The sequence below is a fragment of the Cervus canadensis genome, chromosome 1 (assembly GCF_019320065.1).
Source record: "Cervus canadensis isolate Bull #8, Minnesota chromosome 1, ASM1932006v1, whole genome shotgun sequence".
NCBI classification, from domain to species: Eukaryota; Metazoa; Chordata; class Mammalia; order Artiodactyla; family Cervidae; genus Cervus; species Cervus canadensis.
In genome coordinates, this window is record NC_057386.1 from 122,593,992 (window position 1) to 122,882,349 (window position 288,358).

The 288,358-nt window shown below is 43.1% G+C and overlaps 2 protein-coding genes, 1 long non-coding RNA gene and 1 pseudogene across 13 annotated transcripts; 2 read left to right on the forward strand and 2 right to left on the reverse strand.

Annotated features, from left to right (window-relative positions):
- The first annotated feature begins 1,108 nt into the window (after nt 1-1,108).
- Nucleotides 1,109-10,458, forward strand: PRKAB1 (protein kinase AMP-activated non-catalytic subunit beta 1). The gene is made up of 7 exons (XM_043440361.1): nt 1,109-1,621; nt 3,875-4,038; nt 4,890-4,983; nt 5,266-5,380; nt 7,307-7,440; nt 8,831-8,899; nt 9,130-10,458. Exons 1-7 carry the CDS (start codon nt 1,463-1,465, stop codon nt 9,205-9,207), a joined length of 813 nt encoding a protein of 270 aa, XP_043296296.1. The 5' UTR covers nt 1,109-1,462; the 3' UTR covers nt 9,208-10,458.
- A 2,338-nt stretch (nt 10,459-12,796) lies between these two features.
- On the forward strand, nt 12,797-24,804 carry LOC122423414. Of its 4 annotated transcripts, none has more exons than XR_006264147.1 (8): nt 12,797-13,653; nt 14,398-14,655; nt 14,833-19,635; nt 19,850-20,022; nt 20,821-21,082; nt 22,725-22,946; nt 23,893-23,977; nt 24,493-24,804. It is a non-coding gene; the product is annotated as an uncharacterized LOC122423414 (long non-coding RNA). The 4 variants fall into 4 exon arrangements; XR_006264150.1 differs by having other exon boundaries at nt 12,798-13,653; nt 21,004-21,082; XR_006264149.1 differs by having other exon boundaries at nt 12,799-13,653; nt 15,198-19,635.
- CIT (citron rho-interacting serine/threonine kinase) lies at nt 17,029-188,755 on the reverse strand. Of its 8 annotated transcripts, none has more exons than XM_043440386.1 (49): nt 188,696-188,755; nt 186,652-186,754; nt 180,051-180,192; nt 171,059-171,234; nt 167,660-167,761; nt 150,141-150,283; nt 149,172-149,265; nt 139,887-140,090; nt 138,262-138,415; nt 118,572-118,755; nt 97,793-97,898; nt 96,754-96,897; nt 95,418-95,537; nt 89,390-89,560; nt 89,068-89,118; nt 88,246-88,299; nt 85,779-85,919; nt 83,780-83,905; nt 80,428-80,523; nt 76,123-76,239; nt 75,061-75,170; nt 73,876-74,050; nt 70,813-71,010; nt 61,269-61,322; nt 54,907-55,104; nt 54,041-54,234; nt 50,820-50,955; nt 48,837-48,941; nt 43,260-43,400; nt 42,179-42,286; nt 40,129-40,246; nt 39,732-39,896; nt 36,675-36,812; nt 35,627-35,807; nt 34,900-34,991; nt 34,304-34,408; nt 33,915-34,084; nt 33,191-33,235; nt 32,661-32,741; nt 32,392-32,527; nt 30,729-30,868; nt 30,292-30,384; nt 28,685-28,793; nt 28,456-28,584; nt 27,909-27,989; nt 26,263-26,341; nt 25,610-25,789; nt 20,460-20,760; nt 17,029-19,395 (listed from the first exon to the last, which is right to left on the reverse strand). In XM_043440386.1, the coding sequence occupies exons 2-49, from the start codon at nt 186,745-186,747 to the stop codon at nt 19,372-19,374; spliced, it is 6,207 nt and encodes a 2,068-aa protein (XP_043296321.1). In that variant the 5' UTR covers nt 186,748-186,754; nt 188,696-188,755; the 3' UTR covers nt 17,029-19,371. The 8 variants fall into 8 exon arrangements, with proteins under 8 accessions (XP_043296321.1, XP_043296310.1, XP_043296328.1 ...); XM_043440375.1 differs by having other exon boundaries at nt 40,129-40,291; XM_043440393.1 differs by lacking the exon at nt 61,269-61,322 and having other exon boundaries at nt 40,129-40,291.
- Nucleotides 125,431-125,574, reverse strand: LOC122425872 (annotated as a pseudogene).
- Nucleotides 188,756-288,358: the final 99,603 nt, after the last annotated feature.

Genomic DNA, 288,358 nt, shown 5'->3' on the forward strand with positions numbered 1-288,358 from the left:
TGTGCACAGGCTCCAAGGTGAGCAAGTTCAATAGTTGCTCCATGGCATGTGGGATCTTAGTTCCCAGACCCAGGGATTGAACCCTAGTCTCCTGCATTGCAAGGCACATTCTTAACTACTGGACCACCAGGGAAGTCCCTTTATTTTTTTTTAGATACTGCCAAATTCCCCATATCTTAGTCATCTGTGTTTCCTATTTACTTCATACAATGTCCGGCACTATGTAGGTACTACATGTTCAATGGGAAAAGTGCATGCTCAGGCCCAGCAAATGCAAAGCACTTTGAGATACTCACATGCAAAAACAATACAACACACACACACACCTACCACCACCACCACCACAAATCCTAACAGTGACTAACAAGCGAGAAGATTAGAATATTTTAGTCCCACATATGTACATTCTTCTTGCTGAAGCACCTGCCATAGTAAAAGACAAACATTAATAAATAAATGCATTTTATGCAGAATGATGTTCAAAGTGATTTTAAAATAGCTTGCAGAATTACCTGTCAAAAGGCTGTGCACTCAATTATTTGAAAACACACTAATAATTCCAAAATTTTACAACTCCCAAGCTACTGGACGTGAAAATTTTCCAGGGAGCTTAACGGTCTGTGATTTTCTCAAACACCTACAAGACTACCTGCATCAGAATCACCTAGAGTGCTTATTGAAATGCAGACCCCACGCCAGAGCTTCCCAATCATAATTTTAGGAGATTAGGGACATGTGAATATGCATTTTGAACAGGCACTCCACATGATTCTAAGGCACTCAGAGGCATGAGAGCTAGCGCATTAAAGGGCTTTAAGGAGTCTTTTAATTAGATTTACCCTTTAGGACGATCCTTTGGCTGTAAAGTGTAGAATCAACTGGAAGTAAGCAAAGATAACCAAGATAACACTGTCACTCATGCCAGCGCGGGACCGAAGCCCAGATAGCCTGCGCGCTTCTGCGCCCCCTGCCGGCCGTCAGCAGCTTCGTCCAGTGCTGGCCTGAGCGGCCGATTGCGACTGCGCTCTCCGAACCCCGCGGGACTGTTTGGGGAGCTTGCCCGTTCGCAGACCTGGACCGGAAGCGGAAGTGAGGTCGAGTTGGCCTCGCGCGCTTCTCCAGCCTCAGCCAGCCCCGACTCTGTGGGTCGGGTCCCTTTGAGGAAGTGCCGGAAGCGGAAGTTTCTAAGAGGTTGGGGAGTTGTTTGGGGACTGTGGGATTATCTTAGTTGTAGGTGGGTTCGCGTCGCCGGCTGTCTGAGCAGGTGAAGCGCCTTTGTGAGACCTCTTCAATCTTGCCGTCCCGGCTCAGTCAGGATCCCGACCCCGAACCTTAGCCTGCGGGCTCTGGTACCTAGTGATCTGACTCTTCCCTAGGGTCCTGGTGAAGATCCTGGGTGTCCCTTGTCTCTCCCCTGGAGTGAGGCCCCTTCGGCTTCCCAGTGTCCCCGTAGACCCTCGCCATGGGCAACACGAGCAGCGAGCGCGCTGCGCTGGACCGGCAGGGCGGCCACAAGACACCCCGAAGGGACAGCTCGGGGGGCTCCAAGGATGGAGACAGGCCCAAGATCCTGATGGACAGTCCCGAGGACGCCGACCTCTTTCACTCTGAGGAAATCAAGGTAATGGCGAGTGGGACAATCTGATTCCCCTTAACTGTTGTTGAAATCTACTAGATTCCCCCTCCCCCCGCCCTATTCCTTCTAATTAAGAAGTGGAAGAGCCCTCTTAGCTCAGTAACTTATGTCTAATTACTGATATGAGAAAGTCTCCCCCAGGGGGAAGGAATTCACTTCGTTTAACATCATTAAGGAAAAGGCAGCGCTGAGACAGGCTCAAATTCTTGATTAATTAAGATCGTGGCACTAGCAGTAATTGAGCCCCAGTCTCTGCTTTTCTCTTAGGTATAATTAATTTCACAGCTCTCAGGAATCTTCCACCACTTTTAAGTAGGCTGATGGAGCCTTTTGTTGTAGTTTTACAGTTTATTTTCAGTTTTGGAGAACACGTGTAAAGTGAACATAAGAGTTGAATAGCTGACTATGGCTGCCAGAGGTCTTTAGTTATGCAGAAGATTTGTGGTTCACTCTTGAGAGCAGGCACAGAAGAGTAATTTGACTTCTGGAGGTCAGTAAGTGAAACATCAGTCTAAAGGAGTCAGCCAACTGCTACTCAGCTTCTCTCTCCTGTTGTTTATAAATGATTTAATATTTTAAACAGGCCAAAGCAAACATTTTTGCAGGCCAAACTTAGATGTCCTGCTCCTATCTGCTTTAACTCATAATAAACTGAAGATAATTCTCGATTCTTGCTCTAGCTGCTCTCCTGCTAACCACCTCTTGTGGTCTGTTTCTAGGGACAGAGCCCAGTCCAAGAATACTCTGATTCTGGCAACTGATATGTATGTGGTATAGCCTAAAGAAATGAACTAAATGCTTAAGGGACAGTCAGTTAAGGAAAGATGACAAATACCCCCTCCTCCCACCAAAGTCCTGTTAGTTTCTAGCTGCCTGTTAATCATCACTGTCCATTAGGCTAATTGTCTGGCAGGTCATTCCGGTTGTGCTCGTGTTTCCTCAGATGTTGGAGTGGGTGACCACGTTATTATCTTATTTCCTCACCTGAAGCTTAGCTTTGAGGCTGACTATGAAGAGTCTGCTTTCCTTGGCCCTCCAGCCTGTCATTTCAACTTCCTTTCTGAGTTTGTTGCATTCCCGAGGGTGTGTGCAAAGTGAACTTTGGAATCCTTTTCCCAGCAGTTTGATATCTCTTCCCCAGGAAATAATTTTGACCCAAAGGTGCCTATTTAAGACTCCATAAGAATCAAACTATCAAACTACTTTCTTTAAGAAGTATCTGTTCTTTTGCCGAATTAAAACTCTTTACAAGAAGTGTTTAACATAACAAGTGATCTGTACAGAGTTATTTTAAATAACTCCCCCTGTCATTTCCATAGAAGTCACTGAAAGATATAGCAGACACATTGGATTAAATGCCTAGATACAAAAAAAAAGTCATGGATTCTTTTTAACTGTACGAGGTCAACGTTTTGACAGTGGTTAGTTATCACACCCTCAGTGGAAAGTGATACCAGTCTCTTATTCTTTAATCTGTAGCAAAGAATGCAATATTTGAAATGAAGGTGCTAGAAGCTTGCTCTAGACCTTTTAAGAGTCTGTCACAGCCTAGAACTCCTACTCTGGCTCCTGACTAGGAAAAACTGTAAGAGATCCAAAACTACCTATCTTTCACTGAGAGTTAATGTGGTTATTTCTCTCATCCCAGAATACCTCCCTTACACAGTGCCGCCCACACAGGAAGTTATCGTTTCATGAGGGTCAGTCTGTGTCTTTTCTCACCTTTTCCTCTGTGGTGCCTGGATGGCACTCAGTGGATAGCTTTTCCCTCCCTCAGCGCCTGGATCTGCCAGTTGTCAAGCTGAAAGCTCTGGAATTGTCCCTGATAAATTTTCATGTATTTTAAATCTTGCTTAATTAAGAGAAGAAAATGACACTTATTAAGCTAGTCTCAAATTCGTTGCTGCCTTCTTCCAAGTGAGTTTTAGCATTTCTCAAGTTTTGATGTAAACCCTTGAATAACAGCAATAACAATAGCTATTAATTATGAAGCACCTACCCTGGATCAGACCCTATGCAGAGCATTTTACATGAACTCTGTCAGCCTTCACAACCTTAAGAATTACTTTTATTCTCTCCATTTTGCAAGTGGGAAAACTGAGGTACAGCTGGTGAGTTAATGGGCTGGAATATAAACCTGGGTAGTAACAGCTGCCTCTTCAGAACGAACTGTCAGTATTAAGGTGACGGTCTCTTACTAATGGCTCCCTGTTCCTGAGTAAACTGCTCTGTTTCTAGGCTCCAGAGAAGGAAGAGTTCCTGGCCTGGCAGCACGATCTGGAAGTGAACGACAAAGCTCCCGCCCAGGCTCGGCCAACTGTTTTTCGATGGACGGGTGGTGGAAAGGAAGTTTACTTGTCTGGGTCCTTTAACAACTGGAGTAAACTTCCCCTCACAAGAAGGTATTCGCCTGGACATGTTCACATATTTGTCTTAACCCAGGGATACTCTGGTTTCCGAATGATCCCTGTGGGTGAACAGAAGAGGATGTTTTTATAAAGTAGATGCTGAATGGAAAAATAGTCATGCTTAATAATTCACAGGGTTAAAATCTCACACCCAAAAAACACACTTAGAAGAAAACATCACTTGGTTATGAGGGTTTCTGTTTCACAGACACCTTTCTGTTTCACACGGAACCAGGCTGGGCCTGATTCTTGACAGGGAACTGCCTGCTTTTCCAGGAGTCCAGATGGTGTAGGAGGGAGCCACTCAGCCCAGTTATAAGTCATGCCCGTCAAGGGAAGAAAACAATCAAATGAGAGAGGTTTTCCTAGAACCTTTTTTTTGTTAGTAGTTGTACAAGTTTCTGTAGGGAACTTTGTACCTCCTGTGAAATTGATCCCCCTGTCCTGCGCTAGGCAAACTGACAAAGGGTAAAACTTGGCAGGCAGCCTGCTGCTTATCTTGTGTTTCTGTCCTCCTCGGCATCCAGACTGCCAGGTGTTACTTTGCACATAGCAGGAGGACAAATGCCTGTTTGTTGAGTTTTTGATGGTAGGAATGTAGATTCCTGTTATTTGGGCAAAGCGAGTTTTCCAGGAAACCTCTTATGTTGCTACTTCGTGGTAGCTTTTCTGTACTGAGATCATTATAATGAATTGTCTGAGTTGGTTAAAAAATGTTTATTTCTTCTGTGGCTGAACTCTTGATTTTACCTGGAAGCTTTGTTTTGTTCCATGGCTGGTTTTGCAAGTCAGCTCAGAGTGCAGCTCACCCTATTGGCACCCTCTGCTTCCTTTTTCTCTTGCAGCCACAATAACTTTGTAGCCATCCTGGATCTGCCGGAAGGAGAGCATCAGTACAAGTTCTTTGTGGATGGTCAGTGGACACACGACCCTTCCGAGGTACTCTTCCTCCCGCCCTTGGTCCTCTGGCTGCCCACACAATTCAAGCTCATGGCCTACCCTCAGAGACAGTTGCCAGGTCCCTCTGTCTTGCTGGTAGAAGTCCCGTGTGTGACTGAGCTAGATAGCAGTACTCATTGTCAGCCTGTTGGCATCCTTGACTTGGATGAGCCGGTCGGCAGGCCAGGAGATGAAGCCTTCCCGCCAGGAATGCTAAATCCTCTAAGGAATACTTTTGGAGACCTTCTGCGTTATGATTTCTACCTGTCTGTCTCTTCCCAGCCAGTCGTCACCAGCCAGCTTGGCACAGTCAACAACATCATTCAAGTGAAGAAAACTGACTTTGAAGTGTTTGATGCTTTAATGGTGGATTCCCAAAAGTGCTCCGACGTTTCTGGTATGAACAGTTATTTTATACCACGTGTGTGCAGGTGGGGGCTGTATCGTTTTGAATTACGCTTGTTTTCCTTGCCTCTCCCTCTTGAGCGGGAGCCACCCAATCAGTGGATGTGAATATCTCCCCAAAGAGCCACAAAACTAATTTCTAACTCTGTGTTTGGCCAACTTGCTGAAATCTTATCTCTGAGGGAGCAGTAAGTCATTTGGGGGTGGGGCAGGGGGGGTGGTCATCTCTAGGATTTAGCAGGCCTGCTTGGCCACAGAAAGCAGACACTGGAAATGGAACCAGAGTTTGCTCTTGTGCCAGTGGCAGGCCCATAAGGCCCTAGAGAGTAGCATTGGGTTGGTGAGGGGCCGGCACTGGGGGGCGCCTGTCCACTTGGGGCTCCTAGAGTTTTAGCCTGCCAGGTGATAAATAGACCCCTCAGTGACCTTGGCTGTCACTCGCATATTCCATTCGCACCTTGTCAGAATCCCTTCAGAGGAGGAGGCTCACCACAAAATAGGCCGCACCGCACAGCCTGCTGGGTCAGGGTCCTCGTAAAACGTGCCCTTCTTCCAAGAGTCCTCCAGTCATCAGTCATTCAGTAAGTTGCTTTCCATCCAGACCCACAGGAGGAAACTACTCGGAAACGGCACGTGAAGGCAGGGAGAAGGACGTGTCGGCATGTGCGGTGTCATCCCCAGAGCTCTGCCCCCTCCAGCAGGGCTTTACACAGCTCCAGGACCCCTGTGGGAGGTGGGGCAGAGATCCCCCAGGAGTGTGCCTGACTGTCTAGGAAAACAGGTTCAGTTCAGTTTGAAGGTTGAGTCTTCCCTTACCTGCCTGGGCCCAGAGATTTGCCCCCAGGATCTCTTACTGTTTATCAGCTCAGAACTCTCACCAGCAGGTGGACCACGTGGCTGACAAGTCAGGTCATTGAACAGGACTCAGACATCAAAAAATAGCATCCTCCACTATCCATAGCTAAGTGATCTTTGAGAGAAGTCATTTCTTACTCAGATAAGTGGGAATTGGGGGAATGCCCAGATACCTTTACCTGCTGATAAGTGAAATTTTAGGCCACATACCAAAGGTTTTAGTCAAGGTTCTGCAGCAGAGGTCACCTGGGGGGTGGAAAGCTGGTAAACCAGCTTCACACTCTCCATGCTCTTCTCATACTCAGATACTCCCTTACTCAAAATACATATTAATTCCCAATGGCTCAGTTTCCTGCCCTCAGTGCCTTTCTGTTTCCTGCTGTGGTGGGGCTGGGTTGTGTGAAGGGAGTCTGTCCCCTGGAAAGCGACGAGGAAGGAGTTTGCGGAGCCAGGCCATCTCAGCTTTACGTGAACAGCACAAGTCCCAGGTGGCCACGTGCATCCCCAGTGTCCTTTGGATCACAGCTCAGTGCCTGCAAGCTGGCCAGAGATCACTGAGTGAGCGGCTTCTGTTTTCAAAATACCACACTGCTAGAAGCTTAATATATCTGTATAAGTGATATACTCAAGCATGAGTTTGAAAAGAACCTGAGGCTGGTTCATGTCCATGTATGGCAAAAACCACTACAATAAAAAAAAAAAATACTAGCTGGAATGCAAAAAAAAAAAAAAAAAAGAACCTGAGAGCGGTAGAAGCAGAGAGCCTTTAGAGGTCAGGTTTTCACCTTCTTGTTTTAGTTTTGAAATGTGCCCTTGCCCCTGTGTCAACAGGTTGCCTGTCTTTGTTTTTATTCTGGCTGGCAGTGCTCCTAACTTGGTCCTAGCCACGTAAGCCTCACTAGAAGCCTTGAGCTTCTTGGAGGTGTTTGCTGGCCCCACCTGCAGCGAGGAGGAAGTGTTACCCTGTGTGGCTGTCGGGTCGGGTCACTGTGACCAGCTTCCTGTGACTCTGACCCAGAACTCCAGTTTCTCAAGTAAATGTCCTGTGGCCATCTCCCCCCAGAGTTGTCCAGTTCCCCGCCGGGACCCTACCATCAGGAGCCCTACGTCTCGAAACCAGAGGAGCGGTTTAAAGCGCCTCCCATCCTCCCACCACATCTCCTCCAAGTCATCCTAAACAAGGACACGGGCATTTCTGTGAGTATTACCCAGACGTTTCCAGACCATCCTCCATGGTTACGTTCTGCCGCTCCTTTCTGGCCACCTCTGGCAAAGCAGCTGGTGAAAATGTTCAGTGTCGCCCATCAGTGTTCATGCCAGGTCCACCTCTGATACGGGAAAGGGCTGCTCACAAAATGCTCCCAGAGCGGACGCCGCCTCCCCGTCCCACGCTGCCTTTCTGAGCTCTTCCTCTTGTGTTCCACCCCCATCTAGCCTGAGCCTCGTTCCTTTTTAATTTCATGACAAAATATGTAACCCCCTCTTCTCAGTAAGCTACGTGATGATGGAATTCTTCCTCTGGCCCTTAAATTTTAGAATCTTGTTTTAATCACCGAATTGCTTCCAGAAGCGTCATTGCTCCTGGATCAAAATTTGGGGTCTGTGGGTAATGCATATGGCCCCTGGTAATTGATGTTACTGCTGAAAAGAAGCATGCCTTCTCCTGGATCCTGAAGAGCACTTTGTTAAAGTTAAGAGCACCCTAACTTTCCATCCCATTTAACCTGAACTGCCTGGTTTCCCCTCTCTGGACTGAGCAGCGTAGCCATAATTCTTGGGAATCCAGATGTTCTGCTTGGTCCAAGCCGCCACCTAAAACACACACGCCTGTTAGGTGAGAAGGTAATCATGCTGCTGTTCTGGGTGCCACACAGAAGAGGGTGCACGTGTGCTAAGGTGCGGGCCTTGGAGGCCTACATGTGCTGGCATCTGCTGCAGCGATCACGGGTATTCCGTGGGGGCTCACTGTCCTTGGGCACCAGGTCCCACCCCACCCCTGTGTGGAGAGCAGTCCCATGCACACATCTGATAGCTGAGCCAGCTTTTGTCAGGTACTTTAGCATTTATAAAACTGGGGAGTGTACGTTGAAAATACTCTGGATTCTGACTTCTCTTTAAAAATAGGAAGATGTGGCAACATTTTGGGTCCAGTATATGAGCTTGTGTGAAGCAACAGCACATCTTCCCCGCCCCCAGTCATCCAGTGCTTTCTTCAGGCTCACCGTCTGAGTCTCAGAGACTTGCAACCCAGTGCTCAGGAGCCTGGAGTGTAGTTTTTATTTTCCAGCTTTCTTTAAAAGCACCTGCAGTGCAGTTTTCTTTCTGCTCCTCCAACAAGAGGGCAGAGCCATGGCCCACGCTCTGGAGACCCAGATGAAGCCTGATCAGAGACGCACACTGGTGTGCCCAGCAGGCACCCCAAGAGCTCCGCTTAGTCTCCCCTCACTCCCCTTTCACTGCCTGACTTAGGAAGAAAGGGGCCTGAGAGCCTACCTCCTTCCCTTTGAAATCCAGTCTCGTGAAACACGGGCGAATCTTCGTGATTTCTAGATCCTAGGTGCACATGTCTGCTTTTGCTCCCCCGCAGTGTGATCCAGCTTTGCTGCCTGAGCCCAACCACGTCATGTTGAACCACCTCTATGCACTCTCCATCAAGGTAAGGACCCGTTTGTTACTATTGTCACTATCTGAGCCGCTGTGTTTCTTGCCCTGAGGGCCCGCTGCCCCCAGTGACGGAATGGCCTGAACTCCTTACCTGGAGGGCAGCTTTTGGGCCCAGGCCCAGGAACTTGTATTTGTGCTGCCCTCTTGATTATTCCCATGTTCCCTAAAATCTGAGCATCCTGACTTAGCCCTGCCTTTGATGATTTCTACCATCTTCCTCAGGATGGAGTGATGGTGCTCAGCGCGACCCACCGGTACAAGAAAAAATACGTCACCACCTTGTTATACAAACCCATATGAAGAGGTGGGAGCCGCCAGGGGCCCAGGCGCAGCGTGCACCTCCAGGCTCCACGTATGCATGCTCTTCGCTAGACGGAACGGACTGTAAATTTCCCATTTCACACTCTTTATAAGGCATTTCATACCCGCCCTACACCTGCCTGAAGGTTTGTTCCAGACACAGCAGCTCCTGAAGCGCCTCGGTCTGTAACAGTGCCCTCAGCACCCAGTGGCTGTGAGCCCCGGGGCTCCTCGAGGCTGAGGGTGGAGTAGGGGGAGCAGAGGTCTGCAGCTCCCACCCTGCAGTGTGAAGGATGGTGCAGGCCTAAATTTAAACCCCATGAATGTGGAGATTTTTCTTAAGCCAAAAATGAACACTAGCTGATGAAAGCTGTGCTAGTGAAAATCTGGGGAGCAGGTCCCGAGGCTGCAGAGAGTCTCTCATCAGTGGTGTGTTGGTGTTGACGCGTCCCTGCCAGGGCCTGGCCGCAGACCCGCCAGCAAGTGGGTGCTGGTCCTGCCTCTCCTGAAATCAAGCAATAGGTCGTCCTCCACTCCCTGCTGCAGGGAGGTGTATTTCTGTAGAAATTAGATCTTGTCTGATTTCCAGATGAAGTTTTACAATTGTTTCTTACGCTTATGTGCATCAAGTGGTTTTTGTTTTTTTTAAACCAGCAGTGGCTGACTATACAGCCTTAGGGCAATTTTTAAATCACCCCAACTAGACTCAATCATGTGACCTGTGCTGAGCAATAATCTGTTCTCAGAACAGACTCAGAAAACCATGGCCGGATTCCTCCTTTAAGCTGGGTGATCCTGCGGACTGACCACTGCTAGCCAGAAGGGTGTCTGGCTTTTTCGGCGAACCGTAACGAGGTGGCACCGTCACCCAGAAAATTGTGGAGAGGCACCCTGCCCTACCCTGTGCCACCTTGCTTGGGACCCCTGATGCCTACTCAGCAAAGAGGGCTGCAGCAACTGGTGTTGCTTATTCTGGAAGGAAGTTAGCAGTCGTGGCCGCCTTGTGATTTTGTATCAGGAAGACATCCTTTGGACCAAAGCAAACCTCTCTACACAGCCGGAGATGTGCCTGTGACCGAGGCTCCCGTCCCCGGGTCAGCAGAAGCTGTCGTCCGTCTGTGTCCCTGCTGGGAGACGGAGGAGCCAGCTCCCTGGTGTTCAGGACTCGTGCCCTTCTTTGTCACTGTTTTCAAAGCACTGGACAACTGTCACCCTGATGTACAGGTTCCAATAAAGCTTTGTAAAGATAAAGGACGTGCACTTAAGGGAAGCTCTGATTTCACGCTGTCATCTGGAGGAGACTGGTGCTCTCCCCGAGGTCTATTCAGTGCAGTGCTCTTCAGTCTTTTTCCCACCTTGGCACACATTGAAAATGGTGCCGTCATTTTGGCATTCTGGGATGAGAAGCCAGGGCAGCTCGGCTCTCTGCAGTGCTGGGGGCCTTTCCCTGACCCACCTGTTCTGCACACAGGTTAGAAGTCTATTAAGAGGCTATAAAATTGAGCCCCTTGGAGCTGCTCGCAGCAGGAGCTGAGGAGAGGCAGTAGTGAAAGTCCCTGGCTTGCCCAAGTTGGCAGCATCCTCAGGTCAGAGGTCTTGCTCATTAGCAAGCACCACGGGGGAGCCTGGGATCGTGACCCTCTGCTTGGAAGACCACAGGATGTTCTGGAGTCGGCTACTCTCACCAGCTAAAAGGGCCTCTGTCCTTCTCCCAAAAAGATGGAAGGTTACAGTGTCTCTTTAATGAGGCTTTTCTTCCCAGCCTCAGGAAACATGGAAGTAAATTTAGGAGATAAGGGAATCCCCGAGGTCACCTGGTCACTTGAGGTGGACAGTAGCTTACAAAACATCCCTACCTGTGTACTTAGCCATCTTACCCTGAATATCCAAGTGATGTGGGAACCCTAGATTTAGGGAATGGAGGGGTTATATAAGTAGACTGAGGAAATAATGCAAAAATCCTCTTTCCAAAACTGGATTTATTTTTTTAATTATTGAAAGTGATAGTTACTCAGTTGTGTCTGACTCTTTGTGACCCCATGGACTGTATATTCCATGGAATTCTCCAGGCCAGAATACTGCAGTGGGTAGCCATTCCCTTCAGGGGATCTTCCCAACCCAGGGATTGAACCCAGGTCTTCTGCATTATGGGCAGATTCTTTACCAGCTGAGCCACAAGAGAAGCCCAAGAATACTGGAGTGGGTAGCCTATCCCTTCTTCAGCAGATCCTCCCGACCCAGGTATCAAACCAGGGTCTCCTGCATTGCACGCGGATTCTTTACCAACTGAGCTATCAGGGAAGCCCCATTTAAGGATTTTATAGGCTTCCCAAGTGGCTCAGCAGTAAAGAATCCTCCTGCCAATATAGGTGACACAAGAGATTTGGGTTCGATCCCTGGGTCGGGAAGATCCCCTGGAATAGGAAAAGGCAACCCACTCCAGTATTCTTCCTGGAGAATCTCATAGAGGAGCCTGGCTAGTTACAGTCCATAGGGTCGCAAAGAGTTGGGCATGACTGAGCACGCATGCACAGTTGCTTTTATAGTGTTGTGTTAATTTTCAGGCATGGTGATTCAGTATTTTTGTGGATTGTGTTTTATTGTATATTATTATAAGACACTGGGTATAGTTCCCTATCCTATGCAGTAAATACCTGTTGCTTATCTATTTTCTGTGCAGTAGTTTGTATCTGTTAATTCTATACCCCTAATTGGTTTGCCCCCTTTCTTTGGTGACCGTAATTTTGTTTTCCGTGTCTGAGTCTGTTTCTGTTGTGTCTATGCATTCATTTGTATTGATTTTAGATTCCACATAGCCTATAGTACTTGTGTTTCTGACTCATTTCACTAAGCATAAGAATCTCTAGGTCCATCCATGTTGCTGCAAATTACTGTTTCATTTGTTTTTATGTTTTAGTATGTTCCACTGGGGACACACACACACCCCTCGTCTTAAGTCAGTCATCTGTTGGTGGACACTTGGGTTGCTTCCATGTCGTGGCTATTTTAAGTAGTGCTAGTATGAACACAGGTACATGTTCTTTTCTAATTAGTGTTTTCGTCTTTTTCTGGATATATACCCAGGAGTGGAATTGCTGGATCATGTGGTAGCTCTATTTTTTATTTTTTTTTTATGAACCCCCCCATTCTGTTCTCCATACTGGCTGCACCAATTTACATTCCCATCAGCAGTGTTGGAAGGTTCCCATTTCTGCACACCCTCTGGAGCATTTGTTATTTTTACTGATGATGGCCATTCTGACTTGTGCGAGGTGATACCTCGTTATGGTTTGGACTTGCATTTCTCTGATAATTAGCAATGTTGAGCATCTTTGCATATGTCATCTTTGGAAAAAAAACATCTATTCAAGTCATCTGCCTGTTTTTTGACTGGGTTGTTTGTTTTTTTGATATATGTTTTATGGGCTGTTTGTATATTTTGGAAATTAACTCATTGGTTATGTCATTTGCAGATATTTTCTCCCATTCTGCCAGCTGTCTTTTTGTTTTGTTGATGGTTTCCTTTGCTGGGCAAAAAGCTTAAGTTTAATTAGGTCCCATTGGTCTATATTTGCTTTTATTTATTTTGCCTTGGGAGACTGACCTAAGGAAATATTGCTATGATTTATGTCAGGATGTTTCCCCTGTGTTCTCTTCTAGTTTTATGGTGTTATGGCTTACATTTGGGTCTTTGAGCCATTTTGAGTTTATTTGTATGGATCACATATCTTCAAAATATAATTGAAAATACATAACTAAGCTTATAGGTATAAAAGGGATATACTGAAGCACCAGAACTGAAGAAACCGTTGCTGTGTTGGTGTGCTGTTGGTGGTGACTGGGGAAGGTGGGTGGCGGGAGGCAGGACCCAGCCACGGGCTTCCAGGCCACCTGGAAAGGAAGCTCACTGCCTGAGATGGACCAGAAAAGCACTGCCTTTTCCGTAAGAAGGGTTAGAGCATCTGGTTGCTACCCTGAGTTAGGGCTCAGAGGGAGCCATCAGCTCCAGGCTGCAGGAGGAAACATCATGTTGAAAAATCTAGCCCACAATCAGCTCTACTCACAAAGTTCAGAAGACGCCAACCTGGAAATCCAATGGAAAAACTAATTCGGAGTCAGTAAACCCAGTAAGACTCCCCTGCAGCCCCAGGGGACCCCCAGAGGAGTTGACTCTTCAGGTTGGGGGAATGGAGGCAAAACTGCAGAACAGTGGGAGATGGGTGTCAGCATTCCCCAGAGCCGCTTGTCTAAAACATTCCATTTTCTTTAAAAAGCAACACAAAACGAAGTTCCCCGTGGTCCAGAAGACTGCCCACAGACCTGGATGAAAGTTTGTACACCCAAGAAGCTAAAAGTAATGGAGACTGTTTAATGGAGATGGAACAGGAGACCCTGCTTTATCCAAATCACAGGAGCAAAGCCATATTGAGGTGTCCTATGACCCAGGTAACACTTTCTCTGTTAGGGGTGAGGACTGGTTACATGGTTAAAATTAAAGCGTAACTCCAGTTGCTTTAGAATGAGATACATTTTTCCCACCAGAAATGTATATACAGAGGAAGTTACAGAGCCCAGGGTAAGGTCTTTAAATTCCTAATGTGTTAATGGGTATTTCAAGGTAAACAGAACCAGCCATATGTCAACATACTGAAACCAAAGATCAAAGGATCCAGGCTTGCCTTTTCCTTCCCTCTGGTTCCACTTAAAGGTGTAGATGATAGCTGTAAGACCAGGTCACAGCCTGGCTTCACCTTGGAGTCGGCCATTCCTCCACTGTCCCCTCCCAGAGTGTGGACACTAGACTGAGAATAGGGATGTCGATCCAGTTCACTGCCTGACTAGCTGTGTGACCTTGGGCGATCATATGACCTCTCTCAACCCAGTTTCCTCTCCTGAAAAATGGAAGGAGTTGGACAGACACTAGGTGATCCCTAGGGCTCCTTTCATTTCACACTGGGAGCCACAAAGCCTTTTACAACATAAATGGGTTATGGCCACAAACAGGAAAGAAGTCAGGGGGTCAGAAAAAAAGTACCAGCACCATGAGCTCAATTAGGAAGCCTCCAAGATGCCAAGGGCCAAATTGCAAAACCCAGAACATCAAAGTGATTCCATACATGGCTGAGGTCAGAGGCTAAACCATTTTGGAGAAAAGCACAATTTCATTTTGTTTAACTCAATTACTTCTAGATGAGCATGATTTCATTTCTGAGCATGAACTCAGTTCTCCTGAATCATGACCCTCCTCCAGTGTTTACAAACGGTTTGAATGAATTGATGAAGACCCAAGTCTCTGGACCACTCAGCCCTCCATCCAGCTCTACAGCACCTCACTTGATCAGCAGATTAGTGAAGAAAAGAAGCTAGAGCCATCTGCTCTGGAATGCTAGTTATAATTGTCTTCAGGAGGAAATAGGAAGCTCTGAATATATGTACAAGTCATCCCAGGTAATGGTGAAAACATCCAGAAGGGCCCTTCTAAGAGTTGTCACCATTGGCTAATCTTCCTTAACCATGGCACTAATTGATATGTTAGGCCTGATCAGTCTTTGTGGAAGGTGGGCATGTGGGCCACCTTGTGCAGTTGTAGGATATTTAGCAGTATCTCTGGCCTCTGCCCACAAGGTCGCCAGAAGTAACCCCAGTTTGCGACAATCAAAAGTCTACAGATCCTGTGAGTCAGAGCCTCGGGGAACCAGTGCCCTGTCTCTGGGATCAGCCGCTGAGCTCAGCTCCCACAGCCACCTCATCTTTTTCTGTCCTGAAGACAGAGGGGGCCCAAGACTGGGTGAGGAAGCCAGCCATCTCTACCTGCTGGGAGTGAATTCACCCATGTCATCTGTGAGACTCAACAGCAAGTGAGAACAAGAGATAGCTCCAGTTGTGTGTACCCCGGATCAACTGTGTATTCCCTTTTTGTGATTCTCTGAAAGCACACGCTGAGTTGTATACAGCAGTAAAGTCATTTCCAGAGTTCTTCCCTCTCACAGTCCCTCCAGGGCCAACAGGAGTTCCATTAATCATTGACAGCCTGGAGAGAAAGTCAAGCCATATGTGCGGTTCCAGATTCCTACTGCTCAGCCCTCCCCCAGCCTCGGAAGATGAAAGCCTTGGCATTTGACTAGGCAAGTGATAAAACATTTTCTCATGTAAACACTGTGCCTAGGGCCACAGTCTCTATGCTTTAGACATCACGAGCAATATTTAAACTGCCAAGAAAGAAATCGGGCCAGAATAGGCTAATCTTCCTCAACCATGGCACTAATTGATATGTTAGGCCTGATCAGTCTTTGTGGAAGGTGGGCATGTGGGCCACCTTGTGCGTTGTAGGATATTTAGCAGCATCTCTGGCCTCTGCCCACAAGGTTGCCAGAAGTAACCCCAGTTGTGACAAAAGTCTACAGATACTGTCATGTGTCCTTGAGGGAAGGGAGCTAAGTCACCCCTAGTTTAGAACTGCTGGAACAGGCTAGTTTGTAAAGCTTAGCCAGTCCCACCCCCGTAGACCTAGCATTATTGCTTTAGACTTAAATCTGCATGAATGTTTGCTAAAGCAAGTCACATTCATGAGGCCCAATTCTAAAGACAAACGCTCGTCTGTCCTGGTAAGTGTATCATTCTCTTTTTCTTTTTTTGGTATCATTCTCTTTTTGGCCTAAGTCTCCAGAGCCTTAAAATTTCATAGAAAATTTGCTTTGCAGGCAGCTTCTTTATTCTCATAAAAATTAAGTTGTAAGAGCAGAAAATATGACGTCCAATTTTGTTTAAGCAGGAACCGCAACATGGACAGTTGGGCCTCAGTTCGTGGCGTGGCTGAGTAATTTGTTGGTTGTTTCTTTGAGGTCCTTGCTTAGGGTCCAGAGAACCTTTATGGCACATTTCTTTTGGAACTACACCACATTTACCTTATGTTTCTGAAGTGGTATGTGGCTGCCAAGAATCCTCAGGACAGTGACTAAAATGGCTGTTTGGTATTCAGTGGACTTCTTCTCATTTTATAAGGGAGGATAGGTTCCAACATTTTACTTGTTCATCTTCTGAATTTTCATTCTTAGAAGTGCCAGATTTTTATCCCCAGTGGTAAAACAGAAAGGAGGAATAGAATAGAATTGCAAGTCCAATTCCTGTTGCAGGGCATGTCAGCCACAACCCTGCAAGTCAGAATTTGACTGTGGTCAGATTACCTCATTGGAAAATAAAAGTTGAAGACCAAAAGTAACAGGAACCATGAGAAAAGTACCATTTGCCAAAAGCAATGCTTGTCTAGCTCAACAAATTTTATACCAACAAATTAAAGCATCTTAGAAAAATTTACCTTGCAGACTGTAGAACTTCACAGTTAAAAGAATTTACATTTTAAATTACCTAGATCCGAATTCCTCCCTCCAAGGAAATCCCTGTGACTTTATCGTAATGGATAAGAAGAAATGAAAGGTGACCTGTTGTTGTTGTTTGTTTTTATTAACTGCATTATAGGAGAGCTGGGTAATCCATTCCCCAGTAATCCTTTCAAAGTGGCCTGACTGCCTTAAGGAGCTTTCCAGTTCTGCAGTCCTATACTGTGACCTTAATAGCCAGTTCATGATTCATTGGAAGTAATGCCCAAACACCACCCTTCTGGAAGAGAACTTCGCCTGCGTGTCAATTCCAGGAGTGCGGCCTGCTTTGACCTTGTGTGGCTCTCCACAAACACCACCCCCCAGCCCCTGAAGCATCATCCTCGAAAGACGGCGCCATGCCATGCTCACAAGCTCAGGCTGATAGCGGCGATGCTTCGGAGTTTTACACACTGTCTTTAAGAAGAGGTCGTGCACTAAAGCAAACATTTTAGATCATTGCTTTATTTGACTATTTATTCAACAGAGTTCATTCCTTTCAAGGTGGATCTTGTGATCTTTTCCTCTTTCTGAATAAAAAAGGTAATGAAGAAAAAGCCTGTACTTTTGGAGACCTAGAATCTTACTTATGCTAATAAGCTTTTGACTGCAGTTTTGTTTTAACGATATTTCCTGCTGGCATCGCGGTGGCCACACGGAGCTCCCCACCCTCCAGTGAAGATGGCTGTCCATACCCACCGCCGTTGAAACCGAAAGTAAGAGTTGAAAAATGCACCTTTTACAATAAAAAAGTAGAAACCAATTCAATTTCCTTTTTTTTTTTTTTACGAATATAAAGTTTCTTGTAAATATGTACAGTCTTTGAGCTAGTTCTATAGCAGGAAGCATTTCACAAATGAGACACACGATATACACTTTGAGGGCTAAGAAGCCCATTTCTCATGGAGATCCTAAATGAAATGCCAAGACTGAACACCATTTCCAGTGACCTCTCCAAATACTTGTGGACCAAGAGACAAAAAATCTTCAGCAAACATTCAGTCAGATCTGCCCTGGAAAAGGGAAGGGATGCCATCTGACCCCGAAGACTGAGCGACACACAAAACACGACAGTGTGACACTGGCCGAGGATGCGACGACATGGAGGAAGGGCCGTGGGCATTTCAGACGAGAAAGCACTTCGGTTAAGGGACGAGCAGGAAGGAGCCGGGACTCGGGCCAGGTTGCAATCTGGAAAGTGAGCTGAACCATGGACGGGGGATTGAAACGCGGTCATGTTCACTGGCTGCAGTGGGAACAGGTCTATCTGTCAGCCTACCTAGGATGTGCCTTGGTAGTTCGAGGCGTGGAGAAGCGAGAGGCCTGGTGGGAGATTAAAGGCAGAAATAAGGCCGCTAGTTAGCTTGCCAACAGCGAAGCCTCTGGTTGGTTCTTTAACCAGTTGCCAGGAACCTCACACCGCCAGAGGAGAGAAAGGGGGCACCTAAGGGAGGGTTTCCCCGCCCAGTCGGGGTGGGCGAGTTGAGGGCGGTTTCTTTCTCCAACTTCCTGGTTTTAGTCTAGCCCTAGGGAGAGGCTTGTCTGGGGAGTCACAGTTTTCGTGGGGTAGAACCTGCTGGGTTGTGTGTGAACAGAGTCATCCGCGAGGGAGTCGGCAGGGAGACGTGGAAGTGTGAGGTGTGGTTTGCTGAAATCCTTCTCTGGTCGTAAGGCTTGAGCGTTTGGTTTTCGTTTGTTCAGTGCTACAGACTGCAGCTTGTGGCCGGTGAGTTGGCAAGTCCCAGAGGGTCTCAGTTCGGCGGGAGCTATGGGATGGACCTAGTGCATCGGCAGAGCAATCCAAGGTGGGCAGCCAGGTCGGGGCTGGGGGCAGCGCATGCAGTGAACCGCCATGCAGAGCTCCGGCATCTCTTCCCACCCCAGGGAGGCGGGAACAGCACACCGTCATGGACAGGATGTGAGTGCCCCTGGACCCAGGGCCCTCTTGGGGCTGGGCTCAGAGCAAGTCCAGTACATGCTTTCCTGGCCAAAAAGACATGGAAAGCAGGGATAGCAGGCCAGGGGTGATGCTGAGGGGCAGGGAGGGAAAACTCCTCGAGGTCCCTTGGCCCCAAGTCACTGCCTCCAAGCAAGGCCTGATGACCTCTGTACATTCTCAGCTGGTGGGAGGGCAGGGGGGAAGTCGTCAAGGCCATAAAAGGCAATGAGGACAGTAAACATTTGGCTAAGATGTCGCTCCAGGTGAGACAGGGCCACCTGTGAGGACGGACTGGACGAGGGTGGACTGAGGTGAGCACAGGAGGTTAGCCGACAGCAGGGGCTCGTCTACGTACATTTCAGTAGCAGAGACCTGATGGTGTGACCTCGCTACAAATGACTACAACAGGAAATACGGTGCTATTCAAATCTATTAAGAAGTCTGTTGTCTTAAAAAAAAAAAAAAAAGAAAAGAAACAAAAATAACCAACCCTAAGATCTTAAAGTAGCTATTAATTAGGATTCTAACCACGCTGTAGTTGTAGTTAGCCCCAGGTTGGTTTCCTGTGATGAACTGGTACAGGCTAGAGCTAGGTACAAAAGTTTATGAACGCTCTGAAAGAGTAACAAAGTGCAAAGAGGGCAGCTACAGGGAGGTGCCGGCAGCTCCCAGGAGCCCCAGCCCCCTGCCCCTCCTGGCTGCAGGGAGTCCGTGCTGAGGCGGGCCTGGGTCCAGCTGCGCCAGGGGCTGGCTGAGCAGATGGGCGCTGGGGTCCCCTTCAGCAGAGTTCCATAGTGTTTGGTGTTTTCCTGCAGATCAACATGAGGAGTTGGTTTTTCTGGCTGAGATTTATACTGAAGACTGGTCCCAGACCTGAGAACAAGAGGAGGAGGGGATTTAGCCATCAGAAGCCGGAAATCGCCATGCTCACTTTGTAAACAGGAGGCCCACACTGGGATACTGCAGGAGGACGCAGTCTCTCCTTCCTGTGGTTAACAGTGAGGGACAGGCAGAGCCTCCCCTCAGAGCTTGGGAAACTCACTGAGAAGTCCCCAGTGCTGTAGAAGTACTTCTGTGGTTTACACGTACCATTTTATCCAGATATCAGAGGAGGTAAGGCTTCCCTGGTGGCTTAGCTGGTAAAGAATCTGCCTGCAATGCAGGAGACCTGGACTCGATCCCTGGGTTGGGAAGAGTCCCTTGGAGAAGGGAACGGCCACCCACTCCAGCATTCTGTACAGTCCATGGGATGGCAAAGAGTTGGACATGACTAAGCAACTTTCATTTTCAAGGAAAACAGTTAAACAGCATTTCCTCCTCTCTCTAGTGGCTGGGGTGCCAACAGATGGCATTAGGAGAGCGTGGTCCAGAAAGCCAGCACCTGGAACTGGTTGGCCTGCCAAGGCATCCGCAAGCTTTCGCGCCCCGCCCCCACTTGAGGGCCCCTGGTTATCAGCACACCCCTCCAGCGCTTCAGTTGGTAACATGAAAGCTACACAGGTAATAAATGCACATGATTTTAGAATTTCAAAAGGTGCAGAGTTCTTCTAGAAGGCAACCACTGTTACCAGATTTCAATGTAGCCTTGCAGAGAAATTCTTGATGTTTGTATCTTTGTACACATATATATGTTTGAAAAAAGTAAAGCATGGAACCTTCTGAATGGCTGGCATGTTTTGTGTGTTTAAGAATTTGCTTGTCTGCACAGAAACTGCGAACACTGGTTGCGTTTGGGGAAGGGAATGCTGTATACCCTTGGTGGCTCTTACAGTTTGAGGGCCACACATGATCCATTTGTAGAGGAGGCCCCTTCTCAAGCTATTTTCTTCCTAAACTTCTTACATATCCCACAAAACCCTAATTACAGTTGTGGAGCCTCTTCCCTACGGCCGTGGGGGCTGAGGCGGGTGAGGGGCTGAGAAGGGCACCTCCCTTACCTTGTTGACCTGGGACAGCGGGGTCCTCACGGCCCCCACGGGCAGCCGGCCCCTGCTGCTGTCCTCAAACAGCCGCCCGGGGGAGCGCTCCCTCCGCGTGCTCAGCATCCGGCCGGGGGACTTCTCGCGCTCCAGGGGGCGGCCGGGAGACTTGTCCCTGCGCAGCTCGGTCCGCCCCTCGCGGTAGCGGTGGGGTGTGCTTGGCTCTCGAGGGTGGCTGGGGCCTTCGGGAGGCGCTGGGCTTGAGGCCACGCGCTTGGTGATGTGCTCGTTGTATGTCGGCGGTCCGCGCTTGTTGGGGCTGTGACAACAGGGGAGGGAGGTGAGGAGCTGAGTCACCCCCATGCCCATCTCACCACAGGTTATTAGAAACAGATCCCAGCTGGAGTCCTTCAGGCTTCATGTTTACCTCGAGAGTGAGGACAGAAAGAAGGCAGAGGTAACAGCACAGAAAAATCAAGCTTCCTAGTCTCAGGGCAGGCTTTCTGCTGAGCACCTACCATGTGTCAGGCGCTGTGCTAAGCTCGTCAAATCATCCTAACAGCTCTGTACGCTAGGAACAGATGACCCTCATCGTACAGACAAGAGGATGGAGATGCAGAGAGGCCAGGATTCCAGTACAGGTCAGTTTGACATCATAATTCCCATACGCCACCCCACTGACTTCACAGGAAGTCTTCCTTTAGGGGTAAGCCTGTACTCATTACTGTCAGTTGCCAAATCTGTCCCACTTTCGGGCCTCTGTTGGTCACCTCTCTGGGTGGCTTTCCAAGAGCCTTTGTGCCAGAGGTGTAGAAATCAAACCTGATCCAATTAGGAGACAGAGCAGGGCCAATGCAAACAGCAGACCAGGCTCAAAAAACATATATATGAGCCATTGAAAGTAGTGGGACCTTTTCTTACAAATGATCTACCCCTCCATCCAGCCCTGGCCTGCCTTGCAGAGAAATTTTCATGTTTCAAATGAAGATTTCACCAGGCATGGCCCTTACCACCCCTCTGAAGAAGCAAGATCCAGAAACACAGAACTGACACACAGCCTTCAAAGTCAGTTCCTTCCCACCCTCGAGCAGAAAAGGTACTGGGGCCCTCGTTATCTGAGCATAATTAGTGCTGGGAAAAGGCAGCCTACTTAAAATGGGAATGCCATTTCACAGAGAATATTACTTGAAGACATATTTTGATTGATTGGGGCTTTATCTTAGAAAAAATAAAAGTAGAAATCAGGAAAATATATTTTATCCTAGATATTTAAAAAATCTAAATTACAATTATAATTACATGCTAAGAATGAACCAAGTATGAATCACTTACTGATTTATTATGCTCTAATTTTCTCAAGAAAATTGTATCCTAACATGCTGGGTGACATCCTCCACCAGTGATGTTGGATTTTGTGCAGTGAAATCGTAAAGTCATTTAAATATTTGACAGTGTCACCAGAGGCCTCTCTTAACCCTTTGATATTTAAATCTTTCCCTTTGGAAGGGATCAAACTTGATTTTCTTTAATTATTGGCCTAACTCTAGGGAACCTCTTCTGTCAATGCCCATTACAGAAAGCAACTGAGCAGCAAAGACACTGACCGGTCCGGGAGAGGAAACTCTCTAGAGCAAGCTTGAGGGCCAAACCCAGACAGACGCCTGTTTTAATAAAGTTTCACTGGAGCATGGCCACGCCCATCTGGTGATGCACTGAGGTTGCTTTCATGGTCTAACAACAAAGTTGAGCAGTTGAGACAGGGACTGTATGGCCTGCAAATCCCAAAATACTATCTAAACAGATTGGTGAACAGAACAGAAATAACTCTAAAGTGGTCAGTCAGTCTATTGTAGTTTCATATTTTCTTCCCTGTGCAGCTCAGACTGTGGCAATTCTAACCACCAGTGCTCAGAAAGCCACACTTTCTTGTGCTGTGTTTGCAGCAGTAAAATTTGGGGTAACTTTTGATTTCAACATCTTGAATTCAAGGTTTCATCTCCAGTCATGTGGCTTTGTGACATGGAAGACAAAAAAATTCAGGAGAATTATATTAAGCCTATTTGTGATGGAAGAAAAATTATAAAATGTGCCCATCATAAAGCAAGTGAGAGGGTGCTCACTGCCCAGAGGAAGAAAAGTGGTTCAAGGAAGGCCATTTGAGAAGTCAGCTGAGATTAATGGGATGAAGAACACACTCATTATTGTAGGCCAAGCTGGCCATCTTCCATCTCCATATCTGTTAATAACCAATGATCTACCACATCAATTTTATGTTTCTTGCAGAGTTACATTTCTTGCTCTGCTGAAGAGACCAGGGTGGTGTGGCCTGCGGTGAATCAGTCTCCCAGGCTGGCCTTCTACATTCTGGACCTGCCCAAAGCAGTCCAGCAGCAAAAAGATGGTTTTATAAGCCAAGAGACAAAGGCTAGCTGCTGGCTTTCCCGAGAGGCCTGGTGGCAGCAGGCAAGAACAGCAGGAACTGGAACCATTTTTTTTCACCACAGAGTAAGTCACTTCTCACAGACACACCACATCATCTCAAAAGGAAGGTGCCTGACCATCTAACTAGTGAGGCAGTGGAGAAAAAAATTACCTAGTTACAGAACTTGGGTTTTTTCTTGCATGACCTAGAGGCTAAATAAAATCTAGACATTTTCAGGAGGGGACGGACTACAGCCCTTTGAGCAGTCACCCCTGAAGCAGAGGCCAAAAGAGTAAAGAGCAGCTGACTATTTAGCACTTCCAGTTTTCTAGCAAGTTCTGGAATTGAAATCACACAGACAGACATTTCTGACCAACACTTGTATTTTAACAAAAGAGAGACTCTTCATTAGGACATAGCCTCAGAATATTAAGTTGACAACTTTCTTTTCTAAGTATTTTGTAACCTTAGAGGTGTCCACCAAACTGAGTCCCTTGAGGATAAAAACTGTCTTCGTCTGTGTATCCCCAACACCAGGTCCGGCACATGGTAGGGGGCCCACATAACTGTATAGGGTAGTATGTGGGCTTTGTAAACCAGTCCACAAAGTCAAGTCCTCGGTCAATTAGATATTCTTCTAGGTTGAGAAAACTCATCTTCTTTGTGGGCCAACATCTTAAAATTATACGTCTCAAATCCCCACATGGAACTGAATCTGGCTCCTCGCCCTGGGGGTCAAGACAAAGCCAATCCCCCTTCCACCCACTGCTGGTGGGATAACAAAAGAGTACAGCCTCCAGGGAGGAAAACTCAGGGACATCTATCAGAATCACCAATTCCTTTTCTAGGAATTCAGCCTCCAGGTAGATTCTAAGCATTCTAAGTGAAGATACACCAAGTCCTTTACTACAGCAAGAAACTGGAAACACCCAAACATCCACTGATAAAGGAGCAGTTAAATAAGGTATAGTCATATGAAGGAATGCTATGCAGGCATTAAAAAAAGAGAAATACTTTGTGTACCCACAGGAAGCAGTTTCCAAGATACAGATGAGTGTGCACGGTGTGCTGTCACCTGTATGAAGAAGGGGACGCATGCTTGGGGACCAGCAGGGTAAGAACGCCCAAAGACGGGTTTCTCCCTTAAAAACAAGCACAGTGGTGTCACTATCTGATCTGTCTTGGTCCTCCTGGGAAAAGACGAGAGTTTAAATACTTAGCTTTATTTCATAATAATTTGGGGGGACGGGCCCACAGAGGACCTAAGATTCTTTATTAGTGTCTGAAGAAGAGGTGGCCCCAGCCTTCAAGACAAGGAGAGAAGTGTCTTCCCCAGACTCAATACCAGTAGACTTTCTTGTGTCTCTGAGTCCCCTGTATCCCCAACCATATGTACTTCACTTAGGCAAAAATCCGATAAGGAACTAACAACGTAACTTCCTTTGTGTTGAGAGGTTGTGGGTGTCCAGTTCAGTCTGCTTTCATGGAGGGAACTGACAGCAATCATAACCAGTATGAGCATCCTATCTGTACTGTAGGAAGAAGGGCCAAGAGTCAAATAGGAATCCTCATCCAACCCCGTTGCTTTCCTTTCATTTTCTCTCTCTCCTGCTCTTCCTCTCTTCTCAGGGTTTGTTTTTAATTGACCTGATGCAGGTCTTGCACAACAGAAGTGCCCTATCTCTGGACGGTTACTGAAAAACAAACAGTGCTGACTGTTTCACATGGCAAGTGTCTGAGGCAGTGAAACTAAGTTGGGAAAAACAAGAGGCTAGCCAGAACATTCAGAAGGACGTCCTCCTGCATGTTCCTAGGGATCTGTAAGGCCACACACACAAGTAAGCCTGTACCCAAACCCAGAAAACCCAGAAAAAACCTAGGAAGGCCTCAGTCTCAGCAGCTGACTCGAGTGCTGAAGGTGTGCCCTAAACCACACACACACACACATTCCAGTCTCAGCAGCTGACTCGAGTGCTGAAGGTGTGCCCTAAACCACACACACACCACCCCCCCACCCCCCCACCCCATTTAAGGAAATCCTCTCTAGTTATTTATCTGCCCACTACCCTAACCAAGCAGAAACTTCAGTGGCCACACATAACAAAGAATGCAGACTATGTAATTAGTCCAGAGAGTCACTCAACAAATAGCAACAGCAGCAACATACCCTGGGAGGGGAAGGGGGATCTGATTTTCAGAGTCATCACGTGGTATTAATTGAAATGTTTGGTTTTCAAGAATAAAGTATAGCCTGTCCTCAAGGCCTCATTTCTTCTGGGAAATCCCTCTTAGCCCCCAAGTCCAAGCTGGGGACCCCCCTCTGAGCTCCCGCAGTGCTTTAAACCACACAAGTATGAGCCCCATTCTCCTTGGCTGTGCTGTTATCACAGGAGTGCTTGTCTTGCCCTCCGGGCCTCCTCAGGGAGGGGCAAGATTCCAACTTACTCACACTTGGTCTCCCTCAGCAAGCCCAGTGAGAGTAGCACACTATTACACTAATGTAATGAATGCATTACAAACACAGCCACGGGAAACGGCCACCAGAGAAAAGGCCAGACATTTCCTTCCACCTTTTCCAAGGAGGCACTAAAAAATTCTCCTATCGCTTATAAAGGACTGTCATTTAAATGCTGTTGTTTTCAAAGAAATAAGTGGCTTGAGCTTGAAGACTGGCAAACTGTCGACCAGTTTAGCAAGATGTCCTGCTTTGCCCCACGTTGATGAGGAACCGGAGAAGGCGCGTTACCTGCGGGAGGTGGACGGGCCGCGGTGGTGGTCAGTGCCGGTCTCCTTCACCAGGTTTCCTTTGCAGCAGATGACCCTTAACTTATCCTGGTATGAGGATGCCAGGTAGATGGCTCCTGAGGAGATGGCAGGGCCCAGGTAGCGTGGGTTGGGGATTTCCAGATATGCACGGGCGGGGGTCCTGTGGGGTTCCAGAGGAGAGTCTGCACAGCTGGTCACCTCCACTGTCAGGACCCGGCCCCGACACCCAGCCGCTGAACTTTTCACAGTTGTTTAGTCGCTAAGTCATGTCCAACTCTGCAACCCCATGGACTATAGCCCACCAGGCTCCTCTGTCCATCCAGGCAAGAACACTAGAGTGGGTTGCCATGCCCTCCTTCCAGGGGATCTTCCCACCGCAGGGATCAAACCCAGGTCTCCCGCATTGCAGGTGGATTCTTTACCAGCTGAGCCACCAGGGAAGCCCACCAGGATGGAGTGGGTATCCTGTCCCTTCTCCAGGGGGTCTTCCCAACCCAGGGATCAAACCCATGGATGGAGTGGGTATCCTATCCCTTCTCCAGGGGGTCTTCCCAACCCAGGGATCAAACCCACGTTTCCTGCATTGACAGAGAGTTCTTTACTGCTGAGCCACCAAGGAAACCCATTTCTTACCCCAGAGAGGAGCGGGCCTGGATCTCAATTACTTCGAGTGAGTTGAAGTGAGTCACAAACAGATAGGGTTCTCTGTAGGCTGTGTGGCCACCACGGAGGAAAAGCATGGGGCAGGGAAGGGTTAAAAGACAGAAAATCAAAGCCTGGCTGCAGTGCAGCCTTGGACCCAGCAGTCCCACCTCAGTGTATCCTCCACATGCACCCACGTGCCTGCATAACGAGGCATGTTTAAGTTTATCCCCTGCCACTGCTGCTGGGGCAGACGCTGGGAGCCCACTCAGGGAACATCGTGCGGGATCAGTTATATAAATCATGGCGCAACTCTGGGAGCCTGCAGAGCCGTGAGAATGCACGAAGCAGTTCTCTCTACATGCTGACGTGGAAAACACCCAAGGTGCAAAGCTTCAGAATACTGTGTCCGCTGTGCTGCCACACTGGTTTTTTAAAAAGGGAGAGGGATGAGAATAAATTTCTATGTGCCCGTGTCTGCATAAGGCACTGGAAGGATAAGAAATGCAGAACTAAGTTTTTTTTTTTTTTCCCTGAGGGGAGTGGGGATGGAGAAGTTTGGGAGATGAGTAACATGGGTAAGACTTTGATTGTAACCTTTTAGAACCGCTTAATCTGACAGATTGTCCAAAACGTTTAATAGAAAATGACTGGCTTCATAGACAGTCAAGTATTTGTGGTCCTAATACTGTATATTTCTCTATCACAGTGTCAAACTCTAGGATATAATGTGAGCTGGTTTTGGTCTTCAAGGGAAACAGATTATCATTGTTATTCCTTGTGCTGAACTGTTATTTCAGTATTAGTCACACCTCCTACTACTCAGGCCCCCGTGGACTCCCTCCGCCTGAAATCCCAGCTAAGCCGGTAGGATGGGGTAGAAGCAAGAAGGCCTGGGCGCCTCGGCTTTTGCACTCGTAGAGGCAGCCCTGCTGCGAAGGGTGAGACCTCCAGCCGCTGGCCCCTGCTAAGCCCCTGCCCGACAGCCGCTCTAACTGACGGCCACTCTGTGAAGCCACTTTGAACTTTCTGGATGTCCCGGTGCCTCTGTTGACACCACATGAAGCAAAGCTGTCCAGTCAAGCCCCAGAGTCTCAGGCAATAATAAGCAGTTGTTCTAAGTCACTAGATTTTGGAATGTGTTATGGAGCAACAGATAAATGAAATAGCCTTGAAGGGTATTTCAGCCGTAACACTATTTCAGAACATTCACACAGTCATCGTGTATGTGTGTTTACCCTTGACACAGCAGCTCCACTTTTAGAATTTCTGAGCTGGGGATATTACTTAACCAGTGTGCAAATACCGTAAGTTGATCACAGCGTTGTTCACACTTGAGCCTGTTTAGAACTGGTTAAATTGATGGGTGATCAGCTGTGTCGTGAGATGCTATGCAGCCTGGTGACATGATTTAAACAAACTCACAAGGAATGATCTTTCTGTCATGAGAGGCTGGTGGGTTTGGCTTATGCATCACACCCCAGGAGCTCTGCCCTGGACACTTACATGGGAGATGCTACATGTGGCGCCTGGTGTCTAAGGGAGCCCCCAGTCACAGTGCATAAGCCAAAAGGAATTCCACCAGCAGTTCCTACCAGGGACACCAAGTACTGACCCCCACACCTTGCCTCACCTACCAAAGGCCAGAGGTAAGCGACTCCACTTGAGATCATCTGTGCGGCTGCGTCTTCCGTAAGAATCCACGAACACCCCGAATTCTGGAAGGAGGCAGAGTCCAGGGGTTGAGCATGGCCAAAGACAGGGAGTATCAAAGACACACACTGACAGCAGAGTGAGGAATCCAGCCCGGGGGACCTGGGTCGTGAAAACCCTCAGGAGCTCTGCTGAGCCACATTTCTTGGGGTTTACTAAAGAGGGTTCTAGTGAAAGGGGAGAGACAGGAAGGGGGTGATGGAGGAAGAGTCAGGGAGGAAGGGGAGAAACAGACCCAGAGATTTAGGGAGAGGAAAGGGGGAAAGAGAGGAGTGAGAGACAAAGGACAGAGCGGACCGGTCTGGAAGAAACTATGAATGGACCTGGCTAGAGCCTCGTGGGAGCACCAAGGGCGCTGGTGGAGCAAGACCAATGTCCCCTGTCCTCCAAGAGCAGCACCCCCCCCCCCCAAGGCCCCTGTCTGGGGCTGTGGGTGCCCTGAGCACCCCCATCAGCCACCGGTGGACTCACCGTGGAAACACAGCAGGAACTCCTCCCGCTGCCCCGCGCCGTTCACCTGCATGATGGACACGGGGAAACTGTTGGAAGAGGAGGCAAACACAGCAGGCGCCAAGGAATGGTCGTTCTTATCCAGGAATTCTGTAAAGGCAGGCGAGACGCGGGGCCTCAGGACCAAGGAGGAGCCCGACGTGGCGGCAGGGCCAGAAACACACCAGCAGGGGATGCACCCAGGCCCTACCCTCCAGCGTGTACTGCTTCATGTCGATTTCGTAGAATTTATTGGTTCCAATGAGGATACTGTAGTTGGTGAAGTGGATACAGCTGCAGGGCTCCGAGGTCTCGATCTCCTGGGACGGGGGTGCGGGAGGCAGCAGAGAGGAGGATGTGAGCGCTGACTTGGAGCAGCCCCTGCTCTCCAACCAGGCCATGCAGGGTTCGCCACCCAACTTTCCCTGTGGTCTTCACACCAAGCAAGTCCCTTCACATTCCTCATAAGGACCCATGGTCCCTTTGCTACCTTTGGGTTCTTTGCAACCACAGACTAAAAAGGTCAAATTGCAACTGAAAAAGTCAGACACCATTTTAAGGAAAAGGAGTAGCATTCAAAGAGAGCTTAAAAATACAACATTCTAATCAGAAGGAAAAGCCTGGAGAAATACACCATCAGTGGTGGCTGGAGGAAGTGGTTTTAGTTTCCTTCCTTTCCCAAGCTTCTCAGTTTCTATCTTGAATCTGCATTATGTATTTGATTAATATCATCACTGCTGTTCTCATTGTCTGAATTACCTGCTTCCTAATTACTTCCACTTGTTTATGGGCCAATCCTAAGGAAGGGCTGCAAAAAACCTAGTTATGTTTACTCCAAATGGTGGCCAGGAATTATAAATAAACAATGATTTCTGAGACTCTTCCTGAAGCTAACAGTGCAAACTTTAATCAGCATTATCCTCACCATTAAATATTTACTGATCACTGACTAAGTATGAGGAAACTACACAGCAGGGGAAATGTAGTGAGGTGGTAGGAAAGTCAGACTTCAGTTTTGGTCTCAACTCTGTAACCTAGGATCTTGGCCAGCCTCAGTCATCTTACCTGAGAAGTGGGGATGGCATTTTTTCTGCTTCTCACAACTGTTGTGAAAAGTGTGTGAAACAGCCAGTTCAATCTGTTCAGAACACGTGCTCAATTGAAACACTAACAACAGCCCACCCCAGATAAGACAGTTTCTCTAACAGGTGTTGACCCTTATATATTCATCCCTCCTCCTACTTTTTGGACCAACACTAAAAGCACCTGCAATGCATCAGGCTCACAATGGGTGGGACATTCCTGTCTAGGGACATGAGATGGCCTTCTTGGGAAGGAAAGCAAATGCACTGATCCAGCAGATGCCTGTCTGCACCCCAGGCAACATCACAATACACACTGCTCCAAGGAGAACCAGTTCTCAAAACGGGTACCAAAACACAGCCAGCACTGGCTTTTCTAAAGGTTATTATTAGAAACTTCTATGATCTGAGAAGGATTCTGGTAGGGGCCTCCAGGGCTGCTTGCTCCTCAGAGCTTCCTATTTTCTACTGTTTCAGAAGGGGAGTCTCCTCCATCAACCACCTCCCTCTCTCCCTTCACAAAAAGCTGAATTTGCAGGGCTGGCAGGAGAGGCTGCTCACCCCTGGGAGGAGGAAAGGCAGGGAGAAAACTGAAGGCCACTCTGGAGCATCCTCTAGGGAGCAGGGCACCCTCTTGTTCCCTCTCTAAGGAGGTCACCCAGGATGAAGGGGACAGACAGAGGCACCTTCCCACCAGCTCGTCAGGAAAGCAGGGCCAGCGAGGCCCAGGACTTACTTTCCGAATGCAGTACTTGCTGAGGTTTTCATTGTAGCGGAGAATGACAACTTTGCTGGGCATGGCTGCACAGATGCAGAGCCCGCTGTCAATCTGAAAAACAGTTGGGGTGGAGGGTGGGAAAAGAAGAGCATCACCAGTGAGTGTACCAGCTCCATGGCAAAGCTGGTTAGGAGCAGGGTCTCTCAAGCTGCCACCATGGACACAAGACCAGGTTGTCCCCCATGGGGAGGGGCCGTGCTGGGCACCGCTGGGTGTTTAGGAACAACCCTGGCTCTGCTCACGTGATGCCAGTGGTACCACTACCAGCTGTGTTGGAAAGAAGCAACAGAAATTTAACCCAGTTTAAGGAGAGGGTTTTCAAGGTCAAATTATTACGCAGGGAGCCACAACAACTCCCAGAAGAGTCGTCAGCTGGGGCCCAGAGGACCACTTACCTTGCCAGCAGCAAACAAGTGGCAGCCCTTGACCGCTTCAAAGATGTTGGGCGAGATGTCCGGCTGGGCGGGGAGGTGAGACTGCGCGAGGGACTGCTTCACCTTCTTCACATCCACGAGACACAGGGCCCGCTCCTCTCCTGAGGGGACGGGACAGCAGAGCATAATGGCGGGTCTCATTCTAACCTTGAGTAAAAGCTACTCCAGGCCACACAGATGCATTAATTTCCACAAATCCCCATTAATGCAGTTTAGGTCCAAGTCTTAGATCTAAAAGGAAAACATCTAGCCTCTTGGTCAAGACTGTGGGAGGAAACAAAAATTCCGCAGACAAAAAAATCGGAGAATGTGAACTGAACATTCAAACGTGTTCCCCACCAAAGTCAAGAACATTTGTGCTGGGGACAGTGAGGGGACTTTTATAATATAAAACAGTGGACATGGGAGTTCCGTGGCAGTCCAGTAGTTAGGACTCCGCACTACAACTGCAGAGACAAAGGTTCAATCACTGGTCAGGGAACTAAGATCCCACATGCCATGTGACAAAAGAAAAGAAAAAAGAAATTACAGTTTTTACTGGGTGCTGTGACACAATTTTATATATATATACAGTTAGAGGAGGCAAGAAAGAGAGCTGAGTGAATCAAGTGCATGGTCCTGGACTGGATCACGAGCCAGGAGAAAAATAAGGGACATTTTTGGAGCCATAGGTAAAAGCCAACTATGAACAGACAGTACATTAGAAAACAAGAGAAGCAACAATCAAATTCCTGGAAATTAAAAAAATGTACTATGTGACACTTTTCTGTATGATGTTACAGTGGCAGATATATTGAATGTATAGGAGTGAACCCGAATGTGAACTGTGGACTTGGGGTGACAGACATATCAGTTCAGGGTCGCTGCACGTCCCACTCGGGTGCCGATGATGGAGGCGGCCGCGCGTGTGTGACGGCAGAAGTATACAGGGATTCTCTCCACCTTCTGCTATGAACCTAAAACTGCACCCAGGGAAAATGTCAAGATAGAAGTGGGGAAAAAGAAAGGAAAGCAAGCGAGGAGACAAGCCAACCGAGGAAAAGCACCGAGGGGTCAAGGAAAGCTAGTTCCTGACCACATGGACCCAGCTGGCCAAGCCTGAGCTAAGATTTGACTGTGAATGTTTTGAACATGGAGCCAATGCATTATTGTTTTCCTTTAAAAAAAAACTACTACCAATAAAGAGAATAAAGCCTTTCTGCCCTGGGTATGTAAGAGAATGCCCTTGTTCTTAGCTGACTGGCTGAAGAATCTGGAGTCAGAGCTGCAACTGACTGTCATGTGGTTCAGAATAAGTGAGAAAGAGAGAGAGAGAGAGAGTGTGTGTGAGTGTGTGTGTGTGTGTGTGTGTGTGTGTGTGTGTGTGCAAGAGAGAAATAAATATGTGTCAAACTGTTAGTGAGTGCTGTATGCAAAGGAAGGGTCTGAGACCAGGGAGAATGGGCAATGCACACAGCAGGGTGGGCAGGCTGTCAGCGCGCAGGGGCTCGGGCCCCTTCAGAGACCCAGGGGGAAGAGCCACTCCTGCTCCAGCCTGCCCCCGGAGTTTGACAAACATGACATGTGAGTTTCAAATCGTTTCCCTTACAAGTGAAGGCAAAGTGCCATGTCCTTGGCCTCCCACCTGCGATCATGAGGAGCTTCTCCAGGTCCTTGATGATGTAAATCTGGAAGACTGCTCCGATTCCTGGGACGTGGGTGAGGGAGTTCTTCAAGACATTCAGCGCGTACAGCCCTTCCTCGGTGCCCACCAACACCACCTGCCAGGGCGCAAGTCCCCAGGAAGAGCGTGAGCGGGCCATGTCCCCATTACCACCCCTTGACATGGTCCTATAACGCATGCACGGCTATGGCCAGATCCTGGCAGATGTTGCCCAAAAAAAGCATCGTCACCTGGTCGCTGAAGGGCAGCGTGCAGTTCATGTCCAGACGGTCATCACCTTCCAGTTTCAGCAGGGAGTTTCCGAGCAATTTCTTTTCACATGTGAAAGAGAAGAGAGAGAGAAAAGGAGGCCACAGTGAGGCTGAACTGTTCATGACTGGACTGTCCAGAAAGAGAAAGCAAGAACAGAGGAAAGTTTAATGCCAAGGAGAAGGGCAAGTTACTCCTGCAGACACTCAAAAGCACACACCTGCTCCTGACTTGCCCCCTACTTTGATGTGAGCTCAAAAGGCGGGACCTGAATGTTATTGGTGTCTCTGGGTGGTGGTTAATTAGCGTCAGGGCCATAACTTGGTTTAGATGCAGAACTAAACAAGCACAGGAGACATAGAAAGATTCTGTCACACAAAACAAGCCAAAGCTGAAGGGTGTCACTGCAAAGAGTTAGTAAGCCACGTGGATGCTCCTGCCCCTCCAGGCGGCGGCACAAGTGCAAAGCCCAGTATCAGCGGCGAACCAACCCGCTCCTGAGTCTCTTTACCTGAGCCCACGCGGACAGTGGCTCGTAGGAGGTACAGTCACGGCCCTATTGTACACACATGGATGGGGCGTTCAGTTAAAGGCTCACGTGGGAGATGGGTCATCAACACAGGGCTTTCTCGTGAGAGGGAGGCTGGTGGCTAAGGACTTCCGACTGCTAACACTTAAAGTGTTTATTAGGAGCTAAGTGTTTAAAAAGAGCTGTTGGGGCTTTGGTGGTGGAAATGCCAGTGCGTGATGAGCACTGTTTGTATCCTGGAATGTTCCAGGAGGAGTGATGCCAATCAAGGCCCACCCACGTCTCTAACATCTTCAGGAGAAGTAGGATTTCAGACCTGCCTTCAGAAGAGCAGATCACGTAAAAGCAATTGAGCAGGTTATGAAAAAGCTTCCTGAGAGAGACATGGCTTTCGGCAGCCCTTTGTGCTGCTTGTAACACAAGCCTTTGAAACACATAAACGCATCCGGGTAAAGAAGAGCGAGCGTTTCCTGGCAGCTGTGCTGCCAGAACTGAGACCTAGTATGCCCTAAAGATCCAGCTAACGGTGCCGACTCCCTCATTCTAGAGGGTTCAGGCGGGGGTACCTGTGAGGCCAGAGCCTGCCTGGAAGCCTGGATCTCTAGGGGCACACAATCCCAGCACCCTTCAGAGGGGGAGGCTGAGGGGACCCCCACCCAGTCAGCCCCCTCTACAAACACACGCTCTGGCCTGCGTGCATACTCACAGCGTCGGCTTCCGCCTTTTCCCTAGACACTCTCCCACCTGCCACAACTGACTCTAAGGCGGTGACCCAGCGCTGCTTGTCGGGAAAGCTGGGAGCCAGCAAGTAGAGGGTCCTCCCGGGCCAGCAGGTGGTGTGGGGGTGAGACTCCATCTTCAGGACATAGGGGACATCTAGGAGATAGGGCAGAGAGCGCAGGGTGGAGTTCGCCCACCCCCACCAGGAGGGAGGGCCAAGCCACCCGAGTCCCAGTTACTTAGCAGAAGCGGAGGCGGGGGCTGGGGGAGCCTCCTTTGCAGGCTGATCCTGCACAGGCCCCCCTCCCACCCGCGCTGAAGGCTGCAGCCCAGCCCACCTCCTCGGGGGGTGGGGAAGGGCCCACCGCCCCTCACCTGCTTTGGCTGTGTTTGCAAGTTCAGAAGCACCAACGGCGCCATGAATAGACACGTCCCCGTCGGGAAGGCACAGCTCAAATTCTTCCACCGGCCTCTGTCCAGCTTGGTGCAAAGAGGAAGGGCAGAAAGAAAAACAAAAGAACAGGAACAAGAACAAGGGGAGACGAGAGGAAGAGAGAGAGACGAAGTATGCGTGGAAAGAGAGGCGCACGAGAACAGAGAAGGGAGAAGATGTGCGGAGAAGGCAGAGAGGGAAGATAAAAACAAAAGTAAAGTGTGTCAGATGAAGAGCACAGTCAAATTTCGGATGACGATGCAGATTTAGGGGTTAGTTGACTGAGGCGGAAGTTCTCGGAAGGTGTATTAGCAGGTGGAATCTTCAGGGCAGCACCCTGCAGGGTCTTCAGAGGGGAGACCTATAGACGTGAGTATCGTACCAATAACCTTTAACGGAGTCATTTGGGTTTTAATTTTCAAAAATGGAAAATTCGTAGAAGGCTTGCAACGCAGTCCGGAAAACAAGAGCCTTCACGCCAAGACTGGGAGACCTGGGCCAACCGCGTGCAATGAGATTCCCCAACTCATTAATTTACCTTCTCTGGCTTCATTGTCATAAATGAGGACTTTGGAGCCCTCCAGGACGATGTACTTCCTATCCCAGCCTTGCTGTCCTCGCTTGTTATTCCTGGGAAGACAGACGTGGGAAAGAACTGTTTGAACTTGGAAGAATCGGATGGGAGGCAAGAGTGGGGAGGAGAGGAAATCCCAGTAAAGATGCTTCCCTGGAAAACAACAGGAATGACATGCCAGGGTGGGGAGGGAAAGCTTCCTTCTACCCTCTGGCTTGTGGGGCTGGCCCTGAATTCAACTGATGTAAGACACGTGAGCAGGAGAGACGCGCACACACGTTTAATTTTGTTTGTACGTGGGAGTCTCCAACAAGCAAATAAAGCCCCCAAAGCAGATGGGCCCAAGTGCTTATATCCTAAGTCAAACGAAGAACAGTTTACTGTGGAAAAGTAACACGGTCTGTGCGCTTAGGTTTCTCCCTGCCGGCTTTGCCCCTGATCTGAAGATAAGAATGCTTCTTTCATCCTGATGTAGGAAGAACAGCTTTGACATGGGAGTTTTACATCCTACTTTCCAGGAGAAATTGGGGAGGTCAGAGCGTCCCTCTTGCACCCGCCGTTTTCTAAGCGGCTTTAGCTCAAAACAATCCTTTACCCCAAAGTGGCCTTTTCCAGACCGGCACATCCTGCCGCCCTTCATCAGCCACAGCTTCCCCACCCACTGCCAGGCCAAACCTCCCTGCAGCAATACCTGGGCACCTTCATCCACCCTTCCAGGTGCAAGCTGCTGCTGGGTTCCTTGGACTGAAGACCTGGGGAGTTCATCTTGTCACGGCAGAAGGCCTCGGTGAAGTGTGTGGCATATTCGGCTGGCAGGCCACAGGTAGCTGGCAAGCACGTGGAGCACTTGGGATGGCACATGACCTGACATTCTAGGGAAAAGCAGTGAACAACCTGAAAACACACCTGACTGATGCTGGACCATTCCCTGACTCCGCCAGCCAACCCCCAACCCACACCCTGCCTGGCCCTGCCACCCAGGGCCTCCCTAAGCCTTCCCTGGAGCCAGGCCCCGACGGAGACCGCCCAGCTCTCTCAATCCAGTCTTCCTGGCTTCTCCCAGGCTGCCACAGACAGGTGTGCAAAGGACACATCTGCATGTCCTTTGGACACATCTGCACATCTCTCTCGAAGCCAGGACACAGCTTAAAGGCAAGGAGAGACCAGCCTGAGGGAAAGGAGGCTGGAAGTTTACAAAGCCCAAGGCATTTTACACAGGAGATTGGAGACATGGGCTGAAAATACATATAAATTCCCTCCTTGAACATGGGGAAAACAGTGTCCTCCCCCTAAGACTAAACATGTGAAAATGAATGCACTATATGATGGGCTTCCCTGATAGCTCAGTTGGTAAAGAATCCACCTGCAAAGCAGGAGACCTGGGTTTGATTCCTGGGTTGGGAAGATCCCCTGGAGAAGGGATAGGCTACCCACTCCAGTATTCTTGGGCTTCCCTTATGGTTCAGCTGGTAAAGAAATCACCTGCAATGCAGGAGACCTGGGTTCAATCCCTGGGTTGGGAAGATCCTCCTGGAGAAGGGCAAGGCTACCCACTCCAGTATTCTGGCCTAGAGAATTCCATGGACTGTATAGTCCATGGAGTTGCAAAGAGTCAGACATGACTGAGTGACTATATGATGAGGAATGTTTAAATTAAAAAAAAAAAAAAACACTGTTGGACAGAACTTTAGTGGACATACACAGGTGGCCCACCACAAATGCACAGCGGCTACTCTTACCAAGACACTTGGATGCCTGGCGTCCGAAGTGCACGGTATCCAGACACACGGCACACTTCGTGGCTCGCATGTTCAGTCCCACGTTGAACCGGTGAGGGATGTTGTGGTGCATGCGCTCCTTAAGACGCCGGCTGAATTCTGGAGGGAAATTTTATTTTAAAAAATCAGAGTGCTGCAAAATAATACCATCAAGAAAGTGAAAAGACACCCACAGGATGGGAGAAATATTTGCAAATCATCTCTCTGGCAAGGAGCCTGTAGATAGGATGTAGAAAGAACTCTTATGATGCAATAATAAAAAGACAAAGCAATTAAAAAGTGGGCAAAGAATGTGAACAAATGTCTCTCTGAAGAAGACAAATAAATGGCCAAGATGCACAGGAAAAGATGCTTGACATCATTCTTCATTAGGGAAACGCAGATGAACACCACAGTGAGATGTTAGTTCATGGTCACTGGATTATCTAGACTCAAAAATATGGGAAATGGGTATTGATGAAGATGTGGAGAAATGAAGGTCCTCATACACTGCTGGTGGAAAAGCAAATGGTACAGCCACTGTGGAGTCCAGAATTACCAGATGACCCAGCAATTCTACTCCTAGGTCTATACCCAAGAGAACTAAAAACACATGTAGCCACAAAATTTGTGCACAGACGTTCACGGCAGTTTTATTTATGATAGCCATAAATGGAAACAACCCAAATGACCATCAACGGATTAATACATAAACAAGATGTGATAATCACACCATAGAATGTTATTCTGCCATAAAAAAAGGGAAGAACTGATAAATCCTACAAGATGGATGAATCGGGAAAACATTATGCTCCATGCAAGAAGCCAGACACAGAAAGTTATACAAGGTGCTTCCTTTACGGGAAATGTCCAGGACAGCAAATCCATGGAGACAGAAAGCAGACTGGTGGCTGTCAGAGGTTCCATGAAGGGGGAAATGGCAAGTAACTGCCAATGAGTTTAGGGGGGTTTTTTTTGGTGGTCGAGTGGAGGGACCAAAAATGTTTTAAAAATTCAAATGTGATGATTACACAACCTTGTGAACTTACTTTAAAAAAAAAAAATCACTGAATTATACATTTCAAACATGGATTGTATGGTATGTGAATTATATCTCAATAAAGCTGTTAAAAAAAAATAGAGCATCTTAGTGACAGACTGTGAAACTATTTTAACACTAACAGATGTGTCTAGATTTATATGAATCAAATTAAGATCGCCATTATGTGGTTATTAGGAATTAGGTTTTATTTAAAAACGCATTCCCAGTAGGAGATGGTTAATACGATGGCATAGCTGTTTGTGAGCATAAAGAAACATATGCTTCTAAATCAGTTGTTTTTAAATATTTTAGTCATGAAAGGTATGTTTTCCAGATGAGATCATGGAGAGCTTTCCAGAATCCAATTTAAAAATCACCATTGTTGAACATAGTTAAATAATTTTAAAGACTTCATTTTAGCTTCTTGCTTCAGATTATTTCACAGAGAATTTCTGTTCAATACAAGACCAATAATGTGTTATAATATTTTCATAACCAAAGTGTGAGTAAACAAACACGGCAAATGAACTGAAGTAAGTTCCAGATGTACCAACCATGGTTTTGCATTAATTATTAATATAAAACATGAAATCTGCAAGCTTGTAACTGATGAGAATTAAAGTATGTTTATACTATGGTTAAAAAAAAATTACTATTCTGAAATACAGACTTTCTGACTATTAAATACATAGACTGACTGAAGAAGTCCCCCTTCATGCCCAGTTCTTCCATGAATAACATTCTTTTTTAAAAATCCAAGTTTTAAGTCTCAAAGAACTGATTCTTGCATTTAAATTCCAATCAGTTAAAACTAACAAGATTGATTTTTTTCTGTTTAGAAGGCTCCCTTCTCAATAGTGACCTAACTAGGTAAAGGCAACTTTAAATAGAAAAGCTCAGGATCCAAATTTCTAAACCAAACTGAATTCTGCAAACAATATTGTCTTCTTCCTTTAACAGAAAAGTCGTGAGGAATAAATAACATAAATGCACTCTGAACATGCCATGCACACAAAGGAGATATTTGGAGTGTTACAGACTACTCAGGGAGCCGCTCTGTGCAACCTCATGCAAGAACACAGGGGCCAAATGATTTTCCTCTGTGTTACCAGCACCACTTTGATGACTTTAAGAGTGAAACTCTTTGATTCAAGGTGTTATGTAAACATGGGAAACAAGATGACATCATTACTAAAGAAGAAAGAAATGACAACAAAATTCATTGAGACTGGCAGCTGAAGTGGGTTGATGGTGATACCCTGATATTAAACCACAGCTACTCTGCTCTCCCTGTGACTTTCCAAACCAATTTCCTTGGCTTTTTTTAAAGTCCATCCCATCTCTAGGTAAACAGAGTACATTTGAAACCACAAAGAAAACTCCTCACACCACGGGTATAAACTGGCACAACCAACCTTCAGAATACACACAACCTTTAACCCAGTGATTCATTTCTCAACAACTTATCTAGAAGTCATAGCACCCATCACTGTGCAGAGTGTTCACTGCAGGGTGCGTATGGAAACAAGCACCTGGAAATAACCTAAGTGCTTGTCAGCTGGGGTCTGGATTCACAGGTGAATTATAAACCCCCACCATGGAATACCACGCAGTCCTCTAAAAAGATGGGGTCAATCCATATGGGTTAATATGAAACCTGCTAAGATGACGTTTTAATTAAAGAAGAAAGATGTTCTGCAGTGTAGAGTACTGTGGGCTGATATTTATGAAAGCAAAGAGGATTATTATTTTCTCATATCCCTTAAATATGATTATATGACACGTAAATAATAGGGACATGCAATTAGTTCATGAGCTATGCCTGGCAGAATACAATGGTTGACTGTGGGTAAGGGAACTGGGGTGGGGAGAAGGCTCACTGCTTATTCTTTAGCCCTCCACATTATGACTTGTCATTTTCACCCTAGGTCTGTATTTCTCAGTTCATTTTTTTAAAAAAATGTCAATGCAGGTCCAGTGGCCCCTTGAGAACGTACCCTCTGGAGTGGAAGACTCCTTCCTGCGGCTGGATGGCGGGGCGAGCAGGCTCAGGGCGCTGGGCTGGTGCTCGGGTGACCGCACAATGGCGGACATGGCGATCTGCTGCCTGGCGGTAGCCGGCGTAGATGGGTGTGGGTGGTCCGCGGCTTTCCGGTGGGCAGCTGGGGAGAGACCAGTCCAGCGCCTTTAGGTTAGTGGGGTCCCCGAGAGGCCCCAACCAAGTGGACTGCCCAGCGGCTGGCTCTCAAAGGCCTGAGACCACAAGGACACTCGGGGTGCCATATGGGCCACGCCGAGGGTGCTGTCACCACCAGGCTGAGCTAGTCTCCGCTCATCTCCTTGAGACGCGCCCTCGGCCTGGCGCACCGCCCTCACTGTCCAGAGCGCCCGTACCTTCCTCCCGGGCGGAGCGGAGCTCGATGCGCGTCTTCTGCAGGGCTTCCTCGAGCTCCGCGCAGCGAGCTTTCTCCTTCTCCAGAGCCACCTTCAGCTCATTGTACTGCAGAGGAACCTGTGTGGGCAAAGCAGGGTCCTCTTTCCGTCGACTAAATAAACCCTAGCAATGGAAACAGAGATATCTCCTAACTCCTGGAAACTGGCACTGGGAACTAACTAAAGGAACTCTGCCTCGGGAAGAGCAGACCATGAGAGCCGGGCGCATACTCACTGCAAGCGGGTTTAGTAAAAATGGCATGTGAAGGGGTGGGGGGACTGAGCCACGGCCCCTCCCAGCTGGCTGGAAAAAAATGGGGCTGCGGAAGTTTTCACCGAGAGGGTTAAAGATGCTTGAATTGCCACCACCTCTTCCTTTAGCAATCCCAAGGAGAGCCATTTCCTGAGACTTTACCCTCAAAAAAAATGGAAGTGGAGGATGGAATCAGGAGAGATGGTTCAGAAATCTTGACTAGAATTTGTCTCATGATGCTTAGTTATATGACACAGAGATGAGTGGTTGCTTTAAAAAAAAAAAAAAGGATACTAAAATGATGTCAACACAAGGGGCTTATGCCAAGAAAAAAAATGCAAATGGAATATGTATTGTGTATGGGGGAAAAAAGTAAAACATAGGATAATGAGACTGAAAACAAAATTAACAACCAAAAAACACATGGGAACACCCTGACTACATCAAATGACATAATCAGATAACAGTCCACTGCTAAAATAAAAAAGATTCAACATCCTCAGCACATACAAGCACAGTCACACAGCACACGAGGCCGTCCTCGGCCCACAGCCTCCGCTGCTGTTCTTCCCTCCTGCTGCTCTGTTCTCCGGGAGGAAAGCACCTGCCTCGTAGGACACCCTTCAGCCCATCTCCCGGTAGCCTGTCTTCAGAGGCCTTCCTGTACCATCACCAATGCTATGCTGACATCTGAGTGCCTCGGGAAGTTTCTAGCTCCTTAGAGACCTTCTTGAACTGAGAACACCTGGCCAAAATTACCGTGAAGGCTGCAGTGGTTCAGGGAAGCATGCTTTGGGCTTATTAAAAATCTTCCCATGTGTATCTATCAGCCTGTCCATCTGTGTTTCCTGGTCATTGTTTTAAATTGTTACCATTTTAAAGGGAGGGATGGGGCCAGCACCCCATGCAGGGGCCAGCTATCCAGTCCAACACTTTAGGCAGGTCACAGCAGTACTCTGGGCCCCAGTCTCCTACTGACCCAGTCAGAGGGACTGAGTAGATGATGTCTAGTTTTTCTGGAGTCCCTTGTGCATGACCTGAGGTTCCTTCTCAGGCCCCACACAGATGACCTATGAACACCTCTGGAGTCCCATCCCTGTGACCTAAGAGCCCCTCTCTGTCTAGATCCCATGTGTGTGTGTGCTCAGTCTCTCCAGTCGTGTCTGACTCTGTGTGACCCTGTGGACTGTAGCCTGCCAGGCTCCTCTGTCCATGGGATTCTCCAGGCAAGAATCCTGGAGTGGGTCGCTGTGCCCTCCTCCAGGGGATCTTCCCAATCCAGGGATCAAACCCGCTTCTCTGACATCTACCTGCATTGGCAGGTGGGTTCTTAACCACTAGCACCACCTGGGAAGTCCCAGAATGGCACACAAGTGACCTCTAATCTCTAGAGTCCCTTACACACGAGCAGAGAACCCCCTCTGGAATCTGGGATGCCAACCTGAACACTTGGCCTTCCTCTCTGCTGCCTCCTCCTCCCCACCTGCTTGGGGGAAAAAATCTCACTCCTTCACAGAGGAAGGCAGCACAACTTTAAAGGCCATGAACACAGGTAGTGTGTCACAGATTCCAGAGTGACAGCCTCTCTTAAAGAGCCTTTCTGAGGATCTCAAAGCCTCTTTTTTCAACCCAAAACAAAGAAACTGTGCATTTTGTTTCCTCCGATGTTCCTAGGATTATCTACCCCAATGACCTTCACGGAATCATCATGACTAAGCAAAACCGTCCACTCCCTGCTTTACAAACCCTCTGACCCACCTTTTTCTTTTTGGCGGGTTGGTCCATTTTGGCTTGCAGAAAATCGATGAGTTTGGTTTGTTGGGAAATAGTGCCTTCCATTTTCACCTTCTCATGAGAATAGAGAACCTAAGATTTATGAAAACAAAAAGCACCTCAGATGCCGAAAGAAGTATACTTAAATTTTATACTTTAATAAGAAATAAGGTCATTACCACACTAACAAATGAAAAATTCAACAAAAGCCACACTGAGCCAATTGTTTTTTTTTTTCACACAAAATATCTTCTTTTATTATTATTGTAAATATTATTAATATCATTCTCTTATTTTTTTCTTGTTTTATCAAATATTTTACTTTTTTTCCTTTTTTTTTATTAGTTGGAGGCTAATTACTTTACAATATTGTAGTGGTTTTTGCCATACATTGACATAAGTCAGCCATGGATTTACATGTGTTCCCCATCCCGATCCCCCCTCCTGCCTCCCTCTCCATCCCATCCCTCTGGGTCTTCCCAGCGCACCAGCCCTGAGCACTTGTCTCATGTATCCAACCTGGGCTGGTGATCTGTCTCACCATTGATAGAATACTTGTTTCAATGCTGTTCTCTCTAAACATCCCACCCTCGCCTTCTCCCACAGAGTCTAAAAGTCTCTTCTGTACTTCTGTGTCTTTTTTTGTTTCGCATATAGGGTTATTGTTACCATCTTTCTAAATTCCATATATATGCGTTAGTATACTGTATTGGTGTTTATCTTTCTGACTTACTTCACTCTGTATAATGGGCACACTGAGCCAATTGTTATTTACTTAGTCCTGATCTTACTGCCCACCATCTCCCCCCCCGCCCCCGCAACAAAGATAGACTCAAGTACAAAGATACGTGAAAAAGCAAAAATAGCAAATGGTGAGTAGAAGAATCTAGAGGGTGGTCATGATAGAAATTTCCCAGCTTCTCTTAACATTTGAAAAGTTATTGTAATAAAATACTGGTGAAAATACACAACACAAAGAGACTGCTCATCTTGCCAGATGGCTTTGAGCCATCACACTTTGCCTCTGTAGACAGTTTTTCAGTAAGCTCCCAGTGCTGGTTCTCACCTGAATATTTTCCAGCTGATATTCCAGGTCACTCCTTTCTGTCTTCAGCAGATCAGCCCGATCCAGAGCTTCTTGCAGCCCTTGAGTCAGACGGAAAATATGATTCTTCTGCAGGTCCATCTGCTGCTGTAACTTGGCTTGCTGGTGGGGGGAGAGGCCGGAGAGAGAAGCTTCAGACCACACACAATGCAACACGCTCCCTCACTGTCCCCACTCAGACTCATTTCAGATGTGGCACCAAAATTTCAGCTCATTCCAGGATGACCAATGGTCTGATATTCCACAACGATGCATGAGCAGTTATCTCAACCACTGTTGAGAGAACTCACTTTGTGATTCTCCATGTGGCATACACAAAAGGGAGTCATAGCACCTTTAACTCAAAGGGCACGGCATCAGTGTGAGAGACCAACAAGCGTACCAACAGCCACGGTGGAAGGAGAGGGTGCTCCCATGAGGGGAGGGGGATGATCCCAGGGTCAGTATGAGTGTCAGTAAAACCCATAGAGAACAAAATTCTGTTTAGAATATTGCAAATAGTTCTGTGCGAGAACTCTCTCTCCAATTCTTTTCTACAGTGGAAGTCAACCAGAAAATAGGGCAGGCGATAAAGATACTGGCTTTATGGCTCTCTTACCTAAAATGCTTCTGTTTCTAAAAAGCAGAAGAGAACAGCTATCCTGACAGGATACTGCTTGGTTTCACCCAACCCCTGGCGTCCAGTCTAACCATACTAGCAGTGGCCCAAACACTCCCTTCCCCAGGGGCCTAGACCATCTGCAGACGGAAGGACAGAGAGCGGTAAACAGCTGCTCCCCATCACCATGGGGCTTTCCCAACAGGCAAGGGCAAACCTCAGTGCTCTCTGCCCCAGCAGGATGAGAGCTACAGATGACCTCAGAAATCACAGAAACCTCACCACCATATTTCTCTTCCCTCCACTGACATTTGCGTATCCATTCCTACTCCTCAATGCCCTTCCTCTTTTTTTTTTCATTTATTTTTATTAGTTGGAGGCTAATTACTTTACAATATTGTAGTGGTTTTTGCCATACATTGACATGAATCACCCATGGATTTACATGTGCTCCCCATCCTGAACCCCCCTCCCACCTCCCTCCGAGCACTTGTCTCATGCATCCAACCTGGACTGGCAATCTGTTTCACACTTGATAATATACATGTTTCGATGCTATTCTCTCAGATCATCCCACCCTCGCCTTCTCCCATAGAGTCCAAGTCTGTTCTATACATCTGTGTCTCTTTTTCTGTCTTGCATATAGGGTTATCGTTACCATCTTTCTAAATTCCATATATATGCGTTAGTATACTGTATTGGTGTTTATCTTTCTGGCTTACTTCACTCTGTATAATGGGCTCCAGTTTCATTCATCTCATTAGAACTGATTCAAATGTATTCTTTTTAATGGCTGAGTAATATTCCATTGTGTATATGTACCACAGCTTTCTTATCCATTCATCTGCTGATGGGCATCTAGGTTGCTTCCATGTCCTGGCTATTAAACAGTGCTGTGATGAACATTGGGGTACATGTGTCTCTTTCATTTCTGGTTTCCTCGGTGTGTGTGCCCAGGAGTGGGATTGCTGAATGCCCTTCCTCTTGAGAGGCAGCTGATTCTGAGGCATCATGGTGTCATGGAAAAGAACCTAGACTTTAGAACATTCCAGACCCTGGTTCAAATCCTGACTTCTTAAAAAAGTATTTATTTGGCTATGCCAGGTCTTAGCTGTGGCAAGTAGGATCCAGTTCTCTGACCAAGGATCAAACTCAAGCCCAGTATTGGGAGCATGGAGTCTTGGCCACTGGACCAACTGGGAAGTCCCCTGACTTTAACTCTTATCAGCCCTATGACCAGGGGTGGCTCACTGCCTCTCAGACCCTCAGTCTCTTCATCTGCAAGTGGGGGTAATAACCCCCTTCTCTGGGTCACACACCAAGCCCAGTGCCCAGCATACAGTAGATGCTTGATGAATTTCAGCGCTGCCTCCTTCATCCTTCTTTCTTCTCTCAATCCAGTCCAGGTGTGCCCCTATCACTTTTCCATCTGCCCTTCCTACCCCAACCTACTCTACCAGCCCCTCTCCATCCATCCTCTGTAAAGCAAGAGGTACTGATACTAACTCAGAATCACCTGCCCTGGGTGCATGACCTAGAATTTCTGAATCAAACCACAGAACACCCTAAAATACAGAGAAAGAAAAGAGAGAAAACAGCTAAGATAATCTCTTCCAGGGAGCTATCCGTCCCCTGTAGCACAAATGATTACTTCTGCAAATTACCCTCTTTAGTTTCCTTCCGCTATTTTAGGACAACACTAATTACTAGGCAGGAAGCAGAGAAACAAGTACTAGGGACAAGAATCTGTTTGGTGACAACCAGGTCCAAAATATTTCTCTAGAATCAACACATCAACTGTCCATTAGCTTTCCAAGAAATAGGCTGCTTATTTACTACAATAGAAAACAAGTAGGAGTGACATTTGTGCTCAATGAAATGTTTTCCAAAACCATTTACCTGCTTCCCAGAGAGCAGTAAATGGAGACTATTCCTGGTTGGTGTTAGACTGAAAGCAGGGCTCCAGCCACGTGATTAGATCTGTCCACCAATTTTATGATGGTGACAGGAAACTGGGAGGAAGCACAGAAGAACTAGACAACAGAACTAGAGTGTGAAACAACCCTGGTAACTGGAAGAATGGACCAAACCAACAAGACAAGGTTTAACAGGATGGTATTTAAAAAAAAAAAAAAATTCAAATAAATAAAGATATATTTTAAAAAAACAAAACAAAAACATGTAGAAGGGCTGGTGGTGATCTAACAGATCAATGGGTGTCAGTGGTGTGATAAGCCACCCCAAGAGCCCAGGATGGTGGTGGGGCCAGCCCACTACTCCGTGTTGTTCGAACCCCAAGGACTTCTAGAAACTGTTCGGAAAGATAAACCTACCAGAAAAGGACATCCCAATCATGGTGCAACTTGAAATGTTTCAGTTAGAAAAGAAAAGGTGATATGGAGTCAGGAGAGCTGAAGAGATATCGAATCCACTGTCACAGGGATAATAAAATAAAAAGTAGCTCTCTCACAGAAGTATCACATGGAGTGTATGAGCTAATTCATGGAAAGTACTCAGACATCTGGCACGTGGTATGTGCTAAATTAAACAGGAGTTATTTTTTTAAATAATAAAAAAAAAGAAAAACGAGTTATTTTTATTATTAATCAAGTAATATGTTCATTAATCAATATCAACTTCCTACTTTGGTTGGAAATATGAGACTACTCTCTGTTTTCAAATGTTTTACTGTAATAGAACCAATGGTTGGAAGTTACAGGCTTTAGTTCAAAACCAGAAAGGACTTTCCAAGAGTTAGAGTTGCCAGAAAAATGAGTTGGGCAATCTTGAGTCACTTTAAGTCTTGAGGCCCAGGTGCCCCAAGGCCCACCTGTGAGGGAGGCTGGGGAAGGGATTCTCTACCCCGGAAGGGGGATTATTTGACAGGATTAGCAAACGGACTTGGAGCTCTGGCATTACTTTCAAGTCGGGACTAGTCATGCCTGTAAACAGCAGTGTCAGAAAAGTTTCGGAGGCCACTTTGGGCCCGAGAGAAAAGATTTGAGAGAAAGCTCTGTCAGTGAAGTCTGCCGGGGAAAGGGTAAAAGAAACAGTGGCGCAAGTGCTAGGAATGTGCACCAAGTGACACACAAGAACACTCTCCGACTCTGAGGCTCTGATTCCGGCCCCGCTCACAAGAGTCTGCACCTGATGGACAGGACGGGCAAGCTGAGCCCTGACCACCTGCCAACACAGGGCCCACCCCAGGCCAGGATGCCAGCCGCATCCTTGGTGGTAGAGATCACTGTGTTTCCTAGTGCTCTCCGCTCTCAATGAGATCTGCCTCCAATCCAGTGCAGCCAGATGTCTGTGTTCAAAAAGCCCTCTGTGAGGTGCAGACGGGGGAACTGGAAATGTTCCCCAGTAGTTTTAGAAGTGAGAACAGGGGACTGAATCAGGATGCCAGCCTTCTATTCCTAGTCTTGCCACTGACTCACCACGTAACCTTGGACCAAAGCAGTGAGTTGTTGGGGCCAACGCTCTTTCCTCGGAAGGAAAAGAGGACAGGCGAGATCACTGATTATTTCTGTGCTTCCTGTTTCCAATGTGTGTCCACAGTGGGGACACTGCCTAGTCATTCCAGATAAAGACCATTCTTTTATCACTCTCTTTTGTCATTCTCTATTTGACAATCAGAGAGATTTAAAAATTTCTATTATAATATTCTGAGAGCCACCTTTGGTGAACTTTCCACCCATGTGTGTGTAATATTGATTTTATTTAAAAACTTTTTTGTTGTGGTAAAATATACATAAAATTTACCATGTTAATCATTTGTGTTATTTTCAGTCACACCATACAGCATGCAGGATCTTAGTTCCCTAACCAGGGATCAAACCCACATCCTCTGCATTGGGGGCATGGAATCTTAACCACTGGACTGCCAGGAAGTCCCCACATCAATCATTTTTAATCCTACAGTTTGGTGGCATTAAGTAGAGTCACATGGTTGTGCATCATCATGGATCCATCTCCAGAACTTTCCCAGCTATATTTTTAAAAGTCATTCTAGAAAACATTTTATGCTCCCCTGCAAAATGTGCACCACATTTTTCAAACTTAATACCATAGTTACAATAGTTCTACCAGCAGAGCCCCTCAGGGGCTACAGGAAGCACACAGTAAAACCTCAATTTACCAGAACAGATAACCTGGTTGATTCAACTGTCAGGCTCATTGTGGCTTAAACAGAACACTCCTGAGTCTAACTTCTCGTGAAGTACCTTTATAAAGTGCATTTGTCCTGACAGGTCAATTCTAATGAACGAAGACAAATTATCAGTGATTCAACCAAACCAAGGCTTTGGTTGGGGGAGTTGTCCTCAATTTAAACAGAGATTTTCAGAATTCTATTCAAAGGTACAGGAAATAACATAAGGATTGGACTGGTTTAGGAGATCAATTTGAGCTTTTTTTTCTGTCTCTCAAAAGCAGGGTGTCATTTTTTTTGCATTGAATTAATTGGATGTTCAAAAGTTTTCATGAGATTGGGCATTCAGCATTACCTGATCAGGTCTCTGTCCCGTGCACGAAGCTAATCAAGCTGCAAACTTAATATACTCTGGATATTAACTCTAAAGAACAATTTAACTCAATATCTATTCGCCCTCATATTTAATAAACTTCCGGTTAGCACATACTCACTATGTGCTTGACACTCCATTAAGCACTATTTGGATCGCTTCTCGGCCTTTTGCCTAAGATCAAGTGCATTAAGCACTATTTGGGAGGACACAATGACAAAGAGGGCCCCAGGGCTTCTTGACATGTTCTTTTAATGTGTTAAACACCTTCCAGAAAATACCCAGTGACCATCTTACTCTTCCTTGAGAATTTCAACCTTGAAATCTGAATTTCTTAATTTGGACCTGCCCAGCTGAGGACAAGTGTTCACTTCTGAGAGTACGCCCAGCTCTATTTACCAGGCATCTTACACCCACCTCTTCCAGAAGCCTTTGTTTGAGCTCTCGTTCCGTCTCCAGCTTCTGTTGTAAACTTCGGGCATTCATTTCAAGCATGGCGTGCTTCTTCTCCAGGTCATTGAGCTGGACATTTGGAAAAATTGGCCGTGTAACCACATTTAGGAACGTTATATGCTAACAACTTTTGCCAATATCCACAAACCTTCACAGCCAAAGAAAAATCAAGTTCTAAGGGTCAGAACATAAACACTGGTTTTTAAAAGTACCACAAACATCCATGTCAGACATAAGCCTTATGTAGGTTATTCTGTTGGGAGAAGATGTTATTTCTAAGGGATGGGTCAAACGTGTAGCTAGCTGTGACTAGCTCTAGAAAGATTACTTCTCTAAAATTTATTTATCTGACATGCTTTGGCTGAATTAAATCATCATATTCCAAATGCTTGCTTACTTGCATGGGATAATATCAGGGACTCTGGGATGAAAAGGGCAGACAAGCTCTCTCAAGGATCTTGTATCAAGTCACAAAGGCAGAGGGTGGCCCTTAAGTAGACATGTACACAAACAGTGACTACTCTGTCAAGTGATGATTTTGATAAGAGGTATGCAGGAGAGAAATTCATCCTGAATGGTCTGTCACTGAGAGAAGATGGGGTCAGAAAGTCTGGAGTCTTAAAGGATGGGTAGGACTTTGCTATAGAATACTTTAGGAACAGTCAGGTAGAAAAAAATGTCCTTCAAGCTAAACACCAAAAATTTCATTTACCTCTAAATAATACATTTACTTTTTTCATGGTTAAATAACATATTTACTTTCCTCATGGTTAAAAAAATTAGTAAGCCAATACCAAGGAACTCAGGAATATTCCTGAGTAGCAAGCTCTAGCTTGAATCTGGTCATTTCTACGAAATTCCGGTAAGAAAATAACCGTGGATGCCCATAAAGATTTACATTCATCACAATGTTATTTATGACAGCAAAAAAAAAAAAAAAAACTGGAAGAAGTTCAAATTTCTAACACAAGCAGAATGATTAAAATAGGTGTTGCTGTGTAACTGATGTTTCTAGAACTACATGTTCAAAAAATATTCACTAATTCAGGAAAAGCCCCTATTAATGTGATTTCTTTTAAAAAATGATGTAATTCTGTTTATATAAGAACCTAAATTTATCAATATAAATAAATGAATATAAATTCACCAACATAACAGTGGTGACAGATTACCAGCTATTTTTTCTTTACTTTTCTGTGGTTTCTATATCTTCCACAGTGACACCAAATAATCACTTCTATAATCAGGAAATTACAGTTACCCAAAATTCAGAGGTCAGATTATGTGTGTGTGTTTGTGTGTGGGCGCACACGCACACAAAACAGTGTGTATGTGTATATATGAAACAGTCTGTGTATATATATGAAATTTCTCTGACCTTCACTCTTCTTATCTATAACACAGAAGCACCTATTCTAAATCTCTTTTAAGACTATTAAAAATTTTCAAACACCAGTATGTCACTTTGTAAATACAGAGTGCTGTCATGGACAGGACGTGTGTATTTCCAAAGTGGAATATGAGGACCTGCACTGTCCTCAGATCCTGCAGTGTCCTTGGACTCAGAACCCAGAGATGCTGAAGCTTCCTGCCATTGTAGCAATGGAATGAGCAGGAGTCCTAGCCACCCCACACTTCCCAAGTATGTTCAACATTAGATCCATGAAGGCTTTCAGAAATCAAATATCAGAAAAGAGTGCTGTGCACCCAGGTCAAAATCTGGACCTCAGGGGCCCTGATGGGCAGATGTTAGGAAGTCATTGACCAACTCTGATACCCAAGTACCCACCACCCCCACTACTGCCAACCAAGGGTATCCCTCAGGGCAGCACAACAGTGAGACTTGGTTTACGAAACACGCCGACCATGGATCAAGCGCATGTGAATACCTGTTGAAAGAAGGAAGTGTACGTATGTATCTAGAAGGCAGGAGGGACGGGGGCTGACCTTGTCGGAGAGGCTCTCGGCCTTTAGCTTCTGCTCCTTGAGAGCCTGCTGCAAGGCCAGGATCTCGGCCTTGTGCTCCTTCACTGCCAGCTCGACCACCTGGCGCGACTCAGTGATCCGCTGGTCGGCCCTCGCCCTGCGGGGAGACACAGGCACGTTCAGAAACCCCGTCACTGCCACCCTGCAGGGAGGAAGCTGGCCCAGCTTGGACCCGGATAAGCAACCAAACAGGCTGCGGGCTGGAGAGAGCCCAGCCGGATCCCTTGTTCCAAATTACGTGGAGTGAGGATGTGACCCACTTTAGGCCCTGGGTAAAAATACTCTTAGCAGGTAAGGTTCCTGTGAATATAAATGCACTTGGAAGGGCTGAAGGGGACGAGGCATTTTTCCAAATGCAACTGGGCTGAAAATGGCAAGACTGTTACACCCTCCTGCAGAAGCAGGAAGGAATGAGGTCCCACTGAAGGAGCACAGTGCAGAGGACCATGTGGGGCCCCATTCGAGCAAACACTGCCTCTCCTTAAAGCAAGAGCTGAAGTGTTCTGGAAACTGAACCTTGAATCTGCCGGGTATGCCTGTAAATAAGGTGACAGAAGAAAAAAACTTGAAGCACACTAGAAAACATCACTTCCCCTCCCCAACTCAGGTTTTCTGTTTTGCTGCTTCCACACCTGGACTTGCACAGCCTCCTTCACCAGCAGCTCTCCTTCTCGACCCAACAAACCCAGGTCTTACTCAGACTCCTAGGGTAAACTTGCAGGCCCTGTCCTCCACAAAGCCCTTCCCAGTCTTCCTCTCAGAAGTAACCTCTTCTTGTTCTGGACCCAAAGCATAAATGTCCTACTGGCCTGGCACAACCCACTCTCTATTTTAGGTGATAAATAGTTCAACGAGTGGGAGGGGGGATCGGGATGGGGAATACATGTAACTCCATGGCTGATTCATGTCAATGTATGACAAAACCCACTACAATACTGTAAAGTAATTAGCCTCCAACTAATAAAAATAAATGGAAAAAAAAAATAGTTCAACGCATAGTTTATCTCCTGCACTAGACTCTTAGCCTCTAGAAGACAAGAATTAAGAATTATATTTTAGGGACTTCCCTGGTGGTCCAGTGGCTAAGACTTCTCACTCCCAATGCAGGGAGCCAAGGTCAATCCCTGATTAGGGAACTAGATCCCACATGCCAAAACTAACAACAGGCACATCCAAATATATAAATAAATATTTTTTTAAAAATAAGAATTATATTTTACTCATCTCAGATCCCACATAACACCAAAATAGAGGAAGGAGGGAAAAAAATGGGGGGTGGGGGGGGGAAAGAGAGCCAAGATCTCTCACAATTGCTCCTGAAAGAAATATATGAAAGATCTCCCTATGTGTGCGCTAAGTTGCTTCAGTGCTGTCCAACTCTTTGAGACCTTACGGACTGTAGCCCACCAGGCTCCTCTGTCCATGGGATTCTCCAGGCAAGAATATTGGAGTGAGCTGCCATGCCCTCCTCCATGGGATCTTCCCCACCCAGGAATGGAACCCAAGTCTCTTAAGTCACCTGCATTGGCAAGTGGGTTCTTTACCACTAGCGCCACCAGAGAACACTTTCACGCATGGTTGTGCATTCTTGATGCTATGGTCAGACTCTGACCCCGAAACGGTCTACAAAGGACTCTAGAAACAGCTAAGCTAGGAGCTGGACCTGCGAGTGGGAGGGAGGGGTGTGTGTGAGAACAGTCAGAACATACAGTGAGGACATGGGAACTCAAGAGTTCAGGGGGAAACAGTAACAGGAAGTCTTAAACCAGCAGCCCTCTCACATTAACAAATACCCTGAAAGGGAAGATGTCCAACAGGAGAATATTTCTACCAGTTTCTCTTGAAACTTATGGGTTCCCTTTGCTTCCAGTCTTTAGCACAAATTATACATCTAAGACAGCCGTTGAGTCTACCATGGTCTACCAAATGTGGGAAATACTGAGACAAGTCTGACAGAATCCAGATAAATGATAAATACTTCCACAAACAGTTAGCTTGCTCAGGGAGTTCAGAGTATTATGGGACAGTAATTTCAGTGAAAGGTGCTATGAGTGAGGCTACGCAGGATGAATAGGATTCTGTTGGGCAGACATGAAGCACAAGGTGGATACCAGCCCACAGGGTACCTCTCTGCAAACTAGGAAAGGCATGTGTTCTTTAAGACCGCGCGCTTCTGCCTGTTGGTAAACTGTCATAATATACTGGTTTTGTTAGAACGAACACTTTCCCACCATGAGCTGGTAGAATGTCATGGTAGATCTTCAAGTCTATTCCCAGCAGCACGCAGTGCAATAACCTGCACACCTGCGGCCCTGGCAGGAGGGAATCCTACGCTGGGAGAACTGGGGAAGTAAAAGAAAGATACTACCTGAACTCAGGATTACTACTGCCTACCAGGAAAGGAAAAAAAATAAAAAATTGTTAACTATTCTTGTAGAGCAGTTGTTCTTAACTGGGGGCAGCTGCCCACCCCCCAGGGGACACCAGGCAATGTCTGGAGACGTTTCTCATGGTCACAACTTGAAGAGGGAGCAGCTACTGGGACTTAGTGGGGCAGGTCCAGAGAAGCTGCTCAGCACCTTACCATGTACAGGACACGCCCCCATCACGAAGGACTGTCCGGCCCCAGCTGTCCATAGTGCCAAAGCTGGTGTAGAGGGTTGATTTGCATCACACATGACAAGGATCAAAACAGTGACGGTCTTGTGACTTCCCTGGAGGTCCAGGGGCTAAGACTCTGTGCTCCCAATGCAGGGGGTCCAGGTTCAGTGCCTGGTCAGGAAACTATTAATAGATCCCACATGCCACAATCAAGACCTGGTGCAGCCAAATAAATATTCAAAAAAAAAAAAGCAGAGTGACAGTCTCGCTACACAGTCACAGTGACACAAAATCCGAGGAGAGTTTCTACAAAGGAAGCACTGAGACGTTTTGCCCTGCCGATTCCTAGGGCCCTGTACTACTGGCTGACTGGCCATCATCTCCTGCCACTGGCACCGTCCGTATTTACCTCGAGGATGACTGACCGATCCTGGTTGGGCTGAGTCTCCCAGCTTTAACACTTAAGTCTTATGTCCCAGCACCTGCTCAGTCCTGGTCAAGCGGGGGCACTTGCTGGGAGGTCTCAGGGTGACCCTGCCGCTGCCACCTGCTGCTGGCTCTCTACCCACATGAAGTCCCACCTGCTCTGCTTCTCGGTGTCCAGCATCCTCTGCAACTCTCGAACCCGACACTCAAACTGGGACTTCTCGTCACCAAGGACGCTCCTCCAGGCCTCCCACTGCCGCTCCTTCTCCAGCAGCTCGTCGTTCAGGGCCTCCAGGTCCATGACCTGCTCCTCCAGCATTGTGCAGGTGGTCTTCAGCGCCTCCATCGTCTGCAAATCAGCACCATTGAGTTGTGCCTCACAGCAAATGAGGATTTCCCAGGTAGTACTTTTGTCGGGTCAGTTTCAGAAAAGCATGAGCTTCTAACTACAGTCTGAAAGTCACTATCTTTTTCTCCTACAGGCCAAGGGGATTAGACAAGAACAGATGAAGGGCCATTTCTACCGAGATATTATAGAAAGAACTCAGAGGAGGGCCAGGACTCCCAGCTCTCCCTGCCTAAAGTCCAGGTTCAATCCCTGGGTGAGGAACAAAGATTCCACAAGCCTCACAGCTCGGCCAAAAAAGGTTTTAAAAAAATAAAGTGGCTCACAAAAGCATTCTATTCTATTTTTAATGGCTTTAAAGCAAAATTAAGAACAACTATACATGGAACGTCCCTGATGGTTCAGTGGTTAAGACTGTGATTCCACTGCAAGGGGTACAGGTTTGATCCCTGGTCAGGGAACTAAGATCTTGCAAACCATGTGGGGTGGCCAAAAAAAATGAAACAAAAAAACCCAAACTACACACTTCTAAAAGCTGTTGTTAAAACTCACAAATCTCCAAAGCACTAACATGATTACTTTTACTGACAGGCTCAGTCTGAGAACACTGGGAGAGATGTAACTGGCACTCGCCCCAGAATCTAAAGGGGCTCCAGGTTTACTCCTGGTCCTTACTTGCTTCTGGCTAGTGAGCTGCATCTCCCTCTCGGTGATCTCGCGGCGGAGGTGGTCCACTTCACTTCGCAGCTGCACGATCTCATCGTTGGCACCAGAGGCCTCATCGAGTTGTTTAGACAAGTAGAAGTTTTGGTTGTTGAGCTCGGCGTTGTCCTCTGTCAGCTGGTTTAGCTGCTCCTCCAAGTCTGTGATCACCTAAAAGAGGAAAAAATCCGGTTACACATAGAGCAAGTTGGTTGGAAATGAGAAATTGCTTCTAAAGGCACATATACTCGAACCTACGTGGTAATGACGACCAGTGTGTGCCCGTCCAGCCCCCGAGAGCCAGCCTCCCCAGCTGCCATGACCGCCTCCTTAGCGCCCAAACCCACATATGCTGTGGGAGAACAAGAAATGTCTCGGATACCTTCTGACTCAGGATTCATCAGGAAAACATGGCAAGAGCAAATCAATCAAAAGCGACTGCCATATGGAAGGGGCAGCTTTAAATGAGATCAAGTTCATAATAGAATGTGGAGGATGCAAACTGAGGAAGGAGGAATAGTAGAGAGAGTAGTATCAGAATCAGCTAATTAAGCTGAAATGCCCAAGACATCATCGACAGAACATTATCATGGGAGATGGTCTTAGAAAGCAAAATACAGTTCTTATCAAGGAAGACTGAGTGAAGGACACTTAGAGTTATTTTAATAATATCTCAGGTAATAAATTTAATTTCATGCAACAAAAGAAAAAAAGGAAAACTTAAGGGACGTTCAGAATAATCCCGAAAATATAAGACCGTATGGATGGCATGACTTTAAATGGGTTCTTCTCACACAGCTGGCCATCAGAAAATGGGAAAGCACGCACATGAAATTGTCATTTTACTGAAAGAGATCTAATCTGATTTTGCTAAATTATTTCCCTGCTCAATGGTGGAATGACTTCAATTTCAGCACATTTAGCTGTCCTATTCTCTTTGCTGAAGTTTAGTACCAGTGCTTGCAAAGAGCTTTTACATATAATACTTTCAAAATTTAAGGGCAATTTTCTAATAATAGTTGGAATGAGGCACACAGGCAGTAAATTAAATTTTATATAACAGAAAGGAGTAAATTAAAAGGAAATGCCTCTGGGCCTACAGTTAATTGTTTCCCATTTTCAAACCTAAAGCAGATTTAGTTTCTGAAATGTTGCCACTGTTTTCGTGACTAACTCCCTGTCTTAACCCCTTTTGATTATCAATTAAAAAAAAAAAAAAATCTTCCCAGGCACATAGAATTAAAGAATGTCAATTAGGTAGAATTGTTCAGTGTGGTTCAGAAAACACAGCTTTTCATTTTGTTCACTGAGCTGATGAGCTTTTAATGCAGTAAGCGGTCTACTAATTTGTACTTTAATATCAAAAGCCTTGTTAATTCCTACTGTACCGGTTTGAGTAACGCTATCAGCTACAAGAAGGGGAATAAAGGTTATCTGGTCCAATTCTTGGCTAAACCTCCTTCTTTATCAGGATGAGAAAAAAACAGGAAAAAACTGCAAGTCTGTCAGTCCAAGCAGGCATTTGTGCTTCACAAGAATGCTTGTACCACCCTTTGAGTAATATGGTTAAATCTCCCTAAAGCAGAAACAATGAGTAAATGGTGCCTAACAGTTCAACAGGTCTCCTTCCTATACCCAGTAAATCCATTCCTTAAGATGGTTTTTCTCCTAGACTCCAAATGACTTCACTGTGCTTCCTTTTACCTCTGCCCCAAAGGGAAAACAACAAGACTGATGAGGCAAACCGCCCAGAAGTCCCAGATAAGCCATCTTGAGCTTGGTCGTGTTGGTTTCTCCACCTACGATGTGGAGGTAAATACTATATAGACAACCTTCTCTGCTGCTCTGGTTTTAACATTTTGGATTTTTATTGTATGATATTCTCCCTTAACGTATCATGTAAAATACAAGAGACAAAAATGAGTGACCAAGGTGTTAGTGAGGCATCAACGGTGGCCCAGAGGGAGCAAACAGACTACAGAAAATCTACCCATATAAGAATACATATGCTGCCAAAATAATTTGCCATTCAAAGACATATTTAAGCCTTTAGGCACCTATTTGCTTTCTTTGATTTGTTTATTAAAAAAAAGCCATTTATTATATGCCCATTTCTGCCACCTCTTCTCCTCCCCAAATTAGATTATAAAGTGCTGAAGAAAAAATCACTCATATAAATTCAGGGAAGTGCCAAGATTATTACTCTCACTTCAAGTGAAATGGACCCACTGAGTAGGAGGAAGGGGCCTTCTATTTGCTTGTCATCATCCCGTTTTCAAAGGGTCTCCTGTTTCTGATTTCTAGTTACAGTTTGTGGTGGCTGGCTTTGTATTTTGTCATTATCTGTACTGCCTATTTGACAAAAGGAGGATTAAGTGTTTGCAGGAAGCATTCAAGAACTCGTTAGAGTGCGTTAACTGATCAGACGTTGTATGTATTCTTTCTGCCTCGGCCATAATACACTTAACTGCTGGAGTTGCCCACTTAGCTGCTGGTGGTATTAAGGGTTTGACGTTACTTCCACACAGAGATATTGAGCTGATCTGAGACACAGGCAGTAAATTAATGATCTCTATGATTTGGGGAAAAAAATAAAAAAAGGATAATAGGCAATCTGCAATTCTGAACCAGGTTATTTTATATAGGCAAGGAGAATTCTTAGGTCTACTTTGTGGGTATATTCTCTCTACACCAAGGGCAAATGATCTGTGTCCTGTATCAATAAACTGTAAACCGTTCAACCTCAAGGATACAACGCAGGAAAGATAAACTACACAGCTGATTCCATCTCAGTGGTAAAAAAAGATGAGGGAGATAGCTACACAATGTAGGGGCCAGCAGAGCTTTCTGATATGCTGTTTGTATAGATAAGAGATCTGGGTAAAACTCCCAACAGAAAACAGGAATACAAAAAAATGTATCTACTCTCAATACCCCCCAAAAAAATTTTTTAAGGTCTCTATTTGGGGTTATCTGTTGCTTTTCAAGCAAACCTCGTGGTTCTGCAATATATAGGTTACCTTTCACACCTCTGCTGGGCGACCAGTAGAGAGAATGTTACCTGGTAAACGTCCAAGAACACACCAGGGGTGAAGACACCAGCCAGACAATGAACATCAGGCTGAAAAGACACAGGGCTGACGTCCTATTTTAATGCCTCATTCCTTCTTGAGGGTGGCTATTTGCATATTATTTATTTTTAATCTTATAGCTGACAGATTGATTCATAATTAAAACCATGTCATATGTTTGCCCACCAACTCCTCTCCAAAACAGACTTAGGTAGGGTTTTAGGTGCCAGATTGAATCAAATTCTTTTTTTAAATCTCTTCAAAATATAGAAATGGCCTGAGCCTGAAAAATCTTACTGCTCATGAGCTTTTTAAAAGCTGTTAACTGGGAGCTCCTATCGATCGAGCTATTATAGGAGTTCCCACTGATAATGAAGATGACATTTCCCAGCAGAGATGGTCTTGGACAGCGCCGCCGAGAAAGGAGAATCTGTGTGCTCAAGTGTCTGCAGAGCAGCCTTTGAACTTGTGGAAGGATAACTAAGATCCACTAGTGCTGCCAAGTATTGTTCTAAAGTGGTGGTTTTCAACCTTTTTTTTTTTTTTTTTTAAGGAGCAGAGCTGTTTTCTAAATAAGATTCTGTTCTAAACCCAGTATGAGCAAATAATAATAGTTATCACTGATTAGCACATTCTATGGACCATGCCCTGTACAAATGCTGATGCATCATCTAACTTTTGCAGGAAACTCCATGAGGCAGGTATTATTATCAAGTTTCTGATTCTGTGACTCAGTGTTTCCTAGGTTTTACTGTTCTGGAAATCTGAATGTATATAGGAACTAAACAGCTGTCTCTCTTCCCTCACCCAGTTCCCAAAGAGCAGTAGTTAAATGAACTGTGCATCCTACAATCAATGGTGCACTGGAATTGAGGACATATAATGTCACCCCCATTTTATGGACAAAGAAATGGAGGCTCCAGTGTACAACATCACACAGGTTATTGAGAGGCCAGTTTAGAATCTCAACTGGTCTATCTGACTCCAGAGCACATAGTTTGGACCCCCAAGCCACCCAGCTGGCCTAGCTGAAAGGTGGGTGGAACAGTGGTAGATCCCCAAAGGCTTCAGAAAGCCAAGCAAGGGTAAGTAAACGAGGGATTAGAAGTCATTGTTCCAGGAAAAGCAAATCTGAGGGATAAAGAGAGTATAAAAGTTACCTAAGTTAAGAAAGTAACCAATTTTATCCTATATATTAGCATATCCCATTAAAACTAGATTTTGATTTTAAAAATGGGGTGGGGAAGGGTGGATAACAAAAGTGCACAGGAAACTCTTGAGGGTGATGACTATAGTTGTTATTTTGATTGTTTTGCTCGTTTTAAAGATATACACACATCTGAAATCTCATTAGGTTACTGTACTCCAATTATCCCTCAATAAAGCTGTTTTAAAGTAAATAAATAAATGATATTTTTAAAAAGACTAAAAAAGAAGAAAACTCCAGATGAATGGAACAGATTACTGATGTACACATTTAAAATGCATCCAAGATTATTTTAGGAAAAAACAGTAATGCAAAAAAAAAAAAAAAACCAATCACAGTGCTAAAACCATCTATATCTTATTCAGTGATCATTTATGAGCATGTATGTATATAAGCAGATAACTCTCATGTAAAAGAAGAAACCAAGACAATTAAGAAACTTTAAAAGTAAAGCAAAAGAGTACAGGAACAGAATGTATCAATTTCTCAAGGAAGGGAGGTGAGAATGGAGGAAATCAACAGATATCCCTAAGGCAGGCTCAGCCCCCATCTGGCCACTGGCATCAGGGAATACAGACCTAAATACCTGTCAGGCACATACCAGAGTTAAGCGGAGGCATGTCCCAAGACCTAGCTCTTCCACTCCTGGGTATATATATATGCTCATTAGAAACAAACGCTTGTAAGCACCAAAGGACCTGTACAAGAGCGCTTCCTAATAGCTCTGTTCCTACCAGAAACAACTCCAACACCCATCAACAGGAGAACGGATAAACGAACTTCAGATCTAAACATACACTAGAAACATGACACCATAATAAAAAAGAACAAAATCTTGACAGTGCAACATGGATGAACCTCACAGACAATTTAAGTAACAAAAAGGCTAAACCCAAAGACCATATCCTCTAATGGTCCCATTCTTATGAAATTCAAGAACAGGTAAAACTAATGTGTAGTATCAAAGATCAGGCTACTAGTTACCCTTTGGGCAAAGCACGCTGATGGGAAGAGGATAACAGGAGCCTTCCAGGAGCTGAAACATTCTGTATCTTGGTCTTTCTTGTGGTTACACAAGTTGTCTATTCACATACAAATCAACTGAGCTGTACACTTAAGATTAGTTTCACTTCATGCACTTTACTATGCGCATTCCATAGCTAAATGAAGGGAGGCAGGATGCAGGGGGCACATACCATCAAGACTTAATGTCTCATTTATAGTAGGTAAAGAGAAAAGAAGGAGTTTATTACCAGAAAATGAAATATGTATATAGGATGTAGAAGGGTGTTTCTGGAAATTCACAGATGCAAATAATACAAATAGAGACCAGCTCACTGTGAACTAAGGACGGAACAAAGCGATGAAAGGACCAGAGAAGGGAGGCAGATCCATGAACAAAGGACACCATCCCTACCTTCTGAAGGGGGCCTATTTTAGTCCTTCGCTCTGATCAAAAATAGATATTTTACCCTATTACATAACCTATGAATGATGCTTATCTGCTCCTGGAATTGACTTCTCTCAATATAAATAACATCTCCCAAAGAGTCCTAAATTCTGCATTTGCATGTTAGGAAGCCAGATTCTGCCTGTTAGAAAGCTAACACTTCTAGATTCTCCAGGAGAAGAACTTCTTGGTCTTCCCTCTCTGAAGAGGCAGCAGGCTGGAGAAGCCTGACACATCTAACTGCCCCTACCATCTCAGGCCCACCTCAGATAGAAACTTCTAGATTGGAGAAGGAGGGGGAACTCCCTTGGGACTTTTGTTGCAGCTGCTGAGACCCTATTAGTGGTTCTGCAGGGAGAATTATTTTGACCATTCCAACAAGCCTTCTCCAAACATGAAGGATGGTTTAAACTTTTAAAATTGGCAGGAACCCAAGAAACTAAGGTTTTCTGAGGCTTAGAAACTTCCACATCAGTTTGACCACATCAACTGCTTCAAGCTGAAAGTTTATATCAAAAATCAGCCACTGATATTAGAAAGAGACGTTCCCCCTTTCCTTCTCAGTTTTAGTTCCATGTTATTTTCATCATCTTTAGTTAATACTCACAGTACAGCTGTTACGAAGGGCATCAAATTTGCGCTGGATTTCATCTCTATGTGCCTAAAAGGTAAGAAGTTGATTATAAATTTTTCATAGGGTGGAATACAAATTCTACATGCTATGGGTCAAATAAAGAAAATCACAAGCCAAGAACCCTGTTGCAGCTGCCCCACTAACTTTTTTCCCAAAGAATTAGTCAAATCAAGCCCAACATGAGAAGCTACAGAAATACACAATGCCTACTGATAACTATTTAGACCACACATGGGCTTCCCTTGTGTCTCAGCTGGTAAAGAGCTGGGTTTGATCCCTGGGTTGGGAAGATCTCCTGGAGAGGGGGAAGGCTACCCACTCCAGTATTCTGGCTTAGAGAAGTCCATGGACTATATAGTCCATGGGGTTACAAAGGGTCAGACACAACTGAGCGACTTTCACTTCACTTCACTCATACCCTGTACAAATACATATAACAGCTTAAAACTACAGACTAGCAGAACGGAAAAGAACATAGGAGGAAGTTTTATTCTCATTTATTTGTCTTACTCCCCATTCTTAACCTTTCTCTCTTCCCTCCAATTGGCTGCCTGCCCCCTGCCCCAAGCCTTCTCCCAAGAAAGAACACACACACATAAATAAATACAGGACAACAGCTAGGACAAAGTAGGGACTTGCTGTGGAGATTCAGAAATCCTATATAGATCTTGAAGTAAATATACAGGCTTTCACCAAGGTCGGGGTACTCTAAACCAGTAGAATTCATTGATCTGACAAGGATTTTTCGAGTACATACAACATGGCAGACACCGTAGCAAGATACAGCTCATATGACCTAACCTTCATTCTGGTGTGGGCAGACAGAAAATAAATAAGCACATGATTACATACAGTGGCAAGTGCTATGAAGGAAATAAATGGGTCCTAAGGGGGAAAAAAAATAAGAGGGGGGGGGTACTTAAATGGAGTAGTCAAGGAGGGCTTCTCTGAAGAGGTGACATTTAAACTGAAATCTGCAGGATGATGAGGGGCCAGCCATGCAAAGAACATAAAAGAGCAGAGGGAAGAGCATCTGTAAAAACCCTAAAGCAAGAAAGGGTTGGGTCCATATGGGAAATAAAAAAGGACAGAGTGGCTAGAACAGTTTTTTATACTTCAAGTTGTGACATGAGAGCAAGGATGTCAAGATGGAGTTTTTTGTCTTGTTTTATCCAATGAAATGGAATAAACAGAATAGATTAAAAAACATCAGCATGCACCTTGGACAGTAAGGGTAAGTACTGTTGTTGGAAACTTGTTTTATTATTATGAACATAATTCATCAAGTGTAAGTTGCTATCAATTGTAAAATTTACCACAGCTTTATGTAACATTAAGAAACAGAAGTATTGCCAATGAAACTATGACATGTTTATGTCCTTATGACTATATATATAGGCTATAAGATACATCCTCATTAGCTACCTTAAAAATTAATGAAATACAGTATATATGTCCTCTTGTAGTAGACTGTAAGATAAAATGTATTCTTCTGTGGGTTGTGCCCAAATGACTTTTGAAAATCACTTGTCTAAGTCACAGCAAAAGAGGGAAAATGTGGCCCAAGTTGATGGTACAGAGGCAGGCCCAGAACCTTGAAGGCCTGGAAAAGAGTTTGGATTTCATTCAAAATGACTAAAGGTCAACAGAGGTTTTTAAGATGTGGGATAACACACGGCCTATCGTTTTGTGGATACTGTAGGAAAAACATCAAAATAGGACAAACATAGAAGGAAGTGGAACAACCACTGAGGAGGTTATTGCTGTCATTTAAGGAAGAGAGGGTGGTGGCTTGGAGCAGGATAGTGGCAAAGGATGGAGAGAAATGGATGGAGGTGAGATCTTTTTTGGAAGCAGAGGTAATAAGACCTGCTGATGGACATGGAGGCCAAGGGTACCCTAACAGACTTTTGATTTGGGAGACAAGGTAAATTATGGCACCATTTGCTTAGCTATGAAAGCCCAAAGAAGAATCCAGTTTGAGGCAGAGGAAAAAGTGGTCCTCTTCTTTAAAAAAAATATTAGCCTCTATCAGAAAATCTAGGCCATCACTCAAAAGTCTACAAATAATAAGTGCTAGAGAGGATATGGAGAAAAGGGAACCCTCCTAAACTGCTGGTGGGAATGTAAACTTGTGCAGCCACTATAGAAAACAGTATGGAAGTTACTTTAAAAATTAAAAATAGAATTACCATATGATCCAGCAATCCTATTCCTGGGCATATATCTGGAGAAAACTCTAATTCAAAAAGATACATGCATACCAATGTTCATATCAGCACTATTTACAAAAACCAAGACATGGAAGCAACCTAAATGTCCATCAACAAAGGAATGAATAAAGAAGATGTAGTACATACATACAATGGGATATTACTCAGCCATAAAAAAGAATGAAATAATGCCATTTGCAGCACCATGGATGAACCTAGAGATTATCTTACTAAGTGAAGGCAGAAAATGACAAATATCATATAATATTACTTATACATGGAATCTAAAATATGGCACAAATGAACTTCTTTACAGAATAGAAACAAACTCACAGGCATAGAAAACAAATTTATAGTTACCAAAGGGGAAGCAGGAGAAAAATTAGGAGTTTTGGATTAGTAGGTACAAACCACTATATATAAAATAAACAAGGTCTTATTGCATAGCACAGGGAACTATAATACCTTGTAATAAACCACAAAGGAAAAGAGTATGAATCACTTTGCTGTTCACCAGAAACTAACACCACATTTTAAATCAACTACATTTCAATTAAAACAAAAAGGTCTATAAGTAAGTCAGAATATTCATCACCTAATTTAGCTGTGATATACTTTATAGTATCTCTATTTAGCCATAAACTAAGATTCCCACATGCTCAGTGGTAAAGAATCAGCCTGCCAATGCAGGAGATGCAAGTTCAAACCCTGGATTGGGAAAATCCCTCAGAGAAGGAAATGGCAACTCACTCCAGTATTCTTGCCTGGGAAATCCCATGGACAGAGAAGACTGGCAGGTTACAGTCCATGGGGTTGCAAAACAGTCAGACATGACTTAGCAACCAAATAACAACAAAAGACTAGATTAGATGCTGCAGAAAAAAAGATTAGTGAACTTTGTAGACAAGGCAAGAGAGACTATCCAAAAAAAAAACACATAAACGAAAAAAGAAAGACTTAAAAGAAAAATTAATGCAGCATCAATGAGCTGTGAGATAACTCTGATATACATGTACTCAGAATCCCTGAAGGAGTACAGAGGTGAGACCAAAAAAAATATCTGAAGAAATAATGGCCACAAACTTTCCAAAATCAATGAAGAAATAAATCCACGGATGAAAAAGCCTAAATGATCCCTGAGCACAGGAAACATGAAAGGAGTTAAGCTTTCATGAAATGAATAAATGAAAGGAATGGAATAAAAGAAGTAAACATGAAAGGAATAAATCATATCATAATCAAACTGCTTAAAACCAGTAATAAAGAGAAAAAGCTTAAAACCAGAGAAAAAAACAAGTTACTTAATGAGAAACTCAGAGAACAAAGATTTCTCACAGTGAGGTTGGAGAAGTTTGGCAGGAAGGAAGCTAGAAGACAGTGGAACAGCATCTTTACTGAAAGGAAAACAAAAACCTGTCAACCTAGAATTCTATAGCCAGCAAAAATATCTTTCAAAAAATGTCAAAAATGAAGGTGAGGGTTTCCTTGGTGGTTCAGTGGTTAAGAATATTCCTGTCAATGTAAGGGACACAGGTTTGATCTCTGGTCCTGAAGGATCCCACATGCCATGAGGCACTTAAGCTCTTGCACCACAATTACTGAAGCCCATGCACCCGAGACCCCATGCTCCACAACAAACGAAGCCACTGCAGTGAGAAACCCATGCACCGCAACTAGAGAGTAGCCCTCAGCTTGCTGCAACTAGAGAAAGCCCACGGGCAGCAATGAAGACCCAGTGCAGCCAAAAATAAAATAAATAAAAACATATTTTTAAAATGAAGGTGAAATAAAGACCTTTTCAGACATACCAAAGCTAAAGGAATTTGCCACCTGTAAACCTACACTATAAGAAATGTTAAAGGAAATTTAGGCAGAAGATGACAACCAGAGTCTTAAATTTACACAAAATAAAAGAGGACTAGAAACACTAGAACAAAAACCAGCAACTGCAGACTTAACACATTTTAAATCAGGAGTTATCACTTAAAATCAACTTCTCAAATAATTATTTTCATCAACTAATTTAAAAGATTATAACCTTTCCCCAAAACTCAGCTTTTTGCCCAGCAACAATACAAGATTTATTAACTTAATAAGGCAAGACTACTATTTATCCAAAGTAGGAACATGGCTATTTGTACTACTTGTGAATTTCATCTGTGGGTATCCTAGAGGAAGAAATATCGTCCTCAAGTTAGTAAACTCTAGAGCAGGAATAAACAACTTTTTTTCTTTTAAGAACCAGATAATAAATACTTCTGGTTTTGAAGGCCATTCAGTCTTTGTCACAACTATTCAACTCTGCTCTCATAGCACAAAAGCACCCACAGACAATATGTACACAAATAGGCATAATTGTGTGTCAATAAAACTTTACTTGCAGAAAACAGGAAGCACACTAAATTTGGCCCACTGGCTGTAGCTTGCCAACTTCCACTCTAAATGACTATTTGCTGTGATATCTCTCAAAGACAGAAACAGGAAGCTAAAGAAAGGTAGAGTTAACTTCTTCAAAGTCTAAGCAGTGATCATTAAAAAAAACCTCTCTGGCCTAGACTGAGGAACAGAAGCCCTGTTCCTGTTCCACTTTTTGACTAATGGCAAAGCTTCCAAATAACACTGCACCATTAAAAACCTGTTTAACTGCTCTACAGTAGTCTGAAATTCTGATCACTAATATTTCTATTATAATTTACCATTATGAGGCCTCTGCATCGTTTTGACACATCAAACAGCAATCTTCTCTGAGGTTATAGTATAGGGAACTACCATCTTTATGACTTTTTGATTTATTATTGACTGAAATATAAACACAAAATGTAGAACCAACACTGTCCTAACTGCTGGAAGTACTGTAACAAACAGCGAACTGATCTGAGTTTAAAAATGCAAGAAACATGTTTTATGTTTCTTTGAAATAAGTTGTAAAATGCATAAAAAAGCAAAAGGTCACACAATAGTATATATGAAGGTAATAAAATACATAAGACAAGCTTTGAATTCTCTCAATAAAATATCCATGTATTAATTAAATATTAGGAGCTATGGGGAATAAGGACTTATACCCTTAAAAACTACTGAGGACCCCAAAGGGCTTTTGTTTATGTGAGTTATACCTATATTTACCACATTAGAAATTAAAACATATCTTTAGTATTTATTTTAAAATAAAAGTACTGACTTTGTACCATTGGTACAAATGTTAACACAATGAAAAATGCCACAATACAGCTTAGTATTATTATGAAAATAATCTGAACTTGAGGACCCCCATGGAGCCACAGACCCCAACTTGAGAACCACTGATCTAGGGGTTGGGTGGCAAGAGGCAGAATGGACAGACTGCAGCCTGGAAATCAGAGAGGTACTTACTTTGGGGAGGGCTTATATCTTCTTTAACTTTAAGGAAAGTTACAAGAGGAATGAAGAAAAGAGAATTATTATGCAGCCTTGAAGAGAGAAAATACCCGCAGAGCTGTGAAAAAGGAAACTCGTGTTTACAGGTCTGACAGTCTTCTGGGATCCACGGTCAGGATCCTACAACACGGGTTTCCACACATCCACCCCGTTCTTTGGGAAGGCAGGTACCAAGCAAGACTGTCACCTTAAGTGACCCAAGCTCACATCTTGCCTTGCCTATCATGCCCATGGCTTACTAATTCAATTCAATGATTGACAGTTATGTAAAAGAGAAAAAGAGCATGCACTGACTAATGGTTTTAAGAAATCAAAGAGGATGATCCTGGGATGCCACCATCACACTCTGTTGGGAGGATCCCTTTCTTGAGTGTCTCTAGCTTTCAACTCTTGATTATTCAGCATAAGTCATGTAACCAAATCAGTAAAAGAACATGAGGACAGAGACATGAAGCATGTTCACTGGGCCATGCTGGTGGACACAGAGCCCATGCTGCTCCTCTGCTCTGCAGACTCATTCAGAGTAACATTCCCATCACATCATATGCCTGCATGCAATGATGTGTGCACACTCAAATTCTCTTCCACAAAGGGATTACATGGAGTCTTACATTTCAAGTCCAGGTGGAAAAATTCTCTCTTCCCCCAATAAGCAATGAAGCATCTTAAAAGCATGGTTTTGTGTATAAATCTGACTCTCCTGTAGGTCTGTAACTTGACTCAATCTTAGCTTTAAATGGCCAGTGAATTTCAATGCAAATACAATTGACAAGGTGGGGAAAAGATAAAAGTGAAAGTCGCTCAGCCATGTCCAGCTTTTTGCGACCCCAGGAACTGTAGCCTGCCAGTCTCCTCTGTCCATGGAATTCTCCAGGCAAGAATACTGGAGTGGGTTGCTATGCCTTCCTCCAAGGGATCTTCCCAACCCAGGAATCAAACAGGGGTCTTCTCCATAGCAGGAAGATTCTTTACTAGCTGAGCTACCAGGGGAGTCTAGGGAAAGGGTGAGTGGGAGAAAAAATAAAATCTAGGACGATGGCTGCCCCACCTGCCAAACTTCATCAACGGAGAGCTTATTCAACTGTGTTCCATCTAACTTGGCCGAGGGACAGAGGCCAAAGTGGGTAACTGCTCCCCTCCCAGGTGAGAAAGTGGCCAGCTCTTAGAACCAAAGCAGTAACAGCCCATATGACTATTCCCTTTTATTGATAAAACAGCCTGCTGTGAAGCACACAAACCACCTAGAAGATCACTTTGAAGCACCTGATTGAATTTGATTGATGCTTAGAATAGGTCTGAACTTGAACCAGAACAATGGGGGGCGGGGGGGTGCTGCATCTGTGATCATTTTCTCTCTCAGAAAATATATACTTCAGGACAAATTCAACAAAGCCATTCAGGCAACAGCCACCTGTGGTCCATAACCAGGTTTATGGGACATAATCAAGAGGAGGGGAGAGAAAAAACCCATAGCCTTCAAACTGAACTGAAGTAAACCGATTGGGGGTTTGGATTCCTGCACAATGCATTTACAAATAGCCGCTGGACCAAAGGCACTTTCCTGCCATCACTGTGAACAAGCCCAATTTTCCAAGGGATCTTCATCTGTGAGAACTGTACAGCCCCAGTTTGCAGACTTAGGAAAGTTTTTTTGTTTTTGTTTCTGTTTTATAAAGAAGATGCTCTCAGGCGGTGATCTCATCTGACTAAATTAAGTCGTGACTTGCTGCTGTGCAGGCGTCCTGCAGCCATTAGCCACAGCGCTTTCCAACTGGCAGCAAGGCAGGACTGAAAGACTAATCTCCCCACAGATAAACAATAGCAATGCAAACATACCCTCCTACTTCCAAACAGGAGGGTAAGACGCACAGCCACCGGATCCTTCCCAGTTCCAACAGAGTAGAGAGATAAACGTGTCCTTCTCCTCTGCTCCTGACTAATAGGATTTGAGGGACTACAGGCCAGTCCCCTGGGGAGAAAAAGCTAAAGACACAGTGCTAAGCACACAGTGGGGGCTCATCAAGTATGGATTAAATGACTGACGTCTCCTCCTTTCAGAGCTAGGGTGGTTCATGGTTGGGGCAGGGGCGGCATATTAATATACAAAGCATTAAATATAATAGTGGCTAGATTTTAGGTGTCTTGTTTAGCAGCTAAGAAATGCTTTCTGGCTGTCTCTCTTTGCATTCACCCCACTCCAGAAAGCATATAAGCCTTCTTGCCATATATATTCATTTCACTCTTACCTCTTTTTTTTTTCTTCTGTGATTTCCTTTCTCTCAGACTTTTCTTATTCTATCCTGTTATAGTTTTATATCTTTCCAAACTGTTTCCAATCCATTTTTGAAACAAGGCAGAGTATAAACAGATATTGTAACTAATTTCTTTTTAAAAAAAAAAGCATTGGCGGCATGTGGCATCATTTAATGAGTTTTTTTCATAGAGGGAACAACAGAAACTATAAGGTTGCAACTAATATCTGAACTTGGCTGAAGTCCTGGAAAAGCTAGGATGCTCAAACAACTTCTACAAAGGAGTTACTCTGCATTCCCAAAACCCTGGAAACCCCTGTATCCTGGACCAGTCCATAAGGACCCTGGCACTCTCAGATCATGTTCCCAATTTGGTCCCCAAACCCAACAGTGGGAGATAATGTCTAAGAAGAAAATCACTTAAAAGAAAAAATATATATATATGTATATACATATATTATTTACACACATACACATACATTCTTTTAAACAGGGTAAATCATAAGCAACAAAAGTCTATGATCATCTGCAGAAGTAATCCTACTCTGAAAGATGCTTTAGAGATGCTCACTGACAGAGACGGGGACAGCATCCAAAAATGAATCAGCATGGATAAGATACTCACTTAGGTGTTGAAAAAGGCACTGAACCCAATCAGCTGCATTGTGCCTGGCCCACAGAAGAGGGTATCCTGACCAGCAGGCATGAGTGTGCCCATCCGCTTGGCAAGAACAGTATGTTACCATTAGAAATGTATGCACTTGATTGATACCAGCCATTAAACTCATTCAGCTCTCTATGCCCAGATCCACCAAGCAGCCTTCCAAGAGAAATGGGATTTATGACTAGGTTTTGCTGAAGGGGAAAAGGGTGAACATTAGCCACCCAGAGTATCCTGGTCAACTAGATGGATATATCTCCCTCTGCAAAGCTTGGAAGTTGGCGTTTCATATGTAAAATTCTGATCAGTCTTGTTAGCCTAGGTCAGACTCTATGAGAAGGATCAATTGTGGAAAATGGCCAAACAAAGTCACATTTTGAGACCTGCAGAAAGAACTAAGGTCTAAATCCACAGACTACCCACCACCACCAAAGATCTATCTCCTGAGAACCCTCTTCATGTGAGCAAACCAGTCTCTCAGAAAGAGCAGAGAAGCCAGGTCCCTTTTACAGAAACAATTTCTCTTTCGTTAGATTCGTTTCCATCCAGAATCTACCAAATGCATAATAAGATTCAAAACAGAATCTAAAGGGCAAGGGAGGAAAAAAAGGAATACAAATGAGGTTAATCAAAACAAAAATAGAAATATGGTAGAAAGACTACTATAATATACAAGCTTTTTTTTTTCTTTAATGACTATTGAAAACTAAATAGAAGACCCAGGTAAACAGACTTTGGTTAAACAGAAATTTAAGATATAGTGATGATGATTTTATAAAGAAGGAAATACAAAAATAAAGGTGGAAACTTTTAAGATCCTTAGGAAAGCTCAGTTGATCTAGCATACCAGTGCCAAAAAAGAAACAGCCTACGTAAGTCAACTTTCTGCCTATTAAGCATTTCTCTGGCTTGTTTTTTCCTCTCTCGGAACTTTTAAAAGTGAGCAACTACCCTCAGCTCCACACACATCCTACCGTAAGTGCCTGGATCTCTTCTTCTGCTTCTGCGGTCGTCTCTTCCAGCTCCGTCTTAGCCTGGCGGAGCTGGCTCTCCAGGGCCGCCCGTGCAGCCTGCAGGGCTGCCAGCTGGGATTCACGCTCCTGCAGGGAGAGCTGCAGCTCTGTGAGCTGGCGCTTGAGCTCCAGTTTCTGCTCTTCATGCTCTAGGCTGACCTGAGACACAGAGAGAGAGACTTGTTGACCTTAACTGAAGAGAAAGCCAAGACACAACCTGCATCTTAAATCTGGTCAGGGAATCAAATTTTCAGCACTCAACTGAGAAGGAAAAAAAAAAATGGAATAAAACCGCTCTGATTTCGATAAGTCTCAAAAATCAACAGGAGTGAGAACACGTTAAGAGTATATATAACATATATACAGAGCATCCCTTCCTTTCCTTTATTACAGGGCTTCCTTTCCTTTATTACAGCTTTTAAAAAAATCCACACAGCAAGAATCTCCTATGAAAATTATGATTATCATTAGAAAAATATTTAAAAGTGAACATAAACCAACAGAACTGGACATGGAACAACTGGTTCAAAATTGGGAAAGGAGTACAATAAGGCTATATATTGTCACCCTGCTTATTTAACTTACATGCAGAATACATCATGCGAAATACCAGGCTGGATGATTCACAAGCTGGAATCAAGATTGCCAGGAGAAATATAAACAACCTCAGATATGCAGATAATATCATTCTTAAGGCAGAAAGTGAAGAGGAACTAAAGAGCTTCTTGATGAAGGTGAAAGAGGAGAGTGAAAAAACTGGTTTGAAGCTCAACATTAGAAAATTAAGATCATGGCATATAGTCCCATCACCTCATGACAAATAGAAGGGGAGAAAGTAGAAACAGTGACAGATATTCTTTTTTGGGGCCCCAAAATCACTGTGGACGATGACTGCAGCCAATGAAATTAAGACACTTCCTCCTTGAAAGGAAAACTGTGACAAACATAGACAGCATGTTAAAAAGCAAAGACATCACTTTGCTGACAAAAGTCTGTATAGTCAAAGCTATGGTTTTTCCAGTAGTCATATATGGATGTGAGAGTTGGACCATAAAGAAGGCTGAGCACTGAAAAATTAATGCCTTCAAATTGTGGTGCTGGAGAAGATTTTTGAGAGTTCCTTGGACTGCAAGGAGATCAATTCCAGTCAACCCTAAAGAAAATCAACCTGGAATATTCACTGAAAGGACTGATGTTAAAAAAAAAAAAAAAAAAATGAAAGGACTGATGTTGAAGCTGAAGCTCCAATACTTTGGCCAACTAATGAGAAGAGCCAACTCACTGGAAAAGACCCTGATGTTGGGAAAGACTGAAGGCAAAAGGAGAAGAGAACGACAGAGGAAGAGATGGTTAGATAGCATTACCAATTCAATGGACATGATTTTGAGCAAACTCCAGGAGACAGTGAGGGACAGAGGAGCCTGGCGTGCTGCAGTTAATGGGGTTGCAAAGAGTCAGACACAACTTAGTGACTGAACAACAACAAAAAACATAAATAACATCTTGACAGTAACAAGGACATCCTTACAATGGGATTACAAGTGGAACAACAGACTGCATTCTACTTATTTTAAATATTCTTGTTCTGATTTGTTCTCATCAGGTAACCTGAATTAAGGTCACACTGTGAACAAATCATTCCTCCCTCCATCTACCCATCTATCTACTCAAACTTTCATCTATTCAAGAAATACTTACTTGAATATATATAAAGAAATACAGAGATGAAGCAGTCTCTGCCTTTAAGTTGGGGAGAAAACTAAAAACCAACCATTGCCATACATTGTGATCAAGTGCAATGGTCCAGACATGCAGAAAAGTGGGAACACAGCAGAGGGGAAGAGAAAGTAATTGTGGATCTGTGTACTGAAGAATCCCAGGAGCCAAACAAGCAGATAAGAGGGGAAAGAAAACTCCAAGCAGAGGAAGCAAGACATCAAAGGCATGGAGATGTGGAAGACCCTGGCACATCTGCTGACATAACCAATGTGATAAGCTGTTCTAAGGACCAGACCCTGTGCTGGACATGGGGTCACCAAGCAAATAAGAGATGCCTGCTGCTGTTTGAGAGTTCGCTGTTTAATGAAGACAGCCAAGGGGTACACAGAGAATAAGCTAATCATGAAAGGCCATGGGGATCCAAAGGAGACATTCCATCTAGGTCCAGGGGACTGGAGAAGGCTCCTTGGGAAAGATAACACCCAAGTCTCAGAGGTCATAGGCATGAAGAGGAGAAAGACAAGAGATGTAGCCTAGAGAACCAACAGGATTTTGATGATACAGTCACCATAGGGAACAGTATGGCAGTTCCTTAAAAAACTAAAAACAGAGCTACCATATGACCCCGCATCCCACTCCTCAGCATATATCCAGAGAAAACCATAATTTGAAAAGATACATGCAACCCACTGCAGCACTGTTTACAACAGCCAGGACGTGGAAGCAACCTCAATATCCATCGACAGAGAAATGGACAGAGAAGATGTGGTACATATACACATTGGAATACTAGTCACCCCTAAAAAGGAATGAAATAATGCATCTGCAGCAACATGGAGGGACTTAAGACTGTCATACTGAGTGAAGTCAGACAGAGAAAGACAAATATCATATGATATCACTTACATGTGGAATCTAAAAAAAAAAAGAAAAGGTACAAGTGAACTTATTTACAGAACTGAAAGAGACTCATAGATGTAGAAAACAAACGTATGGTTAACGGGGGGAGTGGGGGGTGGGGTAAGTGGGGAGACTGGGGTTGACATACACACACGGCTACATGTAACCTGAAGGTGCATCAATGTACGTCATCCTTGTGTAACCTGATAAAAGAGCAGCCCTGAGGTTGTCAAACTCCTAAGAAGCGGAGGTGGAATTCTAACCCAGACCCCTGTGGTCCCGACTGCACTCTTCACCACCACCCATGATGGCGTTCATGTATGTATTGATTTGAGCTTGACACCTGGCTGGCTGGGGTCTCTGGTGCTCCAACAAATGCCCTTGGGAGGTCACCTTCACTCTTACCTCCCTCAGCCTGGTCTCAAGCTCCAGCAAACGGTTCTTGTCACTGTGGTCTTGGTGGCTTATTTTTTCCAGCTGCTCCTCCAGCTTCCGGTTCTGGGCCTCCAATTTCCCAGCTTGCGTCTCCAGGTAAAACTTCTGTTGTCTGAGTTCTGAAATCATCTCTTCCTGGGCCTTCCTGGTGGGGGTGGCAGGAGGAGCCAAGCAAAATCACAGTCTCGTTAGAGGTGAGCATGTCCCCCCTTGGAAGGACAGGCAGAAACAGAGAGAGAGGTGTGTCTCAGTTAAGTGGACCACACTTGTTCCCCAGTTAGTGCTGTTCAGACCTGGCCTTGTGTGCATGACTCCAGCAGGGGGACCTGGGGCCCACTTAGTCCCCACTGCTCAGAGTCCCTTGTTGATGAGATTAAGTATGGTCAAGGGATACTATCATTTCACTCTTTTGGTAGACCTTTTTGTTTTTCTAGTCTGTACAGGACAGCAGGAAGGGCCTCCTGAGTACAAGAGCACCCTAATGACTCACTGACAGGGACCCTAGGGAAAAGGGGGTCCTAAGGAAAAAGAACGATACTCCTTCCACTTCTCTGTTAACCACAGGCTGCTCAGAAGCTAGAATGACTCAAAGATCAGACAGCGGCCTACCAAGCAGGTTTAAACTAAGATGGGAATGTTTAAGATGTCTAAAGGGACATATCTAAGCGGGAGGGAAATCCTGGAGATTGTAATTCTTTGGGGGAAAAGATTAAGATCAAAGTGCTCCTGGATCACAGAAGAGTACCTGCTGAATCCCCCAAAACTCACCTCCCAGGGCCCAGCTTCACAACAGAAACTAGATGGCCCAGTCGGGCACACTGGAGATCACCTCCAACTGATTACAGGACGCGAGTCTGGGGAACAAGGATGGCAGCGCTCCAGAAGCCAGCTCTAAATAGCCTCGTTAGAGAGAGCAAAACACTCTGTGATGGGATGGGAATCTGAAGCATTTGAGAAAACCCAGCTCAAAAGAAAGGACAGGGTAGAGAGAGACCACTTCAGAGGAGGCAAAACTTCCTAAGTATACAGAGGTTGGGCCCCAGAATAGGAATCATTAAATCCACTTTGGCTTCACCACACAGAAGAGTGGAGTTTGTGCCCCAGGAGGGAGGACCAGAGTGGAATCAGGCACGCACTTAGAATCAGAACACTTACATGTTCCTCTGGGTAAAAAGACTGCTGTTGGCCGCAAGTTTATTGGCTTCCGACAATTCCACTATCCTCTGTTCCAGGGATCTGATCTTGGAATCCATGGCATTGATCATCTGAAACACACGGTATCTTTTGGAACCTTGCACACAGACGGTGCCACTGGAGGGAGAATGACACAGGCCACATGGGCCAGGGAGGAGGACCGTCTGAAAAGCAGGACCGTCAGACCAGAGATGCAACTAGCCTATACCCTAAGAGGCAGAGAGCTCACAGCCCCAGTGACGGCACTCATTCACTTTATCAACGGAGGCTGCACATCCCCCCAGTAGCTAAGGGACCTGCAGGAAACACCCGCAGGAGGACCTGTTGAGGAACCTGGCATTCCCTGAGTCAACAGGCCTCGTTTAAATCCCTGTGTCGTCCGCATGTGACCCGAGCCTGCAGGAGCCTCTAAACCTGGCATCTGCAAGTTCCTGTTCTTATCACCCACGGGCTTGTCGTTCTCTGAATGACTCCTTCTCACCCAGCCCTTACTGTCCTAGATTCTCTACATCAAAGCTTCCCCAACTTAGTGGATCATAAGAATTGGCCAGGACGGGGCTTGATGGTTAAAAATATCATTTCCCAGGACCCTCCTTTAGAGATTCTGATGTGAAAAATCTCAGTAGGGTCTGAGATAATAAGTAGATTAACAAGCACAACAGGGGAATCTTTTAAGGTGCAGGTTTCTGAAAACATCTGCCTGCAGGGATTAGAAAGGAAATAAGATGCTTGGCGGAGGCCAAGGGCCACCAGGCTTATTATCAGGGGGATGTTTTAAAAGTCACAGTTCTAGTTGATGCAGGTCAGCGTGAGTTCTTAAAGAAGGGTGTGAAAGGCAAAAACTGGCCACAAGCTACCCCCGCCACATTTTTTACCAGAGGAGGGGCTTGCAGACAGAGCTTTCTATTAGTGACAGACTCCACGAGATAAAACAGACCAAATGGACTCGTCTCCAGCCCATGATTTCTGGCATGGTTCACAAACCCTCCCATGAAAACCAGCTTTGCGATTCCATCTACCTACCGCCTTCTGCTCGCTGAGAATTTTGCCTTTCTCATGGGCCTCCTCTTCGTGTCTTTGCATCAGGTTCTCCAGTGTCTCCTTGTCGGCTAGGTCTTTCTTTATCTGATTGTCCAACACCTGAGGGGAAACAAAAGGAGAAGTTAGTGTCCTGAGCCCAGCGGACTAACAAGAGGTACCGAAGAAAAGCAGGAAAGGAGAGGAAAAGCACTGGAGAAGCCACGCTTCCCCAAGCCCAGGGCAGAGATCTATCAGCTGGGATGAGGCGAAGAAGTCAAGTGTGATCATCAAATGGCAAGTAACTGGAGGACCTGAACTAAGAATTTATTTTAAAATTAGCGACCAAAAAGACCAGAGAGGGATAGTCAAAGTGCAGGTGGACACCAGAATGAGGGCGGTGCGGGGGCAGGGGGGGGTGGAATCTCTCTAGAGATCTTATGATTTGCAGCTAGTAGCTAGGGGCAATTTTATAGTAGTCCATGTGCCAGCAGTTTTCAGAACGACGCCTGCTCTTAATTTGTACCGAAATAATCTTGTTATCTTCAGACTGGGAGTGGAGGGATAGAAAGCTGAAGGCTGAGGAAACCTGTGTGACCAAGGAAAGCTGATGTTCAAAAACAACCAGGGACAAGAGGATTCGGCCTACTGATAAAGTAGGTGGGGAGTCAATAGACTGAAGAGACAGCATAAAGTGGGGGGGAAAAGAACTCTTTCTTCCGATCTTTCCTCTGATCCAGCTGGGCGTTAAAAAAAAAAAAAAAAAAGTCACTGGAAAGAGAAACTTTTCCCAGGGGAAGAGAAATCATGTGTTCTCAGTGCTGAAAATGCCACTGTAAGCACCTAGTGTTCCCAAGAGGAAAAAATAAAACAGTAATGGTGTCACCATCTACCAGCTTGATCTAATGTTCTGCGAGGGACACACAGAGCACCACCAGTTGCCAAAACAACCCAGCGAAAATGAGAGGAAAAAAGGAAGGCGACATCATGACTTGCCAAGCCTTTGACCCTGTGTTTCTCATCACTGAGCTTCTCTGAATGACACCACATCTGATACTGGGAAGAAAGCCCAAAGAATTGGGGTCACAGATGGGAGCTGAAATCAGCCTTTCCCACACTGTCTATTGTGAAGGGCCCTTCACAGCTCATGGGGACATCGTCCCTAAAAAGAGCCAGTGAGCAGGGAGGGGGTCTGTGTGATAAAGAAAGAAAAGGACAATTTCAAAGAGGGTTTTAAACGAGAACTGACTAATGAAAAAAACAGTGAAAGTTGGTAGAAAAGAATAAGAGGTGGAGGACGGGGTCATGGGAGGAGGGATGAACCTCAAGAGGATAAGCGGCCCATTCTCTTGGACGTCAGGATGCGATTCTAAAATTACGAATAGGGACCGAATCTGGGGTATGATCACAATTATTACCAAAATGGCCTTAGAGGCGATAAAACAGGGCCACAAAGCAGAGCTGACTAAAAAGAAATGGTTTCATAAAGCCAGGAGGGAAGAAAGAAGAAAACAAATCTCTACCTAACATTCTCTAGGATCTATAAAGCCAAGTTCTTGCCACCTAGAAGGTAGCAGAGAACACATAATGCCTACACAAGGAACCTTTTGCTTATGACGTAAAAAGCAATGAAGCCCATTTTCAGAATGACTCTGTTCAAAATAAGACCTGCCCAAGGACTTCCCTGGTGTTCCAGTGTTTAAGACTCCATGCTCCCAACGCAGGGTGCCCAGATTTGATCTCTGGTCAGGGAACTAGATCCCACATGCCACAACTAAGAGTTTGCATGCCTCAGCTTAAAAGATCCCGAATGCCACAATGAAGACCCTGTGCAGTCAAATAAATAAATAAAAATAAATACTAAATAAATAAGACCTCCATGTTGGCAGCAATGAATACCAACACAAAGAAGTATGAGCCAGAAGGGACAAGCCTTTATCAAGATGGCACACATCCTGGTTTTGATTGGGTTAAACTGGCAGGAGGATGAACAAGATGATGCACGAGAGGGAAGCAAGGAATTTGTTTGAAATCAGAGATTCCACTGTAGACATTTATATCAATTTAAGATAAAACATGGCTTTCTGACAGGAAAGTCAATATACTCACCCAAATTACACAATGAAATTTGCAAAGGTTATTTTCATCATGCAAAGGTGCCAGTGGACAATTGTAAACATTCTCATAATTTTCTGAAAGGTAGTTTATTTCAAAGATAAAAGTCTAGAAGCCAGTAAGAACTAAAACCAAAAATTGGCAGATAAAGTGGAAAATGTTTATGAAAGCAGGCACTCACACTAAAACTAAGGTCCATTCTAGGTTCTTTCCTTGTATTTCTTTCAATGAAAAATAACCAAAAGTAACCCCAGGGGTGAAAGAGAGGATGCCAGAAGAGTGATGGTGAGGATGCTATGTGAGTATGTATACTTGTTGTTCCCCAAAACAGGAATAGCTAACTCTTTGAGGATACCAACCAAACCAGTAATACAATTATCACAAAAATTAAAAGACTCCTTCAATGTCTGACTTGGAAGGGAAAATAACAGTATTTGAGATGTAATGACCAATCAATGTCTGATTCTCAAGAACATAAGACATAATTAAAGGCTTGGTCCAAAATCACAATGAAAATATGGTGTGCTTTTAAAAGCAAATAGGCTGGTGGTCACTTCTGGTCACCGAACTTACTACTAAAAATTGAAATGAAATAATAATGTCAATAAGTAAAATAATTTAATTCACTATTTGATAAAGTGGGCTGGATTACTTAAGCCAGCTCTTCTACAATAAATGATTTAAATGCTAGATAAAATATGAAAAACATTTTCCAAAAGTACCTAAAAACTGGCAAGAGAGTAGAAACTACAGACTAAAATCTAAGTGAAAGCAGAAACCCAGAGAGGTAAGAAGCACAGAAAGCTGTTTTGAACTTGAGGCATTTGCTGAAACAAACTTGAGCTTCATTTTCAATCTCCCCAAAGGGTAAGGAAATAGAGAAGTCAAAGCCCAGGGATGCCCTCAAAGTGGGCACACATTTTCATTCAAGGTCTCAAAGAATCCCCATTACTAATTTTCCAAGGAAAATGAGCAGCTGACCAGGCACACAAAAAGACAGACACCACAAAAAAGAACCAGGACAAACAGCAGCAGAAACAGACCTTCAGAAACTGGAATCATCAGCTGTAGACGGAAAAACAACTATGCTAATGAGTTTAAAGAAGCAGAAGATAAGCTTCAAAAAAAGTTCTTGTCTTAAACAATCTAGTAAACTTGGGAAAGAACCAAACAGACTGACAAGAAACCAATAAATACATTAACTGAAATTTAAAACTCAATGGATGGGTTTAGCAGCAGATTAGACAGGGAAGGATGAGTGCACTGGAAAATCAATTAGAGCTTAACCAGAATGCAGCACCAAAAGACAAGGGATAACCTAACACATGCCCAATCGAATCCCCATAAGGGAAGGAAAGAGAAGAGGAAGAGGAAATATTTGAGACATAATGACCAATAATTTTCAGGAATGTTTTTTAATATAATCCAAAGTCAAGTATATCTCAAGAAGGATAAACAAATAACTCCACATCTGTCTAGATGTAAAGTTTTATCACAGTAAAACTTCAGAAAATTAAAGACAAAACAAAGTTTTAAAAGAAAAAAGAATGACTGCTTTCAAAGAAAGCAACAGTTAGACTGACAGTTGACTGTCAACTGCAATAATAAAAGCCAAACACATCAATGGAATGATATTTTCAAAAAGTATCATAAGAAATAACTGCCAACCTAGAAATCTATGCCCTGTCAAAACATCTTTCAAGAACTAGGAAGAAACAGAGACATTTTCAGACACACAAAACATAGAGGCTGGCACCAGCATTACCTCCACTAAAGAAAGTCCTCAAGGACACACTTTATATAAAAGACAAAGATCTAGGTCTAAGATGCAAGAAGGAAATTAAAAGCCAAGAAATGATGAATCTGTCTAAATCTAAATTATCATGGACTGAGTAACAGTGGGTCAAAAAATATTTTAAAGATTTATTTAAAAAATATTTTAAATATTTTAATATATTAAAGATATCTTTAAATAGTTAAAGATACATGATGACCAAATTTTTTGAAATAAACTATTTTTGAACTTCTGATATCCAACCCCCTCCATGGATAAAACCCCCCATCATGGCCTGAGGACAGCGTTTACCCCAGACAGTCCTTTGTTCTAACAAGAAGTGGCTCAAAGCACCTGGGAAGAGAGAGGAGCTACGTGGTGCTCTAGGAGGAAGGGGAGAGAAAACCAGAAGGTGTCTTTACTTTAATTTTTTCTTCATAGTGCTGTTCTTTCTGTTTCAGGTGCACCTCCAGATGCTGGGCTGAGACCTGGGCTTCCCTGTGCTTCTCCTCCAGCTCCTAGACAAAAAAGAGGAGACGGTCAGGTGTGTGAAGCAAGGACAGAGCCAAGGCATGTCAGACATTCAGGGGAAACACGGCTTTGGCACAGGCACCAGAGACAACAGGCATGTGTTTCCTCACAACTAGCCCCTAAGGCTCTTGAGAAGGAAACCACCACTGAGCCTTGGCCCTGGGATTTCCAAGTCCACGTATTCACACATATACACACACAGCTGGTGGGCTGGGATCAGAAATCAATCAGTGTGACAGGTCAAAGGCAGCTCTTCATCTCTGCTTAGAGAAATGAGAGTAACAAGACAACACAATTTCAAAATTCCATACAGTGCAAAGCCCCTGACCAACTATCTTGAGCCTCAGGCAATTTTTGCTCCAATGACAGCTTTAAATAAGATTGCACAGGAACCCTAGCTAAGAAGGAAAACTAATATGACAATTCAAACACTTTGAGTTTTGAATGATAATTTAACTGACTGGTAATATGGAGAATGTGACTATCTAGAGATGTTCATATGATATCATGTGTTGATGATGTAACACTAATGGGAAGAAGGCAGAACATAAAATTGACTAAAAATGACATAAATATGTGTACACATATATGGAAGATAGGAAGAGAATTTGGAGTAATATAAATAGCTCAAATGTAAAGTCCTCTTTATTCTATTAAGATTTCTGCTTTTAAACAAAATTCATTTGGAAATTATACCAATTCATTTGCAACATATTATAAACTGATCATATAAAAGGCAGAATTCAACTTACTGAAATAGTCTCTAAATGAAACTATCTGCATCTACATTAATTCTTATGAATCTGGACCCATTAGTTAATTACTAATATCAAAAGTCATTACTCCAAGTTCTCATCTCTTCACACTACCTTGAAGATTTGCTTTGAAATGGAAATAATTATGAGAATTTGAAGAATGAGGAAATTATACAGGATATGGCCATAAAATGGAGGAAAAAATACTTTCAGATTCACACACACATGAAATGGTACTGATTAAGCTTTTGAAATCCTGAAGTCTGCAAACACCAACTTTGACTTGGGGGCCAGTAAAGTATTCAATGTTAAAACCAGGTGCACAAGATCTATTGCAATCTAACAGATGTCATCTTGAAAAGTTGAATGTAAATAGGATGTTAAGTAATAAAAACATACTTTAAGGGCTTTAGGTATATTAAAGGATCCCCAGAAACGAGGTCTTTTTATTAAGGCAAAAGACTCTGCTATAATGAGAACCCCAATTATCTATTTTGAAAGTTCTTATCAGAATAGCAAATACTTTAATGCAAATGACATTTGAGATGACCTTCCGAGCATCATCATGATGTCACAGTATTAAGGACCCCTCTTTGCGCCTGTTCCAGATACTTTATTTACAGCCTAAGCACCAGGTTCTTGAACAAAAGATACTTTCTGATAGATGAAGTCATGACCACAAAGGTACTAGGGTAGGTTATAAGACACACTTGGAAAAAGAAATCTGCTACTTTTCCTTTACATTAGAAATCACTTGATAATTGTCTCAGTTTCAGTCCTCCTAAAATGGCACAGGAATGAAAATCAAACTGAAAACAGGCTGAAAACTCAGACATCTGAGATTCACAACATTGAGACCAAATTTCTGATCCATGTATGAATGGGACTTTGCAACATATAATCCAGGAATGCAGAACTCTACACTCCGACGTTTTAATTGCAAATGAATCTTTGGAAAAGCGGACATTCTAAAATCTGACTTCTTGGCATTTTGGCATTTTTTGTTGTTGTTGTCATTTTTTAAAACGTTATCTTTTCTACATGTGTTGGATCAGACTCTTCCGTCCTGTTATGCAAACACTGCTGTTCGCTGCTCTGTTTCCAGTTCCTAGAATAGTGCCTGGCACATAGTAGAAGCTCATTAAATATTTGTTGAATGAATGAATGAACACATCACCATTAAACAGAGAAACACTTTGCAACCACAAGAGACTTAACCACGTCGTTCGCACCAAGCAAGAGGTGGCAGTGGTGGAATCTCGGTGGGAATTCACTTGACTCACGGTAAAATTCACACACTTGACAATCGCCAAGAGAAACTTGGATGACGGAACGAGAGAACAGAGAGTAGACTAACAGTCACATCTGCCTTTGTGTGTAGACGGATCTATGAAGACTGTGTGTCAAAGCAAAACAACTTAACTGATTTCTCTTTTCATCTATTTGTTCAAGAATACCCATATGCTCATGAATACAGACAGAGATGTAAAGATTTGAAACGTTGGGTTTTTATTGGTTTTTGTTTGGTATTTAGTATAGGCCTATAAGTCGGTCATTCTGGAGTTCATATAGTTGCTGGTGACTCATTTCCCAGAAGTGATGCAGAGAGAGAGAGCCAGAGAGAGGGAGGCGGGAAGCACCCTGCTTACCACCTTGCCTTTTTATGGTGGAGAGGAAGGTCGACTATTCCAGAGTCTCTCCCAGGGGCAGGGAAGGAAGGGGCTATGAACAGACTCCCCAAAGTGGCATCAAATTCTTGATTTGGGCACTGAAATTCAAGGAGAGTCCTTTAAAGGTTCACCTGCCTTCCACCCTGGCAGGAGCAAAACTTCCAACACGTTGGCAAGTACCACCCAAGCCTTCCTTGATCAAGTTAATTTGATCAGAGCCAAAAACAGAATCACTGTGATTACAAACCTAAAAAAAAAAAAGATCTGCTACATCTAAGGAAAGTGAAAATAATAATAAGAATAATAACCAACTGTAGCAGAGAAAGTGAGTGGGTGAACATGGATCTATGACAAATACTACTTAGAGAAAAACAATTCTGCGTGACTAACTTCTTTCCTCTACAAAAGCGAGGATCTGAGCGTTAGTCTTAAAGCCCTGAACCCCTACCCCCCCCTTTATTTAAATGAGCATTTGCAATATTAACAGCCATACAAAACTCTGCTGATAGGAGCACATAAATCCTCCTGTAGAAATGTATTGGAGATGACAGAGTGTGCACGTTCGTATTTCTAAAGGTCAGCCAGTAGCAAACAGAGAGAAAAAAAAAAACATACTGATGGATCTGTTACCAGTGCTGAAAAGTCCAACCTGTAAGGTTACTCATGCTAGTCTCTGATGTGTCATCCGCTAAGACCACTTCCTCTTAATTCACCTGCTCGGCGACAACCTCCCCTTTGACGGTGGTTGGTTCTTCTTTTGACCCCCTTCCCTCTGTAACCTGTTATCTTTGAACTTGCCAACTTTGGCTCCTGCTCACCAGAATTTTATCAGCCATCTGCTGGATCTGTTGGGACTTTGTCTGGATGTCATCCTTCAGTCTGTTTTCTCTACGCTCCATGGTCTCTAGCCTCTTTACCTTGTTCTCCAGAGAGTGGCGGCGTTCCTGTAGATCGTGAATCAATCAGAGAGTTTTAATGGGGTGACGGCTGCGGGCGCAACGCCTGCGCCGAGGGAGGGGGCCCTCGGGAAGCGGACGCTCGCGGCAGGGAGGAGAGGTCTCAGGCACCCAGAGCCACGGCGAGGAAGACACGGTTCTGGAATCCGAGTAGTACTCGCTTGTGTAGGTTACAAGAGTGCATTCATTCATTCAAATATTTACCAAGCACCTACTATCTGCAAGGTAGCACACTAGGCATCTCGGAAAATGCCCAGAGGAAATCGACAGAATGCCTGCCCTTGGAAGAGGTAAGAGAAAGACAAGTAAACATAAAATGGGTGAAAAGGGGCAGAGCCATGAAGCACACAGGTATGGGGCGCTGCGGGAGGTTGCAGGCAGGAAAGAGGGCTTTGAACTGAGCAGGTGAGGGGAGGAGTCAAGGAGATGTGAGCTGTGCAGGGGGCCGGTGCAGCGGGCTGGAGGGGAGACGGGAGGCCTTTCAAATAAAGACGGGCACAGCAGTAACAGCACAGGGGTGGCCAGCTTAGGCCCCAGGTAGAGCACAGAGGGGCTGCTGCATAAGGTGAGTTTGGAGGGAGCAGGAGAACATGAGAAGGGGAGCATGTGCGGGTCAAATGGCTGATAGTCTCATGTATCTAAGACACAGGGAAGCACTAATGGGTTTGGGATGGTACAAGGGGTGGTGATGAGCCTGGAGCTGGAGGTCCACAAGTCTGACATTTCTGAGCTAGCTGGGAGGAAAGTGAGACTGAAAGCAGAAAGCCGAGAAATGACGACATTTGCTCAGCTAGGAGGAAGAGCACCCGCGCCTGCACTACGAGGAGGCCACAGAAAAGGCCAGCGGGGGGCAGACACTGGGAGGGAGACCATGTGGGTGCATCGACAGGGCTGAAGAATCTGTGGAATGGCAGCGCCCAGGGAGAAGCAGATGATGTCAAGGTTCCAAACCTGGAGTGACCACAAGGATGACGATGGCCCTGACCAGCATGAGGAGATTGAAAAGATGACCCAGCTTGTTGGGGAAGATAGTGAGTTCATTCTAGGTTAGAGGCACTGTCCAGACACCCAGGCAAGATTGTCAGGGGAGCAGTGGGAAATACTGCCTGGATTGTGGGTGAGGGTGGCCCCAGAGAGTCGTGGACAAATAGGTCACCACCAGCACAGTGATAGGGAGAAGCAGAAAGCTCAGGAAAGGGGGATGGTTAAGTCAACTATGGCACAGCTGTTCCACAGAACCGTTCCCAGGCATGGGGGAAGCTGGAGGGGAGTAAGGGGAAACGTCCCTTCTGATTCTAGATTTCTTTAGTTCTGTGCTTTTTTCTTTTTTTAACAATGAGAAGACACTCATGTGTTTCCTGCATAATTATATAATTGGTTTCAACAACAACAACAACAACAAAGAATTGAAGGGAGAGAAGAGGCCCCAAAATACAGATCTGGGAGTTATCGACACACACAGGTCACAGCTGAAGCCTCGAAATTTACTATGTTATTATCACTGCTGGGAGGAAAAGTCAAGGAAAAGCAAGGATACAGAGGGAAGGAAAAGAAGACCTCAGGGACGGCGTCACAGTTCACCTAGATAAACATGAGTCCACCCACACAAGTGAGTGGGTCAGAGGAAAACAAACGGGAAGGAAAGGTTTTTATCAAAACATCTTTCTACTCGCAGCTTCTGTGACAAATGCTTCTCCCCTTTGGGGAAAACGTTCCCAAGCCTCTCGGGTTCAGAGGAATGGGTGGAAAGGAAAAGTGGTTTGAACAAAGGCGAGCGGAGAGAAGGTGGTGCCTGCATTTCGTCCCCACACAGCCAGAGGCCAGGCGCTGCGGGACCCGGGGCTGGAGGTCCCCTGCTCACCTCGGCCTCCACCAGCTTCTTCTTGATGCCCTCGGAGGAGTCCTCGCGGTTGTGCAGCTTCTCCAGCTCACGCTCAGCCCGCTCTTTCGCCTGACGGATGTTCTGTAGCAGCTCGGTAGCCTCTGTGCTGGCTTTCACGGCCTGAAAGGAGAAGAAACGGAGAGGTGGGGGACGGGTGAGATGGCCCAGTTTAGACACAGAAAAATATGAGGATCATCTCCTAAACAGGAAAAAAAAAAATCGGGTCACACTGAATGGATATTTTTATCCATTCTTTAAAAAACAAACAAACTTTTCATTTTATTCTATATTTCATCTAAGGTGCACTTATATTTTTCAACATCACTACAATTAAAGCTGTTTTGTTTTTTTTTTAATTTCCTGGGGTACAGAAGATAATGGAGTACTGGACAAATTTTAGCATCTTTGATTCAATATTTTGGAATAAATGCAAACAAAAGGTCTTGGATTTATCTGCCCAAGTATTAATGTATTTTCCTCAGAGCATTAATTTTCTCCTTATTTAATCATCTCACTTGCCAACTTCTTTATGGGGAATCTCTACTATTAACTTTTATAACAATACAACATAAAAGCTGTAATTTAAATCTTTAATAATAAGAAATACCTATCAGAGGGCACAACCACCATAGCGTTTGTAGTGACTCAAAATTCATGTTAGGGAAGTCATTTTTTTTTAATTAACCTTTTGAAGTTAATTTTTAATTTTTTATACTGCAGCTCTTCAAGCATCACGATAAAGATCAAACTGTAAACCACCAACCTCACATTCATTCACTTTAAATTATCATTTGAAAAAGTGAAAATGGCAAGGAAACTCTAGAGAGAGGTGCATGCTGGCTAGTGTGGGAGCTGCTTCCCGCAGGTGCCCAGTGAGCACTGGGAATGCGGCTGGTGTGACTAGGAAATCAATTTTAAAGTTTACTAAAGTTTAATTCATTTAAAAACTGGAGCAGTATAAATGTTTTAACATCAATACATGCTGTGATGACATTTTGTATATATTGCATTATGAAAACTGTATCATTCAAAGAGTTTTCACCTTTTTATAATACAGCCACTAGAAAACTTAGAATTAAATCTGTGGCTGACATGTATAGGTTGCTCCCCTCTTCTACAAGGTGGGCAGAGTCCTAGAAGACATGAGTCCTCACACAAACTTCTAGCTGAGAGAGGCTTTCAGAAGTGAGCTCAAGAATAGGCAGGAAGGAGTCAGATGAACGGATACAGAAAAAGTGGATCATCCCGGCTATGGAATACCATGAAGCCTATGAAAAGGAGATCCTGCCACATGCTGCAATGCAGATGACCCTCCCAGACACTGTGCTGAATGAAAAGAGCCAGTCACAAAAAGACAAACACTGTATGAGTCCACCAACAGGAAGTGCCTAAAGCAGTCAGAAGCATACAAGCAAAGTAGATTAGCAGAGGCAAATTATAATATAGAGTGATATATATCATATATATATAGGGTGGATAAACAAGGTCCTACTGAATAGCAGAGGGAACTATATTCAGTATTTTATAATAAGCCATAAAGGAAAAGAATATAAAAAGAATGTGCATATGTGTATAACTGAATCACTCCACTGTGCAGTATAGTGACAAAACATTGTAGATCAACTATATTTTAATAAAATAAACTGACAGGAAGGGAGGGAAGGAAGGAAGGAAGGGGTTGCCAAGGATGGGCATTCACTAAAGGGGTGGTTAGCATCTAACAGATAGTTTAAGTTTTGCGAGACAAAAAAGTTCTCGCGATTTGATGTACAATGGAAATACATCTAACACTAAGGAACTGGACACTCAAAATGATTACAATGGTAAAGTCAATGTTATATGTTTTCAATAACACAACTTTAAAAAGAAGGAGGAGGAAAATCAAAGGGCTCTTTTAAACACATTCACAAACCTTCGTGAAGGCCATATTCATTCTGGCCCTTTCTTTAGCGTTTCCCCTGTTCACCCAAAGGAAGGGCCATTAGCACTCACTGTGTCAGAAGCCATAAACCACACCCACCCTCCTCCCCAACCACTCGAGGACTCCTGGCTCCTCCAGCCTCCCAGTGGACAGGAAGGCTGCCAATGGTCTCTGATGGAAAGCCGTCTGGGTCATGAACAAGATGTGAACCCAGTCCCTTGAAGGAAGAGGAGCCAGCCTCTTGGGATTTGTCATAGTAGAATTTGAACTTTGAATTGACAGTCTCACAGAGCTTGGTGTCTGGTTTGTTTGTTTGTTTAAACAAATACAGTTTGACAGGTCCCAAAAGGAGAAAGTATATTCAGAACTCTGATATTTTCAGGTAATATAGCTCACCACCCCATTTCATCTCCCTCAGTGACGGGTGACTAATTCTCTTTCTTTGATATTTCACCTCTAGGATAAGGCAAGAAAAAGTACTTGGAAATGGGAGGTAAGTTCCCCAAAATATCCCCTTGGGCTTACCTTTTCTAGCTTCTCTTGGAGCTCCTGAATTTTGAGCTGCTGCTCAGCATTGATCTGTAATTAAAATCCCAGGAAATAAAACAAAAGGCACATTGGTATTAAGGTCTTGCTACATTTACTACAGGCCTATTTTCTTGAGGTTTCTGTGGGGGTCTTATTGTTTTCCAGTACCTACTGATGGAGAAGAACAGTAGCCTATGAGAGAAGCCTTTGAATATCTCAGTGTAAACCTCCATGTGGACCGTTACTCTAGAACCAGCGACACACATACAGATGGCAAAAAAGGGAACTGAAATCGCCTGTACTTGAAAACAGTAAATTTTCCCATCTGTTTTACTGAGTATCTGGGTTTGTATGTTACTGTGAGAGGGCATGACAAAAAAAAAAAAAAAAAGATGTGTCTTCTCCCCCTTTTAGAACCATAGCTGAAACTAAACCTGGTCATCCAGAGACTGATCATCAAAATAAACCCAGAAGAGAGTTCTTTATTCACTGCAAATATATTCTTAACCAACAAAAGGCCACGGAGAGCAACATTTAAGAGACTGCATGTGTGCATGCTAAGTCACTTCAGTTTTGTCAGACTCTTTGCAACCCCAGGGACTGTGGTCCACCAGGCTCCTCTGTCCATGAGATTCTCCAGGCAGAAATACTGGAGTGGGTTGCCATGCCCTCCTCAGGGGATCTTCCCGACCTAGGGATCCAACCCTTGTCTCTTGTATCTCCTACATTGGCAGGCGGGTTCTTTATCACTAGTGCCACCCGGAAAGCCCATTTAAGAAACCATCTGCCCCAAATCCCAATACCAATAGTGGAAAATACCTTCTCCAGTTTGGCATATTCTCCCACTTCAGGCTTCCCTTGATCTTTAGCCTGTAATTTAAAAGATACAACATATTGGGAACTCTCAAGAACCTAAAAATCTTATAAGACAACACTACAGGCTGTACTTTCTTGGTCTCTGTGGCCAAAACAATTAGGACAATAATAAAAAATTTAGTTACCTTCTCTAATCAACACCAGAACTCTGTATGGCACCCCATGGCTTCTCAAATGTACTCATTAAGCTAGGATCCCCTTTATTATTGCTAAGATCATCCAGGATTCTACCCCCAAAACTCCCTCCCCGAGGGGAGCTAGCTACCTTCATCAGTTTATGCTGACATTCTGTTGCTTTCCGCTTAAACTCTTCAGCAGCCAGCCGAGACTCTCTGAGCTCCGATTCATAGAGGTCACTCCGCCTTCTCGCCGAAACCAGGTCCTCTTCCAACTGATTCATCATCAACCTCATTTCTTCCACTTGAGCCTGGTACTCCTAAAGAGTAGGCAACCAAAGAAAGGTGGACTTTAGAACTCCTGAAAGGAAAGATGGGAAGTGAAGGTGAAAAACCACAGAGAGAAGACACAGTGACGAGATATAAGCAGAAAATGGACCCAGAGAAAAGGTGAAAGATGCGGATGAAGGTGAGGTGTGTGGAGAGTGAGTAGAGAGAAAAGAATATTAAATCTTTAAACTGTTTTCATGTAGATCATGTAGCACTAGTAACACCATTTGGAACACATGTGCTTATATACAGTTAGATCCTTTGAGCAAATAATACCGTACAAGAAGTGCAGAACCTTAAGGCCTTTGTAACACCGGAGAGCAGCAAGGGATGTACTTTAAACAACCATGATAATCTGCTTACGCAAAGCTTCCCCCAAGGGTAATCATTTATATAGATTTGTCCTTTAGAAGTCACATGCACCTAACATAATTAAATATGGTACCTAGTTTTAAAATTAACCTTTCAGATGACACAAGGGGGTAATTGGAAATCTCAATGGAGAGAATCTTGGAAGGTAAAACTCATCATGTCAGTTTCTCACCATTAATTTTTCTGGGGCCCAAACTGCATGAAGAACTTAACAATGCTCTTGAGATGCAAGTCACCCTGAAATTTGGAAGAGTCAGGAAACACTGACTCTGTCAAAGTAACTTGTGAGAAAGACTCCAAAGAAAGAATTACCTTGCTCCCTCGAGCAGAAGCCTTTGAGTAATCCCAACAGCCCAACCTTTCTCAAAGTGAATTTCTAAAATCAGAAAATCTGCATTGAGGTTTTCCAAAACTGATTTACCATGAGAAATAAACAGTGGTTTTGAAAACTTTGGGGCAGAGAACGAAAATATTCTCTACTGGCAAAAGCAAAGACTATACATGTAAGGTTTATGAATGAGCAAAATTTATCCAATCCAAGGTGGTGGGGGTGGAGGATATAAAATGAAAAGAATAAAGAATTGAACTAAGACTGTCTCTGACCTTCACAACATCTAGTAATCATCTCTAAGACCTGTTCTCCCAAGAAATAACTGAAGAGAGATCCACTGAGCAAGGATATGTTTTTAACCAATAAAATGTTTTTCCCCCAGTAACAGTACAGCTTCATCCCACTGTAATAGGCAATTCCCATGTGCACACTAAAGCGAAGATGACATCCTTATGAAAATGGGTAGTTTTCATGTAAACACATCTCTCTGTGTTAGTGGTACGGAGGAAAGCAGAAAAAAAGGGGGGGGGGGCACAAAACAGAGCACTAAAAGCATACAGTCGTCCCTTGGTATACACAGGGGGTTGGTTCCAGGACCAGATTCGACCTGAGGTTGGTTGATCCATGCATACAGAAATCATGGATACAGAGGGCCAGCTGCATTGTTACTGAGGGTCAATTCTACAAGCCATGGGGCACCAGATTTTCTGCACGAGGCTCACTAAGTGGGTGGTGCTGGGTTACATAACCAAAGGTCTTTATAAACTATTCAACGATTATCTGAATTCACAGAACAGAACACGAGTCAACGATGTGAGATGGCACATCCTCGGCCAGGGCTGTGTGATGACTTATTCTGACTTGCACAGCTCTGGTATTATTAAGCCTTCCTGGACCCCTTCCTCCATTAAAAAAAATTATATATATATAATATAAAGATAAAAACATTATCTATGAAAACACTTTCTTTTACCTAAAAATTCAATTTCTTTTCTCCTGATTTTAAAAAATCCAAAGTACCATCGGAGCTGCACACAAGCTCAACACAAACTGTGGAGGAAGCGGACCGGTGGGAATCAGTCTTGGCCATCTTCTATCCCTAGCTCCCTTGTCTGACTTAAACTTTCAGCAAAAAGGGAATGTGGTCTTTGTGTTTTGTCAAGAGCAAGGACAGAGCACTGTTCCAACACCCCCCACCCCCTGCCCTAAACATCTCTTTGTCCAGAGCTGTCAGCGCCCAAGGGGAGGAAGGCATGAATCAGGCAACACCTCTGTCAGCAATCTGAGCTCCCAGGGCACCCAGCCTGCTACAGACATCAAAAAGGATTCTACTTCACTTATTGAGCCACTGTTATTCTGCCAGCTACTTCAAGGAAATCCTATACATCCAACAGCTGATCAAATCCCTGTTTCAAGAAAAATCTCAGAGATGATGATCAGGTCTGTTTCCAAGGACAGCTGAGAGAGCTGTCCGAATCTCAGCTGGGCTCAGTGCTGGTCATAGTTGAACAGGATCAGAATGCGGAAATGTGGACAACTTTTGAGTCATGCCTCAAGTCACTCTTTGGAATGGAACTTTACAATTTTGGTTGAATAGAATCAATCTGAAGTCTTAAAACTCAAATGCCTTCTATGTTACCCAAATTTCTGATTCTCTTTCCAAGGAGGGGGGTTGGTGGAACCAGCAATTGCTAGTGATGGAGCATGAATCTATCATGTGAGGTATTTAGGTGTTTTCTAAATTCTTTAAATTTTTGGATGTGCCTCATGGCACACAGGATCTTAGTTCCCTGACCAGAGATTGAACCCGTGCCCCTTGCAGTAGAAGTACAGGTTCTAGTCACTGGACCACCAGGAAAGTCCCTAGGTGTTTTTATTTTAAACCAAACCCAAATACTCCATTGGGGTTAGCTAAGTTGTTGATCAGTTGCTAAGTCGTGTCTGACTCTTTGCAACCCCATGGACTGCAGCATGCCAGGCTTCCCTGTCCTTCACTGTCTCTTGGAGTTTGCTCAGATTCAAGTCCACTGAGTCGGTGATGCCATCCAACCATCTCTGTCCTCTGCCACCCCCTTCTCTTTTTTACCTTCAGTCTTTTCCAACATCAGGGTCTTTTCCAATGAGTCAGCTCTTCACAACCGGTGGCCAAAGTACTGAAGCTTCAACTTTAGCATCAGTCCTTCCTATGAATATTCAGTATTGATCTTTTTTTAGGATTGACTGGTTTGATTTCCTTGCAGTCCAAGGGACTCTCTCAACAGTCTTCTCCAGCACCACAATTCAAAAGCATCAATTAATTCCTCAGCACTCAGCCTTCTTTATGATCCAATTCTCACAGCCATACACGACTACTGGAAAAACCACAGCTTTGACTATATGTACCTTTGTCGGCAAAGTGATGTCTCTGCTTTTTAAAGCACTGTCTAGGTTTGTCATAGTTTTCCTTCCAAGAAGCAAGCATCTTTTAATTTCATGGCTGCAGTCACTGTTGCAGTCATTCTGGAGCTCAAGAAAATAAAATCTGTCACTGCTCCCACTTTATCGTCTACTATTGGCCATAAAGTGATGGGACCAGATGCCATGATCTTAGTTTTTATAAATGATGAGTTTCAAGCCAGCTTTTTCACTCTCCTCTTACAACCACATCAAGAGGCTCTTTAGTTCCTCTTCACTTTCTGCCATAAGGGTGGTGTCATCTTCATATCTGAGGTTGTTGATATTTCTCCCGGCAATCTGGAATCCAGCTTGTGATTCATCCAGCCCGGCATTTCACATGATGTACTCTGCATACAAGGTAAAGAAGCAGGGTGATGATATGCGGCCTTATCGTACTCCTTTTCATTTTGATCCAGTCCACTGTTCCATGTCCAGTTCTACTTGTTACTTCTTGACCCACATACAGGTTTCTCAGGAAACAGTAAGGTGGTCTGGTAGTCTCAGCTCTTTAAGAATTTTCCACAGTTTGTTATGATCCACAAAGATTTTAGCGTAGTCAATGAAGCAGAAGTAGATGTTTTTCTGGAATTCCCTTGCTTTCTCTATGATCTAACAAATGTTGGCCAATTGATCTCTGGTTCCTCTGCCTTTTCTAAACCCAGAATGTACATTTGGAAGTCCTTGGTTCACATACTGCTGAAGTCTAGCTTGAAGGATTTTGAGTACTACCCTTCTAGTATGTGAAATGATTACAATTGTAGGGTAGTTTGAACATTCTTAAATAGCTAAGTAGAAGCAACACTTAAAATAAACAGACGTATAGAAATTGGCTTTGAGAGGAAGAGAGAAAAATAAATGGCAAATCTGGGAGGAATCAGTGGGCTACAAACCAAATACTAGGCGTTTACTGAAAGTATTATATGTTTCTCCTGGATTGCAAACATTGCACTCTCACCAAGCTTACTGAGGGTCATTTTTTTAGTAAGTCCTCCTTCCGATGAAAAATAAAATCTGAAACGAAGAAGCTTTCTTCCCCCAAAATGGAACACTTAGCAGTCATTAAATCTAAAACTCCACATGGATGCCAACTGTGATATGAATCACAAAGGACATTTCTTTGAACTCAAGCACCAGCATATACCTTTTCAAAATGTCCTGAAAATTCTGTTTCTATTTAATTTCAGGGACACCAGCTGCTCCCTCTGGTGGCCAAGCACAGCTTTCATTTCCCCAGGATACCACCAAAAGCAAATTTCCAAACACATTGAACTAATGGGAGAAAAAGAATCCTACTTCTTGAAACATTTAGGAGGAAAAATGGTGTGGACAAAAGGGCAACAAGTCAACTGTCAAAGTGCATTTTTCCAAGCTTCAGGCACAACCTTCAAGATCTCTAAGTTAGTACTGTTCAGAAACCTGATGACTGGATTGCACCATTTCCTAGGCACGTTTATTTAGAACATTTTTATCAAGCAGGAGGATCTTAACCAATGATTTAAAAAATACTAAAGTGATAATGAGATGATGCAAAAAAAAAAAAACAAAAAAACAAAAACCAAAACAGTAATTCTTTCTTTAAACAACAGTTAATGAATCAAATTATTTGCAAGAGTTTCTTGCATTAGCAACCACCCAGATGGCTAAGTGTGCGCTACCCAGAGACAAAAATGTTCATTTCCATCACTGTTTCCATTAGATTTTCTGAAGTGAATGAGAGTTGCCTGGCAGCTGATAATTCAGCTCTCCAATTGCTCACTGCATTCTCTTCATTAAAGTTTCTATTTACGGTTTCTTCAAAGGACAAAAAAAAAAATCCATGCTAAAAAGGAAACAATGAAGTAAAATAGAAATGAACCATCTAGAAAGAAAACTGTTTTAGAAAAGGAAAGGGGAAAAAAAAAAGAGAGTAGGCTTTTTAAAGGTCTGGATTTTCTTTTCTGAACACGAAGGGGAGGGCTTTATGTAGTCAAGATTTGCTGTGTTAATTGTGACGCGGCCTTAATGGCTCAAACACCCCTCCTAGGATACATCTTTAGATAAGCAAAACTATGAATTATCCTGGCTTCTCTCAAAAACATAAAGTGCATCTAAAAAGCTATGAAAACATCTTTAAAAACTATTTCAATGGTCTTAAAAGCAGAAGTCGGCACTCTTTTGGTAGAAAGTTAGATGGGAAGCCATTTCAGCTTTGCAGGCCATGTGGTCTCTTGTCACAGCTACTCACCTCTGCCAGTGAAGCATGATCAGCAGCCACAGACAGTACCTAAGCGAATGGGTGTGTCTGTGTTCCAATGAAACTTTATTTGTATAAATGTTGAAATCTGAACCGCACAGCATGAACTATTCTTTTGAATTCCTCCCCCCAACTATTTAAAAATGCAAAAATCATTCTCAGCTTGTGGTCATGGAAAACAGGTTGGTTGGCCAGATTCACCCCCACAGGCTGTAGTCTGCCCACCACCACTGCTTTAAACCTACACCTTTGATTGAAAAAGAGTAGTCATTGTGGGGTCCAGACTTCAAAAGGAGCTAGAACATTTATATAAACCATGTGGAATCTAAAAAAGTTCCATTTGGAATCTGAAAGTTCCAAATGACCTACATACCTCTTTCTCCCCCTCCTCCCCCCCTTTCTCTGTCCCTCAAACATGCCTCCCCTGAAATGAGAGGTCTGAGCTGGTGCCCTGCTCCCAGGTAGCAAGTCATACCTGCTCTTTGATTTCTTGGAGCTTCCGGCTCTGCTCTCTGATATCATGGAGGAGCTGCAGTGCTTTGTCGTCCTCTTGGGACACCTCCATCCGTGCTTGCTCCAAACTTCGCTTTAAGCTCTGCGGAAAGCAAAAATTTTTAATAGGGATGCCCCATAGATCCTGCTCTAGTTGAAAGACTCATTAAGGGAGCTGCAGGCTGCTTCGCAGACACCAAGACGGTTTCGGGTGACGGACCCACGACGACAGCTTCCAGTGGGTTGCTGAATTCCAAGTTTCATCCTGCAAAATCCCCTGGTTCAAGAAATCATCATCTCAAACACCTTGAGACCTATGGATCCAGCCTGAAAGTGCAGCCACCTGTCTCCTACCTGGCCTAGCAGATACTTACTTGTATGTTCAGGACTGAAAACTAGTAAGATCCCCTAGCCATGAAACCACCACTGGGGTGGATACAAAATCTCTTCTGGAATATCAGTGATTCGAGGACTATCAAGTATATCACCCTTTTTCAAAGTAGCAATGACTTCATTCTCTGCCCGGGTATCATTTAGGACTCCAAGCAATCTATTTCCACCTCCTGGCTTACGTTTCCTGGACACCTTTCATCCATAAGGTTCCCTTAATGCTTCAGTAGCACTGAAATATATATCTGAAATACAGAGCTGAATAACTTCACCCACCACTGAAAGGCAGCCAAATCTGGAATGGAAACATAGCAGTTATTCTTAATCAGCCACGTTCTATAGATTTCCTCTCCCTTGTGGAAAAAACACTTGAAAAATGTGCGATTCAACTTCTTAAGACTGTACATTAAGAAACACCTGAATGAAAATTTTTAACGAGACAATGGAGAAGACAGTCTACTCTTGTGAAGGAAAGAAAAAAAAGTCACATGGTAAAAAATGACAAGAGGGTCTGGGTTTTAAAGCCTGAGTTTTCTTGTTGATATGCCGGTTCTAGGCGATAGTTGATTTGGGGCAAATTCAAAACATATTGTCTTGCCCTTATTTGGGAACTTGGTTCCTGAGGCTGATCATGTAGGACACAAGGTAGACCACAGAGGTTGGGATGGGAGATGTGAGACCCTCTGCAAGGCCATCTACGCTTGTCTCCAGGCTCCTACCTGGACTCTCTGAGCCTGACCTCCTGTCTCCAGGCCCTCACACCTGGCGCACGCTACTCTGCACATCACAGGTCCTGCTCGTGCGTCCTCCCTCTCTATTCTCTGCCCCTGGCTGTGACGTGCCTCATGATGCTGTCATGAAACAGGATGAGACACACACAACAGGTAGTGCCACCTCCGAGGGAAGGGGGCTTTGGGGGGAAGGCTCACACTGCATTCTGTGATGTAGGTAGCAAGGTCCTGCTCCAGGAGGGATCTCTGAGTCTCAGAGGCCTTCAGCTCCACCTCCTTCTGACTAAGCACAGCCTCCACCTCTGACACTCTCCGATGTAACCGGGTCATTTCCTGCTCCATCTGAAATAGACACAGCAACACGTTAAAAAAGGCCCGTGGGGGGTTCATTAGGAGTAATCACGTCTCAAGCCACCTCCGAAACCACCTGGTGGTCCCGGTTGGCACTAACTCGCCAAAATGTTGGGATGGAAATACCATGGTTTCTTCGCCTGGGAGCACACCGGTCTTCGCAAGGACAGTCACCAATGCTAAGTCACTCCTCTCATGCAAGGCTGGGTTCACACTCGATCACTTCTCTAACCCAGTAAGCGAGGAGGCCACAATCACCATTTTTTTCACCTGTTTGTTTTTTGGGTTGGGTTTGGTTTTTTTTTTTGCAGATGTCAGTTTAATTTTATCCCAAATCCATCTTGATCCCCCCCATCTCCTTGCAAAGATCTAGAGGACAAATCCAGGACAGGGCAAGGAGATATGGACTCGTCTGCACTCTTGGGAGTCCCAGGCAAGAAGTGACTCTTACGAGCTTCCAGAGAACTGCCTCTGGGCAGGAACAGTGAGCGTTAAGAGACGTTGAGCATAATCAACAGTGGCCGCAGTTACATAGGCAGGAGTTTCTAAGGACTAGGAAGAGAGACTTCGCATCACTCAAAGCAGATGGGATGCATCTCGGCCACAGGTGAGGACCCGAGCCACCTGCCGGAAGACGCAGACATCTGGGTGGGTCATGCTGAGGAACGGGCCGCTTTATATCCAGGGCCTCCTCTGGTTAAGATTTAAAGGATTTACGGCAGCGTCAAGGCCCGAATTCATCTCCCTCTGAGCTGCCGGAGGCGCGACTTCGGCGCGGGAAGGATCAGGTGGCTCTGCGCCAGCGGCGGCCCCGGGCAGGTCCCTCGGCATATATTGACGGGAGGATCCTGCAGCAAGGAGGGAGGCCGGCTGTGGAAATAAATACCTTGTGACACTTGTCCTGGGAGTCTTGCAGCTCTTTGCTTTTGATAAGAAGTTTCTTTTCCATGGAGCTAGTCTTGGCAGGGGAGTCCAGACTTGACACAACAGACCTGGATGGAAGAAAACCAATGTCAAGGTGAGGGGTGGGGATGGGCCAAAAATAATAATAAAAACTTTTAAAAATGAAACTACAGCAGAATTTGGGATTAGCAGATGCAAACTATTACGTACAGAATGGAAGAACAGTAAGGTCTTACTGTAAAGCACAAGGAACAGGATATATTCAATATCCTATGATAAACTATGATGGAAAAGAATATGTGTGTGTATATATATATATATGTATGTATGTATGTATCACTGAGTTACTTTGCTGTACTGCAGAGATTAACACAAACTGTAAATCAACAACACTTCAATAAAATAAATGTTATAAGAAAAGAAACTATAGTAGAGACCAAGACCTGCCAGTATCCTTGGGCATCAAAAGAGCTGGCTCAAGCAGCTTCTAATGACATCATAACCATGAGGCAGAGAGGTAGACGGGACCAAGAACACTGGAAGCAGGAGGATCCAAGTGTAAATTTAGCTGCCACTGACCTGAGGCAATAATTTGGCCTCCCTGAGCCTCCGTTTCCATTTCTAGGAGGTAGAATGATAATAAAAGGCCCTGCCATGACAGGAGAGAATGAATATTAAACACATAGCATTGTGCCTGCACGGCTTCGTTTGCTCTTTCAACCAACGGATATGTGCTGTGCACCTACTCTGTTCCAGAAACCTTTCCAGGCACTGGAACGGCAGCAGTCAAGACAGACACAGTCCTTGCCCTCCTGGAGCTGACACTCATGGAGGGCATGCAGAGTACGTCGGGCAGACACACGAACTAAAAGGTTAACAGATGATGCCAGAGAATGAAACTGGGTGACGTGCTATGACAGAGGAAATGGATCAGGGGCCTGTTTCTCTGAAAACTTGAAAAATGAGAAGGTGCTGGCCTTCCAAAGCTCTGGAAGGAAACAAACTCCAGGGAACAGGGATAAAGGATGCAGAGGTCCTGACACAGGACAGAGTTAACACAGCAAGTGGCCACTGTTTTCAGTTAACTATATTGACCAAACTGTTGTTTATTCCATCCCTAAGCCAGCCAGCTTGATTCTGCTTTATTTTATACAAACAGGTAACACTTATTGGTGCTTCCCTGGTGGCTCAGCAGTAAAGAATCTGCCTGCAATGCAGGAGACCCAGGTTTGATCCCTAGATGAGGAAGATCCCCGTGGAGGAAGTCATGGCAACCCACTCCAGTATTCTTGCCTGGAGAATCCCTTGGACAGAGGAGCCTGGTGGGCTACAGTCTATAGGGTCGCAAGGAGTTGGACATGACTGAAATGACTGAGCATGCACGAACACTTACTATGTTGGGCTAAATAAAGTCCCTCCACCAAGGTGTCCATGTCCTAATCTCTGGAACCTGTGGATCTGTTACCCGATGTGGCAAAGGGGGCTTTGCAGATGTGATAATGTTAAAAATTTTGATGGCAAGGATATCCTGGATTATCGGATATCCTTGTGGGTATCCTTGTGGGTATATCCTTGTGGATATACATTGTGGGCCCAATGTAACCACAAGGGTCTTTTCAGTATGGAAGCAGAGGGAGACTTCCCTGGTGGTCCAGTGGTTAAGACTCTGCCCTTCTACTGTGGAGGGCACAGCTTCGAACACTGGTTGGGGAACTAAGATGCTGCATACTGCACAGTGAGGCCAAAAAAAATTTTTTTTAAAGATGGAAGCACAGGAAGGGAGGAGATGTAATGACAGAAATAGGGTCAGAGTCAGCAAGAGACTGGAAGATGCTACATCATCAGCTGTGAAGACAGAGGAAGGGGCCACGAGCCAAGGAAACTGGACAGCCTCTAGAAGCTGGGAAAAGCAAGGAAACTGATTCTCTCCTAGAGGATATCCAAACAGTAAAGTCTCATAAACCCTGCTTCTAGTCCAGTAAAACCCATCTTGGACTTCTGACCTCCAAAAATATAAGGTAATACATTTGCATTGTTGTGAGCCTCTAAATTTGTGGTCACTTGTTACAGCAGCCATAGGCAGCTCATACACTTACTAAGTGCTGACTCGACGTGCACAGTTCTGTCCTAAAGCATTTTAACTCTTTAGTTTTAACTCTTTAGTCTCCCTAGCAACTGTATAAGACAATCTATTATCCTCATTTTATAGATGAGGAAACTGAATTTAAGTAACCTGCCACATGAGCAGGGAACCTAAGTAATCTGCCAGCTAATAAACTGTTTCTGTTGGTCCCAAGAGAGAACTGGGGTAGAGACTGAGGACGTACTGAACGTATCTCTCAGCATTTTATCACAAAAATAATGTAGTGTGGCCTCCTGAGAACAGACTAGAACAGACTCTCCACAAGGACACACTTTCCCACACACATACACAGAATTCACACACCCTGCCTCATACCTAAAAGCAGTTAATTTTTGTGGGTGGAGGTGACAGTTCTTATTTGGGGAGGTTTCCCTCAGTGTTCGGCACCCTAGGCACAAACGCTGAGACTGGTGAAGTGCAGGGCCAGAGCAGGAGCCAACAAAGGTTCTCATGCTCTGAGGGATGTGTGGCAGAGGCCACCACTGCTCTGCTGTCCCATCTACGTCGCCTTGGTAACAGGGCTGCAGCAGCTGGTTGTCAATGAGCACTGGCATCTCGCCAGCAGGTCAAAGTTCTGCTCTCCGGTGCACCACGCCCTACTTCCCAAGTAAAAGTGGTCAGCTTCCTGCAGCAACGCAGCAGCGCTCTCTCCCTGCAGCTCCTGGCCGGATGACAAGGGCTGGCATAATGGTGCTGGCTCACTAAACCCCAATGACAGCTCCCAGTACACACTCTGGGGCAGCCAAGGGAGTTGACACCCAGAGTCATGCAGCTCTGTTCAAAATCTGACTTTGTAACTCACTCACCATGTGAGCTCTCTGAACCTCAGTTTCCTCATCTGAATAATGAGAAAAATTCTCAACCTAATTTCAAGAGTTCTCATGAGGCTTAAGTGAGATAACCCATTGGGAGGTCCTTATCACTGTGCCTTACATCTCATGGAGGCTCAATAAATGTCAACTATTCTACTATCATTGTGGTTTTATCATTACTACCCCTGCAATGGCGTGAACTGCACATGCCTCACAGGCCTAAAACCCTTGCTTGAAACAGTGAAACTCAGCAGGCTGAATTTGCCCCATGCTATCATCCACATTAGAACAAATGTTCATTATTCACACAAATGGGCAATGGGAACTGAAATCCAGAAATAAATTTTTTTTTTTTTAAATCTCACTCTGGGCTAAAAATTTTAACCAAGTTCTACTCCTCTCACTGGCCTATTGTCTATCTAAATCCAGTCAAAACACAAACTTACTTTTTTTTAAAATCTGAGATGAAATGGGTTGCTTGAAGGTATGGCCTTGAGCTGACTTTGCTATTTCTTCCTGATGTTATTCTGGTGGGTGGGCTGGAGAAGACGCAGACTACCAAAGGAGGGAAGGATGACCCACAGACAGGGCCCTTCTTAGTCCTTCGGTCATCAGGAGTCACCCACATGTCACTAAGTCACCTGCACTGACATGAGTCAGGGATGATGAGAGGGGTCACAGCTCTCTAGACCCGAGCACCGAACCAGCACCCTTGGAGAAAAACAATAGCGTGGGTGCACGATGATGGGAGGGAAGGTGGCTCTCAAGACTTGATGACAAGTGGAGGGCAGGCTCCAGAGGACTATGAAGTGCACCCCTGTGGATACAAAGCTCATTGTTATTCACCCAAAAAAAAGTGTTTCTAGGCCACTTGTTAATGGGGCCCAGAATCAGGGAGATGCTTAGGCCCTCCCCCTGCCAGCAACCACGGGAGACGACACGTCGGGGGGAGATGACACGCCAGCCTCTCCCCACCACCCGAGGTCTGACTCCTTCATCCGGCTATTTTGATGCTTGACAAATGTTCACTGTTGAGCCATTCTAAGTACAGCAATTAAGGACTCTTCAGAATAAAGGTGCTAAAAGAAATTTTTTTTTTTTAGAATAAAAATTACATTAAAAAAAAAAAAGCTACGGTAAGTCCGCTGTGACTCAACTCAGCTTGTAGCAACAATTCCATAAACAGTCGTGCAATTGGAGGATGACGCTGGGGTGAGGACAGAAGGGGGAAAGGTCACTGCAGCTTTCTACAATGCCCCTGGTCTTCAGCTCAGCTACAAATTAGAATCACCTGAAGAGCTTTTTAAAAATTACTGATGTCGGGACATCCCTGGCGGTCCAATGGCTAAGACTCTGGGCTCCTAAAGCAGGTTCGATCCCTAGTTAAGGAACTAGATCCCACATGCCACAACTAAGACCAAGAACAACCCAATAAATAGATAAAATTATTGATGTCAGGCAGTAAAAACATTTCGTGTGACGCTATAGTGGTGGATACATGTTATTATGTGTGTATGTGCTCAGTCTTGACTGATTCTTTATAACCCCATGGACTGTAGTCCACTAGCCTACTCTGTCCACTGGATTTCCCAGGCAAGAATACTGGAGTGGGTTGCCATTTCCTCCTCCAGGTGATCTTCCCGACCCATAGAACGTACACCACCAAGAGTGAACCCTAAGGTACACAGGGACTCTGGGTGATAATGACATCTCATTGTAGGTTCATTCTGGTGGGGGATGTTGATAATGGGGAGGCTCTGCATATGTGGGGGTAGGGGGTGAATGGGAAACCTCTGTACCTCTTGTTAATATTGCTATGAACCTAAAACTGTTCTTAAAAAAAAAAAAAAAAAGATATCCAGGGCCCAACTAGACCACTTTAAATCAGAGACAGAGAGACTGGGAGTGGGGCCCAGGCAACGCCATTTTTATTAAGCTCCCAGGTGAGTCCAATGTACAGACAGGCTTAAGAACCATGGTGCTAATTAGAACAAAGTGTGTGTGATTTAAGGTCCAGGTATTTAAAGCTCACAGCTTGACCACCCCCAGTATTTGGTTCCCGGTGACACTTTGGCCAGGAAATTTATTACTGGTGCATTTTGGTCATTCTTTGAGTAAAAACACAGTTTTGAAATTAATCATGGTGAGCAATGAATTTCAAGAAAATGTACAGATTTCAGACAATGATGAAAGACCACTCCTATCCCCTCATTCTTAATAAGTCAACTAAAATATACCATTTCCATGAATTTCTAAGAAAGAACTATACTAGAGAGAGGTATGGCTTAACTTAACATATTTGCATTCTATTTATTTTTCATGTAGACATTTAAGCCAATTAAATGACAGGTGTTAATGGTAAGTAAGCTCTCAATATGTATTTCTTTCTCTGCTGGTCTAAAATCATCCTGAAAAGTACCATTTCATGAAAGGTGGTAATACTTAAAGAGCTGATGCTACTCTTGCTTTAAGAGAAGGAAAGTACAAAAAGTCCTGTAATTGGCTGTAACTCTAAAGCTATGAGAGATGCAGACAGAATTGCTATAAAGAAATTATATATTTCCGTTGACTATGAAATGGGACACGATCTACCTGCTAACTTAATTGCCAGAATTCTCCTCTGTTCTCAAAATTCTCAAACTTCGACACAGGCATACCTTGTTTTCTTGTGGTTTTTTTTTTTTTTTTTGCTTGATTAAACTTCACAGTTTAATACTACATACTGAGATTTAATCTCTACATACTGAGATTTTTTACAAAGAGAAAGTCTGTGGCAACCCTATGTTAAGCAAGTTTATTGGCATTTTTCCAAGAGCATTTGCTCACTTTCTGTCTCTGTCACATTTTGGTAACTCTCACAGTTTTCCAACATTTTCACTAAATTATTTTATTTGTTATAGTGATCTATGATCAGCGATCTTTGATGTTACAATTGTAACTCGTTTGGGTCACCACAAATCATACCCATGTAAGACAGTGAACTTAATAAATGTTGTGTGCGTTCTGACTGCTCCCCCTACTGGCCTTTCCCAGTCTTTCTCTCTCTCCTCAGTTCAGTTCAGTCGCTCAGTCGTGTCCGACTCTGTGACCCCATGAATCGCAGCACGCCAGGCCTCCCTGTCCATCACCAACTCCCAGAGTTTACTCAAACTCATGCCCATCGAGTCGGTGATGCCATCCAGCCATCTCATCCTCTGTCGTCCCCTCTCCTCCTGCCCCCAATCCCTCCCAGCATCAGGGTCTTTTCCAATGAGTCAGCTCTTCGCATGAGGTGGCCAAAGTATTGGAGTTTCAGCTTCAGCATCAGTCCTTCCAATGAACACCCAGGACTGATCTCCTTCAGGATGGACTGGATGGATCTCCTTGCAGTCCAAGGGACTCTCAAGGGCCTCCCTATTCCCTGAGTCACAACAATACTAAAATTAGGCCAATGAATAACCCTACAATGGCCTTTAAGTGGTCAAGTGAGAGGAAGCAACACAGCTCTCTCACTTGGAGATGCAGACGTAAAGAACATACTTTTGGACACAGTCGGGGAAGTAGAGGGTGGGATGATTGAGAGAATAGCATTGAAACATATATATTACCATATGTAAAACTGATAGCCAGTGGGAATTTGCTATATGACATGGGGATCCCAAAGCCGGTGCTCTGTGACAACCTAGAGGGGTGGGATGGGGACGGAGGTGGGAGGTAGGTTCAAGAGGGAGGGGACATATGTATACCTACAGCAGATTCATGTTGATGTACGGCAAAAACCATCACAATATTGTAAAGCAATTATCCTCCAATTAAAAAAACTTTTTTAAAGCTAGAAATGATTAAGCTCCACGAGAAAGGCATGTTAAAAGCCGAGACTGGCTGAAAGCTAAGCTTCTTGAACACAGTTAGCCAAGTAGTGAATGCAAAGGAAAAGTTTTTGAAGGAAATTAAAAGTGCTCCTTCAATGAACACATGAATGATAAGAAAGCAAAATAGCCTTCTTGCTGATGTGAAGAAAGTTTTAACAGTCCAGATAGATTAAACCAGCCACAGCACTCCCTTAATTAAGTCCAAGCCTAATCCAGAGCAAGGCCCTAACTCTCTTCAATTCTGTGAAGCTAAGAGAGGTGAGGAAGCTGCAGATGAAAAGTCTAAAGCTAAGAGAAGTTGGTTCATGAGGTTTAAGGAAAAAAGTTGTGTCTCCATAACAAAATTACAAGCTGAAGCCACAAAGGCTGATACAGAAGTCGCAGCAAATTATCCAGAAGATCTAGCTAAAATAATTAACTTAAAATAATAACCAACAACAGATTTTCAATGTAGACAAGCAGCCTTATATTGAAAGAAAATACCATCTAGGACTTTCATAGCCAGAAAGGAGAAGTCAATGCCTGGCTCCAAAGGATGGGCCAGCTCTCTTGTTAGGGTTTAAAGTAGCTGGTGACTTAAAGTTGAAGCCAATGCTCATTTCTCATTCCAAAAATCCCAGAGCCCTTAAGAATTATGCTGAATTTACTCTTTGCTGATACTATGTATATAATAAATAACTAATTAGAACATACTGTATAGCACAGGGAACTCTACTCAAAGCTCTGCGGTGACCTAAATGGAAAGGAAATCCAAAAAAGAGGGGATATGTGTATACCTAGAGCTGATTCACTCTGCTGTACAGTAGAAAGTAACACAACATTGTAAAGCAGCTATACGCCAATAACAATTTTAAAAATTAAAAAATAAATCTACTCTGCCTGTGCTCTCTAGAACAATAAAGTGGGAATGACAGCACATCTGTTTACACATGATTTTAGATAGTGATTCTGTATCTGTTCCATAGATACCGATGCCTCTGATGGGTCTGGGCAAAGTGAATTGAAAATCTTCTGGAAAGGATTCACCATTCTATTAATAGACGCCATTAAGAACATTTGTGATTCACGGGAAGAAATCAAAATATCAACATGAGCAATTGGTTTCATGAGCTGATTCCAATCCTCATGAATGACGTTGAGAGGTTCAAGACTCCAGTGGAGGAAATAACTGCGGATGTGATGGAAACAGCAAGAGAACTAGAATTAGAAGTAGAGACTGAAGAGGTGTCTGAATTGCTAGAATCTCACAATAAAACTTTAACAGATTAGGAGTAGCTTCTTATGGATGAGCAAAGAAAGTGATTTCTTGAGATGGAATCTACTCCTGGTGAAGATGCTGTGAAGCCTGTTGAAATGACAACACAGGATTTAGAATATTACATAAACTTAGTTGAAAAAGCAGCAGCAGGGTTTCAGAGGATTAACTCCAAGTTTGGAAGAAGTTCTACCATGGGTAAAATGCTATCAAACAGCATTGCATGCTACACAGAAAGCATTTGTGAAAGGAAGAGTCAATCAATGTAGCAAACTTCACTGTCATCTTACTTTAAAAAACTGCCTTCAGCAAATATGACCCTGATCAGTCAAGCCATCAGCATGGAGGCAAGACCCTGCACCAGCAAGAAGGTTATGACCCACTTAAGGTTTACATGATGGTTAGCATTTTTTAGTAATAAAGTATTTTTAAATTAAGGGATGTAGACTGTTTAGACATAATGCTATTGCACACTTAAAAGACTATGGTATACCATAACATAACTTTTTATATGCACCGGGAAACCAAAAATTTGTGTGACTTGTTTTATTGCAATATTCACCTTACTGCAGGTAATACTGCCATATCTCCAAGGTATGCCTGTATTTTCTGACCACCTTATACAAGTGTAAAATAGATAGAAAGGATATATATACACACACACATATCCTTTATATATATATAAGGAAGAATATAAAAGCCCTGTGATCCCATGGGAGTATGTGCAGACCAGTGGTTCTCAACTGGGCAATTTTGCCTCCAACAGGACACATGCTAATGTCTGGAGACTTTTTTGATTTTCATGACTAGGGATGGGAGTGCTATTAACATCGAGTGGGTAGAGGCCAGAGATGCTGCTCAACCATTCTACCACACACATGACAACCCCCCACAAAAAGAATTATCTGGCCCAACATGTCAATAGTGCCAAGTTGCAAAACTCTTCTGTGAAGGCTATCCAGTTAAGAAGTCACAATTCCTGTCCTCAAAGAAGTAGGAGTGTAGGAGAAAGAATTAATGCCACCACTTCTGTCATCAATAATAATGCCCATCTACTGAGCCCTATATCAGGCACTGTGTTTGGTTCTTTAGGGTGACCAAACTGAATCCTCCCAACAATCCTCTAAGGAGGGTATTATTAGTATCCTGTGGCACTGAGGCCAAGGAATAGCTAACCCTGTGGCCTCTAGGTTCTCCTACTAAGCACATTCTGATGATAGGGGTGCAGATGAATGTCAGAAGAGCTGGATGTTGGTTCAAAATTGGGTTCTACAAATCATGGGAATCCCAACTCTGCTACTTGTTGGCTGGATGGCCTTGGACAAACTAAAGAAAACGGCCACAGAGACCCAGAGGAGTGAAGTCAAAGAAGACAGGGAAATGGACCAGGCAAGGGAAGGTAACCTCTACCCATGACTAGCTTCGTGCAATGCTGGGAGGGTGACTCCAGGCCCAAGAAAGCTTAGGTACCCAAGAACATCCATAAGCCAGCTCAGTCCACAGCCACCTCCCAGAAATAGTTCATTTCACGTAGAAGAACAACTCTTTCTCCATCATTTGGTGGCTCGGGGGTGGGGGTGGGGTAATTAAACAGGAGACAGTACAGATTTCAGAGGCCCAGGTTGGTTCATGCTCTGGGCTCGATGCTAATAAAAGAACATGCATCCTGCCCACACATTGCTTGCCTACTCCTCCTGGCCACATCTCTGATACACAGCCAGTTATCCCCATGGAGAGAAAAGGCACTTCTGAGCAGAGGGTGCATGCAGCCACCCACCCACACACAGCAGTGCTGTCTCTTCAAGCACAAAGCCAAGTTTGGGTTTTCCTTTTTTTTCCAGCTTCTATTTTCTAGAAAAATTTACTCTGAAATCAACATCTCTTCCCAATATACACATCTGCTTTATAATTATAGAGACCCAAAGAGTACTAATAGAGGTAATGGTGTATGACACAGAGGGAAGGTTGGGCTTGGTCATTATTGCTGCAGCAGAGAGAATATTTTCTTAAGATGTATTTGATGTGACCTAAAAATTGCTTTTACATGTAACCTCAACATTTAAGGAAAATGACAAAATGCAGTTTTCTTGATGTCTATAAATAACTCCCATAACGCAAAAAAAATACATTTTTTCTTAATAAACTATCAAAAGAAAACTTCATATCAAAAAACACAATCTGTACTTCCAACCTAAAAAGAAGTATATGTGTTGAGTTCTCTCTAATCACTGCAGTAATAATTAAGATCATGTTTAAACACCAAGCCATCCATTTATTTCCTTGGGAAGATGACCTCAAGTCTACAAGACTGCCTCCAAATCACAGATCACAAATCACAGATATCCTCAAGATAAACAAGAATGGATAGTGGAGGCTAAAACGAGGGAATCAAAATTAGCTCAGCCACGGGCTCTACCTTCATTGTGGCCAAAGGCACTAAAAATACATGTGAGCGCAAGATGCAATATGGTGCAAAAAATAAAACACTCATCGGCATTCTGTTCCAAAAATGTATTGGCTTTTAAGATTGAGCATTCTGAAATTTATGAACTAACTTTATAAGCTCATTTTAAAATACACACTGGTGTCCATCATGAACACTTAGAAATACAACAGTCCCTGCCTCAACCCAATCCACGGTTTCAGTTACCCATGGTCAACTGTGGCCCAAAAATATTAAGTGGAAAATTCTAGAAATAAACAGTTTATAAACTTTCAACCGAGCACTGAGATGAGCAGTGTGATGCAATCTCCCACTGCCCTGCTCTGTCCTGCCCAGGATGTGATTCATCCCTTTATCCAGTCAATCTACACTATATACTACCCGCTAGCTGACTTGGCTATGGGATCAACTGCCGAAACATCACACTACTTGAGTGCAAGTAAACCTTATTATACTTAGTAATGGCCCCAAAGCCCAAGAGTAGTGATGCAGCAATTCTGATATTCTCTTAGTGTGCCTAATTTATAAAGTAAACTTTATCATAGGTATGTATGTATATACAGGGGGAAAAGTATATAAATAGTGTTCAATACTATATGCTGTTTCAAGCACCTACTGGGGGTCTTGGAATGTATTCCCAGCAGATAAGGGGGAACTGCTACCCCCAAAATACCACTCTCCTAAAAAGCTGCTTCTGAATCTAGCTAGCTTTGGGGCTTACCAAACCCCCTGTGCCAACCCACACACACACCACATACACACACACACACACACACACAGAGCAGTGGTCTCCAGCTGAATTACAGCATACGCTTTGGAATCATTTATTAAAATTTGTGTCATTAATAAAAGCATAGTTACATGATTTCTAATATGGTCCCCATCTCTAAGCCAGGGCCTAGCTCTGCAGGTTAATTTCACTGGCATGCTACCACCTCTTGCCTGGATGGCTGCAGTAATCTAACTCTTCTCCCTGAAGCCAACCCTGCTCATCTTCTTATCCACAAAATAATGATCAGAGGACCCCTCTGCACAATGAGAACCAGACTCTCCATATACCGACTCAAAGTCCTGAAAAGGCTTCCTGCTCATCACAAATACAGCAAGATCCAAAATCAGAGACCCTGCCTGTCTCCTCTCGGACCACATCTCCCACGCATGCTGAAGCTCTGACTGCTCCAGCAAGCTTGCTGTTCACTGGACAGCCACAAGCTTGTCCCGGCCTCGGGGACAAAAGTGCTGGTTCCCAGCCATTCCCCACCCAGGTTCAGATTTCTTCACAGCACTTCCCACCATCTGAAAACTTTCTTATCCATGAACTTACTTATCCTCTCTCTGTCTCCCTGCACAGAATGTTAGCTTTGTGAAGGCAGGGACCTTATCTATCTTGCTCAGCCATGCCACAGGCTTAGAACTATGTATTTGCTCAATGAACAAATAAACAAATGAATGAATGATGTGCCAAGCAATTCTGTGCCCTGGACAGTCTCAGTTTAAAGGTATCAGTGGGACAAAGAAATCCAAAATAAGAAGTGCATCAGATCAACGCTGGCTTGGGAAAGCTCTCTGGTCCTTGCACGGGAGGTGCTCAGCATTGGTTCTGGGACAACAACGTCATGAGGATACATGCTCTGTCCCATCCAGGGGACGCTCTAGCACAGTGTTGGAGTGGGAGTGTGTGACCCCCAGGCTGGACACAGTGCACGTCCGTCTCCCCCAGCACCTAGTTCCAGACCCCAAGGGAAGTATGTCCTATCAGGAGCCTGGGGTGTGTTTTACAAAGGGTACAGGTTTAACTAATACATCACAGGCTCCATTCTGAGTAAAAACTTGGATGGAGATATCAGGACATCTGTCAGGCACCCCCATGGAGCCTGATTGTCTCAATGGGCAGAAACCAGCAAGATGACTTTGTTAAGAGGAGCGAGGAAGAGAAGAGAATCCAAAGCACCCATGGGCCCATCTTCACCCCTAAATAACAGCAGCAAACATGAAATGAACAGTCACTGTGCTCCTGGCACCAACACTATATGCTCTGAGTGACCCCACAACAAACCCAGCACACAGCCAAGAATAACCTCCACTTTCTACAGAAGGAAACTGAAGCTAAGAGGTTAAATACCTTGTTCACACAGCTAGCGGGGGGCGGGCAGAGTCTATATCCACCTGAGCCCAAAGCCTACACTTGCAACGAGTGTGCAACGGTCCATCCTGCAAAACAAAGAATGCTAGGCTTCCCTGGTGGCTCAATAGTAAAGAATACACCTGCCAACGCAGGTGACACGGGTTCCATCCTTGGTCCAGGAAGATCCCACATGCCTCAGAGCAACTAAGCCTGCGCTCCCCAACAAAAGAAGCAACAGCAATGAGAAGCCTAAGCACTGCAACTACAGAGTAGACCAACTAGAGAAAAGCCCAGGCAGCAACAAAAAACCAGTGCAGCCAAAACAAATAAATAAACAAACAATGCTTATATTAGCTCTAAAGTTAAAGCTGGAAGAGATGGCCATCCTCTGCCACATGCATGGCGAGTGAACTTAAGTAGTAATCCAAGCTTCCTGGTCAGTTTCTTTCTCTGTAAGACTATGGGTTACCGCTGGAATTAAATGAAAATGTTTGTTAATCCCTTAGAAGAATGTCTGGTACAGTGAATTCTCAGTAAAGTCAGCTCTTTCACCTTTATTATTAGGCTAATCCATCGATCCCACATGCTCTATCAGGGCCAGGGTTGTTGGAGGCTGGGCAGTGTAGTGGTACAGCCTATGGGTCTGAGTCTCAGATCTGTAACTACCTACAAAATCTTGCTGAGCCTCGGTGTCCTCCTCTGTAGGATGGGAATAATATAGCCTCCTCACACAGTTACAGTGAGATAGTGAGGACTTAATGAAATACATGTGAAGAGCCATTCAGCACAGTTCTGGGTGCACAACAGTTGACAGCTTCCATGAGCAGCTGTATAAACTGTGCAGAAGAACTGGCATAATCCTTAACCACTTTTAATTCCATTTGACAAATGTTCATTGAAGGCCTGCCAGAAGCAAGGTCCTATTTCATGCAAAGGGTAGAAGACATGGTCCCCATCCTCAATGAGGGCTGAGGAGCTTCGCCAAACATAGGGCACAAGAAGGGGTGAGTGAGAAGGCAGGCTGGGGTCTTGGCACACCAGGCATGAATGCCAAGCTCGGGAGTGGTCATTAATTCTGTGCACATCGTGATGCTACAAGGTCTGAGCTGGAGAATGACATCATCCAACTTGTGCTTCGGGAGAATTCCACCCTCTGGAGAGGGTAGATTAGATCAGGGAAAACCAGAGGCAGATGAATCAGTCAGGAGGCTACTGCAATGGTCCAAGCAAAACTCAATGAGTGGTGGCGGTGAGGACAGAAAAAAGGGCATAGACGCAAAAGGCACAACTTAGAAAACTTGGCGACGGAGGAGATGAGAGGGGATGAAACCCCGTTTAAGATGACTCAGTTTTCTTGCCTAGAAAGGTAGGAAAAAGTGGTAGTTCCTTAAATGAGATGAGGAAAACAAAACTGCTGCCAAGTGGCTTACTGAGTGAGCAAGTGAGTCTGTTGGTGACAGGGATGTTGAGATGCTAGTAGGACATCCTGGTGGTGATGAACAGGGGAGGAAGTCCATGGGCAGGTGAGAGTTACAGACAAAGGACTGAATGAGATCATCCAGAACAGGGGAAAAAGACAATGAAGGTGGAGTTTAGGGGACAATGCAACATCTCAAAAGCCTGAAACAGCCATGGAAGAGTGAGAAGGGCAGTGAAGTGGAAGGAAGGGAAAACCAAGTTCTCATAATGAGAAAGAGAAGAAAGTTTCAGACACATCTGGCAACTAATGGCATCACGTGGGGAGGGGGCAGAAACCACTAAATTCAGTGATTTCCATAAAGTTGGAGAGGTTGGAAAAGAGGCATTGAGCGTAGGCTATTCTTTCAGGAAGCCTGTCAGAGAAAGGAAGGTGAGAGAGGTCAGGAGACGCAAGACAAATAAAACAGAGAGAAGCAAGAGAAATTCACTTAGGAGAAGGGACAGTTGCCAAACTGGCACTGGGACTGGGAACATACAGCACCATTTAGTCAATTACTGTCTTCTTAAGGGATCCGAGGCAACCATGCAAATCAGCATGTGTAGGCCAGCAAAAAAATGCATTCAACACATCTTCTGGAGTCTAATCTTCAGGACTGGGCTGGGATCGTTTGGATTGGATTTCCTAAAGGTATCTTTAAGACAAATGAGAAGGCGGCAGAATGGTCCTGCCAGGCTTGCGAGGCAGGCACGCACAGTCTAAATAGAGAACAGAATAAGGCAAGAACAAGATGTGCTTGACTAAGAGAGAGAAGAAATTAAGCAAGAGGAGAAAACCCAACACAATAACATGGAGGCAAGGGTTAGGCAGCTGGTTGAGGGGACAGAGGAGTGGAAACAGCACGGAGCACTCAATGGCAGTGTCCATGGGGGGAAGCTAGGGCGGGTTCTGTAACCGATTTGGGAGGTACAGATGATGCAAACCTTCACGAACCAGAGCAGATTCTGCTACTGTTCAAACAAATTGAAACACAGGTAAGGCTGTCCACCATGGGGAGGCAGCAAGCGCAATGACAGAAAGGTCTGGGCTGGAGGTGGGAAGGAATAAAGTTTTTTAGTATTTTAGTAAAAAGTAAGTAGGACAGACTGGAGAGCCCAGGCCGTCTTTGGCTGGTAAATAAGTCTTCCCAAAATGGATAGCAGGAGGCAGTGAAATACAAAACATAGATGTGAACAGGCATGGATCACAGAGTCATCAACAAACTGAGAGCGGTGACCCTAAAAATGATTTGGATCGACTCTCCCACAATGCCTACTGAGCAGCTTGTCTGTGATCCACCTTAAGGGAGAGTGGAGGACAAGGTCGAACCAGTACCTTGTCCTCACCAAGCTTACACTCAAGCAAATAAGAACTCTCAGGGAGAAAGTGTGTGTGCACATGTTCATGTACACACAGACACAAGCCAGGCGAGAGCCTCTAAATGAAGAGGCAGAAGTCATCAACCCCAAGAGCTATGCAGCCTACCTACTTGACAAACTCTCAGAAACAGAGAACAAAACCTAACCTTTCTACAGCCCATCAGCCCTTCTCCCCCTCCGTCCCACCCCCACTGTTCAGTCACCACCCACGACAGGCATCTGCTTCTGACAAGCATGGGAACCTGGGGACCCCTTACCTATGTCCCTATTTCTCATGTATTGCATTTATCTGGCAGCCTAGCACAGTGGCTAAGAGACCCTAGAGCCACCCTGCCTGGGTTCAAGTCTCAGCAGAGCCACTAGGAGCTACATGACCTTCAGTGAGTTGCTCACTCTCTCTCCATGTCTCAGTTTCCTCACCTGTAAAATGGAAATGATGATGGTGCCTTCCTTGGGAGCTGTTGTATAGTTTAAGTGAGTTAGCCTATGCAAAGTGATTGGAGCAGAGCCTGGCACAGAGTCGGTACCCTGCAAGGACGGGTGACTCTTATCTCCCTGACCACCGGAAATTCTCTCCATGTGCCTCCCCACTCCCCCAAATCCACTGTCTTTTAAGAAGCTGAGGCAAATACTCGACCTTCCATTAGTCTGCTTGTAAAGTCAATTCCAACACACCTATTTTCTGAGAGTTTATATTATCTTGTGCTCCAGGAAAACCAGGATGAATAAGCCCCAGCCTTGCCTTTCAGATCACAGCCCATGTGGGGAAACAGACATTCCAACAAAGATCATCACTGGACTTTGGCAAAAACTGGGAATCGGCATTACCCGTTAAGTGGCTTCCACATTAAGACTTTTTGCCTTACCGTCCTAATACTCCTAAAGTACTTCAACATCCAGTGATATTCTCAGTCAAGGTGTTTGCCTTGTGTCCCATGAAGTATTCCATACATATATGCTCTGACTTGTTCAAATGGATGGGAAGGAACCCATTCTGGGGCTGGGCCTTCAAATTCTGGCCCCCACCACTCCACCCCAAAAGCCATCTCTAACCTGCAGGGATGTGGGAGCTGCATATCAACTTGCGATGGATCAGGGTGTTCAAGCATCTCTAGCAGGAAATTCCCAGGGCCTGGGAAGCTGGGTTTCTGGTCTGGCATGACTTTGGACTATGATATTTATTGCTTACTATTTATTATGATATTTATTGTTTCACATATACAGTATACAGAAGGACATCTTTCATATAGAGACTAGTGTAGAAGTAATAAAAATAACTTAAGTGGACATTCAGTATGACTTATCCATGTGCCAGAGACTAGATTAAGTACTTTACCTATTTCATACCATCCTCCCAACAGCCCTAAGAGGCAGGTATCTCACTTTCAGTTGAAGAAAGTGACATGAAAGAGGCCCCAGTAGAGCAAGGAAGAGGCACCCCAAACTGGCTCTCTGAAAATCCAGAAAGGCACTGGTGGAAGCCATTTTTCACCCTTCCACAGTATTTGAATGGCTGGTTCCAAGAATAAATTTTCAGATCCACTCAAAAGGAAAGGAAAAAGCCCTGAATCAAAAGAGAAAGCCCCCATCCTAAAAATAGCCTCTTCAGACACTGTCATCCCACGGATTCCAGTCTCTTCTAGATCCCATTGGTCCTCTAAGATTTCCAACTTCTCTAAAAGCATAAAACCAGCATGTGCAAAAACTAACACAAAATGTAAAATCAACTGGCTTTTTCCTTCTAGAGTTTATACTGAAGGTTTGCAGAAATGCATTGATTCTAGGAAGGAGGAGAGGGACCTAAAAAAAAAAAAAACATAACCCATGCTGACAGAGGAGGGAGGAGAGCTGAGATCCATTATATTTTTAAACCCTTAACACACTGATTTCTGTTACTATCCCTCCATTGTCAAATCCAAGCAAACAGAGGCTCAGAGGAACACCCAGGCATTCAGAGCTTCGGGGTTTGGTTTGGGTTACTGTTGGTTAAAAAGAAAGATGCACCAGACACACACTCTCCAGCATGAACTTTGCCATCATTCCACCCCAGAGACAACCAGAACTAGTTTGTAGGATCTCTCTCACTCCCTCCAACTCAAGTGCAAGGAACTACCACTACAGCTCAGACTCAGAATGCTGAGATCAAGATTTTCAGTAAACCTCAGGGCTTCCCTGGTGGTCCAGTGGTTAAGAATCCTCCTCGCAATGCAAGAGACACAGGTTCAATTCCTGGTCCGGGAAGATGCCACATGCTGTGGAGCAACTAAGCCTGTGTGCCACAACTACTGAGCCAGCACTCCAGAGTCCACAAGCCACAACTACGCAACCAGAGAAGACACCAATGAGAAGCCACACACGACAATGAAGAACAGCCCCCATTCACCTCAACCAGAGAAAGCCCGAGTGCAGCAACAAAGGCCCCACCATAGCCAAAAATAAATGAATAAATCTTAGAGGAAAAAAAAGATTCTTGTTAAACCTAAAATGATGCATTCAATGGCTGGCTTAAAAATAGTTTGGGGTCCCAAAAAAGGATCCTAAAAAGTGATGAGCGATCACAATAATTAAAATCATTCTGACTGTGAGAGTCTCTGTGAAAATTCCTCTTTCATTCAGCTCCACCTCTGAACATTTCATTCAGTTTAGTGGCAAGAGATCTGGGGTCAATTCTTTCCAACACAGTACAGCAGCATCTGCAATTTCCTCAGTGGTGTGAAGAGTGAGTAACAGCATAGGTAATCAATGTGTGTAAACAAAAACCTGTGATGCTGAAACAGGGAGGGGGAGGAGAAGAAAATCTCGGAGAAACCCCAGGTCTCTGGTGGCAATGGTGGCCTCTCCAGAAAATGTCCCCCTCCTACCTCCAAATGAATTTTGTAACGATTATAAGTTATCAAAACTGCAGGGGCTTCTAAGTAATGTCAGCACTGCATCTTTTCTGAATTTCTAATGATGATGATCCAATATATCCAGGGTTACCTGTGCCCAACAGGTGGGGTGAATTTCTAAAATGATGTTGTAGGTTTCACCCATAGTATCCCAGGCTGAATGAATAAGTCCAACAGCAAGACCACATTATAAGATGAAAGGAAATCTTTCTGATTCCATTCCCAAATCACCATGGAAAGGGCACTGATCCATACCACCCACCCACCGACAGGAATACTTCAATTACATCGTCCAGATAAGTAATACACAGTTTTGTTTGCATGGACACTTTAATGAGGATCTTGTTAAGCATCTGTTACGGGCATGGACGGAAGCTCATTTTATGCTCTAGAGATATATTTTGAACTATCAAAGGTGAAACAGCATTATCTTCAAATACAGTGAGCAATATAAACACAATCTGAGAGAAAGGATCATGAGTAAATTAAATCCACAAATATTTATCGAGTGCCTGGGCCTTAATACTGAGATGCCCCTGTCGGAAAGCTCCCTTAACTGAGTCTTCTGTGAGAAGCAAAAAGATGCAATCACAGTCTTCCTGAAAAATAGGCAATTAATCACACACTGCTTCAGATTAACTGCAACGCCTGAGAGCCCCCACATCATTTTGCCTTTGCCCCTGAAATCTCATTCCCTCAAGTCCTTCCCAGTTTTTCAGATCACTGGTTAGCACCCCAAGCAAGCTTTCTTTCTGATCCGCCTAGCCCACTGGTGACCAGAACTAGAACTCTCCACGCACCTCTGTCCAGTCCAACGGGTGACCTTCAGTGCGCTGTGTATGTCAAGGTTAAGCTGCCCACTAACTATGTATCCTTTAACAGCAGGCCTCCAATTCTGCCCCGCTCTTCGATGCCAGTGCAAAACCTCCCAGCCCTGCTGGGCCGTTTCAAACCATCTGATGGCACATTCAACAGCTAGTGAGCTTTCTGCCTCTTCTCCCATGATCCAGATTGCTTCAGGGCTGCAGAGCAAATTAGCCAGCAAGGTACAGCCACCACTACTGAAAACCCTGAGTTTTAATGCAAGCCCCCAGGGAGGGAGGAAAAAAGGGTCACCTCGGTCTCTTTCAACCCAAACAGCTCTTCAAATTCTACTGCAGCCCACAGTACTGCAGCCCTTACGTCTCATCAAGTGCCCAGTTACCCCCCAGATGTCTGAAATCTTTTCAGGAACGTTACTGTCAAAATAGCACCCATGGGGAGACACCATCCAAGAACCCACATGACATCCCTTCAAATCGATATCGGAGCTACAAGCACAACAAATCGGGAATAAATGCTGCCAAGATAAAATCAAATTCTGCTTGTTTTCTAAGTGGGCAGCCACTGATCACCCAACATTACTCCAAGAGCCTCCAAGTGAGGGAGCTGGGGCTTCAGGGCGCATAACACAATCTGGTTCAAGACCTTCCAGGGGAACTCACACCCCTGAACACAAAATGTCATCAGATCATGAGAACGAAGCAAGACATTGAGCTCTGACATCCACAGAAGCTACTGCATTTCTGACAAATATCCAGGAGGCTGGAAGCCAGGGACCCCCGCCCGCTGTCTCCAACTGCCAAGCGCTGGACTAACACATTTTTCATTAGCTTTTTCAAGAATGGAGAAAGAGCAATCGTGTCAAGAGGCTGACAGTGATATTTATACTTCCATTTCCTAGTCTCCTGGTCTGTTTTTTCCCCGGTGAAGCCCAGCTTCTGTGAATCAATGACTCGGCTACATCACACGCCCGCCCGGTGGCTCACGGTAACGGGGCTCCCTCTGGCCACCAGTGCTTTGCTGGCTCAGAGGCTCAGCTGGCAGATCCTGGATCTTGCAGCAGACTTTGAGCCGAGCTGAGCACCATCCCTCCGTCAGGGCTTTCGTACAGCCACTTGCAGCTCAGCTAACCCTTACCTCATGAGAAACAGATTTTAGGATTCTTTCAACCCTGCCAAGATAGCAACCTCCATCTACCCACCTGAGAGACAGAGGGATACACAGATGGATAAACAGACAGCTCAGCTCAGCCCTGTACATTTCTCCCTTCACCGAGGATCTGCACTGCTAGGTATCTCCCACTGCCTCCTCCCCTCTAAAGAAGACCAAAGACTGAAAAACTAACCCAAAGTACCCAATTGACAATTACGATGCTATGAACAGGAAGAGGTACCTTTAAACGCAGGAAAATGAGAATATGAACGGTCTATCCCACCAAAGCCCAACCAGGTAAATTGCTCTTCAAATGCAGGCTGATTAACAGTTTTCCTCCACCACACTCCCCCCACCCTGCCGCCACCACCACCACCTTTGGGCTCTATGCCTTGTATCAATGCAGGTCCCTTAGAAAAGTCAAAATTTCACTTACTCAGATCTACCAAGAATTCCCAGTGCCTTGCTATACGAAAACCCCACAAACGGCAGTTCTTCACCCGAGAAACCTGAGGGGTTCAGCTGGCACGGAGAGGATGAAACCCACGAATTCTTCTCTGGTTCATCAAAATTGGAGGTGTCATCATCAGACTTGAGGGTGGGAACGAAGGGGGGAGGAGCTGGTTAAAGAAAAAACAAGAAGAAGGGGTTGGGGGGGGAGAAAAATTCAGACGGATTCAACACTGTTGCGGAGAAGAAAATCGTCTCACTCCTTCGGCGATCCTGATGGCACTGCAGCGCCTGCTTTCAATCTCGCTCACACACAGGCAGACCCAGCCTCTGCTCCGCTTTACAGCAACAAGAGCTTAACCCCTTCCCTGCCAACATGGCCACCAACCCGCAGACGGGCTGCCTTCCTGCCGGGAGAAACTGAAGGGTGAACTCAAACAGGTCACTTGGTAGAACGGGAAGAAAGCACTTCTTGGGGAACTCGTTGCTGATATTTCCAGAAGGCTGCTACGGAGCATCAGCTGGCTGGTGCTGGCATGCCAGATGAACCTAAACCTATTTATTCCCTCTTCCAGATAGATCTAAATCGTTCACACTTAGTGCTAATCACTGGGATAAGGTAGAGTTTCTACATTTTATGGATTAGCCAGAGTGAGAGGAAGGAGGGGCAGGAGAGGGGGTTTGAGAGGTATGTAACTAGTGTGAGGAGAGCACTGCAGTCTAGCCCATTCATATCCGGATGAGTATACTCGCAGCTCTTATGGACCACTTTTTTTTTTTTTAAGTTCATTATCCCTCCTTCCCAACTCGATCACACCCCATGAATCCACCGCAGTTTAATCAGCATAATGAAATGCCAGCCAAATAAAGTTCTTCCCAGTGATGTACAGCACCCCTGCGTGCTGACAGTGTGGATGGACAGCTGCGTCCTACCTCGTTAAGGCATGACTCCCAGCTAGGAACGTCCTACATCTTCTCCGCTTCCTGCGGACCTACTAAGCTCTCTCAGTCGGGGAGGTGGACACTGGTCCATCAGTCACCAGGAGGCTGCCCATTGTGGTGGGCTCCTGGGGGTACAGCCAGCCAGAAGCGTTACCATGGCTGCAGGCTGAAGCGTCTGTGGTAGGCAGGCTGGGTGAGCAGGCGAGCTGGGCATCACATCCCCCGCAGTGCAGGCTTCATGCTCCCCGCTCTGTGCCTGCTCTGGCGGTAACCCCACCTGGCTGCCTGCGTGGCAGGGGCCAATGCTGATCTGAGTGACAGAGCAGCATGAGTCACGGCCAGAGCTCTCGAGAGCGCCCCCTAGGACAGTTGTCACAGCCCTTCCCTGGACCAGGCTTCTTTTTTAACTCCTTGTTTTCTAGACAAAGCTCAGTGCCAGATAGGAGCAGCAGTCTGTTTTCCACTTACAGACTCCAAAGAATCTGGCTGTTTCCAAAGTTCCCCAGTGACAACAACAACATCAGAAGCAGCAGGCAGCATCGGGAAGGAGATGGAGTAGTGAAGGGATGTGGAGTGGGGAGGAGATGAAGACAGAATGAGGAGGTCTGGCAGCTCCCAGGAAATGCAAAAAGAACATTCTCAGAGCTTCAGGTGCACTGAGATGTGGTAGGAGACTGAAAACGTAATATGTGCACTTCCAGAAAATTATTTAACACCACCAAGCTCTTAGAGAATTTAAATCTTCCCTGTTAATGTCAGAACCTACTTGCTTAATACTTTAAAAATTAGGTGATGGAAAGAAAAATCATTGAATGCTTCAGCCCCCTCCCATATATACTTTCCATCAACATGGGCTCAAATCCAATTGGATTTCCATTACCCAATATCTTTTATTCAAGGAGAAAAAAAAAAACAAAAAACACATACAAAACACTTTTTAATGGAAATTATATTTCATGAGGACAAAAAAGTGTCCCATCCCAAAATAAGGAAACTCAGATAAAGACTGAGGAAATATATGGAGAGAGATTTGTAGATGATATTAATATGGAGGCATCATGGTTGGTGGCACATACTTTGACTCAGTCAGTTCAGTTGCTCAGTCGTGTCCGACTCTTTGCGACCCCATGAATCACAGCACGCCAGGCCTCCCTGTCCATCACCAACTCCCGGAGTTTACTCAAACTCATGCCCATCGAGTCAGTGATGCCATCCAGCCATCTCATCCTCTGTCATCCCCTTCTCCTCCTGCCCCCAATCCCTCCCAGCATCAGGGTCTTTTCCAATGAGTCAGCTCTTCGCATGAGGTGGCCAAAGTATTGGAGTTTCAGCATACTTTGACTAAGTGGGTTCAAACCCCAGCTCTACCACTTACCAGCACTGTGACCTTGGGAAACAAAGTCCCTTAACCTCTCTGACCCTCAGTTTCAACATAGAGAAAACTCCCTCAAAGGGCTGCTAGGAGGTTTAAGTGAAAGAAATCTATATAAAGTGTTACTGACACAGTTTTTTGTATGTAATAAACACTCCATACAGACTACCTGCTGTTATTATTGCCCACATGACACAGATGTTTGTGACAGACCCCATGGTTACAAGGCTAGTGGGAAACAGCAGAATCTGTGTTGAGTATGCTTCTCTCTGCCCAAGGCACGGACACACTCACACATGTTTGTGTTCATCATTTCATCTCATTCTTAGCAGAAGTTTAATTCCCTTTCTACTATATACTAATTTATCTTTGAGAGACTGAAATAGAATTTCTGAGTGAGGAGTATGATTAATATAGGGGCAGGAGTCACCCTCTGTGAAACAATTACAACTGAGAAATTCTGTACTATGAAATAAGATCCCTCTTTAAACTCCACCAGGCTCAAGGCTAGTCTGTGTAGTTAAGATTAGATCAAGGGCCAGGGAAGCTTCAATATGAGGGAGAAGTCAACATGAAATACCCCCGCTGGTAACAGGTGAGAAATTCACAGGACAGATGAAAAGCCAAGAACGTCAGCCTTTAGACAGGTAGTCAGCTGGCTAAAACGGGAAATGCTGAAAAGAGGGGCTCTTCTGGGAGCCACATTTGGACAGGGAAAAGTATCATAGCCTCAAGCCAAAGAGAAGTGGGAGAAATGGAAATTCTCAACACACCAGAAAATGATGGATGTTCACCCTTGTCCAGAGCCCTTTAGGGGGAAAGAAACAGCATAGCTATTAAAACCGTAGCCCCAGGGAGGGTGTCTGTATTTACAGTACCCTACATGGTGTGGGAACTGTAAGCCAAGACATTATCACCAGTATTGGTCCATGATCCCTTAGGGTACTGGCAGATTACATGGAGAAATATTTGAAGGGCCACATTCACAACCCAGGACACAACCCAGAAGGCAAGATTCCTCCTCTCTCTCTTTCATTCCCATACATACATACACACACACACACACCACATACTCTCTCAACTAGAAATGAATCCACAATAAAAAAGTAAATATCAGTAACTACACATAACAAGGAAAAAGAAACCACCCAAAATACCATGAAGGAGCATCAGCAGATACAAGAAATGGGAGAATTAACCCCCCAAAAACTGAAGATAAGAGAACAATCTAAAATGGACCATAAAATAAATTTTCATTCATTACCAAGATAAATGAGCAAAAATTCTAAAAAAAGAACAAGATATGCTAAAGAAAAGACAAAGCACATTTTTGAAACTTCTAAAAATGAAAAATATGATTGCTGAATTTAAGGTTTGAAACTCACTGTTAAACAGACACAGCTAAAGAGAAAATTAGTGAACTAGCAGTAGGACCTGAGGAAATCACAAGGAACCATGTTTCATAGGTGTGATCTGTAGACTGACAGCATCATCAGGGAGTTAGTTAGAAATAAAGAATCACAGGGCTTACACCATGACTCATGAATGAACACTTGCATTCTAACAAGATCCCCAAGTGATCTGCAAGAACACGACAGTTGGAAAAGTGCTCATATAGAATGCAATACACAGAGACAAAGAGACAGGAGAAGAAGAACGAGAAGGTTCAATGCACCTCTAATATGAGCATCAGAAAGAACAGAGAACTAGCTCAATATCTGGATGACAGATTTTAAGACACTGTATACACTGAAGACTACCAAGTATATGACCACATCTATATCAGATTTCCCTGGTGGCTCAGTGGTAAAAAATCCACCTGCAAAGCGGGAGACCTGGGTTCGATCCCTGGGTGGGGAAGAGCCCCTGGAGAAGAGAATGGCAACCCACTCCAGTATTCTTGCCTGGGGAATCCACATGGACAGAGGAGCCTGGCAAGCTGCAGTCCACGGAGTCGCAAAGAGTCAGACACATACATATTGGGGGGAGGGGCTAATTCTCCTCTTTCCTATACCTATTGGAAAAAGTCCCTTTTTTTTGATCCTCATACAAAATGATTTTGTTGCTTTAAAAAGGTATTCATTGGTCAGTGAAATCACTGGATTTGTATCTACATTGATGGAAGTATACAATGTACCTAAGAACACAGCACAGTGCCAGGCACTGAGCAGATACACAATAAATACATGTTGAATAGATACATAATTAAACAATTAGAAAATAACTCTTTCAAAGAGAGCACCTGGCATAATACAGGCCGTGAAGAAGCTACTGTATGTTTGAGTTAAATGAAGAGGCTTTAAAAGTAGAGATTGTTCTGTCTGAAAAATATGTTAATGAGTACTTATATTAATATTTCCTGACAGAGCAATCATCAATTCACCCCCACTGCCCATGCTCACTACATTTAATAATGGCCAATAAGAAGTCCTATATTAAGATCTGTTTGTTGGTAAGAGCCACTAAAAAAACAGGATGAAGTTTTCCCTATATATTTTTTAAATAAGTCAGCCTACGCTTGAGGTCACATCAGGGCACATTCTCTTTAGTGGCAGGGGCTACACAAGTACGTTCTGGAGGGCCCCCCTCCCACCGCCACCCAGTTATAAGATGGCAGAACAAGGCTTTCAGAAACAAAGAGCTATTTTAAGAACTGTAGTTAATCTCTCTCCTATAAATCCTCTTTTTAAAAACTTGACATTCATTAGAAGCTGGGGGCGGGGTGTATTACCTTCAAAAACATTCACGAATTAAAAAAAAAAAAAAAACATGAAAAGGTAAATGGATTCATCCCCTTGACCCTACTTCTTTCTAACATATCCCACTGAGCTCCATTTATCCCATTTAAACTTTTAACTTCCAGCATACCAAAATAAAACATTAATATTAAAAATGCAAAAGATTTTTCTCATTTCGGTTTAGTGTTGATCATCTGCTTTTCCCACTGGACACAAGCTCCATGAGGGGAAAGAAGACACCATTACACACCAACCACCTAGAACAGTTACCTGTCTGTCCCAATTCAAGGTTTCATATCTATATTGTGAAAGTAATGAATGACTAAGAACCTTAGATGTGGGATAATTTCTTAAACCTAATAGGCTATTTCATGCCATATGCCACTACAGGAAACTATAGAATACTCAATTTAGTCATGAAGAATTGGCACATTAAAAACAAAAACCTGAATTTAGTTAGATATAGCTCATGTAACTTCCATGACTTTTACTTATCACTATGGGTTAGACACTGGTGCTAAGTTGTGTGTGGCAAAGTTAGAAGAGGAATAACAGACAACATAAATGTCAGGACAAAGGCACATAAATAAATATCATGTGATGGTATAATGAATCAGAACTGGGCCTGGGACACAGTGGACATTCAATGATAGTAAATCAAAGACATTTTCAACTTCATTCTATCTAGCATGGTGTCACACATCTTAAAAAAGGTATTCAATTGATTAATTAGATGCTACATTTAAATCTAAAAGGAAGACTATCCCCAAATCAGCTGTCTTCTACTTCGTTAAAATCTGAGGCACCAGTGTGATCGTATTTATCTTCATGATGAAGACAGAACTGCAAGATAAGTGGAGAGGAGGCTATTTGTGTCATTCAGAGGTCAAGATGAGGCTGTGAAAAGTGGACAGTGCGTAAACAGAGTGATGGCCACCGTGTATTGCCAAAGTGGGTACAGTGAATTTTGTGTGTTCCTGCAGGAGTGCGTCATGGAGGTGATTGTTTCTCTAGAGTTAGTTAAAAGGTGTCTTCACGGGCTGGAGTGGAGATGAGTGCTTCTTTAGAAAAGCCAGGGAACAGTAGCCCAAGAAAGCTGTGGGTAATGAGGCCAGGAAGTAAATACAAGTGAAATCCTGGCTGGACCTTGAAGGGGGGAAAATCCTGGACTGGATTGACAGAAGAGATTATTAGAAAGAGTTTGAGAGTGCTGGGCTGGTGTCAGCACCTGAGACTGATATGATCGTTTTAATAGTGATGGTTGGTAGAGGTCGATGCTAGGAACCTCTAAAGGACAAGTCTACAATAGTTAATATGACAAATTCTACACTAAGGAAGTGATAACAGAAACAGAGGAGACATGGATTAACAGAAGGCATGGCAAAAATGTGACAACTGATGCAAGAGCAGAGATTTTTAAGAATATCAATGAGTGACTCTTACAAAGGGAACAACTCCAAGAGAAAAAGGTTGCAATAGAAAGAAGAGCAAGATTTCCAGTATCAGAAATCGCATAGGAATGAACCAAGAGAATAAATTAGAGGACAGGTAAGAAGAGCTAGCTACTATATACATATAAGTAATTTAGCCCATGAAAACATCTCCTGGAGCCTCAGGCAAGCCCCCTCACTGTCACCCCTCTGAGTAGAAAATGGTCAGATGTAACTTGTCCAGACAGCACAACTGTATACAAAATTCAAAAAGAAGAAAAACTGGATCTAGCTTCCAACAGACTTGAGTAGATAAAGAATTATCTGACATGTTTGGTTCCCCAGTTATAAAGAGACTTTTAGTAATGTTGACTTGGCTGGTGATCAGTTTTTAATATGGCATCTTCAAAGAAAACGAATATGGAAGTTTTAGCATCACTGAAGTATGCTTTAATCTGCTAAGAACAGATACTACATTTGATCCTAGCCAAAAGGCCAAGAAGTGATGAAGTATGCTTTAATTGATCAGTCTCAAGGATGCTAGGGCTGGGCTGCCCGCAGCTAAGCAGGTTTCCTCTCTGGGGGCAGATATAAGATCTCAATGGAGTTGTGCACTTTGTCTGAATCTCGCCTTTCTCAAGGGTCATGCTCCTATAGGCTGCTTACTATCAAGCAGCAACTTACGTTTTCCCACAAGACTACACTTTTAGAGATGCTTTCTCTCAATTCTGGATCACACTTCAACCAGCCTTCTAACACTTCCCCTCTCCCTCCTAGTCTAGGTATAGAGCAACCCTGTGAAACACCTACATAGGATGGAAACACTCAAAGAGAATCTTTTCAGAGTGTAACTAGTCAAGACTATAATTCTCTGGGTGTGGATACATCCAGTTTAGGGCACAGATGGAGGCACCCAGAACATACCTGAACAATAATTCATGGGTTTCCATTTCCTGGAACCTCCATGCTCTAGACCCCAACAACTTTCCCTTCCAGCGCCTTTCCCCTTGAATTACCTAGACCTAATGACACAGCCAATCAGATTCATTCTTTGCTGTCCTCAAGACCTCTGTAGTTACCTTTTTCTCCAACATTTGGGGGGTAGGGGGAGAGTTCTCCAACATTTTTTAATGATCTAATCATTTTATTTATTTAGTTTTGGCTGTGCTGGGTCTTCACTGCTGCGTGGGTTTTTCGCTAGCTGTGGCGAGCAGGGGCTACTCTCTGGTTGTGGTGCACGGGCTTCTTATTGTGGTGGCCTCTCTTGTTGCAGAGCACAGGCTCTAGAGTGTGTAGGCTTCAGTAACTGCAGCATGAGGGCCCAGTAGTTGTGGTTCCCAGGCATTAGTTACTCTATGGCACGTGGGATCTTCCCGGACCAAGGGTCGAACACATGTCTCCTGCATTGGCAGGCAAATTCTTTACCACTGAGCCACCAGAGAAGCCCTATTTTTAAATTTTCATATGTGCAGAAGTGGTACAGAAGTACAACGAACTCCTGCACACCTTCAAAAACGTACAATATTCTCATTTCACTTCATTTCACCTACTCTGGTCCCTATTTTATTTGCACGTCTGCTGATTATTAAAAGCAAACCCCAGACATCATACGATTTTGAGACAGGCTGAAACCTGGGACCCTTTGCTGCAGTGCTTGCACCCAGACAAAAGTCTCAAGTAATAAAATACAAAGAAATTGTAAAGGACTACAAATAACTGCATGCATGCACAGTTGGAGGAAATTATGGACAAAAAGATACAAAAAGACCCCAAACCCAGCAGCCACTTCTGAAGAGCCGGGAACAAAAGCAGGGTACTGCACATGCAACTTGCACACACCACCACGGAAGAGGTGGGCAAACCACCTAAGCCACTCCGCCAGCCTGAACCCTGGTCACACCCCTTCCCTCACGCTATACAAGGAACCAGCTCACTTCCCATCACCCTCAGGGAGAAAGCAAGGGAACCTGCTACTTGTTATCACTCCCTGCTGCAGGAGCCCCACTAAAGCCTTGCCTGAATTTCTTATCTGGCCTCTTCATCAATTTCTGTTGATTGAGGAGGCGAAAAACACTGGTTGGTAATAATTTCACCTATAATTACAGTAGCAAATATCCCTAACTCAGGGTTTCTCAACTGTGGCACTACTGACATTGAGATTGGCAAATGCTTTGTTGCAGGGGACTGACACGTGATCACAGGGTGTTTAGCAGTGTCTCTGACCTCTACTCACTAGATGCCAATACCACCACAAGTTGTGACAACTGAAAATGCCTCCAGACATTGCTAAATGTTCCCTAGGGGGAGAAGCATGACTCTCTAACAGATGAGGACTTAAAAAAAAAAAAAACAAACCATGACCATAATACCTTCATCACACCCAACAAAATTTACATTAACTCCTTAACATTATCTAATACCATGTTTGTGCTCAACTTTTTCCAGCTGTCCCCAAAGTATCTCTTTACATTTGATTTGTTTGAATCAGGGTCCAACCAAGGTTCACACACTGATTTGGTGGGTATGCCTCAATCTATAAACACTGACCTTATTTTTTTCTTTAATGGTATTTATTGGTTTAAGAAACTGAATCACAAGATCCCTGTAGAAATCTCACCATCTGGACTCGGTCGGTTGTACCCTTGTGACATCATTTGACATGTTTCTCTGTGCCCATGTTTCCTAGAGTGTTGAAAAAGTATTACTGCTCAGTTATATCTGACTCTTTGCAACCCCATGGACTGTATCCTGCCAGGCTCCTCTGTCCATGGAATTCTCCAGGCAAGAATACCAGCGTGGGTTGCCATTCCCTTCTCCAGGGAATCGTTCCAACCCAGGATCTAAGCCGAGTTTCCAGCATTGCAGGCAGATTCTTTACTATCTAAGCCACCAGGGAAGCCCCTTCCATTTCCTAGAAACTGGAAGTTAAATCCAGGGCCACATGCACATTCATACTCAATTTCGCTTGGAGAGAATATTTCCCAGGATGTGTTGTCTACTTACTAGCCCATGACATTAAAGGGCACACAATGTCTGCTTATCTTTCTTTGTGTGATGTTAAGAATGATCCATGTGATCCAGTGAGATCAGCCTGGTCCCTCCCCATGACCTTCTCTCTCATCTTTCACTTCATGTCTCAGCAGCCATGGATGATCTTTACCTAGAATCATTAATTCATTAAGAGTTGAAAAATGGTGTTTTTCTAAGTTCATCATTCCTTCTACATTTACTAGCACATCAACAATTTGGTAATTCTGGAATACAGTTCAAACAGGAAGGCAGGATAAACGCTTGGTTCATTCTCTATGTGTGTGTTCAGTTGCTCGGTGGTGTCCAACTCCTTGTGACCTCATGGACTGTACCCTGCCAGGCTCCTCTGTCCACAGGATTTTCCAGGCAAGAATACTGGAGTGGGTTGCCATTTCCTACTCCAAGGAATCTTCCCAACCCAGGGATCAAACCTGAGTCTCTTGCGTCTCCTGCACTGGCAGGCAGATTCCTTCCACTGCGCCACCTGGGAAGCCCATCTTTCCCTACACTTAGCAACATTCAGAGTTGGGGTGAGAGGAGGGGTGTGCCTTAGCAACTGCCAGAAGTGACCAATGAGATTTCTTTTTTCAGTTGCCAGTATGAACTCATGATTGGATGTGTTTCAAGCCACTGTAGTCTTTTTGATACTTATTATTATCCCATTTTAAGCCAGGAGAAGCCCATCTACCAGATATTCTTGCCAAAAAAGTCCGCTACTTTCCAGTTTATGGGCGATGGAAAAACACCACCCACCATCAGCCCTATAGAAGAAGCAAAGAAACAAATGTGTTCCTTTATTTTGGTTTCTGTGTGGCTATCAGTTCTTTGTGTGTATCCTTTGTTAGTCAGAATTTTGAAGGACATCCCCAGGAACCAAAGAGTCAGTCATACTTCTTTTCTGAAGTGAAGACACTGAAAATTATTTCCAAACCCTCAGACATCATGAGCCACCTGGACCTCCTACTCTGTGTCCTTCAGTTCTGATCTCTTTTGACTCCTGCCAACCCCCCTCTTTAGTGCTATCTGAACTTTGCCCTTGGAAAATGAGCGTAAATGCAATTGCTGCACTTCATAGAACTGACTGCAAAGTTGACTGATGAGTAGAGTCCCAGATGTTTAATATAATTTTGAATCTTTGGCCAAAATCATTTCCATGTTTCCTGGAAAATCTTCCAAGCAAGTAAGAAATTAATAAGAGTTCAGTACTCCAATTTACGGGCTCTCTAACAAATCTATTTCCCTTTTCTCATCTTCTCCCAGGAAAGGCATGAATTTGCCTCATTTAGAAATGACTTTCTGAAGTGAGATTCAGCACTGCAGCACTGGCTTACACTAAGAGGCACCATAAGAAGCGATCCCAGGGAAATCCCCAGCGCCACCACATCACAAGGGGTCTCATTTTGGGGAACCCCATATTGAAACTCCTCAGGACTCAGTACCAGAAAACTGAGTCTTCTCTGAACATATTCTGGATTTTTTTTCTCACAGGACTGAGCCTCTTAAAACTGTCCATATTCTCCATTTTAATTTGGCCACTAGGAGGCTAAGGATCCCAAATCCACCCCTGGCTGGCAATTTAACCAGAGCTTATTGGTTTTTACTATTAACCCTGCCTCTATTTCCCTACTTTGATACTCACTTCATCCAGATTTCTCATTTATTTTTATCATTTTAGTATTGCAATCATCTCTAAAGTAAGCCATCTCAATTTATCTTGAAATAAAGTAGAATATTACATACATATTTTTAACATCTCTAGAGGTAGCTTCTAAATTCAAACTAGAGGGGGAAGACCCTATGACCTTAATCCATATGAGTTTAGTTTTTTCTTTTTTGGCCACAAAGAATGGTTTGCAGGATCTTAGTGTCTTGACCAGGGATTAAACACAGGACCCAGCAGTGAAAGTAGAGTCCTAACCACTGGACGATCAGCAAATTCCCTGCACTTAGCTCTTTTTACCCTATTTTCTCCTACGAATAATTTATTCTTAAAAAAAAAAATCCCCAAGACATATAAATACTCACCTGTAAGAGCCACTGACCACATGTCTCAATTACTCCTTTTTGAAGTTTTAGCAGGTGTTGCCCATGTACTCTTGTCTAGAAGGCTGAGCTCCTGCCATCACTATACCATCTCCCTGCCATTCTCCTCTCTTCTCCCTCATGCTGATCAGCTAAACACCCCCCAGCTCCCCTTCCTCATTTCCTCCAGCCCCCAAGTGACTGCATGGGTATCTAACAGGGAGACACACTTAAAGGCCAACCAAGGCTAATGGAGAAACACACAGCTACTGTCCTCCACAAATTAGCTGAAAAAAACAAAATCTGGCCAGATACCTGCTTAAAATGATAGAAAACTCCAAACAAGCAAACCTTTAAAACACACACACAAACACACACACAAACGGACAAGTTACTGAGATAATGTTATTCTAAAAGCAGAAAACCAAAATAAATAAATGAAATATTCATGTCAAAATCATAAGGGGTGTTCTTCTGAGAAGAGAGAACTGCTCATCAGAAATCAATGTCAGGACAGCTTGAATTCAAAGCATCAACACGGTGGGATTGTACAAAGCCTTCTTCATTTTTTTCAACGATGCAGGAAAACAGCCTAACAATAAAAATTCCTGAATTCTTAGGAGGCGGTACAACAATGCCGTTAAGAGTGCAGACTATATTGGTGTTTGTATTAGCATACAGAATATTCTGGAAAGTTATACAAGAAACTGATAATAATGGTTCACTTTAGAGAGAGGCACTGGGCATGGGGAGGGTAGGTGACTCTTTTTTTTTTTAATTGTTTAACCTTCTGCATTGCTTGAATTTTTTTTTTTATCATGGACTTTTTCAAATAAATTTTTAAAAAGTAAAGTGAATCTGGAGTCAGGGAAACCCAAGTTAGGCTCTTGTCACTGCCAACTACTAGTTCCATGACCTTTACCAAGAGGCTTCGTCTCTTCAGGCCTCAGTATTCTCATCTGTACTGTGGGACCAAACATAGTACCGGCCTCACAGAGATTTTAGGAGGACAATATGCACAGTGTGCCTTGCAGGGCCCCCAGGTACATAGTAGGTGCTCAATAAAGGGTCATAATACACACCTAAAAAGTATTGAAAAAGGAAAAGTCCATCCTTAATAAATATAGTTATGCCCATTATCTTGTAAATAACCTATAATGGAATACAATCTGCAAAAATACTGAATCACTATGTTGTACACCTGAAACCAACACAATATAATGCAAACCAACTACACTTCAATTAAGGAAAAAAAGTAAATATAAGACAACAGTAATGCAGAGAGTGGTGGGGGGATGTAGAAGGCATACAAATGCCTTTATTACAACTATCTATTTGCCATCAGCAGGAAGAGATTACGTTAAACCACCATCTTGAAAAATATGAAAGATATAAAGTCCATCTGAAAGAAAAGCTTTAAATTCCTCAAAAGCAGAGCCTAAAATCCTGCGTTTCCAAGCAGTTCCATCCGCCTGGGAAAGTTCTTAGCCAAAAAGCAGCCTCCCCTTACCCTCAGCCCAGAGGACAAAGCAAGGAGGGCTCTGCCAAGATGAGCAAGAAACTAAGGCTGACAAGATCTCATTTTCTCCTCTCGCAGAGCTTCACAGATGCTACACACAGGAATCTTATTTCTCAGGATCTTATTGAAGTGCAGTTTCTGACTCAGCAGGTCTGGGGTGGAGGGGAGTCTGAGCCTCTGCAACTCTAACAAGCTCCCAGATGATGTTGGCGATGATGATGATGCTACTGGTCCGTGGACCACACTCGACACAGCAGGGTCCCCCTGACCCCAGGCTACGGTTCCACTGCCGGTTAGCAATGGCAGTCTTGAATGACTCTATTTACTGTGATGTTCTCTCCCCTGGTAACAATCTGACCAATTCTTCTAAAACAATGGTTCTCTACTGGAACGCTTGTACTGCTCCCCCACCCCCCAACAAGGGACACTGGCAAATGTCTGGAGACATGTTGGGTTATCAAAAGACACAGAGTCCTACTGGAATCTGCGGGTAAACGCCAGGGGTGCTGCTAAACATTCTGCAATTCACGTAACAGTCCCCAAACAAATAATTATCTGCTCCTAAACATGAACAATGCTGAGGTTGAGAAACCACATAACCTCAAATAAACAGAAAACATGAATCAAGTGCTCTCAATTCACCTGGAGACTACAAATCATAATTTTAGAAGTGGGTCATCGATCCAACACGGTCCTTTCCCAGGCTAGATCTGAGGCAAGGGGTGGGGCAGTGGTGGTAATAAATTCACAGAAACAACAGGATGCTCTATGTGGGCAAGGGGTCACCGGGTCACAGTCTACATTTTGTTTAAGACCAAGTACACGTGGTTCAGTAAGCCAGTGGGTGACCTACTAAGCATTAAAAGCATTCTACCCTTTTTTTTTTTGGCCACGCCATGCAGCTTGTAGGGTCTTAGTTCCCCCACTAGGGACTGAACCCAGGTCCTCAGCAGTGAAAGCGCAGAGTCCTAACCACTGGACTGCCAGGAAATTCCCAAACTCTACCATTTTGAGGAATGGCAATTTAAACAAGACTACAGCTCTATTTAAGCAAGGGACCTATAATGTAGACTGTAAGCTCACTGAAGGCTGGGCTGTATTGAGATTTATTCATCCACAGAGCTACAGCACCTAACATACAGCACACAGCACTCAAATATCAGGATGAATCCTGTAGATTCAAAACGACTACAAATTCCAAATGTGCTTGAACAGACACAGAGACTACAGAGTGGTACTATTTGTCATCACCATAAACATCATTAATAACAACTATCTATCATAAAGCATGCATGGTATTGCAGAAAGTAGAAAGGGCTCTAGAATCACCTAGACCTCAACCCAAATCCAGACCCTCTCTCTCACTTGCTATATGATCTGGGACAAGTTACCACTGTGTCCATACCTGTAGAATGGGTACAATAATCCTTTTCTTTGAACTGTTTTAAAGTAACATAGTGTAATATATACTTAAATACTTGGTAGTTGGCACAGAACACTTGCTACTTAACCAGTATTTCCTATCAGACTGCAGGACTGGGGTAAAATACCCAGTGAAGTCTCGTGGTGCTGATTTCTATACACAAAAACATGTAAGAATTTCACCCAAGGATAGGAAGTCTTAGAATACTTTTCCTTTAAACCAAAGGCCTTCATCCCTTAGGCTTATGGAGTAATCAAAGGATTGTACACCTGCACATTCTGTGATGGCCATTAGGTGCCAGGTAGTGAATAATGATCAACAACGGAGACCTCTTTGTCAGGGGACTATCTCAGGGCTGATCAGCACTGGACCAGCACTGGACCACCACTGAGTCACTACTGGATAGAAATGAAATGTACTTTCTGTGACAAACGCTAAGAACCTGGAAACTCAAAAGTAATTCTACAAGAACTGTGCCTTTCTGAGAAGAGTAAAATGAAGATGACTCAAAAAAAGAAGCCTGTGTCATAAGCAACAGATAAAAACAAGTTCTCTAGAGCATTAGCTTTAGAGGTTCTAAGAAACGATCCAGAGTCAACACTCTCATTATGCATTTCTCACTGTTGAGACGTGGTGGGTTTGGACGAAAGGTGTAAGTGTGCTGGTTCTGTTTACATCACTATGTCTCTGGGGGAAGATATTAAAAACACGTAAGGAGAAGGGCACACACGACAGTACAACTCTGCCATTGACAGAGCAGGTGCCTGATGTCAGGAAAGGCAAGCATAACCCCAAAGGCAGGAAAGAGGCGGACTGATTGGCTTCCGCATTCCGGAAGCCCAGAAAATCAGGCAGAGGGCACAATCAGACTCCTGCCCAATACCTGAAACATCACTGGAATTGCACAGCCCAGGGCAGCTAGCATCCTTAAGAAGCCCAATCCTGAAACTTGGAAAGTAGCCTTGAAATAAGAAGCAGCAGCTAGAAACTCAACTTTATATCTGATCATGTGCGGCGCGGAATGAAACATCAAGGTAGGAGGTGCACAGTGACCCATGAGTGTGGCAGAGCGCTCTTGACTTGCCAGGAGAACAAATATCCCTGAACTAGGTCAGATTCTTGGTTCGCACATCGTTGCCCACAACAAGTCCAAGAGGTAGGACCTAAATGCTCCAAATGACGAAATGCTCCATCTAACCTCAGGGGTCACAGATACGGCATGTCCTAGTTTCTCCCAGTAACCACTCCCAATTCTGTCACTCATCCATTTTCCCAGACCCTTCTGAAACTGCATTTATATATCCTGCCCGGACCACCTCTTGAGATAATGAGTTTTAGAAGATTATTACCTGCTGTGTTAAGCATTACTTCCTTTCCTTGGTTATAACAAGAAAAAGAAGAATTGAGGGTGAACTAGCAGAAAGGCTAATGTTTCTTTCATCAAAGGACAATCTCCTGTGTAGAAAGTGGAAATATTCAACAGCCTGGAATCACGAAGCATTTGAGCAGCAATCAGGAACTCAGGAAACCTAACTTCAAGTGCTTTGGTTGACGAGAGTCACTCAATGTGTGTTTATGAAAAATGGGACTGGACAAAGACATAATTTGTGTTAGAACCACCTAGTTAGAAAATAGCTCAAATGTCATGGAGTCCAGCAATGTTTTCAGTCACAAACCCTCAGTTGATTCCAAATACACAGGGATCGAAGGTGGGTGAAAAATAGGAAAATCTGCTAGGAGACACTGCAATTAATACCACAGCTCTCTGCATAGTCAGGGATGCCTGAGAACCACCAGGAAAAGGCCCTATCAATCCTCAGAGGGCATGGAGATCCCACTCACTGGCTGAGTTACATTAAGTGCCTCAGCCAGGATAAAGTGCCATCAGCCACAAGCACTCTAATTGCAATATAGTGCCCTGGACAGATTCCTGGAACAGAAAAAGGGGCATGAGTGAGGAAGCCGGTGAAACTGGAGTAAGTCTAAAGTTTAATTAATTGTATAATCTTATTTTGACAAATGTGACGTTGTTATGTAGGATGCTATCATTAGGGGAAACTGGAAGAAGGGTATGTGGGAACTCTACTATCTTTGCAAATTTTCTATAAATGTGACATTATTCCAAAGTAAAAGGGCTGTTAAAATTACTAGAAGTTCCTTTAAGACAAATGTGTTTTATGACTCTTCAGAACCACTATGCTGGGAGTTAGAAAATAAAAACCATCAAGAGTTTCTGTCAGAATTTTAGAATCGGGATTCAGGGCAAAGGACATCAAAATACATCTCTCTGAAGAAGACATATACCAATAACCAACAGGTGTCTGAAAAGGTGCTCAGTATCACTAATCATCGGGGAAAGGCAAATCAGAACCACAATGAGCTATCATTTCATGCCTGTTAGATTGGCTATCATCATAAAGATAAGAGGTAATCAGCAATGGTGGGCATGTGGAGGAAAGGGACTCCTTGTACACGGTTGGTAGGAAGATAAACTGGTGCAGCCACTATGAAAACAGTATAAAGGATGCTCAAAAAAAATTAAAAATAGAAATTCCTTGTGATCCAGGAATCCCTCTTCTGGGTATACAGAAGAAAATAAAATCAGTACCTCAAAGAGCTATCTGTGCTCCCACATTCATGGCAGCATTATCCATAGGAGCCAAAATAATGGGAATAACCTAAGTGTCCATCAATGGACGAATGGATATTTAAATAGGTGTGAAGGAATATTGCTCAGCCTTTAAAAATAAAAAGAAGAAAATCCTGCCATTTTCAACAACATGGATGAACCTGGAAGTCATGATGCAAAGGGAACTATGACAGGCACAAAAAGAAAAAAACTACATGATCTTACTCATATGTGGAAACTAAAAAAGTTGAATACACAGAAGCATGGAGTAGAAAAACGGTCACCAGAAGTGGGGAGTTGGGGGAAATGAGAACATGTACAAAGTTGGAGTAATGTAGGATGAACAAGTCCCAGAGACCTAATGTATTAATATAGTGTGATGCCCATACTTAAGAATACTGTATTGAATACTGAAACTTTGTTAAGAGAGTAGATTTTAGATGTTCTCATGAAAGGAAGGAAGGGACAGAGAGACAGAAGGAAGAAAGGAAAGAAGAGGAAGAGGGAGGCAGGAAAGGAGGAAGGAAACTCTGAGGAGACGAATGTGTTAACTAGCTTGACTGTAGTAACCATTCCACTGTGTCTATGTAAATCAAATTTTTACACTGTATGTCTCACATATATACAATTTTTATTTTTAAAAATATATTTAAGAAAAGAATCAGGATTCAGCTGGGTGAGAATTCTCTCATATGAACTCAGTATGGGAAAGTGAGAAACATGTTAAAGATGAGGAAAAACTAAGCAGATATTTATCAGGATATGGAAACATTACGTACAGTCACAGAAGACACAGTGAGTCTCCTCACATGAAGAGGAGGCAACAAGTGCAAAGACGGTCAAGTGTACAGTGACCCATCCCAGAATCATCTCATCCCAACGACAACCATTACTTCCCACAAGACAGACCTTGTGATGCCCAGTAGGGGCCACGCTCTCTCCCAACACGTATCCTCTCTGGGCACTGTGTAATTTATAGAATGTTACTTAGCCTCAGAAGCCCAACAAGCCTAAAACCTATAAACAGCTGGAGAAGAAAAGACTAGAACAAAATATGGGAATTCTAACACAACACCAAAACATCAGCAAGGTTTACCAGAATACAAAATAAAGTTACCTGGGTAATTAATCACCATTTGCTGACTTACTTGGGTGGAGACAACTGGCAAAGACAAGAATAAGAAAATGAGCTGCTTATTTAAGAAGTGAAGTTGCTCAGTCGTGTCTGACTCTTTGCAACCCCATGGACTGTAGCCTACCAGGTTCCTCCATCTATGGGATTTTCCAGGCAAGAATACTGGAGTGGGTTGCCATTTCCTTCTCCAGGAGATCTTCCCAACCCAGGGATTGAACCCGGGTCTCCCGCATTGTAGGCAGACGCTTTACCATCTGAGCTACCAGGGAAGCTCTCTATTTAAGAAGACTGGAGATAAAAAAGGTAAGGCAAGAAAAGATTAAGTATTTGGGTGGCAATAAGAACCAACTGTATCAAATCTTTCCAAAAGCAAAAAAGAAAGACTGCACTGAAAATGTACTTCTGATTAAAAGCCCTGAATCATGGAGATTTGGGGGTTGATCCCTAAAAGACTTGAAAAATATAGTAATGTGGCTACCAGAAGAGAAAAAAAAGTTGCCACAAGAGATCTACAGAAAATTCGCAGAGGGTTAGAGAAACCATCGAAATGGCTTTCAACTGGACAATAATGGCTCTTAACCCAACTCCTATATGTCAGCTAAAGGTTCAAGAGGTTACAGTTACAACACAGCTCCAACTAGAAGCCTGGTTTTGACACCTAGAAATGGATTCCATTTCCCTGCCTCCCCTCATCACCAAAAATCAGACACACACTCAACCGGGCCAATGGCTTTCCTACAGGCTCTGATCTGTGCTAATCACTGAGTCAGGTTATAGATCTCATTCAATCAACACATCCAAGCATAAAAAGGTTGAAAAAAAATGACCAATTTGTAAAACATCAAGCATTTTGGACTTGTAGATAATAAATCAGGTCTTTGTTCTTAATGAATTCAGTTTGCAGTAATTGATAACAAAGTGATGTATGAATGAATCCATTCTGCATATGCATTATACGTGCTTGTGAGCAAAGACAAATATTTTAGAGGGAAACAAGCAAACACAGCAAGGCATTTATGGCTTTAGGGCAGGACTGGCCATTAGCAGAGCAATGCTGGCACTCTGCCTAATCTCTGAGTCTTTTTCCTAATCTTGTGAACAAAACAGCTAGGTCCACTCTTCCTCTGGGAAGAAATTCTGCCAAACCAAGTGACAACCTTCAGATTCCATCAATCTGTACCTCTAATGTACTGAGGGATAATACTCCAAAGGCCACATAAACAGAGTTTGATAAATGATCCAGTTCTCTGCAAACAATGTTAAAGTAGAAATATTACTCAAGACAGCTACATCATTACCCTTTTCCATTCCTATAGATAATTAAAACCCTTACTTTTATAATTTATACCAACTTCTGGGAGGCAGAATAATTTCAGATCACTCTTAAGTGTTTCTTAATCCCAACACCAGAACTGAAGGAATACAACTCTACTTACAGTTACGAATGTTACTCCAGTCGATTTTGGAGAAGAAAGGATGACAGCAAAGGCCTTCAAACTTCAGTCTCTCTTTCTGGCCACACAACAAACTCTGGATTAGATCAAGCAATTCACTGCTAACTTTGGGGTCATCTGGAAACTTCAAGAACCGCTATTTCAAAAAAAAATTAAAAATAATAAAATATTCCCTTAGCAAACCAGCTTCTCGTGTCTCAAAGTTAAAAAAGTAGTTCTCAAATAAATAAAACAAAAAAGTAGTTCTCATATATTCAAGTTTTTTTTTTAAGAAGGAAGTTTTATGTCCTCTTAACTTTGGACCAAAGGCATGTTCCCACAGTAAATGTTCTCTTCACATCAATAGGCCTAGGTCCCTTGCAAGGGTTCAATACCCTTCATGATTTGATCTCTGTACCCTCTTCCGTGTCACCTAGCTACACTCCCCGCCTCGCTCTTTGCCATCCAACAATGATGTGCTATTTAAAGCTGCCCAAACAAATCACTCTGCTTTCTCTGCCCAGAGGCCTACCCCAATCCGAGCCCCTCCTTCCCTGCCTACCTCCCCCTCCCTCTCCCACTCCATCACTCCCTCCTGCGTGCTCCCCCTGTACGCCGCTTGTGCACATACACACTGTATTTTGATTTCCATGTGATAATGGAGAAAGAAGGCCAAGAGGGCCTTTCTCCTTGCCCATCACTGCAAACTTGGTACCTAACAGTGCCGAGTACGAGTTACTCGTTACTGAATGAATGGATGGAAATGAAGGAAACAGGTGAGACTCAAGCATCATCTCAGGGGATATTTTAACTCAGGAGGAGACAAAAGAATAGCAAAAAATGTATGTATGAATTAAGCATACAAAAAGTATATTTTATATAGAAAAATATGTACGAAGCATCCCAGGAAGAAATTGGATACACAAAAATCTGTGAAATAAATTCTTTTTCCTTTTTGTTGAAACTAAAACATGGATATTTATCATATCCTTAAGAAACAGGCTAATATAATGACAAATACAGTTTCTAGACGATAGCTTTAATTCTACTTTATGTGTCTCTTAGTATTTCTATCCATGTCTCTGAATTTTAACCATATTTGACAGCTAGTGGCACTAAGAAACTGTAGCATATCAAGAGCAGATATTTCAAAGCTAGACTGCCTGTGCTATTTTGGGCAAGTTATTTACCCACACTGTGCTTTGGTTTCCTCATCTGTAAAATGAAAATAACAACAACAATATCATCTCACACGACTGCCTGAGGATTAGCCAAATTAATGAACTATATTCCACAAATCCTATGACCCCCATTTTACTCACATTTAACATCACTGTAATCAAAGCATTTTATAATCAATAAAATATACTACATTAATTGGCAGCAGTTTTTCCTTTTTAATGATACCTAAAAAGATGGCATAGACTTAACAATTACTGGCACCTGAGAGTCAATATAATACAATTAATAAAGCATTTAGAATTCCTTTTGGCACAGAGTAAGTGCTATATAAAGTATTTGCTGTTGTTATTATCCAGAACTTCTGGTTTACATTATAAATGTTCATTCGCACCATTTTAAAATGACCTTTCTCAATATTACCTCAGAATCCAATAAGGGCTCTTTACCTGGAAATTCATGATGTTATTGAAGGTTTTGGCTGAGGTTCCTTCAGTGAATGGGCATCTTCCATAAACCATCTCATAAGCAATAACTCCCACTGACCACCAGTCACAGTCTAGGCTATAGGCACCTTTTCCATCCCCATTCATCACAGTCAACACTTCAGGGGCCATGTAATCTGGAGTCCCAAGCGGGAGTTTGGCATTTACCTGGAAACCCGCAAATAAAATGAACACAGCAAATTTTCAATTATCCTCAAATAGATTGCCAGCAGCCACAATTCAGACATAAGCTGATTTGCCTCTGATTACTATTCTCCCAGGCACTTGAACCTTCTGTCAAGTGGCACAGCATCAGGAAATGCAAATGAGTCACTCACTTAAAAAAAAAAAAAAAAAAAAAGCACATAATGTAATCCAAAGGCAAAGGGGCCAGGATTGCTGATGATATACACTGTTTGGTTACACAAATGAGAGTTGGGTACATACCTGGAAAGGAAGATATCTTTCCTGATACTTCTTACTGATACAACAGAACTTCTCTTACTGAGGGAAACTGTAAAATGATAACGTCTAAAGATGAATCTAAAAGATCAATCTACCCTTTATTGGAAAACTGGCAGCTTGCTGGCAACACAATATTGTAAACATGTGTTGTATCTCAAGTTTAAATATTTGAAATCAATATTCCTATTCGGCCCACCCACAAGGCAAGACATGATAAATAACTTCCACCAGAGGTCAAATGTTATTAATGAGTTCATTTTCTTCACTCCAACTCCTGCTCCTCTGATTCTCTCCCCACTGTTCAGAAACACAGAGCCCTCCAATCCTTGGTGCTCAAGCACATGACCTTGACAAAGAAATATCAGGGCAATGTAGCTTTGTCTCTTTATAAAGCTAAACACAATCCATTTAAGGAACTGTCCTTATTTCTTAGAATTTGTCCTTCTGACTGATTTAGTGTTTAAACATCCTTTGTTTCCAGAAATGATGCTGATGAAAAGGTATGTTTTCTACCCCTCACTCCCACTCCTTCCTAGGCACCCTAGTAAGCTGGCAACCTTTGGGTCTTCAAAACTGTCTTGAAGCTTTATTGAGCCATGAAATCTGAAGTTGAAAGATCACCTCTCTAACCTTCTTTCCTGTCGAAACAAAGAGGGCCTGATACTGATCACACACTGGGTTGACCAGCTGCCAAATAACCCTATATCTAAAAAGGATTCTCTCATATCAGTAGTTACAAGGTGCAAAAGAACTCTCCCCCATTAAAGGGTATTAAGTGCCCCTATTTGAGCTAAGAGATTCTATAGGTGTGACCACACATCTTTAAGGCTGGGCTTTATATAAAGAAAATCAATTTGCTTTGCTTTGATTTGAATAGAGATTGAGAGGAAATCCATGTTTAGAGAAGATGTTAGGAGTCTCCTTTACCCAGTGAAGAAGGCCAAGCTCTTCCAGCCTAAAACTTTAATCTTGCCCATTCCCAAAGACCCATTGTTAAAGAAAACAAATTCATTCTTCCTACTCCCTCTCTTTTCACCCCTTCCCTCAGGCCCACCACAGGTTTGTTTCAAACCCTAAACCCAGAGAATAGTGTGATATTGTTGTTCTTGAACCATTCAGCCATTGGGCAACAGCACTTCCATTACAAATACATATTTAGGAAAACTAAAGGGTCACACCACCCAAGAAATTCACAGGCCTGTGCTGACAGACTAAAGTGAGGAGAAAGGAGAAAACATTTGGTCTAAAACAGGACAACTTAACCTTGAGGAACTGAAAGTAGCTTCAGTCAAAAGGCAACTTTGATGTCAGGAAGCCTGAGCCAAGACTTCTGTCTTTTAATGTGTGTGTAACAAACAGAATGATCTCTGTTCGTTTCCAAGGCAAACCATTCAATATCACAGTAATCCAAGACTATCCCCCACCCAGTAACGCTGAAGAAGCTGAACAGTTCTATGAAGACCTACAAGACCTTCTAGAACTAACACCCAAAAGAGATGTCCTTTTCATTACAGGGAACTGGAATGCAAAAGGAGGAGGTCAAGAAACACCTGGAGTAACAGGCAAATTTGGCCTTGGAGTACAGAATGAAGCAGGGCAAAAGCTAACAGAGTTCTGCCAAGAGAACGCACTGGTCATAGCAAACACCCTCTTCCAACAACACAAGAGAAGACTCTACACATGGACATCACCAGATGGTTGACACCGAAATCAGACTGATTTATATATTTTGCAGCAAAAGATGGAGAAGCTCTATACAGTCAGTAAAAACAAGACCGGGAGCTGACTGTGGCTCAGATCATCAACTCCTTATTGCCAAATTCAGACTTAAATTGAAGAAAGTGGAGAAAACCACTAGACCATTCAGGTATGACCTAAATCAAATCCCTTATGACTATACAGTGGAAGTAAGAAACAGATTTAAGGGACTAGATCTGATAGACAGAGTGCCTGATGAACTATGGACGGAGGTTCGTGACATTGTACAGGAGACAAGAATCAAGACCATCCCCAAGAAAAAGAAAGGCAAAAAAGCAAAATGGCTGTCTGAGGAGGCCTTACAAATAGCTGTGAAAAGAAGGGACGTGAAAAGCAAAGGAGAAGGAAAGATATACCCATGTGAATGCAGAGTTCCAAAGAATAGCAAGGAGAGATAAGAAAGCCTTCCTCAGCAATCAATCCAAAGAAATAGAGGAAAACAATAGAATGGGAAAGACTAGAGATCTCTTCAAGAAAATTAGAGATTCCAAGGGAACATTTCATGCAAAGATGGACTCAATAAAGGACAGAAATAGTAGGGACCTAACAGAAGTAGAAAATATTAAGAAGAGGTGGCAAGAATACACAGAAGAACTGTACAAAAAAAGATCTTCATGACCCAGATAATCACGATGGTGTGATCACTCACCTAGAGCCAGATATCCTGGAATGTGAATTCAAGTGGGCCTTAGGAAGCATCACTACAAACAAAGCTAGTGGAGGTGATGGAATTCCAGTTGAGCTATTTCAAATCCTAAAAGATGATGCTGTGAAAGTGCTGCACTCAATATGCCAGCAAATTTGGAAAACTCAGCAGTGGCCACAGGACTGGAAAAGGTAGTTTTCATTCCAATCCCAAAGAAAGGCAATGCCAAAGAATGTTCAAACTACCACACAATTGCACTCATCTCACACGCTAGTAAAGTGATGCTCAAAATTCTCCAAGCCAGGCTTCAGCAATACGTGAACCATGAACTTGCAGATGTTCAAGCTGTATTTAGAAAAGGTAGAGGAACCAGAGATCAAATTGCCACCATCCGTTGGATCATCAAAAAAGCAAGAGAGTTCCAGGAAAACATCTACTTCTGCTTTACTGACTATGCCAAAGCCTTTGACTGTGTGGATCACAACAAACTGTGGAAAATTCTTCAAGAGATGGGAATACCAGACCACCTGACCTGCCTCTTGAGAAACCTATATGCAGGTCAGGAAACAACAGTTAGAACTGGACATGAAACAACAGACTGGTTCCAAATAGGAAAAGGAGTACATCAAGGCTGTATATTTTCACCCTGCTTATTTAACTTATATGCAGAGTACATCATGAGAAACGCTGGGCTGGAGGAAGCACAAGCTGGAATCAAGATTGCCGGGAGAAATATCAATAACCTCAGATATGCAGATGACACCACCCTTATGGCAGAAAGTGAAGAACTAAAGAGCCTCTGGATGAAAGTGAAAGAGGAGAGTGAAAAAGCTGGCTTAAAGCTCAACATTCACAAAACTAAGATCATGGCATCTGGTCCCATCACTTCATGGCAGATAGATGGGGAAACAGTGGAAACAGTGACTGACTTTATTTTTCTGGGCTCCAAAATCACTGCAAATGGTGATTGCAGCCATGAAATTACAAGACGCTTACTCCTTGGAAGGAAAGTTATGACCAACCTAGACAGCATATTAAAAAGCAGAGACATTACTTTGTCAACAAAGGTCTGGGCTATGGTTTTTCCAGTGGTCATGTATGGATGTGAAAGTTGGACTGTAAAGAAAGCAGAGTGCCGAAGAATTGATGCTTTTGATCTGTGGTGTTGGAAAAGACTCTTGAGAGTCCCTTGGACTGCAAGGAGATCCAACCAGTCCATCCTAAAGGAGATCAGTCCTGGGTGTTCATTGGAATGACTGATGCTGAAGTTGAAACTCCAACACTTTGGCATCTGATGTGAAGAACTGACTCATTTGAAAAGACCCTGATGCTGGGGAAGACTGAAGGTGGGAGGAAAAGGGGATGGACAGAGGATGAGATGGTTGGATGGCATCACCAACTCGATGGACATGAGTTTTAGTAAACTCCGGGAGTTGGTGACGGACAGGGAGGCCTGGCATGCTGTAGTCCATGGGGTCACAAAGAGTCAGATACGACTGAGTGACTGAACTGGAACTGGAAATAACCAATTTTTTTTTAAAGTACTATAAAAAACACATTAAAAAACAAGAGATGGAAACTGTAACATCCTGGTTTGACTAGGTATTGGTAATTCCACTATATCGTTGATTACATGCTTACCCTTTATGCCTGATTATTCTGCAGAACCATTAAAACACAATCTTCAAATATTTATCATTTCTACATATCAGGGTATATTTTATCATCACATTGGATTGTTTGGGAATATTCAGTTCTCCTTGCTGACAGCTCCCAGGGCTCGGTCACTTGTTCACAACCAGAGTTGAAAGAAAGTTGACTATGTCATGTTTATCAGCATGACCCATCAAGAGGTATAAACTGTGAATGCCTCATTTTCAAACAAATGGTTAGAGTTATCAGAGAGCCAGATCACTCTGCAATTGATTTCTGCTCCGTAATAGGTAAGTGATTGTATACATTTTATGTCCAATACTTTTGCAAATTTCCAAAAGTTTAAGAAAAATAATCCCTAGCTTGTTTTCTGTACATCTCCTACTACAGTAATTACCATTAACAAAGACTTTTAATGACAATTACTTGCATTTCCCTGATAGCTCAGTTGGTAAAGAATCCACTTGCAATGCAGGAGACCCTGGGTCGGAAGATCCCCTGGAGAAGGGAAAGGCTACCCACTCCAGTATCCTGGACTGGAGAATTCCAAGGACTGTATAGTCCATGGGGTCAAAAAGAGCTGGACATGACTGAGCAACTTTCACCTTCAAGGACTACTAAGTTTCCATTTGTTACTGACCTCCAAGTACATTAAACCTGTTCAACAGGTAATCTCACAATTCCTGATAGGGATTTTGCAAGATCCTTTCACTCTTCTCTGGTGGGAATTCACACCCAGCCAACCTGGGTGATACTGGACCAATCTGGGACCACGTACTAGGAACCCAGCCTGCCTGCAGTACATCATCTAACAAGATCCGAGTTTTACTGAACTTTGATTTTCTCCGTACTGACAGGGAAGAAAGTATACCAGTTCAGGAGGAGACAATAATCAGATGACTAGGAGACAGAAAAGTCTGTCATATTTTGGAGAGAGAGAGGGGGAAGAAAGGGAGGCAAGGGGAAGGAGGGGGAAGAAAAGAAAAGAGAGGATTAACCCAGCAGATTGTTTTTACAAAACTAGCAGATTCTTTAACAAGCAAAAAGCAGACAGAAAGGAAGGTAAGAAAACCCATCTTCTTCCTCCCAATCCCCTTCTCTGAAAATGCTTATACAGAAAACTGAACCTAACTTTCCTCCTCTAGCTGCCCAGGGCATAGGTACACACCTGCAGAAGCAGGGGAGAAAATATTCTCACTATGTTGTTCTTCTCATGGAAAAGTAATAAAATCTTTTCACTACTCCATAAATCTCAAAAAGGGTTATCTCCTATGGGTTTCCAACTGCTAAATGGTAGTGATTATCACTTAACATGCTATAATGCTCTTTATTTATAATCTCCTTACAATTGTTTTCATGAGAACTGAGACAGGTTGGAACTGTTAGCTATCTGCCATTCTCTGAGGTTCTAATAAGGGGAAGTGGGTGACATCTCTGCTCAACACCCAAACCTCCAGGCAATATGGTCCACCTGTGTTCACTAACAAAAATACCCTCAAGCAACACTCTGACTAAAAAGCTTAAATAAAGACAATGGAAGGTGAGAAACTCAACAGAGCTAAGATTCACAAGTACCCAAAATACAGAGACAATATGTGGCAGTGGCAAGGAAAATGATAAATGGATTTGGGATAACATACAATAATTCCAATGAGTGTGTGTGTGTGTTTGTGTGTATTTAGGAGCAGGGCATGCCATGAGGCATGCGGGATCTTAGTTCCCTGACCAGGGATCAAACTCATAGCCCCCTATGGTGGAAGCACACAGTCCTAACCACTGGACTGCCAGGAAATTTCCAAATTATATTTTATATAGTAAATTTTGAATATAAAAAAAAACTTTTAAAACCTATTTTAGATCTATAAAACATCCTATTTAAAGGAAACATGTATTTTACCCACCACCACTGATCAAAAATACCAAAAAAGTTTTAATTCTATATCCATACTTGACTTGATCTAGATTGCAAATTACTGACTGTTTATAACAAAAAGGACTTTTCACTTAAAACAATGCCAAAAATTCCTCCTCAACTGCTTTACACATTTGAGCTCTAAGAGCACAAAGCTCTGGGGAGAAGATTCTCTAAGAGAAGAGGAGCTACAGCATTCTCAAGTGAGTAGAACTGAGGGCCATTATCTCCTTGACCAAAAAAATCAGGGCTGAACCACTGAGCAGCAAATAAACCTGAGTTATTTGCTCCTGGGCTTCCCTGGTGGCTCAGAGGTTAAAGTGTCCGCCCGCAGTGCGGGAGACCCGGGTTCAACCCCTGGGTCGGGAAGATCCCCTGGAGAAGGAAATGGCAACCCACTCCTGTATTCTTGCCTGGGAAAACCATGGACGGAGGAGCCTGGTGGCCTACAGTCCACGGGGTCACAAAGAGTCGGACATGACTGAGCGATTTCACTTTCACTTCACTTATTTGCTCCTAGGCTCACTGCCTGAAGGGAATGTTGCTACCGTCTGAAGAACTGAAAAAGGCAGTTTGCAGCACTGGAAAACAGAAATCTGAAATGAAAAGCAGTCCCATCTCCACCAAGGGCTCTGAAGAGAGTAACTCCAGATGCAGAGACCTTACGCTTTTTCTTGTTTGTACTGTGTCTTCACTGTGATGCGGGGCCTCTATTTTCTCTAGTTGCGGCACACGGGCTTCTCTTGCTGTGGTGCACCGGCTCAATTGCCCTACAGAATGTGGGATCTTATATCCCCCACCAAGGATGGAACCGCTGTGTCCCCTGCACTGGAAGATGGATTCTTGACCACTGGACCACCAGGGAAATCCCAGGACCTTACTCTTTATTCCCATTTATTTTCCAAGCAATGACTCTGGATCATGATCCAGTTCTCCAAACAGGCTTTCTAATCACAAACACATATTGCCAGCTCTATTAAGCCTTCTGATGCTTCTCCATCAATGGCAGAGGTCCTCCACCAAGGGTGATTCTGTCCCCCAGGGAACACTGGGCAATGTCTGGAGTTACTCTAGGTTGTCACAACTGGAGGGGAGGCTACTTGGCATCTAGAGGGTAGAGACCAGGGATGCAGCTAAACATCCCACAACACAAAGGACAGCCCCCACCACAGAGAATTCTCTAGACTAAAATGCTAGTGGCTCTGACTACCTACCTATGCTTCATTTTATTTCTAGATGCCTGAATTTATTAAGATCACTAATGCAAGACATGGGTTTTTGAATCCCAGATGGTAAAATTTTGTATAATTTAACTTTTTTTCCTGTACTTTAATCTACTAAATCCAATACCTAAGTTTTCATGCCTGTATCCTAATTGTAAATAATTTTTAGTGGCTCAGACAGTAAAGAATCTACCTGCAATGCAGAAGACCCAGGTTCAATCCCTGGGTCAAGAAGATCTGTTAGAGAAGGAAATGGCAACCCACTCTAGTACTCTTGTCTGGAGAATTCCATGGAGAGAGGAGCCTGGTGGGCTACAGTCCACAGGGTCAGAAAGAGTCAGACACAACTGAACAACTAACACTTTCACTTTAAAACATAAAATTCTTTGATACTCTCATTATTAATGTAATGATCAAGTAGAAGAGATTATAAACACCTAATCTGAGGGGAGGACAACCAATGCTGAGGCTGAAAAACCCTGACCTCACACAACATAAACAGCCTGTTTTCCCAAGAGCCTGAACCTGAAAGAAGTTATGTCAAATAGGCCTCAAGTCTATGGAACAGAGAGGTGAAACTCTGGCATGCAAAGAGTTAACACAACCTTGAGCCTTTTCCAAATATAATAATACCCACCTTTCCCCCAAGGAACATGAGAAGGAAAAAGAAAGGCAATTTTATATGTTGCCCTTTATAAGGACTAAACTCTCAGAGCTGGGGGTATTTTGAAGAGCAGGCCCTCCCTTAATTTCTGCATTTTAACTAGAATCAGTAATATTCTAGAGGAAGAATAAAAGCCCAAGTTCCTGAGGATTTGTACAGGTCACCAAGTAATTCAGTTGGGAAATAAGTCTTAAAATCTAAGTCGATTTTCTCTTAGACTCACCCTTTTTTGCATAGTTGACTTGAAAATTTACATTTTAGCATGTGCCAACTTGATGAAGTTTTTAAAATCTAATTTTCTTTTACTTTGTCATCTTTTTTCTAAAGTATTCTCATTCTTGACCTCAATAGCTACCCTCTTGCCTTGCTATTAGCACATGGGATACAGCTTAATAATAATTAACATGTGGAATACAGCTTACTTTTTACCAAAAGTCCAGGACTTAGAATTGACATTTTGAGCACTTGGTTCTTAATGCTTAATGCTTGGTTCAAATGCTCTAGTGATTAATTTTCATTGCACTGCATATGAAGTAAAGGAATGAGATAAATAAGGTTTCATTTCATCAAAATATTTAAGATGAAAAAGAGAATGTAACAGAAGACAATAAATTAATAAGCAAGGAAAATGAAGGGAAAAACAAAGTAAGTATTTTCCCCTTTTTTTTAACCAAACTACAAGAATGTTCCTTAAAATGTTTTGTACAGTATTAACAAGTATTTTACATAAAAGGGTCCCAGGTCAAGTAAGTCTGGAAAATAGCTCTGTGACCCATCCCCACCCACCCTGCAGAGAAATAATTTCACAGCTGGCAGATAAAGGTTTCAGAGTGTCACTCAACTTTATCCCATATTGTCCAAACTTATGAGGACCTCAGAACACTTTGTAGTATAAGTTCAATTAAGTTATCTTATTCTATTTTGTTACCATCTTATTTGAGTTCATTTTAGCAGCTGATCCAAAATCCACCAGCTTGATGTGTCCAGTTCGGTCAATAAGGATGTTCTCGGGCTTGATGTCTCTGTATGGAAATTAAGGCCATAAATTAGTATTGTCTTCTCCATGCCAATCATCAAGCAACTGCAGACCTAGGATCATGATTCAGCCAAGAATCTTAGTGTCTATGGTTTTGCCATACAGACCTCCCTACTGATGGACATATGTAATAAGCATTTTACAAAATAAATTTAAGCAAAAGAAAGAGAAAGAATAGAGGGAGGGAGGGAGGGGAAGGGAAGCAGAAAAGGAAAGGGAACAAATACATGTTATTAGATGGATTAGTTCTCCTCAATATACACATTTTATATTAGAAAAACTAAGGCCACAAGAAGCTAGGGGGTTTGCTCATGGTCATATGGCTAGTAAATGGAAAAAAAACCAAACTCTATTCAGGATTTTGTGGTTCCTGGTCTAACCAGCATTCCATTCCCACAACATTCTCAGATGCTCATAAAATTTACATTTTAGTGAAGATGTAAAGAAACACTTTCCAATTGAGGATTTGGGAGAACACCTTTGTCTATTACTAACGGGCAAGGTCAGAAGTACAACTATATTGTCTTCTGTTTCTGTGTGGTAGGCTGCTTCCCTGTGCAAATTAAATTTGGTTTTCCTACCATAGCACCCAAAAAATCCATGCAAGAGCTCCTCTTATTAGCCACATTAACAGATCTTACTAGCAAATGTAAGAAGACTACAATTTTAGATCTATTTCATTGTTGAATGGGTAAGCAGAAACGCCTGCCATTTTGCACAATTTGCCTTAAGCCAATTATTGGTGAAGACTGGCTAAAAATTGGATGAAGAATTATTTTGATGCTGAAATCACTCACTCCATTTTAGGAAGTCTTAGGTGATACAGATAAATTCTCAGTAGACTACCAGAGTCTCACTTACCGATGTACATATCCCATCTGATGAACGCTGTGGACAGCCAAAATCAGTTCAGCTAGGTAAAACTGAATCATATTTTCATCTAATTGGTCTTCATATCTATTCAAAAGTGACAGCAAATCCCCTCCAGGCTGATATTCCATGACCTGTACAGAATGCCAAAGTTATTCATTCTTCATACACCCTCCCCCCCAAAAAAAAGGAAATGTTCTCAATTAGATCCTCGAATACTGCCTGACATGTTATAATTACAATGTCTTCACAAAGCTATGAAGATGTGTGAGACACGCTGTAAGTCTCATGTAGGATGAGGTCCCTGCCCTAAGGAAACTACAGCCGTTACCCAAGAGAATCAATACAATAAAAGACAACTCCTAAACACAGTGTTTGCAAGGCAAGTTTGAAAAGCTGAATTAAATCCACCCACTCACCCACCCACCCAGGTCGACACCCCAGACAGTCCCTAGGATTGATTAGATGCACAGCCTAGATGGAGACTCCTGGAGGGCAACAAACCCTTTTGCATCCTTTCTGCATTCCTCTTGGTACCAGGCAGAATATAGGAGGTAGACAATAAACATGATACAATCTTTTCCTTAAACAGTTTGGAAGGTAATCTGATGGTTTCTGTTAAAAATTTAACTCTCAAACAAGGGCTCTGTGACAAGCTAGAAGAGTGGGATGGGGAGAGGTTGGGGAGGGAGGGGACATGGGCATACATATGGCTGAATCTTGTTGTATGACAGAAAACCACAAAATTCTGTAATGCAATTATCCAATTTAAGAATTTTTTTTCATTTTTAAATGTAAACATATACCCTTTGAACCAGTAATTCTACTTCTGACCATTTATATCATAGGAATTTGCAATAGTTTGTCAATAAAGAGATTCACTGCAGAATTGTTTGTAATATGTGAAAAAGAAACCCTGGAAATCAAATAGCCATCACTAACAGACTGCTAAAATATGATATATCTAAACAATAGGTTAAGATGCAGGTATAAAAAATGAATGAATGTGACTTCCCTAGAGGTCTAGTGGTTAAGACGTCACGTTCCAGTGCAGGGGGTGCAAGTCTGATCCCTGGTTGGGGAGCTTAGATCCCACATGCCTTGCAGCCGAAAAAACAAAACGATATTGTAGCAAATTCAATAAAGACTTTAAAAATGGTCCACATACCCCCAAAAAAGAAATCTTAAAAAAAAAAAAAAAACAGTGAATGGATTTGATCTAGTCATTCTGCCATGGAAAGCTACCCATGATAAGTGATGCCTTAAAGAGGATACCCTGATGCTGGGAGGGATTGAGGGAAGGAGGAGAAGGGGACGAGAGGATGAGATGTTTGGATGGCATCACCGACTAGATGGACATGAGCCTGAGTAAACTCCAGGAGTTGGTGATGGACAGCGAGGCCTGGCGTGCTGCGATTCATGGGGTCGCAGAGTCAGACACGACTTAGCGACTGAACTGAACTGAAACAGGATACAGTAAAACTTTTTATGATTGAAAAAGTATTTATTACACTTGTTTTTACATATATAGGGGAAAAAAACTGGAAGAATATAAAGTACAGCCTTAGAGAAAATGTTTCATTAGCAAAAAATGTCTTCCACCCAAAGAAACCAAAATTCTTCCACCTCCTGATAACAGATTGACATTCCAGAGGTAACCTGAGGCTTCAAGACTCGTCCCCAGCAGGTTTCAAGTCTCAGCCTAGTGACTCTCTGCCTTTCAGTTTTTTGGGTTTTTTTTTTGCCTTTCAGTTTTGTCCTCTGTAAAATGGGGATAAGACTGTGCCTAGCACCCACAAGATCCTCCACTACCGTTCAAGTCCTTTCCTTGCCCTGAATTCATGGCACCATCCTTTCCACTCTGGCTAAGAGAAACTGGGACCCATTTCGACCATCTCTGCAATCATGCCAACCCTTCCTAAGAGCTTAGGAAGCTGTCCTTTGCTCCTTCTGTCCTTTGCTCTGATTCCCCATTTTATCTATATATCTATATAAATGTGTGGGTGTGTGTGTCTCTCAAGTTGACTCAAACCCTTTCTGGAAAGAGGCAAGTTCTTAAAAACTTTGAAAAAACACTATATTTCTCAAAGGCTTCCCAGGTGGCACTAGTGGTAAAGAACCTGCCTGCCAATTCAGGAGACCTAGGAGATGCGGGTTTGATCCCTGTATCAGGAAGATTCCCCGGAGAAGGGCATGGCAACCTACTCCAGTATTCTTGCCTGGAGAACCCCATGGACAGAGGAACCTGTCAGGTTATAGTCCACATGGTCGCAAAGAATCAGACATGACTGAAGCAACTTAGCACACACGCACACAAATCTCTCAAACCACTGCATTATAGAAGCCAACTACAGGATGTGAATTCTCTCCATCCTCCTCCAAATTCCTGTTTGCTTTCAGTCCAGAATTAGAAGAAGGCTCTAGTCAAGTCAGACATGGAGCAGCTGCATATGTCCCCAGAGGCCTCAGGCTGGTCAGTACAGTCTCTGCCCAACACCAGGTCAACTGACACTGGGTACCTCAGGAAGAGCCAGAAACTTGCATGTCCTCCCCAAGGGCCCCTCATCACCTGGCATCTTACACGTAGCAGATACTCAACCAGATACTGGACAACTTGAAGATGAGATTTCCATTATGAACTAACAAAGACAACAATGCTGAGAATGAGCATCAGCTAAAATGCAGACTTTATTTCCCCCAAATTCTAGGCAGATGTAAAGCTGCTCATCCCAGTCCTTGAAGAGCCCACAGAGGCACCTGGCTGCCTACTGCTCACCCACACATCCCAACCTGGTTCTCCACACGCTCTGGGCATGTGGGGGAATGTTAATTTTTAACGTCTGTTTTAAAAATATGTACTGCCATTAAAAAGGTCTTAAATATCCACACGCAAAAAAAAATATTGCAGATAATAACAGAAGTACTCATGCTTTTAGAACCAAAATGTCTTAAAATAAGAACAATGCGTATTTATGACGACATGGTGCACTTACAAATTTTCTGATCTGGCTCTATTAAAGATGTGAAGAAAATAGAATGGCTTGCTAGTTTAAGACTGGGAAAGTCAAACACAGAGCAGCTGCTGGCCACTAAGATTCTATCTGCGGAACTTCCCTGGTGATCCAGTGGCTAAGACTCCACACTCCCATTGCAAGGGGCCCAGGTATGATCCCTGGTCAGGGAACTAGATCCCACATGCACTAATTAAGAGCTCAAGTGCTGCAACTAAAGATCCTACATGCTGCAACTAAGGTCTGACACAGCCAAATAAATATTTAAAAAAAAAAAATTCTATCTGTAATGACAATGAAAAGTAGTTCAGACAATCAGAACCATCTCTTAGAAAGGCAAAAACAAATATAAGCTTTGCTTCTATTCAGAAAATCCAAATTCCTGAGCTGAAAATCCCTGCCCAAACTAGATTAGTCTTTTCTACTGGTCAAACAACTTTCCATTTCTTGAAAAGGGCTCATTAAGAAAATAGGCAACAAAAATGACAACAGGTACTAGGCAGGAGGCTCTGCAACATGAGGTCAAGAAAGATACACTAAACAACAAAACTCCTTATCAAAGAACCTAATCAAATTTGACCCTCCAAAGATTCTGGACTGCCAGAAAATTACTGAACATCCCAACCATACACCATCAGAAGAACTTAGTTTAGGCACTTACTGGCTAAATTTGGCTACCCACAATGTTACCCCCATCCCCAAACTATCCTATTGAGGTATAGTCACTCATCCTGGGATGAGTGGAGGCCAAGGGAAGACAGCTTGTGTGTGGTGATACGAAACTTCATCAATCTTGCTCTTGAGTCTAAAGAAATAATAAAGAACCAGGACTTGGACACTTTCAGAAAACACTTTTAGACTTTCAAGTCAGTTCAGTCACTCAGTCATGTCTGACTCTTTGTGACCCCATGGACTGCAGCACGCCAGGCCTCTCTGTCCATCGCCAACTCCCGGAGCTTGCTCAAACTCATGTCCATCAAGTCGGTGATGCCATCCAATCATTTCATCCTCTGTTGTCCCCTTCTTGTCCTGCCTTCAATCTTTCCCAGCATCAGGGTCTTTTCCAATCAGTCAGTTCTTCACATCAGGTGGCCAAAGTATTGTATTCAGCATCAGTCCTTCCAATGAATATTCAGGGACTCATTTCCTTTAGGATTGACTGGTTTGATCTCCTTGCAGTCCAAGGGACTCTCGAGAGTCTTCTCCAACACCACAGTTCAAAAGCATCAATTCTTGAGCGCTCAGCTTTCTTTATGGTCCAACTCTGACATCCATACATGACTACTGGAAAAACCATAGCTTTAACTAGATGGACCTTTGTCAGCAAAGTAATGTCTTGCTTTTTAATATGCTGTCTAGGTTTGCCATAGCTTTTCTTGCAAGGAGTGAGTGTGTGGATCACAATAAACTATGGAAAATTCTGAAAGAGATGGGAAAACCAGACCACCTGACCTGCCTCTTGAGAAACCTGTATGCAGGTCAGGAAACAACAGTTAGAACTGGACATGAAACAACAGACTGGTTCCAAATAGGAAAAGGAGTACGTCAAGACTGAATATTGTCACCCTGCTTATCTAACTTATATGCAGAGTACATCATGAGAAACGCTGGGCTGAAGGAAGCACAAGCTGGAATCAAGATTGCCGGGAGAAATATCAATAACCTCAGATATGCAGATGACACCACCCTTATGGCAGAAAGTGAAGAACTAAAGAGCCTCTGGATGAAAGTGAAAGAGGAGTGAAAAAGCTGGCTTAAAGCTCAACATTCACAAAACTAAGATCATGGCATCTGGTCCCATCACTTCATGGCAGATAGATGGGGAAACAGTGGAAACAGTGACTGACTTTATTTTTCTGGGTTCCAAAATCACTGCAGATGGTGATTGCAGCCATGAAATTACAAGACGCTTACTCCTTGGAAGGAAAGTTATGACCAACCTAGACAGCATATTAAAAAGCAGAGACATTATTTTGTCAACAAAGGTCCATCTAGTTAAGGCTATGCTTTTTCCAGTGGTCATGTGTGGATGTGAGAGTTGGACTATGAAGAAAGCAGAGTGCCGAAGAACTGATGCTTTTTTTTTTTTTTTTAAATTAGTTGGAGGCTAATTACTTCACAACATTTCAGTGGGTTTTGTCATACATTGACATGAATCAGCCATAGAGTTACACGTATTCCCCATCCCGATCCCCCCTCCCACCTCCCCCTCCACCCGATTCCTCTGGGTCTTCCCAGTGCACCAGGCCCGAGCACTTGTCTCATGCATCCCACCTGGGCTGGTGATCTGTTTCACCATAGATAATATACATGCTGTTCTTTCGAAACATCCCACCCTCACCTTCTCCCACAGAGTTCAAAAGTCTGTTCTGTACTTCTGTGTCTCTTTTTCTGTTTTGCATATAGGGTTATCGTTACCATCTTTCTAAATTCCATATATATGTGTTAGTATGCTGTAATGTTCTTTATCTTTCTGGCTTACTTCACTCTGTATAATGGGCTCCAGTTTCATCCATCTCATTAGAACTGATTCAAATGAATTCTTTTTAACGGCTGAGTAATATTCCATGGTGTACATGTACCACAGCTTCCTTATCCATTCATCTGCTGATGGGCATCTAGGTTGCTTCCATGTCCTGGCTATTATAAACAGTGCTGCGATGAACATTGGGGTGCACGTGTCTCTTTCAGATCTGGTTTCCTCAGTGTGTATGCCCAGAAGTGGGATTGCTGGGTCATATGGCAGTTCTATTTCCAGTTTTTTAAGAAATCTCCACACTGTTTTCCATAGTGGCTGTACTAGTTTGCATTCCCACCAACAGTGTAAGAGGGTTCCCTTTTCTCCACACCCTCTCCAGCATTTATTGCTTGTAGACTTTTGGATAGCAGCCATCCTGACTGGCGTGTAATGGTATCTCATTGTGGTTTTGATTTGCATTTCTCTGATAATGAGTGATGTTGAGCATCTTTTCATGTGTTTGTTAGCCATCTGTATGTCTTCTTTGGAGAAATGTCTGTTTAGTTCTTTGGCCCATTTTTTGATTGGGTCATTTATTTTTCTGGAATTGAGCTGCAGGAGTTGCTTGTATATTTTTGAGATTAATCCTTTGTCTGTTTCTTCATTTGCTATTATTTTCTCCCAATCTGAGGGCTGTCTTTTCACCTTGCTTATAGTTTCCTTTGTAGTGCAAAAGCTTTTAAGTTTCATTAGGTCCCATTTGTTTAGTTTTGCTTTTATTTCCAATATTCTGGGAGGTGGGTCATAGAGGATCTTGCTGTGATTTATGTCGGAGAGTGTTTTGCCTATGTTCTCCTCTAGGAGTTTTATAGTTTCTGGTCTTACATTTAGATCTTTAATCCATTTTGAGTTTATTTTTGTGTATGGTGTTAGAAAGTGTTCTAGTTTCATTCTTTTACAAGTGGTTGACCAGTTTTCCCAGCACCACTTGTTAAAGAGGTTGTCTTTTTTCCATTGTATATCCTTGCCTCCTTTGTCAAAGATAAGGTGTCCATAGGTTCGTGGATTTATCTCTGGGCTTTCTATTCTGTTCCATTGATCTATATTTCTGTCTTTGTGCCAGTACCATACTGTCTTGATGACTGTGGCTTTGTAGTAGAGTCTGAAGTCAGGCAGGTTGATTCCTCCAGTTCCATTCTTCTTTCTCAAGATTACTTTGGCTATTCGAGGTTTTTTGTATTTCCATACAAATTGAGAAATTATTTGTTCTAGTTCTGTGAAAAATACCGTTGGTAGCTTGATAGGGATTGCATTGAATCTATAGATTGCTTTGGGTAGAATAGCCATTTTGACAATATTGATTCTTCCAATCCATGAACACGGTATGTTTCTCCATCTGTTTGTGTCCTCTTTGATTTCTTTCATCAGTGTTTTATAGTTTTCTATGTATAGGTCTTTTGTTTCTTTAGGTAGATATACTCCTAAGTATTTTATTCTTTTTGTTGCAATGGTGAATGGTATTGTTTCCTTAATTTCTCTTTCTGTTTTTTCATTGTTAGTATATAGGAATGCAAGGGATTTCTGTGTGTTAATTTTATATCCTGCAACTTTACTATATTCATTGATTAGCTCTAGTAATTTTCTGGAAGAGTCTTTAGGGTTTTCTATGTAGAGGATCATGTCATCTGCAAACAGCGAGAGTTTCACTTCTTCTTTTCCTATCTGGATTCCTTTTACTTCTTTTTCTGCTCTGATTGCTGTGGCCAAAACTTCCAACACTATGTTGAATAGTAGTGGTGAGAGTGGGCACCCTTGTGAATTGATGCTTTTGAACTGTGGTGTTGGAGAAGACTCTCGAGAGTCCGTTGGATTGCAAGGAGATCCAACCAGTCCATCCTAAAGGAGATCAGTCCTGGGTGTTCATTGGAAGGACTGATGAAGCTGAAACTCCAATACTTTGGCCACCTGATGCGAAGAGCTGACTCACTGGAAAAGACCCTGATGCTGGGAAAGATTGAGGGCAGGAGGAGAAGGGGACGACAGAGGATGAGATGGTTGGATGGCATCATTGACTCGATGGACATGGGTTTGGGTGGACTCTGGGAGTTGGTGATGGACAGGGAGGCCTGGCGTGCTGCGGTTCATGGGGTTGTAAAGAGTCAGACACGACTGAGCGACTGAACTGAACTGAACTCAGTTTCATGGCTGCAATCACCATCTGGCAAATTCTTTACCAGCTAAGGCACCAGGGAAGCCCAAGAACAGTGGAGTGGGTAGCCTATCCCTTCTCCAGCAGACCTTCCCAACCCAGGAATCAAACAGGGGTCTCCTGCATTGCAGGCGGATTCTTCACCAACTGAGCTACCAGGGAAGCCAAATACCAATACAGTATATTAACGCATATATATGGAATTTAGAAAGATGTGACGATGACCCTATACGCAACAGCAAAAGAGACACAGATGTAAAGAACAGACTTTTGGACTCTGTGGGAGAAGGCAAGAGTTGGATGATTTGAGAGAATAGCATTGAAACATGTATATTACCATATGTGAAATAGATGGCCAGGCCAGGTTCGATGCATGAGACAGGGCGCTCAGGGCCAGTGCACTGGGATGACCTTAAGAAATGGAATGGAGAGGGAGGTGGGGGGGGGGGTTTAGGATGGGGGACACATGTACACCCATGGCTGATTCATGAGAATGTATGGCAAAAACCACTACAATACTGTAAAGTAATTAGTCTTCAATTAAAATAAATTAATTAATTTACAAAAAAAAAAAAAAAGATACCAAATCAAGAGTATCCAGAAAGGGGAACCCTTCTACACTGTTGGTGGGAACATAAGTTAGTGCAGCTACTATCGAAAACGGTATGGAGGTTCCTCAGAAAACTAAAAATAGAGTTGCCATATGATCCAGCAATCCCATTCCTTGGCATATATCCAGACAAAAGATACATGCACCCCTATGCCCACAGCAGCACTATTCACAACAATCAAGACGTGGAAACAACCTAAATTCCTGTTGAGAGATAACTGGATAAAGAAGATATAGTGTGTGTGTATACACACACACACACACACACAATGGAGTACTACCCACCCATAAAAAAGAATGAAATAATGCCATTTGCAGCAACACACTAGAGATTATCATACTAACTGAAGAAGTAAGTCAGACAAAGATGAATACCATATGATATCACTTATATGTGGAATCTAAACTATGACACAACTAAACCTATCTATGAAACAAATACAGAATCATATTACATAAAGAACAGAATGGTGGTTGACATGCGATGGGGGAAGGGATGGGGTTAGCAGATGTAGGCTGTTATATATAGAATGGATAAGTAACAAGATCCTATTATATAACACAGAGAACTATAGTCAATCCTATGATAAACCATAATGGAAAAGAATATTATAAAAACGTACTCTATATGTATGTATAACTGAATCAGCAGAAATTAACACAACATTGTAAATCAACTACACTCCAATTAAAGAAAAAAAAAAAAAGAGGAGCTCCAAAAGCACCATCAAGTCTCAAACCAAGAGTTTTCAAGTCTTAATACCAGATGACATACTTATAAACCAACGACCAAGGTCAGCAGAACAGAACACAATGAATAGGTTAGACCAAAGTTACCACCCAGGTTGTACCAAACAGATCATTCACAGCATCCAGACTTGTCCCCTAAAAGGACTCCATCCCTGACTTTTACTATTCAGAGATGCCCAGAGAGACAGGGATCCTCCCCAGAAAAGTGACTTCTAACCCAAGAAAAAAACTGGCAAGTCCTCTAGGACAGGGCTTCTCAAGCCTGTCCATACACCAGAATACCTAGAGAAACACTTTTTTAAAAAAGGATAAAACACATTCATCCACATAAATATCTGAGTGCCTACTATGTGCCAGGCACTATTCTAGATATTATTAATAGAAAAATAGCAGCAACTAAAACTGACAAAAATCCTTCCCTTCATGGAACTGGAATGCAGGTAGAGTGAAAAAGAACTGGAAAAAAAGTTCAGTAATACTAAAGGGTTTATTATAAAGTATGTCTCTTTCTCATCCCAACCATTGAGGGAGCTTGCCAAAAAATGTGGATTCCATGGATCAGTTTCTTCATGGATCAAGCTCCATAGGAGGGGGCCAAGAATCTGCATTTCAAGGAGCTTCTGGGGTGACTGCAACGCAGCCAACCCAGCACTGTATTGAGACCCAACACTGATGAGGCTGCAGGGGCAACATGGGTCACTACTCCAACCAAGTGAGAAGATTCTACAAAAGAGACGCCCTGGTATGAAACCTGGCTTGAATATAGCCTTCATTTCTGCTGCTTACAATTTTCCAGCGGTTACCTGGAGCCATTCCGCATATTAGGACAAGATCACTGAGAGCAAAGGGCTGAAACATGACCAGTCCAGAAACACTGAAGCAACCATCCTGTGTCCTTGCAAAAACAGGAGATCTCCCTGCAGGTCACCTCAACAGTGATCACTAAGGCATGGTCATAGAGGCCAGGGAGCCGGCAGGACACAAAAAAGCCCTACAGTAAAGCAGCCCTGAACAATGTGACAGGCCTGCGGATGGCAGAGAAAGCGCAGCAGCTGACAGACCAGCCTGGCTTGGAGCTATAATGGACTTGCTCTTTTAAGGCAAAGACGTCCTGGCCGACAGAGACAGACCTTTCTGATGGCAGCAGCTGCAGATGCTAATTAAAGGGCAGATCTTACATGTGTTTAGTTTGGAATGAGCGGCAGCTTCTCTGTTGGTGTTTGCATCTCTACCCCAAGTGCTGGGATGGCGATTCCCATCAGTCGTGTTGTATTTGAAACAAAAGACAAATGTGTATGTGTGTGTGCGTGTGTGTTGTGCATGCGCACATGTGCATACACACACATACGCTTCCATGTATGTGTGTACATATGGGGGTAGATTTATAATAGTTCTTTGCATTCTATCCCGATTTGCATATTGGTGTCGTTAGAGGCATACTCTGCTGGCCGCTTCTTAGAATCATGTCCTTGAAATGCCTGCATTACAATCAGCATGACTGAAAGTGCCATGAAAATGTTAAGGTTGCTACTGGCATCGTCACCCGCCTTGCCCAGTGTTCCTGATCTTTGGCTCAGGGGAGAACAGGATGGATACTCTAAGGAGAGAGGCCCCTGGAACAAACCCTAAATTCTTCTTGAAGGGCAAGGTGACCAAGAGAAAAAGAGAGAAGGCCCTTTAATTCAGAAAGTATGAATCCCAGCCTGAGTCATCCTTCTATTCAAAAAATCCTCATTGAGCATCAAATCATCCAGAGTCTTGGCCAGAAGCTGACCCCATACTCAAACTAGATGACTGAGGTCATGAACTGAGGAAAGGGCTATGTGTAGAAGTGTGGGAAAGGTTAAAGGAAATGAACACCAGATGCTGAACACCCCAGGGCGAGCAACAGCAGGGCAGTAGGTACCGTTCGTTGGCCTGAGAGGGCAAGGAAAGGGGTCTCGGATGTGCACACTATGACTAAAGAAGCAGAAGGAAGAAGCAGTAACCAGAAACTAGCTAGGCTGTAGGTCAATGGTTCTCAAAGTGGGGTCTGGGACCCGTGAGAAATATGACTTCTTGGGCCCCACCCCGCAAGACCTACTGGATCAGCAATGCTGAAGACTGGGGCCAGGCAAATCAGGACAACATAACTACAGTCCCCAAAATGGTGAAACTCTAAATGCACTCCTCTGAAATATGCCTCAAAAGACCAAGGCACAGAGCCACTACTTCAAAGGCACTGAGAACTCAAAGAACCCCCTGAGGCAATAACACACTCAGCAATCGAATTGGAGTCAATAAGACGTATTAATATCTCATTTCGCCAATGAGAAAATTGAAGCTGAAAAGGCCAATGACTCCGGAGAGACCAAGCAAGGAACAGAATAAAATAGGAACCTATATTCTAAGTAACAGCTTCCTTCTGATGGGCAGCTGGCTTGTAAAGCGGCAGCACTGGTGAGTTTTGAGACATGCCTAAAACTGGATCATCTTACCCAAGAGATCAAAACAGCACATGTCTCACTGTGGAAACGATCCTAAGCTGCCGAATTTCACTCAAATAAAATAAACAAAAAAGCAGTATTCATTAACCCTCTCCCACCCCCAATGATGGCAGAGGCTGGTGATCAGACAGTCCCTGGGGCCACTGCCTAGAACAGTCCCCCTTCAAATGACTCCTATGTAGGGAGGGAAGTATCCGTGAAATGGTATCCCTGTGGGTTAAAAGCAAGACAAGAAATGTAAAGAACTAAACCCAAGCAGGATATCTGAACACAGTTGTGTTAGAAACAGTTTTGGATGTGACAGTATAAATATAATAAGGAAGACCACGGGAGGTGGAGCTCGGGGGCCTCATGTCTAACCCCATCTGTTAACCTACAAAAGGAGCTGTTTTAACCTCAGGGCCAGACTGTAACTGATCCCCCAAATCCATTCTTCCCTTCTCCCACAGCAGTAAGAGGCCACGCAGTGAGACAGTACAGATGTGTACACGCACGATGAACTTCTGGTCAACAAGACGTGAGAGGAAGTGATGCGTCCCACTTCTGCATCATCCTGTGTAGAAGGAATTTGCTTGCTCTGCCTATCTGCTCTTTTCTCCTCCCAGCCACATGGAACATATATACATGAAATGGTCCAACTTTAAGTATGTCAAAGAGGACAACATCCTAAGGCACAGGAAGCCACAGGAAAGAATCATCATGTACAACAGGCTGCCCACTAGTCTGGACTATATTTAAGGGTTTCTTTGTTACATGACCTTAGCCTATACCTTAACTAATAAATCCCTGTGTGCAACTAGGGGGAAGAAAACTTTGGGAATGAACAGAAGGAAGCTCATGTAAGGTCACAAAAGGGAAAATAGATCCGTGAGTCAGTAATAGGCTCAGAGCATGGGCAGCCTGAAAAGACCTACAGTATGAAAAATAACAGCACAAGTTAGGAAGCTTTACGAATCGCACAAAGAATTTAGATACAACACTACAAGTGATGAGTTGCAGAACAATGTTTTCTTTGTGGAGACTGGCAGCTCCTTCATGGAAGGACATTGGGGAAGGCATCTGTTAAACGGAACAGAACAGATTTCATCATAAACCAGATCAACAAAGTACAGCTTCTGTGGGCCACCTGCCAGAATACGCGACTCGCCTTGTTATATGGAACCAGACGTTAAGACGGACTTTGCTAGGATTTTCTACAGTAAAACCTGGTAAGCCATGCTCACTAGTGTGTAACTATGAATGGGAAATTTTTAACCATCAAAACTCAAAAGGATCCAAGTTCAGTTTCCTTGCACTGCGAATCAAATTTTAAAAAATTTCAGTGGACCAGTCTTCAACTGCATACCTCAGAGAAAAAAACTCATACTATTAATTTAACAGGTTTCCTAAGTGACTTAGGGGTAAAGAATCCACCTGCCAATACAGGAGACACAGGTGTGATCCCTGGGTCAGGAAGAGTCCCCTGGAGAAAGAAATGGCAACCCACTCTAGTATTCTTGCCTAGGATATATCCCATAGATGGAGAAGCCTGGCAGACTACAGTCCCTGGGGTCGAAAAAGAGTCAGACCTGACTTAGGGACTGAGCTGTGTTTAGTTGCTCAGTTGTGTCCGACTCTCTGTGGTCCCATGGACTGTAAGCTATCAGGCTCCTCCATCCATGTAATTTTCCAGGCAAGAATACTGTTGATCAGGGAGCCACTTCCTACTCCAGGGGATCTTCCTGCCCAGGGACTGAACCCAAGTCTCCTGCATCTCCTGCATTGGCAGGTGGATTCTTTACTGCTAGTGCCACCTGGGAGGTGACTAAACAACATTAACATAATACAATTCCCATAATGCTGTAAGTACACTGTCTGTAAATCAAATTTCTATGAAATTAATCATGCATCCAACCAATAAATATTTCTGAAGCAACAACCTGGGGAAGCTCTACTGGAAGCCAGAGAGAGATTATCACTCTGATGGAAGCTGAAGCCTGATGGAGGCAACCGCCACCCACTCACCAAGAGCTCAGGCTGCTCTGAGCACACAGCAGAGGGGGGTCCCTCCCACAGGTCCAGGAAGGGTTTCTGGAGGAAGTAACATCTGACTCGAGCCCAGAAGGAGAAATAAGAGTTAACTAGGTAAATAGGGAAAGAGATGTGAGAGTGGAGAAAGTATACGTATTTTTTCAGACCCTTTTTCATTATAGGTTATTACAAGATATTGAATATAATTCCTTATGCTATACAGTAGGTCCTTGATGACTATATATTTTATACATAGTAGTATGTATCTGTTAAACCCAAATTCTCAGTTTATCCCTCCTCTTCCCCTCTCTTGATAACCATAAGTTTATTTTCTATGTCCGTGAGTCTAATTTTGTTTTTTAAATATGTTCGTTTGTACCATGTTTTTAGATTCTACTTAGAAGCCGTAGCATACAATATTTGTCTTTCTCTGACTTACGTCACTTAGTACGATAATCTCTAGGTCCATCCATATTGCTGCAAATGACATTATTTCATTCTTTTTCACGGCTGGGTAGTATTCCACTGTATATACATACCACATCTTTGTCCATTGATCTGTTGGTGGACATTTACATTATTTCCATGTCTCAGCTATTGTAAATAGTGCTGCTATGTCACTGATTTTAAATGTATCTTCAATTAAACTCCAATTGCATTATACATTAATATTTAACTGCCAAGGGAGTTGACTGCAATTTGTATGTCTCCCCAAACGTCAAAGGTTTAATGATCTATAGGCACAGGGGAATTTCAGTGCTTTACAAAGCAAATACAGATCTATAGTCCCCTTAACTTACCATAGGCAGAACGTGTCTCCAGATTCAGAAATGTTCAAATTTCAGGAGGGTAAAATGTTGCATGTACTTTATGTAACACCCTCAGCTAGGACCTGGGATAGCACCCTGTAATCACACAGATTCATAATTTGCAGCAAAATGGATGAACAGCTGCACTAAAGGGAATAAATAGGAGTTTGGGTCAAGGTTTGCTACAGAGTTCAAGTCAGGTCTTGCTGCCAAATAAGCCATAAAATAACTTGAGGTTACTCAGAGCACTGGGTATTTCAGAATTGCAGATAAGAGATGGTGGATCTATCATATCTTAAGTCCTATGATAAGCTTGGATTTCTCATATGAAAACTGTATGCTTAGCAAGCATTTTATTTCAAAGTACCAAAGTGCTGGAAAAATAAATGCAGGCAAGGAAATAATTATCAGATTACCAAATACTCAGCAATAATTATACCTAATGGAGCTGCTTAAGAATGGCATAAAAACATTCCTGCAGCCAGGTATTGAGGGCTGAGGCAACCAGAACTTCAGAAAACAGTCACTTTGAGATCAGTCCCATCTTGCAAGATGGCAGGCAGAAAAACTGAGAAGACCATCTTCAGCTAAGAATGTCAATGCTGGTGTCAAGATCCAGAGGGAAGCGCCACAACCTGAAGACCCCCACTGATGGAAGGCTGTCCCAGCAGAGGAATGGCAGATATTCCCAATCCACAAGGTATTCCAGAAAAGCTCTATCCAAACAGAATCCACAGCAATTAAATCCACAATTAAGGAAAAAATGGGAAGGTTCTCACTACTGTGACAGAGCCAATTAGTAAGGACAAAAAGGGTGAAACCAAAGAGTTTAAAATTCTCAAAATGCCCAAATGTTACCCTCTTAAAGATGTGCTATATAAAAAAAAAAAAAAAAAAGATGTGCTATAAAAACTGTTGAGCGGTGGGGAAAGAAAAAAAAACAACTATAATCAACGTGAAGAAAACTACGAGTGTTACTCCCAGATCCTCTCTGATCGTCCTCACCGACCATCCCAGAGACAAGCAGAAGGTGGCTTCCCTCAAGTACCTGCGCAGGGACTTGCCATTTGGGGCTGAACCACTAGTCCTCACTCACCTGAGTTCCTTCACCTAGAACACGCAGAATCTGTCATCACCTCTACCAAAACTTACCATAATAGTGTGAAAGTTCCGAAGTATCTCAACAGTGATTACTTTTTAACAGTGATTACTATTAAGAAGTTGCATGAGACTGGAAATCAAAAAGGCTGAGCTCCAAGAGAAGCCACCACAGTGAGAAGCAGGCACACTGCAGCTAGAAAGCAGCCCCCGCTCACCACAAATGGAGAAAAGCCTGCGCAGCAATGAAGACCCAGCACAGTCAAAAAATTAAATAAATAAAATTTAAAAAAAAAAAAAGGTTGAGCTCTTCGACTCAGAGGAAGAGAATGGTAAGTTTTTGGAGCAGTGCAAGACAGACCAGAAAATTGTGGAGTCTCAACTTTCGCCAAAAATCAGAGCCCTTCCCAGCTCTGGGACAGCCCGTGTGGCCTCAGAAATAAACCTTATACTCCTGAGTTGATGTTCTGTATGATTTGCAGAGCTCTAGTTAAAAATATCCAAAACAACGATAAAGAACAAAGAACCTACTGTGTCAAAGGAATTGCCTTTCTAAAAGATAATGAGTAAATCTGTTAATACATCCAAATACAAGGGGCTCCACAAGACACGCATAGCACAGGACAAATACTACCATGTGCTACAGACGTCCTAGGACACAACCAGTGAGCCTAGGTCACTTGTAAAGGTTAGGGCTTCAAGCTCCAGGTTTCAAGGAAGGGAAGCTTCCACGACAATATTCAAGAAAAGGAAGTTTCAGGACATAGAGACCAGAGGCATGGTGATGGCTCTGAAGGATCGCACGGTGAGCACAAGGCCAGTCTCCCAGCATATCCATGTGAGAATACCCTTGCTCAGAAGGCAGGGTGGGACCAGAAGGAGCCTCCCCACCGGTACTGATTCCCAATTAAGATGAAACCAAGGCAAATAAACTGTTTATTCCAGATCAGAAATAAAGGTAGTGAGTTTTCCTAGTGTTAGTCGCTCAGTGGTATCTGACTCTCGCAACCCCATGGACTGTAGCCTGCCAAGCTCCTCTGTCTATAGGATTCTCCGGGCAAAAATACTGGAGTGGGTTGCCATTCCCTTCTCCAGGGGATCTTCCTGACTCAGGGATCAAACCCGGGTCTCCTGCACCACAGGCAGATTCTTTACCATCTGGGCCACCAGGGAGGTCCCCCCAAAATGCCCAGTGAAGATTCAAAACAAATAGGCATCCGTCTCTTACCCTCTTCTCTGACGTGAGCTCTATAAAAGTTTATCTCCATTCAACGTAACAGGACAGTCTTGTTTTAAGAGCTGAATCAGGAACAAAAATTGCTTCTAAGATACCTTTAACTTTAGGAATCTAAATCCCTAAGAACCTAAACAAGGCCCCAAAATGAATTTTAGCATTCTGCAAGTTATACTACATGCATGTCAGTGAAAACCATGGTGCTGCTCAAAAGAACAATGCAGATCTGCATGTACTGACATGAAAAGATGTCAGGGAGAAATTACTGAAAGGCAAAAAGCAAGTTGAAGAGCAGAGTAGACAGTAACACACCATTTTTGTGAAACAAACTATATACATGTGTGATAGGCACAGGCACAGAAATATTCTTTCCACAACTCACAGTGAAGAGCCAGAACGAATGTACATAACCCTTAACATGTGTTTCCCAGGGGAGAGCGATTAGAGAGAAAGGTCGAGCATGTTCTCTTTTATTTCATACATTTCCACAGTGTTTGCATTTTCTTATAATAACCATGCTTTATCTCAATTTTTAAAATTTAAAGTAAGATTTTGTTAAAGGTACTATCAGACTATTGCCAATAAATGACTTCTCTTTATTGTCCTTTGAGCCATAGCTACAATATCCAGCAATAAATGGGGCTGTTTCTAAATGGATTAGGTCTTCATCTTTAGGACAAGAACAAGAAGACACCTGAAAGGTGTCTCCTGAGCATGAGAATGAATGAAAAGTGTCATGGGCCACATGGCCAAGAACCACATTCAATTACATAGCCGTGGTATCTGATTATTGCAACACTAGGCTAATTCTACAGAGATGGATGGAAAGACTCACCAAATAAAGGTTATTTTTGTCCTGAAAGGCGTACTGCAACTGGGGGATCCAAGGACTTGTACTCCGAGATAATATGTTCTGTTCTTCCTCGAAATATGAGACCTAGGAGGAACAGAAACTATTAAGACAATTATGAAGAACTAAGTGTGATAGGGGAAATGCTCTTTATTCTCCCTTTAAGCTTAAACTGATACCCAGTTTTGTTTCTTTTTTAAAAAGCCATCACATAGCCCAACATTCCACAAATCTCATTCTTATGCCTACTTTGCTCAATTTTTGCCAGACCCATATAATATTGTCCAGTTATTTACTTAATGTCTTTCTTCAAGGTCGACCCACTTCTTTTAAATTTAAATCTTCCTCTTCACCTTCCCTTACTGAGCAATTCAGTCCTAAAACCATTAGATGGAGAATAACCAGATAAACATCCATGACAGGTGATGAGGAAAGCCACGGTGGCGCAGAACAGGGTGACAGGTCCGAGCAGGGTGAGGAGTGAAGCAACCACATGTGGAGTGGACCAATGTGGGCATCAAAGGCTCACGTGTGAGCAGGAAGTCAGCCTAGGTCTAGATGACCTGGAGCATCTGAGCCCGTCAAGGTAGACTGGATGGATGGACACAGCTGCATAAAATAAGTAAAAAATACTGAAGGTAATATCAGAGGAGTTACAAACATGGAAAGGGTGAAAATCAGAACAAACCTTGTGAAGCTAGACAGGACTTGGAGATGTTGGTGTAAATACATGGTTTTCAACATACACAGGTAGATACAGAAATAAACACAGATGGTAATGTTCGTGTGTATGAGGTAGGTATACTGCATACATGAACATATATTTCCTGGCCTTGTCCATTGAATGGAGTCTGGCAGCAATGACATCCTGATAGCAAAGAGAACACCTCGTGCCCAGACCTTGGCCTCTAAATACTGTTTTCCACTTAAAAAAATAAAAAAATAAAGGGTTCCCAGAGAAATGACTGACTGTGGGGCTGGGGTAGGTAAAGTGAGTTTAAGAGCCCAAACATCTTGTTGTATCAGAAAGTAACACAGAATTCAAAGATAGAGAATATGTCAAAAGGATATACAAAAGCCAACCTAAAGAGATTCTCATTGGCCAACTTGGGAACAATTTGAGTATAAAAACATATACTGACAGGAATGGATTGTAACTCATTGACAGGCAAACACAAGTTCAAACAGATATAAATAAACGGATGGATTCAAAGTTTTATCAGAAACAGGTATTTCCACAGTTTGAAAGTACCTCCTTCCGAAATACCTATGCAATTACAAAGAGGAAAGGAGTAACTCCGCAGTGGAGAAGGGTGGCAGATACCAACGTGACATCCTCAGGAATGGGACAAATCACAACTGAGACTCCCCTGTTGGGATGCAATGAGAGGAACAGAGCATTCTGTCTGTGATAGTCCTGTGTGGCTCAGGTAATGAACAGGTGGGTGGCTTTAATTAGCTCCTGGGTATGTGAGATTTTTTTAATCCCCCAGAATACACCTCACATGGGGTGACTCGAGTCATTGACCCAGAGGAGCACAGCTGGGCAAGGCTCCCCATCCCTCACCTGGCTCCCCATCCCTCACCTGCAGTGTGGGATGTGCTGGGCGAGGCTCCCCATCCCTCACCTGCAGTGCAGGATGTGCTGGGTGAGGGTCCCTATCCCCCACCTGCAGTGTGGGATGTGCTGGATTTGTTTCCTTTTCTATGCACCATTGCCCATATGAAATAGAAGGAGCACAAGGCTACATCTAAGGCCTCTTCCAAGGACCTAGGACACACCAGACCCAACAGGTGCTTAGTAGGTGTGGCCTGATGACAGGTGGTTCTTAGGTGCTGGGAGGCTCAGTGAGCATCTTCCACACCTCTCTTCCAAATGATCTGCCACGTCCTGTCATGTATCCTTTCTATGAAGTTGCCCACATTTCATTCCTGAACAAAGGCCGCAGCATTCTCGGATTCTGACAAGCAGCTTCCTGCCCTCTGCTGTGTCTCTGACCAGAAGTCACACAGTCACTGAAGTGCTGAAACCCTGATCCCAACCTCCTGCTTCCAAAAGCCTACATCAATCCCAACCGTCTCACAAATTAAATTCCAACTCCAAAAAGCAGTTCTTTGGGGAGATGATGAGTTACTGTTTAATGGGTACAGAGCTTCAGTTTAGGATGATGAAAAAGTTCTAAAGGTGGACAGTAGTAATGGTAATGCAACACTGCCAAAATACTTAATGCCACAGAACTGTACACTTAAAAATAGTTAAAGTGGCATATTTTATCACAGCAGCCAGAACAGAGTTCTTAAGGTTTCCCACCAATCACCTCCTCCCAACTCCAATGTCCTTACTTCTCCTCATTTTCCAGTCTATTTGTTCTAAAACTTCTAAACACACACAAACACATACATCTGCATAGCATTCTCGTACTTACACCTCCAGAGCGGCACACATACCACACTTCTACCCAGTACATTCTCGTCACTTCTCCCTGCCCAGAGCCCATGTTCCCTCTCAGCAGTGTGAACCTCCCCTGTCTCTGGCTCACCCACATCTTTCCTCATCCCGTCATTTGTGAATTTGCTAACTGCTCCCTCTTTTGTGATGCTTTAGCTCCTAAGTGCCTGGTTTATGGATCTGCCATTTTTCCTCAACTTCCCAAGGCTGTGCTAAAACCCTGAAACTAACAGCCACAGAGCTTTGATTCCTTTTGCAGACTTCCCACGGAGCTGGGTCCATTATCGGACACATGATGTGCTCTCGAACGTGGGTAACTAATAAATTGCTCTCTGAACACCAAGGCTGATGGCCGTCTCTCTAGAAACACGGCAAATGAATCAATAAAGTCTGGGAGCAGCAGCCTTGTTTAAAAAGAGAGGAAAAACACCACAACCAGAAAGATAACTTCTCACCTCCTCTCAGACTGGCAACTCCCTAGCCACAGAACAATTTAATTTCTTCAGAGGCCTGTTTTAAAACCTAATACAAAAAAAAAAAAAAAATCAAGTACAGATGCCCCCAACACAAATATATAAGATGTGTACAAAAGCAAAGGCCATCTGACTCACCCCATGATACACACATCTCTGAATCCCCAGTGGATGGTCACAAAAGATCATCTCAAATTCATTAGTGAAAAGGCCAAGTTGGTTCTGAATAATATGCAACTATAAAAACATGATCAAGCAACCCAGGGGAGCCTGTCAATCTTCAAAATTAGTCAATATCAGTTCAAGAAAGCAGGCTCAGACCTTCCTGGCTGTGCCACAGTAATTAAAACTAGGGATGCAGAGGAAAACTGGCTCCATCCCAGGTGTCAATTCAGCAGATTCTCATCTCTGCAATGAACCTGCTGATGGAGAAAGGGGAGGCTGGATGTTAAATGCTCGTACCTGCTCCTGGGCCAACAAGGCCTTCTTCTTCATGACTTTCATGGCATAGACATCCCCAGTCGCTTTCTCTCTGACCACCTGTACTTCGGCAAAGTGACCACAGCCTACGACACTTCTCACTTCAAAGTCCTTCACTGAAGGTTGGAGCTCTTGCAACTCGGCTATGATCTCAGAATCTGCAAAAGACGGAAGAGTGACTCCTGGATCCATAACGTGCTTCAAATACTCGTATCTTTATGAAAGCAAGAAGAAAGGAAGAAAGAAGAAAGCGTTGCTGTATCTTCCCTCACTGTCAGGAGACATTTAGTCACTTTCTCCTTGTCGTGAATAATTATAAAATCAGCACAAAAGTGTTTTTTCTATGCTAAGTTAAAATTAAGGGCTCCAGAAATTCCAACGCACAGTTTCCATGGCAGCTATGATCTGAATCCTGTAGATGAAGAAAACGGGAAGGAGAACAGAAATCATGCTTTTCCTCCCCCTCTCTGGGGGCTGCAGGGCAGTGAGTGTGGTCAAACGTGTTATTGGTGTCTGGACTGGTTTATAATGGGATATGAGCAATGTGATCCCCATCCTCAGTCGACTTTGGGGTTGACTTCCAGATAATTCCATCCTGATTCCATATGTTCTGCTCAGTTTTACTCCATTAGCCCAGGTCTTATCTCCCTTGCATCATGTCAGTAAATACCCTCCTTGCCATACATAGTATGTAGCAGCACTACCAAGGGAGAAAAAGCCTGAGCCTGAGGAACCAAGCAGAGGCCTGACCTTGGCCCTGCAGCACTGATGTGTCACACAGCTTGATGGGTTTGCAACTGCCTCTTTTCTTAGCATAGTCTTACTCCTTTTCTGAATGCAATCTCTCAGCCCGTGTCTTCCTCGACCCTGAAAGCCTTAACGAAAGCATCAGACCCACAGACGAAGCGCTTTAAACAACAGACATTAATTTCTCAAAGTTCCTGAGGCTGTGAGGGCCAGCAGGCTGAGAGTCTGTTGAGAACCCACTTCCTGGCTGACAGGCAGCCCCTGTATTCCTCATGTGGTAGAAGGAAAAGGAGCCCTCATCTCTCTTCCTCTTCTTCTAGGGACACGAATTCCATCATGGGGCCCACCTTGATGAATTCATCTACATCTAATTATCTCCCAAAGGCTCCACTTTGAGGGGGTCAGAGCCTCAACATATGAATTTGGGAAACCAGAGAAGGAAGCAGGAAAGTCATTAAAACATTCAGCCCATAACAGTCAGAGATTCTCCATATTTAAAGTACGGACTAAACAGGTAGCAGATATGGAATCTAACATACATTTACTAACAACATTAAATTGGGGCATCACAGGATAGATATATAGTGATTCTAATGATCTAAAGAATAGAATGGAACATAAATATTAGAGAAATGCAAATCAAAACTATAATGAGGTACCATCTCACACTGGTCAGAATGACCATCATTGAAAAGTCGACAAATAACAAATGCTGGGGAGGGTGTACAGAAAAGAAAAGCCTCTTACACTGTTGGTGGGAATGTAAACTGGTATAGCCACTATGAAAAACAGTATAGAGGTTCCTCAAAACACAACAAATAGAGCATAGAGCTAACATACAATACGGCAATTCCACTCCTAGGCATATACCCAGACAAAATTGTAATTTGAAAAGATACATGCACTCCCATGTTCACAGCAACACTATTTACAACAGCCAAGACATGGAAGCAACCTATATGTCCTCTAACAGATGAACAAAGAAGATGAGGTATATACATACGGTGGAATACTACTCAGTCACAAAAAAGGATGAATACCATTTGCAGCAACATGGACGACCTCGAAACTATCATACTAAGCAAAGTAAGTCTGGCTTCCCTGGTGGCTCCAACAGTAAATAATCCACCTGCAATGCAGGAGACCTGGGTTCACTCCCTGGGTTGGGAAGATCCCCTGGAGGAAGGCATGGCAACCCACTCCAGTGTTCTTGCCTGGAGAACCCCATGGGCAGAGGAGCCTGGCAGGCTACAGTCCACAGGGTCACACAGAGTCACATAGAGTCAGACACAACTGAGTGACTAAACAACAGCAACATACACACACAAGCAAAGTAAGTCAGAAATAGAAAAACAAAATATCATATAATATCACTTACATATGGAACCTAAAATACAATCGAACATAGCTATGAAACAGAATCACAGACATAGAGAAAAGACTTGTGGTTGCCAAGGGGATTGGGTGGGGGAAAGGACTGGGAGCTTGGGATTAGCAGATATTAACTGTTATTTATAGGATGAATAAACAACAAGGTCCTACTGTATAGCACAGGGAACTATATTCAATATTCTGTGATAAACCATAATGGGAAAGAATATGAAAAAGAATATATATATATATTATATAACTGTATTGCTGTATAGCAGAAATTAACATAACATTAGTAAATCAACTATACTTCAATAAAATATTTTTTAAAAAAGGAATAGAGCGGAACAGCTGTGACTGACCAAATCCTTCAGTCCCGTCCATTACAGGGAAACTGCATCATATACAGGGTTACACTCCAAAGGAAGACAAGAGTAACATGTCATCAAAATTATCCTGGAGAATCCCTCAGAAAGGTGTCATGGTGAAGACCAAGGGGCTCTTGAAATCCCACAGGTACACTGGAGCCATTTCTGTGGAAGGGCACCAGATACAGCTGGGAGCTACATTCACTCGGCAAGTTGTTCACACAGGGAAAGGAACAGAGTCCAACAAAGGGAAGAGCCATTTCATAACCACAGTCATTTGGCAGCACAATGATGAATTAGCCAATGCAATTTTAATTGTTGTTACCCACTCCCTTCCTTTGTTGCATGGGTGGAGTTGAATTCACTTGGATCAAAGGCACATGTGATGAGCACCACTGCACTAACAACACCTCTTACTTGTTACCCTAAATACGTCTTCTCTTGTTCCCTTGAGGAATCAGGCAAGAGGGGTGAGCAGATTTGTTTCAATTCATCGTGACCATTGTAAAACAAAAAAATAAATCGAGTGCCTTTGGGGAGAATTCCATGCAGAAGCTGAACTGAATGCTGCACAATATTCTCCTTTTGCCTTTACATCACTGTGTCAAGCCCTGTCTTTCTTCCCTGTCTTCTTCCAAGTTTCTCTCAGACCTAGTACTTGAGTTTTTGAATTATTAATTTCCCAAATATGCTGGCTTGCAACTTTCTGACTTGAACCTGATTTCATTACTGCCTGCACACAAGGCCAGCCTCTCCTGATTCTTCTGTAAGGCCTTGGGCCCCCGCGTTGCTTACAGCACTGTCCAACTTAATAACTCTGGGTCTGTCTCCAGCAACCGCCAGGCATCTCAATCACCCCAGCAGACAAAACTGCTTGCAGGCAAAACCACGACGCTCTCAGAATTCTGAGAAACCACTCCAAGTCGTAATGTTGTTATTCAAACACTTTGGGATTATCAAGGTGAACAGGCGAGATGCTAAACTCGTGTCTATGACTGTGAAAAATAACCCTGCACAACTTCTCTTCCCACCAACTTCTGTGACTACAAAACCACATCAACCTTCATCCCCACCCACTATGAACACGGTGGGAACTGACATTGAGATAGAGACCCAAAGCATGAAATGAAGATGCAGTCAGAGAACGATCTTCCCAGATACATATATAGATCCAGGGAGCAAAAGCCACCACAGCTGAATGCTGCTTCCTTTTTTGAAACTCAGTATTGCAACACTTCAATCTCTAGGAATGCATCCTTCACAGAAATGTTCAAAAGACACACATATCAAGATACTTATGATGGGCACTGCTTGTTACAGAAAAATCAGAAACAATGTAGAGGTCTACAATTAATAGGAAAGTGGAAATAGCATAAGAGTTCACACACAGAAAAGAATACTAGACACATATTTAAAAGAATTAAGTAGCTCAACCTCCACTGGAGTCTATATTCTTCAAGGACAAGGATTTGCTTCTGTTCTGATCACTACTGTAAACCCAGTACTCAAAACAGCAGCAGGCACACAGCGAGTGCTCCACAAATATTTGTTGAGTAAATATATTGCTAGGTGAGCAAAGCTAGTGGCAAAACATTATCAACATACAACCCATTTTGCATAAAATTAAACCAGAGTAATGTTAGAGCCTCTTGATGAAGGTGAAAGAGGAGAGTGATAAAGCTGGCTTAAAACTCAACATTCAAAAAACTAAGATCATGGCATCCAGTCCCATCACTTCATGGCAAATAAATAGGGGAAAAAATGGAAACAGTGACAAGCTTTATTTTCTTGGGCTCCAAAATCACTGCAGATGGCGACTGCAGCCACGAAATTAAAAGATGCTTGCTCCTTGGAAGAAAAGCTATGACAAACATAGACAGTATATTAAAAAACAGAGACATCACTTTGCCAACAAAGGTCCATATAGTCAAAGCTATGGATTTTTCAGTAGTCATGTACGGAAGTGAGTGTTGTATCATAAAGAAGACTGAGCACCAAAGAACTGATACTTTCAAACTGTAGTGCTGGAGAAGACTCTTGAGAGTCCCTTGGACAACAAAAGAGATTAAACCAGTCAATCCAAAAGGAAATCAACCCTAAATATTCATTGGAAGGACTGATGCTGAAGCTCTAATACTTTGGCCACCTGGTACAAAGAATCGACTCAGTAGAAAAGACCCTGATGCCAGGAAAGACTGCACACAGGAGAAGGGGGTGACACAGGATAAGATGGTTGGATGGCATCACCAACTCAAAGGACATGAGGTCTGAGCAAACTCCAGGAGATAGTGAAGGACAAAGAAGCCTGGTGTGCTGCAGTCCATGGGGTCACAAAGAGTTGGACATCACTGAGCAACTGAACAACAAAAAAATGTTAGAACACACATGGTAAACAGTTCATTGTTCAAGCTACTTGATTGGTATGTGGGGGTTTATGACACTTGTCTCTTTACTGTTAAGATATGTTTGAACAATTCCACAATAAATATCTTATAAGGACAAAAGAAAAGTTGCAATACTATGCACTGAACCATTAACAGTGGTTATCTTAGGTAAGATTTTGAGGGATTTTCTTCCATTCTGATCTTTTATATTTAACTTTGTATTTTTTTTAATTTTTATTGAAATATAGTTGATTTACAATGTTGTGTTTTCAGGTATACAGCAAAGTGATCAGCTACATATTTTTTTTTTAGATTCTTTTCCATTATAGGTTATTACAAGATATTGAATATAGTTCCCTGTGCTATAGGTCCTTGTTGGTTACCTATTTTATGTACAGTAGTGTGTATATGTTAATCCCAACTCCTAAATTATCCCTTCCCCACCTTACACTTTGGTAACTATAGGTTTGTTTTCTATGTCTCTAAGTCTCATTTCTATTTTGTAAATAAGTTTACTTGTATCAGTTGTTAGGATTCCACATATAAGTGATATCACATGATATTTGTCTTTCTCTTAGTATGATAATCTCTGGGTCCATCCATGTTGCTACAAGTAACTTTGTAATACGCTTACAATGGCGGCGGGGGGGGGGGGGGGGGGGGGGGGGGGGGGGGGGGGGGGGGGGGGGGGGGGGGGTGCGGGGAGGAACTTAAAAGTAGTATTTTGCCCAAAGTACTAAGGTTGTGAACATATAGAAGAGTTTGCTTGCAGTGAATGTAGCTGAAAGAAGGTAAAATTTCAGCCATTGTCAAATCACCGAGAAAAGTCCAACTTTAACAATTATCAACACTTTTTTTGTCTGTATGTTTTAACATCACACTTGTTTATTTTTTACATAAAATATGTGATACACTTTTGCTACTTATTTTGTTCATTGGCAATAGTCAACCAATATTTACTAAACACCTTGTGTGTGTCCATGTATACTTGGTCATATCTGACACTTTGCGATCTCATGGACTGTAGCCTGCCAGGCTCCTCCATCCATGGAATCTTCCAGGCAAGAATATTGGTGTGGGTTGCCACTTCTTTCTCCAGGGTGGTCTTCCCGACTCAGGGATCAAACCCATGTCTCTTGCATCTCCTGCACTGGCAGGAGGATTCTTCACCACTGTGCCACCTAGGAAGCCCCACCTTCTGTGTATCAGACCCGGTTTTAGGCAAAAAGGCTAGCTTAGCAATTAAGAAACAAGGAACTCCTCCCTGATTCCCAAATGCCAGCTCCCTGACCTCCCTTGGCCCAAACTAGGGGCAGTGCTTCAGGGCTGTATTATTCTGCCTCACTTCCTCCAACAGTCCCAGAGGAAATTTTCCATCTCTATGGCAAGCCTCAAGAAACTTATGTGTTAACAGCTGTTGGACCCTTCTTCCCACAGAAAAATGAAGCTTACATTCCAAAACAGAAACTCAAAGAGGGGTGAAAAAAAAAAACATACTAATGCAATCACCCTTTTCCAATCATACTCTCTCAACCATCCTCTCCAGGAAGCCTCTTTAAAAATATGAAACAGTTTCCTGAAAGAGAAATCTATTAGAAAAATCTACATTTCACAAGTCTAGCCTCCTGATTACTGAATGAGTCTAGAAGATCCACTGCTTTAAAGGAGGATCCTAACTGGAGGGCAATCTCAAGAAGGTACATGTTGAAAACTCAGTAAATTAGTCTTGTCACAAGCTTCTCCTTCCCCTCCCACTCCCTATTTGAGAGTTTAAATACTCAACAAAATAAGGTGGGAGCTTATTCAAACAAATACAGAATCATGAACAAATATGCCAAGTGCATTTTAAAGTTAAAGGTACACAGTGTGTTAAATATTGAGGTTTACGGTTATCATTATTGGGCAACATTTACTGAGTGTCTCTACGTGCCAGGCAACATAAGCCTGGACTGTGAACTATTTCATTCAATCGCTATATCAGATATGCCTTTTCCCCCACCGTTCAGATGAGAAGACTGAGAACAGACAAGTTACATGTAAATACCGATGTCACTTACTAGACATACATTGGTTTTATCCATTCAAAACTCCCAGGTCCTTTAGGCAATAGCACATCCCCCATTCCATGAGGTCCCAGTGATCATGGTGCCCTGGACCCCTGGGCACCTACATGAGGCCAATCACAGCACTTCACACCCTGGCCCAGTGACTGGTCAAGGGATGGGCAAGTGACCCAAAGCAGAGCCAATGAGAATCTTCCCTGAGATTGCATGAATAGAGACAGTAGACAATACATGTTGGGTACAGTTGGGGTAGCCAACATCCAAAGACAGTGCCCAATGCATGTGCTTTGTTGTTCCCTGGCACAAGAAATCTGGGTGGCCTTACTGCCTCACTGCAAACCATGGAATATAGCCAAAGAGATTCTATGTCCCTTCCAGACCTAAGGCCTGAGAAGGCCTGGCAGCTTCCACTTTTGTATTTGGAAACCCTGAGTTGCCATGGAGGACGTCTAGATATCTCTGCTAGAGTGACAGCATAGACCATGGGTCAGTAGCTTTGTCTCAAAGGGTCAGACAGTAAACATTTTGGGCGTTGTAGGCCATATGGTCACACCTACTCAAACGCCTTGTGATGTGACAGCAGCCATAGGGAACAGGTAAAGCTGCGTTCCAGGAGAACTTTGTTTACAAAGCAGGCATCCCAGGCTGTAGTTGGCTGACCCATCATGGAGAGACCACACAGAACAGCCATATGGAGGGCAAGATGCTCTGAAACTTCAGAGACAGAGAGACACGTCTACTAGTCTCAGAGTCCTGGGGGAGCCCAGCCTTCTAGGCAACATGCCAGACAATGGGCGGGTCATCCATTCCAGCCCAGATGCCCGCAATACTGACCCATATCACATGGAATGGAAGAATTCTCAGCTAAGTCTAGTCAACCCACAGAATCATTCTTGTTTTAAGCCACTGAACTTTAGGGTGGTTGGTTACACCGAAAAGTCATGTGAGACGTGATTTCTTTCAGACTTGGCCCTGTCCACCTTTGAGGCCAGATAATTCTGTGTGGTGGGGGCCATCCTGTGCATCTATCAGAGTCTCTGAGCTCCACTCATTAGCTACCAAGAGCACCCCCCTGCCAGCTGTGACAACCAAAACTGTCTCCAGATACTGCCACATGTCCCTGGCGGTGGCAAAATCGCCACTGGTCAAGAAACACTGGTATCAGGTGAAAAAATATAAAACTAGGAACCAGCAAGCAGCCAACTTCCCCACCACGCGCAAGTTAAGTAGAGTCAAGAACAGGGTGCAGGCAGGGCCAGTTTATGACTTTCATAGTCCCTAGGCACCTTGCCTTCATCAGCCCCTTGCTCCATTAAAAAAAAAAAAATTTATATAAATATATATTTTTTGTGACCACATTGATATAAAGATGACTATAATCCAGAATCATTATAGATTATTATACCCATATTTTTTATGATTTTAAAATAAAGTAAAATTAAACTAATTACAATAATTTTGAATACTGTAGATGCTAAGCACTGTATTCACAATGCCTAATGAATAATCAGTCTTGAGTGAGTATAATGAAGGAGCCAGAGACATTATTTAAGTCCTTGGAACCAGCCATGCCTAAAATTTGACCCATCCCTGGACTCTCAGTTTCATGAGCCAAAAAAATTTACTTTTGGGGATAAACAACAAGGTTCTACTCTATAGCATAGGGAACTATATTGAATATCCCATGGTAAACCATAATGGAAAGGAATATGAAAAAGAATATATATATATATAACTGAATCACTTCACTGTACAGTAGCAATTAACACAACATTATATATCAACTATACTTCAATAATTTTTTTTTTAATTCACTTTTGGCCTAAGCTAGTTTGAGTTGAGTTTCTATCACTCGCAATCAAGAGGCCTGATTTATCCAGTCTCCTAGCAACAGAAGGTGGAAGCTGACCTTGAAGCTGGGTCCATCTAAAGCAGAAATTCCCACCCACTCCCTCCGACCACAAACGCATCCCACCTCCGGTATCCTTTTAATTCTCACTAAGCAGGACAATTTTCAAGAAAAAGTTCTCCCCACACTTACACTTCTGGACAAAGTTGCTCACGTGCTTAATCTTCATCAGAGCCGGCTGACTGCATTCTTTAAAGAGAACAAAGAGGGCATCTAATATCGCTTCTCGGGAAAGAAGAGCCATCTGCTGTTGAGTCATGGAGGGTGGTTTCCCCTAAAAACAGCAAACAGCAGATGGAGACACTGTCAATAATGAAAAGCTTTGATCAATAACATCCACGCAGAGTAAATTGCAAGCCACCAGTTCAACTAACTGCTCACGACACACGCTAGCAGCAGAATTTGGCGGCCTCATCCTTTAAAGTGACGTCCACTGACAGTCATTAAGTTATCACTTGTATGTGGGCTTCTTCCTCCTGCACCTGGGGAGGAAAACTTCATCAGCATGCCATGAATAAGAAACAGTCCTTCTGTCTTAGCAGTCTGAGGCTCATGGGGACATTCACCCCGGACCCTGCTGGTCCTGTCACATCTCTGTGCCTCTTCAGGAGGACATAATGAATGCCTCTTCCTCCCTGTGCTCCTACAGGTTTGTTTAACATAACTTCAGTTTCTTTAATTCACTTGAACAATAAAGGGTCCTGTAAATGGAGTGACTGCGCTAAAGCTGAATTTATTCATGATCTCAGGCAACAGTTGCAAACTGGCAGACTGCATCTAGCCCACAGACATGTTTTGTTTGGCCTGTTTTACTTAAAATAATTTATCTGCCAATATTGAAAAATCAGGAGATTTCACACCAAAAGAAAAGGGGTGGGGGGAGGAGAGGATTTCTGGCTTCTTATGAGACACAGGCAGATCTGGCAACACTGTACCACATTCCTGCCTGGGGAGGCTGAGCTGCAGCTGAGGAGCACTGCCCCTCTAGAAAGTGGATGTGTTTGGCATTTCACTGCAGACTCAACTCACAGCTCTTCCATCTGGCCCATTTGACTCCTTTACACTCACTGTCTGGCCACCCAAGACATGAATTCACACCCCTGGTCCAAAGCAATGAATCCCATGTGCCACGGACTATATGTAGTTCTCTCTGTAAAGCTGCTGCTGCTAAGTCACTTCAGTCGTGTCCGACTCTGTGCGACCCCACAGGCTCTCCCGTATCTGGGATTCTCCAGGCAAGAATACTAGAGTGGGTTGCCATTTCCTTCTCCAATGAGTGAAAGTGAAAAGTCAAAGTGAAGTCGCTCAGTCATATCTGACTCCTAGCGACCCCAAGGACTGCAGCCTACCAGGCTCCTCCATCCATGGGGTTTTCCAGGCAAGAGTACTGGAGTGGGTTGCCATTGCCTTCTCCGTCTGCAAAGCTGGCCACCAACAATTCTTCTAACTCTAAAAGCACTTGCCACTGCATCCATCAAGCGTCAGAGTCTATTTCTTCTCCCCATGAATCTGTGCTGTCACCATGACTCATGTGAACCAACAGAATGTAACACAAGTGACCCACTGCCAGTTCAAGATGTAGCCCTTAAGAAGTCTGGCAGTTTCTATTTTTGTTTTTTTGGGGAAGCCAGCTGCCACGTTGAGAAGCTTGGGCTAGACCAGGTGACAGTCAAATCTCACCCACTGTCTGTTTTTATAAATAAAGCTTTATTGGAACACAGCCATGCCTATTAATTTACACATTATCTATGGCTCTGTGTGTGTGTTAGCTGTTCAGCTCATCCAGCTCATCCAGCTTTTTGCGACCCTATGGGCTATAGCCTGCCAGGCTCCTCTGTCCATGGAATTCTCCAGGCAAGAATACTGGAATGGGTTGTCATTTGCTTCTCCAGGGGATCTTCCAAACCCAGGGATTGAACTCAGGTCTCCTGCATTGCAGGCAGATTCTTTACTGTCTGAGCTTCTGTGCTATAAATAGAATGGCAGAGTTCAGTAGTTGCAGCAGAGACCTTAGGGCCAACGTACTATTCACAGAAAAAAATTATAAGCCCCAGGTTAGACTGAGTGAGTAACAAAAGACCTTTAGAGAAGAGGTCACTGGACGAACTGAGGCACCCCAGGCAGCAGTCGGCAACCAGAGGTTTTAGTCCCAGCCAAGCTCCCAACTCAATACAACCCATGAGTGACCCCAGCAGAAGAATCACCTAGTTGCATGCAGCCAACCCACAGAATTGTAAAAAAAAAAAAAAAAGTAAATCATTGTTGCTTTAAACTTTGTGAGTGCTTTGTTACACAGCCCTGGATGACAGAAACAAACTGTAACAGTCCAACAGCAGCCTCCTCAGCCAGAACCAGAAGTATGATGGGCCCTTTCCTGCCCGCTCCCTGGCACTGGCCAGCACACACCATTAAAGCAGGGGCCACTCCACTGCACCCCTCTGCACGCGGCTGAACCCAGCCCACCAGGTCGGTCCACACCACCACTAACCCACCGCCCAAGTGGCAGACGGGAGCTCCGCTCCCAGGATGCCAGCTCCTGAGCCACCTCATCAGTCACAAACTGACCAGTGAAGCCAGCTGAGGCCACAGCGTCTGCCGCCTCAGACAACCAGGCTCTACCGAGAGCTGGAGGATGATTCCAGAGCAGCCCGGACTTCCTCAGACCCTGCCGCTTTCTGGTGCCGTGTGGCACCTTCCTAATCTGGGTGCAATAGCTGCAAGGCAGGCACAAGCTATAGCGGCCCCCTCAGCACAACAGTGGACCTGCCCCCAAGCAAGCAACCGTTAGTGAGCAACTGTCAACCAGCCACTTTTGGTGGTCCTGCTCAGCCATTGGTCAGTGCCACCGTGGGCCCCACCCCCAAGCAAGCAACCGTTAGTGAGCAACTGTCAACCACCCACTTTCGGTGGTCCTGCTCAGCCATTGGTCAGTGCCACCGTGGGCCCCTCCCCCAAGCAAGCAACCGTTAGTGAGCGACTGTCAACCAGCCACTTTCGGTGGTCCTGCTCAGCCATTGGTTGGTGCCACAGTGAGCCCCTCCCCCTCTTGTATATAAACGGAGCCAGCCCTCCAACTGAGGGAAGATGGCTTTCTGAGATGCCAGGCTGCCATCTTCTCCATCTGCTAGCTTTCCAATACAAGTAGTCATTCCTTGTTCCAACAACTCATCTCCTGATTTATTGACCTGTCCTGTGGCAAGCAGAACAAGCTTGGGCTCAGTAACATGACTTTGAATCACCTGGAGAACTTTATTAAAAACCAGATTCTCAGGTACCATTACCAGTCTGTAGCTAAGAATATCGGAGAAGGCAATGGCACCCCACTCCAGTACTCTTACCTGGAAAATCCCGTGGATGGAGGAGCCTGGTAGGCTGCAGTCCATGGGGTCGCTAAGAGTCGGACACGACTAAGCGACTTCACTTTCATGCATTGGAGAAGGAAATGGCAACCCACTCCAGTGTTCTTGCCTGGAGAATCCCAGGACGGGGGAGCCTGGTGGGCTGACATCTATGGGGTCGCAGAGTCGGACACGAATGAAGTGACTCAGCAGCAGCAGCTGAGAATATATTTCAGTAAGACGTCCTACCAAGACAGTCAGACCTCAGCCAGGTTTGTGAAGCACTGAGTCAGACCACACTATCTGTCACTTTTGAGTTCTGCCACTTCCTAGGAAAACAAGATTCCTAGTTTTTCTCTCCTTTGATGAGTTTAGACTAACTAAGCAGCAGTTCCCAAATACCGTACTGAGTCTTAAAAAAGTTTTCAAGTCTGTCATAAAGTAAGAAAAAGTGAACACTGCATGATGACTCTTTTATAAAGCTAAGTGTATTCAAATTGTAAAATGGTCCTTTATTCTGAAACAACATCCTTCCCCTGGTGGTGTTTTTTAAAATGTCCTCTCTTTATGAAATAAAAGGACCAGAAGAGAATAGTGTTTTCTTTTTTGTGTTTTTTTACATCCCTTACTTAGCAAAATACAAAGTTGGCAAACCTCAGTCAGCCTAGCAAACTTGTAAAATTTTGCTAGCTCAAAAATCTAAAAGCCTACCAACCACTGACCTGGAACTCTTGGGGCGGTACTTACTGTTAAGTAGAAACTGAGACCCTGTCTAAATGGAAAACAAAACCACTACTCTCTATCCAAACCTCATTAAAAGGACACTGGGATAGGGATAAAGTGAGATAATCAGTTAGTTTAGAAATCCCACAGGGATTAAAGACAAGAGGGAATTTTAAGGGCATTTGGGAGACTGCTGTAAGCTAATGACCACTCTAGAAAAGAACCCAGTAACCTAGCAACAATCTCCTCTGATGGCTCAGACGGTAAAGAATCCGCCTGCAATGCGGGAGACCTGGGTTCAGTCCCTGGGTTGAGAAGCTCCCCCTGGAGAAGGGAATGGCTACCCACTCCAGTATTCTTGCCTGGGGAATTCTACGGACAGAGGAACCTGGCAGGCTACAGTCCATGAATGGGGTCACAAAGAGTCGGACACAAAGGAGCGACTGACACTTTCACCTCGGTAACAATCTACACTACCCTGAAGGAAGACCAGATGCATCCAATTGCCAGGCACACTCAAGCCACAGGTGCCAATAGTTTAAACACAAGACAATAGATATCAGGTCTGAATCTTGTTACGTGAAGTCAGGGAGTTAATGGTCCTTGAAGAATAGCATTTCTGCAGGTAGTCAAGACAGGAATAGAGGGGGAAAGGGAAAGAAACTAGGTGAAAGGGGTCATAATATCAAAACCTGAGACGAATTACCATATTTTAGTATATACTACCTTTCTTCTGTTAATATACATATGATTTAAATAACACCGTGACAGTCCTCATTAACCATACAAGGTCAAAGGAGAACTAAAGACCTAAGCCTTGAACATCTACCCCAAAATGAGGAAGGTGGTCTACTCCACTCCCCACTTGTTCTTTGACTATGAAAATGTAGCCCTCTTTGTTCTCGGTGCTGAGCTCCCCTGCCAGACCATTTGTATCTCTCACAAGCATCCTCTGCTAACAAACTCACTCTGACATTTCTGTGCTGAAAAGAACCTGAGCTTCAGTAAGTTCTGACACAAGGTGAGCAGTTTCAATTAAAAGACAGTGAGTTTGACCCACACGCTGCAACAGAAGACCCAGTGCAGCCAAAATAAAAAATTTTTTAAAAAACAACAAAAGTGGGTTCAAGTCCCCTCCTAACTCAGGAATGATGGACTCAAGTCCCAATCTGAGTTTTGGCTGGGTTCAAGTCCCACCCAAGAAGGAGTGGGTTTCATCTGAATGGGGGGCAAAAACAGTATCCTTATCCTGCTTATATTAAAGCAAGTGCTGGGGTTATGCTATGCTTGCAAATAACAGCTTTTCAGGGCACAGGGGGAACTTATTAAAAAAAAAAAAAAAAAGGATGAATTGAGGATTTACACACAATCTTTGCTGGTATAATGACATTTAAGTACAAGATATACTTACTAAACTCTGATATACACTGGCAATGTTGCCCAGCAGTTACACACCCACACCAAAATGGGGTATGGCTTTGTCATTTAAAAGCTGCGTGATTCTGAACAAGTCTCTGTCCCTCTCCATATCTGCACATTATAAGAATTTTGTCGTAAGTTGGAAGTTTTGGAGTAAAACGATTAATGGGTTAAAAAGTGGTAGCTCTCCAGTCAGCTGAGGTTAAAAATAGACCATTCATAAGAGAAAAATACCTCATGACCTAAATGGTGACCCACAGAACAACCTAAGATTTCACTCTGTCCTCATTCTGATCTGTTTAAACATTCCCCAATACCAATGTCTTGGTGAAAATGTCCTCAAGAACATATTAATAGTGAAACTAATATAACATTGTAAATCACCTTAGATTTATCATCATACAGATAATCCTACAAAATGCCTTATTTAGTAGTGAACATAAATTTATTATTACTGTAGCTAATACTATTTCTACACTCATCATTAATAATAGTTATCATTTATAAAGGGCTTACCAAGAGCTGGGCAAACACTAAGTACATGAATTATCTCATTTAATCCTCATAACTTTGTAAATTAGGTGCTATAACTTCTATTATAATACAAATAATGGAAAATGGATCTGGAGAAGGCAACTGACTCACCCAAGGTAACACAGCTAACACATTCTGGGGCCAGGATTCAAACCTAAATCTTCACCACTATCTATATTTTCTCTTTGACTTATCAAACAAGGATTTCTACAACAAACAAAAGAATTAGAAATCTACTTGGGAAAAAAAATCTCACAACATTAAGTTTTAATCTTTTGGGGGGTGATGGAAATGGTCTATATCTTGAGAGGGATGTGGGTTGTTCAGGTTTGGTATTTATCAAAACTTTTTTAAAACATAAACATCCCTTGAATGAAAAAGATTTCTATATTTCTATAGGGTTACACCTATAGAAATTCCAGTCAAAAGAGTGTCTTTGTTCATTTACTTTTCCTTCTTTAATAAAAGGGCAAACTTTAGTGCAAAAGTGTAACATGTGTGAAATCCTCAAAAACGTCCCCCCCTTCCAGGGCAAGTTCAGCTACTCACTCCTGGCACAATGGCTCCTTTTCCCACAACTTTCAGCATATATAAAACACCAAATGGGATTTCTCCTAGATTCACCTCAGTCCTCCAACAAATTCCTATAACCTCTGAATCACAAAGAGGTTCCAAGAAAACACACACAGGTGAGCAAAATTGACAAGCCAGTCTGTTACCTGGAAGAAAAGATTCAGCCTGGAGGCCCGGCTGGCAATGGATTCAACAGCACCAGCGTCCAGCAGATTCCGTGCTCCATACTTGAACTTCAACATCTCCCCACTGGGGATGACAGGAGACAGGAGGAGGTTAGTGTGTTCCGCAGATTTGAACGGGAAAGGTTTGAGAGATCCTGAGCTTTCCCTCAAGATATCATGGGTAGGGAGGTGAAAAATCAGCCACCACTGGGTCTTGGGAAGCTCAGTCTGGTGACACAGATAAAAATCAGACTTTTATTCAGTGTTAACAGGAGTAACACTGGAACACTTATCTGACATACTCACTTACTTAAAATTTGTTTTATAACTGCAGACAGTGACTGCAGCCATGAAATTAAAAGATGCTTGCTCCTAGGAAGAAAAGCTATATGACAAATCTAGACAGCATATTAAAAAGGAGAGAGACCACTTTGCCAACAAAGGACTGTATAGTCAAAGTGATGGTTTTTCCAATAGTCATATACGGATGTGAGAGCTGGACCATAAAGAAGGCTGAGCACCCAAGAATTGATGCATTTGAATTGTGGTGATGGAGAAGACACTTGAGGGTGCTTTGGACAGCAAGGAAATCAAACCAGTCAATCCTAAAAAAAATAAACCCTAAATATTCATTCGAAGGACTGGTGCTGAATTGCCAACACTTTGACCACCTGACGCAAAGAGCTGACTCACTGGAAAAGACTCTGATGCTGAGAAAAACTGAGGGCAGGAGAAGGGGTGACAGAGGATGAGATGGTTGAATGGCATCACACTCAATCGACATGAGTTTGAGCAAACTCTGGGAGAAAATGAAGGCCAGGGAAGCTTGGCAAGCTGCAGTCCATGTGATCACAAAGAGTCAGATATGACTTAACCACGGAACAACAACAACAACAACCCCCCTTAGAATATAAGCTCCACCAGGTCAGGGACTTTGATCCTAATATAATGGGGACATATATAGCCTAGCACATAAATGCTAATAAACAGTTATTGAACAAATGATTGAAAATAAGTAAATTACATAATACAGATATGTTGGAAGCTATGGGGTTAAAAAAAAAATAAGAAAAAACAAATGGAGGAATTGGGGCATGGTAGTGTGTGTATAACAGTGTAGTCAGAGTAACTTCACCGTTCAGTTCAGTCTTGTCCAACTCTGTGCGACCCCATTGACTGCAGCACACCAGGCTTCCCTGTCCATTACCAGTTCAGGGAACTTGTTCTAATTCACGTCCATCAAGTTAGTGATGCCATCTAACCATATCATCCTCTGTCGTCCCCTTCTCCTCCTGCCTTCAATCTTTCCCAGCATCAAGATCTTTTCTAAGGAGTCAATTCTTCACATGAGGTGGCCAAAATATTGGAGCTTCAGCTTCAGCATCAGTCTTTTCAAAGAATGTTCAGGATTGATTTAAGAATTGAGTGGTTTCATCTCCTTGCAGTCCAAGGGACTCTCAAGAGTCTTCTCCAACACCACGTCACTGAACAGGTAACATTTGAGCCAAGATCTGAAGGGAGTAGCAGCAAGCCTTGCTGATATTTGGGTAAAGAAAAGTATCCTGGGGTCAGAGGGAACAGCCAGAGCTAAGGTTCTGAGGCAAGCCCTGGGCTTCTCTAACAGTAGCTGGGAAACCACGTAGGACTGGAACAGTGAAAGAGGCAGGAAGTAGGCGGTGACGGGTTGGGGCGAAGAGTATGAAGACACCAAAGTAAGTTAGGGTCACACATTCTAAGGCGCTGCCGGCCCCGACTAGCAATGCCGACAGGAGGCAGGGCAGAAGAAACACAGGACTCCACCCCGCTGGAGAAAGGAAATTCCTCCAGCCGCAGCACAGCCTAGCCAACCCCTCGACTGCGACGGTGGATAAGCCCTTGCACCGCCAGCCTGGAAAGACCTTCCCGACCCCCTGCCGCCCTCCCTGCTGCGAGAAGCAAAGCCGGGGTTGGTGTGGTGGAGGAGGCCCTTCCCTTGGTCTTGCAAAGTGGGGTGAGGGAGAATTGGGCTTGGGGAGACCAGACTCACCGTTCAGCCTACCGCGCTATTTGTGCGCCGCTCTACCCCGTGCCTCCCGCGGTAGCGTTTGAACACTGGGAACGGCGTGGGTGGGGCCAGTCACATCTGGACCAATCAGTGTTCCCGCTCGTATGATGGACAGTTCTATCTCAACCAGGCCCTGCCCAAGTCCTTAAAGGGACCGAGGAAGTGAAAGAGAGGGCCAATGAAATTGTTTCTTCCGACCCGGTAGGGCAGGTCTTGGAAGTTTGAAATTGGCGGTTAAGCAGAAGGATGCAAGGTTTGAGGACGCGTCTGTTTATGTCTGGGATGTCTGAGGAGAATGCTGGGGCAGTGGCCCTTGCTCTCATGGCCACCTGCAAGGAGGAAGGCAGCCCGGCCGCTCTGATTGGTGATCTTGTTCATCAATCCTGGCTAAGGTAAAAGTACTTGTTACTTTGTTAAATAAACCAGCTGGTTCTCTGCTAACAGGCTACAGCTGAGGCTTTGAGTTTGAGATTCCACCTATCTCAATGACTGCTTGTCGACTGCAACAAGAAGGCGATGATATTGAAACTGTCTCATAGAACATTTTAAAATAAAGACAAGAGACTTAAACAGTCGAAATCCAAAAGGCCAACAAATATATGAAAAGGTACTCAACGTCATTTATCATCAGGAAATAAGAGAACTAAAACCACAAAGAGATACAATAACAGGCAGCCAGATTGGGGCGGATTGGTGGGGAGGAGATCTGACAGTGTTGGCAAGACTTGGCGGTACACAGCTGATGGGAGTATAACAGTACTGTTTGTTTGAAAAAGAGTTTGCCATTTTCTGCTAAAGTTGATGACATGCACAGTCTATGACTCACGCCTGGGTATACCTTAGAAAAACTCTTAACTGTGTACACCAGGAGACGTGTACAAGAATGTACAGATAGTACCTGCACAGCATCCTGAAAAAAAAAACTGGGAAGCAACCCAAATATCCATCAGCAACAGAAAGGATCATTTTTTATATTGCAGTGTTCTCATACAGCAATAAAAAGGAACAACTACAGCTGAACACAACGACATAATGCGTTTCAAAACAATGCTGAGTGAAGGAAGCATAACAGTAGAAAAAAGTATGTTTTCTTTTTCTTATTGAAGCATATAGTTCATTTAAATGTTGTGTTTCAGGTATCCTGCAAAGTGATTCAGCTATACTATATTCTTTTTCAGTTTCTTTTCCCTTATAGGTTATTAAAGTATGTTTTCATTAATATAAATTTCAAAAGCAAAACAAAATAAAATATTTAGTGAAGGATGTACCTACAGGTGATAAAATCAGAAAGTAAAGCAGAACTCGGGATAGTTATCAAGGGGATGGTGTCCTTTCAGGGAGTCAGGATGCTGCCTGCTAAGTTGCTTCAGTCGTGTCTGACTCTGCATGACCCTATAGGCTACAACCCGCTAGGCTCCTCTGCCCGTAGGATTTTCCAGGCAAGAATACTGGAGTGGGTTGCCATGCCCTCCTCCAGGGGATCTTCCCCACCCAGGAATTGAAGCTGTGTCTCTTACATCTCCAGCATTGGCAGGCAGGTTCTTTACCACTAGCGCCACCTGGGAAGCCCCAGTCAGGATGATCCTATGATCTAATTCTTAGAATGACTATAGTAATAAAATAGATTATTGTTTTATAATTAGTAAGTTGTGTGTATATATGTTCTATTTTGGAGAAGAAAACGGCAACCCACTCCAGAATTCTTGCCTGGAGAATCCCATGGACAGAAGAGCCTGGTAGGTTACAGTCCATGGGTTGCAAAGCGTCAGACACAACTGAGTGACTAAAGACACACACATGTTCTATTTATGTATATTTTTTAAATGTGAAAGGGAGGCAGTCCTTTCGGTACTTTTATAATCCCTACACTACTAGAACTAGAAACATGTTATCATATGCAGGCCCACACACTCATACGCACATCAGTACAAAACAAAGTACAGACTTGCTTAATATGCTTTTTTTCCCCCAGAAACATAATTTGCTATTCATCCCTGGGACAATAATGACAGCTACAATTTATCAAGCCCCTTCTCCCTTTATGTCTTTATCAAGTACATCTCATTTAATCTTTACTATAACCTAATACTGAGAGGGAGGAATTATAATCCACATTTTATAGATGGGGAAACTGAGTCTGAAAGATACACAGTGACTAATCTGGAGTTGATCGGCTCTAGGTGGTGAAGCTAGGTTTGGAACTCCTGGACTATCTGACCTCTAATCCTTTTCTCTATACAAAACCTGCTTCTCAGAAGATGTTAGAAATTTTCCCATGTTCTGCTTTTGTCATGTTGCAAGGGCTGACCCCGTCCAGAAAAATGTATGAAAATAAGAATTACTTCTAGGGACTTCCCTGGTAGTCCAGTGGTTATGACTCTACTCTTTCACTGCCAAGGGCCTGGGTTCAGTCCATGCTGGGGGAACTAAGATCCTGCAAGTTGAGTGGCTTGGTCACATTTAAAAAGGAAAGCAGGAGGGGAAGAGGGAGGGAGAGAAAGAAAAAACAAAGACTTCTAATGATATAAGAAGGTTAGCAAAAGTTCGGGGATGGTAAGATGAGGAGAAATGCAAAGTGGGTCTTAGCCACTGTTGACTTGACATAAAGAATCTCAGAAAGATGTGAATGTGGATCTAGTCAATGCTTCTGGTTTTTCTAATGTTGCTGGTTTTTCTAATCCAGGCAAATCTGTTAGTTTTCAAGTGTCAGAAGTAGGCTTTACCAGGATCATGGGACTTGTTTATCCTAAATTAGAATACAATGTTAACAGCCTGATTTTTTATTGCCCTGAATCCTGCCTATTAGAATATCCTATTAGAACAATTGCTGGTCTTAGCAAAACCTTTGTGAAGCAGAACAAAGAATACACAATAAATAAGAAGAATAAAGAAACATAAAGCAAAAACCACAGGAACTCCAATTGGAGAAAGGAAATTCTTTCAAAAGTAGTAACTAACTGCACAGGAAGCGTATGAGGAAAGAAAATTAGGAAGGACCAAGAATGGTGCGCCAATACTAAAAGGATAAGACACTGCCAAATAGAATTAATCATCATTAAAACTAGACTGACAGGAAAGCTGACACCTTCTCTTTGTTCTTGCATAAAATGAAACAACTACTAGTTCTATGCAGAATGTGAATCCGTGACGAATACTATGATGGAGATTCTGGAAGAACATCATGACAGAGTCATAATGAAGGACATTATGATGTTTTTACATTCAATCTTTCATTTGTTTTATTTTTTAAAAAGCAATTATGGTGCCCAGCACCAGGGATACCAAAAGGAAACAGATACCCTCCTTGTCAGTTTTTGAAAAGTCAGTTACAGTGGGGAGATGGAGCTATGGGCAAACGATTGTGAAACTCTGTGATAAGTTCCTGTAACAGTGGAGATGCCAGAAGACTGTGGCAATAAGAGAGGGGATGGCAGGTGGTATATCACAGCAAATACCCAAAACATGAAGACCAAAGAAACGTGGTTGCCCTCAGAGCATTCAGCTGGACGATAAGCAGAGATACTCCAAGGCACCTTAAAGAGACAAGAGGAATGACCGCAAGACTCAAACTAGACTTAGTGGAACATTGAGAATTGTATTCTATTTGTAAAGCAGAAATAGAGACACAGGCATAGAGAACAGAAGTATGGATACCAAGGGGGCTGGTGGGGTGGGTGGGAAAAATTGGGAGATTGGCATCGACATATATACACTATTGATACTATGTATAAAATAGATAACTAACGAGAACCTACTCTAAATAGCACATGAAACTCTACTCAAAGCTCTGCTACTGCTGCTAAATCACTTCAGTCCTGTCTGACTCTCTGCGACCCCATCCCTGGGATTCTCCAGGCAAGAACACTGGAGTGGGTTGCCATTTCCTTCTCCAATGCATGAAAGTGAAAAGTGAAAGTGAAGTCGCTCAGCCATGTCTGACTCTTCGCGACCCCATGGGCTGCAGCCTACCAGGCTCCTCCGTACATGGGGTTTTCCAGGCAACAGTACTGGAGTGGGGTGCCATTGCCTTCTCCAACTCAAAGCTCTATGGTGACCTAAATGGGAAGGAAATCCAAAAAAGAGGGGATACGTGTATATGTATAACTGATTCACTTTGCTGTACAGCAAAAATTAATATAACATTGTAAAGCAATCGTACTCCATTAAAAATTAAGTTAAAAAAAAAAACAGATTTGTACACACCATCCCCCCAAGGGACAGAAAAAGTATCTGACAAGCTAACCCCATTCTAGTTATGAAGAGATAAGTTATTCTGGTCCCTTTGGCAAGAGTTCCTCAAGCTACTTTGGCAGTGGGTAACTACTAACTCAAGCTTCTGGAAAGCACCATTAGCTGAGTGCTTTCTCAGAGCAAGCCATATCCCAGGTAGGACCTGTTTTCCCCACCGCTGATTTGAAAGACGCTTTCAGGTCATATACGAATGTCATTTATTTTTTAAATTATACGTGTTACTGAATGTTAGGAAAAAGAATAGCTAGTCCACCAAGCCAGGTATTTAGGCTGTTTAACAGTATCCTGGTTTTCACCCTGTCTACTAGCATACATTCCCAGAGGTTACAGTCAAAAATGTCTCCAGATGTTGCCAAATGTCCTCTGGAGGGCAAAATTGCCCTGAACTGAGATGTTTGACATGAAAATTTCCAATGAATACATTCAACATTTTTTAAATTATTTAACTTATTTATTTATTTCGGGGCTTTCTCCAGTTGCACCAGGTGGGGCTGCCCTTCCTTGCGGTGCGTGGGCTCCTGGCTAGTGGCGCCTCTTGCTGCAGAGAGCAGGCCGGAAGGCCTGCAGCCTTCAGAGTGTGGCTCACAGTCACAGTAGCTGTGGTCCATCAGCTTAGCTGCTCCAAGACATGTGGGCTCTTCCCAGACCAGGGATCAAACCCGCGCAGAGCAGGAGCAGGATTGGACTCTCATGTCCCCTGCACTGCGCCACCAGGGAAGTCCAGCTTTTCTTTTTTTTTTTTTACCTTTTGGCATGTGGGATCTCAGTTCTTCTACCAGAGATAACCCACACCCCTTGCATTGGAAGTCACTCTTAATCACTGGACTCCAACCAAACTTCCAAACAAAACAAAATACATTTTAAATGTTTTGAAATTTTTAACTGATTGTTAGAACTTCATTCTGACACCTTCATTTTCCAAATGTTTTCTGCAAGTCTGCATGAGTTCCCATCTATGTTTTTGTGGGGTTTTTCTTTCCTTCTTTTTTTTTGCCTTCTTTGACCTTAGACACAGTGTCTAACAAGGAAGAATGAATTTTCAAAATTCAATTAAACAACAATTAGCCTTTCTGCCATTTAATCCTAGACATTTTTTCTATAACACTGGGACTTATCAGTTAATTGTGTTGCTTCAAAAATGTCATATACTGAAAAAAAAAAATGTCATAAACTGTAAAACATACCTCTAATCCTTCAGCCCACTGATTTCAGGAGTGTTTATAACTTCCAATCCATTTATAATACAAGAAATTTAGGCCCCTGACTCACAACAACTCCTTTCCAAGGACAACTAGAAAAAAAAAAAATGGCATCAAATCCCTACACTGTTCAAGAGAATTAAAATAGAAACCACAGACTGGGAGGAAAAAGATATACCCAATAAAAGACTGCTATTCAAAATATACAAAGAACTCTTAAAACCCAACAATAGGAAAACAAGAAATTCGATTTAAAAATGGGCCAAAGAGCTTAATAAACACCTCCTCAAAGAAGATACACAAATGGCAAATAAATACATGAAAAGATGCTCCCCATCATATGTCATTATTGAAATGTGAATTAAAACGAGATATCACTATAGTCCATGGGGTCGCAAAGAGTCGGACACAACTGAGTGACTAACACACACACACACACACACCACTGCATACCTATTCAAATGTCAAAATCCAGACACAGACAAAAGCAAACGCTGGTGAGAATGTAGAGAAACAGGAACTCTGCTTTGTTGCTGGTGGCAATGCAAAATGGGATGGCCACTTTGGAAAGACAGTTGGGCAGTTTCTTACAAAAATAAACATTCTCTTACCATATAATCTAGCAGTCTCACACTCCTCAGTATTGGCCCAAAGGAGCTGAACACTGTGGTGCATACAACAACCTGCACACAAATGTTTATAGCAGCTTCATTCATAATTGCTGAAACTTGGAAGCAACCAAAATGCCCTTCAGTAGATAGATGAATATAAACTATGGTACATTCCAGGCAATGGAATATTATTTGGCACTAAAAATAAATGAGCTATCAAAGCATTGAGGAAACTTCAATGCATATTGCTAAGTGAAAGATGTCAGTCTGAAAAGGCCAAATGATACTGTTCTCTTTATTTCTCAACTTCTATTAAAGTTAAAATACTAGGGGAGACGGCACTATAAATCCTCTCAACTCTTCATGTGGGGGAAGATACTATCCAGCCCTGTATAGCTCTTTTATTTTTCACTTATTTTTACTTGTGGTTAAGCTCAAAATTCTCCAAGCCAGGCTTTAGCAATACATGAACCGTGAACTTCCAGATGTTCAAGCGGGATTTAGAAAAGGCAGAGGAACCAGAGATCAAATTGCCAACATCTGCTGGATCATTGAAAAAGCAAGAGAGTTCGAGAAAAACATCTATTTCTGCTTTATTGACTATGCCAAAGCCTTTGATTGTGTGGATCACAATAAACTGTGGAAAATTCTGAAAGAGATGGGAATACCAGACCACCTGACCTGCCTCTTGAGAAACCCATATGCAGGTCAGGAAGCAACAGTTAGAATTGGACATGGAACAACAGACTGGTTCCAAATAGGAAAAGGAGTATGTCAAGGCTGTATATTGTCACCCTGCTTATTTAACTTATATGCAGAGTACATCATGAGAAACACTGGGCTGGAAGAAGCACAAGCTGGAATCAAGATTGCGGGAGAAATATCAATAACCTCAGATATGCAGATGACACCACCCTTGTGGCAGAAAGTGAAGAGGAAATAAAAAGCCTCCTGATGAAAGTGAAAGAGGAGAGTGAAAAAATTGACTTAAAGTTCAACATTCAGAAAACTAAGATCATGGCATCTAGTCCCATCACTTCATGGGAAGTAGATGGGGAAACAGTGGAAACAGTGTCAGATTTTATTTTGGGGGGGCTCCAAAATCACTGCAGATGGTGATTGCAGCCATGAAATTAAAAGACACTTACTCCTTGGAAGGAAAGTTATGACCAACCTAGATAGCATAATAAAAAGCAGAGACATTACTTTGCCAACAAATGTCCATCTAGTCAAGGCTATGGTTTTTCCAGTGGTCATGTATGGATATGAGAGTTGGACTATGAAGAAAGCTGAGTGCCAAAAAATTGGTGCTTTTGAACTGTGGTGTTGGAGAAGACTCTTGAGAGTCCCTGGGACTGCAAGGAGATCCAACCAGTCTATCCTAGAGGAGATCAGTCCTGGGTGTTCATTGGAAGGACTGATGTTGAAGCTGAAACTCCAGTACTTTGGCCACCTCATGCGAAGAGTTGACTCATTGGAAAAGACCCTGATGCTGGGAGGGATTGGGGGCAGGAGGAGAAGGGGACAACAGAGGATTAGATGGCTGGATGACATCACCGACTCAATGGACATGAGTTTGAGTGGACTCTGGGAGTTGGTGATGGACAGGGAAGCCTGGCTTGTTGCAATTCATGGGGTCGCAAAGAGTCAGACACGACTGAGCAACTGAACTGAACTGAAGTATACATAACATAAAAGTTACCATCTTAACCATTTTAAAATTTACAATTTGACAGCATTAAGCATATTCATATTGTTATGCAAACATTACCACTATCCATCTCCAGAGCTCTTTTCTTCTTGCAGAACTGAAACTCTGTGTCCATTACATAGTAGCTCCCCATTCCCTCTTCCTCTGAGCTTCCTGATAACTTCAATTCTTTCTGTCATTATGAATTTGCCTGCTCTAGATACCTCAAATAAGTGAAATCATGCATTATGTATCCTTTTGTGTCTGGTTTATTTCACTTAGCATATTGTCTTCAAGGCTCATACATGTCATAATATGTGTCAGTACTTCATTCCTTTTTATGGCTGAATAATATTCCATTGAATGGATATACCACATTTTGTTCATCCATTCATCTATTGATGGACACTTGAGTTATTTCCCAGTTTTTGGCTATCATGAACAATACTGCTATGAACACTGGTGTACACATATCTCTTTGAGTCCCTGCTTTCAGTTCTTCTGGGTGTATATCTAGGAGTGGAATTGTTGGATCATACAGTAATTCTATACTATTTGAAAAAGTGACAAACTGTTTTCCACAGGAGTTTCATCATTTTACATTCCCACTTACAAGGCATCAGGGCTCCAATTTCTGCATGTCTTCATCAATGCTTGTTATTCTCTTGTTTTGTGTTTTTTTTTTTTTAAATAAAAACAACTCATAGGGAATTCCCTGGCAATACAGTGGTTAGGACTTTGTGCTCTCTCTGACAAGAGCATGGGTTTAATCCCTGGTTGGGGAACTAAGATCCCATAAGTTTCGTGGTGCAGCCAAAATAAAAGGAGTGGGGAATATAAACCTGCCTTAGGAATGAGCAATACCATCTGATATGTGTTTACTAAGGAGAAATAAAAGCATGTCCACAAAAAGATTTTAAAATAATAATAGTAACCACTCCTAGTGGGCATGAAGTGATTATTTAGATTTCAGTTCACTTCAGTTCAGTCATTCAGTCGTGTCTGACTCTTTGCAACCCCATGAACCACAGCACGCCAGGCCTTCCTGTCCATCACCAACTCCCTGAATCCACCCAAACCCATGTCCATTGAGTCAGTGATGCCATCCAACCATTTCATCCTCTGTCATCCCCTTCTTCTCCTGCCCCCAATCCCTCCCAGCATCAGGGTCTTTTCCAATGAGTCAGCTCTTCGCATCAGGTAGCCAAAGTATTGGAGTTTCAGCTTCAACATCAGTCCTTCCAATGAACACCAGGACTGATCTCCTCTAGGATGGACTGGTTGGATCTCCTTGCAGTCCCAGGGACTCTCAAGAGTCTTCTCCAACACCACAGTACAAAAGCTTCGATTCTTCATTGCTCAGCTTTCTTCATAGTCCAACTCTCATATCCATACATGACCACTGGAAAAACCATAGCCTTGACTAGACGGACCTTTGTTGGCAAAGTAATGTCTCTGCTTTTTAATATGCTGTCTAAGTTGGTCATAACTTTCCTTCCAAGGAGTAAGCATTACTTTGTTTAGCAATAGAAGATTTTTATATGAAATGCAGGCATCTCTCTAGATCACATTCATTCCACACTGTCTAATAAATCCTATATTTCATTTCTAATAATCTTTAGTCTGGGCTTCCATTATGGCTCAACCGGTAAAGCATCTGCCCACAATGTGGGAGACCTGGGTTCAATCCCTAGGTTGGGAAGATTCCCAGGAGAAGGGAAAGGCTACCAGTATTCTGGCCTAGAGAATTCCACGGACGGTATAGTCAGACACGACTGAACGACTTTCACTTTCACTTTGAAGACTACTATCTACTTCCACCCGTGGCTTCCTCGTCTCTAAAGTAGCTAAGGCACCACTGCTTACTCTCTATTTGCCGCACCAAAGCAGTAGCGCCATCTAGTGGTCCAGAGCGGTATTTGCAGGAGCAGCTCCCAATATTTCACTAAGACTTTATTATTATATACCTGGTGATGCCCACCTGGTATTACCATGAAAAGCGAAATCCGATTCGAAAAATTGTGACTTTTACAAAAATTATATAGATGGGCTTTTCCCCAAATGACAAAGCCTTCTCCAGTGTCCTTTTAATTACACCCTTTCCTAAAATAGGAACAATAGGAATGCAGCTGACATTTTAAATGCAACAGGCTTGTTGAAAAATCTGTCCAAAAAAGAAACAATTTTATCTTTTTTCAATCTCTTCTATCAATCATCTTATATCGAACCTCCCTTTTCAACCTTTTAAAGACATCTCTTGGAAACTGTCTAACTTTCAGGTTTTTTCAAGTTTTCACAATTTCTGACACCTCACCCTACTCCTCCTTAGAATAGGAGCTTTGGAGTGGGGTGGGAGAGTGGTCTTGTCTTTATGCTGTTCCCTCCCCTCCTCTCTTTAACATTTCTCTGATGTTTAAAACAGAGACTAGAAATTATGGGGAAGGCCTCACCCTACGCAGTTTTCTAACGTAAGAAATGGGTCCCTTTTCCAGCTACTCTCCCCCCAGCTCACACCCCTGACTAAGTTATAAGGTATCTACTAATTTCATTTGTGCACTATCCGACATCAAGAGTTCAGGCTGCTTCATTTATTTTATTATTATTATTTTGGCCATACCACGTGGCTTGTGGGATCGTAGTTCCCTGACCAGGAATTGAACCCAGGCCCTCAGCAGTGAAAGCACAGGGTTCTAACCACTTGACAACCAGAGAATTCCCAGGCTGCTTCATTTTGACCCTCCCTCTGCCTCTCCACCTTCACACCCAAGCTATCTTCCTCCCATTTTCCTCCCTTTCCCTGGAGATCACAGGAATAAGAATGAGAAATAAGTATCACTCTTAGAAAACGAGATGTTATTATTAGACAGGACTGTAAACCTGAAAAAAACCCAAGAGGCTCAACTAAGAAACTATTAGAGCCAACAAGAATTCTAAAAGATAGCCCACTATAAGATGAATGTTCAGAAAAATCAATAGCTTTCCACTATACCAGCAGCAACCATTGAGCTAAGGTTAAGGGAAAAAAAATTCTATTCCAGTAACAACAAAATATCAAGTTCCTAGAAATAAATTCAGTAAGAGCAGAGGCCACATAAAGAAAACTACAAAGCTGACTACAGACGTAACAACAAGATCTGAGTTAAAAAAAAAAATGAAGAGGCATAACTTGTTCCTAATTAGGAAGCATCAACATTGTAAGAATTTCTTTTCTTCTCAAATTAACATAAACATAAAATACAGGATAAATAAATTGCAGCCTATCCAAACAATGGAATCCTACCCAGCAACAAGAATGAAAGAACTAAAAAAAAAAAAAAAAAAAAGAATGAAAGAACTATTGATATATGTAACAACATGGATAAATCCCCAAATCTTTAGGCTGAGTAAAGGAAACCAGATACAAAAGAGTACATACTGTATGATTACATGTATGTAAAATTCTAATAAGGGGAAAAAATGATAGCAGATGGAATTGGTAGTGGAAGTGAGGATTAAATGCAAAAAGGCATGAGGGACTTTTCCAAGGCTGTTGAGAATGTTCAATGTCTTGATTGCATTGATGGTTACATGGTGTATTCAGCTGTCAAAACTCATCTAAATGTATCCCTAAAATAGTATTTTATTGTATATGAATGATATCCCAGTAAAGCTGAAAAAATTAAATGCAATTCCAACTAAAATGCAACTCAAAAAAACCCGACTTTAGGGTTTGGGGGAAAGGTGTGGCAGAGACTTAAGGCACTGAAAATAAAATCTGGGGGGAAGAATAAATGCATGAGGCCAGCTAAGAAGAAAAAAAGCATGAATGCAGAGAGTCCTTCAGCAAGTCCACTGACCATCCTGGTCACTCTGGGAACAAGATGCCTTCAGCTCCTCCGTAGTCCCCTCCATCACTAAGAAAGTTTCTGCCATGGGAAGGAGAAGGAACAGCCTCACCCCTTGCCTTATCTCCACCCTATACAGCCTAGCATCAGGCTGCAGCTAGCAAAGGAGTTTGGTTCCTTTTTACAGAAGAGGAGGACCTCAGTTGTTTTCTTTTCTTTGGAATGTGGGGTCCATGAAGCTATTTTCATTCTCAGCTTTGAATCCTGGATGCCCTTTCCAGAGTTGTCCTATTACCAAAAGGCCAACAAGAGGTTTAAATTCCTTTAGGATCCCCCCTTTATCACAGAGCGCTCCAAGAATATATAATTTCATGGCATAAAAAACAGAGCCACCTGTAAACCAAAATACATTCTAGGGTTTTAAGAGGATAAATGTGCAAACATCAGATGGTGGATTCCACCACACACTAAGCAAGAGAGAAGAGAACAGGCATGAATTGGTTTTGCAAACTCCCAAGGTTGGCTGTGATTTAGGATGAAGCACTTGAGAAGAGAGAATGATGGCTTGATGCATCAGTGTCCTTTGTGTTGGCTGCAGACAAAAGTATGACAGCGTTTTAATATACCTAGTTTTTCTGGGCATGAAAATTTTCCATGACCATTAAGACATTTCTCTTTCAATTGGTGTGCTTGGGGGTTTATTTTTAGAAATGAAATTTCTCATTAAGGAGTGATGTGGTTTGAAGATGATCACTCTTCCAAGCTAGTTTTCTCTCCGCTCCCCATTAGCAGGGTCCAAAAAACCACCTTTGGGGGGGGGAAGGCTTTCTGCCTTCAGGAGCACGATTTCTAGCTCACTTTTCTTTGCCAAGTAACAATAAGGTAATCTAAGATCCTCTGCCAGTTTTTCGCTCTGCGTATAAGATTCTGCAAAGAATAAGAAATCATTAAGATCTGAGATCTATTGAAAATATTCGTGGTAGCCAATCAATGACAAAAATCGGGGCCTATCTCTCCATGGTAACTGATGGAGATAGTTTTCTGTTTTCTGAGCCACTGGCATATCTCTTTATTCACTGTTGGTCAATGAAATGAGAACAACCCTATAACGTGCTTTCTACACCTGTTGCAAACTAAATGGACCCTATCACTCAAGTCCATCTATATTAGTTACCTAGTGCAATATTACCACAAACGTAGAGGTTTATCACCTCGCAGTTTATAAGTCAGGAGTCCAGGCTCACTAATGCAGAACCTCTGCAAAGCTGCAATCGAGGTTTCAGTCGTATTCAGTGGTATCATATCAAGGTTTGACTGGGGAAGGGCTTGTATTTAACCACATGTGGTTGCTGACAGCATTTGGTTCCTTGAAAGCTTCTGGTTCCTTGAAAGTCAGTGAAGGTCACCCTGTTACCTGTCATGTGGTCTTGTTCATGGAGAAGCTCACCAAGCTTACTTCCTCAAAGCTAGTACAGACATTACAGTCTAACATAATTTAATCACAGGTGTGACAGCCCATCACTTTTTTATTAATTAATTAGCTAAGTTCTTAAGTTTTTGGTTGCACGGGGTCTTTGTTGCTGAGCACCGGCTTTCTTCAGTTGCAAAGAACAGGGTCAACTCTCTAGCGGCAGTGCAGGGGCTTCTCATTGAGGTGGCTTCTCTTGTTGTGGGGACAGGCTCTAGGGCACATGGGCTTCAGTAGCTGCAGCACTCAGGCTCAGTAGTTGTGACCCATGGGTCCTAGAGCACTGGGACTTCAATAATTGTGGCTTATGGGCTTAGTTGCTCCATGGCATGTGGAACCAGAACAAGTGATGGAACCTGTGTCCCCTGTGTTGGCAGGCAGATTCTTATTCCACTGTACCACCAGGGAAGCCCAGCCCATCACTTTTGCCATATTCAAGTCACAGGTCCCATCCACACTCAAAGAGGAGGTCACACAAGGACAAGAACATCAGGAAGCCTAGGTGTTGGGAGTGGCCTTAGAGTCTGCCCTCCACATTGTCCAGACTGGCTGCCAATATCACCTTAATTTAAGTGAGGCTGACTTGGATTAAATGGGGATTACTCCATCCCCAGTGACTGACAGATGGACCACCATAACTCCTTCAAGAACAGCATCCACCACACAAGTAAGGGCAATCTCGGGTGAGTCTCCCATCCCCTTACCTGCTCCTTCTTGTCCTTCTCTTGTCTAGCTCCCCGCCAAATACTGAGAGCCCACACTGCTACTCTCCTGGAGGGCGCAGCTTGGATTCCCACCCCACCCCCCCAGCGGGACACGCTTGGCTCTGAGAATGCACCTATGTGTATATGGAGGTCTCCACCACCACCACTGTCATCGGGACAGTTGCTCAGTGCCAGGCAAAGCAGAGCGTCAGCCATGAAAGCCAATGCAAAGAGTAGGAGGCATGACCTCAAGACGTTCACAATCCAGATGACCACTGATCTACAGTCTTACCCAAAACGTGTAAGAAAAGAGTCTTAGTGCACCACTCCTGTCCACTGAGTTTGAATTTTTAAATTATGAGCATGCAGTATTTGTGTAATCAACAGCAAAAAATGTATAAATTGTCTCCAACTCAGAGCATAGTTAGGAGTTGAGAGTCAGCATCTCTTACCCTATCTCTGCAAACAGAATTGCAAGTATCCTTTGTGAACCCCACCACTCTCTCACACATCTTCTCAAACAGATGCTTTAGACAAAAGTGATCTAAGCCTTCCTCCAGAGGTGGATCTGTATATGGCATCAGTCAATCAGTTTATCACATACTTTTCCGCTACAGTGACTGGTAGGGGAAACCCAACCAAAGCCAATGAGACATAAGGAGAGGTTTACAGTGATCTCTGGGATAGAAAAAGCCCCATCTTTAGGGCATTTCCAGGAATCTCTTCCCTTGTACCAGTGCTAGTCAAAAGGAATATAAGGTAAGTTTTACATATGATTTTTTTTTCTCTAAGCCCTTTATTTTTTTTTTTCTCTCTAAGCCCTTTAATATCACTTAAACAGTTGAGGCACAAGCAATAATAAAACTCCATTTTTTATGTTACAAAAAAGAAAATTTTGTATATCTGCATGATAGACCAATTTTCTCAAAAATCTCTTCTGCAGTCAAATAAACAAACACTCTGGTCCACAGGTTGATTCAACAAGGTCTGAAAGGCAGACGAGATGATAAACTCCCAAACTTACTGAGAAGTTAGAGGACTCAGATGTTTACTGACTGCCCATCACACACTGCATCGGGTTTTGCACACTTTACCTAAGTAAGATGTGAACCTAAATTCCATTTATCTATTAACAGAACAGCACTGATACCGCCAGATAAGGCCTTATTTTAAATGCATTTCCAGGACAAATAATTCTTAATGTTCTAGTAGCTATATATTTTGTTTTTTAATTTTCTTTTTTAAAACTTATTTTTATTTTATTTTTTGGCCATGTTGTGCAGCATGTGGGATCTTAGTTCCCCAACCAGGGATTTAACTCCAGCCCCCTGCTTTGAGAGCACAGAGTCTTAGCCACTGGACCACCAGAGAAGTCCCTAAAATTTATTTTTGTTTATTTTTTACCTTTCGCCTTACCACACAGCTTATAGGATCTCTCAGTTCTCTGACCAGGGATTGAACCCAGGCCATGACAGTGAAAGTCCAGAATTCTAATCACTAGACCACCAAGGGACTCCCCTCGGTATGTTATTCACTCAGTCGTGTTGGACCGTTTGCGACCCCATGGACCGTAGCCCGCCAGGCTCCTCTGTCCATGAAGTTCTCCCAGCAAGACTACTGGAGTGGGTTGCCATTCCCTTCTCCAGGGAATCTTCCCAACCCAAGGATCGAACCCAAGTCTCCTGCACTGCAGGCAGATTCCTTATCATCTGAGCCACCAGGGAAGCCTAGTAGCCAAATTTTTAAAAGAAAAAAGTGAAATTAGTTTTAATAATATATTTCCATTTAACTCAGCATATCATAAATGTTCTCATTTCAAGATGTAGTAAGTATTAAAATTGTTATTTTTTTTCATTCTAGGTCTTTAAAACTGTGTGTGTTGATTCAGACTAGGCACCATTCTCAAGAGCCACAAGGGCCTAATGGCTACTGTCTTGGACAGTGCAGCCCTGGACAGGACAATATAAGGATGTGAAACTGGATCTGTACCTGTCTTAACATCACAAGTATGTGTGGGAAGGGGAGCTTGTGCTAAAACTGACCGCATCTAGGGAAGTGAATTGGAAATTAACTGGGACCTTGGTGATATCATTTGAGTCACCGGCGGAAGCATCGCTTGAAATGAGCATTACCTCAGGATATTTCGGTTTTGTGAGTCAATAAGTTTCCTTTAGTATTGAAACTAATTCAAGCTGAAATTTCTGTCATTTCCCATCAAATGAATCTCAACAGAGGGTAATTAATAAAATCAAGCAATCTATATTGTGCCAGCACTAGAAGCATGGACAGTAAGCATAAGGATTTCAGAAGTTTCTCCCTAGAAGGCAACTTGACAATAGCAGGGTTTCTCAACCTTGACATTTTGACCTGTGGGGTTAGATTGTTTGCTGCTGTTGTTAATATTTATTTATTCAGCTGCACTAGCACTCAGGATCTTCAGTGGCACAGTGCCAGGTCTCTCGTTGTGGCATGTGGAATCTAGTTCCCTAGCCAGGGATCAAACCCGGGCCCCTTGCATTGGAAGTGCAGTCTTAGCCACTGGACCACCAGAGAAGTCCCGGATAATTCTTTATTGTGAGGCTCTGTCTTGTGCATTATAGGATGCTTACCCGCTAGATGCCAGTACACCGTTTACCTCCAGCTGTGACAAATGAAAGTATCTCTGGATATGGCCAAATGCCCCCAATTGAGAGCTACTGAATTAGAGAGGGGATTTGGCAATAAATCTGAAAGAAGAGGTGGGAGGTATTTATGTGGGGAAAGCATTTCCGTTTGAGGTAATGACATGAATAAAGGAACCGGGGAGAGAAAAAACAAAAGGCTCAAGAAGAAATCAATCAAGTCGTCACTGCTGAGTCCCAGCTGTGGCTGCCAACAACCATCAGAGCATTCAACTTTATCTGGGAAATCATTTTTTAAAAAATTCTATCAGACATTGTTAGTAGAAGCCTAAATCAGCACAAACCTTTTTGGAGGGCAATTTGGCAATATCTATAAAAATGAAAAATGTTTTTACCCTTTGTCCCAGTAATTCTTCCTCTAGGAATTTACAGAAAAAAAAAGAAAGAAAGAAAAAACTTTACCTATCAGAAAATGACAAAAATAATAATAACTGAAAAAGACAAATGATCATTAATTGGGACATGACTAAGTTAAGTGTGGTAAAGCCACACAACTGAATACTACGTATCCAGTTAAAAAATCTGATTCTGTGTGCACGAAGAAAAATGTCTAAGTTATCTTGTTAGATTAAAAACAAAGATTAAAAACAGGATGTACAGCATAATCCCATACAAATATAATAAGAATATCTGAGATGCTTGGAAAAAATAAAGTATTTATAAAACTTTTTTTGAGAGAAAATATTTTTTTAATCTATTGTGGCGTAATTGCTTTACAATGTTGTGTGAGTTTCTGCCATACAACAAAGTGAATCAGCTGTATGTGCACATATATCCCCTCCGTCTTGGACCTCCCTCCCACCCCAATCCCCAGCTTACCCATCTAGGTCATCACAGAGCAACAAGCTGAGCTATAGAGTTATCTTGGGGAGAATGCATGATTGAGAGGGAAAAGAAATAACAGTTATACTTTCTATATTGTTAGAAAAAAATTCAACCAAATAAATGCGAAGATCTAATTAGCCGGTTTCAACAACTCAGGAAATCAGGCAGCATGCCATCTGGCAACTAGAAGGGCACTCCTAGAGATTGTACAAAATGGGAGGATTTTAGTAGGAAGAAGGAGGGGGAAGGGAGCGATTAGCAGGAAACAAATAAAGGATCACTGTATTTTCAGGCTAGTATATCTTTTTGGTCAGGTTATCATGCAGATTACCTTCTCATCCTCTGGGATGGGGGGAGTGGGGGGAATGGAGAGGATCCACATAACGGATTACCTCGTTGGTGCTAATTAGAAAATCCCGAACTGGTTAATTAAAAGGTTGCACTTCTAGGGCTTCCCTGGTGGCTTAGTACTAAAGAATCTGCCTGCCAGTGCAGGAGGCATGGGTTCAATCCATGGCCCTAGAAGATCCCACATGCCTTGGGGAGCTAAGCCTGTGCACATCTACTGAGCGCGTGCTCTAGAGCCCTGGAGCCACAACTACTGAGCCCACAGGCCACAACTAGTGAAGCTGTCGCACCCTAGAGCCTGTGCTCTGCAACGACAGAAGCCACCACAGCAAGAAGCCCGAGCCTGGCAGCTGGAGGATGGCCCCCACTTGCCGCAACTAGAGAAAAACCCAAGCAGCAATGAAGACCCAGCACGGCCAAAAATAAATACATACATACATTTATTTTTAAAAGTTTAAAAAGACTGCATTTCTATGGAACTCCCTGGCAGTCCAATGGTTAGAACTCAGCACTTCCAGTACTTTGGGCTCAGGTTCAATCCCTGGTCCGGAAAATAAGACCCCACAAACTACTTCCCAGGTGGCTCGGTGGTAAAGAATTTGCCTGCTAAGTGGAAGACCTGGGTTGGATCCCTGGGTCAGCAAGATCTCCTGAAGGAGGAAATGGCAACCCACTCCAGTGTTCTTGCCTGGAGAATCCCATGAATAGAGGAACCTGGCGGGCTACAGTCCATGGGGTCACAAAGGGTCGGAGATGACTTGGCGACTAAAGAGCAGCAGCAGAAGAAAGTTGCAGGACACGACAGAGAGACTGCATTTCTGGTGAGGGTCAAAACTGCAACTAAATTAGGTATTAAAGCTAGGTTTGCTGTCATGAACTTTAGCACAAGTAATGCCATTCGGGGCCAGTGGTTTTTCTCTTAAATAACGTATATTATGTGTGTGTGTGTTAGTCACTCATTTGTGTCCAACTCTTTGTGACTACAGCCTGCCAGGCTCCTTTGTCCGTGGAATTCTCTAGGCAAGAATACTGGAGTGGGTAGCCATTCCCTTCTCCAGGGGATCTTCCCGACCCAGGAATCGAACCCGGGTCTCACTCATTGCAGGCAGATTCTCTACTGTCTGAGCCACCAGGGAAGCCCCAGCAATGTATATTATATATGCACCAATATGGAGAAACCTGTTTTATTTAAAGATTTATTTTATGTGGGCCATTTTTAAAGTTTTTACTGTGTTTGTTACAATATTGCTTCTGTTTTATGTTTTGGTTTTTTGGCCACAAGTCCTGTGGAATCTTAGCTCCCCAACCAGGGATTGAACCCAAACCCCCTGCATTGGAAGGGTAAGTCTTAAGCACTAGACCACCAGTGAAGTTCCTCTTATTTTCTTGACATCAAAAATTATCTTCCACCCCAACCCAAACCCATGGCACTGCCTTCCACTAGCCTACAAAGGAGCTTGGCTGGGTGGGTTGGGCGTGATTTATAGTATTAGCAAATTTCTGTTGGGTAAATGCTACAACCACAGCTACCACCATGATTTCACGGACTGGGAAACTGGAAAGAAAAACACACTATTGGGTCTTTCAAGCGAGAAAAACCCAACTCCAGTGCCCATTCCTAGCCATTCTTGACAAATAACTGAAGAGTGAGCTGATTTCTTTTTTAAAGGGGTTGGATGCCATCAACAAACTACTGAGCTTTTCTCTTTTTGAGTGGGATAGACAAGTTGAGAGCCAGAACTGAGTTATTCCAGACCATTGAGAGGAATTTATGCTGTGATAGGGAACCAAGACAGAAAAAAGGAAAGAGGAGGAGGAGCCGGGAGAGGAGGCTGATATTTAGAGAAGAAATTCTGGCGGAATGAACATGTTTAAAGGGAATCGCTGTGACGTTTGCTATGTGGTATGCAATATCATCCTTTTTCCACACCTTCTCCAAAAGATCTTCAGTAAAACTTTATCACTCCATCATGTACAGTGGATTGGAACTGATTTTCTAGCACTGCATTTAAGCCCGGAATGCAACCTCAAAGTGGACCGAGGGTGAGAGCTTGTGGTTACTGTCAGGAGCCTTGCCACATCTAGGTTATACATTTTCAAACATGACCATGTTTGATGAATTTTAATAATGAGCATGCATTATTCAAGTTGTCAGTAAAAATTTTTTTTTAAGTTACCTGCACTTAAGGACGTGGTAACTTGAAACTCCAGTACTTTGGCCGCCTGATGTGAAAAGCTGACTCGTTTGAAAAGACCCTGATGCTGGGAAAGATTGAGGGCAGGAGGAGAAGGAGACGACAGAGGATGAGATGGTTGGATGGCATCACCGACTCAACGGACATGAGTTTGGGTAAAGTCTGGGAGTTGGTGATGGACAGGAAGGCCTGGCGTGCTGCAGTTCATGGGGTCCCAAAGAGTCGGACATGACTGAGCGACTGAACTGAACTGAAGGACATGGAGTTGAAAGTTATTTTCTTACCTGACTCAGTAGAACAAGGCATAGAGACCTTTGCCCTTGTATAAGGGAATCAAGTCCTGGAATAGAATCTTAAACCACTGGGTCTATTTAGAAGAATGTTTTGTTACAGAAAAGAATCTCCCTAAAATGTATGTGCTTGCATTGTGTTATTATTACAAACCTCTGGCAGAACTTCAAACATGCTAATAAGCCTCTCAAACGGCTATATAAAGAGAAGACATCTGTGCAGAATTGCCCTGCGATTCAAGTTCCTGAGATCATGGTGATCCTGTGGACGAGAAACCTGGAAGGAAAGCATTTGAGTCTCTGGCGTGTTCTCCAGCGAAATGCAAATATGGATTCCTATTATTGACAAGGCCTAGGAATTCAACCCTGAATGCTCATTGGAAGGTCTGATGCTGAAGGTGAAGCTTTATGTCAGTGGTATCTCTCAAGCTCACCGTCTTAGCTGCTCCCAGTAGTGCATACTCCTGGGGCTGACACCCATCAAACCAGTCTGGGAGAGAGATGCCCAGGTTTGCTGCAAAAGCACACAGACTTGATGCTGTCTGCCTCCATCTAGCTGTCTGCTGTCTAGCTTCCAGTCAGCCACCCAGGCTTCACCACTTCCCTTCTTTTCGCCTTCTAAAGTTTCTGCCTTTATAGTCTCTGCATGCCAGACTAGATTGACACACAGCCTTGCCTGGGTCCCCTGCTGCAGCTGCAGGGTTCCATCTCAAGCTTGCGGCCTGGTCCCCACCCCCTGCCTAAGCTCCTGGCTGTGGATGACTTCCAAGACTACAGATCCTCAGCGCAGCCCTGATGGCTAATGTCACACTATTTTGCTAAGTCAAATCACTTCCAAGGGCTAAGTCATTATTCTGTATCCTCTATCTCTCAAATTGGCCTGATTAGTGCATCCAGAAGTGGCATGTGGAGTCAGTACAGAATAATGAGTAAAAAACCACAAGCTTGGACAGCATGTGCATGTAGAATGCAATGTGAATTGCGCCGCCTGGAGGAAAGTTCCAGCGCTGCAGTCCACGTGAGCAATTTCCCCTCCATTTGCCCAGGCTTGTGCAATGGTGGGATCTTGCAAGCTGCAGGGCTCTGAACAAATCAATTCATCTCCCAGTGCCTCAGTTTCATCACATATAAAATGGAGCTAATATAGAGTACCTACCTCACAGGATTGTTGTAGGGAGAAAACAAAATGCTAGGCAAACACAGCATAGTGCCTGGTACATTAAAAATGTTCTATATGCATTAGTGAAGCACAAGCTGGAATCAAGATTGCCGGGAGAAATCTCATTAACCTCAGATATGCAGATGACACCATCCTTATGCCAGAAAACAAAGAAGAACTAAAGAGCCTCTTGATGAAAGTGAAAGAGGAGAGTAAAAAAGTTGGCTTAAAACTCAACATTCAGAAAACTAAGATCATGGCATCTGGTCCCATCACTTCATGGTAAATAGATGGGGAAATAGTGGAAACAGTGACAGGTTTTATTTTGGGGGGGGCTCCAAAATCACTGCAGATGGTGACTGCAGTCAGGAAATTAAAAGATGCTTTCTCCTTGGAAGAAAAGTTATGACCAACCTAGCCAGCATATTAAAAAGCAGAGACATTACTTTGCTAACAAAGGTCCATCTAGTCAAAGCTATGGTTTTTCCAGTAGTCATGTATGGATGTGAGAGCTGGACTATAAAGAAAGCTGAGCACTGAAGAATTGATGCTTTTGAACTGTGGTGTTGGAGAAGACTCTTGAGAGTCCCTTAAACTGCAAGGAGATCCAACCAGTCCATCCTAAAGGAGATCAGTCCTAGTGTTCATTGGAAGGACTGATGCTGAAGCTGAAACTCCAATACTTTGGCCACCTGATGCGAAGAACTGACTGATTGGAAAGACCCTGATGCTGGGAAAGATTGAAGGCAGGAGAAGAAGGGGATGACAGAGGATGAGATGGTTGGATGACATTACCTACTTAATGCACATGAGTTTGAGTAAACTCTGGGAGTTGGTGATGGATGGGGAAGCCTGGTGTGCTGCAGTCCATGGGGTCGCAAAGAGTCAGACATGACTGAGTGACTAAACTGAATTGAACTGATATGCATTAGTAGGGCTTCCCTGGTGGCTCAGTGGTAAAGAACCTGCCTGCCAATGCAGGAGACACAGGAGATGTAGGAGGCATGGATTTGATCCCTGGGTCAGGAAGATCACCTGGAAAAAGGAATGGCAATCCACTCCAGTGTTCCTGCCTGGAACACTCCATGGACAGAGAAGCCTGGCAGGCTAGAGTCCATAGAGTAGCAAAAGAATCAGACATGACTTTGAGACTAAACAACAACAAATATGCATTAATAGCTGTTATTTTCCAAGTATAAACCCAATGGCCAATCTTCTTTAAGATTAAGTGGAATCTGAGATGCTGTCTTTCTACATATTGTTGGGACTGGCAAGCAATACTGCTAGGTCTGTCAGTATATGTGTAGCTGAAAGGGGGATCCGGCTGCTCACTGCTCAAAAGTCAACAAAGAGGCAAGGTTGGAAAGGAAAATTTGCTTTATTTTGGGTACTGGCAACCAGGGAGGGGGGTGCACGGGGGGGAGGGAAGAGGGCAGATGCCTGTACAAGGTCTTACTCCCCACCTCCACTGACAATTGGTGGGCAAGAGATTTTACAGACTGAAGGAGGAGGTGACATATAGATACAGTACAGTGAGCTCTGAGAGTCAACTTGAAATTGGTCATCGGTGGTCTGACCACTATCATTTTGATTGTTTTAATTACAGTTCATCTTAGTTCCAATGTCGGTTTGTTCCCATTTCCTTGAGGCCATTTCTCAGAATTGAGGTAGCTTATGTCATGGCTGCAGCCATGAAATTAAAAGACGAATACTCCTTGGAAGGAAACTTATGACCAACCTAGACAGCATATTAAAAAGCAGAGACATTACTTTGCCAACAAAGGTCTGTCTGGTCTGTCTGTATGGTTTTTCCAGTGGTCATGTATGGATGTGAGTTGGACTGTGAAGAAAACTGAGTGCTGAAAAATTGATGCTTTTGAACTATGGTGTTGGAGAAGACTCTTGAGAGTCCCTTGGACTGCAAGGAGATCCAACCAGTCCATCCTAAAGGAGATAAGTCCTGGTTGTTCATTGGAAGGACTGATGCTGAAGCTGAAACTCCAGTACTTTGGCCACCTCATGCGAAGAGTTGACTCATTGGAAAAGACCCTGATGCTGGGAGGGATTGGGGGCAGGAGGAGAAGGGGACGACAGAGGATGAGATGGCTGGATGGCATCACCGACTCGATGGGCATGAGTCTGAGTAAACTCTGGGAGCTGGTAATGGACAGGGAGGCCTAGTGTGCTGCAATTCATGGGGTCGCAAAGAGTTGGATATGACTGAGCAACTGAACTGAACTGAACTGAATGTCATGGCTGCAGTCCGGGTATCATGTAGTTAACTTCTATATTAAGTTAAGGAGTTTTGGTATCTATAAGGCAGCTTACAGGATATGGGGACTTCTCAAGTGACTCAGTGGTAAAGAATCTGCCTACCTATTCAGGAGACGCAGTTTTGATCCCTGGGTCGGGAAGATCCCTTGGAGAAGGAAATGGCTACTCCAGTGTTCTTGCCTGTGAAATCCCATGAACAGAGGAGCCTGGCAGGCTACAGTCCATGGGGTCACAAAGAATTGGACACAACTTTGCAACTGAGCATGCCCACATAGGTTATGGCTCAGAATATGACCTATAGCACTTGAAAAGGAACTAAAAGTCCTAGACTTTGCTTAACAACTACACTTATTATTTGGTCTCCTTTGACTGTTTTTCTTTGTTTCTGCATTTTCTTACTGCTCTGATTAAACTTATTCTTCGGCTAAAGCTTTTCACAGACAAAAGGCAGGCAGAGGACATGCGTGTTGCGGGGTGCGGGTGGGCAAGGACTATAGGGTCCTGCTCCATTTCATGTGGACTGGAGCCTTTTTTTTTATAAATTTATTTTTTTGGCCCAAAGTTATACTTGGATAGGTTGGGTTCTGCACATTTTGGCCAAGTCCCAGTGTAAAAGCAGTACTTCTTAAAGTTTAATATGTGTATCAGTCATGTAGGGGTCTTAAAAATGTAGACTCTGAATCAGCAGGTGTGGTCTGAGACCTAAGACTTTGCTTTTCTAAGGAGCTGATGCCAAGTAATGCCGATGCTGCTGGTTCACAGACACATTGTGAATAGCAAGATTTTATTGAGGTATGATTACAGATCATAAAATTCACCTGTTTTGAGTGTACGGTTCAATACTTTTTGGTAAGTTTATCATTCTGGGCCACCATCCTTATAACCCAGTTTAGGAATGTTTTCATCACCCCAACAATATCACTCCTTTTACAGATAATTCCCATTCCTACCCCCGGCCCCAGGTAACTGATCTACTTTCTGCTTTTATAATATGCCTTTTCTGGGTATTTCCTATAAATGAAATGCTACAGAACATGGCCTTTTGTGTCTGGCTTCTTTCAGAGAACATAATGATTTGGGGGTTCACCCAGGTTGTAACAAGTGTCATTACTCCATTTCTTTGTATTGCTAAGTAGTATGAGCAGACCATATTTTGTTTATCCATTCACCAGTTTGGGGGTTGCTTCCACATTTTGGCTATTACGAATAATGCTGCTCTAAACACTCATGTGCAAGTCTCTTTGTGAAGGTATGTTTTCATTTCTCTTGAGTAAATGCCTAGGAGTGAGTTTGCTGGTGAGAAGTAAGGCTTTAGAGCATCGTAAGATGTCAGACAGTTCTATGTTAAATAACAGGGCTTTGTTGATATTTGTGACTATTCTCAGGCCCAGGGAGGTGCTTACAACTCTTGGACTATCTAGTAATTCTATTTTCCTTAAATCGGGGTTTCTCAACCTCAGCACCTTTGGGAATTCCCTGGCAGGCCAGTGATTAAGACTCCTTGCTTTCACTGCCTGGGTTTGATCCCTAGTCCGAAAACTAAGATGCCGCAAGCCATATGATCCAGCCAAAAAAAACACACCAAAAACAGAACCTCGGCACTGTTGATATTTTAGGCCAGGTGATTCTTTGTTGGGCTGGAGGGAGGGTGTCCCGTGCACTGTGGGATGTTGAACAACAGCCCTGGTCTCCACCCGCTCGAGGCCACTAGCATGCCCCCAGCTGTGATCGCTAAAGTTGTCTCCAGCCATTGCCAGGAGTCCCCTAGAAGGCAATATTGCCCTGGATAAGAGTCACTGTATTAGGGTTTACTTAATAAATTTGTTCCAATCGTGCTTCTGACCTAGAGGTATTTAGTGGTCGAGTACATGGTCAGTCCTGTCTTCCTTACTCGGAGAAGGTATGTGGGTCCTGTCTTGGAGCTCTCAGCGTTGACATCCTACACGTTCCTTTATTTAATTTGTTCTAAATCAGTAGTTCTCCTGTGGTTCTGTGTGTATGCATTTGTTCTCAAATTGGGCCAAGAGAAGAAATAAAGGATTGCAGATGGCGCAGGCTGTAGTCTCTGTCTATTTAATTCAGATGTGTCCAGCCTGATGGGATTTATTCCAAAACATGTGCTTGAGGCATACCTAATACACATGTATTGGTATTTTGAGTTATACAGCTCTGCTTATAAGAAACACAAAGGAAAATAGAGTGGATGTTTGTTGTTTTTTGACTGCCAGGTATACATTTCTTGCTTCCAAACAGCTCCCTGCTTGCATTTTGAAGAATTACTTCTCCCTGACTGTAGGCGCTTGGTGAGACAGAAAATTCAGGATGCAATTGAGGAAGACAAAGGGCTTCCTGGAGCCCTCCCCCACCTCCTGACAGATCCTTCCTCTCCAGCTCTGGGAGGGGGAGTGTTTCAGTTTTTCTATTGCTATGAAACAAACAACTACAACCTTAGAGGTTTAAAACCACAGTGATTTATAGTTTCTCATAATTATTCTGTGAGTTAGTTACCTGGACAGATCTGCTGGTCTCATCTGGGCTCACCCACGTGGCTACCTTCAGCTAGAAAGTTGGCTAGGCTTGGATAGAAGACTCAAGATGGTTTCACTCAATATTTGGTAGTGAGTGGGCTGACTGTCATCTGAGGAGTCTCGGCGCTCCTCCACGTGACCTGTCATCCTCCAGTTGCCAAGCCCTACAACAAGACTCACGTAAGATCTATTTTCCTCTTCCCTGAATGGTGTGGCATAAAAATATGAGATGTAGTAAAAGCAGCAGAATTCAGAACATCCATAGGACTACTGGGAAGACTGGAAATGATGACTGTAGGAGTTAGAATGGAGATGCAGAAAGAAAGACATGACATTCTTGGTGACATTCTGTAAGCCACCGGATCAAGCCTTACCTGAAGCTGAAGACCTACATATAGGCTTCAGTTATGTGAGCAAATAGATAATACATTTTCTGTGTTTTTTAAGCCATCTGGAGTTAGGTTGCAATCAAAAGCATCCTCACCAACAACTATCTCTTATAAGAATAACTTTCTACTTCTTTAGAGGGTAACAGATGGAGGAACTTCAAGCTGCGTGTCATTGAAGAGGACCCAACTCCCAAAGCAAGCTCTACAGGCTCTCTTGGCACTTTAAGGGGTATTCACAGATCCTCCTTGAGCCCCTTCAGTTATAGATGTTACCATATGTCTGCATCCTCCAATAGAATCTTTTAGAGTGTCCTATGTAAGTAAGAAAAGCAATTTGCAATTGAATGGAAATTTTCCTTGCAATTTAGTCTTTGAAAATTTTTCCTGTAGTCTAGGTCTCTAAGTGTGAAGACTTTGGCAAGAACAAACGGAGCAAGTGTCTTGGGGCTCATTCTGGGCTGTTAAAACCCATATTAAGCTCAGAAGATCATTTATTTACCACCTCTGGCCATCTCAACCTGCAGGATTCAGAAATAATTTGATACTTCCAAAAGTGACCAAAGGAACAGCTGAGCTTGTGGGAGCCAAGCAGATAATTCGTTTTATTCTCTCACTGCTGCTAACATATGAAAAGGAAGTGTGAGCTCCATTTTACAGATAAAGCAAATTGAAGCATGTGGTGGGGATTGACTCAGCTATGGCTTAAACAAGCACTATTAAGGGTGCTTACATTTGATGCTGGCAGAGCTCCTAAATAACCTTTGTAAACCACATGTTATCCACCTACCTGTGTGTGTGTGCTAAGTCACTTCAGTTGTGTCTGACTCTTTGCGACCCCATGTAGCCCACCAGGCTCCTCTGTCCATGGGATTCTCCAGGCAAGAATACTGGAGTGGGTTGCCATTCCCTTCTCCAGGGGATCTTCCTGACCCAGGGATTGAACCCGCATCTCTTATGTCTCCTGCATTGGCAGGCATGTTTTTTTACCATTAGTGTCACTTGAGAAGCCTAGACACCTAAAAATAGAACCAGAATTCTGAGGGAGCAGCCCCCCCCCAAAAAAAAATAAGAAAAAGAAAAGGCCAGAGGCATTTCAAAATTATAAATCTAGTTTAAATGAGCAGGACATGCATTACAGTGACACAGTGCAAGGACCTCATTAGTGACTGACTTTTAAGGAGTTATGAGAATTGTCCAAAAATGAATACTGATCCTTCCACAGTTCCATGGGTAGAATCAAATGCCATGAGTAAGTATGCAAATGAGCCGATGCCCACATGCCCAGAGTCTAAAGAAAATAAATCAAGAAGTTATCCGAAGAAACACATTCTTCCCCTTTATTAGCATTTGGTTCAGTTGAGTTCAACAAGCATTTATTGAATGCCTACTCCATGCCCAGCACTGGTCATTTCATTTCCATTCATATGATGGTCAGCTGTCATTTTCTCATTTTCCTCATCAAGTTCTTCCAAATAGAACACTGTGTTAGTCTCCTAAGGCTGTGTCGACTAAAAAATATAGTCACAACCTGAAAGTAGAGAGTTATTTTATTTGGTGGGAATGTTTAGGAGTCTGAGCCTGGGAGAAGGCATCTCAGTAGTTCTGAGAAAACTGCTCCAAGAAAGCAGGAGGGGAAGTCAGGCTATATATAAGTTTGCAATAAAGGGAACAGGCACCCTGAACATCAAAGATCAGCTATCAAGTTAAGGAATTTAACACACTATGTGGGAAGATGCAAGCTTCTGGGCTCACTGAATTCATTCCCTTCACCTCAGCTATCTGGGGCCAATCCTGTCTCCTTGTTCACCTTGCTTCTTATATTCCCCCAGCTCCTTAGCAACCACTGTGGGGGATGACAGCATCCACTGGATTGGAGTGTTGGGAACCCTCTTTCACATTTGGAGGCCAGAAATCACTGATTGACTGTGACATTTCTTGTTTACCTATATGGCAGGAGATATTTTCATTTCACAGCTGCCATAACAAAGTACCACAATCTGAGGAGTTTAAACAATAGAATTTAATTCTGTCACAGTCCTGGAGGCTGCAAGTCTCAAATAGAGGTGTGTGCTGAGCCATCTTCTCTCTGAAGGCTCCAGGGGAGGACTCTTCCTGCCTCTTGCAGCCTCTGGTGGTGCCAGACTTTCCTTGGCTGGTGGCCACATCACCCCGATCTCAGTCTCTGTCTTCATATGGCCTTCTTCTGTGTGTGGGCCTCTCCGTATCTTCTCCTCACCCTATAAAGATGCCAGTCTGTGGATTTAGGGTCCAGTCTAAATCCAGGATGATTCCCTGTTGAGATCATTAACTAGTGAGATCTGCAAAGACTCTATTTCCAAATAAGGTCATATTCTGAGGTTCCAGGTAGGCATGAATTTCGAGGGGTAGGGGTACACCATTTAACCCACTATAAATGCTGTCTCACTAAAGCCTGAGGGAGAAATGCTGATTTCACCAGAGCTTTTGAAAGGGAGGAGGAGAAGGTTCAGATTACTCACCCCCCAGCCAACACCATGAAATCCCCTGTTGCAGATTGAATAGCTGGGAAGCAGACTCAGGTGAAGTTTAGCTTGAAGGGTGTTTATTAAACAGTGCCTTGGGACTTCCCTGGTGTCCCAGATGGTTAACAATCTGCCTGTATTGCAGGAGATGTGGGTTTGATTCCTGGGTTGGGAAGATCCCCTGGAGAAGGGAAAGGCTACCTACTTGCCTGGAGGATTCCTTGGACAGAAGGGCCTGGCAGGCTACAGTCCATGGTGTCACAAAGAGTCCAACATGATTGGGTGACTAACCCTTTCACTTTTGGGATCCTAACCCTTGGGGAGGGAGGGAAAGAAAGCAAGACTGGGGAAACTTGAGCTATGATGCAGTCAGCCCAAAGTCTGACACCCGCCATGAAGAACTCTGGAGCTGGGATGTCCTTCAGAGCTTTTCTGTCCCCATCCATTACTGGGTGTAGGATTCCCAGGGGTGGGTGTGACCTTGGGTGAAGCGGGTATCTTTCGGAAAGGCAGTCCCCATAGTGGACTGAGAGCTGGGGACTGCTAGCCAGTAAAATGCCCAGCAGCTGGGGGATTAAGTCCTTTATCCTTGAAGGGGGATTTGGGCAGTGCATCACAGTATCTACAGCACTGCCTTAGTCACTGCTCTCTTTCTGCAGCTACCATGGAGGAGGTTTTCCTTTTTATCCTGTCTCCACGAAGTGCTGAGGACCCCTCACATTCCTGGCCCCCACTGAAGCTTCCTTCTCCAAACTTGTAAAGTTTGGAGTTTCCATCCACAAAAAAAGGAGTCTGAGAATTACGCCTAAGGGTTACCTCCTTAAAAAAAATATTGAAGCGGTATTAAAGAGCAAACAATGTGTTTGTCAGTGTTGCATCATGGACTATGTACTGGATTTTGAGTAAGAAGACATAGATTCAATAGCTAGTTCCACCACTATCTGTGTTGCTGCTGCTGCTGCTAAGTCGCTTCAGTCGTGTCCGACTCTGTGAAACCCCATAGACGGCAGCCCACCAGGCTCCCCCCGTCCTTGGGATTCTCCAGGCAAGAATACTGAAGTGGGTTGCCATTTCCTCCTCCAATGCATGAAAGTGAAAAGTGAAAGTGAAGTCGCTCAGTCGTGTCCGACTCGTAGCGACCCCATAGACTGTAGCCCACCAGGCTCCTCCATTCATGGGATTTTCCAGGCAAGAGTACTGGAGTGGGGTGCCATTGCCTTCTCCGCCACTATCTGTGTAACCTTGAGCAAATTACTAGTTTTTTAGAAAACAGGGCGAGGAGTGTGTCTGCTTTGTTTGTGACTGATGATGCAGAACCTAGGGTAGTACTTTACAGTTTGCAGGTTTAGTAAATATTCCCCGTGTACATGAAGGAATGAACAAGCTTTGCCCGGGCTTTGGTTTCTCTGGGATGATGTTGATTTGGTAAGGAGAAGCTAGGTCATGATTCCCCAAGTGTGGTGCCTGCACTAGCAGCAGCAGCAGCAGGGCATCCCCTGGGAACTTGTTAGAAATGCAAATTATCAGGCTCCACCCCAGCTGCGCTGAATCAGCGAACCTAAAGGAGGGGCCCGCATTTTGTGCTTTAATAAGCTCTTCCGTTGATTCTGCTGCCTGCTCAAGTTCAAGAACCACTGGGCTAGGTTACACCAAGGCAACAAACTCAAAATCTCAATGGCTTAATATAGCAAAGGCTTATCTCTTGCTCACACTAAATGCCCACCTTCTGTTGACAAGGGGATCCGTTCATCACGGTCACCCAGGGATTCAGGCTGATGGAGCAGCCAGCATCTAGAAAGCCACTGGTGGTCATGGCCAAGGAAAAAGATGTGGGGAATCATGAACTGGGTCTTCGAAGCCCCACCAACGTGTGCTGTCATTTCTGCTCACAATCCATTATCCGAAGCAAGTCACAGGGGCGCATCCAACTGGAAAGGGTAGAGAAGGGCTTCACCCATCGTGGGATTGTTGGGAGGATCAAGTTAAGTAGCAGATAAGGAAGCCTTTGGAGACCTGTTAAAAGCTATATCACTTGAAGAGATTATTTCTATTACTTCTGCTCTTGGTATAAAAGTTTTGACCCCCTGGCTGTTTTGCTCCTTGTCACTGTTATTAAGTGATGGCTGAGAATGGGGGCGCGATGATGTGGAATTCTAAAACAGGAAGTCACAACTTTATAAGGTTATGTGCAAAATGAGTTTATCAGATATTTTTTCGAGATGCTGGCTTTGAGGAGACAAAATGATAGAAACGTATAAAAAACACAATGCATGCTTCACATGGCACGTAGAATGTATTTGATATTTTGTTAGGCAAGCGATTTTTTCCTACGTCTAGATGAATTATTGTGACGATCTCACAGTTACAAAGACTGGATTGGTTTGGAACAAGCTTTTTGTTTACTGGTCACATTAGATGTAGGGTTCATACAGTGGTTCACAGGATAGTTTATAGAGGTAGGAGTCCACCCAGAGTTCAAATCTCAGCTCAGCTACTTATTACCTGTGTAACCTGAAGTCAGTTATTTAAGCTCTCTGTGACTCTGTTTTCTTCTGGGGAAAAAATGAGGCTCATCATAATTGATACCTCACAGGGTTATTGTAATGATTACATGAAATAATACCTATAAAATGCTTAAAACAGTACCTGCAACATAGCAGGTACATAATACATACATGAAGCTATTGTACTGTTGTTGGTTTTTACATTTTTAATTTTAAAATCCAACCTCTTCAATAAATTTCAAGATTCTGCTTGAACTCTGTCTACCTTCTCCACCTCACCTGCTCCTATACTCCTCACTGACTTACCTCTTAAAGACCACATTGGCCTTTTCATTTCTCGAATATGTCAGGTTTGTCCCTGCCCCAGGACCTTTGTCGGGAAGCTTCCCTGTAGCTCAGATGGTAAAGAATCTGCCTGCGATGCAGAAGATCCGGGTTCGATCCCTGGGTCAGGAAGATCTGCTAGAGAAGGAAATGGCAGCCCACTCCAGTGTTCTTACCTGGAGAATCCCATGGACAGAGGAGCCTAGCGGGGTACAGTCCATGGGGTTACAAAGAGTTGGACATGACTGAGCAACTAACACTTCTACAAGGGCCTTTGTACTTGCCATTCCCTCCGGCTTGGCTCTATCAGCAGCTCTGCAGATGGCTAGCTCCACCTTATAGTTTATTTCTTGGTTCCAATGTTGTTAGGGAAATTAAATAGTCTTGTTTAGGCTCAGAGATGAAGCATTGCAGGCCTCTGACCTTACTTCTAACCTGCCTGGACACTGCCCTGACTATGAGTGACTGTGAGTGACTACCTGCTATTCGGCCCCATAGATGAGATAGGGGATGAATCATGAGATAGTTGAACCCCTGGAAGGGGATCTGGCCAACCAAGCCCTGGGCGTAACAACATTCCAAGTCTTATAAGACAAAACAAATAGCATTAACATGAAGCCAGAGCTGCAACTTGCTCACGGATTGATGATGATATCAGTTTGCATTCTGGGATTATAAGCGGGAACCCAAGATGCAATTTTTGAAGTCTCACCCATGGAGCTGACGTGCTGCCTGGGAGCTTTTCCCAAAAGGGACTCCAGATGTGCCATGTCACAGGACTCCCCCAGTGCTAAGTCTGGATGTTTGTCAAAAGCCAATTTAGTGATGTGTCCTCTGCTGTTTCTATTTCTCTTTTAATGTAAGTATATTGAAAGTAAGCTAGATAATTGTCTAATAAATACTGGTATTATTTGTTTGTTTAGAATGAGTGGGTTATTTTCTTAACAAATCCTTTGAACCTGAGACGAAAATGAGAACTTACTGTGAAACAAATGTACTCTTCTACGTGGGTGACCACAAAATCCAAAATTAGCCACCCTTACAGGCTGATTTAGTTTTTCTCCCCCACCATCCTGGCATTTTTACTCTCCGTAACCATCTTGTTCATCTGTTTACCAGCTATATGTCATCTTTTTACCAGCTATATGTCATCTTTTTAAGAGCAGGGACCTTGAATATCTCCTTTATCCCTGGGACTCAAACTTCTAAAACAACGCCCAAGACATAAGTCAGCACCCTATGAATTGTTGAAAGAAGGGTTCGGGTGGCTATATCTGCACTCTACCCCATGAGAAGAAACTATCTTCTCTTGAAACTTGAGATGACAATGATTTTCTGCAGCAGAAATGTTTTTCATGTTGAATGGATCCAAAAATGAAGTGCTTCTGGAGCCATGTGGGAAGGAAATGCCTTTTTTAACAAAGGACTGACAGGGTCACCATGCCAGCTGATCTACTTTGCCGCCTCACCATGGATGAGGCAAAATATTGTACTCACGGCCAAATGAGTTCTGTACATTACTACACTAGAGCTATGTGCGATGTCCTAGCAGTTGGGTGTACACATACTTTGGGGGAGAAAAATAACATGTATTGCAGGCTTTAAAAAAAAAATCTAATTTCAGAAGAATCACAAGCTCAGTGTAGAAATTTTGGAAAACAGAGGAAAGCAGGAAGCACAAAGAAAAACGTGAGACTTCAATCAGCAAAACATTTTGATGTGTTAGCTTTCCAGTCTTTTTTCTGTGAATGTTTTAAAAATGAGTCGGCATCACATAAACTGTTTTAGAGTTGAACTTTTCATAGTGGCATATCATGGGTATGATTATTTATTTAACATTCTCCTACAAAAATGTTTATTAGTTATAATAGATTTAAATAAATTTGAATATCTAAAATATACACCTATGGTTAAAAAAAAAAAACAAACCACTCAGATAGTACAGGGGACTAGGAAAGAAAAAAAGCTTCTCCTATTGCTAAAGGTATCTTGCAATTCCTTCCAGAATATTTTATGTCTATATATACATAAATGGAATCATTACATTATGGTTTAACAACTTATTATTTAATAATATAACAATATGCTTTAGATATCTTTCTATAATTGCATGGTGTTCTGCATTGTTAGTTGCATAAATATGTGGTAGTTTTTTTAACTACCTCTACTTGGACACTTTTGTAATACTTAGTACTTTGATGTTCTACACAATGATTAAATTCTCTCTCTTTCTGTCTCCCTCTCTATCTATCTCTTTTCCTTCTCTCAATAGATACATAGATAGATGGGTACGTAGCCAGGTACACAGACAGATAGATTAAATAGATAGATAGATAGAGACACATAGATATAACTGCTTAGAGTCGTGCCCACATATGTGTGTGAGTGTATCCATTGCTCCTTTGACTTATAAATTCTGTATACATTGCAAATCTATAAATTTTCAGGATCAATAACATATTTTAAATTTTGTAAGATACTACCAAGTTGCCCTCCAAAGGGATGTAACAACTTCCAATTTCACTGAGAGTTTTTGACAGTATTTTTCTACCCTTTCTCTACCCTTTGGCCAACATTGTTGTTGTGTTAGTTACCCAGCCATGTCCGACTCTCTGCGACCGCATGGATTATGGCCTGCCAGGATCCTCTGTCCGTGGGATTCTCCAGGCAAGAATACTGGAGTGGGTTGCCATTTCCTTCTCCAGGGAATCTTCCCAACCCAGGGATTAAACCGGGGTCTCCGTGTTGCAGGCAGACTCTTTACTATCTGAAACACTAGGGAAGCCTTTTGCCAGTATTAGATAGCATCATTTTTTTTTTAATTTGTTAAACTGTTAAATGAAAAATTATACTTCATGGTTGTTTTTAATTTGCATTTCTCTAATTGTTAGTGAACTTGCTCTATCTTTCTATGTGCTGCTGCTAAGTCACTTCAGTCGTGTCTGACTGTGCGACCCCACAGACGGCAGCCCACCAGGCTCCCCCATCCCTGGGATTCTCCAGGCAAGAACACTGCAGTGGGTTGCCATTTCCTTCTCCAATGCAGGAAAGTGAAAAGTGAAAGTGAAGTCTCTCAGTTGTGTCTGCCTCTTAGCGACCCCATGGACTGCAGCCTACCAGGCTCCTCCGTCCAAGAGATTTTCCAGGCAAGAGTACTGGAGTGGGTTGTTATTGCCTTCTCCCTATCTTTCTATGTATCTATCTGCCCGAGTTCGATTCCTATGTCAGGAAGATCTCCTGGAGAAGGGATAGGCCACCCACTCCAGTAGTCTTGTCCTTCCCTGATGGCGCAGCCAATTAAGACCTGCCTGCCATGCGGGAGACCTGGGTTCAATCCCTGGGTTGGGAAGATCCCCTGGAGGAGGGCATGGCAACCTACTGCAGTATTCTTGCCTGGAGAATCCCCATGGACAGAGGAGCCTGGCGGGCTGCAGCCTATGGGGTCACAAACATGACTAGGTGACTAAGCACAGCACATATGTATATAGAGAGACATAGATGTATAGATATTTATTGCTTGTTTGTTTATTTTCCTGAGAATTGCCTTTCATGTCCTTTGTGCAGTTTTCTATCATTCCTCTTTTTCTCATTGATGTCTAATCTCATATGTTGTTAGGAAGGAAATCGTATGTTGCTAGGAAGGAGCCAAATTCATGTAACTAGTGTCTTGGTATTAATTATATGTTGTTTTCAATTTTCTGAAAACATTGGAGGTTGTCAGCTCTGTTTGCTCAGTTGCATCACCTGAGAGGTTGTTGGTTTTGCTTAAATACTGATGTTCTCCCTCAAGAGATCTTGATATAATCGGTCTGAGGTGGGGCCCAGACATCAGTGTCCCACAGGGTTTCTTAATCTCAGCACTACTGACTTGCTGGACTAGACAAATCTTTGTTGCAGGGACATACTCTGTCCTCTGTTGGGTGTTTACCAGCATCCTGGCCTCTGCCCCTTAGATGCCATTCCTCCACAGTTGTAACAATCAAAAATATTTCCAGGGAATGCCACCTGTCTCCTGCATGCAAAGTGCTCTTCTGCTTCTCTAATAGCCTTCCCCTGCAACCCCACACTTGGTTGAGAACCACTAATATATTGGCTTTAACTCCCGAGTGAATCTAAAATGCAAGCAGAGTTGAGAAATTCTGGTGTAAATAATGCTGCAGTGAACATTTTCAAGCATATGATGTTGCCTACATCTTTAATCCTTTCTATGGGTCATGGACTTGTGAAGGGGCTTGAGTCACTCAATGAAGCTATGAGCCATGCCTTGCAGGGTCACCCAATATAGAGGGATCATAGTGGAGGCTTCTGACAAAATGTGGTCCTTGGAGGATGAAATGGCAAGACAGTATTCTTTCCATGAGAACCCCATGAACTGTATAAAAAGGCAAAAAGATATGACACCTGCCGGGAGCCAACACACGAGACCCTACCCGTGACAAGGTCATGAGGGAGAAAACCTGACAGGCAAGGCGGATCAGGTTTTCAGGGATTTCGAAAAGCTGCCACCGGCGCTCATCTTAAAGATGATATCTGTCTTTCTGATGCCTGCCTCAATAGGCTACTCCCTAATTTCTGTGACACAGGCAGAAGGCCTTCCCCGATCTCTTCCCAAATAAGAATCAATTTAGAACTTTAATCAATAACTTTCCCAGGTGGTGGTATTTTATGAGATCATCCAGGGTCAAAGGAGTGTTTTAATTTAAACTCCTTTGCTGGTATTTTAGTTTGTTTGGCAAATGCTTTTATGCCCTTGGTACTAATATGCATGATTGCTTATAATACCCTAATCATAAAATAACATAAAGAACCTGATCATATAAAGGCCCTAATAGACATAGAGCCCTTCGAGGGGTGAGGAAGTCCTATTAGAAAACACAAGAAAAATTATTCTAAAAGTAGCTATCGGGTTAACATTTGCTTGCTGTGTTTTTGCTCTTAATGTGCTAAGGTTGTGTTGTAGAAACCGTTGTTAATATAGTTATAGATCTAGAAAAATAAGAGCTTAGCCCTAGTGTGGTAACAATGAGATGGTTGCTAATTGTCAGCCAGGAGTGCTAGGCAGAGGCTGCCTCATTGAAGCCACAGAGTCTGTGTGGGGTAAACTTCTCAGATAAATGCAACTGACAACTTCTGCAGAAGGATTAATTTTTGTGTTAACAAGGTTATACTTCTACTCTGTACTGTTGCCCTATGAGACTGCTACCTTTCAGTTAAGGTCACCATAGAAACAGAAAATAGGTTTACATTCACCTGACCTGCATAAAATGTTAATAGGCCCCAAGGCCAGAAGATAATGTACAAGACCCTCATAAACAAAGAAGTATGCAGAAAACACCCTGGTTTCGTGAAGAACAAGCTGATGTAATGTTAAACTATCTTCCCCTTAGAAATGTACTTATTTAGGGTATAAAATCCACAGTAAAAAATAAAGCATGGCCAGACTCTGCCAGACCCTGCTGCACCCGCCGTCTGGTCACTCTCTCTCTCTGTCTTTCTCTCTTTCTCTCTCTCTCCCTCGCAGACTTGGCCCTATCAAGGCTGGTCTCACGTGTCTTCTCTCGCCGACACCGTTCATCCTAAGGGTACCCCCTGGATCCTGCTGGGGCTGGACCCCGGCAGACACCAAAAGATGAGTCCCTCAGGTCAAACGGTGTCCAATATGCTACTGGGGACGAGCAGAGGACAATTGCTAATAGCTCCAGTAAGAAAGAAGCAGCTGGGCCAAAGCAGAAATGATGCTCAGTAGTGGATGTGTCTGGTGATGGAAGTAAAATCTGACACTGTAAGGAACAGTATTGCCTAGGAACCTGGAATGTTAAGTCCATGAATCAAGGTAAATTGGCACCAATTCAATGGACATGAATTTGGGCAAACTCTGGGAGATTGTGAGGGACAGGGAGGCCTGGCGTGCTGCAGTCCATGGGGTTGCAAAGAGTCAGACATGACTGAACAACTGAAAAACAACAACAACAACATCTTTATTTCCTTAGCATAACCTCAGAAAGTTGGCACATCTTAGGGCTTTGGACAGAGTTTGGCCAGTTGCCCTTCAAAAAGATTGTAATAGGTATCGACTGTCTCATTACCAGTGCCTGAGAGCATCCTATCCCCCTCACCTTTGCCAGTTCTGAATATTATCAGCATCCTTCTCATCCAGTGTGATATGTAAGAAATATTATCCCATGTTGAAGCTGATGTTTTGTAGGCTGCCTTCAAAACTGATTTTCACCTAATGAAGAATGTGCCAAAGGTGACCTTAAAATCAATCTTTTTCATCATGTTGGTCAGTTGATTCCACCACTTGTGAAAGCCTGAAGGTTTTGGATAAGTTTTGATGTTCATCTAGCCGTGGTGTCTTTGTAAATGTTTAACAACTGGCTCTCTAGAGGTTAAAAATAACAAACAGACCCCCTCAAAAAAAAAAAAAAAATTCTGATTTGTTCCGTTTGCCAGTTTCTGTGATGTAAACACACCCATTGTGGTCAGTTTCAAGTTATCAGTGTGAAGCCATTGAATACACAGATGGGAAGAGATGTACACAATTGGCTGTTGGTGGCTGGTTGTGCCTGGTTTCAGCTCACCACAGCCTCGTATGAAGGTCAAAATAACGGTATAATTCAGTTCTGGGTCCTATATCTCATAGTAAGAATTTAACCTATTCCTGTTAGATTAGGTGTAAGTTAGCAAAGTGGACAAAGGAATAAGTGACAAATCTGGCCCATGAGTTCAGCTTGCATAATGAAAAATTTGAGAGAAAACAAGGATAGTAGGTGAAGACAAGGGTCTGTGTCATCCAGGATTTATTCTAAATACCCAGTGGGCCTAAATATCATCAGCTTGCCACTCTATGTAGTATAACCTGACTTCAGAGGGTCTATCCTTGGCTTTGACACTTGCAAGATATCCAGCCTTGAGCAGCTCCCTTAAATTTCTGTGCCTTATTTTTATCCCATGAATTGAGGAGGAGAAGAAGTATATCATTTCAGTAGAGGACTGTGCACAGCATCACCAGGGATGCAGTAAGGCCATCACCCCGCTGATTAACATGAAGCCACAAAATGACAAGTCAGCTGACTTCAGCTCTGTGCTCTCAAGACAGTTTCAGAGCTTAATAATCATCATGTCCAGCACAGAATCAAAATGCATGACCTGACTTGCTAAGCAGTTTCCCAGTGACAGCAGTCAAAATAAGAATGAGTTTCCCTTCTTCCCAACATAAAAAACAGCAACATATAGGGTCAGATTCCAGAGAGAAAATGACCTATTAACTTCAGTAAACATTCAGCTCCACTGTTCAAGGACTATTTTAGCAGTTTAAGAATTTCTTAAACTAGTAGTTCACAATTCTGACTGCAAATCAGACTCACCAAGGGAAGTTTTAAAAATTATGAATGCCTAGGCCCCACCCACAGGAATTCTAGTTTAAGTGGTTTGGAGCAGGCTGTAGTACCCTGAGTTTTTTAAACTCTCCAGGTCACTCAGCTGGTAAAGAATCTGCCTCAATGCAAGAGACCCCAGGTCGATTCCTGGGTTGAAAAGATCACCTGGAGAAGGGATGGGCTACCCACTCCAGTATTCATGGCTACCCTGGTGCCTCAGACAGTAAAGAATCCACCTGCAATGGGGGAGACCTGGGTTCCATCCCTGGGTTGGGAAGATCCCCTGGAGGAGGGCTTGGCAACCCACTGCAGTATTCTTGCCTGGAGAATCCCCATGGACAGAGGAGCCTGGTGGGCTACAGTCCATGGGGTCACAGAGTCAGACATGACTGACTAAGCACAACATAGCACAGGTGATTGTAATGTGCAGCCAGATCTGAAAACCACTGACCTAAACCAGTGGTTCCTAAGCTTGAATCTGTATCAGAATCGTTTGGGAGAAACTTTTAGGCAGACAGGGACCTGGGCAGGAACTTGGTAGGAATCTGCAGAGATTTGATTTGGTGAACTTTGTCTCTGCAGTGTGACCCTTCCCTGGAGATCCAGTGGTTAAGACTCTGCTTCATCTGCAAGGGGTGAGGGTTTGATCCCTGGTCAAGAAACTAAGATCTCACATGCTGCTCTGTGTGGCCAGAAAAAAATTAACGTATACTTTCAACAAACTCCTCACCTCAAGACTCACTGTTAATTTAGACAGTGGGGAATGCTCCAAGGATTGGGCAGTGATGGGATATGATCAGATCAGATCAGGATATCAGTAAGATGACTGGAGAGAGGAGATACAGGATGACTCCTTAGGGAGCTGTGAGAAAATTCCAGGCAAGTGATTCTGGTCTGAAGTAAGTCAAGGGCATGGGGAATGGAGGGCAGGCACTGGACCTTGGACAGACTTGGGAGGTGGTGGTATTAGCAGGGTTTGGTGATTGACTGGATGTGGAGAATGAAGGGAGAGGAAAAAGTCACAGATGACCACCAGGTTTCTCCATTCATAATCGGTTGGATGATGGTGCAAATAAGAACATAGAAGTCATAGTAAATTTGGAGAGAAAAGCAATGTGTTCAGTTTGGGACCTGATACATTTGAGATACCTCTGGGACAGACAGTGCAGATATTCAGTGACTGACTAGATAGTCATTGCTGCCATCAAGAAAGATAATGGGGAAGTTCCCTGATGGTCCAGTGGTTAGGACTCCACACTTCCACTGCCAAGGGCTGTGGTTCAATCCCTGGTCCAGGAACTAAGATCCCTCAAGCTACATGGCCAAAAAAAAAAAAAAGAAAGAAAGAAAGATGATGGGCTGGTGATTGAAACCCAAGTGTTGTTGATGAAGACATGGAAATGAATGAACAAGTTTCCATTTCTTCAACTGTCAACAGTTGAATGGATGCATTCACTCAGGGCCAACTTCTCCATTAGGAGTAGCAGGCTCAGGGCCTAATGCCCATAAAAATGTTTTAATTGCTTTTAAAAGCAGAAGAAAGCAAATAAATCTAATAATAATAGTGAACCTAGTCTGGATTATTTGCATCTTTATATGCACACAGTCATAAAATATAATTTTTAATATCTTATATGGTCAAAGCTATGGTTTTGCCAGTGGTCATGTACGGATGTGAGAGTTGGACCATAACGAAGGCTGAGCACTGAAGAAATTGATGCTTTCGAACAGCAATGCTGGAGAAGACTCTTGAGAGTCCCTTGGACAGCAAGGAGATCAAGCCAGTCAATCCTAAAGGAAATCAACCCTGAATATTCATTGGAAGGACTGATGCTGAAGCTCCAATACTTTGGCCACCTGATGTGAAGAGCCGACTCATTGGAAAAGACCCTGATGCTGTGAAAGACTGAAGTCAGGAGGAGAAGGGGACAACAGTGGATGAGATGGTTGGATGGCATCACCGACTCAATGGACATGAGTTTGAGCAAACTCTGGGAGATAGTGAAGGACAGGAAAGCCTGGTGTGCTGTAGTCCATGGGATAGAAAAGGGTCAGACATGACTTAGCAACTGAATGGCAAATGGAGGGGGCCCTCTGTGAACAAAAGTACGTTGGGCCCACAGAAGTCATCATGTGGCCGCGAGTCTACCAGGGAGAAGAGAGCTGAGGCCAGGCTGAAGGAACTCGTGGGTTTCGCAGAGATTTCTCCCCTCTCCTGTGGGTGGAGTCCCTTGGGCAGTCTTGTGAAGCTGAGGGACCTTCCTTAGGTTTTTAAATGTCTAAGATAAAACACAAGGTTACCAGGGAACCAATTATGTTGAAAAGTGAAGTGAAGTGAAGTGAAAGTCGCTCAGTCATGTCCAACTCTTTGCGACCCCATGGGGAGTCCATGGATTTCTTCAGGCCAGAATACTGGAGTGGGTAGCCTTTCCCTTCTCTAGGGGATCTGCCCAACCCAGGGATCAAACCCAGGTCTCCCACATTGCAGGTGGATTCTTTACCAGCTGAGCCACAAGGGAAGCCCAAGAATACTAGAGTGGGTAGCCTATCCCTTCTCCAGGGGATCTTCCCGACCCAGGGACTGAACTGGGGTCTCCTGCATTACAGGTGGATTCTTTACCACTGAGCTACCAGGGAAACTCTAAAGAGAGTCATCAAAACATTTTAAGAAACCAATTTGGGAAAAAAAAAAAAAAAGAAACCAATTTGGGATATAGTAATATGTTTGTGTGTCTTTACTGAGGCATTGAATAAGATTCAGCAGCAAACCTAAAAACTCCCGTCATTTCAAAGTAGTAATAAGCATTAACTTTGAAATAACAGCAACAGCTATAGATGTAAAATGCAGATGTCCATGACTTGTCCTGGTGACAAGGTCACAGGCACCGCTGACACTCCTGTGTTTTGTTGCTTACATCCATAACGGAAGGAAAAATGCTGACTCTCATTCAGAAATGGATGAAAATAAAGTGATTTTCTCCCAGTCAAATTCATGGATGCCTGAATTCTATCCACAGTCTCCCTGAGGGTCTGTAGATTACAGTTAGGAACTCCTAGTCTACAGGGAGAGATCAGAGGAATATGAACAGATCCAAGTAAAACATGACCCAAATGTGGAGTGTTTAATAAGAGCTGCCCTGAAGTGTTAAGACAAAAGGTTGGTCTGGGGCTGGGGGTGGGGGTGAAGACAAATAAACTATCAGCGCCTCGAGGACAGAGATTGTAGCCTGTATTATGCAGGAGTCGGAGGGTTGTGGAGTTATCATGGGGATCTGTGAAATTAATGTAACCCATCATCAGCTACAGACTGAAGAAATGTTGCCTCCTACATACATGTTAAATACAAGAGAAGTTTTCAATTATGTAAAAGTGATGCTGCAATAAATAAAATAGAAATCTGTTAAATGTCCTTGAATCCTGGTTTCTTTGAGTCTGTATGTATTTCCTCCATGAGAATGCTCTAAAATTATATGGACATCATTGAGCCATCAACTACACTGTTTTCTCTGCTGAGAGGGCTCTTATCCACTCTCTCCCCTCCTTTGCCAAGACAGCTCTTACTCCTCCTTGGGTCTCAGCTGAAGCATCACTTTCCCAGGGAGGCCTCTGCTGCCCCCTCCAAAAATGAACTCATCCCATTACTCATCTCCAGGGTTCCTAGGTGACTAATTAATAGCTCCCATCACATGTGTCTCAAAGAATTGGACAAGATTTAGAGACTGTACAACAATCACATGCATAATTAGTTGTCCAATATTTGTCTCCGCTTTCTCCATGAGGATTGGGATTGCACCTGAATTCTCAAACCGGGAATAAATATTTGTCAACTGGATGGTGGGTGAGTGGATGGCCCATGGGGGATAGGAACTTAGAGAACAAGGAGTATGTTTTAATATTTTCCTTTTTCCCATTGCCTCATCAGTTTTCACCGATTTTGCCTGCCATTTATATCATAACTCCCCTAGGTTTAATCTCATTTTTAAAAATTTATTATGTTTTAAAAATATTTATTTATTTATTTGACTACAACAGGTCTTCATTGTAGATGCAGCTTCTTTAGTTGTGACATGCAACTTCTTGGTTGCAGTATTTGGAGTCTAGTTCCCTGACCAGGGATCAAACTCTGGCCTCCTGCATTGAGGGCATGGAGTCTTAGCCACTGGACCACCAGGGAAGTCCAGTATAATCTCATTTTAACTTTGGAGTCTGAACTCAAAGACTTCTGTTTACTTCTTAATGGATTTAAGGGGCAAGGGAAAGAGGCAGGAAGTTACTATTCCCATGATAGAAAGAAAAAAAGACAGATGGGTGTTTTGGGAGTAGGGAAAGTTTGAGGAGGCAGAAAATGAATGAAAGAAGGTATCAACTTGGTAGAAATCAGGGAGAACCATCAGCTGCCTCACTCCCCCCAGAAACTGACCAAAGGAGCCTCTGAGGGGAAACTTGCATTTTGCTGCCATCTGGTGGCTGATATTGGAGCAGTTCCCACAGGAAACAAATCTACCCTACAATTATGAGGCATCTATTGTGTTCAATACGCCAGGGAATCTATAAGCAATTCCTTACTTTTTTATTCTCCTTTACCAATGACAGAGCATTTTTATAACAGGGAAGAGCAAAATCTGACTCCATGTTGGATCTGTTTCTTTTAGTTTATCCTTTGCTTTTCATTGATTTGTTATTATAATCACTAAAAGGATGCTGTCTATAGCTGTAAGCATACGTAATGGAGCCCTGCCCCCCTGCTTGAATGTTAAACTAAAGAGCCTTTGTTCAGCTCACAGGAAGACATTCTGACCCTGCTCACCTGTGAATGGCTGCAGTAAAGAATAAATTAACATATCTCCTCGGTGGTGCTGACCAAGTTGGGAGATATTTTGCAAGATTTACAGCCTTTTTGCTTTACATCCTCACCCTCTCCCCCTCTTTATTCTATAAAACAAATTGACATCTAGACCCCAATAAGATGATCTCTAAGGCACTAGTTTGTCATCTTCTCTTACGCTCAGCTTTCCAAATAAAGTCACTATTCCCCACCTCAATACCCCAATTATTGGCCTGTGGTGTGGTGAGTAGACCCCGCTTGGATTTGGTAATTGCATACAGTATTGCAACTTTTTCTCATAGCAAGCCCAAGAAGGAGGCCATAAGCAAGTGAAATTACTCCCATTCCCATTTTGCAGATAAGGAAACTGAGCCCCAGCTTGCACAGGCCCTTGCCGCTGGTCAAGAGCAGAGTTCAGATGAGCCCAGAACCCATCTTATTGACTCTTATTTCACTGACTACAACCACATCAATACTACTTCTTTAGTTCTATTCTGGGTGGAAGACAAAAAATGAAACAATAACAACAAAAAACTAAGTTCTCCTGCAGTGAAAGTGCATAAACCTGGAAAGAGAAAAGGAAAATGAACCAAGAAGAGAGAGAAGGAAAAAATGGCTTCTCTAAAATTTTTTCCAGCTCTTAATTTATTAATTTCAAGTAATACCCCCAAAGTTTAAGGCTTCAGATCACTGAAAGACAGATAAGAAACAACAAAAAATAACAATACAGTATTGTATAAATGAAAGTTGCTAACAGAGTAGATCTTAACAGTTCTTATCACAAGAAAAAGAACATAATTATGGGAGGTGATGATTATTAACTAAATTTCTTGTGATCATTTCACAATTTATACATATATCAAACCGTTATGTTGTACACCTAAAACTAATACAATTTCATATGCCAATAATATCTCAATTTAAAATAACTTTAAAAGAGTAAAAAGGAATCAATTAAGATCTTCCCTTGAAGTCTGGCATTAGAAGGAACCTTGAAAGTCACATAAATTACTCTTCCTTGCAAAGCAAGTGTTCTCTGCACAGTAGCCTCCAACCTTACAGTGCATGCAAACTCCCTGGGGATTGTGCTAAAATGCAGTTTCTGAGGCAGTCGGTCTGGGATAGGGCCTGAGACTATGCATTTCAAACCGGCCCCCGGTTGATGCTAATGCTGCAGGTCTGCAAACTGCTACTTTGAGCTGCAAGGATCTAGAGCAAAGGCTGGCACACTTGCTCTGTGAAGGATGAGACATTTGAGGCTTTGCAAGTCATATAGCCTCTCTTGTAACTACTCAATCCTGCCATTGCAGATTCTCCATTCTGCACAATAGCACAACCTTAGATAATGCAAAAAAAATGGGTGTGGCTGTACTCCAAAATAACGCTTTATAAAAACAAAAGGTTTACTGGATTTGGCCTGCTGGCTATAGTTTGCTCACTCCTGCTCTACGTATTTCTATTCCTGGATGAGTTTTATCTATGTATGGAAAATGTGTTGGTGGGGTTATGGGTGGGTTACTGTCCCTGGTGACTCAGCAATAAAGAATCCGCCTGCAATGCAGGAGACATGGGTTCAATCCCCAGGTTGAGAAGATTCCCTGGAGAAGGAAATGGCAACCCACTCTGGTATTCCTGTCTGGAAAATCCCATGGACAGAGGAGCCTGGCGGGTTAAAGTCCATGGGGTCACAAAAGAGTCGTTCACAACTTAGCGACTAAACAACAACAAACTGTCCAGCAGTCGAGATTTCAGGTTCTTAAACTCAAGGACTGTCACCACCGCTCCTTAAGCTGTTCCCGTTCATTTGAACCTTCATACTGGGTGTTGGTCTGACATCAGGTTTCCATAAAGGAGTAGAGAATGGAAGGTAATATTACTGACACTTACATAGGGCTTGTTACATTCCAGACACTGTTCTAAGTTCTTTGTGTATATTAACTATTTAACCCTCACAACAACCTTGTTAGGAAGCACAATTATCATCTCCGCTTTACAGATGGAAAAACTAAGTTCGGTTAAGTAATTTGTCAGAAGTTGCACCAATAGTAATTAACAGAGTTGGGCTTTGAATTGAGGCAGGCCAATGCCAGACTCCCTACTCTTTTTTTTTTTTTTTAATTGACAGACTTTTTTAAAGTCTTTATTAAACTTGTTACAATATTGCTTATGTTTTGATTTTTTTTTTTTTTTTTTGGCTGTGATGCATGTGGGATCTCAGTTCCCCAACCAGGGATCGAACCCACACTCCCTGCATTGGCAGGCAAAGTCTTAACCACTGGACTGCCAGGGAAGTCCCTAGACTCCCTATTCTTTATTGCCTCATTATACTACTTCTGAAGAGAAGCAGCAGGTGGTTTACCATAGTTGCGATAAATGGGTGGAGGGAGACTGAGTTACATGGAGAAACATGCAAAATAAAGAAGTTGAAATAGAAATAGAAATGATTTTCTGTTGCCTAATTTGCTGTTAGGAGTTTTCTTATGCTCTATTTTGCCATGCATTAAATTCCTTTAATGATGGTATATAGCTATTATTTTCCAAGAGTCGGAATAGAAATGGTCATTTTCACATTCAGCTGTAATCCCAACTACCCTTCTCTTGCCAACGTGCTTTAAATACATGCTATCCTTACAACAAAGGGTCAGGCAGACTTTGAGAGAGTGAATTTTCCAAGGAGGTTATCTGGGCACTTTGAAAACTTTTACCTGCTATGTTCAATGGCCTCCTCCCAAACTGGGAAAAGAGGACTTCAAGGGCACCTCACTATGCCAAGACCAGCCTTATAGGGTGATGTCAAAGTTTTCTGTCGAGGCAAGTCTTCTTGTTGAGACTTCTTTAGATGCAAGAGTAAAAACCAGACCATATCTGTTGGCACAGATTAGAGATTCTCAACCACAGCATTATTGAGATTTTGGACCAGATAATTCTTTGTTGTGGGGGAGCTGCTATCTGTGCATTGCAGGAAGTCTAGCAGCATCCTGTCCTCCCCACCATGAGAAGCCAGCAGCATCACCCTAGTTTGTGACAATCAAAAATGTCTCCAGGCATTGCCGCCATCCCCTGGGAAGTCACAGTCACCCTCAGTTGAAAACCACCAGTACAGATCAATGACAGTTTACAATTCAAAAGTGCCCACCACCATCTGTGTGGGGGAGTATATATTGGCACAAACTTTTTGAAGAGTGATTTTGAAAGTCGCTTAGGAAAGCAATCATTAAAATATTCAAAATATTTGCATTTGGAAGGAAATAGAAAGGATTTACTATTTATAGACCTGGAAATGTAAAAGAGTCATTAGGAATAAAGATTTGACAATCTACAAGATTTTCTTTTCCTTGAATGATAGGCACAGATCTGGAGGCTGCCAGCTTCCAAAAATCCCTAAAGCAACTGGGTGCATGATAAACCCTTGGATAATTGATTGGAGGTGTGGGCATCTGGCTTAACGTGCTTAGTCTACACACTTCCCGGACAACTGTGATTGGTCCAAGGCTGAGCCAAACAGAGTACTTCCTCAGGTGCTCCTTACCAATGTGATGGGGCAGCAGGGGGCAAAAGGGTTTCTCTCTAAGATCACAAAGAGGTAAAGATGGGAGCCCGGCGTTCAACAGCCATGCCCCCACCTAGTGAAGTGGCTGTTGTGAGAAAATGAAGTTAGAGAGAAGTACAGGGGAGAGGCACAGACAATGCTAGCGATATTCTACTCTCAGGTTCTGGCCATCCCCATGACCAACTCCAACCAGGGCATTCCGGTGACTTCATGATGTGAAACAACTTATTCCAGCTAATTCATACTGGAGTTTTGTCTCTTGCAACCACTCGGTTTTTACTGAGGTACCTTAACAAAGATGTTAAGAGAATCCATACAATGACCAGAAACATGTATGAAGTGTTGACTCACAAATCTCTTAAGGCAAAAAAAATCCCTGTGCAAACCAGATGGGTGCACATGCACCTATTTTGTAAATTCTGGCATGGCTCTGGAAAATTCTCAGCAGATATGGCTGCTTCTTGTCACATACAGATAATCACAATGGCTTCCATTGGCTCAAAGGATTTATGCTTCCCACAGCTTTCACATTCATTATCTCCTTTGCCTTCCACAATAATGCAATCAGACAGGGAAGGAGATTTTAGCATCCCTGTTTCCAGGTGAGAAAATGGAGACACCATGTGGCTAAATGACTTTTTTATGTAATGTAAGGATTTGGAACAAGATCAGCTCCTTTCAAATTCAATCAGTCACGAACTGTGTCATGACTGATTTGATGCTAATGGTTAAAGTACCAGAGCTGGAGAATGATTCATGTCTTTTAAAATAACACATTATCCCTGTAACAACCTAATTCTCGCCAGCATTCAATATGCTTTCCCAAGTAGGAGAAAAGCAGTGGAGTTACACCTGGCATACTGGGAATTCCCATGGGAGTGTTATTCATGTGACTAACCAACCACATTCTTCGCAACAGAAAAAAACAAGGTTGAGAGTCAGTGGATTAGCCAGCCCTGGAAGTTGTTTCCAGCTCTAAAACTGGATGATTCACCTAAAATAAATTAGTTAATAGTACTTGAGATTAAAAAAAAAACAAAAAAACACTTTTCCTTGCCCATGGATCTTAATCCACGACTTAGCAACTGAAGAGCATTTCAAATAGTGGCACGTTGATCATAAAATGTATCATCCAAACCAGGGTAGTTTTAAGAGACAAAGGAGCATCTATGGAATGGAACATCAGGGCAATAGATTAAACAGGAATTGCATTGAACAAACCAGAACTTGAATCACTCTGACTATGTATAACTCAAGACAAGTACATTTATATAACTGGAAACCACGAGACACGGCCCAAGGAACATCACTCTGAAGGTGAGTTGGATGTGTCTTGGTTTCAGTTCCCCCAAAAGCAGACTTTAAAGCAAGGATTTTTTGGTGTGAGTAGTTTACTGAGGAAGTTCAGGAGAGTGGGGAAGTGAGACAAGGAAAGAAAGACAGCCAATAAGAGTGTGCTGGACTTCCCTGGCTGTCCAGTGGTTAAGACTACCAGCTTCTGATGCAGGGGACATGGGTTCAATCCCTGGTCAGGGAACTAAGATCCCACATGCCATGAGGTGCTGCCAAATAATAATTAAAAAGAATTTTTTAATGCCACATGGGAAGACATTAAAAAAAAGACAGTGTTCTCAAGCCAGCAACTGCTGAAGCCAACTGGAATGGGACCCCCTGAGGTGGTCAGAGAGATGTGCCACCCACATTTCCCCTCAAGGAAGGATTTGCTGTCCAGCTGCAGGCAGTGGGGTCTGCAGACCTCACCCCCCTCCACCCTGGCCCTACTCTTCAGGATCTGCCTTAGGAGCAACGAGCTGCCTCACTCAAAGTCATGCTCTTCCCAGAGAAGCCTGTACTGTTGACCAAGCAAGGCAAAGCTAGAAAGGCTACCCGTTTCCTCCAGCTGTGGGACACTCTGATGGGCAGTCCTCGCTCCAGAGTTTCCCTTGTATTGGCCAAGTGTTGGTCCAGCTGGTGTTGCAACCAGACTTTTCCTTTCCTTTCAGAGGGGTTGATCCCTAATAAGCATTTTGTATCCCAAGCTGCATACAAGCATCTGCTTCCAAAGAAGCTAGCCCCAAACCATCCCTCTGGGGAAACTCAGTGTATTGATTATGTTTTTGGTTTTCTGTATCTTATGATATTTTGACACTTTGAGGGACCTTTCAGACTTGAGTAGAAACTGCACCTACAGGGCCATCTAGTTCCTGAAGATGGTGGACTGTTTGCCTGGAACATGTCTAGTCATGAGCAGACCCCTTAATCTGGTGCCATGTCCCCATCCACCTGTTTATCTAAATCAAACACCAAGCCAAATATTTCCTCTGCCCTAATCACCCCAGAATCAGATGCCTATGCCCCAGAGCCTACTTGAATTATTCATAGGTACCCATCCTAAACTATTTACAGTCTCTTCTTCTGCAGAAGCTTAGGCTTTCCCCTATTACTGATTCTGTTTCCTTATCAAAATCTGATGCCTCCCTTGTGGCCCCGAGTGGCATGCTATGTCCCTGTCTCTTGGGAATGTAAGTAATAAACAGTTGTTCAATGGCCTTAGATTCTTCATGCCATCACTCAAACAGAGAATGCCTATAGCACCTTTATTTATAACTGCCCAAATCTGAAAGCAACCAAGATGTCCTTCAAAAGCTGAACAAGCAAATGAAAGCAGCCACTCTGAAAAGGCTAAATACTGTATGATTCCAACTACATGACAATCTGGAAAAGACAAAAAACTAAGTCGAAAGTAAAAGAGGATGCTAATAAAAAGAGACAGGAAGAGATGGGTGGTTTCCACACTTTGGGGGAGGCAGAGAGAGATGAAGATGTAAAGCAAAGAGGATCTTCAGGGCAGTGAAGCTGCTTTGTATGATATTATAATGATAGATATAGGACATTACATATTTTGTCGAAACGCATACCACTGTACAGAGCTTCCCAAGTGGGTTCATGATCCCTGGGTCAGGAACTCTCCTGAAGGAGGAAATGGCAAGCCATTTCAGTGTTCTTGCTGGGATAATCCCATGGACAGAGGAGCCTGGTGGGCTACAATCTATGGGCACAACCGAGCAACAAAGCACACATGCACACATGCACACATGCCATCATCATGCACACACACAGCATCGAGAACGGACCCTAATGTAAAATGGGGACTTTAGTTAATAATGATATTTTGGCATTGCTTCACTGATTGTAACAAAGATATCATACTAATGTAGGTTTTACCAAAAATGTTACTAAGAGGGAAAACTATGGGCAGAAGAAAAGAGTATACGGCAACTCTGTACTCTCTGCTCAATTTTCTGGAAACCTAAAGATGTTATAAAACCAAGCCAAAACAAAAAACTATGTGAAAGAAGAAAGATGGGGAGGGAAATGGATGGATGCTCCAGATAGATATGTCTGGGTTCAGCTAGGACAGGGTGAAATTTAAACTTTTCAAAAAATAACAGATATAAGCCACAAGATACCACTTCACACCCATTAGGGTGGCTATAATTAAACACACACAGAATAACAAGTGTTAGTGAGGAAGTGGAGAAACTGGAACTCTCATATATGCCAGTGGAACATAAAACAGTGTAACCACTTTGGGAATCAGGTGACTCTCATATGACCTAGCAATTCCACTCCTCTGTATATACCCAAAGGGACTAAAAATAAGGACTTGAACAGAGCTGAGTATGCCAGTGTTCACTGCAATGTTATCACAGTAGCCAAAAAGTAGAAACAGCTAAATGTCTATTCCTGGATAAAAGGATGAACAGAATGTGGTGTATCCATATACCAATGTAACATTCTTCAGCCATGACAAAGGAAGTTCTGATACATGTTACAACGTGGATGAAATTTAAAATCATCCTGGTAAGTGAAAGCAGCCAGATGGGAAAGGTCACATATACAGTATGACTCTCTTTATATGAAATATCAACAATATGTAAATCCATTGAGACAGAAAGTAGATTAGTGGTTGCCAGAAGCTGGGAAGAGGGGTAAATAGGAAGTGACTACTAAAGGATATAGGGTTCTTTCTGGGGTGATGGAATAGTTCTGGAGCTAGATAGTGGTGATGGTTTCATAACACAGTGAACATACTGAACACCACTGGATGGTTCACTTTAAAGGATGAATTTTATGTTATGCAAATTATATCTTAATTTAAACACACATAAATAACACAAGTGCCAAACTATTTCTTGCTCCTCCTTTGCTAAGATCTACATGAAAACAGAACTTCCTAGAAGTAACCTACTTATGGCTAATGCTGAGTGGCAAGAATTTGTTTTTCAAAGGCTAGATTTTTTCATTTCTAGTTACTGCTTTATTAAGTAAACCTATTGTGCTTGCCACTTCAGGGGAAAATATTACAACAAAAAAAAAAAACCCCATAAAAACGCAGATACCTTCATGCCTGTGACCCACCACCTACACAGTAATTTTTTTCTGATTCGTGGGATGTAAGGCAGTCACTCAGTTTCCAGCATCTGAGATTCCTGGGGAACCCAGTTTCCAACATTGCTGGTAATTCTTTTCTCAATAGGGGTGTTATTGAGAACAGTTTTCCAGGACACCTACAAGCAAAGATTAGGCTTATAAACAGGCTGCATTTGAACTACCATTGGGTGTTCTGAGATGCACGTAGCCTGCTGGGTATACATTTTAAAATGCCATCTCTGGAGCTATCTTTAGTCTTTGCCTCCCAGCTTGTGCTCATGAAAATAAGAACATCCACAAGACAGTGGTTTCAGGAGTAAATTTGACCTTACGAAACACAGTTGTAGTGTGGTGGTAGATCTCTTTGTGATCTGCGGGAACCATTATGGACGGAGGTCCTCTGAGTTTTGTTCTTTCCTTTAACAAATATTTACTGAGCACCTGCTATTAATATGTGCAGGCACTGTTCTAAGCACTGGGTTCAAGAAAGATGGGTCCAGAGAGTCCTCTGCCTCTGTACCTGCTTCTAGTCACAGAGTTGGTTTATAAACCAACTGAATATCTCTGCATATCTTTGTTCTGTATTATTCTACAGAGCAATAATCAAATGCCTTCAATGTGCCCAGCACAGTGCTAGAGGCAGGTGAATGAGGCTCTGGTCCAAGAAGTTCACAGAAGGGAAAAAAAAAAAATTCATCAATAAATAAAGGAAAAATGTTAAAACTTGCTAGTGTTTATTTATTTATGGGTTGCTGTGTTCCAAAAAAAGATTCAAGGCTGCTTACAAGGATACATAAAACCCAGCCAGATTGCATAAATTTTAAATAGGAGAGAAGGGAGGAAAAGAAAAACAAGAATGAGGAATGAAATGGGGCCAGAAATGAGACAAACACAAAGATAAATATGAGAACTTCCTCTATGCTTGACACCTGCTTGTAGTCCCTTGTGTGGTAGACGCTGCCGGGGCCCTGCCCAGTGTCCCTCAATACTCTGCTCTGTACACGCAAGGGTGCTCATTGCTACACTTGTGACTTTCTGAATAAGGGCTTTGCTCTGGTTGTGGAAGCACACCTGGCCAGCAAGCAGGATGGTCTGGAAGTCCCAAAGAGTTTGTGTCTCTAGAAACAGCCCCACCCAGTGATGGATGGGAGGTGGTAGACGAACATCCCTCCTTCCACTGAGATAATGTGAGGCGTGTTCTCCACAACCTCCCAGTGCCCCCTGGGGATGCTGAGATCCACTTGCCCATAGCAATAACTCACTTGCCACATGCCCTTTATTGGCCATCTTCCTTTCTGTGTCTCCCTTTCCCTCTGCCCACGCTGTTATTTCCCGGGATCATCTCCTAAATAAACTACCTGCCCTTGAATCCTTGTCTCAGAATTAACTTCTTGGGGAATCCAACCAAAGATAACTCACCAGACCCTCATCTACTATTTTTTGTAGAACTCCAGGTTCCTGCAAGTAGCATCCCCAGAATCTCCTGGGATGCCCAGGAAGGAGTTGCATATGCTCAGAAACAAGTCTAGTCATGTTTGTAAATTTTTCCTCTTTTTCTACTTTTTTTGACACCTCTGCATCAACCAGGCATGTTGATATTTTTGCTGCTTATGACTACTCTTTATCCAAGAGTCATCTCCACTTTGCATCACTGGGTACCACCTTTTGTACCAGCCACTGCTGCCTCCTATTGGGTACCAACTAACAGTAGGGTACCAACTAAGGTACCAGGGGCCAAAGTAGCTTGGTGTCCAATGGTGATGTTCAGTAGAGGAGAATGCCTTCCCACCACACTGTGTTCGTCATTGTGGATGAGATATCAGAACAAAATTGTTTGAGAGCCAAAAAGAGGTTTTCATTAGACAATCTCCTCAGTTTTTACTTATAACCATAGCCACATAAAACTCAGGCATGGTAAGTCCATAAGGACTGGTCATTAGAACAAATCTAAGTGAAACGTACACCACTATCCTCAAGAATCACCCATCCAAACCCTAGCCAAACATAAACCTTGTTTTGAGGCTATCTTGTTTGATCTTGTCTTCCCTCTTGATGAGTTATCTCCTGGGAGGTCGTTGGGCCCCTGGTGCAAATAAGATACATGCAAAAAGTACAAGGTGTCTTGGTATCTGGAATTATTAACTAAAATACTACTGAATATTGGAGGACATAGACTCAAACCAATAAGTTCTTAGTTCTTCTTTCTGGCAATTGTAGAACAGAGTCACCTATTTATTGAAGGATCATTTGTGTATATCTATACATATATACACATACATATTTTAGCATCTGGTTACTCGTGTACTCTGAAACCACCATTGGCTCCCCATTGCCCTTAAAATAAAATGTAGACTTCTTAACATAATCTATTGGCTCCTGTTTGCCAACTCCATCTCCTATCCCTTTCCCTTTTGCATACCACATTCTAGTCATATGACTTCCTTTCTGTTGTTCCTCAAGCACATCAAACTGTCAACTCAAGTCCTTTGCATCTGCTATGCCTTCTGTCTGGACTGCTCTTCCCGTGGCTCTTTGTATGGCTGACTCCTTTTTCTTCAAATGTCAATTCAGATGTCACCTTCTCAGAGACTGCCAGTTACCTAATTACCTAAATTAGAGGCCCCATACACACATTCCCCACCATTTGATAAAATTACTCTTTACCAAATCATTATATTAATTTTTTTCATAGAACTTGTCAGAATCTATGATTATCTTATTCAATGGTTTTCTGTCTCCTTCCACTGAAATATAACCTCCATGAGGACAGGTACCTTATTTGGCTTTTTCTCCTAAATGCTCAGTACCAACCACAGTGCACCTAATATTCACCCAATATGTTGATGAATGAATATATGTAAATAAGTGCTCATTTTCTGTTCTCAGTAGCAGAAAGGTGCATACTTTGGGTTTATCCAAAATTAATGGCACATCATTGAAGTATGACTTAAAAAGCAGGGAGGCCAGCAAGCATCCCTTACTTTCCCTCAAGACATTTCCTAGTGACTTTGATTCTGTATGAGCATCAGTGTCTGGCAGGAGAGAAGGAAAGCTTCGTCAAACTCCCACAATTTAACCCATAACCAATTTCTGATCCAAGTTAAAGTCTAAGGAAAGGTTGTTAAAATTGATAAACATTAAACTTTTCACATGACAGCAATATATATATATACTTATATACATATAAAAGTTCATGGTAGGTGCTCAAAAATAAAAACAAACAGTTGAAATTAATTTTAGTAGTACATTTTATTAAATTTAATGTTTCCAAAATGGTATCATTTCAATGTGTAATGAGTATTTTTTTAAAAGATAAAGCAGATCTTTTACATCCTTATTTTTCCTACTAAGGCTTTGAAATCTGCTGTAAATATAATTTCATACTTACAGCACATCTCAGTTGGGATGAGAAATTTGAATTGCAAATTATGGCTCTGGATTTAGATTTCGAAAGTGTAGAGCTGAAAAAGTAGATTCATATACCCAAGGAATCCCAAACATGTTTAAGAGTTTTTCCAATAATGGAGTCAAGAATCAGTTTTTAAAAGTTAACATGAAGATTGATGACCTTATGCTAAGTAAAAGAAACCAGACACAAAAGGTCACATATTATACGATTCCATTTATATGAAATGTCCAGAGTAGGTAAATCCATAGAGACAGAAAAACTAGTGGTTGCCAGGAGCTTGGGGGAGGGGAGAGTGAGGATAATTGCTTAATAGGTACCAAGGTCTTTTGTGGGGTGATAAAAATGTTTTGGAATTAGATAGAGACGGTTATTGCACAACACTGTGAATATATTAAATGCCATGGAATTGTTCATTTTAAGATGTTTAATTTTGCATTGAGTTTCACCTCGATTTTTAAAAACTGAAATTAATCCAATTTTATTCAAGTTACGACTTCAGTTCCTCCATCACACTAACATGTACTTCACAGTCCATGTACTCAACAGCCCTAGACCACGACACTGTACAACACATGACCAAACTACTCCTTTGCAGAGGCCTGAGCTTCTTAAATCATTTCCTTCTGATTTTACAGGACATGGCTTCCCTGCACTTAGTGAAAGCTTTCAAGGTGAAGTGTCCCAGTTTATTGAAACACCACCTGGCAGCCACTGAAGTGTCACGTTTCTATTTCATGAGAGCCAGCCATGAATCTGATTGCTACAGTTCCACATGATTAGCACGTTTGGGGTGACAGGTTGTTAAGGGCTGTCACCTTTTTGAGCATGTTGTGATTCTTTCATAGTTTTTCTGAAGGGCACCAGGCAGCATTCAGAAGTTTGTGGTCTGTGATAATGGTTTCCAGCAGCCCTTACCTCCAGGGAGCTGGAGGGGAGCGAGGAGGAGATGAGTCACAGGGAGCAGGCACTGTGCCGGTCAGGACACATGTGAAGGGGCAGTTTAAATGATTAAGGGCATAAAACCTTCAGAAACGTGAGGGTGACTCATAAGACTGAAGGATCTGATGAGTTCACCTTGTCCATCCCAAATGAATACAAGCAACTTGCTCTTTTCTTTCAACTCCCCGGAGGTCCACAACCATTCCTGTTTTCTCATTGAGCTGAATCATACCTCTCTGGTATTAAGACATGTTCCTCTAAGTCTTTCTTATCAAAATCTCTCCTGTTAGTTTATCTTTTAAATCTCCCATTTAAGCCTGATATCATTCAGTGATGGCTGTCCCCTGAATATCAAGACCTTTACCTGGAACTATTTTCTCCTTATATTTCCTCATTTTTTTAAAGTATTTTTATTCATTTATTTAGCCTCACTGTGTGGCATGCAGGATCTTAGTTCCCCAACCAGGGGTTGAACCCATGCGCCTGCATTGCAAGGTGGGTTCGTAACCACTGGATCACCAGGGAAATTCTGTGCTTTCTCACTTTTGATGCTTCTACATTCCAGTATGATTATTCAGTTTTTAGATTGCCTGGACTTTTTCTTCTCTCTCTGTCTTCTTGCTGCCCAGTGCTTTTTTCTTTCTTTCTTTCTCCTTTATTGTAGTGAAGAGAAAAGTAAATAAAATTTTCACCGATCAGTTTTTTCTTGACCAGTCCAGTAGTGGAAATATATTCAAATTCTATCTTTCTAATACTGAAGTGACAGCTATCACCATAAATCTATGCCTCTTATTTATTTATAGCACTGTGGCCTCTTATTTATTTATATATAAGACTGTGGTTAGTTTCTCTCAATAGCAACAACAACAATAAAATATATGCCATGGTGACACTTTCAGTCATATTGCTGACAAAAGTGATAGCTTTCATGGATGTCTCAGAAGAAATGAGAGATATTCCCCCAAAGAGTTGCTGTCTATTATATCCCTTCCAAGGTTAAACTTGGCTGAATGCAATGTCTTGTTCACAAAATTTTGATTGCAATGAATGGAAGTGTCCTATGGTTAGCATAAACCAAAAAATATAAACAGGGGTGAGAGAGAAGAGGAAGTTAATGAAAGGAGGCTGGGGATGTTTTGTGGCATCAAAATAGGAGCTGAACATGGGACTTCCTTGGTGGTCCAGTGGTTAAGAATCTGCATTCTGTTGCAGGGGTGTGTGGTTTCAGTCCCTGATCAGGAACTAAGATCCCACATTGCCAAGGGGTAACTAAGCTTGTGTGCTGCAATGAAGACCTAGCACAGCCAACAAAAAAAGAAAAGATAATGGCAAAACTATTTTAAAAAAAGAACTAACACCTAAGGCTTAGAAAAAGAAGAAACGAAGGATGAGTTTTGAGAATTCAGTAGCAGCTCACAAACTTTTTCTCCAGAGCACTGCCATCAACATCACTTTGTTCCAGGTCTCCTCCTACCTCTTTCTTTTCTCTTTCCAATTTCAGATTCTTGGGAGAGAGCCCAGGGTGGGTCAGGTGACCTTCAAGATACTTGGTGCAAGTGAAAGATGAAACTCATGTTTAAAAGAATGAGCTCAAATGAGATAACACACATAAGGTGAATTATGTTTTCCAAAGATGACCAGAGCCATATCTCCCATCCCACACACTCTTCTGCAACGTGACCTTGTCACTCCCTCATCAAGAGATGTTCGAATCTGGGTTGCCTTAATGGCTCATCTGTAACCAATGCAGAAAGACAACAACAGTAACAAACATGACAAAACTCCTTGTGCCCCATCATTAGTGTTGACAGACAAAATACAGGACACATGGTTAGCTTTGAAATGCAGATACCCAACAAATAATTTTCAGATAAACAGTGGATATGTACAAATGGAACATATACTATTAACAAAAATGATTATCTGAAGTTCAAAATTAACTGCGATTACTATGTGCTAATTCTAGCAATCTTATCCAGTTTCTATTCTCCCTTTTAGAAATAAGAACACCCCACCCCAGCAATTTTAGCCCAGTTAGAGACTGTTGCCATGCCTCCCTTGCACTAGGAGTGGTCATGTGAGTGGTTCTTGTCAGTAGAATGAATGGAAGTAAAAATGTGCCACTTCAACCCACAAACTTTCTCCCTTTCCCTCCTTCCCATAGGCTCAAATGCTGATGCAGTGCTCGAGAGTTGGCTTGCACTGTGTAGATAAGGATAGTACCCAGCTGGTACAGCAGAGCAACAACCCAGAAGGAACCTGGGGCCCCTTTCAGTGTCTTGGAGCAGGGCTGCCTAATCTCCTTAGACCAACTCCTACCTAAGGCTTCCCAGGTGGCGCTAGTGGTAAAGATTTTGCCTGCCAATGCAGGAGACATAAGAGATGTAGGTTCAGTCCCTGGCTCAGGAAGATCCCCTTGAGTATGGCATGGCAACTCACTCCAGGGTTCCTACCTAGAGGATCCCATTGATAAAGAACCCTGGGGGGCTACATTCCATAAGGTTGCAAAGAATCAGACATGAATGAAGTGACTGGGCACAGCACAGCATAACTCCTACCTATGGACAAGAGCGTGAGAAAGAAGAAAAGTCTAACTTGATTAAATTCCTGTATTTTGGGGTCTGTTACAATAGCTCATTCATGAAATAATAGAGCTGGGATTATAGCACTGGATCTGAAGGACTTTCCAGTTCCTGCCTACAATCTAATCACCGCGAAACCCAACAAGATCCCTTATTTAGGAAGGCTGAATTGTATGCTTTTATCTGGATTCCCATGAGTCCTGGCAGCCTTTTGAGATCTCTGCCTTCCTCATTTCCATTCATATGTTCATAGTAATAAGAGACCATCTGTTTCTTAATACCAAATCTCCTAGGAAAATTTCTCCCCTTTGATGCTGCAATTTTCATTTATATGTGTCCTTTCTGTCTTCTCTGGTAAATGTGGGCTCCATGAGAACAAGGATCATCATCCCTCTGTCCACTGCTGTTTCCTCAGTGCTTAATGTGGTACCCAGCCCATAGGAGGTGCTCAATTGAAGATGGATGGATAAAAAAAGTAGACTGTAGTTAATAGGAAGGAAGACTTCATGGAATTTTCCCCTAAAGCTCTGAATTCCTCCTGTCTTGACATTCTCTGTGTCACTGTGACATTTGAGTAAGCCACATTCCCTTTTTATCTCCAATTGTAGAGGCTTGCCTCAACAGAAGTGTTAAGTCAGGAGAGTATGCCTTTATGACCTTTCTTTTTAGTGTTTTCTATGATCTTACCACCTTCTTCCTAAGCACCCAGAGGCCTGATATTAAGGACCTTCCCCTTCATCATAATAAAAGATTCCTTTCTTTCATTTGTCTAGAAAAGAGACTGAGACCAGGATTAAAGGACTAACATCTTATTTAGGAGGTAAAAGCCTACAGAGGTGAAGATGTGGGGGGAAAAGAAAGAGAGAGAGAAAGAGGAGGTGAGGAAAGATGTGAAGCAGCATGGTGCAGTTCCACTGTTTGCTTGACAGTCTTTTCGGAGAGACCACAGCTAACAGTGGGTCTGCAAAGGGGAGAAAAGAAATGGGTCATATCTGGTCAGCTCTCTCTCATCTCCCACTTTCTAGTGGTCAAGACCCATCGGTTGGGAAACTAACTTCCCTTCACTTCTTGGTCGTGTCACCTGGCACCTTGCAGCCACCCAGGCTGAAAAATTCCCATGGTGTGGTATTGCATCAAGACCAGAAGTAGAAAGACAAGTCAGTGTGGATGGACAGCTGATCAGGAGAGAAGAAAGAAGGTGGTAATAGAGGAATCTGGAAAGTTGTATAAGGTGCAAATCTGGAGACTTCTCTGGTCATCCAGTGACTGAGACGCTGCGCTCCCAGTGCAAGGGCCCTGGGCTCAATTCCTGGACAGGGAACTAGATTCCACATGCTGAAACTAAAAGATCCAAACTGCAAATAAGACCAGTGCAGTCACATAAATAAATAACATTTTAAAGTATTTTTTAAAAGATAAAGTGTAAATCCCTTGCATAACTCATGTCTACTCATGTCCTTCCCTAGGATAATATTGGGCCACCACTGGGTCTGTAAGAACCACATTTTTGAAAGCACTTACTTTCCCAAAGAGGGAAACAAATTCAGCCAGTTATAGAGCTTGTCTCAGGGAGGTGGCAGTCACTAATTCCAGGAAGGCTAAGACAAAGGCCTCAGTGACACAACCTACAGTTTGTGGTAGAAGGAATAATGTCCCATCTCCCAAAGATATCCATGCCCTAAACCCTGGAACCTGTCAATATTTATCTTACAAGGCAAAAGAGCTTTTGCATGTGATAAAGTTGAGGACTTGGAGATAGAAATCACACCCTGAATTATCTAATCACATGAACTCTTAAAATCAGAGAACCTGTCCTAGCTGTGGTTAAAGAGAAACACAACAGCAGAAAGATGAGAGTGATGCTACATTGCTGGCTCTGCAGTGGAGAAAGGGGGCCACCAGCCAAGGAATGTGGGCAATCACAGGTGAGGCTGACCCTCAAGGAGCTGACATCTGGAGCCCATCTGCTTGCTGACTGCACTCTTCACAGCTGGGCAGCAAGCTCTTCCTTGAAGAGGAACTGGAATAGGACATCTCTGTGTCTACCAGAGTCCACCTCTTGCTCTGCTGGGATCCTGTCTTCATGTTCTCTCCTCATGTACACTCTCCATGGCCCCCTGGGTCTCTTTCTGAGTGAGAACTTGGGAAAGGGAATTAGTCAGCTGAGCCATTAGCCCCTGCTGCTGCAGTTGGTCTCAAGGCTACAACTGACACTCCTTCACTTCCTCCTCCACTACCCAGGCTGGAGTCACCTCCACTTCAGCTACCACCTCAGCAGGCTTTGGTGTCTTAGCTGGTGATGTGATTCAGACCCTTATCGCTAGAGCTTGGCAGGCAGGAAGTTTACTAAAGAAGGCTCTCAGCATCAACACCTGGGGGGCAAGTGAAGGAAGCGAGAATGGATGCAGAGAGAAGTTGTGACGCAGTCACAGCAAGATTCCAGCTGACCCCACAGGGAGCTCTGTACCTGGGCTCACTCTTCAGAGAGCCATCCCCAACTGGGGGCAAGAAGACTGGGCCTTTTCTGCTCCTGCCTTGACCTCTGCTTGAATGGGAACTGCCCCAGGAAAGTGGTTGTGACCAGGTAGGATGGCTTCCTTCTGCAGAGGGTGATACCCACAAAAGGCTGGCAGCTGAGGCCTGGTAACTGGAGTGTGTAGTTGCAACAAGTGTCCGTCAGCCCTGAGGGGAATGGGGTGGTGCTAACAATGATAGCTCCATCTGCGTCCGTCTCTCCCTATCACAGTATCAAACTTGGCATCAGAGTTGTTTCTCACTGACTCCTCTTTCTAGGATTTGTTATCATAGTAAAAATATCCATAACAGAAAATTACAAATGCACTTAATGTTAGTTACACTTAACTATTTTTAAGTGTACATTCAGTATTGTCAAGTATATTCACAGTACTGTGTAACCAATCTCCAGAACTTTTTCATCTTGCAAGACAAACTCAATAGCCAACCATGAAGTAATTCCTCCTTCTTCCTCCTCCCCAGACCCTGGAAACTCAACTGCCATTCGACTTTCTGTGTCTAGAAATGTGACCATTCTAAGTATCTTACATAACAGCCTTTTGAGACTGGCCTATTTCACTTAGCATAATGCCCTCAAGATTCATCAATGTTGAAGCAAAAAACAAAACTTCCTTCCTTGATAAGGCCGAATAATACTCCATTACGTGTATATACCACATTTCATTTAACCATTCAACCGTCAATAGATCCTTAGATTGCTTCCTCTTTTTGGCTATTGTGAATCATGCTGCTATGGACCTGGATATACAGATAACTCTTCAAGATCCTACTTTAAATTCTTTTGGATACAAAGCCAGATCGAAGATGTTTCTGTCAAAGATATTTTTAACCTCTCATGGCCTTAACTCCTTCTAGACCAAGACAGAGGTGAGGGTGAATCACCTATTGTCTTCCTAGGGAGGCAAATTTTATAAATCAGAGCACATCCAAGGTTAGTTAATCACAAGCAGGATTTTGAGAAACAGCCTCTCTGATGAAAGAAAATAAGGCTAAGAGGCAGGCACAGAGCCAGCTCATTACCATGCTGAAGCTGGTGAGGATGTCTTTGTGATGAGGAGGGGAAAGCAGGGGCTGACCTGGGAGAGGTAGACACTGTCGAGGCGGGGGGCTCATGGGAGGTTGGATGAAGTTTGAAAGACTTTTTTGCCCAGGAACCTATCAGTACATCAATTCGTTGGCCTGGTTATTTTAGTCTAAGCAATACCTGAGATTTCAAATAGCAAAAAGGACAAGTGCATTTTTTAATAAATTATTAAAAATAACTCAAGCTTCTCATCTCAGACCTATAAATTTGAATGAACACACACACTCAGAGTTTATTTCCTCTGTTTTCATTAAAGTTAAATCCAATCTGCATGACTCAAGCCAAAAGTTAAATGTAGCATCAGATGTCTTTTGCGCTTTTCTTCACCCCAGGTAGCCAGCTAAAGTGAGAAAGTGATAAAAGAAAACTTAAAATTTGGAGTTCATTTTCTTAAGAAAATTCTCAATACTGAAACACACCCACTCAGAGCTGTGTGCAAGCAGATAATTGATACTGAATACATTAATGGCAAAAATAATATGTCGCTTCCTAAAATAAGTAGAACTGTTCCATGGTGGTTGGGAAGGAGATTTAAAAAATAAATAACAGTAAGAACTTCCTACCACAAAAGACTTATTTTTAATCATCATTTGAAATAATACCTGTTGGCTATGTTGCTGCTGCTGCTGCTAAGTCGCTTCAGTAGACAATCCCAAAAATGTGCTCTGAAAAGACCAATCAAACCTAAAAGTTACATTGTTATGGTGCAATGTTTAGTGAGCTTTAGGATAAAGTTGGTAATTTTATCCTCTTGGGACATGCCCATCTTTATGAGGGCAGTTATATGTAATACTGTATATGTTCTCAGTTGTGTATTAATACAATGATTCTTTATCTTAAATAACTTCCCTGGTCATTTCAAGGAGGAAAAAAAAATGGCAAAAAAAATCCAGCACCTCTCCAACTTTTCTCCATAATTCTTCTTTTAATTGGCAGAACCACGAACTAATCTAAAACCCCCCTTTCCCTTATTCCCTTTAGCAAGATGAGATTATCTATAATTTCCTAAAGAAGCTTCACTAGAAAACACAGAAAGTACCAAAAAACAAAAGAAAAAAGCCAAGTGGAAAAACATAGGTTTCTGATTTTCTGATTGTATAAAAGCTTACTGAGACAGCTAGCTCTGATCTGACACCCTGATCAAACAATTTCCATGCTTAATTTTTCCATCCTTTTTCCTCTGGCTTCCTCCTCTCTCTCCTATATTTTCACCCACCCAAAAGGGGGTCCCAGTTACTCAAAACTTCAAGGGAAAAGTGAATGGAAGGTAAATGAGGTTAGTGACCCAAACCTGTGTGAACAATGGACTTTCCACTCTTCTCTAGGTGGCTTTGACACAGAAGGGTGTCCCATCACCTGAAAATGGTCATGAATTCATTTCTTAGAGTAACAGCCTATGGTTACACCTAATTTGTAATATCTATTCCACAAGAATCTAATGAGCTGCCTTAACCCAACTTCAGGCCTGGAGACTTAATCTTAGCTCTAAAGTCAAATTCCATTTATGGAAAAGAAAAGTAATTTTTATCATGGAAGTCACAGCTGTCTTTGATATAGAACGGTATCCTTCTCTTATTACTGTCAAAACTGTCCACAGCTGAAACAAACCATCCTGATCTATCTGTAGACATCTCAAAGAAGTCCAGTTACCATAATAACCTAAGTGTTAAATTAAGGGCAAGAAATTTCTGGAAATATTGTCACAAGTTGACATATATGACCAACATAGTGGGTTTAGGTTTAGTTTAGGTCAGCACACACTAATTTCTGTTTTTATGGTTAATAGAACAGAGTAATAAGACAGAAGAATAAGTGCCGGTGAATTGATGCTTTTGAGCTGTGGTGTTGGAGAAGACTCTAGAGAGTCCCTTGGACTGCAAAGAGATCAAACCATTCAATCCTAAAGGAAATCGGTCCTGAATATTCATTGGAAGGACTGATGCTGAAGCTGAAACTCCAATAGCTTGGCCACTTGATGTGAAGAACTGACTCATTGGAAAAGACCCTGATGCTGGGAAAGATTAAAGGCAGGAGGAGAAGGGGATGACAGAGGATGAGTTGGTCGGATGGCATCACTGACTTGATGGACATGAGTTTGAGCAAGTTCTGGGAGTTGGTGATGGACAGGGAAGCCTGGTGTGCTGCAGTCGATGGAGTCGCAAAAAATCGGTCACAACTGAGTGACTCAACTGAATAAGATAGAATAGACAAAGAAAAGCTCACTTGTGTATCATTTATTCATCTTTGCATGTTCACCATGGCCACCTCCAAGCCATCTTAGCTCACCTACCCAGTTTTTCAAAGCATTCCAGAGTCTGTAAATTTAATAAATGATCCCAGAGTCAGGCAACCAGCATTTTCTGAAAGTCTTCTTTGATACTCACATAAAATTCTCAGTGCAATTAGCAGGCAATTGATCCCCACTATGATGGTTAATTTTATGCATCAATTTGACTGGGCTGAGATGCCCAGTAGCTCGTGAAACATTGTTTCTGGGTGTGTCTGTGAGGTGTTTCTGGAAGAGACTAGCCATTTGAATCAATAGACTGATAAAGAAGTTTGTCCTCACCAGTGCAAGCAGGCATCATCCAATCCACTGAGGGCCTGAACGGAATAAAAAGGCAGAGTAAGGCTCTATTTGTTTTTTTTTCACTTGAGCAGCTGGAACACTGACCTTTTTTTTCTTTTTGTGGCCACTTCATGCACCCCGACCAGGGATCGAACCCGTGCCCACCTGCAGTGGAAGTGCAGAGTCTTAACCACTGGACTGCTAGGAAAGTCCAGGCTCTTAGACTTGGAATGAGACTTAAACCAGCAGCTTTCCTAATTCGTGGGCCTTTAGACTTGGACTGAATTACACCACTAGCTTTCCTGGTTTGCCAGCTTGCAGACGGCAGACCGCAGAACTTCTCAAGTCTCCACATTCATGTTAGCCAGTTCCTGTAATAAATCTTCATATCTCTGGCTAAATAATTTTATTCACTCATATTTTTCTTTGTTAGTTTTATTTACTAATTGTTTGACTATATTTTGTGATTCTCTGAACCATCCGCTGGTCTTGGTTGCATCCTGACTTAGAAAGCAGCATTGCGAATGGTGGCTAGTCCATCTCTTTGCTTCAGGTCTCCTGGACCAGGACTAGTTTTCTCCACAGGAAGCAATGTCTGTCCTAGGCTCAGACCAGCTCTATTTCATGGTATTATTCTGCACTTGCCTCCAAACTAAATTATACTTACTATTGTGCAGCTCACCCACACCTGGAAGCTCCTATTTCAGCACAAGAATTTCCCCAGCCTCATCCACAGTCCTTCAGATCTCATAAACCCCTGGCAAATTAGAAGTCTGATTTGCTAGCACATCAAGAGCAGGTCCATATTTTAGACTTACATTAATTAAGATTACTAAGTCCAGTGTTCAAAGCCAGGACACCAAAGTATTGATTTATGATGAGAAGAAATGTAAACTCTCAAACACCACAATGCTGAGGTTCACATAACTAGAAGCATTTTCCCCTTATAGGCAGAGAAACCAAATTGCAATCAGAACACAGATTAAGGAGTTTATAATTAGAACAAAGAGAATTAGATGCATGAGCTAAAGGAACATCCCTCGGGTTAGAAGCACTTTGCCCTTTCTTGCCAATGAGTCAGTAATACTAGAAGTCCCTTGCTGAGCCATATTTGAATAGGACTCTTGATATTTACCCCTGCGATGCTCCTTTTTCTAGCTCATCAAATAGACAAACTTCTCTTCTGATGGACAAAATTTTTTGAAATTGTGTTAAAAAAACCCTTAATTTGAAGCCTCTCTGGCTTAGGGATAACTGTGTCTCTCTATTCTGTTACATTGTGTATTTATTTTATAGATCTCTTCTGTACCACCAAACAAGTCTTATTTATAAACTTCACAGAGCCTAGCATAGTCATTATAAAAGGCAAGTCCTCAGTTTGTTGAAAGGAGAGTGAAGGAATGAATGAATAAGAGTATTTCAATGACAGATGACTTTAAAATAGCTCTCCTATCACTGTGGGAAACAGAATGTCAGTTTCTCAGGAAATTAAAAATAGGATTACCATAAGATCTGGCAGTTCCACTTCTGGGTACAAACTCAAAAGAATCAAAAAACAGGGACTCAAAGAGAGATTTGACCACTCATGTCCATAGCAGTATTATTCACAATAGCCAAAATGTGGAAGCAATCCAAACTTACATCAACTGATGAATAACTAAACAAAATGTGATGTATACCTGCAGTGGAATATTATTTGGTCTTTAAAAAGAAGGAAATTCTGACACTGCTGTGATATGTATTAAGCTTGAAGACATTATGCTAAGTGAAAGATGCCAGTCACAAAAGGATGTATACTATATGATTGCATAAGTTACCTTGAATAGTCAAATTCATAGAGACAGAAGGTACAATGGGAGTTGCCAGGGGCTGAGGACAGAGGGGTTAGGAGTTAGTTTTTAATGGGTACAGAGTTTTAGTTTTACAAAAAGAGTTCTATGGTTAGATGGTGGTCAGTGTTGCACAACCATATGAAGTACTTAATGCCTTTGAACCATACACTTAAAATGGTTAAAATGGTAAATGTTGTGTGAATTTTACCACAACTGAAAACTAATGGCTCATCTACGCTGACTCATGGCTTATGTTTTAAACCTGAGCTCTGTCTCCACAAAACCAATATATCAGTTCCATTTCACTCTGTTTGGGGCTCCCCATTATATAGCATCACTGTATTATTCATGCCATAGAGTTTTACAACATAAAACACAGTATTTCCAAGTAAAACTATAAACCATATTGTCACTCTTATCAAATTAAAAGAACAGACTTTCAATCAAAAGGATAAACACATTATTTGTGGTAGATCAGACAATTTGATATTGGGTTAACATCAACTTAGACAATATTATACTTGTTTTTTTTTTTTTTTTTAATTATTTTATTTATTTTTCGTTGCTCTGGGTCTTGATGGCTGTGCGTGGGCTTTCCTGACTTGCAGCAAGCGGGGGCTATTCTTCTTTGGGGTGCACAGGCTTTTCCCTGTGGTGGCTTCTCTTGCTGTGGAGCCGGGCTCTAAGCACACGGGCCTCAGTGATTGCAGCATGCAGGCTCAGGAGTTGTGGCGCACAGGCTTAGCTGCTTTGTGCATGTGGAATCTTCCCAGACCAGGAATTGAACCTGTGTCCCCTGCATTGGCAGGCGGATTCCTATCCACTGTACCACCAGGGAAGTCCTCCTACTTGTTTTTTAAGATCTGCAAGAAGCAAACGCATGAGCTGAATGCAGTTGAACAAAATCATTGTAGGATTAGCAGTTTTCTGACCCACTTACTTAAAAAAAAAAGCTGAATCACTCAGTTGAGACCCCAGGGAAATGCAGATTTATTCCTTTGAAATATTGCTTGGTTTTTCCTTCAGTTAAATTCAATTCTGCAACCAGTTTTTGAGTCCCTGCCATCTTCTTTTCTTTCAACTGGTTGATTTCCTTTGCCTTCTGGAACACAAGCCTTTGCAAACTCTTGATTTTTGTAAATGCAAATATACAATAAAACCCCAGACAGCTTTCCTCTATGCAATTATTTTCTAAACCCATCAGGAGGGCTGCTGGTCTCCCTAATCTTTTCCTTCACTAGACTGGGGCTGAATGGGTGGGGTGAGTTGCCAGGAAGAGAAGTTCAATGCTCTTTGCTTGCACATGGGAATGAGGGAAGATGGGGAAAATGTTCACTCCACCTGTGGCCACAGTGGCCCTTAAAAGAGAGGTGCTTCCATTCCCACAGGCATGGAGCCATGGTCAGCTGTTTCCTGTCTCCTGGCCTCGATTAATGCTCTCCCAAACAAGAAAACCACCTTTGTCCTCTCGTCAAGTACTCGAGCCCATTCCATCCAGTGCAGCTTTCTTTAGGAAGGTTTCTTTCATATGAAGAGACTCTTTCCAAGTCAAGTGATAGGATTCCTGACCAATATCTCATCAACAGTTCACTCTTAGAATTGCTATGTTTATAGTGATTAGATGCTTGTCTTAGTTCCCCATACAGGCCAGATGTCCTTGGCAATGGCCAAATCAAAGGGCCTAATTGCGTGATTCTCTTTTTTTCTGGTTTTTTGTTTCTGGCAATAATAGTACCATCATTCTGTTGCCCAGATTAGTAACCTCAGAGGCGTCCCTCCATCCTCCTTTTCCCTCACTCCCACTCCCTGATCAGTCTCTAAATCCTAGTGATTCTGTATTTTCAACTCCTCAGACATCTTTACTCAGCTTCCATTATCTCTTTCATCTAGACCAGCAGTCCCCAACCTTTTTGGCACTAGGGACCAGTGTTGTGGAAGGCAATTTTCCCACAGACTGGAGGGTAGGGGATGGTTTGTGGATGATTTAAGTGTATTACATTTATTGTTCACTTTATTTCACTTGCTTGCCCTCTGGTCACTTCCTGCTGTGCCGCCTGGTTCCTAACAGGACACAGATGAGTACCCTGATGGGATCCCTGATCTAGACTCTTCCATCAGCATCATTACTGGCCTCCCTGATTCCCAATTCCCACCGCGAGCTCATCCTTCAGAGCCAGATGCATCCTTCTGAACTACAGCTTTATTCAGATCATGATTTTTAAAAATCTCTGATGGCTCCCCATTGATTCAAGGCTATCATAGGTGGAAAGACCACAGGTTTTATAAGTAATCTGATCTCTGCTCAAATACCAACTCTGCCCTTTACTAGTTGCAGGCTTTAGGGCAAGACCCTGATCCTCTCAGAACCTCAGTTTCCACATCTATAAAATGGCAGTCTTAACCCATCTGGAAAGATTATTAAAAGGCTTAAGCAAGTTAACATAAACCAATCCTTTGACTGCCCATGTTATTGTTGTTCCATTGCTCGGTCATATCTGACTCTGTGACCCCATGGACTGCAGCATGCCAATCTTCCCTGTCCTTCACCGTCTCCTGGGGCTTGCTCAAACTCATGTCCATTGAGTCGGTGATGCCATCCAACCATCTCATCCTCTGTCATCCCCTTCTCCTCCTGCCTTCAATTTTTCCCAGCATCAGGGTCTTTTCAATGAATCGGCTCTTCACATCAGGTGGGCAGAGTACTGGAGCTTCAGCTTCTGCATCAGACCCTCTAATGAATATTCAGGATTGATTTCCTTTAGGACCAACTGGTTTGATCTCCTTGCAGTCCAAGGGACTCTCAAGAGTCCTCTCCAACACCACAGTTCAAAAGATGCTTACTCCTTGGAAGAAAAGCTGTGACAAACCTAGACAGCATATGGAAAAGCAGAGACATCACTTTGCCAACAAAGGTCCATATAGTTAAAGCTATGGTTTTTCCAGTCGTCATGTATGCATATGAGTGTGGGACCATAAAGGCTCAGTGCCAAAGAATTGATGCTTTTGGCTGCCCATAGTAGGTATTCAATAAATGGCATCTTTCCTTCTTCTGCAAGCCCATGCCAAACTATCTTTACTTTTACAACTTTATTCTCCTTCCTTGATTGTTCTCCAAACACAACTTCCTGCCCTCTGTGTCTTTGGAGAAGTTGTCCTCTCTACTCGCCTTCCATCTTTGCCTATGGAATCCCCAATGCCCTGTAAGAGCAAAAGTCATGTCAGAAAGTGTTCCTTGATCAGTTCTGTCAAGTGTTGTCAGTGGCAAAGCAAGGGGGAAAGCGAGAATATGTTGTCATTGACAGTATTTAGAACTGCCAGCTCAGAGTGATAATAAAAAGCACACAGACTTTTTATTATTTTTTTAATTGAAATACAGTTGTCCAAGCACCTCGACTTTTAGTTTTATGCCACTATATCTAATATCTTCCTTCTCTGAATTCCAGAAAAACATACGGCATAATTTATCGGGTATTTAATGTACTGCTTAATATAAGTCAATATGGTTATAATTATAGTTTTTATCTGTTCATGTTTTCTGTTTATTTATTAAATTATAAAATTTTTGAGGGCAAGTATCATAATATATACACCTTTATTTCCCCTACATAATATCCATCACTATGATTTCTTACAACAGATGTTCTGGATAAATTAAGAGGTTAGTGAACTAAAAGTCGCTCAGTTGTGTCTGACTCTTTGTGACCCCATGGACTATACAGTCCATGAAATTCTCCAGGTCAGAATACTGGAGTGGGTAGTCTTTCTTTTCTCCTGGGGATCTTCCCAACCCAGGGATCAAACCCAGGTCTCCCTCATTGCAGGCAGATTCTTCACCAGCTGAGCCACAAGGGAAGCCCAAGAATACTGGAATGGGTAGCCTATTCCTTCTCTAGCTGATCTTCCCAACCCAGGAATCGAACTGGAGTCTCCTGCATTGCAGGCGGATTCTTTACCAACTGAGCTATCAGGGAAGCCCAAATTAAGGGGTTAATACAAAGTTAATACATAACACATCTGGCATTCTGAGATCAAGGTTTTTTTTTTTTTAGTATCTTGAGTGAGCACTGACTATGTGGTAGGCAGTGTGCTCAGTGCTTTATATACATCATTCATTATTTTTTAAAATATTTATTTGGCTGCACCAGGTGGTAGTTGCAACAGGTCGAATCTTTAGTGGAATCTTGATTGCAGTCCATGGGATCTAGTTCCCTGACCAGGGATGAAACCAGCCCTCTGCCTTGGGAAGCAAATCCTTAACCACTGGACCATTAGGGAAGCCCTATATCATTCATTATTAAATTATATCAAATTCCTACTGTACCCTATGCATTGTGTTAGGCCTTAAGAACGCAGTAGTGAACAAAATTACTTACACAATGCCTGGTCAGAGAGATTAACTAACTTATCAGGGTTATTTAGCTAGTAACTGGGGGAGCCTCAACTTGAAACTGGTTTACTCTAGAAACAATGTGGTCGATCACTATATTACATTTCCTCTGATGTGAGCTATAGTGAAGTCATAGGAGACTGGTGATTGCCCAGTTTGACCATATTCTTTTTTTAAAAAAATTTTAATTGGAGGCTAATTACAATATTGTAGCGATTTTTGCCGTACACTGACATGAATCAGCCATGGGTGTACATCCTGAATCCCCTCCCACCTCCCTTCCCATCCCATCCCATCCCTCAGGGTTGTCCCAGTATACTGGTTTTGAGTTCCCTATTTCATGCATCGAACTTGGATTGGTGATCCATTTCACATATGGTAATATACATGTTTCAAAGCTATTCTCTCAAATCATTCCATCCTCACCTTCTCGCACAGAGTCCAAAAGTCTGCTCTTTATATCTGTGTCTCTTTTGCTGTCTCGCATATAGGGTCATTGTTACTGTCTTTCTAAATTCCATATATATGTGTTAATGTCCATCTTTCTAAATTCCATATACATGTGTTAATGTCCTGTATTGGTGTTTTTCTTTTTGATTTTCTTCACTCTGTATAATAGGCTCCAGTTTCATCCACCTCATTAGAACTGTTCAAATATGTTCTTTTTAATAGCTGAGTAATATTCCGTTGTGTATATGTACTACAACTTTCTCATCCATTCGTCTGCTGATGGACATCTAGGTTGCCTCCGTGTCCTAGCTATTGCAAACAGTGCTATGATGAACATTGGGGTACACATTTGACCACACTCTTTTACACAGGCAGTGATAGAAATCTTCTCAAGGGTAGCAATTTGTGTTTTCCTAAATCCTAAATGACCCTTACGATGTTAATTCTAAATCCATACCAACTTCTGATGGAAACGTAATAAATACTCACCAGCCAAGGCCTTGATAACTATACAATTCATTATGCTTCTTTACAACTTGAGAATTAAAAAAAAAAATTAATTCTCCCATAAAAATTTAATCACCAGTGGAGCTTATTTCTCCCAGACACTGTCAAGGATAAATTAAATTACCAATATTAACTCGTGCATTATTCCATCTATCTTTCCAGAACACTTAACATGCCCACATATACACCCATAACTACACTGTGCAACACATGCAGTTAAACCTTGACTCTTCGGAAAATGATGAGTCCTCCTATCACAGAAAGGCACCAAGAAGCCCATATAGGTTTTTTACCAAGAGCAGGAAATGAAGTAGTAGCAATGACAACACAAAATATGAAAAATAGGCTAAAAGCATGTTACCTAACCACCAGCAGAAGTTTTCAGGTGTCCTGGAAACTGGATGATATACTACTTCCTCAATCAGTTTACTCTGAAATTAACAAAGAAATATAAAGAAAAAATGGGGGAGATTCACTTAAGAAACCAGTGCTACCATGTGCAAAATAGATAACTAGTGGAAACCTGCTATAAGGCACAGGAAGCTCAACTTGGCGCTCTGTGATGACCTAGATGGGTGATAAGGGCATGGGATGGGAGGGAGGTCCAAGAGGGAGTGCATGTATGTATCCAGATAGCTGATTCATTTTGTGGTACAGCAGAGACTAACACAACACTGTAAAGCAATTATAATCCAATTTAAAAAAAAGTGTTACTATGAGCAGTTATCAATAGATATAAATAACTTGCCTGCCAACAGATTAAATAAGAGTGTGATGCAGAAAGAATAAGACAAAACAAATGTTTGGCAAATTCTTGAAATAATAAAACTAGGAAATGTCTAAAAATAGCATCAGATGAATGATGTATGTACAAAACACATCAGTAGTGAGTTTAGGGCCAAGATCATTGAAAAGAAGCAGGAAAATGTGAACACAGAAAATTGAATCACAAATCTGTCTAGATTTGGGCTTTGGAAGAACCCAAAATAGCCAACTCTTGAACATAAATTTAGCAGTTGTTTTCTGATGAGTTTGAGCAGTGGAGACCGCCAAATCACTCAAAGAGGGAGTGGGGAGGAGGGAGTGAGTTAGTCAATGTTGGAAGCCAGTCAGCCTGAAACAGAAGGGTTTTGTTATTGTTATCTATTTGTTTGTTTGTGTAAGTGGTGTATGGCTCTTTTATGAGCTGGCTTCCAGATGGGAATTCCTAAGAGCAAGTACCGTTGGACTCACATCACAGCTTCTCTTGTGTATAACACATTCATACATTTCTCAGGCAACAAATCCCATTGTCAAGTTGTAGAAGCCTACTGTTTTACATCAGGGTTTCTCAAGCTTGTCACTACTGGCATTTAGGGACAGATGATCCTTGTTGTGGGAGGCTGTGCTATGCATTGTAGAGTATTTAGCAGCATCTCTGACCTCTACCACTTAGATGCCCATAGCAACCTTCATTCCCAGTTGCGAAAACCCATAATGTCTCCAAATATTGCCCAATGTCCTCAGCGGGCAAAAATCAGCATCAGTTGAGAACTGCTGATTTAGAGAATAAAGGCTTATCCAGCCCAACCGTGTACCATACAGATGAGGAAACCAAAGCTCAAACACACTGAATACCTTGTTCAAGTGTATACAGCTGGTTAAAGGCGAATCTAATCCAAGAACCCCAGATCATCACTCTCAATAACTCCACTATCCGCCAACTTTAGTCTTTTGCATACAACCATCATGGTTTTGCTATATCCAATACCACTTATATTATTATTTATTATTTTTTAGTTGATCCCTTTTTTAACATAGTAAATTTTATTTTAAAGGGAAACAGACATCTAAAGGAAAAGAAGTCAGACATAAAAGCTTTGAAATATCATGGTGTTAAGAGGAGAAATCTGTGCTCAGTTATTTTATGTATTTATTGATTTATCAAGCACCCACACTGTGCCTACCATGTGCCAGGCATCATTTTAACTACCATACATACATGAAATCTTTTTTAAAATTTATCTTGTTTTACTTTTATTTTGGCTGTGCTGGGTCTTCGTTGTGGCGCAGGGGCTTCTCTTGCTGTGGCTCACAGGCTCTAGAGCCCAGTAGGTGCGGTGCTCAGGCTTAGCAGGATTTTAGTTCCCCAACTAGGGATTCTGAATCTGAGTCTCCTGCATTGGGAAGCGGATTCTTAACCACTGGACCACCAGAGAAGTCCTAAGAGATTTTTTTTATCTTAAAAACAACTGAAGGGGAAAGGGGAGTGAAGGGTGGGGTTGAGGTCCAGGAGAGGACCCTGGAAGGGTGAAGGGAAAGGCATGAGGGGGCTGCCAAGGTAAGAACCTAGAGATGGGAGGGGCTGGGAAAGAGGTCCCAGCAGGATGAGCTGGGGCACTAGTGACAGGTAGCAGAGAAAGCTCATTCCTACACCAGACAGGGCAAGGTATGCGCTAAAGAGCATGCGCCACAGAAGTTAATGTTTTTACCTTAAAAACCAAGTTAAGGATCACTGGAGGTATACACATCACATTTCACAAAAATGTGATGTTGACTCAGTTCATCTCCAAAAAATATAAAATGTTTTTGGGTAATATTTTAGGAATTTTTGAGACTTTTATGTTCCTATGACTAGTTCATAAATAAAATATAAAATTAAAAACATACACACGTATAATTGCTGGATGAAAATACCAAATGTGGAACTGCTTTATCACATGCTTTGCCAGCTCCTCATGTTTCGTCAACACGAGTTTTCAAAAACAAATTTTCTGGAAAATATTTTGTCTTTTACACTTACCAGTTTTCACAGACCAAGATGCTAATAAAAATAAACAACTTGAGGATATTCAATGAGTGTTATCATGTTTGGAACTATCAGGATTTCTAAGAAAGAAGATTTCATGCTTTGCCCTTAAAGACGTGACAGCACTTATGTGGAAATCTATCCATGTTAAGATGGGTCATACCTAAAGTCTCCAAAATATCAAGGTACCCAAATCAATATTGATGCAAATGTATTTTAAAGGAATAAAAATGATAAAAATATGATGCTTAGTAACTAAAGCAAGCACTTTAGAGTTAGGTAGCATCATAGTATTATGTCATAGTACATACTATTGTTATATACGAGCATCATAAGGTTACTGTGGGGATTAAATGAGATGTTACATATAGGATTTAAGGAATGAAATGATACATATTTTAGCCACTATTATTTTAGCATGAAGCAGAATAAACTAAATAATATATTTCTAAGAAGTCTTCATATCTTTGCTTTGTGTTTTGAATCCTGGCACTAATTTCCATAACAAACCTAGTGTATATATGCATGCACTAGGTTGCTTCAGTGTCTGACTGTTTATGACCCTACAGACTGTAGCCAGCCAGGCTCCTCTGTCCATGGGACTCTCCAGGCAAGAATACTAGAGCGGGTTGCCATGCCCTCCTCCAGGGGATCTTCCCAACCCAGGGATCAAACTCCACCTCTCTTATGTCTCCTGCATTGGCTGGCGGGTTCTTTACCATGAGTGCCACCTTGGAAGCCCGACAAGCCTAGACAGCATATTAAAAAGCAGAGACATCACTTTGCCAACAAAGGTCTGTATAGTCAATGTTATGGTTTTTCCAGTAGTCATGTATGGATATGAGAGCTGGACCATTAAAAAGACTGAATGATGAACAATTAATGTTTTTAAATTATGGTGCTGGAGAAGATTCTTGAGAGTCCCTTGGACAGCAAGGAGATCAAACCAGTCAATCCTAAAGGAAATCAACCCTTTAGGAAGGACTGATGCTGAAACTGAAGCTCCAATACTTTGGCCACCTAATGCAAAGGGCCAGCTCATTGGAAAAGACCCTGATGCTGGGAAAGATTGAGGGCAGGAGGAGAAGGGGCAAAAAGAGGATAAGATAGTTAGATAGCATCACTAACTCAATGGACAAGAATTTGAGCAAACTCCAGGAGACAGTGAAGGACAAGGAAGCCTGGCATGCTGTAGTCTATGAGGTCTCAAAGAGTTGGACACAGCTTAGTGACTGAACAACAACAGCAGCTAAGTGCCATGTGGGAAGGTACTTTTTCATTCTTCTTAGTTTAAGGTTGACTTGTCTTGAATGGTTCTAAATCAGCAGTGCTCAGCATGGTTCATCAACTCCTGAGGTTCTAAAGACCTTTTCAGAGGGTCAGCAAAGTAAGCGCTATTTTCATAATAATTGCATTGATAGTAATTCTAACAGTATTAACAACAGTAAAGTTAATTTCATAATCTCATATTTTATTTCATAATTTCATGTTAGTAAACATAATAATATATAATATTGTGTAATTGTATAATACTATTTTTATTTTTCACTATGTTGGTCTTGGTGGTGTGAAGAGAATAGTGTGGATAACATTACTGATACCTTAGCATGATTCATGGCAGTGGTACCAAAGTGTACTCATAGACATGTTATTCCTCACTACTATTTGTTCACAAGAAGAAGAAAGAAGAAAGAAGCTAGTTTCATTCAAGAATGTGCCTGATGAAACATTACTTTTATTAAATCCCATTCCTTGAGTAAATATCTTTTTAATACTTCATGTGATGAAACTGAAGTACCCATAAAGCATTTCTTTTGTATACCTAAGTACGTTGTTGTTTTGAAATAAAACCTTTGTACCACTGTTTGTCTTAGGGGTTGAACTAATCATGTTTTGGGGGGAACATCATTTTTCCTTAAATGAATGACAGATAGACTGTGGTATTCAAATTTGGCTATTTGGCAGATATTTTCTCAAAAATGAGCGTAGCAAGACTGTCACTTCAGGGAAAACAATAGAAACTATGGTTACCAATGATAAAATTGGAGCTTTCCAGTGAAAATAAGAATTTTGGAAAACTCATATCAACTCCAGTGAGCTTGATAGCTTGCCAATACTTAAAGACTTTTCTGATGAGATCAGTGGTGATATTAATGAATGGAATTTTGAAATACATAAAGACATATAACAGTATTTGGAAGATCTGCATCATTCAGTGAACCATTATTTTCCAAATACTGATACATACTATTAAAGAATCAATCACACACACACACATACACACACACAAAGAATCAGTCACATATGGGTAAAAAAGCCATTTGTGGAAGAAAGATGAGTGGATTTCCTTCAGGTTTTAGACTCCACATTGCAACTAATCTGTAAGAAGCTATCTCTTGTTGAATTTCAGTATATTATCAAAGAAAAATACCCTTGACAATCATAAAATCATAAATCATAAAATCATAAATATGAGAATATTCCCTCATTTTCCCAACCAAATCCTTGGGATTTTCTTCACATATTTCAATCAAAACAAAACATCACTACACTGAATGGAGAGGCAGATATAAAAGTCCATTTTCTCCTGTTAAGCTAAACATTAAAGAGATTTGCCAAAATAAAAAAGAATGCCTTTCCTCTTGTTCACTTTTTTTTTGGTTTGGGAATATTTAGTTATTTTTCATTAAATACATTATGTTAACACATGATAGATTTATTAGAAGTATTTTTAAAAAACATTTAATTTTTAATACAGTGAATGTTGATATCTAAACCTATATAAACTAAAAGTTTTTAAGAACTTTATTTTTTAAGAGTGTAAAGAGGCTCTGGGACCACAAATATACGAACATTTATTCTAAATAGTTCTCCAAACTTGGGCTGGTCTCCTTTGACTATTCACAGGAAAATAGCACCTGGGGCCAAACCTGCAGCAGAAAATGATCGCTTCCTAGTCAGGTTAGGCAAAGGAACATTGTGAGGAAGGATCTTCAGAAATCAGAGTTATTATTAGCATTGTAATAGTTCATTTTCACAGTACCAGGCAAGTCTAATAGAGTAGGACCACTGAGTTTAAGGAAGGCAAGACAAAGACCTTCGGGGAAAGATAGGCTACAAGTCTGCACTAAGGAAAAATAAATCGCTGAAACCTCTTTTGATTAAGAATTCTATTTGCTCTTGTCCCTAATCTACTTTTAGGAGTAACTTCTCCTTTCCTGATCAAAAAAGACAAAAGGGATTTGTAGTTGGGTTTCACCATGGGCCATGATTTCTGCTCAAGGGAATATAATAAAAAGTGTTAGAACAGAGCTTTGTTGGAATGGTACCATGGTAGACTCTCAAAGCTTACTCTCAGATTGATGTGGGAAACCCTCTATTGTCTGTCTCCTTTTCAGTCCACAAGAGAACAAAGACAGCTCTGAGGCTCAGGACCTTTGGGATTCTCTCCTTCAGTCTGAGGGTAGAAAGTGATGCATATACCTGAGTATTGTTAGGCTCTGAATTTAACAAGGAGAAGAAGTTAGGAGAAATCATTTGACTCATTTCAGCTGAAATTTCCATCTCATTGTGATAAAAAGAAACAAAGTGTGATCTAACTTAAAAATGCGTTGTCCAAGAGGAAAGGAACCAATTCTAGCTTCAGATGAGACTGTTTCTGAAGATAGAAGACAGAGCATCACCAATGAGGTCAAAGCCAGAACTGACTGGAATCACCTAGTAGACTCTTCAGTCCTTGGTTTGGTTATTGCAGGAAGCTTTCCAGATATCACCTTGAATATCAACCCAGGCCATCTTGCTCACAATTACCATTTATCTTCCTCAAGATTTAAATGTGAGGAAAGTAGAGAATAACAATATATGCGAACCCTGGAGTCAGTCTGCCTGGATCCGATCCTAACTCTCAAGCCCTCAGCTTCCTTCTCTGTAAAATGGGAAGAGTGATAGTACTGACTTTGTAAGATTCTTGTGAAGATAATGCGTATTTAGCACTTAAAACAAGACATAGCACATAGTAAGTGTCTAATAAACAGAAGTTATTATTGGGCAGAATATTTGCTTCGTATTTCCCACCTGTGAGCGGTTTTTTTTCCCCTTATTTCTAAATAGAACCCCTTTCTTTCGGGGTTGCTGGTCTCCAAAGCATCTGATCCCTTGCATTCCTGCGTCATCATCAAGATGCTGGGATACTGAAGTCATCTCTTCTATTGCTCTCTAGCGCTCCCTCTCCTGACTGCTTAACTCTCACGGGGAATCAGACCCAAAATCGTGGCTGGAGAAATGTTCTCAGTTCCCTTAGAGACCACCTAAGACTGAGCCCCACTGAACACACAGAAACTCCTAAGCTCGAAATAGGAGTGAGGCGCCCAGAGGTGAGAACGAGACTGGAGGCGGGGCCGTGCTCCGAGGTGCTCGCGAGGCCACACCCCGAAGTGAACGTGCTAGGGGCGGGGCCATACCGAGAGGTGGGTGTGAGGCCGGGGGCGGGGCCGCACCCGGGAAGCGCCGAGACAGTTAGGAAGGCAACAGCGGTCTCTACAGGTGGCGCGCGCAGGGGTTCAGGCCGCCAGCGTCGCCTGGGCGCGGCTGAGGAAATCCGTGAACCGGCGAATCGCTCGCGGACGCGGTGAACAGGTACCCGCGCGCGTCAGGCGCCGGCAAGGGGCGGGGAGAGGGGGTGCGGCCGGCCGGGAGAACTGGAGGAGCTGAGGCAGGCAGAGAGGAGCTCGCGGGGCTGTGCTGCGCGCGACCTGGTACCGCCGTCGCTGCTGCTGCCGCCGAGCCAAGGAACGAGGAACTCGGCTCCATTGAGCGTCGCAGCGACAGCATAGCGCCCCGCGAAGCGTTGCCCGGGCGACCGCCGCAGCTCCACCTAGCAGCAACAGGGCGACTGAAAAGCCGGCGGTCCCCCTCGCAACCTTCCTCCTGCTTCCTGTCCCCTCAGTCTCCCCTTCCTCGTCCTTTGTCACCCACCTCCTCCCCAGCAAACGCCGACCCCCTGAGCGCGGGATCGGCGGAGGGGCGCGGCTGGCCGGCGCTGCGAGGCCCCTCCACCCTGCCGCCTGGCGCGGGCCGGCCAGCCGCACCGCTGAGGGCTCCGCGCGGGCCAAGTCCGCCCGCCTCCTGGGCCTGGCGGCCGCGCTTCAACACCAGCCAAGCTGAAGAGCGCCTGCTGCGCTTGGCTGCCCGCCGCGGCCGAGGTCGCAATCCGTCGTGCTGTCGCCGCCCTCAACTCCTTTCCCGAGGGCCCCGCGGAGCTGGAACTGGCGCTAGAGGAGGAACTGGAGCTGCTGGCGGCCGGGGAACGGCCTTCCAAACCCGGGGAGCATCCCCAGGACAAGCCCAGGGAGGGTCGGACTGCCGCCACCGCGCCCGCCCAGAATTCGGCAGAAGGACCTGGTGTTAGCGACCCGAGGGGGCAAGGCATTGCTGGAGAGGAACCAAGACAAGAGTCGGCAGGATGAGCAGATGCACAAGGAACTGACAGATAAGCTGGAGGTGAGGACGTCCCTCCGGCAATGAGTGAGACCGAGTGGGGACGCCTGGGGAGGCACCTGCCCGCTGGGTAGCTTTGGGAGCCACTCACTCATCCATCCCCCGCCTTCCCTCCTCATCCTACTGTTACCAAATCGCAAGTGCACGTGCCCCAGGCACAGTGAGGCCAATCAATACTAAAACATTATAGAGTTTGAAACAGAGAAAGGCTTATTATATGTTCATACAAGGAGAGGGTGGCTCATACCCTAAAAACCCCAAGGTTACTGAAAGCTTTCAGCAAGCCCCTTCAAAAGCAAAAGGTGAGGGTGGGGTTGGTTAGTTGTTGCAAACTTCTTGGTGTCAGATCCTTTGTTCTTCAGGTCAGGTCATGGTCAGGTAGCGATGTTCCTGTAAATCTCTACCAGATGAATGTTATTCTCTGTCCTGACAAGAAAGAGCAAGGTCCCAAGGCACAACTTTCACTCTCCAAGGTCCCAGTCCTGGCTAAGAGGAGGCAGATCTCAGGTTGCAGCTCCCTCAGGGCCAGGTTCCCACACCCTGCCCAGCTGTCATCCCCGAGGGAATCAGGCACCCAACCCAACTGGCCCTCAGTCTTCTCAGTCCACCCAAATAGGGGAGACCAGGTCTCACAGACTGTGACCCACACAGTCAGCCACTGCTAGTAGGTCACAGAGACAGGGATGGGGGAGAGGTTCACTACTGCCTCAAGGCCTGGGCCACGGCTGGTGGAGGGCCTTAATCAGGGCTCTGGAGCAGGACATAGTCCCCAATCTGTTCCCTGGGCCCTCCAGCTCACCTGCTGGCCAGATGCTGGGTGGGCTTGAGGGCCTCCAGGAGAAGGCCTGAATCTGCCTCTTGCTTCACTATCTACCTGATGATCTCTGCACCACTAACCCTTAGCTGAATCACTTACCTAATGGTCCCTCATTGACTGTTACCTGTGGGCAGGGTCCACTGTGGCACTGACCAATAGCTGAGCAGGACAACTACCGGTTGCTCATTGACAGTTTGTGGCTTATGGGCAGGGCCCACTGAGGAACCGGACCAATGGCTGAGCAAGACCTGTTGCCTAGTAACGGGTGTGGAGTAATGAGGCCCAGCAGCGGCTGCCTGCTGAGGGACGTGCCCATCCTGCTCTGTTACACTACCTCACGGAAAACTGCCTGGAAGGGGGGTGGAATGGATCGTTTGGGATCATCAGAGAAGGTCATTCATTGAATCCACTTGACTTCCCCACGCTGCTCACAACAAATGGGTCCATGCAGGGTTTCAAACACTGTGGGCCGTTCTTGATATGTACTGTTCACAGCATCTAAAATAGAGCATACCTATGGCTAAGCAACCCACTCCAGTATTCTTGCCTGGGAAATCCCACGGACAGAGGAGCCTGGTGGGCTATAGTTCATGGGGTTGCAATAGGTCCACGACTAAGGGACTAACACTTTCACTTTCATGCATACTTTACAATGGGGCTTCCCTCAGCAGTAAAGAATCCTCCTGCCAATACCAGAGATGCAGGTTCAGCCCTGTGTTGGGAAGATCCCTTGTAGAAGGAAATGGCAACTCACTCCAGTATTCTTACCTGGGCAATCTCATAGACAGAAGAGCCTGGCAGGCTACAGTCCATGAAGTCGCAAGGGTTGGACATGACTTAGTGACTAAACCATCCCCACCCACCATGGCTGCTTTACGCAGCACTGAAGTGATGTTTGCATACAGAGTAATTAAAAAGCAGGGAAACATTTAAAATATGTTCCAGGTTTTCAGAGAAGTAGCGAATCACTAATCAGCATGTTATCCTAAAGCTTTTCAGCTGTGTTAAGGCCTCCAGGTAGCCATGTTTTAACTTCCCACTTGGAGGGAAACAGCTGCCTTAAGAGAGCTTCATATAACCTTCAAATACTCAAGAATTAGGAAATATGGTTCCATTGCAGAAATAAGGTGAGCTTGGGCTCATCATGTGACCATTGGTTAAGGATTTAATTTGGACTGCAGTATATTTATATGTATTTAAACAGTACTTTCTGTTTCTGTTCTCGGTCTCACACATGCAATTGGTTGGCCAAATGCAACCTTTGAGAACCATATAACTTGTCCTTTTCTGCCTATGCATTTACTATTGTTACCCAATTTGATTGCAGCTTTCTTTTTACTCACAAGAGAATAATACAGTCCTGAATAAAGTCTGAAATTGACCCTAGTCTGGTCCCATATTACTACTGCTGGTTGAACAGTTAGAATACAGATTCAGAAACTTTTCTGTAATAAGAAGTGTGTTTGTAGTTCAATGACGTATCAAATCAGAGAGAAAAAAAGGAAACCACTGAATGCCCTATAGTTCAGTTAACTGCCTAGTTGTAGTTAACTAGCTAAGCCAGTTGATGAACTCCTGAGATACCACTCTGAAAAGTGGTTTGTGAAACCTATAGGTAGACTGCCAAAAAACAACTCCGTGAATTGAATTTTTTTAATTTTCACTTGAAGGCAGGCAACAAGAAATAAAAGGATGTCTTTAAAAAGATTTAAAAATTAGAAAGAGATTTGATTATGATTATATAGAAGTATTACTGCAGAGATGTATGCTTGTGATTTGAAATTCCTTCAGTGAGGGATTTGATTAAAGAGACAGCTAACCTGAAAGAAACATCCAATCAGTCAGTTTGATTGGTGATAGAGTTCAGGGTAATCCTCTATGTGCAGTTACACACATTCTGGGTTCCATTTGGAACCCACCTTTGTACATGTCTTCAACAAAAGAAAATGATTTTCAATTTCTATAATGAGAAAGGTTCTGGCATTTTGTTTGTGAAACCAACCTTCCCTTCTCTGGAAGAAGGGAATATTTTTGCAGTTGTGAAATGGGCAACTTTTCCTATATGGCAGAGTGTTTTGTTTTGACTGACAAGAGAAAAGAAAAGAGAAAATAAAGGCTTTGGAATTTTTAGACCCTGATGCTGGGAAAGATTGAAGGCAGGAAGAGAAGGGGACAACAGAGGATGAGATGGTTGGATAGCATCACCGATTCAATGGACATGAGTTTAAGTAAACTTGGGGAGTTGGTGACAGACAGGGAGGCCTGGTGTGCTGCAGTCCATGGGGTTGCAAAGAGTCGGACATGACTGAACAACTGAACTGAACTGAAATTAAATTAAATCCTTTTCACCCAGCAATTAGAACAAGAGAAATGTGAGAGATGATTTGAGAACCAAGAAGGGGAGGACATGTGTCTGAGCTGGAGACTGGTGTGAAACAGCTTCAGTTTGAGTTGGAGAGTCAGCCAGTAAGGAAGCAGATTAAGAAGAAACACAGACTGTCCAAAAATTATCAGAACAGAACCAAAGGTTATTGGATCAACTCAGCAGGGTGAGTCACAAGTTAAGAATTTGTGGAATAAAATTATAAAAGTTAAAACAGAGCTTTGGTATAATGTCTGTCGTGTATATGGTAAGAATAGTTCAGATTTTTGTTGCCTTTGTACTGATATCAACAAATGAAGTGTTCTTCACCTGTAAGAATTCCAGCTTTAAGGTGTCAGGAGCAAAGACCCTTGCCTGTCATTAGCCAGCTGTGAGATTTTGGCAATCACTTAACTTGGGAGTTTTCTCACCTTAAAAACGAAAGGGTTTGCTTAATGATTTCTGGTGTTTCTTATAGCTCTTGTTGTTCTTCAGTGGCTAAGTCGTGTCGGACTCTTTGCAACCCCATGAACTGCAGCATGCCAGGCTTCCCCGTCCTTCACTATCTCCTGGAGTTTGCTCAAACTCATGTCCATCAGTGATGCCATCCAACCATCTCATCCTCTGTTAGCCCCTTCTCCTCCTGCCCTCAATCTTTCCCAGCATTAGGATCTTTTCCAGTGAGGCGGCTCTTCACATCAGGTAGCCAAAGTATTGGAGTTTCAGTTTCACCATCAATCTTTCCAGTGAATATTCAGGATTGATTTCCTTTAGGATTGTCTGGTTTGATCTCCTTGTAGTCCAAGGGGCTCTCAAGAGTCTTCTCCAGCACTACAATTCAAAAGCATCAGTCCTTCAGCACTTAGCCTTCTTTATATTTCAATTCTCGCATCCATACATGACTACTGGAAAAACCATAGCTTTGATTATCCGGACCTTTGCTGGCAAAGTTATGTCTCTGCTATTTAACATGCTGTCTAGGTTTGTCATGGCTTTTCTTGCAAGGAGCAAGTGTCTTTTAATTTTACGGCTGCAGTCCCTGTCCACGGTAATTTTGGAGCTTAAGATCTTAATAAAGTCACTGTTTCCACTTTTTCCCCATCTATTAGCCATAAAGTGATGACACCAGATGCCATAATCTTAGTTTTTTTTTTTCTTTTTTTAAAAAGTTATTTATTTTTTAATTGAAGGATAATTGCTTTACAGAATTTTGTTGTTTTCTGTCAAACCTCAACATGGATCAGCCATAGATCTTAGTTTTTTGAATGTTGAGTTTAAATCAGCTTTTTCACTCTCCTCTTTCACCCTCATCAAGAGGTTTTTTAGTTCCTCTTGACTTTCTGCCATTAGAGTGGTATCATTTGCATATCTTTAAAAGTACATGATTCATCAAAATAAATAAATAAATAAAAGTACATGATTCTTTTACCTAGAGAAAATCTTTCACTGATAAATTTCTGTTAATGCTTTTAGCTCAAATGTTAAAACAGTACCATCTTTAAAAGGAAAAGCTTGGGGGAAAATTTCTAGAGCAAATGATTTTCATTGATGTTACATTTTTGACTGTATCAATACATTTCTTCATATTATTTAAACATGAAAGGAGGTATGTATATCTATATTTAAATTTTGTTCTCATTATTGCCACATTAAGTAAAAGTTCTTTTTTGTAGCTTTTTAAGGTGGTGTCATGGAAGTATTAATTAACCAAAGTCAAGACTGTAAAATCATTGCAGAGAAGGAGTTTGAGGGTTGAGTAGGTGGAAATCTAGTTTAAATACAGAACATACCTTTTACAAATGCAGAAACTTTATTCATGCCCTGGTCTCTAAATCTACTTACTTTTGAAAATTAAGAACTGGATTTATTATTGTACCTCAGCCCTTCTTATGTGTTGAAAATGAGTTTAGTTACCAGAGGAAAAAAGAACATCTACTCTGATCTCATCCCTAAGCACAAACGATCTCAGGAGAGCACTGCTCTTGTCTGCATGGTTAGTGTTTGGTGCTTAGGTCTCTGGGAAAGGCTTAGCTACAGCAGCATGTGAAGTTATTTCACCATGTTGTGTCCCAGTTGCTTCCTATAGGAGCCCTGAGACGGGTCAGAACCGTCGTGCCTTACCAGGAAGTGCGAAGTAAATGCTCCCACTAGAGAAAAGAAGAGGAAGAAGGAGATGTATAGGAGAGAGTAGAACCAGGGGGCCAGGGGAGATGAGGGGCAGTGGAGAGACGGGAGAGAGATGGGAAAAACTTGAAAAATAGCTAGTTGCAGGAGGTATTGAATGTATGTGAAGGTGAGAATTCAGTTGGTAGGTGGAGCTAAATATCTCCGGTTTCTCTCTCCTCTGGGGAATCAAATCACCATTTGATTGGCTGGAAAGGAGAAGCTGGACAGTTCTTCAAGAAGTCATTACAGGGCCAGCTCAGTAGCCTTTCTGACTCAATTCTGAAACCTTTTTTCAGCAGTTGGGAAGGATATATTTATCCTTGTAAGACTTCATAGATTTTTGAGTCTTTGTTCACCATTCATGAAAGATTAACCAGATAGGCCTGGCTAGGTTGACTTATTTGCTCAAGAACACTTATTTAATACTTTATTTTTATTATTACAACAGTCTCTTTGTCTTTTTAAAAAACTTTTTAAAGGCTCAGACAGGCTCCTCTGTCCATGGGATTCTCCAGGCAAGAATACTGGAGTGGATAGCCATGCCCTCCTCCAGGGGATCTTCTTGACTGAGGAATCAAACCCTACTCTCCTGTATCTACTGTAGGCAGCTTCTTTACCACTGAGCCACCGGGGAAGCCCAGTTCTCCTCCATTTAATACCTATTCTGAATAAGTGTTTCTTATGGAAGCTTATGAAAGGAATACAACCAACCAGAACAATTTAGGAGGAAATTATTTCTTGGGAGTTAAGTGTCTGTTACAAAATGATGTAAGCAGAAGCTGACTCAACTCTGCTTTCTGATCTGGTGAAATATAAGTGGCCTAGAGAGATGGAGTAAGAAAACAAATACTAGCGTGACATAGCAAAAGCACACTCTGGAATGGAAGTAGTGGTATTTATTCTTTGTTTGACACATGGGGAAACTGAGCATCAGAAGTTTAGTGACATTGCCCAAGGCTTTGCACAGGTTACAGGTTAACCACTGATTCAAGAGTGGTTTTTGTATATTTTCAAGAATGGGTGGTCAGTCAGAAATAAGAAGCTCACATTTATTTCCATCTTATTGGCTTATTTTTTTAGTTGCTTTTGCTGAATGTTATTGTTTTGGATACTCTTTAACTTCCAAGTCACTGAGTAAAGTGAATCTAGAGGTTTGGAGTCCACTTTCAGCAGTTTGTTATATCAGGGGTGTGCTGGGAAGACAAAGAAGGATTTGTTGAGAGGCTCACTTCAGCTAGAAAAGAAAAGTAGCTTTTGAATATTGGAGTGCCCTTCTGTGAAGACAGCATTTCCAGCTTTTTCCAGATTGGTACTATTGCTCCTTAGTAGGTTAAAAACATTATTTGAACCTGCTCTTAATTATTGAGGGGCTTCCCTAGTGGCTCAGATGGTAAAGCATCTGCCTGCAATGCTGGAAACCCAGGTTTGATCCCTGGGCTGGGAAGATCCCCTGGAGAAGGAAATGGCAACCCACTCCAGTACTCTTGCCTGGAAAATCACATGGATGAAGGAGCCTGGTAGGCTACAGTCCATGGGTCTCAAACAGTCAGACACGACTGAGCAACTTCACTTACTCTCTTTAATTATTTACCCAGAGAGAGCCATGCCTGATTCAGGAGTCCTCAGGTTGGTTCTGTTAGTATCGTGTTCTGATTATCTTTTTCAAAAGAGGAGAGCTTGAGGTTCTAACATATTAGGTCTAAATTTGGGGAATTGCAAGGTCCAAGATTCAGATGAGTCACTGTGGGAGTAGATCTTCTTAATGCTACTAGATTTGACTTAATACAATGGCAGTGGGCTTTTTTTTTTTTTTTTTACATTGAAATCTGAATGCCATTGGTCCCTGTAGGCAGCTTAGTATATTGCATTGGAGTAATGAAAACAAAATTAAATGAGTTGCCTTTGCCTGGTGTGGGGTGAGGCCTCTAATTTTTATACCTGCCACGTGGATTGCAGGTGATAGGTTGGGATTTACTGGCATAGAAAAAAAATTGACTGCAAATTACACACTCTTTTGTTTTTATGCTGCCTGACCCATAGTTCTGGTCCCTGAATATTGTTGCCTTGAAAAATAAAGTATTTGTAACCAGTGAGTAAACATAATCAGCAGAAAAGCTGGTAATACTTGTTTTGACTCTGATAGCATCTCTCCATTGCTCTTCATTGGTGTTCAGGACAGTGATACAGTACTATCATGTATTTTTAGAACTGAAAAATAATCTCTAGTCTAGCTGGACCAGGCCAGAAAATGTTGGTAAAATGTTTTTCAGAGGTTCTGCAAATTTTATTGTGTTTTTAAATATTTGTTACACTTTGAAGAGCCATTACCAAAAATCATCCTATGTTCTCTTGAGATGAACACTAGTTTAAACAGGTGAAAGACCATTGGTGCCTCAGGTTGTACTGCCAGTTCACCTTGCCTTTGTGCCCTCTCTGTTAACTAAATAGTATGATGCTGTTGTAAGCTGAGCTGTGCAAAATCTGGTGACATTTGTAACTTCTTCACTGGGTGAATTTAAAAATTTGTGTTCAGTATTTTAAAATTAGGGCTATCCAATTAAAATAAATAAATTTGTATTAAAAAAATAAAATCAGAGCTAAGCTAAATCCACAAATACATCAATACTGAGTAAAGTTACCACTATCATCCTTGTTCTTCAATTTCAAATTATTTTTAGAAGGCCTAAAATTGAGGGCGGGAGGAGAAGGGGACGACAGAGGATGAGATGGTTGGATGGCACCACCGACTCAATGGATATGAGTTTGGGTAAACTCCGGGAGTTGGTGATGGACAGGGAGGCCTGGTGTGCTGCGGTTCATGGGGTCGCAAAGAGTCGGACACGACTGAGCGATTGAGCTGAATTATTTTTAATGAGTTTATTAATCTTATATAGTTAAACTTATAAATATTTAATATTAATAAAAGATAACCTTTATCTATATCTGTTTATTGAGACTTCTTATAAGATTACACATGTAAAAGTATATGAGTTGGGAAAAAACCTCACCAGACATAAATTGGAAAGCCATTAGTTTAGATCAGTAGTTCTCGAACTATAGTCTGAGGAGCCATAGGTCTCCAAGAGGTGCCTCAGAATAGTTATAAAGTAGTACAATTCAATTATTCTTAGCAAATTTATAGAATTGTGCCACCATCACTGTGAACCACTTTAAAAAATTTTCTATACTCCTGCCCTCCCTGCAAAGATTCCCTGGTGACCTTTTGCAGTCAGTTTTTAATCCCCACCCTCAGCCCCAGACAAACATTGATCTGCTTTTGATCTGTATTGATGTCTTTCTTTGATATTTTGTATAAGTAGAATTGGACAACACATAGTTTTTTGTGTGCCTGACTTCTTTAGCATAATGTTTGTGAGGTTCACTTACATTGTAGCATATATCAATATATCATATATCAATAGTTCCTTTTTATTGCTGAATGTATCCTGATGTGTGGATGTAGTGCATCTTGTTTATCATTTCACCAGTTGATGGATTATCTAGTTTTCGACTATTATGAATTGTGCTGCTATGAACATGAACTTGATTCATGTACAAGTCTTTGTGTGGACATGTGTAACTTTTTAAGAAACTGCCAAACTGCTTTTCAAAGAACCATGTATCATTTTGCATTTCCATGAGCAATGTCTGAGAGTTCCAGTTTCAACAAAAAAGGACCCTTTTTAATATTAAAAAAATATGGTGTATTCTCACATGATGATAGATGTCATTCTAGTATCTGCAGGATGATAAAAAAGAACAAAAATGACAGGGAATTATAATATTCCTAGAAGGATTTATATTCTGTAATCACAACAGCATTTAATGACTTGATGCAGTTAGTCTATAGGCTGTACTTTGTGTGCACTCTTATAGCAATTCAGTGGCCCACAAGGATCATGGTTGGAAGCTACTAGTTCAGATGATGTCTTTATAAATAAATATAAGCCATCTTTTAATCATCTTCTATAAAATAGAGACCTACTTCATAAAGTTGTTTAGAAACCAAAGCATTTGGCCCATACTAGATGCTCAATTATTGACAGCTGTTACTACTAGGAATTAGTGTGACTTTAAATAGCAGGAGACCTGGGTTCAATCCCTGGGTTGGGAAGATCCCCTGGAGAAGGGAAAGGCTACCCACACCAGTATTCTGGCCTGGAGAATGCCATGGACTGTATAGTCCATGGGGTTGCAAAGATTCGGACTTGACTGAGTGACTCAGTTTCACTCTTGGAGCCATACAGGTGAGAATTCTAACTTTTATGAACCAGGTTAAACTAATAGCAGTCTCTTCTTTATTCAAACTGACTTGGAATAGAGACTAATTGGATTTTTGGAAACACCTCTTTTCCATACTTCTTGCTGACTTCAAAATGTTAACTTGTATCTATCCAGTTCGTTTGATTTCATCTTTTTTGAATTGGAAACCCCTCTTCCCCACCCTCAAATTTATCAAAGCCCCTTAGCAAATGTTGTTCCTGTTTTCTACAGCTGTAGTTCTCATCTCTGATGTACACAAGAATCACCTGGGTAGTTCTTGCACTGAATACTGATTCCTGGGTCCCACCCCCAGAGATTCTCATTTAACTGCTCTGTGACCTGAACGTCAGCATCTTTTTTTAAAAGGCAGGTGATTATAATGTATGGCCAAGGATGAGAATTATTATTCTAATATGAAACAGGATTGGTGACAGTGTTCTTGCCTACTTGAGTATCAACAGTCAGTGTTAACAAGTATCTTAATTCCTTCATCGTAAAGGCATTAAGCAAAACAGAGTCTCTGGGACACCCTGTTAGAATGACACAAAGCCTCTGGAGGAATCCCTCAGGTAAGCCTTTCTCCCACCTAAGTGGTACAGTCAGTATCTGAAAGGAGTTTGTGTGTAATGAAAACAAAAACTTTAAGCTGTGCTGAAGTCAGGGCATGTTTCATTCATCATCACTTTTTCTAGGAGGCAACGTGACATAGTGAAATGGATTCAGGTTTTGGTACTATATGACTCTGGGTTTATTTTGTATCTGTAGATTATTATGTTGAGTGAGATACAGAGTTTGCAATTGCACATTTTTCTCATGTGGAAAAAAATAGGGATTATGAAAAACACAACAGGAATCATACTATACACCGTACAGGGTTGTTAGCATTGTAGACTATATATAAAATCCTTAGCAAATTTTCTGGCTTAGTAAGTGGCAGTTGTATTGTATACACCATCCCTCCTCATTCTAAGACTGTCTTTGACTCGTTTGTATCTCCAGTGCCAATCACAGTGCCCTAACGCTCAGAAGGTTATAAAATTTGATGATGATATAGAAAATCTGCTTTCTTTTTTTTTAATCAATTACTCATAGGTAAATAATAGAGTTGTGGCATTATAAAATTAGAGCTCAGCAAGTAAGTGTTGCTACACATTATTTAGTAGCAGTATCCATTCATTTTTGTTTAATGAGATTCATGATCAAAGTCATGCCGTGTCATACAATCCAGGGAAAAAATAGTAGCACCACAGTATTTAGCAAGTGATGCTTTAGTGGCTATAGTAAGTATGATATAAACAAGAGATATAGTTGCAAGGGAAAGTACAATTGTAAAAATAGACAAGAACTTAATGTCAGAAAAATCAAGAGTTAAAAAGGTTAGGACAAAAAGAAAAAAAAAAAGGTTAGGACAGATACACAAGCCAGAATCAGAACATATTAGACAAATGCAGTTCATCGTGTATTTTTTTCCTAGCTCTGACTTCAGAAGGCCTAGAAGCAATGAAATACTAGTAGTAATAAGTACCCCTAATGCACAGAGTTTTACTTCCTAAATATCATTCTTGACTAAAAGGGACCAGGGCTCCTTGGAGAAATTACTAATTCCAAGTTTGTAGTAGGAACTTAGGCTGAGTCTGAAACATCATTTTGTGCTAGAAGCAAGAAAGTTTTCAAAACTTACTGGAATAATTATATGTGTACATCAGTTTAGCAGCAAGATCTTTCTTGACCCACCCTTTCATTTAATGAAAATGAAAACAAAAACAAATAGGACGTAATTAAACTTCAAAGCTTTTGCACACCAAAGGAAACCATAAGCAAGACGAAAAGACATAAGGAAACCATAGGCAAGACAATCCTTAGAATGGGAGAAAGTATTTTCAAATGAAGCAGCTGTCAATGGGTTCATCTCCAAAATACACAAACAGCTCATATAGCTCAATATAAAAAAAAAAAAAACCAATCAAAAAAAAATAAGCAGAGACATAAATAGACACTTCTTCAAAGAAGACGTACAGATGGCCAACAAACACATGAAAAGATGCTCAACATCACTAATTATGAGAGAACTTCAAATCAAAACAACAATGAGGTATCTATCACCTTATGCCCGTTGAAATGGCCATTATTAAAAAATCTACAAACAGTAAATTCTGGAGAGGGTGTGGAGAAAAGGGAACCCTCTTGCACTTTTTGTGGGAATGTAAATTGATTACAGCTACTATGGAGAGAAGTATGAAGGTTCCTTTAAAAACTAAAAATAGAACTACCATATGAGCCAACAATCTTGCTACTGGGCATATATCCAGAGAAAACCATAATTCCAAAAGACACATGCAACCCAATGTTCATTGCAGCACTACTCACAATAGCCAAAACATGGAAGCAACCTAAATGTCCATCAACAGATGAATGGATGAAGAAGATGTGGTACATATATACAATGGAGTATTCAGTTCAGTTCAGTTCAGTCACTCAGTCATGTGCGACTCTTTGCCACCCCATGAATCGCAGCACGCCAGGCCTCCCTGTCCATCACCAACTCCCGGAGTTTACTCAAACTCATGCCCATCGAGTCAGTGATGCCATCCAGCCATCTCATCCTCTGTCGTCCCCTTCTCCTCCTGCCCCCAAATCCTCCCAGCATCAGGGTCTTTTCCAAAGAGTCAACTCTTCGCATGAGGTGGCCAAAGTATTGGGAGTTTCAGCTTCAGCATCAGTCCTTCCAATGAACACCCAGGACTGAACTCCTTTAGGATGGACTGGTTGCATCCATGGATGCAGTCCATGGACTGCAGTCCAAGGGACTCTCAAGAGTCTTCTCCAACACCATAGTTCAAAAGCATCAATTTTTCAGCACTCAGCTTTCTTCACAGTCCAACTCTCACATCCATACATGACCAATGGAAAAAACATAGCCTTGACTAGACAGACCTTTGTTGGCAAAGTAATGTCTCTGCTTTTTAATATGCTATCTAGGTTGGTCATAACTCTCCTTCCAAGGAGTAAGCGTCTTTTAATTTCATGGCTGCAGTCACCATCTGCAGTGATTTTGGAGCCCAAAAAAATAAAGTCTGACACTGTTTCCACTGTCTCCCCATCTATTTCCCATGAGGTGGGACCAGATGCCATGATCTTAGTTTTCTGAATGTTGAGCTTTAAGCCAACTTTTTCACTCTCCTCTTTCACTTTCATCAAGAGGCTTTTTAGTTCCTCTTCACTTTCTGCCATAAGGGTGGTGTCATCTGCATATCTGAGGTTATTGATATTTCTCCTGGCAATCTTGATTCCAGCTTGTGCTTCTTCCAGCCCAGCATTTCTCATGATGTACTCTGCATATAAGTTAAATAAGCAGGGTGACAATATACAGCCTTGACATACTCCTTTTCCTATTTGGAACCAGTCTGTTGTTCCATGTTCAGTTCTAACTGTTGCTTCCTGACCTGCATATAGGTTTCAATGGAGTATTACTCAGCTATAAAAAAAAAAGAATAAAATTGGGTCATTTGTAGAGACATACAGACTGTAGGATGGACCTAGAGACTGTCATTATGAGTGAAATAAGTCAGAGAAAAACAAATACTGTATATTAACACATATATGTGGAATCTAGAATTGTACAGATGATCTTATTTGCAAAGCCCGAATAAATACACACAGACTGGACACCAAGAGGGGAAGGGGAAGGGGTAGGAGTGGGATGAATCAGGAAATTGGGATTGACATATACACACTATTGATACAATGTAAAAATACTATATATAGGATCATTCCAAGCTGGAATCAAGATTGCTGGGAGAAATATCAATAACCTCAGATGTGCAGATGACACCACCCTTGTGGCCGAAAGTGAAGAGGAACTGAAGAACTTCTTGATGAACGTGAAAGAGGAGAGTGAAAAACTGACTTAAAACTCAGCATTCAAAAAACTAAGATCATGGCATCTGGTCCTATCACTTCATGGCAAATAGATGGAGAAACAATAGAAACAGTGACAGACTTTATTTTCTTGGGCTCGCTCTAAAATCACTGCAGGTGGTGACTGCAGCCACGAAATTAAAAGATGCTTGTTCCTTGGAAGAAAAGCTATGACAAACCTAGACAGTGTATTAAAAAGCAGAGACACTACTTTGCCGACAAAGGTCCATCTAGTTAAAACTATGGTTTTTCCAGTAGTCATGTATGGATGTGAGAGTTAGACCATAAAGAAGGCTGAGTGCTGAAGAATTGATGCTTTTGAACTGTGGTGTTGGAGAAGACTCTTGAGAGTCCCTTGGACAGCAAGGAGATCAAATCAGTCCATCCTAAAGGAAATCAACCCTGAATGTTCATTGGAAGGACTGATGGAGCAGCTCTAATACTTTGGCTACCTGATGCAAAAAGTTGACTCACTGGAAAAAACCCTGATGCTGGGAAAGATTGAAGGCAGGAAGAGAAGGGGATGACAGAGGACAAGATGGTTGGATGTCATCACTGACTAAATGGACATGAGTATGAGCAAGCTCTGGGAGATAGTGAAGAACAGGGAAGCCTGGTGTGCTGCAGTCCTTGGGGTCACAAAGAGTCGGACATGACTGAGCAACTGAACAACAACAATAATAAAATAGATAACTAATGAGAACCTACTGTATAGTTCAGCACTGAACCTACTCAGTGCTCTGTGACAAACTAAATGGGAAGGAAATCTACAGAAGAGGAGATATATGTATACATATAGTTGATTCACTTTGCTTTACAGTAGAAACTAATACAACATTGTAAAGCAACTATACTTTGGTAAAAATTTTTAAATAAAATAAATTTCTCTTTCTGGTAATTCATTATTAGTGTACAGAACTTCAACTGATTCCTGTTTATTGATTTCATATCCTTCAACTTTTCAGAATTGATTTATTCTAATCATTTTTTGGTGGAGGCTTTAGGGTTTTCTATATATAATATGTCATCTGCAAATAGTGACAGCAAACCCCCTCCTTCCAGAGGAACCACTATCCAGACTTTTTATGATACTCATTCCTTTCCTTTGCTTTCTGTGAGTTTTACTTGCTAAGTGTGTATCTGTAAATAATACCATTTTGTTTGCTTGTTTTTTAATTTTGCATCAATGGAATCATACAATGTGAATTATTTTGTGTCTGACTTCTTTTCACTTAGCATTTTGTTTTTGTAGTTCATCCATGTTGATACTTATAGCTTAGGTAATTCATTTGCTTTGATGTATTATATTCCATTGTGTGAATATATGACATACCTGAGTCATGTCCTGGTACCTTGACTGCTGTGGGGGTAGAAAGTATTATAGGGTAGGGCCCTTCCATATGGGCTGGAGACCTTGGGGACGCCCAACTCCAGTCCAGGGTCCCAGGAGGTTGACCTGCCTCAACCTGCCTAGGGATCTGGTCCTCGAAAGGTTCTCATGCCTCAACCTGCTCAGGGATCCACCAGTCAAGGGGTCCCAGGAGGTCGACATGCCTTGACTTGCCCTGGGACCCAATTCTCAGGAGGCTGAGCTGCCTTGATCTGCCCGGGGATTTGATCTCCAGGAGGCTGTCATTCCTCAGCTTGCCTGGGGATCTGCACCCTAACCCAGGGACGCCTGGCTCTCAGGTTGCAATAGTACTGTGTAGGATAAGTTGCAAAAAGACTCACCACCCATGGAAATTGAAGGCGGCCTATTAGTTTTTTCTTTTCCTTCCTGTCATCACTGTCTTTCAGATGGGAAATAACCAGTCCACTTCCTGACAGACATCCTTGAGATGCATCCTTGATAACTGGAAGCTGTTCGATTCTCTAACTCTAAGGAGAAGTCGCTTAAAATTCTTTTGTGTCACTGTGTGGCCATGGTATCCTCTGGGGGACAAGGAACACTAGCCTGAGGATTGGAGTTTAAATTTCAATGCCATCCTGCAGCTAGACTTATTCTGCAAAAGACAAGGGAAATGGACAGAGATTCCTTATGTACAAATTTTCTTCCAACTAAGAGATATGAAGGAACTCTGTCCTAAGTATGGGATTGTTGTATGCCCTAAAAGTGAGCCTACTAGGCAAATGGTGTTAGGCACAGACAACCAAGAGAAGGTACCCGCCTGTGAAGGCTCACCTCCCACGGCTCCCAAGTTGCCTGGTGCTCCTTCCTTGTATCCAAACATGCCTCCATATCTGGGAGCACCCCCTCCACAACAGTGAACTCGAGTATGTCCCTTAGTCAAAACTGGAGGAGTATTTGGACCAACCTGGGTCCATAAGCCCTTCACCCTCTTAGAGCTAAGACAGATCAAATAAGACCTGGGAAACTATACAGATGAGCCAGGCAAATATATAGATACATTCCAACACATTGCCTTGGCCTTTGACTTAATGTGGAAGGACATCATGGTCATATTTAGTCAAACTTTATCTGACCCTGAGCATGCTAGGGTCTTAAAGGAAGCCCAAAGGTATGCTATGGGGCTTCACATGTCAAGTGATAATTACCCATTAGGGGAAACTGCAGTCCCCTCCTCAGGTCCTAATTGGAATTATAATGACCCTGAGCACATCTTGGAAAAGGATCATTTTCTGATATGTGTGAAGGCAGGACTGAAAGCAGCCCAGCAAAAAGTAATCAGCAATGCTGGGGCCTCAGCAGTAACTCAGGAGCCCAGTGAGAACCCCACTGCCTTGCTGGAAGGGCTAAAAGAGGCCCTCCAATGATTACTAGAAAGATCCTGCAGAGGAACAGGCCTCCAAACGACTATAAGGCAAGTGGTCTCCTCTTGTCCCACTTGCCAGTTAAACAACCCCCAAGGAGCTCGAAGACCTCAGCCTGTCCAACGATGTGGGATCTACCCAGGAGAGGATTGGCAGATGGACTTCACCCAGATGCCAGTTTCTCAAGGGTAAAAATACCTATTAGTCATGATAGGTACATTCACAGGATGGATTGAAAGCTTTCCCTCCCAGACTGAGAAGGCTGAGGAGGTGGTAAAAAAACAAAAAACAAAAAACACTGTTCCATGAAATCATTCCGAGATTTGGTCTGCCCAGGTCATTACAAAGTGACAGTGGGACATCATTTACGTCTAAGGTCACCCAAGGGGTCGCTGAAGCATTGGGCGTTACTTATTATCTCCATTGTGCCTGGAGGCCTCAGTCTTCAGGAAAAGTAGAAAGAGCCAACCAGTTCTTAAAATCAGTGATAAAAACAGATAACCCAGGAGACCTCCCTGGGATGGAAGGAGGCTTTACCAATAGCTCTCCTCTGCACCCATATTGCCCCTAGGGAACATGTTGGTCTTAGTCCTTATGAGATGCTATATGGGAGACCTTTTGTTTGTGTCAATGACCTCTTCCTAGACCCAGAGGCTCAGACCCGCTGGTCTTATATCATGGGCATTGGGCAACTCCAACAGGATGTATGCTTGTGGAGTGTCAACCAGGACCCAAAAGATTCTAAAGAGTCACCCATTATATGCTCCAGGGACTCAGTTCAGTTCAGTTCAGCCACTCAGTCATGTCCGACTCTTTGCGACCCCATGAATTGCAGCACGCCAGGCCTTCCTGTCCATCACCAACTCCCGGAGTTTACTCAAACTCATGCCCATCGAGTCAGTGATGCCATCCAGCCATCTCATCCTCTGTCGTCCCCTTCTCCTCCTGCCCCCAAATCCTCCCAGCATCAGGGTCTTTTCCAATGAGTCAACTCTTTGCATGAGATGGCCAAAGTATTGGGAGTTTCAGCTTCAGCATCAGTCCTTCCAATGAACACCCAGGATGAACTCCTTTAGGATGGACTGGTTGCATCCATGGATGCAGTCCATGGACTGCAGTCCAAGGGACTCTCAAGAGTCTTCTCCAACACCACAGTTCAAAAGCATCAATTTTTCAGCACTCAGCCTTCTTCACAGTCCAACTCTCACATCCATACATGACCACTGGAAAAACCATAGCCTTGACCAGATGGACCTTTGTTGGCAAAATAATGTCTCTGCTTTTTAATATGCTGTCTAGGGTGGTCATAACTTTCCTTCCAAGGAGTAAGCGTCTTTTAATTTCATGGCTGCAGTCACCATCTGCAGTGATTTTGGAGCCCAAGAAAATAAAGTCTGACACTGTTTCCACTGTCTCCCCATCTATTCCCATGAGGTGATGGGACCAGATGCCGTGATCTTAGTTTTCTGAATGTTAAGCTTTAAGCCAACTTTTCACTCTCCTCTTTCACTTTCATCAAGAGGCTTTTTAGTTCCTCTTCACTCTCTGCCATAAGGGTGGTGTCATCTGCATATCTGAGGTTATTGATATTTCTCCCAGCAATCTTGATTCCAGCTTGTGCTTCCTCCAGCCCAGCGTTTCTCATGATGTACTCTGCATATAAGTTAAATAAGCAGGGTGACGATATACAGCCTTGACGTACTCCTTTTCCTATTTGGAACCAGTCTGTTGTTCCATGTCCAGTTCTAACTGTTGCTTCCTGACCTGCATACAGGTTTCTCAAGAGGCAGGTCAGGTGGTCTGGTGTTTCCATCTCTTTCAGAATTTTTCACAGTTTATTGTGATCCACACAGTTGAAGGCTTTGGTGTAGTCAATAAAGCAGAAATAGATGTTTTTCTGGAACTCTCTTGCTTTTTCGATGATCCAGCGGATATTGGCAATTTGATCTCTGGTTCCTCGGCCTTTTCTAAAACCAGCTTGAACATCTGGAAGTTCTTGGTTCACGTATTGCTGAAGCCTGGCTTGGAGAATTTTGAGCATTACTTTACTAGCGTGTGAGATGAGTGCAATTGTGTGGTAGTTTGAGCATTCTTTGGGATTGCCTTTCTTAAGGGATTGGAATGAAAACTGACCTTTTCCAGTCCTTTGGCCACTGCTGAGTTTTCCAAATTTGCTGGCATATTGAGTGCAGCACTTCCACAGCATCATCTTTCAGGATTTGAAATAGCTCAACTGGAATTCCATCACATCCACTAGCTTTGTTCGTAGTGATGCTTTCTAAGGCCCACTTGACTTCACATTCCAGGATGTCTGGCTGTAGGTCAGTGATCACACCATTGTGATTATCTGGGTCTGTACAGTTCTTCTGTATATTCTTGCCACCTCTTCTTAATATCTTCTGCTTCTGTTAGGTCCATACCATTTCGGTCCTTTATCAAATACATCTTTGCCTGAAATGTTCCCTTGATATCTCTAATTTTCTTGAAGAGATCTTTAGTCTTTCCCATTCTGTTGTTTCCCTCTATTTCTTTGCATTGATTGCTGAGGAAGGCTTTCTTATCTCTCCTGGCTATTCTTTGGAACTCTGCATTCAAATGGGAATATCTTTCCTTTTCTCCTTTGCTTTTCACTTCTCTTCTTTTCACAGCTATTTGTAAGGCCTCCTCAGACAACCATTTTGCCTTTTTGCATTTCTTTTCCATGGGGATGGTCTTGATCCCTGTCTTCTGTACAATGTCATGAACCTGAGTCCAGGGACTCAAGTCCTAATTAAAGTCTCAAAAGATGGGTCCCCAAAGGCTGAACTCCAGCTCAC

Bases quoted from the DNA above. Each gene is read 5' to 3' on its own strand.
- PRKAB1 (XM_043440361.1), top strand. From the start codon at position 1,463: ATGGGCAACACGAGCAGCGAGCGCGCTGCGCTGGACCGGCAGGGCGGC. The intron at 4,039-4,889 runs GTATTCGCCTGG...TTTCTCTTGCAG, and splicing joins AAACTTCCCCTCACAAGAAG to CCACAATAACTTTGTAGCCA. The intron at 8,900-9,129 runs GTAAGGACCCGT...CATCTTCCTCAG, and splicing joins TCTATGCACTCTCCATCAAG to GATGGAGTGATGGTGCTCAG.
- CIT (XM_043440375.1), bottom strand. From the start codon at position 186,747: ATGTTGAAGTTCAAGTATGGAGCACGGAATCTGCTGGACGCTGGTGCT. The intron at 83,906-85,778 runs GTGAGCAGGGGA...CACGATCTACAG, and splicing joins AGAAGCTGGTGGAGGCCGAG to GAACGCCGCCACTCTCTGGA. The intron at 71,011-73,875 runs GTAAGAGTGAAG...TCTGTGTCTCAG, and splicing joins TTGAGACCAGGCTGAGGGAG to GTCAGCCTAGAGCATGAAGA.